This window comes from Leucopleurus acutus, assembly GCF_964270905.1.
Source record: "Leucopleurus acutus genome assembly, chromosome: 4".
NCBI lineage: Eukaryota > Metazoa > Chordata > Mammalia > Artiodactyla > Delphinidae > Leucopleurus > Leucopleurus acutus.
In genome coordinates, this window is record NC_139146.1 from 149,858,323 (window position 1) to 150,146,680 (window position 288,358).

The following is a 288,358-nucleotide window of genomic DNA, read 5'->3' on the forward strand; positions in this document are numbered from 1 at the left end:
TCACCTGTACTCCTAACCCACCAGCTATACATCAAAGTTCCCATGACCCACCCTCCCAGGTTTGGTAATTTGTTAGAATGGCTCCTGGAACCCAGGAAGGTAGTTTAGTTACTGCTATTGATTTATTGTAAGGATACAACTCAGGAATAGGCAAATAGAAGAGATGCACAGAGCAAGCCAGGGGGGATGGAGTGCAGAGCTTTTTCGCCCTCTCTGGATTATGCCACCCTCCCAGCACCTCCATGTGTTCACCGACCCAGAAGCTCCCGGGACCTCATCGTTTAGGGGTGTTCGTGGAAGTTTCATTATGCAGGTATGACTGATTAAGTCACGGTCATTGGTGATGAGCTCAATCTCCAGCCCCTCTCCCCTCCCTGGAGGTTGGAAGTAGGACTCAAAGTTGTAAACCTCTAATCAAGTCTTGGCCTTTCTGGCAACCAGCCCCTATCGTGAAGCTATCTAGAGGCCCAGCAAGAGTCACCTCATTAGAACAGAAGACGTTCCTCTCGCTCAGGAAATTCCAAGGGATTTAGGAGCTCTGTGTCAGGAACTGGGGACAAAGACCCAATATGTGTTTATTTTTGTGTCACAGGTCGACATGGATCGGATGGAAGAGGAGTAAAAGAAAGAACTCAAATTCCAGGTTGGTTATCAATTCAGTTTAATTCATTTCCCACACTAATAAACATTACCTATGTGTAAGCTATTCTGAGCCCTTCAAGAAGCTTACAATCCTAACACAAATGAATGGACTGGAGACTCTTAAAACTGTGAAATGGCAGAAGCAGGAATTGTTCGATAATTTCGGTGTCTCCAAGGCTTAGCAAGCGTCCTGCACAGTAGCTACTCCACAAACATTTGTTCAATATAACTGAACTGAGATAAGGAAGTAACTACAAGATGTGGCGGAAAATATTAAGCGACACAAAAGTGCAGGCCTCTCCCGGTACAGCTGTCTACACTAGTCTTCGAGTTTAAACAGAAGCAGAAGACGGAAAAAGCGGGGACAAATGTGAAAGAAATGAAGAGAGATGAAAGGAAGGACTTTAAAAGCAGACCAGCGACACCAGCGGCCAGCTGAAGCAAGTACGGAGGGGAAAGCCGGGTGGGCCCTTGCCCTCAGGGACTTAGAGATAATCAGGCTGAGCTCTATCTGCACCAGTAATTACGGCTTCTGCCGATCTCAGGTGTTTTTAGTCAGCCCTACTGTGCTGTGCCACACAGGTATGACGTAAACAACAGCAAACACTGAAAGGTATAAAAGGCCAAAATTGCTGAAGAGGAAGGCAGCAGAAACCGTGTCATGAAGTGAGAACAGGAGTATTTAGGTTAATTTTATGTTCTGTTTTCTTTTCTGCTTCCATGACTCACACGTGAACTGACTAACGGCCCTTGGCATTTTCTGATGGTGGCCAACTTCACATGGTGTTTGTTTGATGCAGTTTCCCACAGGACAGTCCTCGATGCAGCAAAGGCTTTGCAAGGTAGACATACAGACGGCCAAAAGGCACAGGAAAAGATGCTCAACATTGTTAATTATTAAAGAAATGCAACTCAAACTACAATGAGGTATCACCTCACACCAGTCAGAATGGCCATATCAAAAAGTCTACAAACAATAAATGCTGGAGAGGGTGGGGAGGAAAGGGAACCCTCCTGCACTGTTGGTGGGAATGTAAATTGATACAGCCACTGTGGAGAACAGTAAGGAGGTTCCTTAAAAAACTAAAAATAGAACTACCATATGACCCAGCAATCCCATTACTGGGCATATACCCTGAGAATACCATAATTCAAAAAGAGTCATGTACCACAATGTTCACTGCAGCAGTATTTACAATAGCCAGGGCATGGAAGTAACCTAAGTGTCCATTGACAGATGAATGGATAAAGAAGATGTGGTATATATACACAATGGAATACTACTCAGCTATAAAAAAAGAATGAAGTAACGCCATTTGTAACAACATGGATGGACCCAGCGATTATCATACTAAGTGAAGTACGTCAGACAGAGAAAGACAAATATCATATGATATCGCTTGTATGTGGAATCTAAAAAAATGATACAAATGAACTTACTTACAAAAGAGAAATCAACTCACAGACTTTGAAAACAAACTTTTGATTACCAAAGGGGAAAGGTCGGGGGAGGGATAAATTAGGAGTTTGGGATTAAAATGTACACATTACTATACATAAAATAGATAACCAACAAGGACCTGCTGTATAGCACAGGGAACTCTACTCAATATCTTGTAATAAGTTATAATGGAAGATGATGTAAAGAAAAGAATATATATATATATACACATATATATATATACACATATATATATATGTATAATTGAATCACTTTGTTGTACATCTGAAACTAACACAACAGTGTAAATCAACTATATTTCAATAAAAATTTTTTTAAAAGAAAAAAAGGCTTTGCAAGGAATGGAAGGATTTATTCATTTATTCATTCACCCATTCATTTAATAAATATACTTTGAGCAGTGGGCTCTGTTTTGATGTGGGGGATATTACAATTTAAATGAATAGCCACTTCTCACAGAGCTCACAGTCTGGGGAGTGACAGACACAAATAAATGAATGAACGAGTAAACATCTGAGGTGCTGATAAATGCTCTGAATGTGGGGATCGGCAAGGGGATAGACGGTGAGGGACAGGTATTTTAGGTAGGTGATCAAGGAAGGCCCCTCTAATACACTGCTGAGTGATCAGACAGCTGACGAGGCGAGAGAGTGGTCCGTTGAGCTGTCTCCTGGGGAGGGCCAGGGTGGCAGAACGGAGCTGCCCTGGGGAGAGGGGAAGATGGGCTCAGATCGGGAGCCAGGAATAAGTATACGACGTCATTTACATTAACACACACACTTTATATTCCTGGCTTCCTTCCTGTTTTATTTTATGCTGTACATGATCAGCCTGAGCTTTTTAACCATGTTATGCTATATTTGTAATTCCTCTCCAACACGCTGTATTTTAAAAAGTTCACTTGAATTTTCCAAGGATGTCTGGCCCTCTAAATTCTGTCACAGATTCAGAGTTTTAAAAAATGTATTCCTTTAGGAAAAGAGATTCAAAGGTATGTAGCTACCATTGGCCTAGCAACTTCACTCATATGCAGAATAATGAAAAAGCGTCCACACAAAAACCTGCACGTGAATGTTTACACAGCAGCATTATTCATAATTCCCCCAAAGTGGAAACCACCTAAATGTCTATCACCTGATGAGGGAATAAACAAAATGTGGTGTCTGTCATCTTAAAAATTTGAATATGCAAACCAGACCTTACAAAACATATGTGTAAGGGATCATCTGTCTGCAACAAACGTCAAAAACTTGCCTTCTCTCAGCAGAGTTGCCTCGGCAGTTGTACTTCTTACAAGGCGGCAGGACATGGAAGCTGCCGGGCCTCTAAAAGCCTAGGAGTTGAGACAGTTTCTTCTCTGTATTTTATTGGTCAAAGCAGTCCCAGGCCAGCCCAGATTCAAGGGTGTGCAGAAATAGACTCCATCTCATGACTGGGCAGTAGCATGTGAGTATAGGAAGGGAAGAATTGGAGATAAACTAGCATGAAGACAGAATAGGTTGGGGAGCAAGAAACCAGATTCAAAATGTCGGAAGCCACTAACAACTAAAGGTCAAACTATATTTAAAATAGTTAAAAGTCAGATATCATACACCATAGTGGATTGACTTGTTGGTCTCAATTCTTTACCCCTCCCTGTACCCACACACTTACTTGATGCAGACTATACTTCCCTGTCGCTTGACTTTGGTCTTAGGTATAAGTGTTATTTATCGATTGTTGCATACCAAACCCTTCCCAAACTTAGTGGCTTAAAATAGCTATGTCACAATTCTACGGTTTGGACGGGGGTTCTGTTGCTGTTCCGACCTGGGCTCATTCGTGAAGTTACATTCAGCTAAATAGGCAGCTTGGGGGCTGAGCTAGGACAGCTGGGATGGCCAGGCCTCTCTCCACGTGGGCTTTCATCCATGAAGAGGCTCAACTGAGTTGGGTTTCCTCATCCTCATGTGGTGACCACAGCATCCCAAGAGGGTGAGGGTGGAAATACAAGGCCGTTTTAGGCTAGGGCTCACTGAGTCACAAAACTTCACTTCTATCACACTCTACTGGTCAAAGCAAGTCACAAGCCCATCTTCAAGAGGTAAAGAATATGTCTGGGAAATAAACTACCTCTTGATGGGAGGAGGCGAAAATAGGTTATGGCCATATTGAGTCTACGAGAGCATGTGACTTGCTTTGGCCAATGGCATGGACACTGCAGTGACTATGCGTCAGTTCAAGTCTAGGCCTAGAAAATCCTTGAGTGTCTCCTTTTCTTGTGCTTCTGCCATCATCATGTGAAGAAGGGCGTGGGGTAGCCCACTTGCCCAAGAATGAGAGACGCTCTGAGCAGAGCTGAATGAGAGATGGTCTGGGCAGAGCTGATCCGACCAGTCTGTAGCCCTGCAGTGAGATGCAGAGCTGCCCAGCTGAGCCAAACTTAGGTCGGCTGAACCCCAGCCAGGCCGCAGAAGCAAGAACAGGATAAATGACTATTGTTCTCAGCCAATGAGTATTTGGGTGATTTGTCGCACAGCAATAACTAATACATAGGGCAATTTTTAAGAGCAAATATTTTGCAAATATTTGTGAATAAAATTTATATCCTGTCTTATATTTGCTTCTAACTGTATAAACTGTATATATATATGTCACTTTCAGAGGCTCCTCTAGTTAAAGGCAATAGAAGAAAAAACTGCTATATTTGGGGAAACATCATTAGAGTTTCCACTACAACAGCACTTTCAGAAGCAAAACCCCCATCACAAATAATTGTATTTATTCATCAAATATTTACTGAGTGACCAGTATGTGTAAAATACTATACCTGAGACTGTGGTATCTACAGTGATGAATGTGTGTGTGTGTTGCGATCAGGTTGGGCAGCTCTTAACAGCAATGGTTGTTATGGTTGCTCCATAGACCAGTTCCCCAAAGATCTGACCTCCTCTCTTACTGCTCTGCCATCTCTACCATGTCTTATTATGACCCAAGATGATTCTTAAGTTCCAGCCGTCATATCCACAGTCCAGGAAAGGAGAATGACAGAAGCGCATGCCTCCTTCCTTTGTATTGTAATTTTCTGGAAGTCTGTGTGTTTCTAATTACATCTTACGGCACGAATTTAACAGCAAGACCACACTAATTATACGGGAGGCTAGGAAATGATCTTTTCTTTTTGCCAGCAGTATGCCCAGACAAAAATCAGGGGTCTGTTACTAAGGAGGAAGGGAAGAATGTATATTGAATCGGGCATCTAGCTGTCTCTGCCACAATACATAATGGATTTTATTTCCTGGGAGTAACTATATTAGTTTCTCAGTATGACTATACTAGTAAATCTATTGATTTTTCAGTCCTGATCTATCCATTCCTATTGTCAGCATTTTCATTAACATTTTTGGTATTTCTTATATATATCCTATCATTATTCATGTTCACTCACGTTCAGTACCTATACACCTAGGATTTATAAATTCCTTAAAGACAGAGAATATCTATCTCTATATCTCCACAGAACTCACTGCGGCTACTAACTGGTGACTGAAGTCAATTATTAAGACAGTCCACCTTCCCCTCATGTTCCTTCTTCTGGAATAAAGAAGTCTGTAATATGAATTCCAGTCCTGTATTATTTATATAACACGTCTTGATCTTTCAAGATCAAGTGGATCTCCACTTCATCTCGTTAGACTTCTGGTTGATGAATAACTCACTTTTGATACAGAGAAAGCAGTGGGTCACCACGTATTCTGGACCCCATGCAGTTAGGTCAAATGGGGAAGTCCTTAACTTATACTATTGAGGCTCTTTCCTTCAATATTCTCCCATTTTTCTGTCAAATGCCCCTAGAATTTGCCCATTAGAAATTAATTTCTTTGTGTTAAGAAGTATCTATTTTCTCATTAAATGCATGGAAGGTTATCTTTATAAGCTATTCACCAGTCATTCACATTTTAGAGTATTTTGGAAAAAAAAGACATTGTCCTGGGTTTGTACAATGGCCAGTATCTCCAAGTGACTGACCCTTGCCGGCTTTTTAATTTCCACGGCGCCACTCATGCCCTCTCTTCTCTGTTTATCCAGTTGGGATTCCATGGTCCATTGTTATAGCTTCTCACCTCCCTGCTTTGTTATATCCATGTAGCTAAAGCTTAACCTGTTCAAATCTAACCCTTCACCTAATCTGCCTCTGCACCCAAGTAGCTGAATGTGGCTGGAGAAAGACATTAACACACACTAAGTGGTCTCACACCAAATCATGAACCTAGCCTCAAGTGGGTCCTTAGATCTGTCCAGCTACCCTGCCAGCTCACCTGGGTCCTCCAACGCCTCCCCCATCCCAGATGACGAATGTGCTCCTTTTCTTGCAAGTCAGTCTTTCATTCCCTTCAAATTATTCTCATCAGCATGCATACATGCTATAATATTTTCCGTCTTAAAAAAATACCCCTTGGGCTTCCCTGGTGGCGCAGGGGTTGAGAGTTCGCCTGCCGATGGAGGGGACACGGGTTCGTGCCCCGGTCTGGGAAGATCCCACATGCCGCGGACCGGCTGGGCCCGTGAGCCATGGCCGCAGAGCCTGCGTGTCCGGAGCCTGCGCTCCGCAACGGGAGAGGCCACAACAGTGAGAGGCCCACATACCACAAAAAAAAAATACCCCTCTGTTACTGCCTCGTTCCTATGTCCCACCTTAAAATCAAACTCCTCAAGTACTTTTAGAGTGTTTGCTCCCTTACTTCTCATTCTCTCTTGAACTCATGACAATCACGTTTATGTGCCCTCACTGCACTGACACTGATCTTGTCTGGGTCTTCAATGACCTTTACATGGTCAAGCCTAATCATCAAACAGCTGCTTACACTCTCCTTGAAATGTTCTTTATTGCCTTTCTCTCACTTTTTATTGGATTTCCTCCTAGCTCATTACTATTCCTTCTTAGTCACCTTTGCCTGGACCTCTTCCTTTTGCCAACTTCTAAATTCTGCAAAATCCCAGCGCTTTGACCTCCAGCCTCCTCTCCTCTCCATCCATCTCACTCCCTAGGTGATCTCATCCTCGTGGTTTTAAATTCTATCTGCACACTGGTGACTCCTGAATGCATGTCTTTCGCCTTGACTTCTCCCTGGAACTGACACAGGAGGGAAGGGGTCAGGGTACGACCTTTAAAAGAATGACATAGCCATAGGGCATGACAAAAACTGGTTAGAACCAACTAGGTCCCAGGTGGCAGAAGATCTGACTTCCAGTGGACTTTGAGTCTCATTATACGCTCACTGTAATACATTAGCATATGCTAAATGACACACCACCAGCACCACGACAGTTCTGAGGCCAACCATAAAAGCTCAAAAAGTGGGTGGTGGCCCAATTCCTGGAAATCTCTAACCCTTCTCCAAAATAGTTGGAATAATCCTCCCAGTCATTAGACTATGCAATTATCCAGCCCGTAAAAACTAACCACTCCATATTTGGGGGCCTCTGAGCCTTCCGAGATGGCTCACTTCTGTCTCTGTAGTGTTTCTCCCAAGGCCGTTCTCACCTTTTGAAATGGACCACGTTCTGTCTATGGAATGTGTATCTCTCTAAATAAATCCACTTCTTACCTATCACTTTGCCTCTCACTGAATTCTTTCGGCGATGAGACATAAAGAACATGAGCTTCCTTAAGTCCTGGGATCAGCTGTGTGACCTCAGTTAAAAGACAGTGGGTTCAAGTCCCAACCTGAATTTTGACTGGGTTCGAGTCCAGGTCCGTGGGTTGAAGTCCTATCTGAGTTGTGTGATTTCAGAACCACAGATGAATGTATCTAAGTCCCATGCAAAAGCTTTATTGTATGTTTACAGGACGTCACAAAGTCAACATCCTCAAGGTGAAACTCTCCATTCTCCTCCAACAACTTTCTACCTGGTCTCCTAGTTGCTACTTTTGCCTCTCCCAGGGTGCATGCCCTGCACAGCAACATGAGTGATCCTTTTCATCACAAAGCAGTTCACAACCCTCACCTACTCTCTCTCCCCAGGTCTTCTCAACAATGAGAATCAAGTCTAAATTCCTTTTCTTTTCTGTCCTTTCCTTTCCCTATCTTATCTTATCTCGGTCTACAACGTCTTACAGACTGGTTTCTCTCTGACCTCATTTCTGCTTAATTTCACTCATTATCTATGTTCCCGTCCTGCAGGCTTCCTCGCCACTCTGCTGCAGCACCTTTGTGCGTGCCCTTTCCTCTGCCTGGAATATTTTTCCTCCAAATATATGCAGGGTCTGTTCCCTCCCTTCCTTCATTATGGTTCCTGCCCCCCAATGCCAGGCTTTTCCCTCACTTCCACACCTCAAATAGCACATACTCCTTTCTCTATCCCATTATTCATCATTTATTTTTCTACAGACCATTCATCGTTACAGATATCAAAGAATATATTTATCTGTTTGGTTTTCTGTTCCTTCCTCTAGAGTGTATGTTCCATGAGGACAGAAATTTTGTGTGTTTAGTTCACTGCTACATCCCCAGCTCCTAGAATAGTTTCTAGTACATAGGAGGATGCATTAAATAAATATTATTTGAGTGAATGAACAGCCATTTATTAAGCAAACAAAAGAGTTTTAATAGAGGAGAGGAGAAAGAAGAAAGAAGTTTTGTAAGCAGGAAACTGTGTCAGAGACCAGTGAGCTCAGGACCAGTTAGGGTGTTCTAGGCAAGGACAGGGAATAATAAAAATTCCTAACATTAACTAGGTTGTCTAAAGTCAAGAATGACTCTGATCACACACAGTATGAAGAGGCTGGATTAGTACTCGCCTGGGATACTAAAAATTTGGCCTATAATTCTAGCCTGTAGTTACCAGCTCTGTGGTGTTGGGCAAATCTCTTCACCTCTCAGAGTTTGCATTTAATTTTCTGAAAAATAAAGGGGAGACGAAGAGGAGGAAAACAGTTCAAAGGTACCTCCCGGCTCTAAAATTCTTTGGTCATATACTGACTTCTGGACAGGCCGAAAACCTTCTGGGGCCCTTCCTCTCCCAGGCTACAGATTTAGTTCAGTGAGTTAAGAAGACAGAGGTGAAAGATGCCTGGTGGCAACCACTACTCCATTAAGATCCTTATCAACAGTAAACAGTATGCTCTGCCTTCTCATGGGCCCCACTGGGAAACCAAAACTCCTTCTGGAATAAAACTTTCTACATCAGTCCCTTAAAAACAGACAGTAGATTCACCTAATTCCAGCTTAGCAAGCCAACACTGCAAAACGGGCGATGTCTGATGTGTTTTCCCGCCCACTGAAGTCCTTGCCAGCGGGCTAGGCTTAGGTGAAGTCACTCCTCAGGTTCGATCTCTATTCTACTCTACTGGTCGTTTTCTCCCACTTCAGTGCTTCCGAGTGATGTGTTTGCCCTTGCTCTTTCTCTAAATGCAGCAGGCCTCCAGGAGATGATACTAGCTAATCCCTACCTGGTAAAACAGGAAATGCTCTTTCTTTTTTTCTTTCCACTTAGCTACAATCTATGTTCTTTAGTTACAATCTATGTTCTTTTCTGGTGCATGAATTAGTCAGAAATTTAGGCTTATGTGTACAGTGTTTTTCACTTGCGGAACACATCGAAACAGAAAGCCAATTTTTGTTCATCGGCAAAGCCAACTTTGGTTAAAGTAATTTAAAGTCTTCAAAACAGAGATGAGTAGGAACATCTTGAACATACAGAGAGACACTGTGGTCAGCGGATGTGCTCGGGAGACTGAGCGTCCTAGGCTAATGCCTGCTTTCCACTCACTACTTCGTGGCCTGGGGCAGATCATTAACTTCTCTGTGCCTCAAATTTTCCTCGTCTGTAAAAGAGGGATAACACTACCTACATCAAAGAGCTGTTGTGTGGACATACATAAGGTTTCTGTAAAAAGTTGATTGCCAACAGATGTTAATGGCAGGCAAAGATATTTATGGAGGCAGCAGGAAGAACCTATAAGGTATCAGTGAGTTCAGCTTTCACTTTTTTTTCTTGAGAGGTGAAGAGCACAGCAGTTAAGAACACAGACTCTGGGGCCAGGCTGCAAAAATTCAAGTCCTGGCAAGTCATCATTTATAAGCTATATGACCTCAGGCAAATTACTTAATCTATCTGTGTGCCTCATCTGTAAAATGGGGAAGATAATAATAACCTTATCTCATTGGGTTGTTAGAGTTAAATGAGTTAATACACATAAAGAATTTAGAACAGTGCCTGGACAGAATAAGCATTTGTATGGGTTAGTGTGATGGTTAAGGTTATGTGTCAATTTGACTAGGCCAAGGTACCCAGATGTTTAGTCAAACATAAATCTAGGTGTCTCTGTGAAGGTATTTGTAGATGGAATTCACATTTAAATCAGTAGGTTGGGTAAAGCAGATTTTACCCCCATAATGTGGATGGGCCTCATCCAGTCAGTGAAAGGCCTTAAGAGAAAGACTGACATCCCCCAAGGAAGAAGGCGATCTGCCTCCAGACTGCCTTGGGACGTAAGTGTGGCGGGCGTCTGCGACTCTGCTGCAGGGCCTCTGTGAGTGCCCTCTCTTTTGCCTAGAATACTTTTCCTCCAAATATATGCAGGGTCTGTTCTCTCTCTTCAGATTTGGACTTGCCGGCTCCCACATCCCATGAGCCAATTCCTTAAATCTCAGTCTCTCTCTCTCAGCCCCCACCCACACACCCACACACACATACACACACACCCTATTGCTTGTTTCTCTGGAGAACCCTAACAGTTAGCAATTATTATTTTTGTTTGCAGCACAAAGTGATACTCTATTCTGCTTCTTCTCTAAGAGTACAAGCAATCAGTAATCACATGGCAAACGTTCACTTTAATCCTTCCGTTTCTGAAGATTTAAGAAAACTAAGAGGAGAAAATTAAGGTTTGCCTAAGCAGAGGCAAGGGAGCAAGGGGGTCAGAACCCTCACGGCAGGTTTAGGAAATGATGAGTTTGGGTGGAATGAGTGTCCGTTTAGGGAAGTAGTGGATCAGAAGGTTGCTGAAGGGCAGGAACAAGCTCATGGAGAAGTGTGAATACTAGCCTTAGAAGCTTAGAATTTTTTTTTAAACACTGTTGGAAATGGGGAGCTACTGAAGCTTCGTGAAACCGTGCTGTAAGATGAAAAATAGTACCAGTGGGTGTAGGATGAATTAGGAGGGAGAAGCCACAGAACGAGAGAACGTGTAGAAAATATTATGTAACCTTGCATTCACCAGTTACATACAGTTCAAAGAGCACTAAGCATCTATTTCTACACTATTTTCATTGGGTCACATTTCAGGCCATATGACAGTCCCTCATGTGGGCAGGCTGACGTCCCTCTCTTGGTCCCCTTCCCTTTCTTCCCTTTGCTGTAACTCTGCCCTCTTCCCGAATCTCAGCGTTCTGCCTCTTCCCTGTGGTCTATGCAAGGGTGGGGTGGCGGCAGGGAACACCATTTCTGTTGTCCTTTGCGACCCGGGGATATCTTTCCTGGTTTCATTCTGGGAAGATGATTGTCGATTCTTATTTTATGGGAAGGTATCTTCAAGAGAACCAGTGTCCCTCTTGCTAACTTCTCATAGCATAATCATTATGTGCTCTTAGTTTATTTGAATTTTCACAACTTTTTCTGCAGTATTCTTGTATATAAAATCTAGAACACCCAAAGCCAAAGTAACATTTAAATGGTAAATGCTAAAGGCTGGTTTTCGAGTCTATATTTAACACTACCAGGATTAAGAAACACAGTCCGGTACTTCCCCAGAGTATGCTAATTAACTGGGGGGAAAATACTGTCTCTTCTGTCATTGGAAGGGAAACTGACCAATAGAAAAGCAGTTCAGCACCTACACCCACTCTGTATACCTAATGAGGTGTGTTTGTACATGCCAATAACTCATGCTTTGGGTTGCCTGACAACCAGTGACAAATGTGCCTTTCATCATCTCTTACAATGTTACTTTGGGATACTGAACTCTAATCTAAATGAGACTTAGGAATGAGTTTAGAAAATTAGGTATTTCCAACAAGTTATAAGCGTACATACTTCTGAAGTTACAGATCTCAAAGACAATGAGAGTTTCTACTAACACTGCATGCATTTTTCTGTTGTTTATCCACTTGTATAAAACTACTTATTCGAACATTCCCTTCATTCTACTGACAAGAAAAGTACTGAATATTCCTTATGAAGATTACAGGGAATTTTGGCTTGTTTCAGCCATATCCTAATAGCAGTACATTAGCAGATATGACTTGGCAATAAACACGCAGTTTACATTCTTGAAGGTACAACTCTGACCGTGTCATTCTGTATCATTTCCCACAGCTGGGAGGGTACAATTTTAATTTTAATTTGTTTATATGTTGCTTTATAGGTGGACCGTACTTTTTTTTTTTTAAAACTAGCTATTTATTGGCTCTTCCAGTTCACTTCAAGTAAAATCTTCAAAGAATAATAACACTGGTTTTTTATATGGGACATTTAATTCTCTGCTTAATTGAATTCTTGTAGTAGTTATGAAAGTCAGCCAAGGCAGGTTACATTTAGTGTTATTTTACATCTGATAAAAGAGGGGCACAGCAAAGCTAGCTACTTGTCTGAGGCCGCCCATTGGTCAAAAGCAATGTTGGCATTCCAGACTCAGGAGAGGTATATTTTCTGTGAGTCCAAGATACTTCTCAAGAGTTAGAAACTTGTTTTTTCTTTCTCATTCTTTCTAGGTAGGCTTGTATAATATTCAGCAACTGAATAATCCCTAACTTAAGAGAAAGACAGAGACAGAAAGGGGAAGAGGAGCCACAACACTCCAAGAATAATACTTAGAGAAAGCCATACTTTTCCAGTTATAGCATTCACCATACCTAGATAAATGCCTACTATCTCCTCTGCCCCCTCCCAATTTTCATGAGAACAGAGACATTTATATTTTTCATTCGTTGCTATAAACCCAGTAGAAACTTCATGAAAAGTTATTGAAAAAATGAATGAAAATCTCTTTTTGAATAAAACTGCCCCAAGAAAACCTCAACCAAATGATTTTAAGTTGGAGCTACTAACTGTAGGAGTCAGGATAGGCTAGGTTAAGTTAGCTCAAGATGTAGCAGCAAACAGTATCAGTGGCTCAAAACCACAAAGGTTTGTTTCCTGCTCAGCTATCTGGCCAGGATGGGTTGGCAGCAGGGCTCTGTTCTCCACAGTTAGTTACTCAGGAACCGGAGGGAAGGAGAAGCAGTGATCTGGAACTTGGTTAGTTGTAATGGCAGAGGGAAATAAGCCCTGAAGGGTCTTGGTCCAACTCAGAAACGCTGTCACCTCCACGCACAATTCACTGACCTACACTAGTCACAGGCTCCCTACCTTCCCACAGCGCCACCCATGAAGGGGCCAGACACTGCCTGGGAGGTGGAGAGCAGGAAATATTTGGCAAATGGAGCTAATGACTATCATATTCCATTTCCTTGATTTTGAGCTTTTGCAATTTAAGTAACAAGATGCAATTTTGTTTATAACTTTTTCTACACTTATAAAATACGATTTTCCTCATAACAGCCCTATATGAGAATGATGCATAATGAAATTAAATACTTGAATAGGGCCAAATAGAAAAGTCAGAGGTGGAAATGGAAAGATAATTCAGATCTCTATAACACTGGTACTGGATGAAGCTCATTTATTCCATATTTGTGGGAAAAAAAGCAACAATTACATTCTAAAATAAAATCAGTGCTACAAGTTTTAATAGGGTTCAAAGACAAGATGTAAAAATTGTTTGTGTCAGGGTTTTGGCAATTATTCTGGTGACACACAGTAGGGACATCTGGGCTAGCAATTCTAGATAGAAAACCACCTGAACTGTGGAAAACTACAAGCTAATATCTCACACTTTAGGCATGAGGCCAGAAGTGGCATCCGGAGTCTTACCTGGAGAACGGCTGATTCTAAGGGAGGAAAAGAAAAAATGTTTCCTTTTACCGTCTTATGTTCTCTGGGCTGGGACCCTGGAAATTAAATTGACAAAAGACAAATAAAGAAGAGAAAAAACAGTTTTAATCCTGTAATTACGAGTGGAAATTTCATAAAGAAATGAGACTCTAGGAGACCAGATGATTGAGGTTTCTGTACTATTTTAGGCTAAACAAAGGAAAAGGGGCTTTGGAGTAGGGGAGGCAAGTTACAGGAATGCAAGGGGAGGAAACGTGTATTAAGGAAGGGTTGTCTTGTTATGTAGAAAGGAGTCTGTCAGTGGGTAACAGTTATCTCTGGGAGTAGCGCTCTTTCTGGTACTTCCAGGAGCCACCATGAAAGATGGAAATTTCCTTTATAAATGTAAATTTCCTTTACTAAAGGGGAAATTTATACTCTATTTTTAGGCAGGGGGAGGTGAAGAGCTTTTTCTGCATCTCCTGGTCCTCAGTTGCCTTTAGCTCAAAATAATCCAAAGAGGGCTTCTCTGGTGGCGCAGTGGTTGAGAGTCCGCCTGCCGATGCAGGGGACACGGGTTTGTGACCCGGTCTGGGAGGATCCCACATGCCGCAGAGCGGCTGGGCCCGTGAGCCATGGCCGCTGAGCCTGCGCGTCCGGAGCCTGTGCTCCACAACAGGAGAGGCCACAACAGTGAGAGGCCCGCGTACCGCAAATAATAATAATAATAATAACAATCCAAAGAGGTGTATTTTGGGGGTCACATATTCTGGTACCCTTCACTGACTATACAAAAATACCATCTCTAATGTTTTAACAAGAAAAAAAATTGGTTATTCATTAGTGAATATTAATAAAATTATCAATTCATTATTCCACAATATTTGGCCCCCAGGAGCATTAGCAACTAATCAGGAAAATGGGTAGTGTTAAATTAATTAAACAAGGAGACCCTTAGACTGAGGTGGTTTTAACGCCTTAGTAGCTTAAGTAAACAAACCAAAACCTAAATCTATAGCGCCCTAAGGTTAAGAAATGAAAACCTAAGGACAACCAACCACAAAGCCAAACAAGGTACCTGTTTAACCTATAGCCAATCAAATCATTTTCTTGCTTGGCTTTCACATCTTCTCTATAAAATCTTGCCTCTAGCTGCACTCCTAACCAATTCCGGTTTGGTGCTGAACAATTCCAATCAGTTTTGGCTCAAAGTCTTAAAATGTGTAATACGCCTCAATTCATCTTGTAACAGTTCCAGTCCAGTGGTTCATTAGCCTAAATCTCAAATGGTTTATGTCCTCACTTTATATTTTATAAGGCCTCCTGTGACCTATCCACTCACAGCCTTGTGACCCATCTTGAGTATAATTTCCCAATAGTGACTACTATCAAATAGTTCAAGTCTTTAAAATATAAAGTGAAATAAAAAGGAGCTCAACTTAATGAAGTATGGAGTGTTGCATCCACTTGGTTCTTTTGGACATTATGCAGTGATCCCGCATGTTGAGTATATGTACATTTGTACTACATTTAGCCATGCTTCAGAGATGCAAAAAGCAAAAATAAATAATTCTAAAGAAGTAAACTGCTGGCTTTATTCCTAATCAACTGTGGTAGAATGTGGAATGGTATGGTTTTCAAATATAACTCCAAGGACTGTATTAGCACCAAACATATGCATATTCTTCAGGTCAGCCTAACTGACCTTGTTTATCATATGCCTGTGAATTACAGTCTATTATAATAAAAGGATGTAGCAAAGTCATGATGTTCTCAAATCCTGGACATGCAGTTTGCAACTGCTTAAAAAGAAGGTCAAAATGCCATACATAATTACAAGTGTTTTAGACTTCCAAACTTAAAATTTCTCACGTCAACAGTTCTTGTTGCCAAAAGTTTTCACATTTGTGAGAGCAAAGCCCTTGATGATCTGGGGTCTGTATGTTTGAGATACTGCAATACATGGTACTATATTACTGATGAACAGATTCAAAAATAACTTAATTGTATTTAAAACTCAGCCACCAGATCTCTCCATCAAAAGAAAAGGCCAAAAGACACGTACTAGAATGTTTATAGTAGCAACATCTGTAATAGCTCCAAACTGAAAACTACCCTAATGTTCATCAGAAGGATGAATTCAAAGGTATATTTACAGAATGAAATAACATGAATAATCTACAACTATATGCAACAGTATGGAAGAATCTCATAAGTATAAAGTTGAATAAAGGGCCAAACACAAAAGAGTGTATACTTTGTGATTCTATATATATCAAGTCCAAAGACAGGCAAAACTAATCTATGTTGTTGAAAGTCATGATAGGCAATGACTGGAAGGCAGTATGATGGAGTCCCTGGGTGTTTATAATGTTCTGTTTCTTGATCTGGGTGGTGGATACACAGGTGTGTTCAGATTGTGAAAATTCACTGAGCTGTATACACTTGGGATATATGCACTTATATAGAGAGAGACACACACACACATAACAGGGTGGGAGAGGGCTTTCTGTAAATAAGATTGCCTTGTCTGATGGTTCAGATATGCATGTGTATGTGTGCGTGTGTGTATATATATATATATATATGGCTTCAATAAAATGATCAAAGAACAGAAAATTCCAGGAAGCCCATGAAAATTGAATCACTCTCTAAACAGAATGCTCAATGAACTGGTTTCAGAACAGTTGTCCGGGGAATGGGATACCTAATATGTCAAAACAAGCTAATAATTTATCTTTAAAATCTCTGCTTTTCTCTACCTCCAGTGATATCACCATAGTTTAAAACAGGTCATCTCCCACCTTGGAGTTCCTCTGATTTAGTCTCCTAACCAGTCTCCCAATAACCTGTTCTACCTATTCACCTACACATTAACCAAAGCAGTTTAAAGTCTAAACCAGATCCTTTTTCTCCTTTGCATAAAATGCCTCAATAGAGTCTCATTATATTTAAAATGTAAAGCAAATTCCAAGTTTTGGCTACATCCTCTGGCCTCTGTCTACCTCATCTCCTTCTGTCATGCTGCTCTCTCCCTCCCTCTAAACTAGACCCACACTGGCCTTTCTGTTCTTCCAAAATGTCAAGCTGTCCCACCTCAGGACATTTGCTCTGCTGTCCCCTCTGCCCAGAACAATCACTTTCCAGGTGCCGTGGCTGACTGATCTTCTCACTCTTTGTTTAAACGTTATTAAGTTCTTATAGAACAACCCTCTCTAGCTAACCTCAACCTCCTATTATCCTCTGTATCCACATCTGTTTATTTCCTTCCTTGACATGATTTGTTATTATGTCATTTGCTTGTTTACCTCTTTCTGTTCTCCCTCTTCCTCCTCTTTAGACTGGAAGCTTTATGAAGGCATCTATCATGTCTATTTGTGTCGAGATTTATCTCCAGTGCCTGGCACACAAAAGGTCCTCCCTAAACACACAGAAATACTTGTGGAATAAATGAATCAACATTCTCAAGGGGAGTCTCCTGGCTGTCCACTGATTGGGACTCCGCGCTTCCACTGCAGGGGGCAGGGGTTCCATCCCTGGTGGGGGAACTAAGAGCTCGCATGCCACGCGGTGCAGCCCAACCTCCCCCCCCCAAAATAAATAAATAAATAAATAAAAAGTGAAAAAAAAACCCACACATTCTCAAGGGATCACGAGATGCCTGTTCAGTCACGAAGAACGGTGCACTGTTGAGTTTTTCAAAGAACAGCAATGAAACCAGATGTCTTTCATTACCTCCGCCCAGGCAAAGTGTTGGCATTCCGTTCTGGCTTTCCTAGTTGTCACTACCGCTCCTCTGCCCCAAGCGACACACTGCCTCTCCTCAACCCCCTGGCGAGGTACCAAATTTCTCGACCTCACCCACCGCAGAGGCGCTCCCTCATTGGCCAGAGAGCCACGGCCTTCGGAAGGGCGGACATCCCCGCGAGCCACCACTGGCCCAAGTTGACGTCGCTCTGCGGTGCACTGCTGAAAGTCAGCCAAGTCCAACGGCCCTTGCGGGGAGGCTCGGTCCCGTCAGAACCTGTGATTGGCTGCGACGAGAGCCCGGGAGGCGTGCGCGCCTCGCCGCTGAGCGCGGATTGGTCGGAGCTGCCATCAGTCAGCGGGAACAGACGTGCCCCTCTCCATCTGGCAGCTGCCCGAGAAAAATTCTCGAGAATTTCCAGCAGTTGAGCCAGTGGGTGTTCTAACTGCTTGCTCCAGAGACTGGAAACATCGGAGAAGGCAGTCTTATTTACAGAAAACCCCTCTCCCGCCCTCCGTTAGCTAATTACAATTTTTCCAGGGACATTGCCATCACGAGGTAAGAGCCTGGAGAGTGTACTTCATTTATTTAACCGTTTATGATACTTACGGATGGGGGCACAGCCCACTGCTCCCGGTCCGCGGAATGGAGGGTAAACGGAGGAGGGTTCCCCAGGGAGGGGAGGGGAGGGGAGGGGAATATCTGTTTAGTTCCCCAGCCCCTTCAGTCCGAGCCCGGCGGCCGGTGCCTGGGTTCTCTGTGCGCAGCTTGCTTTCTTTTCGAGTTCTGGAGCAGCATGTCCGGGCGGGGCCCACCTTGGTGGCTGAGCCACCGGCTGCCGGCATTTCCTGCGGAGCCTTCGCGCTCGGCCTGAACTTGACTGCGAGCTGGAGGCTCCTGCCGAGCGAGGGTGGTGGGCCGGGCTGGAAGGAGGGAGGGGACCATGGAAGGGTCGATGGACGGGAAGCAGGGGCCGCCCGCCCTCGCTTCCCTTTAGCGAGGCCCCGAGTCGCCTAGCCCCAACCCCCGGACGCGAGGATGCTGCGGGGGTCAGCGCCTTGTCGCCGCTGCAGCTGCGGCCGGGCCGAGGGAGACGTGGCGGTGGCCGGAATCTGTCCGCGGAGACTGCGGTTGGGAGGCGGGGTCTGGGCGGCGGAAGGTGCGCGAGGGAACCCAGCCGGCAGCATTGCCGCGCGCTGCGCCGGTGGGAGGCTGCGCTTGCTGCGGTGTATCGCCCTGGGTCGCTCAGCTGTCCCGGCCAGCGAGCCAAGCCCAGGATCCCGAACTGTCCAAGGGTGAGCTTTTCAGGGGCTCGGAAGAGAGAAGGATGCAGAGCCCTAGCTGGGATCGACCTGCGGACGTGGGTCTTGCTTTGCCAAGAGCGCACTATAATCTCAAGGCCTTGTGGCTGCTGACGTCTTCTTTCGCAGCCGCCGTCTGTAGGTTAGAGATTTCCCAGGAGGTGACAAAGGCGAGACTCCGGGTGGCAACAGCCAGGGAATTTGGAGTTTCTAGAGCTCCACCGGCCTTTCTGAGCTTCAGACTGGAAATGTGCAGCAAGGCCTCTCCGGTCCTTGCACACTCCACCAGTGCGGAGGAAAGAAGATTGGGCAGCTAAGGTGACAGATTATGTTGGTCTTGAAAGACAGCAATAGTGTCGTAGTCTAGGGGAAAAAAAGTCTCAGTTATAATTTTTCAGGATTTTTTTCTCGGAACCTTAGTCGGTTTCTGTTGGTCACCAACACAGGCACCTACTTCCCTTGACTGGAATCTTAGAGAAGAGGAAGAGTGGGAGAGGTGCTGGTGATAGAACGTAAAGGAAAATTCTTCTTCTTTTTAAAAAAAATTTACTGAAAATTTAATGTGTAGATCTCAACGTTGTATTAGGTGCTCTAGAGGAAATGAAAAAGGATAAAATACACACTTTATACTCAGTTGTTCTGGAAAATTCTTAAGTGAAGGTTTGGAATATGGTCTGTATCCACATTAACTGAAGTGTTTTACAAGATATTTATGGAATCAGAATGATGAATACTTTTCATTGCTCCCATTTTCATTTCTCTATTCACACATCTAAATACATATGTTCAAATCAAACCTAAGAGGAGTCATTGGAGGTTTCTGTTGTTTTTGTTTTCTCCCTCATGTAGACTAGTAGATTTTCTAGTAGATTTTCTAGTAGATTTTCTTCCTCCTAGCAGGGTACTGGTAAAGAGGATATTGGAGCCCAAATTTCCTGAAATACATTTTGGAGGTTTCCATAATATTTGAATCGATTGGGATGATTTTTTCTTTTTTCTAGAGTGCTTAAAGAATTATTTTAAGAATATTAAAATTACCTGTGTTTCCATTGTGTAAGTTACTGATATAAAGATACCTGAGTGCCACTTTATAATGGGCAAATGTGAATACTTCGTTAAATATTTTTGCTAGAGGTATAAATCTAAGCAAGTTTCAGTAGTACTGATCCCTAGAACTCCTGAGTAATTTTGGCATGTGCTTAACATGACAGCAATAAACTGCACTTTTTACCTGCTTTCAACAGTCAAGAGCAGTTTAACTCAAATCCCAAGTGCACGCTGCTGCCAGAGACCGGGAGCGCCTCCCTTTTCCAAAAGCACATTTGGACAGCTCCAAGGTGTTTAAGTCATTGCGGGATTATAAAATTGGAATAAGATGAAGATGTAAACTAGGCACGGCAATCTTGTAGCTGTGGCTTTCTTCATCACTCCCCCCCTTTTATTTTTAAACAAAGTGTATACTTCAAAAGTTTACTAGAAACCAAATGCCTTTTTTTTTTTTCTCCCTTTCTGATGCTTTTCACCTGAGATTTCCTACGCTCAGGATGTGGCTTTTCACCAGCGCTCTAGGGTGGAATCTCTATGCCTCCTCTCGTGGACTCACAACTTATTTCATTTAACCCTCTTTGCTGAGAATCCCCCCTGCTAGTCAGCGTTGTTCAATCAGGGGTCAACTTTGTTCAACTGTCAGAGTTCTGTGTCAGGACTTTAAAGTATGAGATTAACCGAAAGCATTGAGGAGGAGGAAGATGGAGGCCTGGTCACACAAATGAATGTTAAAATGATGAAAATGGAAAGTATTTTCAGCGTTTATTTATTGTCAGTATGTAGAATATATGAAGGCTCACACTGACATGTTTTAAAAAATTCATGTGATTAAAGTAAATCATGAGCCATACATTGTGTGTTGATTGGGGAGTAAAAACAGTTTTGGTTTTGAATAACATATAACCTTCAAATAGAAGCAAAGGAGTAAACACCTCTTTCTTTGGTAATGGGATGTGGTTTCCCTTTGATAACCGGAGGTGCTATGTCTCCCCCGACCCCAGTATCGTCATAAAAGAAGTGAGTTTCAGACTTTAGTACATGATATCAGCTAAAAGCCCAAGAGGGAACGGCCTGCTAAGTCTTTTGTGACCCATTAATAGTTTGGGAGGCCATCTTCATTCTAGATTCTGAGAAGGCAGGGCTCAGATGTCTTCCATTGCTTAGGTATCCAAGGGCGTTCTTTGGAACCTCATCCTTTCCTTCTACTGCTTTACTTACTGAAAGGAGTAATGGTCCTTCCTACACACAGCTAGACTGATTTCCAAAAACTTATTGAAAATGATTGTTTCAAATCTGTAATGCATTTTCTTGTATATGAATTCAAGCTGGGCTTTTTGTGTGTGTTCATGTGTGCCTTTTGGGGAGATACATTTTTTTCAAATTCATTTTTTTATTGTGAATCAATTCAAACGTGCAGTTGAGAATAATATAACACCTGTATACCCTCCGCCGGCATTATCAAATCGTAACATTGTGCTATTTTTTACAGTTGGTTTTTAATTCATAAAGGAACAGAACGAAACACTGTGGAGACGAATTTCTGCTTAGAACCTTATTTGTATGGCAAACTGCCAGAAACACAGCCCTTCCCGCAGGGGTGTAGGAATTCCCCCTGCCAACGCCCTGGGGAGGCTTTCGGATGAGCTGCAGCTGTTAATGTAAATGCATAGATCAGTGGCTCATAAATCAGGGCTGCTTGTCACACGTGCAGTTGCCCCCAGTTTCTGAGATCACACACACGACCCAATTTACATTAACCAGAATAATAAAGTTTAGTAAGTTGAGAAATCTTAAACTGAACTGAGATCCTAGATTGTATCTTTGCTAAAACTTGGGCACTCTCTGAGTACAGAACTATCATAAATATTCTATTAACCAGTCTTCTTTTTTTTAAATTTCTAACTCTTGTAAGAGACTTTGTTACTGTTAATATTTTTCCTCACCTTTTCTTCAGAGCAATGGAGTTAATGAAGGGAAGACTATTTAGTTACACCTGTTTTCTATATTCTCGCTACTCAAAGTGTGGGCCTGCCCGACCAGCAACTTGTTTGCAGGACCAGGGAGCTGGTTTGAAATACGGCATCTCAGGCCTCACCTGACAGACTGAATCAGAATTTACATTTTAGCAAGATCCCCAAGTGATTGTAGGTTAAAGTTGGAGAAGCACTTGTTCTATGTGAGCTGTGCACATTGTCAAATTTTTATAGAATTTAAACCCTGTGAATGGGGTAGGTAAATCAATTCATTTTTGATCCACTATTCTTAGAAGTAGGCTGTTAAGTGCCACCTCCTTTACAGACTTCATTCTTGGTACTATCTAATGACATATCAGTTATATTTGAAATCATTGATGGAGTCTCTCTCTCTCTCTCTCTCTCTCTCTCTCTCTCTCTCCCCCTTTCTCTTTCTCTGTTTCTTTCTACTCAGTTGCATCGTTTCTCTGGAAGACAGCCCATTGTTGTTCCATTGACGGTTCCCTAATTCCTGAGTCCTCTGGAGTTATGTCCACAGCTGCCTTACTTACTTTGGTTAGAAGTGCTGGAAACCAGGTGAGGAGGAAAGCGCTACTCGGCGCCCGCCTGCTGCAGGACGACAGGTGGGTGACGCCCACGTGCCACAGCTCCACTTCAGAGGCCCGGTGTTCTCGGTTTGACCCTGATGGTAGCGGACGGCCAGCCACCTGGGATAATTTTGGCATCTGGGATAACCGCATCGATGAGCCGATTCTGCTGCCGCCCAGCATTAAGTATGGCAAGCCGATTCCCAAAGTCAGCTTGGCGAACGTGGGCTGCGCCTCGCAGATTGGCAAACGAAAAGAGAACGAAGATCGGTTTGGCTTCGCTCAGCTGACAGACGAAGTCCTGTACTTTGCGGTGTATGATGGCCATGGCGGACCGTCGGCGGCCGATTTCTGTCACACCCACATGGAGAAATGCATCCTGTACGTACAAATGATACAATGGCTTTCACTCTCTGCAGTGTGCCTTCTGCTTCCTGTTTAAACTTCACCTTTTGGCTGAGACATTCACTGCTTTTTTTGGTTTGTTTTTCTATGTATGTATGGCTGCATTGGGTCTTCGTTGCTGCTGTGCGCGGGCTTTACTCTGGCTGCGGTGAGCGGGGCTTACTCTTCGTTGCGGTGCGCGGGCTTCTCACTGCGGTGGCTTCTCTTGTTGCAGAGCACGGGCTCCAGGCGCACGGGCTTCAGTAGTTGTGGCTCGTGGGCTCAGTTGTGGCTCGTGGGCTCTAGAGCGCAGGCTCAGTAGTTGTGGCTCGTGGGCTCTAGAGCACAGGCGCAGTAGTTGTGGCACACGGGCTTAGTTACTTCGCGGCATATGGGATCTTCCCGGACCAGGGCTCGAACCCGTGTGCCCTGCGTTGGCAGGCAGATTCTTAACCACCAGGGAAGTCCCAAGATTCACTGTTAAGGTAGTTATTTGAGTGCTTTCACACTATTGTTTTATGAACAAGCAGTTGCTCAAGCATGCCAGTTATTACAGATGATTATTACCACTTCAGAAATATGTATGTTTTAACAACTCCCTTGGTGAGAGCATTGACCAGAATCTGCAGCCCTTGACTTGTGATCATTTCAAGTGAATTAACATAATAAAGTACATGATCTCATGTACTCTGAGAATCTATGAGTAACATTTACTCCTATCAGTGCAGGGCACACAGTGCTTCAGTAAGTGGTAATTATTCCTTCAAGTGGTATGAATAGCTTGGAATACTTGTTGAAAATAGCTTTAGATGATTGGCATTAGAATAGGGAAAATGCTTTTAATGAGGGTGCTTTGGAGCTCTTTAAAAAGTTTATTTACCGCAATTATTACTAATTATTATTATTTATTCTACTGCTAGAATTAAAAGAGGGGGAGAACATGTGACAGTTATGACCACGTGACTCTTCTTCCCAAGCATAGTTATTCATACCGTTCATCAGTTGATTTATATATATTTTGCCTTATTCCACAAAGGAACTCAGTGGCTTAAATTTAATATAAAGGAACTCTTGACTTCTCAGGGTTGTGATAGTGAGGATTAATTTTTTAAGGATGGAGACTTGGGCTTTTATTTGACTGTTTTTAAAGGCTTATCTCTGTGCCTGATTCTTTCTCAATTTGATTCGTTAATATGTGGATCTGAAGCCTCTGAAAGGCAAGCCACGGAGGTCCATTGTATGGAATGACTCTGCTAGCTGGAGGGACCAAGAGGAAGGCTAGAAACCTGTAGTCAAATGACTGTTTGGGGCTCTTTTTTCCTCTCCACGAAGGGATTTGCTTCCTAAGGAGGAGAACTTGGAAACTGTGTTGACCTTGGCTTTTCTAGAAATAGATAAAGCCTTTGCAAGGCACGCCCACCTGTCTGCTGATGGTAAGTAAAGCAATCTCTTTCTTTACTGTCCTGGGGCATTTCAGGGAAAAAGGAAACACTTTAAGCCCTTTAGGGGTGGGAGTTTTAATGTAAGTTTATTTGTAAGGATGCTTATGTTGAAAATGATTTTTTAAATGAAGAATCACTTTAAATGTTATTTGGAATCCAAACGAAATCCACTTTTAAATGAACTATATTGGAGATTGTTTTAGAAATTGGAGCTCCAAAATGGCTCTGATATTGAATTTCAATTTTAAAAAGATTAAAAAACATTTTTTAATCTGTTTGATTGCTTGTTTTATGGGCAAGAGGCCCGTACTATGAGAGGGTTTATTATTTTGGGGTATTTTTTAAGAGGAATCTGAGGAGCAAGTGCTGAAATTCACTACAGGGTAATCTAATGTAGCCAGAGAGTAAATGTCCACATCAGAAGAAAATTGCTAATTGGTCCTCAATAGAAAAGGACAATGGCTAATAGGCACTACTCTGTAAAATTAGAAGGAAGATCTTTTTTCTTCCATTTCTTAAAAAAGCTTCATCTTGCAGCTTTCCCGTGGTAGCTAGTTGACATTTTTTTTTATTTGTTAAACACAAGGCCATGGCAGCTGAATTTTAGAATTTGTGTACTGTATGACCTTACATTTTGAAAATAAAATGTTTCTGATTTTGACTAAATTTATCAAAACCATTTCAGGAGAATGCAGCTGATGTTTTTTGGTTAGTCGGCCGCCCCGTTTATTGCTCATAAAGTTAACCTTGAAAACTTCTGCAGCAACCATTTAAATGTATGCATATAGACCTCACAACCGATTTGAAAACGAATCATGCAGTAACATTAATCTGTGTTTTGTTCGTCCTTTTGTTTAAAGGAGGTCAAAGTGTACCACAGCAATGTTATTTTTGTAATTTTCAGTTGGAGGGCATAGGGCTGGAAATTCTGGCTATTTCACAGATGAGGAAGTGAAACTCAGAGAGAGGTAGAAGGTCAATTGCAGAGTTAGGCCTGAGATGTTCCTGGCACCCACCGTGGCCTCTCTCATGGGCGTATTTAAAGATGAGTATTAGAGAGGATGATTCTAGGATGGCTCTATTTGCCATTTTAAGAAGTTTTTCCTCCTCTTTTTCGAGAACCTTATCATCATCATACTTCTCCGAAAAGCATTAGAGTCCACTCTCTTTGTTCAGTTCAGGGATTTATTTTCTCGTTTGTAGATTATTCAGGCCCATTTTCTCTTCTCCGTTCCTTAGGACTTTTTTTCCGCCTTCCAGCTGGCCCCTCACCTTGTGAAAATAAGGGTTGAGAGATGGTAGATTTTAGCATAAGATTCTGTACTTGTTCCTCGTGGGGAAAACATACGAAAGTGAAGAGGACATCAAAACACTTTCTTATAGCTGTATTTTTATAACTCTGAATATTGCTGTGCTTTTATCTCATCCATAAGCAGGTCGGCTGTGTATCACACCACGAAGTTTATTGGCTGTAGTGCAGGTGGTGTGCCCCAGCTGTTGCGTAAATAGGTAGAGCTCACTGGGCAAGGTTTTCAGAAAGGAATGTTCAACTTTACCATGGAAATGTGGCCAACAGTCAAAAACCAGTAACCCTTCATGGGTGCAGTTAGCCCTTTTGTAAAGGATCTACTTGACGAAGATGCTTAAAACAGTGATAGATTTGGTATAAAATGTGAGAGTACTCCTTTCATTTATTAAATAATAAATTACAGTTAAAGGGAATTTTGAACTTAGGGAGAGAATTGACTTAACTTGCCTACCTTAAAAGAACCTTTCTAAAGATACCTTTCTCACATCAATTCAGTTGTGCAAAGGCATTAATCATAAAAATGTACTTCATTTCTAATAATGAAGTGAACATTTATTTATTTAACTTAGTTCCTCTGTCACATACTTTGAGTCAATGATCTCAGACCTTTCATAAGATATTCTAGAATTCATTTTTCATTTGATGGCAAGTATAATGGAGCATGACAGAATGATGCTTAGACTACTACTAAAAGAAAAAGAAAGGGTCTGTTACGACATTGTTGTTCTTAAGTCTTATTTTCGATGTATTCTTATAGATCAGTTAGTCTGTGTGGTTTTTTTTAAAGTAAGTATTTTGAGAACAGCTTTAAATTTATTCTTAATCGGTTGCCAAGGCTTCCAAAGGTGGCAAAAATTGCCTTTTGAAATGTGGGGGCTATTTTATCAAATATATTAAAGCCACTAAAGTTAGGATGCTGTACGTCGTTTAACCTTTCAATATGCGGATTTAAAAAAAAAAAAGCGTACCACTTCAGATTTCAAAGTGATTATTTAAATTAAAAAACATTTTTTAGTTTTTAGTAAGAACTGAAGCAGTATCAGTATTATAAGAGCGAATAATATTCTTTTTGGCATAGCTGTGAGTAGGACCCATGCTAGTTAAATAAAATTGTGAAGTAAGTGCAGTTTGCCCTCTCCAATTTCTTTCACCTTTTCTTTCAGCATCAGCTCCATTTTCCCTCCTTGAACCCTTTCTGTGATCAGCTTGAGGGTAGGGGTCATGGCTTATTCAGTTTTGAATCTCTAGGGTTCAGCACCCTGTAGAGAGTCTGGAAGGTACTCAATAATTATTTGGACTAAACTAATCTCCACTGCCTACTCTTTCTTACCAAAGTTATTATAACTTATCCCTTGATTATCCTATAGCTGATTTAACGGAATTATTAATATAATGTATATATTTTAATGAGTTATCACTTCTAGGGGGGATCTGAGTTTTGAGTAAGGAAAGCTGAAAAGAGATTGGTTAAACCATAGGAATGAATCGCTAATGCTGGAATTTCAGGTAGGGAAGAGTGCCCCACGTCATACTATTAGCTTTCTCAAAAGAAAGTGAAAATAATAAAGTGAAAATAAAACACTCTCTTCTTTTTAAGACTTTCATCCAATATCTGCATAAAATACTTCCAATTACCTCATTAGCATTTAAAATATTTACTATTGCAGTTTAAAATGGGGGTAGTTTGAGGAGAATAAAATCAGAATGCCACTTATCAAGAAACAGCCCTTAAGAAATTGCTAGCTATTTTTATTGATTTGTTGTAGATGCATTTTCAATTTACCCTTATTTACAAATAGCTAATTTCATCATCATCTCTGAATATTTTGTATTCATTTTATACCAGTCATGTGTATTTTTACAATTAATGAAACCAGCCAGTAAGTTCAAGTGATGTCCCATTAGTCTATTGTTTAATGAACAACTTGTCACTCAAACCAGATGGTAGAAAACTTAGATGATATCCTATATATCCGATAAACTCTTCGAAGTGTTTCTAGATTGCTTAAGATTTGAAAGCAACAAAGCTCCCCAAGAGACAAATGGATCAAAAAGAGAAGACTTGCTCTGACGTTCAGAGTGGGAGACGTTGGTGGCAGCATTGTGAGTCTCATTGGAAACTTCCATGCTCTTCATGTTCCTTGATCTCTTTATGGAAGAATTACACTAAAAAATAACCAGTGTGAGAAATGCCATGTTTTTGATTTCCCTTCTTATGTTGGAGGCAGCCAAAAGCAAAAAAAATAGGGACAGCATTGAAGAGATATTCTTATTGTGCTGTTACTGCTTCAACTTGTTACTGATTTAGTGTTTATGATCATACGTGTCTAGAATGCCCATTTTTGATAAACACTGAAACTGTATTGGTTTATACATATTATTTTTTACACAGTTGGATAATTACCGGGGGCGGGGGGGTTATACTTTGAAAAGTACAACTTTACTCTTTATGTTGCCATTCAAAATCTTGATCATTTTTCTTTTGATATATTGACCTGCGACACTGGAGGAAAGAGAGAGCTGCAGAAACTCCCATTTTATGAATTACATAAAATTGTAAACATTCATTAGAGCTCAAGAGCCTTGCTAGCCTTTATTTAAACAATTAATTTAATCTTCTATTCAAAAAATGCCTTACAGATACTAAAATCCTTGCATTTAGCACCATTAACAAATAAATCACTCCTTGTATCTGGTATAGGAGGTGCTTTGATTCCTTCTTGATTTATATTTAAATCCCAGTAATTTGGTGGTATACTGTAGTTTACATCCTCTCTGGTATGCTTGTCAGATACGAACTATTCAGTGCTCTACCCATGAATTCCCATGAATTTTCCCTTTTGTAACTGGGACAGTTCTGATATTGATACCAAACAAATTTACGGTGCATTTTTTTCAACTCAATAAACGTACTGATTTACTCTTCAAGACTGACTGACTGACTGTGTGTGTGTGCATGAGTATATAGATGTGTGTCTGTGTTACCACAATATGTGTCTTGGTACACATACATTTGAATATAGGTTTTCCTGCCTTGGGAAGCCACAAAACCAAGAAGTGTTGCTCTGTGATGAAAAACAGACTCAACTACAAAATACCATCAACTTGGGCAAACTGAGTTTTGGAATCATTGATTTGGCATCTCCTGGAATATTATATAATTTGCTAGTGAAATTTTCACCAAAATAAAACCCTTCCCCTTATTTTGCAGCTCTTTCTCTACCCTCCCCTGTGTTGCAGGTTTGTAATGTTTGAGCACAATTCCTGGGTGAATTTCCTATTTGCCTCTGTGCGTGTTATTTGTGGCAGAGAACTGTGCCTGGTCAGCAGCTCTAGACCTGGAGCCCGTGGACACTATATGCTGGGCTTCAGTGGAAAGAGAGATCTGCTTAATTTTGTCCCAGGTGAAGGAGTCCAGCGGTTCCTAGCCTGGACTACTGGAAGGTTCCCACATCCTCTTTGTCCCATTAGTTGAGATGACTTGCAGTAGAAAATGTCCAGTGAGTGTTAAGAACTTATTGAAAGATGTCTTAGTTTTATAGTTTTGTTGTTAGGGAAAAAAGTGAGAATTTTTACTTCCATGTTAAATGTTAAATGAAAATAAATGCTGATTTAATATTTATATTCTTAGATGCTTAGCAAACCAGAATCAACAGTTTTGAAAACTTTCCCATAAATCCTGGGATTTTGGAACTGTGAAGTTGGGTTGATTAAAAACTCAAGCTCTTTTAAATTCCCAAATGGCAGAGCCATGAATTATAATCCTAAGCAGCTAAACTTGAAGTTTTCATTTATGAGGTTTTAACTCTTGATGTAGCCAATTAAAAACCACTTTTAAGAAAAAGCTGCTCCTGGGACTTCCCTGGTGGTTAAGACTCCGAGCTTGCACTACAGGGGGCACCAGTTCGATCCCTGGTCAGGGAACTCAGATCCCGTGTGCTGCTGTGTAGCGCGGCCAAAAAAAAAAAAAAAAAGAGAGAGAAAAGCTGCTCCTGGCAGTTTAAACAAAGGAGAATACTAACCTCCCTGGACAGGTAGCATCTGAGTAAACGCCTGTGTTTTCTCGCCTGGCTCTTCTCATCATTTGAAAAGATTACAGAGGTTCAACTGTAAAGCTTCCCTTGTATAATGTTTTAGGACACTCACAAGTTGACATTTGTAATATGAACATCACTGATACACTAAAACATTTGTGTTGTACAACTATGATATGTTATATATTTTAGTTTTGCCAAGATGACACTACTTTGGCACAGCAGTTCCAAAATCAAAAGAGATAAATGGGAAGATAGTGCAACCATATACGCTCTCTCTCCATAAAGTAAATCCGGCACGGATATAGAAGATTAAGCAGGGTTTATTCATGTTTTTTTCCATTTTCCTCTTCTGATTAAAGCAGGCATTTTAATATACTGATTGGAAAATACTTGCATATATATCTTTCCAAAATGCATTACTGCTGTTTTGAAAATTGTCTTAAAAAAAAAAAAGGGAGAGACTGAGCTTCAGTCAGTCAATAGCACTTCATTTTTCCTAAATCTGCCTTTGAAGTCAAAATCATCTTTAGATGATCACCTGAATATTTTACTTAGATGCTTTAAAGAATTAACCATGTTACTGAAGATAATACCTGCTTTAAATGCTATCTTTTTTGATTTTTTCAATTTGCTTTCCTTTTTAGCCCATAATTTCACAGTACTCTCAACTTTGACAAGGCTCAATGCACCCTCAAAACTTTTAACAAGTAGTAAAGAACTCAGGGCAGACACTGTTAGAATACACACCAAAGAAAGATGCAAAAATGCCCTCTGGATTGGATGGAGGAAATAGCGGTGACCTCCAGCCAAGCAACGTATAATTTTGTTATTGGTTGGAGGAAATTAATATTCTTGGAGTGCTCTGGGCCCAGGGCTTGACCACAGGATTAGCACTTGGCAGCACTGTCCGGCATCTGGGGACAGACTGATTGTTCGGTGGAACTACAAGCGTGAACTATACCAAGTTTATGGGAAACTAGAATGAATTTCATTCCCTGCTCTCCAGATTTACTCCTAATATAATGATGGCTGTACCTTTGTTTCATGTCTGGGGAGGACAAAGATGAGAAAAGAATGTGAACCTTTAACCGTTTTAGGATTTTTTTTGGTGAACATTTGTAAAATTAAAACAGGTGTAGAAGGAAAGAATATAAAATATAGTGCTTGAAGAGCCAATGAGGCACTTGGCATATCTTGCTTAGCCTATTAACTGATGATAATTTCACAGGACAGGGGTAAGAAATGGAAGAAAAAAGCTGAGTGCATAGATTTTAGAAAAGTTGGCTTGCCTGAATGGGCTCTGTAGACCTAAATCATCCTGCCATATTAGCCAATCTAATTAAAATGTAATACTCTTAATCCCAACACCTGATGCACACACAAAGGTGTAATAATGATCCATTCAAGTGAACCCTACTGTGTATAAATAGAAGCCATTTGGAGACAGTGATGCATTTTTTACCAAATTAGGTTAGCAACTTCTTCTGTTTGCATGGAGCCTTGTTACTGAATTAAATACCTCTTTCTCTGCATGCTCTTACTTACATAGTTCATTTGCATTTTATTTGCATAGCTCTAGTTAAATTAGAATGATACATTTCAGCATTAGTTTAACATGCCTATGTTTTATCTTGTAATAAAAATTCCACATCCAATCATTTGACCGTCACTGACTTGTTCTCTTTTTCATCGTGTCTGCAGCGACCCTTCTGACCTCTGGGACTACTGCAACGGTAGCCCTTTTGAGAGATGGTATTGAACTGGTTGTAGCCAGTGTTGGCGATAGCCGAGCTATTTTGTGCAGAAAAGGAAAACCCATGAAGCTGACAATTGACCATACTCCAGAAAGAAAAGATGAAAAAGAAAGGTACCACCTCCACTCATCAATCTTTCTATAAGGATAGTATTTATATAGTTCAAGACAGAAACAAAACCTTGCATTTTAAACTGATTTTATGCTTAAGTTTAACGGAGCCTTGGTTTTCTGGGTATCACAACGTAGTCTTTTAACATTTTTTTGACCAGGATTAAGAAATGTGGCGGTTTTATAGCTTGGAATAGTTTGGGACAGCCTCACGTGAACGGCAGACTCGCGATGACCAGGAGTCTTGGAGATCTGGATCTTAAAACCAGTGGTGTGATAGCAGAACCGGAAACAAAGAGGATTAAGGTAAGAAAGGACTTGCAAACCCTTGATACACAGGCAAGGAAGGAATGCAGGATTGTCTCCAGCCGCAGGCTTTCTTGGAAGCCTTAATTGAAGCCAGAGTGACTTTTATTCTTAGTTTTTGAAAAAATATTCATTTTATTTATTTATTTATTGGTTTGGGGCTGCATCGGGTCTTACTTGTGGCGCATGGGATCTTTTTGTTGTGGCACGCAGGCTCTTCCTCGCGGTGCGTGGGCTCCTCTCTCGTTGTGTCACTCGGGCTCCAGAGAGCATGGTCTCAGTAGTTGCGGCACACGGGCTTAGTTGCCCTGCGGCATGCGGGATCTCAGTTCCCTGCCCAGGGATTGAACCCGCGTCCCCTGCACTGGAAGGCGGATTTTAACCACTGCACCACCAGGGAAGTCCCCAGAATGGCTTTTAAACAGAAGTTATTAATGGAAGGATAGATAAACTTTTCAGATAAAATAGGATAGTGCTTTCCTGGCCTCATGTATGAGGAAGTGTTGGCTTTGTGTCACCCTGCTGTGGAATTTGCCTGGATGCATCACTGTACTGCCCTTGCTCACCTGCACCTCATCATTCAGCATCCCTCTCCCTTGGAAGCTGAGCCCGACTTCCTTTTTCCACCAAGCTAAATAATTGTCCCACCTCTCTTTTTGTGACATCTTCTGCTTGCTACTAATCATTGCCCCCATTACGCTACACTTCCCCCAGCATACACCCAGAGGTGAGCCGACACTTCACCTGTGCAACCCCCAGCCTGCTCTAGTACCTGGCACATTAGAGTGTAGGCTCCCAGTAACGGCAGCAAATGACTGTTAATTTATTGAACGATTTTATGTCTTATAGATATCCCACTTATATTCATTTCGTCTAACAAATACTTACATAGCAGTTTACTATGTGCCAGGCTCTGTTCAAAATAGCTACTCCTACCCCATTTTACAGAGAAAACAATGCTGGAGCACATACACTTCAACCTACCTATGTTTGCCCAGTTGAAAAACAGAGGTGGGTTTCACACCCAGGGAGCCTGGCTCCAGAGACAGTGCTCTCAGCCATTACATCAAGCTGCCCGGTAGCATTTAGCTACCTGGCTTCTTCCTCCACGGTGTTACTAAGTAAATGTTAGGTTTGTCCTCAGTGATTGATGCTACATGTTGCCACTTTTGCCCTAAATGCAGGCCTTCCATTTTCACTCTGTTTGCCTACAAGCTCTGACACACGGCTGATCACTTGGAAAACAGATAAAATTGTTGCATTATGAAGATTATCCTCAGGCTGTCTGGCTTATAACCCTGTGCGTTTGCTTCTGACCGCAGCTACATCATGCTGATGACAGCTTCCTGGTCCTCACTACAGATGGCATTAACTTCATGGTAAACAGCCAAGAGATCTGTGACTTCGTCAATCAGTGCCACGATCCCAGTGAAGCCGCCCATGCAGTTACTGAACAGGTGACACAGCAGAGCTTCCGCTGGAGAAGTCCCAGGGCGGGGAGGAGAGCACAAAGCCAGGTGCAGGTTTCGCTGCAGCCGGGAGGGGCCACCGCTGACTGCAGATTTCTTTGAAATCTTGTGTTTTAGCTTTAGTATTACATGGAATTTTACACTTGACTCCATAAGATTTCCAATTAAAAATGTTTTTCCAATTCTTCCAAGTAGTTAAGTAAAATCAATATGCCAAGGAAATGAGCTATGTTTCTTTTTTGGCTTTGTACACATCTTGAAATGACAGCAACAGCATTGGTAAATTATAACATTAGCAAATACTCATGTCACCGTGTGTCAGGCACTTTTCTGTTCATATGTATTTAACTCATGTAATCATCATGATAACCCTCTGAGGCTGGAGGCAGGATTATCCCTTCTTCACAGAGGAAGAGAGCAGAGGCACAGAGGCCGAGACATTAAGTAACTTATTCAAGATGGCAAGATTGTCACATTGCAGAACTGGTCTTCAAACCCAGACAGCCGAGCTCCTGAATCCAGCCACTGGACCCTTTTAAACTAGACTGCTCCACATGAATATCCAGTGTAGAAACACTACAGCATAGTCAATTTCTGGTTTTGAAAGATGGGTGTGTAAAAACAAACAAATACGAAAAGCTATATGGGTGAGTCGTATGTTGGTGTGCCAGTCAGAGCTAAAATTTGGAAGCTGGATAATATCCAGTAAAAAAAAATGTAAAATTTCTATGTGTTAATACTCTGTTTGGATAGATAGCTCTCTTTTTTTTTTTTTTTTTACTTTATTTATTTTATTTATTTATTTTTGGCTGCATTGGGTCTTCATTGCTGCATGCAGGCTTTCTCCAGTTGCGGCGAGCAGGGTCTACTCTTTGCTGCAGTGCGCGGGCTTCTTCTCATCGCGGTGGCTTCTCGTTGTTGCAGAGCATGGGTTCTAGGCATGCGGGCGTCAGTAGTTGTGGCTCACGGGCTCTATAGAGCAGGCTCAGTAGTTGTGGCTCGTGGGCTCACTATTTGTGGCTCACGGGCTCTAGAGCACAGGCTCAGTAGTTGTGGTGCACGGGCTTAGTTGCTCCATGGCATGTGGGATCTTCCCGGACCAGGGCTCGAACCCATGTTCCCTGCATTGGCAGGTGGATTCCCAACCACTGCGCCACCAGGGAAGCCCCTATATCATATATTTTTTATCAATCTCTTTCTTCAGAGTTTTGACCTCAGGCTCTGAGGTATTTTCTTTTTTTTTTTTAATAAATAAACTTATTTATTTTTGGCTGCGTTGGGTCTTCGTTGCTGTGCGTGGGCTTTCTCTAGTTGCGGCGAGCAGGGACTACTTTCCGTTGTGGTGCGCAGACTTCTCTTGTTGAGGAGCATGGGCTCTAGGCACGCGGGCTTCAGTAGTGTGGCTCGTGGGCTCTAGAGCGCAGGCTCAGTAGTTGTGGCTCGCGGGCTTAAGCGCAGGCTCAATAGTTGTGGCACACGGGCTTAGTTGCTCTACGGCATGTGGGATCTTCCCGGACCAGGGATCGAACCCAGGAAGTCCCAGGCTCTGAGGTCTTTTGAAGTACATTTGCTGTAATCCCAAGCACTTATTAATGCTGACTATATAATTTGCTATTTGCATTAGTTCCTAAAATTGATTTATAATTCCACCGTAGGTAGTTTAGTTTATGCCAGTTTTCTATTTTGTATAGACTGTAATAAACTTTCTTACAGTTTTATATCTTTATACACATCCACTTCCTTAGGTTATTATTTCTTTAAGCTAAATTCCTAGGAGCAGAATTGCTAGGTAAGAGCTAACACTGAATCCTTAACCCTACATTATTCCCTATGCTAAATGCTTTACGTGTGTTTTCTTCTTCAGGAGCTACGTATCTTGTACCTTAGTCCACTGGTGTATTTATTGCCAAAACCGCTACAGTGGCATATAGTTAATATAGTTGTTTGGGACATCAGTTATCCTATATGCAATTGATACAAACCACTGTGAAATAACTGCGTTAGTAACTGTTTTAAGCCAGTTTGGCCTTCCAGAGAAAGGCCATTTCTTTTTGTACAGACTCTGATTTCCATTGTTCATCTCTTCCTTCCTGCCGTAACTTGCAGGCAATACAGTATGGTACTGAAGACAACACTACTGCAGTAGTAGTGCCTTTTGGTGCTTGGGGAAAATACAAGACCTCTGAAATCAACTTCTCGTTCAGCAGAAGCTTTGCCTCCAGTGGACGATGGGCCTGATCACTTGCTGGGACTTGGAGTTTCTGTGCAGTTTTTCACTGATTGTGTCAAGAAACTGATAAGATTTTAAAAAGCTGACTGTACCCAGGTGACCCTAGGACTCACTAGATCAGTACACACATCACTATAAACCTAGTAACCATCTACATAGTAGTTTTTCACAAATACCTGTCATATTTATGTTCAACTAACTGTACATACTCAGTATAAATAGGTGTAATTCAGCTATTGTGAATGAGTCTCTGAGTGAGCAAATGAAAAATGGTTTTGATGCACTTGCTGAGTGTTAAATTTCTATATGAATTTCTTTTGACCATTTCTGATCTTTATTCATTTGAGCAGGTTCTTGCCTTCAAGTTCTTCAAAACTAGTCAGTATTTTGACAGCTACTCAATGGTTATCTGCAAGTGTTTCTTTTTAATAACTGTACCAAGCATTAAGGATGAAAACTGAGTTCTCTGTCACTGTATTTTGTACTCTGGATCACCTACTGGTGAACGTAACAATGCAAAAGAAATTAATTCAGCTGACATGACACTGCCAAGCTGTATACATATGTACAACAGTGCACTTACGTATTTCCACTGTGTCACCAGGTCTCTCCTGCCACCAGTCAATTCATTCCTGTTTTTCTGTAGGTAAGAATGCTGTATAGCTATGACTATTCCTTCATATCAGAAAAGAATGTCCAGGCTAAGAGTTCTTTGGTCAAAGCTATACAGAGTGATATACTGACAGTATCAAGTATTTTGTATAACGTTTCCATTTGTTATTCGAATTCTATGTTTTGTGTTTTATATACGGAATGTTTATATTATCGCTTTTTGTATAGAGTCAGCAAGTCGGATAATTTGTCAGTAAAAATAATCCCACATTGACTGATAACTGCTACAGACATAGCTTGAGGTTTATGTCTCCTTTTTCTAAGACTCCTAAGAAAGACTAAATCGAAAAAAAAAAGCCTTATCTATTCCAGCTTGCTATGTAATTTAGGAGTATAAAACTATATTTCCTTATATCTGTGTGTAAGTTTGCTGTTAAAATGTGAATCTCTAAATGTGTGTATGGAATTACATCTGCAGTTTATTTCTGCAGACAGTGTAAATTTGTTGTATGTGTAGGTGTATGTACATATGTATATTTTAGACTAATGGAAAATGAAAGGGAACAATCCTGCATAGCTCCTTCACCAGTCAGCTTTCAATTATTGATATGTTTATCTCTAAGAACACTTGACAAACTGAGGGAAGTTTCAGAGTGGAGAACCAATGGTTACTGGGAGATAAGGAAATAGATTAAAAATGGCTGTAGGAGATATTCTGTGGTGGGTAACTTCTGTGGAAAAACCTAGGAACAGAACAGCATTTGAAGCTACATTGCTGTATTGTAATTTGCATATAAAATAATAGGATGTGAGAAAAATACCGAAGTGTTAAGAATGACGTGGAGTTCTGTGGAAACAAAAGAAAAACCAAAACGATAAAGTTGATGTACCTTCAACTCTTAGTTTTCAGGTTGACTTTTCTTTAAGTTCTACTCAAGGCTTATTAGAAGGAAGAGGGCACAACATCGATATTCACATCTCACCTTTTTGGGGATGGAAGGAAAGAAATCTTGAGTTTTCCTGCCTGTATTCATCAGGAATTATCCTTTGGGAAAAAGTGGTATGGAAATATTTCAAGGTGTTGTTTTTTTTTCAAGGAAGTTTGGTAAAAGAAAGAAAAACATTACAAGAAAGGATATGGTCTCCTATTCATTGCCTGGGAAGTGAGGAACCAAAGGTAGGCCAAGAAACCTGGAGAAGTTTCTCCCTCTTCCTGAGTAGGGTCTTGGGACATAAACTTGGAAGCTACATTTAGGAGTATCGAGAGTTTCCAAACTAACAAGCAAACAGAAACTCTAAAGCACAAGATGACCTGCTCAAAATGTAGGTTTTATTTTTGTTTTGAATTCTTCACATTGCTATTCCTCTCTTTTCCTTTAAAAAACCAGCGTGGGAGTGATGTCGTTGACTTCAGAGGTTTAAGAGCCACTGATGCGTTGGGTGGATTGCCGTCTGTGACAAAGAAGAATTTGTAGGACGTGTAGGCCTTGGTCTGGAGTGGATTTTGCTCTGCTCAACCTGAAAGTTTTTAAAACCTGAAACTAGTCAGCTTTGACTAAAGCATGAAAACACACTAGTGTCTGTTTTTCAAGCCACAACGTTGAAGTATAACTTATAGATTATTATAATCCATAAAAGATAAGCATACATGTATTAGGCTTTTAAGTCTATTACTGGGAATTATGCAAATAGTAATGGAACAGAAGGACTGTTCTAAATAGATTTTTGGCTGTAACTGTGAATTTGCCATGTGGCTATTACCATGTGGGTACAGGTATGGTGTAAATTATATTAATGTAATTAAACTTAAATCAATTGTATTTATGTTTCCCTTTCATTTATATGTAGTATATAAGTCATCTTTCTAAAATAAGTTGCCTAACTTTATTTGCCATCATTGATTTGGCAAAATATTCTTAAAATCATTGTGATTTTTCACAAGTATAAATTCTTAGGTACCTTATATATTCAAGTGTAAATGCAGTCCTGCTTTCCATCAACCATTTATTTGTCACAGACCCTTGTGTTAAGTGCATCAAAGTTGTATGCACTTTTTCTGAAAAAAATAAATAAATAAAGTTTTGGCAGGATCAGTTTTGAATTTCAGTACTCTATGATGGGAAATTACTTACTTGGAAGAATTCTTAGCATGTCATTTAAATAAAATTATTTTTTCTAAGTGGAACTGAATTTTTTTTTAAACAAATCTTGGCAGAGAGTGAGTAGGTCTCTGCTAACTCTTCAGTATCAGACAGGACATTTAGTTTTCTTTCTAAGAACGGACAAGGATTTAATTTCACAGTAATATTATAATAAGAAAATGCTTCAAGGTGCAGTGGGGGAAGGGATGGTTAAAGTTTAGCATTGAACCCTTAAACACAAACATATATTTGTATTTTCCTTTAGCACTTCAGTTCACATACCTGCGTCTGTGCAAAGTGACATAAAATTCTGGTTGGGTTACGTTTTACTGCATTTATTATATTCACTTATCTGGATGACTTCAGCAGAAATAAAAAGTCATGTCTTTAGAAGCCAAACTGTGATGACCTGCCTGTTGCTTTTGGCATCTGGAATGAGACTGCTTGACTCTCTGGCAGCTCCCCTTGGTTGTTCGATGGTTGAAAAGGTCCACTGATGGTCATACTGTGCATCCGAGGCTGTGAAGTCGTGGCGTTGTTCCACCTCCTCTTCCACTGGATTCCTGTACAGAATTGAGCAGTTTGCTGTCTCCCAAATTAGTTTCTGCTAAAGTGCTCTTGTGTACATTTGTGTTATAATTTACCAAAGTACTAATTGGGTGTATAGCACTTCTGTAGTGGGCTGATGTAATTGCTGCTTTGACCATTGTTTTAAAAGTATGTATTAGAGTAACTGTAAGCATACTAAAATCATATCTCAGTGTTCAAAGCAACATTTAAATAAAGTATGTGCATTAAACACTTTAAAATCAAATTGTGTTTATTTGGCATCCAGACTTTCCAATATTTATTATGTGACCCTGTGAACACTGATGTAAAGGAGTCAATGAATGTTTGGAAATTTTTTAGCAGCCAAATCCTGGCTGTTGGCAAAATTAATGTGAAGAATCTTTGAAAACATTATATACACACTTATCTATTCAAATCTTTTCGATTGGATTGAAAACAAGATTTATCTCTCATTTCCCTCTTCCAAAATATTTGTTGGTACATAAGAAGAAAATGGTTGTGATTTCTACAATATGTTGCCTGTGGTATATTTTACTGCAGCATTTCCATGTATTAAAAATTAGAAACAAGTGTTCAGTGGGAACTCAGCAATATGCATTTAATGTAAGCAATTTTTAATGTCCTGCCATTGATTGAACAAAATGTCATAGTTGCAATCTTTCGGCACAAGTATCTCTTCTAGAGTATCCCCTGAAGGTAACTTGGTAAACTCCATCCATGGTGGCAGAGATCTATTTCATTTTGTTCAGACTCCTGACCTAGCACTTTTTATAAGTTCAGCAATGAGGATAAAATGTTTGCTAAATCAGTGAGTCAATGCATTCATTGAATTACATTTTTATTAATTTTATGTTAGTGGGGAAATGGGCATTAGATATTTTAAATAATAAACCAAACATAGTATTTAATCGTGAAGGAATAGTATTTAACCTCTTTTGGTGTTTCCTTAAGACAATGATCAGTTATGCCTTGTAAAGTGTAAGTTAGTATAAATATGGTTCAGAATCTTGTTCTGAACAAAACCTAAAGAGCAGTGCTGCATGGATGACTATAATCTTGTTTCTTTAAAAGGTGGAGAAAGGGATATGAATATTAAGGGTCTTTTATGTGCTATGCTCTGTTGCATATATTATCTCATTTAATCTTAACAACCATACAGGGAAGTCTTTCTAATTATCATTTTTATAGATGAAGAAATAAAGCCTTTAAGTAGCTAATAATAGCAAGGTCCAATCCAGACTCCTTTGACTTCAAAGTCTGTTTCTTCTCTTACCATACCTCCTTTATACACTAGCAAAAGCAAAACCAATTCACTACTATCAAACAGCTATTAACATCCATCTGCAGAAGGCTCTCTGGTGGACATGAAAAAGAGTGACATGGACGCGATCCAGAAACTAACTCAGTGGATGAATGAACATAATAGAGGCAGTAACTGAGCATTTGTCACCTAAAACTAGAGTAGAGAACTAAATTATGTTCCAGCAAACAGTATAACTGGGGAGCAAGTGAAGAATGAACAGAATAATGCTTTAAACAGTACAGGGTTTAGATGGTCACTTATGGAAGTCCAATAAGTCAGTTTACCAACGGTAAGCATTTTTTGAGAACCTACTACATATGTCTAAATGACACTAGGGTGGGTCTAGCAGGGCTTGGGGCTAGTGGTTGATAATATCCCTAGAACTCTGTCCGAAGACCGACAAGTGAGGAAAGTGAGTTATACCAGAAGGATATCAGTGTTCACCTGGACAGGTGAAGCCAGGATGTTTGGAGCCAAGAGAGATCTAACCAGTGAAGTCACTGAGCCTTTGTTCACATGTCAAGGGTAGGTTCTTTCAAGGGCCAGGAGACTTAACGTCACGTCTTAAGAGGCAGGCGGCCAAAGGCAGGACCGGTAACATATTTCGTGCCAAATGACAATGCCAGGTCCTTATTCAAGACAGCAACTGCAGAGCACTAAACCAAGTAGGGGGCCCCTCCAACAGCTGGATCCTGTGCAGGTCGTGCACCCATAACCAGAAGGAAAATACTCTGTAAGAGCAAATGCAGCAAAAGAAGGGAGCACATTCATTGCACACCCACGGCCTTTCGCCAGTGCGCGGGCACTTACCGGACAAGATGCACTGTGGTGCTTGGCCCCAGGCGGCGACTACGGCTGCTGCCCGGGATCCCTGGTTTCTGCCCACCGAACCAGGCAAAGCCCGAGCAGCTTGGCGCCCTGACTCCACAGGCAGAGATGAGAAACAGCGGTGGGCGGCGCTCTCCTCGCTCTCGGGAGCGGGAGGGGGGACTGCGCCGAGTCCCTGCATCCCCCGCCCGGCATCCTCGCCCCGCGCCCCTGCATCCCCGCGCCCCGGCTCCACTGGTCTGGCGGCTGCGCCTCGGGAGGGCCTGGCGGAGACCCGGACCTGCGGCGCCTGAAAGCGGGTCCGAACAGCTAGCTGCCCTTCCCGTCCCCCTTTGTCGCTCACTTCCTCCTCCCGTTCCTTCCTTCGTCCCTTGCTTTTCCCCCTGCGGCGGCTGCGCCGGCCGGACAGCGAATCTGCCTCAAATACCGAAGCTGAGCGAACCGCCCGCCGAGCCGCCCGCCGGCCCCGCCTCCTCCCGGCTCTTCCTCAGTGCGCGCCCGGCGGGTCTGGCGGGACTGGCCGCGGCCCCCGAACTGAACTCACCGGCGATGGGAGGCCGGCCGTTCGGGAAGAGGACGTGACTGTCGGCGGCGAGGAGGCGCTCTTCTGCCCGGGGAAGCGCCTGCAGCGGAGAGCGGGTGAGAGCTGCCCCCGGGCGGTGTCCCCGCAGCCAGGGGGCTACTGTAGTTCCTCAGTCCTGGTGGTCGGTTCTGGGCAGCACAACACAGCGTTTGCTAGGTACTAACTCCGCTTTGCAGGGAAAACTGAAGAGATCGAGGGATTGGTCTGAGGTTCCGTTGGCCTTTCTGTCCAGCCCAAACCCTCATTCCCAGGCACTGCCCTATTCGTAGCTCTTGCTTAAATGTTCGGCCTGGTGGCCATGTGTGTCCCAACTGACACTTCTTGCTGTTTGGACGACAGGATCCTGAATGGAGCCAATCCTTAGCTCTAGTCAACAACCAGTGAGATTCCTTCAAAAGTCTATACTAAGGGATGGACCGGCTCTCTAGCTGTATAATGGGAGGAGCTAGGTTTGAGAGAACTTGTCAACTGGCAGGGCCATTTCTAGATAATGCGCACACTTTTGACTTTGCAGAGAGGAGCTACTTCCCCAGAAGGGGACGGACGAGTGGAGGGAAGAGCTACCTCCATCCCAGCCGAGTCTCAATTCCAACCCATGGCCAGTTTGAGAGGATATCTGTACAGGCCCAAACTCCTACAGATAACAAAATACAAAAAGCAGGTACCAGAGGGTGCTGGCTAGGAATTCAAACCCAGCCCTGTTTCATCCCAAAGTTAATTATTTTCCACTACCAAAGTCAGGTAAGGTTAATAAGTACTTACGTATTAATAATTATGTGGAAAAAAATTCCAGAAGGGACCTGAGAACGCTGCAGCTGTTCATTGGAAACCAGGAGGGATAGAATAATTGGAAAATGTGTCAGGGGAAGAAGGCGAGGACATAGTAAAAGCACATCAAGACTAAGACCAAGGGCTTCCCTGGTGGCGCAGTGGTTGAGAGTCCGCCTGCCGATGCAGGGAACACGGGTTCGTGCCCCGGTCCGGGAAGATCCCACGTGCCGCGGAGCGGCTGGGCCCGTGAGCCATGGCCGCCGAGCCTGCGCGTCTGGAACCTGTGCTCCGCAACGGGAGAGGCCACAACGGTGAGAGGCCCGCATACCGCCAAAAAAAAAAAAAAAAAAGACCAAGGCAAAAGGTAACCAAACTCTTAGACCACATTCCTGACTGCATTTGAGGCTGCTGCTTCCCCATCTCTCATTTATTGCATCCTGCCTTCAACTCTACCACACCAATGAAACATCTGTCTCAGAGGTCCACAGTGACCTCTTACTGGATAAACATAGTGATTCATTTTAGTTTTTATTTTATTTGACATCTCTTCCACATTCAACATGCCTGGCTACTTCCATCTCATTGAATCAGTCTCCTCTCAAGGCTTTTCTGTCACCACTTTTCTGTCTAAATATCTAGCAGCTGCTGTGATTGTCTCCTGCCCTTTGATTGTTGGTGTTCCTCAGGTTTACCTTATTAAACCCATTAAACCTGTGTGGAGGGGAAACAACTAATTCAGGTTGCAACTGAAACAATAACCACCTGCCCCCTTCACTGGTGCTTTTCCTACCAACAACCATCATAGCTGGGCAGCAGAAGTGCTTTATGAATAATTGCCGTTTCTTCACATGGACTATTGAAAAACATATACTCTGGGGTCACAATTTAATCAAATCAGGAATTTTTACTGCTTCATCAAGGACAAAAAATCCACCCTCTTCTCACGCACGGTGTACTCTCCTTGTGTGAGCCAATGCATTCTCATGATGTCACCCATCACGTGCATACTGATAACTTCCGACTGTTTTCCCAGCCCAGATTTCTCTCCTGAGTTCCACGCTCAGATGTCCAGATATGGGCTGGAAATGTCTGCTCAGAGGTCCTATAGGCGGCTCAGTTCAACATATGTAAAATGGAATTCCCACCCAAACCAGTCCTTCTAGTCTGCCCATCTTGATGAATGGCAGTGCCTCTCACTCAGACCTTCACATCTGTAATTTTCATCCTTCACATCTGTAATTTTCTCCTCTGCTCCATCCTCACTGCCATTTCCTTAGATCCAGCTGATGCTGTGGCTTCCCAACTGATTGCCCTGCCTTCAGGGTCACCCCTTGTCCATTCTCCACTTGGTCATCACACACTCGTGTTTGTGTTTTTTCAATCTCACCTCCCAGATAAAGTAAAAGTCGTTAGCATTGCATAAAAGACCCTACCTATGGGGCTTCCATGGTGGTGCAGTGGTTGAGAGTCCGCCTGCCGATGCAGGTGACACGGGTTCGTGCCCTGGTCCGGGAAGATCCCACATGCCGCGGAGCAGCTGGGCCTGTGAGCCGTGGCCGCTGAGCCTGCGCGTCCGGAGCCTGTGCTCCGCAACGGGAGAGGCCACAACAGTGAGAGGCCAGCGTAACACACACACACACACACACACACACACACACACACACACACACACACACACACACACACACACACACACACACACACAAAAAGACCCTTCCTTCCCGGTCTGTTCCCTGCCCAGGCTGCACAGGCTCTGGACGGGCAGGCCCAGCGGCCACGGCTCATGTGCCCAGCCGCTCCACATGTGGGATCCTCCCGGACTGGGGCACGAACCCGCGTCCCCTATTCCAGCAGGTGGACGCTCAACCACTGCGCCGCCAGGGAAGCCCTCTCTGTGGGTTTTTGTTTTGTCCGTCCCCTTCTGTGCCTTCTTTCCCCTCTCACTACCTTTCTACTTTTTTTTTTTTTTTTTGCGGTACGCGGGCCTCTCACTGCTGTGGCCTCTCCCGTCGCGGAGCACAGGCTCCGGACGCGCAGGCTCAGCGGCTATGGCTCACGGGCCCAGCCGCTCCGCACCACGTGGGATCTTCCCGGACCGGGGCACGAACCCGTGTCACCTGCATCGGCAGGCGGACTCTCAACCACTGCGCCACCAGGGAAGACCCTCTACTACTTTTTTTTTTAACTCTCTCTCTCCCTGCCTGACTGAATTTCTTCTTAATATTCTCATACTTCTCCCTCACTCACCTAAAAAATGACTGATGGCTATGAACTTTAATAAACTTACAGAATAAGAAACTTAATAATGACTATTAAAGCCCTATTTTCTTTTTCCCAAACTGGTTTCTGATCTCTGCCATGTTTTGGCATACTTTTTTTTATATTTAAAAATCAGTGAAAACATTCATGTTAATTTAGTTCTGATTTTCATCACCTAATATAACTTTATACCGAAGGGGATCAGGATATGCCCCCCTACCCCCAATATGCCCCTTTGGCATGAGGATTAATTTGAGCTGAAGGCAATTAAGAATCAACGGATTGCAGAAAGAAGCCTTCTCAGCATTTCCCTTATCTAAGAGCAGAAACTTCTGAGAAATGAGGCTGTCATAAGTTCCCTCTTCAGGATGAGCTTACTCCTAGGAGAGAGATCAAAAGTAAATAGGCCGTAAATCTCCTCTCTGGGAGTTTCGTGGCCATGAAGGAGATGGAAAAGCCCACTTGCATATTCATAAATATTATCACAGGCTTTCTTATCTCCAGTTTATTCTCCTAAAAATCCTTTTCTTTCCTATGGAAACCTACTTGTTTTTTCCATAGATTTTTCTCCATCTCCCTCTTTCCCCTAAGTTAGGTAGATAAGCCTCTGTCTTTAACCAGTTAGCTAGCTACTAGCTGCTTCCATGTGAATAAGGCTTTTTTCTCCTGTTGTCTTTTGTCAGTTTAATTCAGAGGTCCCCAAGAGCTCAACCTAGGGGTACAGCAAAAGATTTTTCCTCCTCAAATACTTCATATGCCATGATCAATATAGACCATATACTTGTTAATTTTTATGATTATGGTATCATATACCACAGTTTGTCACATTCTCCTCTCGTGGGGCACATTGATGTTTCTGATTTTTTAGTCTTTTTAATTATCTCCTTCCTTTAGGACACTTCCCTTGTGTTCTCTGCTACATAAGATATATACAAACATACAAATGCATAATTATGGACATATATAAAATTTGCTGCATTTGTTGTGTAGATCTCCAGTCTTGTGAAAAAAAGTAAAACTGAGACAGGCTGGGACTGAGGACACTTAGCTGCAGTGCTGCATTCTCGCACCTGGACACACTTCTCATCCAGCAACAAAATACAAAGAAACTCTACAGGACTAAAAATAACTGTGTGCATGCGCAGTTGGGGCAGATTCTGGACCCAAAAGATACAAAGAGACCAAAAAAAACCCAACTGCCACTTCTGAAGAGCTGGGACCAAAAACAGGGTGTTGGGGGCAACAGCACGGTAGTGAGCGTGCCCTGTGCGCTCAGCACCACCAGAGGGGTGGGCAAAACACCTAAGCTACCCCTCTGGCCGGACCCCTGGTCACAGCACTACCCTCACCCCGTTTCAGGAGCCAGCTCGCTCCCGGTCAGGGAACAAGCAAGCAAGGGAACCTGTTCCTTGTTCTCACTCCCCCGTGCTGCTACAGGGGCCCCCATAAAGCCTTGCGTCTGGCCTCTAGTCAATTTCTATTGATTGCGGAAGGCCAAGAACCCTGGTCGGTATCAAAGCCAGGCCTCCTGAGAGTTTCTCTTCTCTATAGAGCTGATCAGGGTCCAGTCCTGAACTATTGTACCTAGATTGCTTCAACACTAAACATTTATCAGCAGTTGCACAAACTTAGGCAATAAAGGTGTGAGGCAATAAAGAGGTGAGGTTGGTCTGCCCAGTAAAAAATGGTTGCTTTGGTTGGAGCTTCCCTCTCCTAGAGCTTCTTGTGTAGCCAGTTCAGTACATAACAAGTTCGAAGAGTTCACAAGGAGAGTGTGTCACGATGACTGCTTTTCTGTTGTAGCTTTTGGCTTTTAAAATGCAGAAGCACCGTGGAAGCAGGTTTGGTGTTTCAAAGTTCTGCCAGAACTATTTTAAGTAATGTTCATAGCCTCAGTTTATGTTGTCATTTGTTCACAATGATGACTGTAAACCTCGGTTAAATGATTACTGTGTGAACAGTACCATACTATAGGACTACAAAAGCCTAAGATACGGCCCTTAACTCTGAGTAGTTGATAATTGGCAAAGTGAGAAACCCAAACTGTGAGTGCTGAGGGACTTGTACATAACCATTGAGAGTCTTGATAATAAAAGCATGCGACATAGGATTTTTGACTCTTTGTCAACAATTCCTAAGTCTTGAGTTTGCTTCTGAATCTTAAAGAAAATTTGGAGCAACTTTTCCATACCCTGGAACACAGGAATAGATGATCATAAATTTACATGAATGCATTCTAGTGAATTCTGAAGACTCCATCATAAGCCAACATAGGCTGGGAAACAAAACAAAAAGTTTGGGATAATATCAAAGGCCCTTCCATCATTGTCAAATGCTTAGCTAAGGACTGCTCTCTGTGACTGCCTCTCAGAGCACTGAGGAACGGTTAAAGCCGGGGGAAAAACAGGACTGGGTATCACCATACTTGCCTGGGTATCACCTTCCCAACCTCCCCTCCCTCATAATTTGGATTGGCTTCCTCCCCACGCCATACTACGGATTCTGATAAAAGTCTTCTCTAGCTAAAGGACTTTACTGTTCTTTGAATTAGAGGACGAAGCTGGCTGTTTGAAACTTTTCTCACTTTCCCTATTCCAAAGGCTTCAATATCTGCTCAGACAAGATCAGGAATTCAAGTCCATCTACACCCTTAGGGACATACCTATTTTTGAAAGATAAAGGAGGCCTCCAAGAATTAGACATGATTTTTGCTACAACTCTTCACTTTTGCACAGTGCTTCCTTTATAAGAAATAAGGGATCTTCACTGGTTCTTTGCCTTTGTAAAGAAAGAGCTGGGGATTTCACAGAAATCCCTAGGAGTGGTTGATTTATTCCTAGCTGTCTGAAAAATAGGTGTTCCAGGGTAAGATAATATGCACTGGTAGATAGTGTGCCTAAGTCAGTAGAAGGGCTTCCATTTAAAAAGCTTCCTTCCCATAAGTTTTATCTTATTTAAGAGGTTTAAACCAGAGGTTTTCAAAACTTGTTCCACAGAACCTGGGGGGTCCTTAAACATTTTATTCTGACTTTTTGTTTGTGAGATTGTGGATATCTTTGATTTTAAAAATACATGAATATATTCTTGTGAAGATTTGTGAATTGATTAATATATTTTATCAAGTACCTACTGGTATACCAGGCACAATTCTGGGGACTAAGGCTATATCAATGAACAAAGCAAATAAAAATTCATGCCCACATAGAGCGTAATTCTAGTGGAAGGAGAAAAACAAACATAATAAGTAAGGAAATTACATAATATGTTAGAAGGTGATAAGTGCTATTAACAAAAATAACATATGGTAGATCAAGAATGCTAGTACGAGGAACTGCAATTTTTTTTTTTTGAATTCTCGTAGTTGACTTTATTTTTTAAACATCTTTATTGGAGTATAATTGCTTTACAATGGTGTGTCAGTTTCTGCTTTATAACAAAGTGAATCAGTTATACATATACATATATCCCCATGTCTCTTTCCTCTTGCATCTCCCTCCCTCCCACCCTCCCTGTCCCACCCCTCTAGGTGGTCACAAAGCACTGAGCTGATCTCCCTGTGCTATGCGTCTGCTTCCCACTAGCTGCCTATTTTACATTCGGTAGTGTATATATGTCCATGCCACTCTCTCACTTCGTTCCAGCTTCCCCTTCCCCTTCCCTGTGTCCTCAAGTCCATTCTCTAGTAGGTCTGCGTCTTTATTCCCATCCTGCCCCTAGGTTCTTCAGAACCTTTTTTTTTTTTTTAGATTCCATATATATGCGTTAGCATACGGTATTTGTTTTTCTCTTTCTGACTTACTTCACTCTGTATGACAGACTCTAGGTCCATCCACCTCACTACAAATAACTCAATTTCGTTTCTTTTTATGGCTGAGTAGTATTCCATTGTATATATGTACCACATCTTCTTTATCCATTCGTCTGTCGATGGGCATTTAGGTTGCTTCTGTGACCTGGCTATTGTAAATAGTGCTGCAATGAACATTGGGGTGCATGTGTCTTTTTGAATTATGGTGTTCTCAGGGTATATGCCCAGTAGTGGGATTGCTGGGTCATATGGTAGTTCTATTTTTAGTTTTTTAAGGAACATCCATACTGTTCTCCACAGTGGCTGTATCAACTTACATTCCTACCAACAGTGCAAGAGGGGAACTGCAATTTTATGTTGGGAGGTCAGTAAGGCCTCATGAGAAGTTACCATTTGAAGAAAAACTTGGAGGAAGTGAAAGAATGAGCCAAATAGATAAACAGGGGAAGAACTTTCTAGGGAAAAGGAGCAACTAGGGCAGTGGCCATGAGGTGGGTCTGTGTATGTATATTTGAGGTATAACAGGGAGATATGCCTCACATTGCAATCGGTAAAGGGGAACATGAGATGAGAGGGATAGGGGTGGAAGATACAGATTACATGTAAAGGTCTTTGGCTTTTAATCTAAGAAAAATAGGAAAATAGATGCATACGTGGTGGGAAGTCTTTAAACAACAGAGATGTATATGTTCAAAAAAGTATCCCCGCCTCCTAACCCCATACTTTCCAGACATTGCTGCCATTTTGAGTCATATCTTTCCAAAGGTTTTTCTATGTGATTACATACATAGATGGGTACATATAGAAATACATAGTTTTGTTTTGTGAGGGCATGTGTGTGTGTCTGTCTACATGGGTGCATTTTAACATAAGTGAACTTATATGCCCTGTGTTTATTAGCAACTTGCTTTTTGTAATTAATATGTCTTGGAGATCTTTCTTTGTCAAGACAGTACATAAATTTCTATCTCATTCTTTTTTGTATAATATTCTGTTGTATGCATGCGCTCTGTTTTGTTTAACCATATACCTTTATAGGTAAATATTTAGGTTCAAATTTCTCCCCTTTCCTCCCTTCCTGCCTTCCTCCTTTCCTCCCCATATTGAATTACTATTGTCTTAATATTAAATTTAATAACATAAATTACATGTTACATGAAACATGGGAGGAATTTGAAAATTAAAGTTTGTGTTACCTTCTTTCAGAAAAGCAATATGTGTTTCCTAAATTGGAAGCACTTAGATTTACCTCAATGGAAAAAAGGGCTCAGTTACTTCTTAAGCAAGGACTTATCTAATGTTTATTGTTTGGAATAAATGGGAATCATGAGAATTTGAGCCCAGGTACTCTGAGCTTTGCTAAGAGTTTACTCAGTCAGCTTACCTAAGTCGACCATGGGTCTATATCAGTTAGGAAGCAAGTGAGAGGCCCACGTACCGCAAAAAAAATAATAATAATAAAAAAAATAAAAGAACCCTGGAGGAATTATTTCTTCATGATCAGAGTTTCTATCTGGGGTGATGAAAAAGTTTTGGAAATGGGTAGTGGTGATGGTTACATAACATTGTAAATGTAATTAATGCCACTGAATCAGACACTTAAAAATGGCTAAAATTTTATGTTATATGTATTTTACCACATTAAAAATGATAAAAAGAAATAGATGGGACTTCCCTGGTGGCACAGTGGTTAAGAATCCGCCTGCCAATGCAGGGGACACGGGTTCGAACCCTGGTCCGGGAAGATCCCACATGCCAGGGAGCAACTAAGCCCGTGCATCACAGCTACAGAAGCCCACACGCCCTAGAGCCCGTTCTCCGCAACAAGAGAAGCCACCGCAATGAGAAGCCTGTGCACTGCAATGAAGAGTGGCCCCCGCTCTCCGCAACTAGAGAAAGCCCGCGCGCAGCAACGATGACCCAATGCAGCCAAAAGAATTTTTGAATATAAATAAATAAATTTTAAAAAGAAAAGAAAAAAAGAAATAGATGGAATTTCTTAACAGCTTGCATTTCATTTCAATAAATATTTATTGACTGCCTGAGCTGTGCTTAGGTATGCACGGTAGAGAGGAAAATCAGGATAGTGACTTGACTATAAAGAGAACTTCCAGCAAGGCGAGTTCAGTAATCGGCGTTTCACGTATCTCATGATATTGTTATGCCAGCTCTCTAAGGAAAGCACTATTGTTACCACCATTTTATGTTGAGAAGCCTTGGATCAAAAAACTGGTCACGGGTGGTAAAGGGTGGAGCCAGAAGCTCTTAGTATGTGTCAGATTTTGTCACTTGACATCCTTCATGTTTTCGGAATCTGAAATGCCTATTTAATACAACCTTAACTTCCTGTTATACTTCTGGTTTAGAAAAGAACATTAGAAGGATAGCGGGTTCCAAATATAGTTCTTCTCTTCAAATCTCTAGTGGGCCTTTGCACTGAAACCTAATGCCGGCTGTGCTTTGGTTTCTTTCACTTCCTTTCCAAATCTGTGTTATCTTCCTGCTTGTATTCTTTTGCTAGAAGACAGAGCTTGTGAAAGGAGGCCCCTGTTACGTCACATCTAGCAAAAGACAGGAAGTTTACACAGAGCAAAACTATTTGCTAGAATCGGTTTTTATCCTTGCTGAAGTTGCCATGAGTGTCGGAGATACTGTCGTCAGGATTCTCTTGCACAAAGGAAAAGATATAAAAATATCTCTCTGACACGTGAATTTCTTCCTTTTTTATCCCCTTGCCAGGAACGTCGGAAAAGGATCCCAGGCTGGTTAGAGGCATTAGGTTGTCTGTTTGAATCCCAGTGATCGAGAAGGAAATGTGGTTAATAACCAGCTAACAGTGGAGAAAAAAGGAACTCAAGGAGATAGGAGAACTGGACATTATCGCACGGCTAGCTTATTTGGAAAGCCTCAGTCTTTCTGGTAGTTGGAAGACCTAGCCGGGGGCTGGTAAGTTTCCTCTCTGGTGCTTCCTCTTGCACCTTGAGAGCTGGAAGGAAGGGAAGCTCCTGGACTTTAATAGACGTGGACCTTGGTTGAAGTCTCTGTGGGAAAGCCAACAAGAGTCCAAATCTTCTCAGTATCACCACTGCCTCTCTACCAAGGTGCTTTCCTTCCAGCATCACAGATCGTAACGGAGGTGAGTTGTTTGGTTTTGTTTTTTTCAAATGTTCACACTGAGTGGAGAATCTTGATTCTTTTTTGGTATGTGCTTTTAACAAGTGTGTCAATTAAACCAGTACTTCTCATACTTGAATGTGTGTATGGATCACCTGGAGATGTTGTTAAAAAGCAGCAGAATTCAGTGGGCCTGAGACTCTGCATATCTGACACGTTCCCAGGTGACCTCAGTGCTGCGGGCCCGTGAACCACGGGTAACAACGGCTAACACCCTCTCGGTCTATTGCTTTTGGGGGAAAGGGGTTGGGAGATGCTGGCAGAGTACCTGCTTTGATGGACAGTCTCAGAGTTTGGGGGGTTGTGTTAAATAGTTCCTAGATGTGGTAAGCCACGTCCCCCCAAGTGAGAGAGGATGTTGGTCTGCTCCTTAGACCGCATGGGCCACTTTGAGCAGAGCCAGAAACATTTTTGCAATTTGGGGGAATAAGTATCCACATCGTGCCTTAACTGGGGTAGCGAGTGGTCGTTTGAACGTTTCAGCTTCAGTTGAAAATTGCACATCTAGAAAAATAACTGGTGTCTTCCTCCTACCATTTGGAGGTGAAGAGTGTACAGCGTGCGAATCTGTGATGCAGTTTAAAGTCAGTTGGAGTATGGAATATGATTGATGTGTTTTCTCTTCTTGTGAGGGTGTTCCTCTTTAAATCGAGCAGCCCCCTGTCCTAAATGATACATATTTATCAGAAAGTTGCTTTTAATCCGAAAGCCACAAGCCAAGAGGGCAAAAAACAAATAACAGGGAGGGTACCTATTCTGTGCCTCTTGAGGGGAGAAGCAAACAATGGGAGAAGAAAAGGGAAAGAAAGGCAAGTTGTGGCCAGGGAAGTCAGATGTGCAAAGTGAACACAAGAAACCCCGGCGTGATAATAGAATTCTTTCCCTCACATGCATGGGAGTTTTTCTAGAGCAGTAGCTCGTGTCTTCCTCAGCTAGAAAAATGTGCTTGAGACAGAATAGGTAAATTTAAAATTGCATTTTGTTTTGTTTTGTTTTGTTTTTGCGGTACGCAGGCCTCTCACTGTTGTGGCCTCTCCTGTTGCGGAGCACAGGCTCCAGATGCGCAGGCTCAGTGGCCATGGCTCACGGGCCCAGCCGCTCCGCGGCCTGTGGGATCTTCCCGGACCGGGGCACGAACCCGTGTCCCCTGCATCAGCAGGTGGACTCTCAACCACTGCGCCACCAGGGAAGCCCTAAAGTTGCATTGTTTTAATGAACATGCTGGAACTATTTGTCTTTGAGTCAAGGACAGTCAATGGAATCAAAGGTCAGTGGCGTGAACAGGCCTGGTGAGGCTCAGTATGAATCCATTAAACCATCCCAGACCGAGGGCAGTTGCTTCTGTTTGAAATAAACGTCAAATAACATTCCTTTCCATTATGCAGCATAACGGGGGTGTTACTTAAAAATTTAACAACTTACTTGGCACAAACGCTGACTAATCAGAACAGAAGCTGCTGTAAAGAGCCCACACCAAAGCAGGCCACACTGATAGGCAGTAAGAAGCGCACAGGGCTGTGTACCAGCCTCAGCTAAGCCTGCATGAACTTCTACGGGGGGAGAAATTGTAAAGCTACAGATGAGTTGAGAGACATATGATCATAGTCCTACCAGCATCTGTCAGCGCTTTGGCCCCATTCTCTCAGGTGAGGCCACTTCCCTGACTTTCCAAGCCTGGAGCAGCCCCTCATTCCGGCTGTGTTATCTCCTGCAACCTTCACTAAAGAAAGGAGGGATCTCTTCAGTCACTGCAAGTGACCCAAAATCCTATCCATTTCCTGAGTACAAGGGAAAATGCGTATATTCTTTTGTAAACAGATACGGCAGAAAAGGAAACTTGATCAGCACGCTATCCTTACACACAAAGCATTGTCACGTATCTCACCCTGCTTGATTTTTCACAGCCATCATGGGGTACACGTCAAGGGAATTATTATTTTTACCTGTCAGTGAAGAAACTGAGGCTCCAGTTAAGCAATTTCTGAAAAGTCACACAGCTGGTTAGTAGGTGTGTTGGACTAAAACTTGGTCGTTTGCTGTAAGTTCAGGTTTATCCTGTACTTTTCTTCATCCTGTCAAGCATCCTCTCAAAACCTATGACAACCGTTATTGTTCTCTGCTAGGATTTGTTTGCTTTTAATGTCAAAATTTGAAACGTTTGTGCATTAAAAAGAGTCCTGTTTCTAGGATTGTCAGAATTATCCACGTTTGTCATAACCTTTGCATCCATTAGCGCCTCTACTCCCTAGGAATAAGCATTTTAGAGCAGGGCTTCGCAGACTTTACTGTGATTGAAAATCACCTGGGGAGCTTGCTAAAACTCAGATTCCTGGGCCCTAACTTCAGAGATCTGATTCAGTAGGTCAGGGCCCAGGCCTGAGAATTCGCATGTCTAACAGCTCCCGGGTAATTTGAATGCTGCCATCCAGAGACCATGCTTTTAGACTACAGGCATAGCTTCGGTCAGTATTTTTAAAGAACATATTTATGGTTTAGTGAGGAGGCTTTGTGTGCTTAACAACAGAGATGATAGAGTCAGAACTCCTGGGTTTGAAGATTGATGCCATCACACTTCTAAGCTGTGCGATCCTGGGGGACTTAGCCATTCTGTGCCTCAGTTTCCTAATCTGTAAAATGGAGACAATGATACCACCTACCTCATATGGTGGTTGTGAGGATTAAATGACTTAACAGTGCCAGGCACAGACTATCTCTATGTGTGTTTGCGCTTATGTCTGAGTCGCGCTCAGTTCATAATTATACTTTCTGGTAGAAACACCAACAGCAAGAAGATACTGCGTGAGCAGGTATCAAATGCTGTTCTTTGATGTAGATGCTACCCCAGGACTTAATCATGAGTTACACATGTCCTTACGCGTGTATAAGTGGATGTCCTGAGCTGTCAGCTGGCGCTTCCCACCGAGGGGGTAGAGAGCAGATGATGATGAGAAGTCGGCAAGGGCCCGATCACGCAAGGCTTTACATGTCGTCTTAAAAGCTTGAACTGAACTCTGACGGCAATGGAAGACATCAATGTAGTTTGAAGCTGGGGAGCGCAATCAGAATTGCATTTTAGAAGTGTCTCCTGCTGCAGTATGGAGGCCAGTTTGGGAAAAGGTTAGACTGCAGGCAGAGAGCTGTTTAAATAGACTGTTGCAACCTCATGGAGAGAATTAATAAAGGCTCAGACGAAGGCAGTAGAGTAAAGCTCAGAGCAGGAATGCCATGGTTCAGGTGATGGAATGGAGCGAACGCCATGACTCAGAAAGGAAATGTGATACTGTGTTAAAACTCCTTCCCTTATGCCTCTTCTCTCCATCGAGGCTCCAGGAGGCTGAGGACTGAGCCTAACTTCTGTGTAGTCCCAGCCCCTAACTCCTAGTAGGTCTTTGATGGATGTTCGGTAGGTGAATGGATGAGGGGGAATAAATCAAATCCTCCTTGTGGTCAACAAGCGTCTATGTGATCTGTCCCCTGTATATCTCTCCAACCTCATCTCCCTTCTCTCTCCTCTTTGTTCTTATCACGCTGGCCTTCCTTAAGGCCTTTGAAAATGCCCAACTGTGACCGCCAGTCCAGAGGGTATCAAACTACTGCCCTTGGGGCAAATTTGTCTTGCCACTTATTTTTTTTATTGAATGAAGTATTCTTTAAATTCTATAGTGCTTCACAGTTTTTGAAAGTTTCACACAGATGATTTCATATATCCCATAATAACACCCCTTTTTCTAATCTCCTCCTCCTATATTGCCCCCCCTTCCCTCTCCCCACGGGTAACCACTAGTTCTCTGTACCTGTTAGTCTACTTCTTTTTTGTTATATTCACTAGTTTGTTGTATTGTTTAGATTCTACATATAAATGATATAATACAGTATTTGTCTTTCTCTGTCTGACTTATTTCACTTAGCAAAATGCCCTCCAAGTCCATCCATGTTGGTGCAAATGGCAAAATTTCATTCTTTTTAATGACTGAATAGTATTCCATTGTACATATATACACCACATCTTCTTTTTCCATCCATCTGTTGAGGGACACTTAGGTTGCTTCTATACGTTGGCAATTGTACATAATGCTGCTATGAACCCTGGGGTGCATGTATCGTTTTGAATTAGGGTTTCTGGGTTTTTTTGCATATATACCCATCAGTGGAATTGCTGGGTCATATGATAGTTCTATTTTTAGTTTTTTGAGAACTCTTCATACTGTTCTGCACAGTGACTGCACCAATTTACATTCCCACCAACAGTGAAGGAGGGTTCCCTTTTCTCTTAGAACTGCCATTTAATCTTCTATTTTCTGTTTGCTCTATATCTCCATTGTTTCTTTTTTCTTGTGTTTCTGTCTGCGATTTTAGTTGGGTGGTTTTCTATGATATTCTTCTGAGTTTTCTCTTTTTCTGTGTTTCGTGTCTCTGCTCTATGTTTATGTTTTGTGGTTACCCTGAGGTTTGTATAAAAAAAAGTCTCATAGATAAAGTAGTGCTTTTTCTGCTGCAAGCATTTTGTTTTCATTTACCTTTATGTTTTTGTTATTTCAAATTATAGCTTTTTATGTTGTGTTTGGCACCATACTGAGATAGCTAGTTATTTTTCTGCTTTCTTTTTTTCTCCCTTTTACCCTTTTACATAATTAAGTGCTTTAAAACCTTTTCTGATAAAGAGTTACAATTTTCTAGTTCTGTTTATCACCTTGCTTAAAATTTTGTGTATTTCTGCCATTTTGTTTCTGGTAGAAAAGCTCCTTCCAACATTTCTTGTAAGGCAGTCTACTGATGATGAACTCCATCAAATTTGTCTGGGAAATTATTTCTTCTTCATATACAAAAGGTAAGTGCTGGGTGGAGCGTTCTTGACTGACAGCTTTTGTCTTTCAGTATCTGAGAATGTTGCACTCCTTCCTGGCCTGTAGGTTTTCTGCTGAGAGATCTGCTGATAGCATAATAGGGGTTCCTTTGTAGGTTACCATCCTTTTTCCTCTGGTTGTCCTTAAAATTCCTTTTTTTTTTAATCATTGACTTTTGACAGTTTTAATATAATGTGTCTTGAAGAAGGTCTTTTGCATTGAGGTACTCAGGTATTTTCTTAGCTTCATAGATTTGTATGTCCAGTTCCTTTACCGTGTTTGGGAAGTCCTTACCTATTATGTCTTTAAATAATTTCTCTGCTCCCTTCTCTCTCTTTTCTCCTTCTGGGGTACCCATTATCCTAATGTTGCCTTTCCCAAAAGAGTTGGATATCTCTCAAAGAATTTCCTAACATTTCTATCTTATTTCTCTCTTCTTCTGCTTGTATGAGTTCCAGATTTCTATCTTAAAGCTCACTAATTCCCTCTTCCATATGATCTGCTTAATCTCCAGTACTTTCTAATACATTCTTCATCGCGTTTATTGTGCTCTTCAGCCCCAGAATTTTTTGGTTCTCTTTTAGAGGTTCAGTTTCTTTGGTAAAATATTCATTCTGTTCATTAATTTTATTCCTGAGCTCATTAAACTGCCTTTCTGAGTTTTCTTGTACCTTGTTGAGTCTCTTCAAGACAGCTAGTTCAAATTCTCTATCAGTTAGATCGCAATATTCATGACTTTAAGTTCGGTTTCTGGAAAATTGTCCTTTTCTTTTCATGGTACAGTGTTACTGTGGCTCTTCATGTTGCTTGGTGAAGTATTCCTCTTCTGGTGCATTTGAAGTTAAATGACAGGTTAGCTGTTAGAGTCCTTTCTTTTGTTTTCCAGTAGATGGTGGTATCATACAAGTTTATGGTTTCTTTCACCTGAGCTGCCTCTGGTCATATTTGAGATTCAGCACTTGCCATTCTCAGCTGTCTCTGTAAGAGGTGTGGCTCCATGCCTCTGTTGTCACTTCTTGTTCCTCTGGGGTGGTTATTGCCTTGTTTCTGCCAGAACTGCTCTTGTCACTGGGATGGTGGGCTCTTTCCTTGCATCCAGGATCCCTTGAGACACAGGCTGCCCAGTGGGGGGAGGGAGACATTGGGAGGGGAGCTGGGGTCAAGCAGGTATCCCTACCATGTCTGGTGTTGTAAGGTTTGCAGGCTCTACCACTGCAAATGATGGGTGCAAGGGCTGGGGTCATGAGTACCTCAACCAGTGGAGGAACGGTGTCCCAGGCCCCATTGCCGCTGCTGCCCAGTTACCTGTGGCCATGGGCGCTAGTGCAGTTGGGAGGCCAGAGTCATGTGTGCCACTTCCCCTTCTGCTACTAGGTTCTCTGAAGCTATGGGCTCTGAGTGTGAGTTGCTAGAGTCCATTCAGAGTCCCAGCATTAAGAGTCATTATCATGAATTTAAAATCAGACAATCATAATTTTTATGTGTTTTTCTCCATCCATATTCAGGGGCAGGGGTGCAGGCACAGAGTGGGGGAGGTTTGAATTTAACTAGAGATTCTGGTTTTGCCAAGCAAGTGGCAACACAAAAGAGGAACAAGGGAGTTGAGGGTGTTTGCAAGGGTATTATCATAATGAATGATCATGGAATTTCAGCTGGTATGGAGATTAAAGATACCAGTAGGGATGAGGCAGAGTGAAATATTTGTGAAGTTAATGATTATAGGTCCTTGTGGGGGGTGTGTTAGAGTTGGGTTACTAGAAGGAGCTAGGTGGAAAGGTGGTCAGAGGGCAAGACACATAAAATGAGGTTGCGAATGACTGTGTCCATGGCACGCCCTGGAGGTGTATAGCTGAAGCAGGGTGGAGAACAAGAACACTGGAGGAGAGAAGTTCAAGGTAGGCAGAGGCCAGCATGCTAGAAAAATCACTTATGAGTATGTTGCATTCACCAAGAGGTACGACAGGAAGTGTTAGAGAGACTGACAGGGCGCCAGTTACTGATTAATGGGGGAAGAGGTCCTGGAGTCCAGAGAAAGCAGCAGCCGTGGAGAGCAGTCAGTGATGAAGTCTGGTGACATGAAATTCAAAGCTGAGATGTGGAGGGAAGTTAGTAGATGACCCACTTTGGGATGTCCGCATTTTGCAGTGGTTTCTTCTTTCAGAAGAAAGCTCTTTGGTTTCTGTAATGACTTTTTAAAAATAATTAATTAATTAATCAATGAATTAATTTCCGGCTCTGTTGGGTCTTCGTTGCTGCGCATGGGCTTTCTCTAGCTGCGGTGAGAGGGGGCTACTCTTCATTGCAGTGCACGGGCTTCTCACTGCGGTGGCTTCTCTTGTTGCGGAGCACGGGCTCTAGGCACACAGGCTCAGTAGTTGTGGCGCACGGGCTTAGTTGCTCCGCGGCATGTGGGATCTTCCAGGGCCAGGGGTTGAACCTGGGTCCCGTGCATTGGCAGGCAGATTCTCAATGACTGCGCCACCAGGGGAGCCCCTGTAATGACTTTTTATGCTTTAATCACAAGAGGGCACCAGAGTCCAGTGAAGGATTATTTTTGTTCTTATCTAAAGCTAGGGCAACCGCATTTACTTTGAGTGAGGGGGGCACGATGAATAATCACTTGGGGCTACATGTGTAAACTGGGACTTTCCTATGCAAACTGGGACATAAGCCCTGCACAGTATGAACATGGCCAATTTAATTATGAACTAGCTCTACACTAAAGGTTCTCATTCCCAAAGATCACTACACTACTTATGACACACAGGCAGATTAGAAAAAGTGATCAAACTTGCTCTTATCTTGAAGAGAAGATCAAGAAAGACTTTCCTCTGCATCCCACCTCCCTAATTATATTTATTTCCTGTCCCATTTTTCCCCTCAGTGCGATCTTAGTTTGACTGTATCTTCAAGTAAGAGAATTGCTCTATCCCACATTATCTTGGTCATTTGAAAGTAGTCTAAAGTGTTCTCTAACTTCCCATACTTCTTGGGACTTCCCTGGTGGCACAGTGGTTAAGAATCCACCTGCCAATGCAGGGGACACAGGTTTGATCCCTGGTTTAGGAAGATCCCACATGCTGCGGAGCAGCTAAGCCCGTGTGCCACAACTACTGAGCCTGCGCTCTAGAGCCTGCATGCCACAACTACTGAAGCCCGCACACCTAGAGCCCGTGCTCCGCAACAAGAGAAGCCACCGCAATGAGAAGCCCATGCACCACAACAAAGAGTAGCCCCCAGCTTGATGCAACTAGAGAAAGCCCCCATACAGCAACGAAGACCCAGCACAACCAAAAATAAATTAAAAACAAATAAAAAGAAAACCAAAAGGAGAGCAGCTGTTAAAAACAAAAAACAAACAAAAATTCTCATGGTTCTTTTCTGAATATCTTTTATCTTCTATATTACATGGTAATTATTTCCATACTTGTTTTATTTCTTCTTTTAAACATGACTTACATGCTGAGGACAGTAAAGAACAGATGTTGAAAATGGCTCTTTTTTTTTCCTTCCAGTTTTATTGAGATATAATTGACATCCACCACTGTACAAGTTTGAGGTTTACAGCATTTGATTTACATGTATTATGAAGTGATTATCACAGTAAGTTTAGTCAACATCCATCATCTCATATAGATACAAAATTAAAAGTCATCTTATGAACATAAATTCAAGTATGGTTGAAAGGGGATTGTTGTGAATAACAAAAGATGCTCCCATGACTCCTATCACTCAGTAAATTACAAGAGTTTTAGAAGTTGTGTCAGGAACCGAGGACAAAGACCAAATATATATTTCTTACTGGATGTCACACGTCCCTCTTGAAAACGTACCATCAGCTTCCACTGGTGGGCACCTAGAGAATTTGAGGATGGGGGCTGGTTGCCTGAGAAACCAACGATGTGGTTAAAGAATTTCAACCTCATCCCCCAACCTCCGGGGAGGAGAGGAGGCTGAAAGTTGGGTTCATCAGTCACCACTGACCAGTGATTTAATCAACCATGACTACATCATGGAACCTCCATAAAAACCCCTAACTGAAGGGGTTCAGAGAGCTTTAGAGCTGGTGAACACATCAAGGTGCTGAGAAGGGGGTGTATCCAGAGAGGGCATGGAACTGCGCGCTGCCTCTCCCATCCTGGCCCTAGGCACCTCTTCTATTTGGCTGTTCCCGAGTTGTATCTTTCATACTAAAGCAGTACCAATAAGTAAACTGTTTTCCCAAGTTCTGTGTGCTGTTCTAGCAAATTATCGAACTTGAGGAGGGGCCTGTGGGAACACCTGACGTCTTTTCACTTCACACCGGCAAATGCCTTGGGGAATTACACCTGGGTCTTTGGGTCTAGCCAAAGGGCACACTAACGAAGCTTAAATACATATGACTCTTACGGCAACATAATAGTTGGCCTTCCTCTACAGATTTTTTTTTAAGTGTTTCATTTCTCTTTTTTAAAAATATGTATTTATTTTGTTTATTTATTTTGTTTATTGTTTTTGGCTGCGTTGGGTCTTAGTTGCGGCATGTGGGATCTTTTGTTGCAGAACATGGGCTCTTCTTTGTAGCGCACAGGTTTCTGTCTAGTTGTGGCGCGCGGGCTTCTCTCCAGTTGTGGTGTGCGGGTTTTTCTCTCTCTAGTTGAGGCGTGTGAGCTCAGTAGTTGTGGCATGCGTGGGCTTAGTTGCCCCACAGCATGTGGGATCTTAGTTCCCCGACCAGGGATCGAACCTGCGTCCCCTGCATTGGAAGGTAGATTCTTTATCACCGGGCCACCAGGGAAGTCCCTCAGCTACAGATTAAAGCATGACCTACTGCATTATTTCTGCTTCCCATCTCTACCTTTTCTTGACCAGTACAGAGATTTCTTTCTCTTCATTCATTCCAGTGAAGAGGAAATTTAAGTTCTCCCATGTAGGCCACAAATAGTCACCCTTTAGTGTTGAAGTCCTTTTATGGATGTTAAGATGAGCAGCCCTTACAAGGCAAAGCCAGGTATTTTCTTAGGAATAAATTTTGGTCCAGTTTAGCACATTAAAAGTGGGGGGAAAACAAATTGATCAAATCTAATCTTGTCTAATCTCAAACATTGTTTCTCAGAGTGTGGTCCACAGTCTACCTGCGTCAGAGTCAGAATCACCTGGTAATGTTCTTTTAAAGTCTAGATTCCTGGCTTCTTATCTACTGAATCAAAATCTGGTTTGTGTGTGTATGTATTTTGTAAGAGTCTTTATTTATGAAAAGCACCAAAGTGATTCTGATGTATTCTAAGCCAGCTGTCAGGGTTTTATAACTAGTTGAATCAGCTTAACTTTCGTTAGTGTGCCTATAGCTATATTCAAGACCTGCTAGGGACTTCCCTGGTGGCACAGTGGTTAAGAATCCACCTGCCAATACAGGGGACACGGGCTTGAGCCCTGGTCTGTGAAGATCCCACATGCTGTGGAGTAACTAAGCCCATGTGCCACAACTACTGAGCCTGCGCTCTAGAGCCTGTGAGCCACAACTACTGAGCCCATGTGCCACAACTACTGAAACCCACGTGCCTAGGGCCCGTGCTCCGCAACAAGAGAAGCCACCGCAATGAGAACCCCGCGCACCGCAATGAAGGGTAGCCCCCACTCACCGCAACTAGAGAAAGCCGCGCGCAGCAACGAAGACCCAACACCGCCATAAATAAATAAATAAATTTATTAAAAAAATAAAACGAATTCCTCCTGATAACCAGTAGATAGCAAGACTATCTATTGATGCCACTCAAAGCAATAAAATTATCTTTTTTTTTTAAAAAAAAAGACCTAATAGACAACTTGAATAGACCTATATCTTAAAGTACTTGAATCAATAATTAATAACCTTCCAAAACAGAAAGCACCAGATCGAGATGGGTTCACTGGGAAATTCCACCAAATATTTAAGGGAAAATTCTACCAATACTCTACCATCTCTTTCAGAAGATAGAAGCCAAGGGGATACTTCCTAACTCACTCTATGAGCATTATCCCTACACCAAAACCAGATAATGACATTGCAAGAAAAGAAAACAAAGTACAGACCAATATCTCTTGTGACATAGATGCAAAAATCCTCCATAAAATATTAGCAGGTTGAATCCAACGGTGTATGAAAAGAATTATATACTATGTGGGATTACACACCCAAAATTTTACACAAGATGGCATATATTTCAGGTAGGCAAGGCTGGCTCAATATTTGAACTAAATTATTGTAATCAGTCACATCAACAAGCTAAACAAGAAAAATCACATGATCATATCAAAAGATGATACAAAGCATTTGATAAAATGGAATACTCATTCACGGTAAAAACTCTCATCAATCCAGGAAGAGAGGAGAACTCCCTCAGCTTGATAAAGAACATCTACAAAAAGCCTACAGTCAACATCATACTTAATGGTGAGAAGCTAGACGCTTCTCAGGAACAAGGAACAAGGCAGGAACAAGGCAATGATGCTATCTCTCAACACTCCTTTTCAGTTATCGCACTGGGAGTCCTAGCAATGCAATAAGACAAGACGTTATGGCAATTGGGAAGGAAGAAATAAAACTGTTTTGGGCTGCAGATGACATGCTTGTCTATGTAGAAAATCCAAACAAATCATCAACAACAACAACAGTAACAGCAACAAAATGGGAAAAGAATTTGAAAATGAATAGATAACATGTGTATATATAACTGAATCACTTTGCTGTACACCTGACGCTAACACAACATTGGTAATCAACTATACTCCAATATAAAATAAAAATTTTTAAAAAAGCAATAAAAACAACAAAAACTCCTGGAACTAATAAATGATATAGCAAGGTTGCAGGATGCAAGGTTAATAAGCAAAAAGTCAACCACTTTTCTATATACTAGCAATGAACAAGTGTAATTTGAAATTAAAAACACAATACCATTTACATTAGATCCTCAAAAGTGAAATACTTAGGTATAAATCTAATAAAATATGAACAAGATCTGTGTGATGAAAGCTACAAAACTCTGATGAAAGAAATCTAAGAATAACTAAATACAGAGATATTCCATATTCATGGGTAGGAAGATTCAATATTGTCAAGATGTCAGTTCTTCCCAACTTGATCTATAGATTAATGCAATCCCAATAAAAAAGTCAGCAAGTTATTTTATAGATATTGACAAACTGATCCTAAAATTTATATGGAGAGGCAGAAAAACCTGGTATAGCCATAGCCAACGTAATACTGAAGGAGAAGAACGAAGTTGGAGGGCTGAGACTACCTGACTTCAAGACTTACTATAAAGCTACAGTAAGTAAGACAGTACGATATTGGTGCAAGAATAGGCAAATAGATGATGGAGCAGAATAAAGCCCAGAAAAAGACACACGTGAATATAGTCCACTGATTTTTGACAAAGGAGCAAAGGCAATGCAAATGGCATAAAAATAGTCTTCAACAAATGGTGCTAGAACAAATGGACAGCCACAGGGAGGACAAAAAAAAGAATCGAAGCACAAACCTTACCCCCTTCACAAAAATTAAAGTGCATCATAGACCTAAATGGAAAATGCAAAGCTATAAAACTCCAAGAAAATAACATAGCAGAAAATCTAGGTGATCTTGGACACGATGATGACTTTTTAGATACAACACCAAAGACAGGACCCATGAAAGAAATTATTGATAGGCTAGGCTTCGTTAAAATTAAAAGCTTCTGGGGCTTCCCTGGTGGCGCAGTGGTGGGGAGTCCGCCTGCCGATGCAGGGGACACGGGTTAGCGCCCCGGTCCGGGAAGATTCCACGTGCCGCGGAGCAGCTGGGCCCGTGAGCCATGGCCGCTGAGCCTGCGCGTCCAGAGCCTGTGCTCCGCAACGGGAGAGGCCACAACAGTGAGAGGCCCGCGTAACGCCAAAAAAAAAATTAGAAGCTTCTGGTCTGTGAAAGACAATGTCAAGAGAATAAGGAGACAAGCCACAGACTGGGAGAAAATATCTACCAAACACATATCTGATAAAGGACTGTTATCCAAAATATACAAAGAACTCTCAAAACTCAACACTAAGAAAACAAACAACCCCATTAGAAAATGCCAAACACTTGAACACAGTGTTCACACGGTGTTCAACACAGTGTTCAAGTACCTCACCAAAGAAGATATATAGATGGCAAATAAGCATATGAAAAGATGCTCCACAACATGTCATTATGGAATTGCAAATTAAAACAGGAATAAGATACCACTACACACCTATCAAAAAGGCAAAACTCTAAAACACTGACAGGGATTTCCCTGGTGGTGCAGTGGTTAGGAATCCGCCTGCCAATGCAGGGGACACGGGTTCGAGCCCTAGTCTGCGAAGATCCCACATGCCGTGGAGCAACTAAGCCCATGCGCCACAACTACTGAGCCTGCGCTGTAGAGTCCATGAGCCATAACTACTGAAGCCTGCGCGCCTAGAGCCCGTGCTCCGCAACAAGAGAAGCCACTGCAGTGAGAAGCCCGCACACCGCAACGAAGAGTAGACCCCACTCGCCGTGACTAGAGAAAGCCCGTGTGCAGCCGTGAAGACCCAACGCAGCCAAAAAATTTTAAAATAAATAAATAAATTTATTTTTAAAAATTCTTTAAAAAAAACAAACACTGACAACATCAAATGCTGTCCAAGAACTTTCATTCATTGCTGGTGGGAATTCAAATTGGTACAGCTACTTTGGAAGGCAGTTTCCCAGTTTCTTACAAAACTAAACATACACTTACCACCGGATATGGCAATCACGTTCCTCAGGATTTACCCAAATGAGTCGAAAACATAGGTCCTCACCAAAACCTGAACACAGATGTTCATAGCAGCTCTAGTCATAACTGCCAGAACTTGGAAGCAACCGAGATGTCCTTCAGTAGGTGGATGGATAAATAAACTGTGGTACATCCAGACAGTGGAATATTATTCAGTGTCAAAAAGAAATGAGCCGTGAAGAGACATGGAGGAAACAAATGCACGTTACTAAGTGAAAGAAGCCACTCTGGAAAGGCCACATGCTGTATGCTTCCAACTACGTGACCTTCAGGGAAAGGCAGAAGTATGCAGACAGTAAAAAGTCAGTGGTTGCCGGGGGCAGCAGGACAGCAAGGAATGTGGAGCACAGAGGATTTTTAGGGCAGTGCCACTCTTCTGTGTGACAACACAGTGGTGGATATCTTTGTCGAAGTCCATGTGCACCACCAAGAGTAAACCCTCATGTAAACTATGGGCTTGGGTTATAATGATACGTCCGTGTCTGCTCATCACTTGTAAGAAATGTTCCGCTCTGGAGTATTATGTTGATTTGGGAGAGGCTGTGCTTATAGAGGGCAAGGGGTATATGGGAACTCTGTACTCTCTTCTGTCTTGCTGTGAACCTAAAACTGCTCCAAAAATTAAAGTCTATTTAAAAGGAAAAAGAAAACATATAAGTATTTAATGAAGAGGCATGTATGTGTAAACACCACCACCGAAACCAGCGTCACACGGAAATTATTCACTTAATGCCAGGCTTTTTGGATCCCAGTTCTACTGCATCCTAATCTGTCACCTTGGCCACCTTCCTGCTTCCTCATCTGTCACAAAGGAGACCCCTATCTCCTAGGTTGCTGAGAGGACAAAACCAATTAAACCATGTTAAGTGTTTAGAAAAGTGTCTGGTAGTTAGTAAGTATACAATAAATGTTAGCTATTATTATTAATGTTAAGCAACACAACATTTTATAAATGTCATGTCTGTTGGGAAAAAAAGGTACACATTTTCTTAATATAAGTATATGCCCTAAAATATGGTAGAAAATAGCATAATATGACAACATATGATCCATAGACCAGATAGTCTCTTTTGATATTCTTAATTAAAAGCAGCTATTTGGTGACCCTCTTATAATGTTAAGCAGAGCGATCATTAAAATATGCAAAAACATCGTACGTAAGTATGAGATTCAGGTTGAGGAGGTGCACAATTATGAAAATTGAGGGAGATAAAGATTATTGGATGACATGAGTCAAAGTGAGATTTTGCAAATAAAATGTCCAATATCATGTTAGTCCAGAGATTCTTGAAGTGGGTTGTTAGGCAGGACGTATCTGCCCCAGGAACTGTTCTTTTTTTTTTTTTTTAATTGAGTAATGTATTTCATACAACCAATGTTAAACTACATTAAGACTCTATTCTTTGGATTTTTTAGTTTCTTCTGATATTTATGTTCTAGGAATTCAGAAGATACAGAAAAGGCAATGAGAGGCAGCAAGAAAGCCACAATGGACAGGGCAGAGTGATTAGAGGGTCTAGTCCCGTGGTTCTTGTGTCTTGATGTGTCAGAGCCACCTGGAAGCTACTAAGAAACACAAGGGCCCAGGTTCACTGAAACAGGAATGGGTCTGGGTCTTTGTATTTTTACCAGATTTCCCAGGCGATTGTGGTAGGGACCAAGGTTTGATCTAGACGGTCTATCTAACTGATCTCTTCCTTACTGCTCAAGGCCCAGGAAGGCGCAGCATGGACATCGGCTGAGAGCCAGCTAGAAATGCAGACTCTTGTGCCCCATCTCAGATCTACAGAGTCAGAATCTGCCTTTCTAGCCAGATCCTCGGGTGGTTCCAAATGCACATTAGGGGTGGAGCAGCCTTGGATTTCAACCTGTCTGCAGGTTAGAATCCTCTGGGAGAGATTCCGATTTAATTGTGTGGGGTTGGCCTGGACTCTGGAGTTTTTAAAAGCTCCCCAGGCTATTTAAATTTCAGCCATGTTTGAAAAGAGATCATAGTAGCCCAAATCACAGCATGAATATAGGTGCAGTGCTATCATGTTAGCTCAAAGGGTCTTTTTTTTAAAAAAATAAATTTATTTATTTATGGTTGCATTGGGTCTTCGTTGCTGTGCGCGGGCTTCCTCTAGTTGCAGCAAGCAGGGGCTACTCTTCATTGCGGTGTGCGGGCTTCTCATCGCGGTGGCTTCTCGTTGCGGAGCACGGGCTCTAGGCGCACAGGCTTCAGTAGTTGTGGCTTGAGGGCTCAGTAGTTGTGACTCCCGGGCTCTAGAGCACAGGCTCAGTAGTTGTGGTGCACGGGCTTAGTTGCTCTGCAGCATGTGAGATCTTCCCGGACCAGCGCTTGAACCCGTGTCCCGTGCGTTGGCAGGTAGATTCTCAACCACTGCACCACCAGGGAAGTCCCGCTCAAAGGGTCTTTAACAACTGCAGTATTCTGTGGGCTGCCCCCAACATGGTACTCATGGGACAATATCCATTAATGCCCCTCAACAATTTAGAGAGATTATATTTGTAGAACTATTTGTTTGAATAGTTTAGTAACATAAAACTCTCCTTAGTTTCTCTTTTCTCTTTCACTCCCACCCAGATTCCTTACCCTAGGAGAGTAGGTTTCCATTCAAATATATCTTTTTTTCTTTAAGATTTTTTTTTGGATACGGACCATTTTTTAAAAGTCTTTGTTGAATTTGTTACAATAATGTTTCTGTTTTATGTTTTGGGGGGTTTTTTGGCCGTGAGGCATGTGGGATTTTAGCTCCCTGACCAGGGGACGGACCCACACCCCCTGCATTGGAAGGTGAAGTCTTAACCACTGGACAGCCAGGAAGTCCCCTGTTCAACTATATATTTAATAAAACTGTTTGGCGTTCAGCAAAGTATCAGTAAAATTAGACTCTGTTCATAACCATTGAAAACACTGAGGATGATACAGAAGACTGTACTGCAGCTTATTCAGGGACTGGAGAGGTGAGGACAGAAAGGCGGATGGATCTGAGGAGGAGGTACAAAGATGAAAGAACTGAGGGAAAGCAGAGAGAGTGAATACTTGCTTGTTCTTTTTGGTTTTGTAAAGTCTTAATGACAACTGGATTCTAGCCACTGGATTCAATGACCCAAAGCTGCAGCCAGCTGGCAACCATGGCTTGTTTACAAAGAAAGTCATAGTTAACAAATTGTGGGATGATTTCTTCCACGTGGTTTAATTAGAGTGTTCCAATATTGAGTCTCCAAGATGACATGACAGCTACACCCGAGGAACTAGGTTTTCTTTAAACCTCATAAAGAAAAAGCGCAGCTGAATGTTATTGATGGTATCAAAGGAAAATTTTGATCCCAGTGGCACAAGGCTAATCTTTATAGATGACCCAGAAACACTGACTTTCTGCTTTTGCACCAGAAAGTCTTAAAGCAGCAGCCAGACCAAAGGTGTCTCTGTTCCTGAAAAGAGAAGATAATCCTCTAAATATAATTACGTACTTCCTTTTAATCACTTTGCAGAGCTTCTATTTTTCTCTAGTTTTCTTCTCTTCAAGTAGGAAAGGATTTTGTTGGCTTCGGAAGGAGCCAACATACTCTACCTAGAAAGAACTCAGGCAAGTCAGCCCCCGACTGCAAGAATAACAGGTATGGGATATGGGTTATATTTGCTTAGTGTACCATTTGGGTGCAAAGGATGACTTTACTATAGACGTCCAGTAATCAACAGCGTGGGCGTAAAGTTGCTCACCCCCAGTGGCCACATGTGTCTCTGTGTATGTAATAGTTTTGTACCTCTTCAGCGGATTTCAGGTTCTGGATCAGCTGGCCTCATCTGGCACAGTAAGAAAACTCCATTTTCTTTTATTTGTTTTGTTGCCTACGATAAAGGGGGTCGTTGACAGTGTTTTGAAGGAATAGAGGACTTCGGTTGCTTTTGGTGAAAAGAGATTGGTGATTCTCTCCATCATAGAATGATTAATTGCATGGTTTTGGAGGATTCGGATACTGATAGGAGTATTTGATTTCATAATTTTAAGAATAGTTGGTTCTGCATGGAACTAGACTTGAGGTCTTCAGCTGCTGCAGTATTTGTCAGTGAAATACAAAATATGTTTGTGATTCCACAGACCAGGAAGGCCAGGCTGGCCCGAACAGTGCTACTCAGCTTCCTAAGAGTGGTGCCAATTCTTCGCTTTGGCTTTGCCTTCCTAAAGCTGCTTCCCCCTCGGCCAGGAGCTGTTCACCCTTTCCCGAAGCACGTCTACCAGCTGGGGCGCATTAGGAAATGGCCAAACAATTCCTTTAGTTCTGTTTCCTTCAACTTCCACTGGCAGAGAACTTGACAGCCTGTCGTCTTTCCTGAAGCACAATCACCGAAGCTGTTGGCGTCTCGGGCTCTTCTCTACAAAATGGTTGCAAAGTCTTCCAAAGACCCGGCAGACCGCAGCATGCCAGCTCACCACTGTGCACATTACCCCTCAAGATATGGGTTGCTTGACTTTCTCTCCGTTTATTTGGTAAAGCCAGGATTCTAGTCTTAAAAATACATAAGCATTAAACCCCTTGGGCATGTGTTTCAGTTACATTTTCAGTTGCAAAAATTCTTTTCTGTCTTGGAAAAGTAGGGGTCTAAACTTTTTTCACACTGCCTTCTGATATACACACTGATTCCAACTCACTTGGTGTAAAATATATATATATGAAAATATATAAACAACCCACAGATGCATACTTCATTCTGAAAATTTACTCTCTTCCTTCACTTTCACCAACATACTTTTATCTCCCCTTTCAGTGTGGTAACCTGTCCCATCACTTCTTCCTTTACAGTGCTTCAGAAATGTATGTCTTTCTAAAACCTGTGAACTTAGTTTAGCTTACCTTTTATTCCTTTATATCTGGACTTTTTTCTGACTACTGTATTCTCTGCCAACAGTGCTCACTTCTTTAGTCTAACTTAAACCATCCTACACCTTGTCCCTAGTATAATCTTTATTCTAGAGCCACCAAACTCTTTCATCTATCCTTACTGTTGAAAACCCATTCATTCTTCTCCCTATGGAAAGAATCAGGTCCAAACCAAACTCCTGAGCCTGGGAAAAACAACCGTCACAGCCTGGAGCTAAGAGGCCTTTCCTCACTCTTCTTTTGTAAACAGCTGGGCTGCAGTGTGAGAGGATCCACGAGCATCTTAAAATCACATCTGTTATTTTCTCACTTCCATCCCTTTGGCACACACAGGCTTCTGTCTGCTTCTCAGACCTTTCCCCATTCTTACATCTTCAAACCTAATATGTTTTTCAAGGCCAAGGTCCTTAAAGACCAGCCTCCTCCATAAAGGCTTTTTGACCCCTGTAGCCTACAGCAGTCTCCTACTTTGAGCTCTTAACACTTATTCTCACTTATTGGCAACTTGTCACTTACTGCCTCTTGTATGTCTTCAAAACGACTGTCTCCTACTATCATTTAACTTTGGGATGTTTATAACTTATCCCCTCAACTAAATCATGAACGCCTTCATTCATTTATTAATGTTAACTGGGTTTACCAAGTGCCAGGTACTGTGCTATAGCTGTGGGGAGAAAGTTTGTTTTCTCCTTACAGTGCAGTTCTCAAAGCAGAATTTTTTTTTAATGTGTAACAAGTAGGTTTCAGGCATGATGCTCTAGCAGAGACTTCTGCTACACTCCTCAGTGTCCGGTGGAGAAATCTGTCAAAGGTACTGAAGTATATTAAAAGGATAATTTTTATTGACTCTTCCTGGGCCTTCAACACTATGGACTTCCCAGTTATTGCATGAGTTCAGTTAGACTCCCTACCTACTGGTGCTTTGATAAAAATTGTATTTTAACATCACCATTAGAAGCAGATTCTGTAAGATGGTGTGATATGGTTAACTATTAAGTGGTATAAACAGGGATGGATCCTAGGCTCCTTTTTTTTTTTTTTGCGGTACGCGGGCCTCTCACTGCTGTGGCCTCTCCCGTCGCAGAGCACAGGCTCCAGACGCGCAGGCCCAGTGACTATGGCTTACGGGCCCAGCCGCTCCAAGGCATGTGGGAGCTTCCGGGACCGGGGCACGAACCCGTGTCCCCTGCATCGGCAGGCGGACTCCCAACCACTGCGCCACCAGGGAAGCCCCTAGGCTCCTTTTTAACTGAAATCTTAGTGATAAGGAACTGTGATCAGTTCGAAAAAATACCCTTCTTCCACTGAGACTAGAGACAAGCAGGCTGCTATGGGCTGATGAGATATACTAAATTTGAGCTTTTTTGATCCTCTCAAGGGATGTTTTGGGGGGCTGAAAAGCCTATTCAGAAGTCTACTTGAATTTTAGAAATTAATATCTGGAGATCAAAGTTATAAATTCAAGGCTCTAGTTTTCCTCAAGTCTGTAAATTCAGTTTACTGATGCGATTGCTCTGTTTAGAAGTCTAACACATTTTATTATTCACTTCTAAGAGCCCTTTCAGTAATGTTTGGTCTAATTTATAAACTCATTTAATTTAACACTTCCAAACACTTCGTATGTGGAAGAAGGAAATTCAGTTTCCCTAGTGTGTTGGGGGACCCCTAGACCACCCCGACCTTCAGATTCACTGGAAGGATTTACAGACCTCAGCGTGTAGGTCTGCTCATAGCTAAGTTTTATTATAGCAACGTAGTAAGAATACACAGGCAGATTGTAAGGGAAAGACAAAGGCAGAGTCTGGAGGACTCCATCTGTAAGCTTCCCTGTGCTCTTTCCCTCTCACAAGGGGTCACACAGAACATGCTCTTTCCCCAGCAGTGGAAACTCAACAACATGTGTGCAGTATATTGTTTTAAATTTAATGTTTATTTTATATTGGAGTATAGTTGATTTACAATGTTGTGTTAGTTTCAGGTGTACAGCAGAGTGATTCAGTTACTCATATACATATATCCATTCTTTTTCAAATTCTTTTCCCATATAGGTTATTACAGAGTATTGAGTAGAGTTCCCTGTGCTATCCAGTAGGTCCTTGTTGACGTGTGCAGTATGTTGGCCTGGGGAAGCCACTCGAGAGTTAGAGCCCAGGGTTTTTATTGGGTGCTGAGTATGTAGGCGTGCTCTGCCTAGCATGCACCAAAATTCCAGACTCCCCAGATGCGAGCAGGCATTCAGCCTAAACCATATTGTTTGCAGAAGCAGTCTAGGCAAAGTGAACCATCCTTATCAGTTAACTACTGCCTAGGAACGCTCCATGACTCAACTTCCAGGTGCCAACCAAGGGCCAATCTCCAGAGCAGACGTTTCCAAGGATAGCAGTCTCAGACCTGCTGTGTGAACTCTTTTCTGCACACTTAGGTACTCCTATTTTCTAATTGAACAAAATAAGCTTTCCCAATTGCTCAAATAATGCATATGAAGAAAATAATTGAAATGATAATTCTGGTAAACCCTAGTTCTTTTAATTTTATTTATTTGTTTTTATTTTTTGAATATTTATTTATTTATTTTGGCCGTGCCGAGTATTGTGGCACATGGGATCTTCATTGCGTTGTGCGGGATCTTTAGTTGTGGCATGCGGGGTCTTTAGTTGCAGCATGCGGACTTCTTAGTTGCGGCATGCATGTGGGATCTAGTTCCCCAACCAGGGATTGAACCCAGGCCCCCTGCGTTGGGAGCACAGAGTCTTATCCACTGGACCACCAGGGAAGTCCCCAACGCTAGTTCTTTCAAATGTCCTGTTATTTGCTACAAATTTAGTAGGACTTCAACTTTAAATCAAAAGCCTAAATCACTTATTTAATTACACATTTGAAATTAGACTAATGGGCCAAATTCTATTAAATAATGTAAATTTATAAAATAGCAAATAGATAAAAATTCTTTAATATCAAAGTATTAACATGTATTTGATTATCTTAAACATTTCTAGGATTAATTCCAGTTCTTCCTAGAATGAAAGATGCTTTAACACTAAGGAAACTATGTCACCCCTAACACTGCTGGCAGATATCTTAGCTGGTATGGTAGCGTGACCTGGAACTGGAGATTTCTGCAGAGGTTGAGTTCTTGCCCTGACCTTGAATTGTGGTTGATTAGGTAACTTAAAGGTGAGTTATTGTGATATCCCTGCATTTAGGTTACATATTAGCTAATTCTTCTGACTGCTGACTGAGGTCTGCAATTTACGCTAGTTTAAACATTGACAGGAAGATGCTTTTTTTTTTTTAACTGTGGCAGAGGGACCTTAATCTAATTGTTTATTTTGGTCTAAATTTAAAGCTTTTTGGACTTAATGAAATTCTTCATTCTTTCATATTCTTGCTATCTTTTAGGACCCTACATTTTTAGAATATTTATTATTCTAAATATTATTAGATTATGAATATTATTATATTATTAGAATACTGGGTATGCATTTATGGTTTTACCTGTGTGATCACAACTTTCAAAGTAATTTATCCCCTTACGTGGTTCTTTTTAAAAGTAGATTCTTTAAAAGAGCAGTTTTAGGTTTATAGCAAAATTGAGTGGAAGGTACAGAGATTTTCCGTATGTCCTCTGCTCACTACCCCGAACACACTCTCCTCCATTAGTGATATTCCCCATCAGAGTGGTGCATTTGTTCCAGTCAGTGAACCTACATTGACACATCATCACCCCAAGTCCATAGTTTACATGAGGGTTTACTCTTGGTGGTGCACATGGACTTCGACAAAGATATCCACCACTGTGTTGTCACACAGAAGAGTGGCACCGCCCTAAAAATCCTCTGTGCTCCACATTCCTTGCTGTCCTGCTGCCCCCGGCAACCACTGACTTTTTACTGTCTGCATACTTCTGCCTTTCCCTGAAGGTCACGTAGTTGGAAGCATACAGCATGTGGCCTTTCCAGAGTGGCTTCTTTCACTTAGTAACGTGCATTTGTTTCCTCCATGTCTCTTCACGGCTCATTTCTTTTTGACACTGAATAATATTCCACTGTCTGGATGTACCACAGTTTATTTATCCATCCACCTACTGAAGGACATCTCGGTTGCTTCCAAGTTCTGGCAGTTATGACTAGAGCTGCTATGAACATCTGTGTTCAGGTTTTGGTGAGGACCTATGTTTTCGACTCATTTGGGTAAATCCTGAGGAACGTGATTGCCACATCCCGTGGTAAGTGTATGTTTAGTTTTGTAAGAAACTGGGAAACTGTCTTCCAAAGTAGCTGTACCAATTTGAATTCCCACCAGCAATGAATGAAAGTTCTTGGACAGCATTTGATGTTGTCAGTGTTTTAGAGTTTGGAATTTTTTTTTTTTGGTTGTGCCACGCAGCGTGCAGGATCTTATTTCCCTGACCAGGGATCGAACCTGGACCCCCTGCATTGGAAGCACAGAGTCTTAACCCCTGGATGGCCAGAGAAGTCCTGAATTTTACTTTTTCCTTTTCTCTGCTTTGTATTTAATTTCCTCTTCTTTTTCTCATTTCCTAAGGTTGAAACTCAGATGACCCATTTTAGATCTTTCTTCCTTGCTAAAATTAGTACATTCAATGCTATAAATTCTCCTCTAAGCTCTGCTTTTCCTGCATTCCACAAGTTTTGATAAGTTGTATTTTCCTTTTCATTTAGTTCAGAATCTTTTTAATTTCTCTTGAGATTTCTTCTTTACCTATATGTTATTTAAAGCGTATTGTTTAATACAAACAGAAGAAAAACAGACTCATCGATACAGAGAAGAAACAGGTGGTTGCCAGAGGAAAGGGTGCTGGATGGTGAGAAATTGGCGAAGGGGATTAAGAGGTACAAACTTCCAGTCATAAAATGAATAAACCATGGGGATGTAATATACAGCGTAAAGAATATGGTCAATAATATTGTAATAACTTCGAATGGGGACAGCTGGTTACTAGACTTATTGTGGTGACCATTTCATAATGTATGCAAATGTCAAATCACCATGTAGTACACCTGAAACTAGCAAAATATTGCATGCCAACTATATTTTAATTAAACTAAATAAAATAAGACTGCGTTGTTTAATTTCAGATTTTGTAGCTGTCTTTCTGTTATTGACTTCTAGTTTAAATTCATTGTGGTCTGAGTGCAGGCATTGTATGATTTCTGTTCTTTTAAAATTATTAAAGTGTGTTTTATGGCCCAGAATGTGGTCTGTCTTGGTAAGTGTTCCATGTAAGCTTGAGAAGAATGTGTGATCTGCTACTTCTGGAGGAAGCAGTCTCTAGACGTCGATTATATCCAGTTGATTGATGGTGCTCTTGCATTCAACTATGATCTTTCTTAATTTTTGACTGCTGGAAATGTCCATTCTGACAGGGATATTAAAGTCTTCAACTACAATTGTGGTTTTATCTGTTTCTCCTTGCAGTTCTATCAGCTTTGCTTCGTGTGTTTTGATTCTCTGTTGTTAGGTACATATGCATTAAAGATTGTTATGACTTCTTGGAGAATTGACCCCATTATCATTATGGAGTGTCACATTTTATCCCTGGTAATTTTCCTTGCTTTGAAGTCAGCTCTGTCTGAAATTAATATAGGTACTCCTACTTTCCTTGATTAGTGTTAGCATGGTATATCTTTCTTTATCCATTTATTTTTATTTATTTATTATTTTTTTTTGCGGTACGCGGGCCTCTCACTGTTGTAGCCTCTTCCGTTGCGGAGCACAGGCTCCAGACGCACAGGCTCAGCGGCCATGGCTCACGGGCGCAGCCGCTCCACGGCATGTGGGATCCTCCCGGACCGGGACACGAACCCGTGTCCCCTGCATTGGCAGGCGGGCTCTCAACCACTGCGCCACCAGGGAAGCCCCCCATTTATTTTAAAATATATATGCATGTATATATTTAAAGTGGGTTTTTTTTAAGGCAACATGTAGTTGAATCTTATCGTTTGATACATTTTGACTATTTCTCTCTTAATTGTTGTGTTTAGACCATTGATGTTTGAAGCAATTATTAATATATTTTGATTAGTATATACCACGTTTATTATTGTTTTCTATTCATTACCCTTGTTCTTTGTTACTGTTTTCGTCTTCCACTCTTTTTCTTCAACTTGTGGTCTTAGTTGAGTGTTTTATATGATTCCATTTTCTCTCCTTTCTTAGCATATCAATTACAGTCTTTTTAAAACTTTTTTAAGTGGTTGTCCTCAAATTTGCCATATACATTGCAATACACAACTAATCCTAGCTCACTTTCGGTAACACTGTACCACTTCTTGGGTTGTGTAAGTACCTTATAATAACAAAATATTCCTGATTCCTCCCTCCCATCCCTTGTATCATTGTTGATATTCTGTTATCTGTTAGACTATTAAGAATAAGAAAGATAAAAGGTTTTTTTGTTTTTATTCACATCTTTATTGGAGTATAATTGCTTTACAATGGTGTGTTAGTTTCTGCTGTATAACAAAGTGAAGCCACTATACATATACATATATCCCCGTATCTCCTCCCTCTTGTGTCTCCCTCCCACCCTCCCTATCCTACCCTTCTAGGTGGGCACAAAGCACCGAGCTGATCTCCCTGTGCTATGTGCTGCTTCCCACTAGCTATAGGGTTTACATTTGGTAGTGTATATATGTCCATGCCACTCTCTCACTTCGTCCCAGCTTCCCCTCCCCCTCCGTGCCCTGAAGTCTGTTCTCTACGTCTGCATCTTTACTCCTGCCCTGCCACTAGGTTCATCAGTACCTCTTTTTAAAATTCCATATATATGCGTTAGCATACTGTATTTTTCTCTCTTTTTTTTTCTTTGATAAAAGGTTTTTATTTACCTTCACTTATTCTTTCTCTAATGTTCTTTCTTTATGTAGGTCCAAGTTTCTGACCTATATCAATTTCCTTCTCTCTAAAGAACTTCTTTTTAACATTTCCTGCAAGGCAGATGTACTGGCCACAACTTCCCTCAGTGTTTGTCTAAGAAAGTCTTCATTTATTCTTTGTTTTTGAAGGATAATTTTGCAGGGTACAGAACTTCAGGTTGGTTTTCTTTCTCTCTCAACATTTTAAATATTCTCCTGTACATTCTTCTGGTTTACATGGTTTCTGAGGAGCAGTAGGAGGTAATTCTTTGCTTCTCTATAGGTAAGAGGCTCTTTTCCTATGGCTTCGTTCAAGATGTTTTTCTTTGTCTTTGATTTTCTGCAGTTTGGATATGACATGCCTAGGTGTAGTTTATTTGGCATTCAGCCTGCCTGGTGTTCTCTGAGCTTCCCGTGGTTTTGTGCTGTTGTGGACTAAATGTTTGTGTCCCCCCCCACATTCATATGTTGAAATCCTAACCCACTTGTGATGGTATTAAGAGGTGGTGGTGGGGCATCTTTGAGAAGTAATTAGGTCATGAGGGTGGAGCCTTCGTAAGTGGGATTAGTGCTCTCCTAACAAGAGCTATGAGAGCTTACTCTCGCTCTCTTTACTGTCTGCCATGGGAGGATACAGCAAACCAGGACACAGTTTTTCATTGGAACCGAATCTCCTGGCACCTTGATCTTGTACTTCTCAGCCTCCAGAACTGTGAAAAATAAATGTTTATTGTTTAATTAAGTCATCCAGTCTATAGTAACTTGCTATAGCAGCCCAAGCTGACTAAGACATGTGGTCCTACCCTGGCACTGGTTCCCACAGAGGTTCCTGTTTGTGGGTTTCTGCTCTAAGTGCAATTTTAGGGAAGCAGTTTGTCCCGTGGACTCACTTCTCTGACAGAGCTAAGAAAAGTTATTGAACTTTCCATCTCTTCAGCTGTTTTATTTGTTGTTAGGAAAGAGTGATGCCTTCCAAGGTCCTTACATATCTGACTGAAAATTGGGAGTCTGCTTGAATGGTTTTAAATGCCAATTTCTGTCCTCAACAGTGATGGCCGACACACTTTTTTGTATGTTTCTATGTCTGAATTAGTTGTCAAATGATTAATTGCTCAAGCAGCAAAAATTAGTACTTGGTAGTGTGGGGAAGGGGAAATTTCCCCCTTAACCCCTCTTGAGTTCTTTTGGCTGGTCTAATAATTGAATTAACACAAGACAAATTAACAGGAAAATAATTTAATTTGTATACACAAAGGTCTCATAGAAATAGGACTCCCCCTCCCCCAAACAACCAAGCAGACTGTTTATATATTATTTTTAGACAAAGAAACAATTATTTGCAAAGATTTAACAAAACAAAAGGGGCTTGTTCTTGGGGTAGCCGACTAATGAAGAAGTAACAGTTAGTTTATACAGCTTTCTCAGCCTTGGATTCCCTAACTCTGTTGATAAGGATGCTCTCTATCCTCCTGGTATAGGGAGAGTACCTTCACACACTCGATTTATTTCCCACTTGCACAGGGAAAGAGAGGAGTCAGAGTGTTAGTTTTCTTTTCTTTTTTTTTAATATTGTTTTTTTCACCAGCTGTTTCTCAAGTAACATTCAAGATAATTAGAATTCCACTGAGGCATATTTTGGGGTGTCCTGTGGCTGGGCCCCAATAGTTCCCTCCTCTGAAACTTCCCTGGAAGTTTTACATATTAAAAATTGAGCTGTTCCATTTCAAAGTCTCTTAGTCTTGACAATAGGTCACTTCCGTTAAACTCATTCAGGAGGTGGCAGTGCAGTTGGGTTCCCAAAGTTAGGCCTATGGTGCAAGCAGGTATTTAATAAGAGGCATTTCTATGGAGACAAAAGAAAAACAGTGGTTAATAATTGGATCAAATTATAGATAAGTTTTTGAGTTCTCAGGGTAGCCAGGTGAGAAGATTTCTGGATTTCAGGGTTGAAGCAGCTTTTGTAGTTTGAATGTCTTTGATGATGTCATCCGACGTTCAGGTAAACTTTCTGAGTGGCCCATATAGCAACAGGCATGAGGAAGATTGTCTAAACGTGAGTTATTGTGATTTTTCCAAAATTTATTTTAAAACATCTAGCTTCAGTTTCTAGGACTTTAGGAAAAAGGACAGTTTTAGTTTTCAATGATTCCAAGTTAAAAGGGAGGGAGAAAATTAAAAGTGCTAGCCTGGGGACTTCCCTGGTGGCACAGTGGTTAAGAATCCGCCTGCCAATGAAGGGGACACGGGTTCGAGCCCTGGTCCGGGATGATCCCACATGCCACGGAGCAACTAAGCCCGTGCAGCACAACTACTGAGCCAGCGCTCTAGAGCCCACGAGCCACAACTACTGAAGCCTGCATGCCTAGAGCCCGTGCTCCGCAACAAGAGAAGCCACTGCAATGAGAAGCCCGCGCACTGCAACGAAGAGCAGCCCCTGCTCGCCCACGGACAGCAACAAAGACACAGCACAGCCAAAAAAATAAATAAATAAATGTTAGTTTGGAGAGTTGTAGCCAAATATTGGAGGAAACTAGAAAAATTCAGGGTTCAGTCCAGTTTTCAGAAAATAACAAAACCTCAAGGGAAATTAATAGCACCAGAATCTAAGATCCACAAGTGTGTATTTTAGTGCCTGCTGAAGCTTATTTTTTCTTTAAAATCACCCTCATTTTTACCAAAGATAGCCACACTAAGGCTAATTTGTTTGCAAAATAAGTCTAGATTCAACAAACTTGGCCTGCTTATTTACAGAAGTGCAGCAAGAATAGTGGTTGACCATATAGGGTCTTTTAAATCTGCTTCGCTGGAATTTTTCATAAGGAATCTCCAGACTGAACTTTTTTTTTTTAATCTTTTGGCTGCACTGCCCGGCATGTGGGATCTTAGTTCCCCAACTAGGGACTGAACCTGTGCCCCCTGCATTGGGAGCACAGAGTCTTAACCACTGGACTGCCAGGGAAGGCCCCTCCAGATTGAACTTTTAACAGCCTCTTGAGGCTAAGAAGCCAAGTCAAACGTTCGTCATCAGAATTTGCCTGCAGTACCCATAGATTTGGGTGAATTCCTCTCTTCTTGAGGTCCCTAAAATATCCTGAGGTTCCTGGGCCTGCCAGAAAGTGTGACCTTCCTTACTCACCTGGTAAGGCACAGGGAACCCTGTAAGCAAGGTACCAGGCTGTTTCTCCAAAGGGCTTTGTTGCCTCCATAGAGTCAATCTTATTTTGTTAAAGTTGTCTGGTCATAGCTGAGTCTGTATATGTCTCTCTCAAATATGCTCTTCCAGTCAAAACTTTAGTAATATAATCATTTTCCAACTGTGTCCTGTTATAAGGAGAACAAATTTTTTTTTTTTGTGGTACGCGGGCCTCTCACTGCTGTGGCCTCTCCCGTTGCGGAGCACAGGCTCCGGACGCGCAGGCTCAGCGGCCATGGCTCACGGGACCAGCCGCTCCACGGCATGTGGGATCTTCCCGGACCAGGGCACGAACCCGTGTCCCCTGCATCGGCAGGCGGACTCTCAACCACTGCGCCACCAGGGAAGCCCAAGAAGAACAGATTCTTATTGAACATATGCAAATAACTATATTGCCAAGAAAAGAATGTTCACTGAGAATTTCTGAATTCTGGAGGGATCAGGTAGGGAGGAAAAAGATAAATGTTTCAATTCTGCTTACAAAGGTATAATTTACCAAATTGCTCTAAGTCATAATTAGCTTGAAAGGAAAGAGAAAAAATTTTCTTAAATTTGAAGAAACAAAATGTTAAAAAAATCTGCAATGTTTCAAGTTCTTAAAAATCATAAAAAATTATGATCATTTTCCTCATTTCATTTAGTCCTTTGTGATTCTTGTTCGGCTTAATCTTTTGTTAGAAGTTTTATGAAGTCATCAGTTTCTCCATTCTGTAAATTTTTTATCCAGTTCAATGATATAATTTGAAAGTCACCAGAAACTTGTATTCTAGAGTACTGAGCTTCCTGTCCATGAATTTCTCTGAAGGTGAAACACACTTGCAGGAAGTTTTTGTAAAAGCATCTGAATGAAACACTAATTGTCTGTAAATGATAAAAGACTTTAAAATGTCCTTTATTTAAGATCTGATTCATTATAATAGAATTGACAAGGAAATTTGGTTATCTCTGTGACACACAACATTTTAAGACAATAACTAGAATCATGACTGATAACATTAATTAGGACATGTCCAAATTTTAGGAATTTCTTAAAATTTTAGAGCATTTATATTAATAACATTTACCCAAACAATATAACCTAAGAAGTTTAACATCATTTATTTGACAATGCTTCCTATGTAATTTAACCTACCCAATTAACCTAATTAGTTTAAATCTCTCTTTTATAAGAAGAGAAAACAAATCTTTTCACGTGTTCCAGGAGCTCAGAAAACTCCACAGTGATTTCTAGGTCAATAAGACTTCATTTAGAGTTATGATATTTGGGAAGATTGTCAAAAATATCAAAAAGCTTTTAAAACACTTGGTCAAATAGGGTCATAGGTCACTGTGAAACCATACTTAGTTATCCATTTAATCAGCGACAAAGACTTCTCAGGCAAACACGTAAAGTTAAATAGTTGTAAAAGGCCTTAGCTCTTTTAATACTGAAAAGACTCGGTTCTTTTTTTTAATTAAGTAATCAGAGACCTGATAAAGACAAAATATAGAATCTATATTTTTCTAGATAGATTACATTAAAGGTAAAGAAAACCTTTGTTTGCAGTTTCTCATTGAAAGTAGACCAATGACCTAAAAAAAGACTCTGTCCTACTTTAAAAAAATATTTATTTATTTATTTATGTATTTATTTATTTATTTGGTTGTGCCAGGTCTTAGTTGCAGCACATGGGATCTTTAGTTGTGCATGTGGGATCTTTTAGTTGCAGCATGTGGCATCTAGTTCCCTGACCAGGAATTGAACCTGGGCCCCCTACATTGGGAGCACGGAGTCTTAGCCACTGGACCACTAGGGGAAAAAGGCCTCTTTCCCTCTGTTTTTTCTCTTTTATTTCAGTTGGTAGAACTGAATTAATCCAGGCTCAGTCTCAGGTGATTGAGGGCTATGTTTACATTTCAAAGATAAGATTTTAAGGGACAGAGAATGAAAATATAAGTTTTCTCCTAGGAGTTTTGGAGTATATTTGTCTATTGTCATAAGTCTTAGAGTAATTATTATTAACTTTTTTCCTTAAATACAGGACAATTTTGCTCCAATATCCTGATCTTTTTATAGTATCCACAAGCATTTTGAGAGAAATAGGCAAGGTTTGGGGATTGGTAAAGATAGACGGGCCTTAACTTGTTTCTAAAGTTGCATTTCTGGTTTTCGTAGAGATTTACAAGACAAAGATAGTTGTTTCTGTTAGCCCTTGGCTATTAGCTTCCAGCTATCTATTTCTCGGTTATTTGTAGGAGGGCCTGGGGAATTGCTAAGAAGATGGGGTGATTTTTTTTCTTATTATTGAAGTATAGTTGATTTATCATTTTATATTAGTTTCAGGTATACAGCATACGGATTCAGCATTTTTATAGGTTATACTCCATTAAAAGTTATTATAATGCTATAATTCCCTTTGCTGTACAATATATCCTTGTTCCTTATCTATTTTATGCATAGTAGTTTGTATCTCTTAATCCCATACCCCTAATTTGCTTCTCCTCCCTCCCTCTCCCCTTTGGTAACCACAGCTTTGTCTTCTATATCTATGAGTCTGTTTCTGTTTTGCATATACATTCATTTGTATTATATTTTAGATTCCCCATATAAGTGATATCATACGGTATTTGATTTATTTCACTGAAGATGATATTCTCTAGGTCCATCCACTTTGCTGCAAATGGCAGAATTCCATTCTTTTTTATGGCTGAATAATATTCCATTACACACACACACACACACACACACACACACACACACCACTTCTTTTTTATCTGTCTGTTGATAGGCATTTGGGTTGCTTCCATACTTTGTCTATTGTAAATAGTGCTGCTGTGAACATTGGGGTACATGTATCTTTTCAAACTGTATTTTCACCTTTTTTCCAGATATATACCCAGGAGTGGGATTGCTTGATCATGTGGTCGTTCTACTTTTAGTTTTTTGAGGAACCTCCATACTGTTCTCCATAGTGGCTGTATCAATTTACATTCCCACCAACAATGCAAGAGGGTTCCCTTTCTCCACATGAACAGCGTTTGTTATTTATACACTTTTTTTTTTTTTTTTTCGGTACGCGGGCCTCTCACTGCTGTGGCCTCTCCCGCTGCGGAGCACAGGCTCCGGACGTGCAGGCTCAGCGGCCATGGCTCACGGGCCCAGCCGCTCCGCGGCATGTGGGATCTTCCCAGACCGGGGCACGAACCCGTGTCCGCTGCATCGGCAGGCGGACTCTCAACCACTGCGCCACCAGGGAAGCCCTTATTTATACACTTTTTGATGATGGGCATTCTTACAGGTGTGAGGTGATATCTCGTTGTTTTGATTTGCATTTCTTTACTAATCAGTGATGTTTAGCATCTCTTCATGTGCTTGTTAGACATCTGTATGTCTTCTTTGAAAAAAACGTCTGTTCAGGTCTTCTGCCCAGTGATTTTTTTTAAAGAAGGGGAATTCATGCTGGATCTTTGTTTTAGGTCTGACTTCTGTTCTTTCATCTTTTTTTTTTTTTAATATTTATTTATTTATTTGGTTGCACTGGGTCTTAGTCGTGGCAGTCTGACTCCTTAGCTGTGGCATGCGAACTCTTAGTTGTGGCATGCATATGGGATCTCGTTCCTTGAACAGGGATCAAACCTGGGTCCCCTGCGTTGGGAGCACAGAATCTTAACCACTGTGCCACCAGGGAAGTCCCTGTTCTTTCATCTTAATAAGAGATTCCCTAAGGCTAGCTGTTACACTTGTGTGTGTGTGTGTGTGTGTGTGTGTGTGTGTGTGTGTTGTCCTTTCACTTTGATCTTCCCATAAATACCAATATGACAGTTGTTTATGATGAGAGCGCTAATATTTTTCCTTTTAAATATAGCCAATTTAAAGGATTCATTGCTTGGCCACTGGTGAGTAGAATCTTATGTTTCAAACAGTGACTGAAACCAATAAGCCTTTTTTAATGGCTTAACCAGAGATGCAAGAGGCATCTCATAAGAAAGTATGTAGCCCTCACAAGATCCACAAAGTTCATTCCCAGAGTTAATCTGAGAAAGTGAAAGCCTTTTCATCGCTACAGTTGGTAAGAATGGTGTAGTGAAAATAGTGTCCCTGGTTTCCCACAAGAACATGGGGTGCCTCCAGTTATAGGCCTACTGATCTGTGACACTGGGCAGGTGCTACTGGATCGGGACTTCTCTAGCATTAACAAGTGAAGGTTGAGCCAACAAAGGCCCGTTGTGGACTAGGATCCCTTGTGATAAATTCCCCTGAGAGCTGGCATGGCTGGACAAGGAAAGTGCTGTTTATGACTTTGTGTCTCGGAATCCCAGTCTATTCCGCTGGCCACCAGACGCACCCCAGTAAGTACTACTTTCAGATGGTGGAGACCAGAGAGAACATTCTCACTGGTCATAAAGCCAAGCTCTCAAGACATAGAACAAGATGGAAGAAAGCCTCGTCCAGTTTTTACATAGGGGACCTACAGCAAAGTTTGTCTGAATAGATACTGGTCTGGTGAGAACTGTTAACTCACCTGTCTGTGAGGCCATCTCAAACGGCTGGCTATATAAAGGGCCTCTGCCTGCTATTCTGCCTATGGCTTTTCCTCCTTATGAGAAATTGCACAACAGAGACAAAGAAAAACAGTGGCCATCTCTGGGAGGAAACGATTAATAAGGATCAAAGTACTCCTTCACCAAATACCAGCACTGCTATTTCCCAAGGAAGCCGTTCCACGAATATCTCCTCTTAATCTAGGTTTAGAAAGGGAGAAAAAGGACTCTCACCACTTCTTCCTTCCATTGGACCCCGCAGGCAGAGATCTGGGAGACTGATGTGGTGAGAACCCTTACCTTCTGCTGACCTTTGTCAGAGGTCCCTGGATTTCTCTGCTGCAGCCTTGGGGTGGGGGTAGAGGATCCAGCAGAATGCAGCCAGTGTCCTGCCAACTACGCCAGCTGTTGGGAAGGGGAGATTTCCCCCTTACCCCTCTTGAGTTCTTTTGTCTGATCTAATAATTTAATTGACACAAGACAGATTAACAGGAGAAAAAAACAATTTAATTCATAGGCATGAATGTCTCTAGGAATGGGACCCGTGAAGTAACCAAAGCAGGCTGTTTATATATCATACTCAGACCAAGAAACAACTCTTTGCAAAGGTTTGACAAAACGAAGGGGCTTGTGCTTGGGGTAGCGGACTAATGAAGAAGTAACAAAGTTTACACAGCTTTCTCAGACTTGAATTCCCTAACTCTGTTGATAAGGATGCTTTCTGTCCTCCTGGTATAGGGAGGATACCTTCACGTAGGAGATTTATTTCCCACTTTTAGGGAGAAAGAGGAGGATCTGAGTGGGTTGTTTTTTTTTTTTTAAATATCATTTTTTTCCCACCAGCTATTTTTCATGTAACTTTAATTTAAAATAATCATTATGCCATTGAGGCATATTTTGAGGTAGCCTGCCCTGGGCCCCAACAGTAAGCAGTACTGAGGTAAGATCAACTTAGTTAGGAGGCTGGCCTCACTTATGTGGGCCCAGAAACTGGATCTTTTCACTGTATACTTGTGCTGTTGGAGCTCATAGTTGCCAATTCACGACAATTAAACTCAAGAAATTGAGGTATGAATCAGAAGGATAATTAATTGATTTTCTTACGGGACATTCCTTCCAATGACTGAAGTACTCAAGTCACCTACTTCTGTGTATCAGAGTAAAGATAAGTGTATATACTTGAGAGCTTTTCCATCCAAGTAATGGAAAATGCTTGTGTGAGCTGTCTCAACCCATAACGGAGAAAAACATCTTTAGGGACTGGAAGTTTCATATTGCCCTGATCCAGTGTTAAAAGTGTAGTTAAGGATTCTCAAACTCTAATAATTGTGGCTAGTAACAATAAAGACATGATGTACGGGATGGTTCTTATGTGCCAGGAACTCGGCTAATCACTTAATCCTCACAGAATCTTCAGAGATAAAGATGATGACACTTTGGTAGATTAGGAATGTTAAATCCCGTTCATCCTGCAGTGCCAGCTCTGCTTTACCAAAAGTGGCCCACTAGGCACTCGAATTCCACAAATCAAGCTCACCCACACCATTAGTAAAACCCAGAGGCAGGATTCAGAGGTAGTACTCTCTGAGCTCACCAGATAATATCTCGGACTGTTTTTAGTTTCTATGTAGACCACATCCTTGTGTTAACACATTAGTTTTTCTGATAGGCTACTCTAAAACTAGTTACAAAGGATTCAGTTTTAGCTTTGGCCAGTTAATAAAGGTGATTGTGAAAAGTTTTCCACGAAATTTTATAACCTAGTATGAAAATTAATAAAGTGAAACCTCACTAAAATGAAGTAGGGAGACCAGAAGGGGGAGCTCTCACCCAGTACAACTCCACATCAATTACAGGAAGAATTGTCAAGTACAGAGCCCAAAAGAAGAGTCAACAGAAAACAATCATCATTTACAGCCCCCAACAGGAAAAGGTGTACAGTGCACCTCCAGGAAAAGGTGTACAGTACACCTCTAGGAAAAGTTGTGTATTGCACCTCCTAGAAGAAATCCACTACTGGCAACTCAGCCAATGAGAAACCGTCATTACCCCGAACTGTCACTTTTCTCCCGTGGACTTTCATTCAAAACAACCTTTCCCAACTTCCCCTCTTTTCTTTATAAAATAATGTTCCTCTCCTTTGTTCACTGGACTTGCCTATGGTTTTCGCCATGGCATGTTTGTCCCAAATTGTAATTTTCTGCTATCCCCAGATAAACCCATTTTTGTCAGTGAAGTAACTGACTTTGATCTTTAAGATCAATACTAGGATATTTTAAACATATAAAATAGTAGAGACTATTGGACTTCCCTGGTGGCGCAGTGGTTGAGAATCCGCCTGCCAACGCAGGGGACACGGGTTCGAGCCCTGGTCCGGGAAGATCCCACATGCCGTGAAGCAACTAAGCCCGTGCGCCAGAACGACTGAGCCTGCGCTCTAGAGCCCGCGAGCCACAACTACTGAAGCCCGTGTGCCTAGAGCCCGTGCTCCACAAGAGAAGCCACTGCAATGAGAAGCATGCGCACCGCAACAAAGAGTAGCCCCCGCTCGCTGAAACTAGAGAAAGCCCACGCGCAGCAACAAAGACCAAAAAAATATATATATATATATATATCTCAATCAAGTCACTTTTCGTCTCAAAACCCTCCACTGGTTTTCTACATTTAAACAAAAGCTCAAAGAACCAATGAGCCACTAGGCCCTATACCATCCGCCTCCCCATTAGCCATCACTCCATCTCCCTCCCTTTACCAGTACCCTAGCCCGTTTATATTGTGCCTTGAAGATGCCAAGCACTTCCAATCTGAGAGTCTGGGGCCTGCTGCCCCCGCTATAGCACCGCTCTGATCTCAGTATTTTCATTAGAATTAAGTTTAGTCGTAAGGCTGTGGTATAAAACAATATAGATGTCTACCTCTCCTGTTCAAGAAATCCAGAGGTAGGCATTCCAGAGAGAGTGTAACAATCCCCTGGTTTCAAGAACTCTCATTCCTTCTATCTTGTTGCTTTGCCATATGTAGCTTCTGTTCTCAGTCATCTCATGGTCCAAGATAGCTACAGGAACTCCGGTATGTTTGGACTCCAGCCCACAGGAAAGGGGAAGCAGGAAAGAGGACTCTATGTTTCTAAGAAATGTTGGATAAAGGAGGACATGGAACACCTGATTTTTTTTTTTTTTTTTTTTTTTGCGGTACACGGGTCTCTCACTGTTGTGGCCTCTCCCGTTGCGGAGCACAGGCTCCAGACGCACAGGCTCAGCGGCCGTGGCTCATGGGCCCAGCCATTCCGCGGCATGTGGGATCCTCCCGGACCGGGGCACGAACCCGCGTCCCCTGCATCGGCAGGCGGACTCTCAACCACTGCGCCACCAGGAAAGCCCTGGGACACCTGATTTTTTAAAATGTTTTTTGAAGTTAAACCTTTGCTGTCTAAGTAGAATCCCATCGCCCTTCATGGGAGCCTCAGAGGACAATAATAAAGTATTCTTTTGAACTGAACTTATTTCTTTTAACTTTTTTTTTAATAGATTTTATTTATTTGTTTGTTTATGGCTGCTTTGAGTCTCCATTGCTGCACACGGGCTTTCTCTAGTTGCGGCAAGCAGGGGCTACTCTTTGTTGTGGTGCACAGGCTTCTCATTGCGGTGGCTTCTCTTGTTGTGGAGCTCTAGGTGTGTGGGCTTCAGTAGTTGTGGCTCCCAGGCTCTAGAGCACAGGCTCAGTAGTTGTGGCGCACGGGCTTAGTTGCTCTGCGGCATATGGATCTTCCCGCACCAGGGCTCGAACCCATGTCCCCTGCATTGGCAGGTGGATTCTTAACCACTGCGCCACCAGGGAAGCTCTGAACTTATTTCTAATCACTCCACTCGTAAAAATGTAGTTAAGCTTGATCTTTTTGTACCACCTGTGGCCGAGGAGAATTTAGATCTTTTTTTTGTTTTAGCAACAGAAATGTTTTTTAAACTTAAAAATAAATGCACAACTCCAATATATTAAAAATATATTTATTATTATTTATATGTTAACATTTATACATTTACTTATTAGGAAGTAAGTCAATAAAAGCAGTATGTATGTATTTATTTATTTATTTATGCTGTGTTGGGTCTTTGTTTCTGTGCGAAGGCTTTCTCTAGTTGCGGCGAGCGGGAGCCACTCTTCATCGCGGTGCGTGGGCCTCTCACTGTTGTGGCCTCTCTTGCCGCGGAGCACAGGCTCCAGACGCGCAGGCTCAGTAGCTGTGGCTCACGGGCTCAGTTGCTCTGCGGCATGTGGGATCCTCCCGGACCAGGGCTCGAACCCGTGTCCCCTGCATCGGCAGGCGGATTCTCAACCACTGCGCCACCAGGGAAGCCCTAAAAGCAGTATTTTTGATGAGCACAAAAATGTTGTGGAAAGTATTTATTATAGTTGCAGAAAGCCTCCAGAATAAATTTATTTCTGCATTTGGTTGTAAAGTATCAAGAAAAATCTGATTCACAGACTGTTAGTCGGAAATGGCTTTTGTATTGTTTTGTTCATCTGACAATTGTATGATTTTCTCTGATTATAAACAGAGATGACAAGAGAAGATATATTCTGAGATACATATAAAAATGACACAAGTTAACACATAAGCTCCCAGTGCAGTAGATAGTACACGAGAAGATACAGTAAGTATGTTTATATACAATTTCTTAAATGTCTTAAATGAATAGATAAATACATATATACACATACATATTTAGGATGAACATATTGTTGTTTATTGGCTTTAAACTGCTTTAAAACTGCTTTATTGAAATTTAGATACTATACGTTTTAAATGTACAATTCAATGAATTATAGTAAATTAATAGAGTTGTGTAACCATTACTGATCTAATTTTAGAACCTTTCTATCACCTCAAAAACTTATGCTTACTGGTGCCAGTTGCACCCCAAAATATATAAACAGCTCATGCAGCTCAATATCAAAAAAACAAACAGCCCAATCCAAAAATGGGCAGAAGACCTAAATAGACATTTCTCCAGAGAAGACATACAGATGGCCAAGAGGCACATGAAAAGCTACTCAACATCACTAACTATTACAGAAATGAAAATCAAAACTACAATGAGGTATCACCTCACACTGGTTAGAATGGGCATCATCAGAAAATCTACAAACAATAAATGCTGGAGGGGGTGTGGAGAAAAGGGAACCCTCCTGCACTGCTGGTGGGAATGTAAACTGATACAGCCACTATGGAGAACAGTATATGGACGTTCCTTAAAAAACTAAAAATAGAACTACCATATGACCCAGCAATCCCACTACTGGGCATATACCCTGAGAAAACCATAATTCAAAAAGACACATGCACCCCAATGTTCATTGCAGCGCTATTTACAATAGCCAGGTCATGGAAGCAACCTAAATGCCCATTGACAGACGAATGGATAAAGAAGATGTGGTACATATATACAATGGAATATTACGCAGCCATGAAAAGGAATGAATTTGGGTCATTTGCAGAGATGTAGATGGACCTAGAGACTGTCATACAGAGTGAAGTAAGTCAGAAAGAGTAAAACAAATATCGTATATTAACGCGTATATGTGGAATCTAGAAAAATGGTACAGATGAACCAGTTTGCAAGGCAGAAGTAGAGACACAGATGTAGAGAACAAACGTATGGACGCCAAGCGGGGAAAGTGGTGGGGTGGTGGTGGTGTGATGAATTGGGAGATTGGGATTGACATGTATACACTGATGTGTATAAAATAGATAACTAATAAAAAAAAAATACAGGTGAGACATACCTGGTGGACTAAGCAGGTATGGAACAGGCCCTGGAAGGTAGCAGACCTCATTGATAAAGTGGTGACAAGGGACAGTCAGTTACATCATAATGTACTAAGGTCTATTCCTACACTAAGCTGGAAAGAAGTGATACAAAGGATGGGTTTGGGCAAGAGCCCAATGAGACTGTAGAGGTTTCTTCCTTGACTAGCAGAGGAGGTCGCCCTGCCAGCTGTGTGGGCGAGCCAGGAGTGGAACCCACGCGGTTCTCTATGGCTGACCCTACTGCTGCAGCAGGAGGAGGGCCAAGAGAACCAAGGTTCCCTTGCGGAGATCCGTGCAGTTTGGATTGATGCGTACCTAATGCATTCAGCACCACCTCCTAGGCCTTTCTCCTTTTAAGAAGAAGCAGGCCTAAGACAGGGGTTGAGGCTCCTCTGTTTCTATCTGGGACTGGAAGATTTATGCACTGGTTAAAGTGTGTTGGGAACTTGATGGCATTCAAAGTTGTCAAACCTGGGACTTCCCTGGTGGTCCAGTGGTTAAGACTCTGTGCTTCCACTGCAGGGGGCACAGGTTCGATCCCTGGTGGGGGAACTAAGATCCTGCATGTGGCATGGTGTGGTTATAATAAAATAAAAATAAAGTTGTCAAACCTGTCAGCCCCTTGTGACAGTGGGGCACCAGTCAATGCAGTGCCTAGAATCCCCCATCAGCATAGTCAAAAAGTTACTTTGGATGTGGAAACAAATCTCTAATTGGACTACGGGCCGATTCCAGTATATGGGTGGGCTCTTTTGAGCCAGTCACACAAGATGCTGTATCTGATATCTGCTGAATGCACTATAGGAGGAGTTGTGTTGAAAAAAATTTTTTTCTTGCCTGTCTGTAACATTCCTCTTTCCCACCCCAAACACTAAGTTACTTTCTGACTCTATAGCTTTGCTTTCTCTGGGCATCTCATTAAGTTGAATCCTGTAATCTTTTTGTCTGGCTTCTTTCACTTAGCACGTTCTTGAAGTTTGCCCATCTTATAGCATGAATTATTAATTTTTATTGCTGAACAATATTCTACTGTATGGAGATACCAAATTTTGTTTATCTATACTCACCAGTTGGTGCACATTCAGGTTTTTTCCACTTTTTGGTTATTAGGAATAATGCTACATTTGCTTACAGGCCTTTGTGTGAATATATGTTGTTATTTCTCTTGGATAGATTGCTAGGAGTGAATTTCCTGAGTCACATGGTAAATTCATGTTTAACTTTTAAAGAAACTGCCACATTGTTTTCCAAAGTAATTGTATCACTTTACATTCCCACCAGCAATGTGTGAGGGTTTCAGTTTCTTCAGATTCTCTCACCAGGAGTTGTTATTGTGTCTTTTTGCATATAGCCATTCTAGTGGTGTGAAGTGGTATCTCACTGTGATTTTAATTTGTATTTCCCTAATGACCATCACGCATATTTTCATGTGCTTATTGGCCATTCATAGATCTTTGATGAAATGTCTATTTAAATTTTTTGCCCATTTTAAAACTGGGTTATTTATCTTCTTGGTATTGAGTTGTAAGTGTTTTTTATATATTCTGAATACAAGTTGTCCCTCTATCCTATACATTTTTTTAAAGGCATGTGCAATATTTACATTTTTAATTTCATTTACAGAATGGAACCCAAATGCATAAATGTTATTTATGTTGGGGGGAATCCATGTTATGAATAGAAGTTGTATATGAGATATATGATTTGCAAATATTTTCTCTCAGTCTGTGACTTGTCCATTCGTTTTCTTAATGGTGAAAATAGTTTAAAAACAATATTTGCATAAAAACAATATTTGCATAAAATAGTTTAAAAACAATATTTGCATATTTGTGGAGTCCTGAAGCCTCTCCATGGTACCCCAGGATTATCAGACCATAATGTGAAACCTACCGCTAGGAAGCATTTCACGGCATTTAAACTCAGCGAGCTGTGTACCTCATCTTCAGCAGAATCATGGACTGATGGAGTTGGAAGCCGCCTTGCAATTAACCAAATGCCCTTCTAATTTTGTAAATAAACTCCTGAATGTTTGAATGACTTAATGGCAACGCCTGTGTGCAAGGTTTTATGGAACCCTGGAGGTACAGCTTGGGTTTGAGGACAAACAAACACATCAGGGGTCAAGAGTCCAGCTAAGGCCAGAGTACAAAGTGAAAAAAAATCAGCATTTCCTGATAAGACTAGGGATTTATTCGCTGGCTCATGATAAAGAAGTTTAAGCATCAAAGAAGGGTAAGGAAGAACTCTAAGCTCTGTAGAAACCAGGCTTTAAAAATAGAAATCCACCCCAACAACTGTTGTAAATACTAAGAAAAAAACAAAATGCATGCGGTTAAGGGAACTGTATTGTGTCCAGTATTTGAGGGTTAACTTTGCACATTTATCTCAGACTACCGATTGCCTCCTTTGCATTTATGATTTATGTACATTTCTTTCTGTATACCCCTTTAAACGTATTCATTCATTTAACAATGAATTTATTGAGTACCTATTATAAAGCTACAAACTGGCCTTAAAAATTAATTCTCACTCTTATAAGGAAAATACATAAGTAAGCAGCTATAAAATTATGGACTAAGTATATATTTTATAAGTAGGTGTATTTTTGAGTATAAGAATGCCATGAAACAAAAAGTTATTTCTTTGAAAAGATCAACAAATCTTTAGCTACATTGACTAAGGAAAGAGAGAAATTACTAATAATATAAAAGAATACTACACGGGCTTCCCTGGTGGCACAGTGGTTGAGAGTCCGCCTGCCGATGCAGGGTACATGGGTTTGTGCCCTGGTCCAGGAGGATCCCACATGCTGCGGAGTGGCTAGGCCCGTGAGCCGTGGCCGCTGGGCCTGCGCGTCTGGAGCCTGTGCTCCGCAACGGGAGAGGCCGCAACAGTGAGAAGCCCGCGTACCGCAAAAAAAAAAAAAAAAAAAAAAAAAAAAAAAAAAAACAAGGCCCAAAACTATATGCTGCCTCTGTGAGACTCATCTCAGCTCTCAACACAAACATAGGCCCCAAGTGAAGAAATGGAAGATGACCCTCCAAGAAAATGGCAGCCAAAAGAAAGCAAGTGTGGCAATTCTCAAATCAGTCAAAATAGACTTCAAGACAAAAAAGGCAATAAGAAACAAGTATAGACATTAAATAATGATAAAAGGGACAGCCCATCAAGAAAACATTTATTAATATATATGCATCTAACATAGGAGCACCAAAATATATAAAAGCAATTATTGAGACCTAAAGCGAGAACTTGACAGCAACATAATAATAGTAGGGGGCTTTAACACCCCACTTACATCAATAGATCTATCATCTAGACAGAAGGTCAACAAGGAATCATCAGCCTTAAAGGAAACATTGGACCAGATAAACTTAATAGATATATAAAGAATATTTCATCCGAAAGCAAGAGAATACACACTCTTCACAAGTGCACGTGGAACATTCCTAAGGATAGACCCTATGTGGGGACACAAAACAAGTCTCAGTAAATTCAAGAAGATTAAAATCATGTCAGGCTTCTTTTCTGATCTTAATGGAATGAAACTAGAAATCAGCTACAAGAAGAAAGCTGGAAAAATCACAGATGTGTGGAGTCTAAAAAGCATTGCCACTGAACAACTGTTGGGTCAACAAAGAAATCAAAGTAGAAATTTTAAAAACCTGAAGAAAAATGAAAATGAAAATATAACATATCAAAAGTTATGAGATTCAGCAAAATTGATACTAAGAGAGAAGTTTATAGCATACAAGCCTACCTCAAGAAACAAGAAAAATCTCAAACAATTTAACCTGACACCTAAAGGAGCTAGAAAAAGAACAAATGAAGCCCAAAGTCAGTAGAAAGAAGGAAATAATAAAAATCAGAGTAGAAATAAATGAAATAGAGACTAAAATGACAGTAGAAAAGATCAGTGAAACTGACAGCTGGTTCTTTGAAGAGATATAACAAAATGGAGAAACCTTTAGCTAGACTCAGTAAGAAAGAAGAGAGAAGGCTCAAATAAAATCAGAAATGAGGGGCTTCCCTGGTGGCGCAGTGGTTGGGAGTCCGCCTGCCGATGCAGGGGACACGGGTTCCTGTCCTGATCCGGGAGGATCCCGCATGCTGCGGAGCGGCTGGGCCCGTGAGCCATGGCCGCTGAGCCTGCGCGTCCGGAGCCTGTGCTCCGCAACGGGAGTGGCCACAACAGTGAGAGGCCTGCATACCGCAAAGAAAAAAAAGAAAAATCAGAAATGAAAAAGGAGAAGTTCCAATGAAGACCACCGAAATACAAAGGATTATAAGTGACTACCATGAACAGCTATCCATGAACAAATTGGACAACCTAGAAGAAATGGATAAATTCTTAGAATTATACAACCTTCCAAGACTGAATCATGAAGAAGTAAAAAATCTGAATAGACCAATCACTAGTAAGTAGATTGAAACAGTAAGCAAAAACGTCCCCCCAAATAAGAGTACAGGATCAGACAGCTTCATTGGTAAATTCTACCAAATATTCAAAGAATATTTGATACCTATCCTTCTCAAACTCTTCCAAAAATTTGAAGAGGAGGGAACACTACCTAACACATTTTATGAGGCCAACATCACCCTGATGCCAAAACTAGACAAGGACAACACAACAAAAGAAAATTACAGACCAGTATTTCTGATGAACATAGATGCAAAAATCCTCAACCAAATTATTAGCAAACCAAATTTAATTTGTGTAGCCTCTATGGAAAACAATATGGAGGTTCCTCAAAAAATTAAGAATAGACCTGTCATGTGATCCAGCTATTCCACTTCTGGGAATTTATGCAAAGAATATGAAAACACTAATTCTAAAAGATATATGCACCCCCATCCCTGTGTTCATTGCAGCATTATTTACAATAGTGAAGATATGGAAACAACCTAAGTGCCCATTGATAAATGAATGGATAGAGAAGATGTGGTGTATATATATAGAGGAATACTACTCAGCCATAAAAAAGATGAAATCTTGCCATTTGTGACAATATGGATGAATGTTGAGGGTATTACGCTAAATGAAATAAGTGAGACAAACACCGTATGATTTCACTCACCTGTGGAATCTAAAAAGTAAAACAAATGAACAATTATAACAAAACAGAAACAAACTAACAGATACAGAGAACAAACTAGTGGTTACCAGAGGGGAGAGGAGTGGTGAGAGGGGCAAACAGGTAAAGGTGACCAAGAGGTACAAACTACTGGGTATAAAATAAATAAATTACAAGGATGTAATGTACAGCACAGGGAATAGTGTCAATATTTTATAATAACATTGTATGGAGTATAATCTATAAAAATATTAAATTACCATGTTGTACACTTAATATAATATTGTAAGTCAACTATACTTTGATAAAAGATTTTTAAAAAAATATAGAAACTATATTATTATTGTCTTAATGTCTAAAAGGATCAAATAAAATAATTTGTAATATAGTTAAAAAAACAAAACATTGCAGTACTGGCATAAGAAGAGACATATAGACCAATAGAATAGACTAGAGAGCCCAAGAATAAACACTTGTATGGTCGTTTGATTTTCAACAAAGGTACCAAGATCACTCAATGGGTAAAGGACAGTCTTTTTCAAGAAATGGTGTTTGGGTCCTGATTTCAAAGTATACTACAAAGCTACAGTAATCGAAACAGTATGGTACTGGCACAAAAACAGACACATAGATCAGTGGAACAGAATAGAGAGCCCAAAAATAAATCCATAAATAAATATGGTGAATTAGTCTATGACAAAGGAGGCAAGAATACACAATGGGGAAAAGACAGCCTCTTCAATAAATGGTGTTGGGAAAACTGGACAGCTACATGCAAAAGAATTAAACTAGACTACTTTCTCACACTATGTAGAAAAATAAACTCAAAATGGATTAAAGACTTCAATATAAGACCTGAAACTATACAACTCCTGGAAGAAAACAGGGGGTAGGCTTTTTGACATCAGTCTTAGCAATAGTTTTTTGGATCTGTCTCCTCAAACAAGGGAAACAAAAGCAAAAATAAACAAATAGGACCACATCAAGCAAAAAAGCTTTTGCACAGCAAAAGAAACTCTCAACAAAATGAAAAGGTAGCCTACTGAACAGGAGAAGATACTTGCAAACAATGTATCTGGTAAGGGGTTAATATCCAAAATATACAAAGAGGGACTTCCCTGGTTAGGACTCTGTGCTTCCACTGCAAGGGGTGAGGGTTCGATCCCTGGTCAGGGAACTGGGATCTGCATGCCACACTGCACAGCCAAACAAAAACAAAAGCAAAAGCTTAGGCAGTTCAACAACAAAAAAAAACAAACAACCTGATTAAAAAAATGGGCAGACATTTGCAGCAACATGGATGAACCTGGAGATTATCATATTAAGTGAAGTAAGCCAGACAGAGAAAGAGAAAGACAAGTATCATATGGTATTGCTTATATGCAGAATCCAAAAAAAAAAAAAAGATACAAATGAACGGAATGGAATCCACCTGCCATTGCAGGGGACACAGGTTTGATCCCTGGTCCGGGAAGATCCCACATGCCGTGGAGTAACTAGGCCTGTGCACCACAACTACTGAGGCCCGTGCACCCTAGCACTGGCACACCACAACTACTGAAGCCCATGTGCTCTAGGGCCCACATGCCGCAGCTACTGAGCCCACGTGCTACAACTACTGAAGCCCGCGCGCCTAGAGCCTGTGCTCCTCAACAAGAGAAGCCACCGCAGTGAGAAGCCCACGCACCGCAACAAGAAGAGTAGCCTGTGCTCGCCGCAACTAGAGAAAGCCTGCACACAGCAACGAAGACCCAGTGCAGCCAAAAAAAGTATCAGTTGGTTTCCTGCTTTGAAAGATGAGAATGATTCATGTTTCTTTCCACCTCCTTTCACCTCCCCCTTAGCTTTTAAGATTTGTAAGTTTTTATGTTTATAATAGTTATATTATGTGTATAAACATAATTTCCATGGTGAGAAGTATTATTTTCTATATAAATGTATTTTAATGCATATTACCAATCTTTTTACTTATTTTTTTCCAGAGTTCTTTATTTTTATTTTGTCTTGTTGTTAGTTGGTTTTTTTTTCCATCTAGAGTTCATGGATGCTGTCTGCTCTGACTTCTTTAATGGTCAAGGATATTTGTCATCACTTGGCATGGTGGATAAGGCACATGGAGAAATACTATGACTCCAAGGAAATTAGGCATAAGATAAGTACATTTCATTATTAGGGAAAGTGTGACATTTAAAATTAAATTTACTTTAAACGTTGTAGCCTACTCTTTGATTTAATTATTATATTTATAATCTGCCTATAAAAAGGAAGTAAATAGCTTAAATTAAAAGAGTTGGTGAGGGACTTCCCTGGTGGTCCAGTGGTTAAGAATCTGCCTTCCAATGCAGAGACATGGGTTTGATCCCTGGTCGGGGAACTAAGATCCCACATGCCGTGGGACAGCTAAGCCTGCGCGCCACAACTACTGAGCCCTCACACCACAACTAGAGAGGAGCCGGCGCTCTGCAACAAAGATCCCACGTGCCGCAACTAAGACTCAATGCAGCCAATAAATAAATATTAAAAAAAAAGTGTTGGTGAAAGATGATATATGAGATAAATATGAAAATTACTAAGATAGAGTCCATATCTTTGGACATATGAAAATATGTATGAAATACATATGAAAATATTTATGAATAAAATTATTTGGCCTCTGAAATTTGTTTCAAAATAATCTGTGGGAGAGGGAGAAAAGAGAAGTATCAATGAAACAAAGAGAGGCTACTAGCTGAGATCAGCACATAGGCGTTCATCATACTGTTCTTTCTACTTGTGAAATGCTTGGAAATTTCCATAGTAGGAAGAAAAAGTGAAGAAGATGACAGATACATTTGAGAACTTCTAACTTCAGTGATATTGCAGTTAGAGACCCTGAAACTACCCAGCTACATGGTATCTAAAAATGCTTGGAAAATTTTAAAACCACTCTTTAATGACTAGATGAGTCCACTAAGATCAGAATGGAGTAAACTAAATTTTAGAGCCTTGGATACCCTGAGGCCTACAGTCGTTTTTATTGAGACTCTGAACTGCATTGCACAGAGGGGACAGGGACAAAGCCTGAATTCACATAAAATAGAAGCGTAATGCCTGGGCCCGGGAGAGGTGCACCCTCAGAAAGGGCGAACTAAAATGGAAACCCACCCTGCAAAGGTGAACCACAAGAACACATTTCTATCTTGGGCTGGGCTATGAATGAAAGTTAAAAAAAAAAAAAAAAAAAAAAAATCACGTCCTTTGAGAACTTGTAGCCACTGGCCAGACCTCAGGTAGTTTGGGACCCAGTCCACCTTCTTTGTATGATCCCAAAACACAAGCCTATAATTTAAGGAATATCAGGGTAGGTAATATCCCCAGGTGTCTAAGAGAAGCAAAAACAGACTTTCCCAGATGAGCATACCCTCAACCAGGCCTCAAGGAATTTCCTAGAGACAGGTAACAAAAAACTCACAATAAAATATTATAAAACAGAAATCCAGCAAGCCACAGATAACAGAACTAGAACCACAGAGAGGTCAGCTTTTATAATTAATTATCAGAATTAAAATTTAAAAATAAGTCTGCTTGAAATGTTTTCAGATTTAAAAAGGGCATTGAAAACATGAGCGAGAGAATAGGAGACTAATAATTAGGCCAATTTGAAGAAGAACAAAATATTACTTTTAGAAATTAAAAAAAAAAACTTACTAAAATTAAGAATTCAAATGGATAGAAAGTTAAACGAAAGATTAATAGAAATGTATACGCGATAGTGAGAGGCCCCACACACCGCGATGAAGAGTGGCCCCCGCTCGCCGCAACTAGAGAAAGCCCTCGCACAGAAACGAAGACCCAACGCAGCCAAAAATAAAATACATAAATAAATATTTAACTGTATAGAGTATTAGTGACCAGGAAGATATATCTGAGGAAATTATCCAAAGTATAGCCACAGGGAGGTAAGATGTGGACATCGTAAGGGGGATGAAGAGCCACAGAGGAGCAGGAAGAAGGCCCAACAGACTGCATCTGTGTCTTCCTGTTTCCTACAAATGAAGCAGCCCACTGGCTACATCCCTAGCCGGAACTTAAAAGCACTTTTTTTTTTTTTTTTTTTTTTTTGTGGTACGCGGGCCTCTCACTGCTGTGGCCTCTCCCGTTGCGGAGCACAGGCTCCGGACGCGCAGGCTCAGCGGCCATGGCTCACGGCCCCAGCCGCTCCGCGGCATGTGGGATCTTCCCGGACCGGGGCACGAACCCGTGTCCCCTGCATCGGCAGGCGGACTCTCAACCACTGCGCCTCCAGGGGAGCCCGAATCTCACATTTTTGTTGAGAAACAATCTGATTGGGGAAGCGGTGTCGCTGAGCAGAGGGCCGTGGAGGCGTCCCAGGTTACGAGCAGTGTTAGAGACCTTCCCAGAGGCAACAGGGGAGACCAGGTACTTCACAGTCAGAGGTCTACTCCAGGGGCTCTCGGTGTCCACTGCCCCCCTTTAGGGAGGCGCGGGGAGGCACGATGGGCTTCGGGAGCTTCACCCCGCAGGTGCTTTGTCTCTGTCTTAACATTCCCATCCACATCACACAGCCCCAGGCAGAGTTGGGCGGTGCTGTGTCCCACGAACCTCCACCCTTTTATAAGCGGGTAGACCCATCACTGCTCTAGGCTTCAAGCAGAGAGCCTGGCTCCAGTCCCCTGCTTTGTGTCATTGGAGTTCCCTTTATTCAGCCAAACTCCTTACCACCATTACCTGCTTCTAGACTCAAGGCCTTCAACCCACAAGCTTGGTAATTAACATTCTGGGTTCCTTTCACGGAGATACTCATCTTGGTTTTGCAACGACTGGACTTTTTTGTTTTGCTTCTTTTACTTTGATCCATTGTGACTGAGGGGGATTTTGAAGGGTGAATGAATTTATTCTACACTCTCTCTTCAAAGAAATTTTTGAGCCGTTTTTACAGGAAATAATAGTGTCCTTATTTCTTATATCTGCAATAATGAGCATACGTCATTTACTGTCTGACCTAGGGCAAGTTGCATAATCTCACTATGCTTCAGTTTCATCATCTGCAAGATAGAGATTTTAATAGAACCCACTAAGGACATTGTTGTGAAGATGAGATGAGGTTTAAAAAAAAAAAAGGCACAAAACCCAAAGGCACTTAGAACACTGTCTGGCAAGCAGCAAGTACTCAGCAAACATTAGCTGTTATTATCGGTACTGGGTAAAAAGCGAGGTTACCTTATGTTTTCCAAATATACATTATTTTATTTTTATTTTTATTCAACCCAGTGACATAGGTATTATCACCCTTAATTTGAGGTAAGAAAGTGAGGCACCCAAGGGTCAAATAGCAAAAATTGTAGTGGTGAGATGAACCTTGGGTACCTCTAGATTGGCTGTTGGCTTTGTTACACAGAGAATGATTATGTTTCTTGGTCTAATATGGGTGATGACATAGAGAAGACTAAGATGTCGTTCTGGGTGAGGCTGTAAGGTTTTGGCTCTGTTGATATTAACTATTATAATAGATGGCATGACAGCCAGCAGTGAAAAAAGTCTAAGGCGTTATATAATGAATCGTGTGTCATTTAATGCTCATTACACTTTAACTTCAGTTGCTTCCAGGCCCCCACGAATGAACTCTTATCTCTACAGGCAATAAAATGTTTACAGCAGTCAGTAATGTATCAAATGAAAAAGGTCAGTCTCAATGAAACCCTCTTCCATTTTTACAACATTCAGGTAAGGGTAGATAAACCCCTGCATTACGTAAGATAAACTCACTTTTATTTTTCAGTCAATAAATATCAAGTATTTGTCTGTTCAAGGCCCTGAGAAAGGCAACACTGAGGAAATACACTTAGGTGGAAGACATGCTTTCTATCTTAGTAATTCCCATCAACGATCCACAAGGTATTCAGCTTCTTAGGTTTGAGATCTTAAAGTCAGCTCCGGCTTCTTTTGTCTCTCACTTTCAATATTTTATCCATTACCAGGAACTGTAAATTCTTACTTTATGATGTTTCTTTTGTGTCTCTTTCCTCACAAATTTTTTCCACCTTTGCTCTATTTCAGTCTTTATTTTTTTCATTTCCAGACTGATCACTGCCTTCCCACATTCCCCCAACCATTCTATACATGAACAGATTAATCTTCCTAAAACACCACTTTGACAATGGCATCCCTCTACACTAAACTTTCAGTGTTTTCTCACTCTCAAGGTAAGTCTACATTCCTTGGTTTGGCATTCAAGCCTTCCATAATTTGGCCCCAGAAGATACTCTCCCATTTCTATTAGTACATTACCGAGAATGGAGCCTTTGAACTGCTCTTTGATGGAGAGTTTCCATGAACAAATGTTGTATGCATGTTCCGCAATGATGAAACCTACTTAATCAACTTGTTTTAATCTAGCATCTCCCCATCTTTTTTTTCACAGAACGCATATCCATAAAGTCCTATGTTTAAGTAAACGTTTAAATTGCAGTATAACATAATACAGAAAAAGTAAAGAAAATCTAAGTAAACAATGTGATGTATATTTACAAAGTGAACATACCTGTATATCTGCCACCCAGACCCCCATATATATTTTTTTGTTTGTTTGTTTATTATCAGTATCCCAGGAGTCTCCCTTATGATCCACCCTAGTCATTGCCCTTTTCAAAGGTAACTACTCATCTTACTTTTATCACTGTACATGAATTTTGTCTATTTTGGTTTCTTTTTTTGGCTTGTTTGCTTATTTTTATTGAAATATAATTGACATATAACATACACAAATATGTATGTGTGTATATATATATATTTGATCTGAGTAACAGATATACAAGTGTGTTTACTTTGTAAATACACGTCAAGCTGTTTACTTAGATTTTCTGTACTTTTTCTATATGTGTGTTATACTTCCATTAAAAAGTTTACTTCAACTAAAGACTTTATAGATATGTGAAATTTACTTCGGTGGACTCTCAACATCTAAACTTTCAGTCTGTTTTGCAGGGACAAATGTTACAACCTCTGTCCCACTTTGAAACTCTGCAGGTTAATTATCTGTACCTACCTAATTATATACATTTTTTCCTCTGCTATGCCCTTTTTTTTAGGGCTTGACTACCTCTGTGAACTTTACAACCAAATGAGTTATTTGGTCTCTTGTCTGCTATATAAAGAAAATTATATGAATCAAGGTGGTCCGGCTGCACATCTGGCCTCAACACCTCCACCATCCCCTGCTGCCCGCCCCCCGCCCCACCTTATGTTGTCTCTCTCTGTATTAATGCCACCTTCTCTTCTCTTTTCTCTTCTCTTCTCTTCTCTTCTCCGTACCTATAAAAACATTGACAACCGGTTTTGGTATTTCTCCTCTTTCCAAGATGTCACTACTTTGGCAGAGTCTGTGTTTATTTAGATGACCAACCCATCACCCTAGCTTCTGTGCTATTTGATCTTCTCAACTTAATCTTCAGTGTAGGCAGAATTCTAAAGATCCCCTTCTGCCCCAGGGTCCAAGATTCCACTGGTATGTAACCAAACATTAATCTGGGTACTGCTCTGAGTAAATGTGAAGTTGTGATTGAAGTCCAAATGAGTTCACCCCAAAATATCTAGATTATAGTGAGATTATCTAGATGGGCCTGATGTAATCACACAAGCCCTTCAAAAGGAGGAAGGCGAAATCCAAGAGATTAGAAGTTTGAGAGTCTGCTTTGAAGATGGAGGGGAGTCACATGAGAAGGAATGTGGGCAGCCTGAAGCAGCTGGTTTACTGACAGCAAGGAAACGAGGACCTCAGTCCTAAAACTGCAAGGAATTGGATTCTGCCAACAACCTGTCCTTGGAAGTAGAGTCTTCAGATAAGAGTCTTCAGATAAGAGCCGGGCTGGCTCATGCTTCGATTTGGCCCCATGATACCCTAAGCGGAGCCACGCCTAGCCCGCCTAGATTCCTGACCTCCAGAATTTTGAAATAATTAATGAGTATTGTTTTAAGATGGTAAACTGATGGCAGGTTCTCAGCACTAGAAGATAAATACACCTTCCTTCCATTTCCAGAATTTTACTGTCACGTTGAAACCATGGGACCTTGTCAAATCCTGGAGTGCCAGTATTATATGCCAGCTTCCTATTCAGTGACTTCACCGTCCAGTTTCAGCTCTTCAGCCTGCAAGTGACCCCGCTATAGGCTCCCTTTCTACCTGTCTCTTCCTGGATTCACTTTCCTAGGATGAATCACTTCACCCGCTCAAACTCATGCTCCATTTTTCTATTGCCTTACCCACCCAGCAAAACCACATCCTCGAATTAATTCAACCTTCTAACCCGCTCTATCTTTACTTCTTTGTGATTGGGAAAGCCATGCCCATTTGTGGCTTTGAGAGCACCACTTTTATAGAGTCCAATCTTGGTGTTGCTCTGTAGTCTCTCTCTGGGTCCCTTGGAAGAAAAACTTTTCCTCTGCCAATAGGTCTAGTGGGGCTGGGGGAGGAATGAAAGTTAATTGACCACAAACCGATTAAAGGAGAAAAGATCAGGTTCTGGGGCTTACAGACCAGCTTAATAGGGGAAAGGAGGGTGGAGAGAAAGGGATTCTATGGGAAAACAAAGGACTTTTAGGAAAGACAAGTAGGCTTTTAGGGAAAGAAAGAAGTATGACAGTTTGTGATGTTGGTTTACGCAATTTCTTATCCAGGTATGCGTGGTTGGTCTTCTACCAGGCACTGAAGCTCCTCTGAGGGGATTTATAGCAGCTTTACTCTCTGAAGGCTCTGCTTTTAGTCAGATAAGGGTAGCTTCAAAAAACAAAAAAAAGCTGCTTTCTGCAACAGCTGTATCTCATATGGCTTCAGTTTAAATAGTCCTCATAGGAGCTCTGTGGGTCCCCACATGTGCATCTTCTTTGTTTCCTTAGGGCCGTGTGGTAAGGAGAATAATGAACTGCCAAAGATGTCCATGTCCTAATACCCAGAATGTGATTGTGCTGAGTTACCGAATCAGATGACTTTAAAATAAGGAGATTACCCTGGTTTATCTGGTGGGTCTAATGTCGTTATAAGGGTCCTTAAAGGTAGAAGAGGGAGGTAGAAGATGAGAGTCAGAGAAAGAAATGTGATGGCAGAAGCAGGGTCTGAGAGATGCTGTGTTGTTGGCTGGAGGACGGGGCCATAGCCCAGGAACTCAGGAAGCCTCTGAAACCTGGAAGAGTTTCCAGAAAGGAACCCAGAACTGCTAACAGCTTTGGTTTTAGCCCAGTGAAGCCCACGTTGGACTTCTGATCTACAGAAATGCCAGGTAATACGTTTTCGTTGCTTTAAAGCCACCAGTTTTGTGGTACTTTGTTACTGCCGCCACAGGAAATGAATACAGGCCTACTCCAGTATTCATCATTATTTCAGATCCCTGATCTTCTCATTCGCGCCCATACTCTCAGCAGATCCCCCAACTTCAGAAAGAAGGTGGAGCTGTAGGCCATACATTTCTTTCAATTTTCTCTCTTTTCCCTTAAAACAATGATTACATGAGGACACCCCCTGACTCCCTTCCCCTTTGCCACAATTAAAAAAAGATATAGGGCTTCCCTGGTGGCTCAGTGGCCTGCCGATGCAGGGGACACGGGTTCGTGCCCCGGTCCGGGAAGATCCCACATGCCGCGGAGCGGCTGGGCCCGTGAGCCATGGCCGCTGAGCCTGCGCATCTGGAGTCTGTGCTCCGCAACGGGAGAGGCCACAACAGTGAGAGGCCCGCGTACCGCAAAAAAAAAAAAAAAAAAGATATATATATTTTTGGCTTTTCTAACACTAATTCGTCTGAATTCTAATTCCATTCTGCTTTCTAAGGTACCTGATTATAGCAGTTAACCACCTTTTCTTCTTTATGGCTTGTCCTCTTGGCATGGACACATATTCTGGCCTGTAATTTAAACCAAACAAGAAATATTTTCTCTGAACCCCAAGATAGTCTTTAGGTATACTCCTTTCTCTCACCTTCCTTTTATAGTGAGACCTTTGGGAAGAGTTGTCTATACCCTGTTCCTGTTTTATCCCTTACTCGTCAGTGCTCAAGCAACTACAGACTGAAGAGTCTCTCACGGAGTGAGTCAAAGGCCCCTGGTAGCTATAAGCAGAGCCACGGGGGGTCACGGTGCATACGGCCTCTTGCACCGTTTTTTATTTGCTTCAACTTAAGTAGTAATGAAAATAAATACACTGGGATCCAGTACAAACATTATATACGTAACCCAAATGCCCCCAGGCCCATAATAAGCCCTGCCTGAAACCTGAACTTGCTAAGGGGGAATTGACCCTGAGTTCACCACTTAGAGTAAGCACTGAGGAATGGACTGGTTCCTTACCAGCTCCTTGCACTTGGTGGCCAGGCAGGCAGATAGACTGAGAGCTCAGAGCGGCTCAAAGAGCTTTGGAGGATATTAAGAATCCTATGAGAAGGGTGAAGAGAGCTTCTCATAGGTCCATATAAGAGCTTTGGTAGTAGAGTGCCTGATTGATGGAGTTCTAGGCCCAGGAAATTTGTTCCTTTAATGAGAAGACTTTTTGATTTTGCTTTGGTTGCCATTCTACATAATATATAAATCATATCCTTTATCAACGTTAAACAAATTTGTAACCGTCTGTTGCTGACATTCCGTCAAGCACTGATACCCCTGTTAGAACCATACAAGCAAACACCCCTCACTGGTGTGATGATTGCAAAGTACTATGCTTCCCCGCTCCCCGACAAGTCTCCCAGTTATTTTTGGAGTTTTCAAAAGGGAGACTCAAATGACTTCATGAATGAGACTATCGGCTCCCTTTACCTGAAGGCATCTTTGTTGAATCATCTAGTTATGTCCATGCGCACTACCTACAAGAACACATGGTGACACCTCAGGCCTTCCAGCGCCCATTTAAGATCTCCAATGTGTGCGTCAAGGGTGTGGACTCCAGACGGCCCCAAAGCTTTCCAGTTGGGACTGTAAAGAAATCCTAACTTTGATAATTCTGTGGCTTGACTGCAAGGCACATAAAACGTGACAGTGACTTCAACCAGCTTGGAGGTGGTCCAGCAGGTCAGTGATATCATCAGAGATACAGGCTCTTTCTGTTTACTTATTATGCCATCTAAGAAATTAATAGAAAGAAATGGGGGGCTTCCCTGGTGGCGCAGTGGTTGAGAATCTGCCTGTCAATGCAGGGGACACGGGTTTGAGCCCTGGTCTGGGAAGATCCCACATTGCCACGGAGCAACTGGGCCCATGAGCCACAACTACTGAGCCTGCGTGTCTGGAGCCTGTGCTCCGCAACAAGAGAGGCCTGCGCACAGCAATGAAGAGTGGCCCCCGCTCGCTGCAACTAGAGAAAGCCCTCGCACAGAAACAAAGACCCAACACAGCCAAAAAATAAATAAATAAATTTTTAAAAAAGAAAAAAGAAAGAAAGAAATGGGGGAAAACTTTACATTGAAAATTTACAAATAAACCACAAACGATCATTAAACATTAAAAAAGCTTATTCTAAGTCAACATAGTATAAATTAAAACACTGATATGCCATTTGTTACCTATCAAATTAAAAAAAATTATTATTCTGTCTAGTATTTGTGAGAATTTAGGGCAACAAGCAATCTTTAAATTGTTAGGAGACTGAATTTGGCACAAACTTTTTGTGGGAAATTTAGCTGTATGTCTTAAAATTTTTCAAATGAGCATACTTTTGCCTCAGCAATTCCCTGTCTGGAATTTACCTGAGTGTGCCATGACACAGCTGCAGAGATGTTTTGTGAATAATAGGAAGATTGGTTAAATTAATTATGGTACATAACAAGAGGACTGAATACCACGTGCCTGCAGGGAACCATGTTTGCAATATAGCAGTTTTACAAAATAACAGCTACTGCTATCGAGTGCTATCTAATGACTTTGCACACATTGTCCCATTTAATCTTTGTAACTACCCTGAGAGATCCTTTCTCCTGATTACCAATAACCACTTCAAGACTAAGTAACTAGTTCAAGTCTCCAGGGTTTGGGAGAGCCAGGATTCAGACACAGGCTATCTGACTCCAGAGATGATGACGTTCATCCCTGTACTTTGTATATAAACCCAATTTTGTTTTTTCAAAAAAAAAATGTATGCAGAGAAAAAGACTAAAAGCAGATGGTATGTGGCTGATGGGTTACAGGGGATTTTCATTTTCTTACTTGATACGTAATAAGAGAGAAAAAATTTAGTTAAATGGAAAAGAAAAAGTGCCAGATTAGGAACACGTTCAGGGACTTCCCGGATGGTCCAGTGTTTAAGACTCTGCAGTCCCACTGCAGGGATTAGGGGGTTGCATGCCGCGCCGTGCGGCAGGGAGGAAAAAAAAAACAAGAACCAGGCTCTATGAATACTGGGCACTCTATTCAGAGAGGTTGTGAGGTGGAGAGCAGGGAGAACAGAGGGCAATGGTCTGAGAAACTGAGTCACCCATTTAGCCTAACTTTTGACCTTGTGTAAAATGGCCTCCTTTGGACCAGGTGACTCATATGTAAAATTAGGACCATCGTCTTCAGGTTCCCCCCTCCCTAATACTGTTACCTAAAATACCCAAACACAAAATGAGAAGACAGGGCATTTGAAAATAGTTAGCCCGAAGTAAGATGCTAATTTATAAGTTAAAATGACTCTTTATAATGCCATACATTTATGAAATGCTGGCTTTAATCTGAATTTCTCAAACAATTTGATGGCAGTGATCAGCTTAAGAACGTATTGGGATGAGGTTAGGAACTCTCTTCCTGAATCTGCACACTTTCCAGCTTTTCTACACCATCAGTGTATTGAACAGAAGTACTGATATTTATTACAGGAGTCTGAGGGACACATTTAAACTGTTCATAGCACTATTTTCATTCAGCAAGTTTTGTCTCCTCCACCCCTAGATTCAGTTCCTGATTTTATTGGCCCTGGGGCGCGCGCACCTGATTTCTCAGAAGCTCATTCATTAGAGACCGCCTACTTGCTCTGGGGGTGGACAACGTGAGACAGAAAAATAAAATCCGAAAAACAAAACTCGGTGTCCGCTTCCCCTGGTGCTTAGGAGCGTGGGACACCGGCAGTGGCCAAATCCATCCAGGTCAGACCAGGTATTGATCGGCCCGGGGAGCGTCCTGGGGCTTCCAGGGCCAATCGCCCCAGTCCGTTTCGTGCGAGCCCCGGAGGACAGGAGCTGTGGCTTTGTCCCTGCGGGCTCCGGGATAGTCATCTCCGTCAGCCGGTCCCCGCAGGCAGGTGACGGTGTGGTCCAGCGCCAGGCTGGATGCGCTCACACAGCCCTCGCCCGCGTTCCGCCCGAGCGCCGGGCCCTTATCAGCGGCTAGGTAGGCGGCGCCACGCCTCCCGCCGGCCTTCGGGCACCGACCCCGAGGGAGCCGGGGTGCGAGAGAGGGGCCCCGCCCTGCGCTCTTTCCGCTCGTCGCCCGCTTCCCCTTGACAGTGACAGTCATCCGGGCCAGCGCCTTCCCAGGCCGGCCCGCGGCGCCGGTGAGTGCGGGGCTCGCGGGGAGCGCGCGGGCGCGGCGCCTGGGCTGCCCGCCGGGGCGTGGGCGTCGGTCGGAGAACGTCGCCCCCGCGGCGGGCGCGGCCTGGGTCCTGGGTCCTGGGTCCTGTGCCGCTACGCGCCGGGTCCCGAGCGCGCGCGCCAGGCGCAGGAGGGAGCCAGACTGGGCGGACGCTGGAAGGGGGCCGCCTGGAAAGGGGCGCGTAGTGCGGGCGCTTGCTCTCCTTGTTGAGCGGGAGCTGCTTCGGTCGGGTATGTTTGGAAGGTCCAGCTGACTCAGCTTAGCGTTTATGTAAATGATTGTTAGTGCTCTGCCTCTGAGCATCACAGCACCGGAGACGGAAGCCCTTGGTTAAATTAAACTGAACCACTGTTTAACTGAGCGAGTAAACTGAAAGCCGTTTGGGATGTGTGTGCCGTGAAAGGTCCGTGGCTGTTGCGTGTATACATTTGGTAGAGAATAGAAAACTGTACAACTGAGATGACTAGGTTTTAATTAGTCCCTCCCAGCCAGTTTCATTAGAAAGTAAGTATGAAACAGACTGAAAATATAGACTCTTTTTTTTTTTTTTTTTTTTTACCAGAAAACAGTGTCTTGGTGCACCCGATTCCGTGTCTGGTAGTGTGTGTTAGCCGGTTGGTAAAACTCTTGCCTTTCCCCGAATGTATGAAGCTAGAGTTGATACTGGGTGGATTAAAACTTATTGAGTATGGGAATAGGAGAGAAATGTGTTAATATTGGTGCTTTTAAAGGGATTAGCCAATATATTCTATGTCTTTTTCTCCCCAGGACATAAAATGTGTCCACAACTTTGGATGGTTTGCCAAAGAGTTATATTGAGCTGCCTTTTGTAATTTTTCTGTGGGTAGTTGACTTTTAATGATTAAGTTCAAAAAATTAACCAGCTTATTTCAATACTTCTTAAAAATAATACTGGAGAAGTTAGAACAATACAGAGAAACATATGACCAAAAAGTTAGATTGTAAATCTAGCCAACAGGTAAAAAAATACCTGTAATGTTGCCTCATTTTATTTTCTTGCCCAATAGTAGAAATATAAAAGCTCATTACACTTTCAGAAAAAAAAAAAAAGATTCATAGTAACAAATGTATACTGGTCATCTTTGTTCCAGACCCTGGGCATTCAGCAAGAGCTCCCATAGGAGACATTGTGTTGCATCAAAATGGTATGAAAATACACTGAACAGCCAAAATCAATTTCTGCATTATTTTTATTAAGCATTCAAGAACATTTGAGGCAAGCATAAGTGTTACAGATGGAAAGTAAAATGCACCAAGAGTCACCATGGGGGAGCACATTAGAATGGATGTGGACAGCAAATTAAAGTGACGCCTTGGAAGCTAAAATAAGAAGGGACCGATCAGTCACACAATTCAGTGAGGATAAAGACAGGAAATGTATGAGATCCTTAGAGAAGATTTTCCTGGCATCTGCTTCTGAGGCAAATGTCTTGTGTCACAGAAGGATGCAGAGGAGACTGAAGGATGGCGGTGGGAGAGTCGGGGTGCCCATCCCATAGTACATGCCAATAATGCCTTTTCTAGGACTGCTTGCTGTAGTTGTCATTTTCCTTGCCGTAAGTATTATGAGAAACGCTTGTAGGTTCCTAAGCCCCTATGGTCACAAATGCTGCAGTTTGATAGTTTGGGCTTATTTGGGGGTAAATCTAGATTTTATAGAGGGATAGATGGACCTCATGTCTTCAGATACTCTGTATTTCTCTCTCTAGCTTTTTAAAAAATTTAATTAATTAATTTTTGGCTGCGTTGGGTCTCCGTCGCTGCGTGTCGGCTTTCTCTAGCTGCGGTGCACAGGCTTCTCATTGCGGTGGCTTCTCTTGTTGCAGAGCACGGGCTCTAGGCACGTGGGCTTCAGTACTTGTGGCTCGCGGGCTAAGCTGCTCCACAGCATGTGGGATCTTCCTGGACCAGGGATCTTCCCGGACCAGGGATCCCCTGCTTTGGCAGGCAGATTCTTAACCGCTGCTCCATGAGGGAAGCCCCCTCTCCAGCGTTTCTGACAGCAGTTTGGCAGCAGTCGATATCAAGTGGGAAGTTTTATTCTCTGTTGCTTATTGGGGTTATAAGTTAGGGTTGAGATTTTTTAGTGAAAATTAAAGAACTTGAATGGCCATCCTCTCTATAGGATATAGGATATTATAGGTCTACAGGAAGCTAAAGTTTATCCTTTAAAAAATCAGTTCCCACTTCACTCCAGGATGTGAACCAAGAAACTGTCTAGCTGAATTGGGCCTCATAGTTTTGTGTTATTTTCCCAACAGCAGTTTTATGAGTTCTAATTTATGAGAACATATCATTGAGTTCACGCCTATGTAAAGTGTACAGTCTGTGCAGTCATCACATTTTCATCATCCTCTCCCCTAAAAACCCATTAACACTCACTCCCCTTTCTCACCGCAGCCCCCTTGCCCCCTCTTGTTTTTTGGAAGCCGGTATTCTCCTTCACTAGGAGACTGTTAGAAAGTGGACATCTAATTTTTGAGCCACACAGTTAGCTTGTTTATAGAAATAAATAAAACGTCCAGAGAATCGTAGCATTGAAAGTAGTGTTCTGTCGTTTAAACTGGGGTTGGTGGGTGTGGGTAAAGCAGAAGTGCTGCCCTTATCCCAGTTTCAAGGAAGAAGTTTTGTTTTCGGCAAGAAGGGTGGAATGAAATCTTGGCAAGGTCAGAAACCCCGTTGAAAACGCTGCTCACTAGCTCAGTCCCTTTGGGCTTGCAACTGAAAAGACCTGTTACTCTTTTTTTTTTTTAATTTTTTTTAGAGAGTTTTTTTTCTTTTCTTTAATTTTATTTATTGATGGCTGCGTTGGGTCCTCAGTTCTGCGCGCGGGTTTTCTCTAGCTGCGGCAAGCGGGGCTACGGTGCGCGGGCTTCTTATCGCGGTGACTCCTCCTGTTGCGGAGCACGGGCTCTAGGCACGTGGGATCAGTAGTTGTGGCTCGAGGGGTCTAGGGCGGAGGCTCAGTAGTTGTGGTGCATGGGCGACCAGGGCTCAAAACCCGTGTCCTCTGCATCGGCAGGCGGATTCTTAACCACTGTGCCACCAGGGGAGTCCAGACCTGTTACTCTTTAGAACAAGGTTTGGCTGGAAATTCGTGCTTAGGCCCAGGTAGCATTAGGTAGTACTCTTGTCATTTCACAGGCATTGAGTTTTTACCCAGAGGCATAAAAATGGAAGTCTCTAGGAAGCAGCAGGCCCTATGATCTCTCTCTGAAGACACTTGAGCTGAGTGTCTCACAAGGAAAGAGTAATAAAGACTGCCTGAGAGGTACCCACACCTCGGATGCCTTTGCACAGGAGGTCTGCCGCTTCTTTTCCCGTCCTGCACAGCCCTACCCTGGCCTCACCCTGAGCCCACCCTGGGGGAAGGGAAAGAGGGATAGAAAAGTTAGAGGGACAACAGGATCCTTAGAAAGGGAGAAGAAAGTATTTCATTTTCCTCCTTTTCCTCCATCATCCCATATTAGTTTGGAATGCCTTAAGACAATATTATCAGGTCCTCAGAATAAATAAAAGCGGCCGTTAACTGCGGTGAGTGCTTGCGGTCTGCAGGTGGTTTTTACATTCATTCTCATTTTTTTGCTCACACCAAACCTTTCAGGGAGATATTGGAGTTTCATATTTATAGAGATGGAGGCTGAGGATTCACAGGGTCATTTATAGCTGGGACAAAAAGACTGCGTTGAACTTTATTAAAGTTCACCAATCCTTCCTTTCTTTTTTCTTTTAAACTTAGCCTGGTCATCTGTTTCTGTTTCCTTCCATGTTCACAGAGCAGCTCATTTTAAAGGCATGCAGGGACGTGAAAAGAGCCTGTGATCTGGTGGGAGTAGGGAGGCCCAGACCTAACTTAGGTCTAATCAACTGTGCCATTTCTTCATTTTCTACTTTTGATGAAGTCTTGTCATTTCTCTGGGCCACAGTTTCTTCATGGGACCAGAGAATATATGAGTTTGAATGGGAGAGGTCTGATTTTCTTTGAGTCCACAAGTGGAATATGGGTTAGTTGAAAATGCCAGATTAGTTCTACAGACTGTCAGGTGTACTGAGAACACTTAGTATTCTTATCTGACCCATCAGTGAAGGGTTCTGCAAACCAGCCATGTACCTTGTTTTAAAAATCTTTCTGATTCACCTTTCTCCTGTTTCATAACACAGGGAGACTGTTACATGTCTTTCCAGGGTATCTCATATGATAGTTACCTCAAATAGAACACGTGTACTTCAGAAACTATAAAGCCGTGGGCTAACTGTAGTTAAAAACCTAATTTAAGTCGTACCTTAAATCTGATAGTACCGTTATTATCATGCCAAACCGTTCACTGCTTCCATCGGAATCTAAGCTATGAGTACAATATGTTTGACATGTGCAATGTTGATTTACGCCCAGTTATTACCAGCAGCCTAGGGCCAGGTGACTCATTCCAGTTGCTACAGCGTAGATCCATCCTTGCTACTTTTAGCTCTTTCCTGGAGTTACAAACCCCTCAATGTGTTCTGATTTCATCCTTAGATATATACCTTCCCTCTCCCCCAGTGAGATGTGTTCTATCTTGCTTCCTAAGTGGAAGCAAGCAAAAATTCAAGTGGTTTGAATTTTTCAACAAAAATCAAATTGCTGTTCTCCTCTCCCTCCATATGTTATGAGAAACAAGGGAAAGAGATCTTTGATGTGTTAGTCTTTATAAAACAATGCTTTTCAGAATAGATACAGCCGTGGCTGGGTTGGTTTTAAAGAGCAAAGATAGCAATTTAAGTCTAATATTACACTTGCGTTATAAACATTGAAAAATATTGGGGTTATTTCATTATTTATTTTGGAATTATTTTTAGACTTGTTGCAAAGAAAATGGTACAGCGAGTTCCTATAGCATCTTACGTAAACTGCAGTACCATTGTCGGAACTAATGGATTAACATTGGTAAATGCTATTGACTAAACTATAGACTTACTTGGATTTCATCGGCTTTTCACTCTCCTTTTTCTGTTCAGGATCCAGCCTAGGAGTTAACATTGCGTTTGATTGTTGTGTATCATTAGTTTCCTCCAAACTATGACAACTCATCAGCCTTCTGTTCTGTGGTTTTTCCTGACCTTGACACTTCTGAAGCGTACTGTTCAGTTATTTTTTAGAATGTCCCTCAGTTAGTACTCAGTATTTTCTCATGACTAGATTAAAGCTATCCATTTTGGGCAGAAATATTAGAAGTAATCCCAGTGCATCATAGCAGAGGTACATGATGTCTTATGACTTTTGTAGACCTTGGTTAAGTGCTGTTTGTCAGGTCTCCAATGGAAAGTTATCATTTTTCCTTTTGTATTTAGTAGATATCTTGGGAGAGAAACTTGGACCATGCAAATATCTTGTTTCTCCTTAAATCTTTTTTTTTTTTAATTTATTTTATTTATTTTTGGCTGCACTGGGTCTTCATTGCTGTGAGCAGGCTTTCTCTAGTTGCGGTGCATGGGCTTCACATTGCAGTTGCGTGTAGAGCACGGGCTCTAGGCATACGAGCTTCAGTAGTTTTGGCACACGGGCTCAGTAGTTGTGGCTTATGGGCTCTAGAGCGCAGGCTCAGTAGTTGTGGCACACAGGCTTAGTTGCTCCGCAGCATGTGGGGTCTTCCTGGACCAGGGCTCGAACCCATGTCCCCTGAGTTGGCAGGCGGATTCTTAACCACTGAGCCACCAGGGAAGCCCCTCTCCTTAAATCTTTGCTCACTAGTTTTAGCATCCATTGGTGGAACTTGATGTACATGGTACTGTGTTGTTCTAATGGTGATTTAAAAATTGTTTTTCTCATTCCTTCAATGTTTATTAAAGAGAATTCTTCTGTAAGGAAGAGCTTTTCCTTCACCATTTATTTATTCAACTATTTGTATCAGTACAGACTCATGGATATTTATTTTATTATATAGGTTATAATCCGATACTGTCATTATTTAATTTGCTGCTCAAATTGTTCCATCTTTAGCCACCGGGAGCTCTTTTTTCAGGTTGGCCCCTGTGCCCTTTTGACATACCACCTCCCTATCCCCGTTTTTTAAAAAGCATTTCCTTACTTTCTGGTATCATGAAATGCTCCAGGCTCATTTTTGTATTTTCCATGCCCCAACCCTGGCATCAACCATTTCTCCAAGGCACTCTGCTTCCTTGTTTTGGAGGCTGTGATAAGAAACCAAGATGTGGGTACTAGGTGTGTTGCCGGGAGTTGCTTTGATATTTTTAAGTTTCATAGATTTGTAACCTAGCAAATGCATCTCTACAAGGCAAGTAATGCCTTAAATTTCAAACACTCTAGAGGCCCTGATTGTATTTGCCAATTTGGGTTCAGTCTCTTGTGGGAAAGAAATGAAATTGGCAGAGTTTAGAGCATTAAAATTTCCCACTTTTTCCCAAATGATGACCCATAAGTGCTTATAAAACAATGAACACATTAATTTTTATTTTTTCAGGCTCTGATAAGGAAGTAGGATTTTTTTTAGCTTATTAACTTATTTAAACTATGTCCCGACCAATGGCTCAATATATGTGAAGGGCAGATATGTACAGATCGTATCTTTTTTTTTTTTAAATTTTATTGAAGTTTAGTTGATTTACAGTGTTGTGTTAATTTCTTATGTACAGCAGAATGACTCAGTTGTGTGTGTGTATATGTATATATATATTCTTTTTTCCATTATGGTGTGTCACAGAATATTGAATATAGTTCCCTGTGCTATACAATAAGACCTTGTTGTTTATCCATCTTATGTATAATAGTTTGCCTCTGCTAATCCCAAAGTCCCATTCCTTCCCTCCCCTATGCCCCCTCCCCCTTGGCAGCCACAGGTCTGTTCTCTATATCTGTGAGTCTGTTTCTGTTTCATAGATATGTTGATTTGTATTGTATTTTAGGTTCCACATATAAGTGGTATCACATGGTATTTATCTTTCCCTTTCTGACTTACTTCGCTTAGTATGAAAATCTCTAGGTCCATCCATGTTGCTGCAGATGGCATTATTTCATGCTTTTTGATGGCTAATATTCCACTGGATACATATACCTTCTTTATCCATTCATCTGTTGATGGACATTTAAGTTGTTTCCATGTCTTGGCTGTTGTAAATAGTGCTGCTATGAACATAGGGGTACATGTGTCTTTCTGAATTATAGTCTTGTCTGGGTATATACCCAGGAGTGGGATTGCTGGGTCATATGGCAACCCTATTTTTAATTTTTTGAGGAACCTCCATACTGTTTTCCATAGTGGCTGCACCGAAAAAATTTCTTTTTAACTTTCAGTAATCATATTAGTGATGGTAGTATTAATATTTTATTACTCTGTAATTATTATGTATGTAATGTGCAATAAAACAAAGAAATAATTATGAGATATTCAGATTCTATCATCTCCCGAGTATTGAGAATCATTATTCTTTGTGTGGAAGAAAGAAGACACAGATGTAATATAAAAGTGGTTATGTGCAAACCCCATAGTCTTGAATTCAGATCAGAAGTACCAGTCAGTGTATATTCATGTTATGGACAATCTGTTCATATCACTTTTTTTTGGCAGAAGTTAAATTCCTTTATTTATTTTTAACACAAATTAACCATATGCTCTAGAAGCCAGGTTGGGTGACAGAGTGAAATAAGATATCTCTTTTTTTTTTTTTTTTTTAAGGGCAAAGATTTTATTTATTTATTTATTTGTCTTTAAGGGTTTCATGCCCTTTTTTTTTTTAAACATCTTTATTGGAGTATAATTGCTTTACAATGGTGTGTTGAGATCATATCTTTCAGATGTGCAAAATGTCTTCAAATGAATTGTGAGGTCCTGGCCCCCACTTCCTGCCTCCCCCAATCTTGGGGCAAGCCGTTGAGCCTACTTTCTCATTCTGAAAAGAAGGGTTTTAGGCAAGATCTTCATTTCTCTTGTCTTTTTGTGTGCTCAGAGGGCCCCTTAATATCCAGAGGATTTGGACACTCTCCCTATATTTTAGTTATAATTTTAGTGTCTGTTGATTGAGTTCACAGTGATAAAAAGAGTCAGTTAAATTTCAGATCCATATTTATGTTAATCATGCTAGCTTACTTTTGATATTGAAATTTATTTACTCAATTAAACTTTATTTTAATCTTAGCCAGTCCTGACCATGTACAGAACTCTTTTCTCAGCGTTCCATTTCCACATACCTTCTGTAACTTTCTTTTTACTTTCAGATTTTGTCAATATATGTGACAGATTTTTTTTACTTTACTTTTTTTTTTTTACTTTCAGATTTTGTCCTACGCTTTTCCTTTCTTTCTCTCTCTCCAGGACAAAATTACTTTCTTTTCCCTCAACAAAATGTGTTTCCACTTTATATACCTTTTTTCCTTTCATACAAAGATGTTTTCCTTACCAATTTTAGTTGTCTCAATTACATATATTAACCAGAATTCTAATCTTTTAAAAACCTTAATTTCTAGTGAAAACTAAGAAGTAAGCAATTATAAACTGTCTTCCACATTATTATTCTGTAGATTGGCAAAATCTCAAATACTGTTTATGATTTCTAAGAAAATAGGTGCTTTTTTTAATAGAAAATTTTTCAGTGTGACATCAAACATTTTTATTAATAAACCTAAGTATCTTTTTAGTTTCTCTGTAAAAGGCAGCCTATGTTGAGTAATGTTTCAGTATCTTATTTTATTTGGGAAGGATCTGGACATTTAATAAATTTCCATCATTTAACTTAGCAAAACTCTGAAGTTTTAAGTCACCAAAAATCTGGAGAAACTATTTTTTAAGTAGACATACCATAAAACATAATTATTCTTAAAGAATTTACCTAAAAGCTCTTACCCCATTTATATCTATTGAATTACAGTTGTGTTTAGATTACCCATGAAAACTTCGTGAGACATTAGACCAAGTCAGCCATCATTTCAAGAGATTTTTCTTGATGAATTTAACAGAGATAATATGACCTATTTAACTTTTAGTAAACCTAGGTGTAATAAAAGTAAGACATGTCTGTATTAATTAAACCAACAAATTTAAACTTTAAAACTGGATATTAACTTAATATTTCCCAGATCACATGAACTTGAAATTTGGGTTAGTTTTTTATTATATTTAAAGATACTCAATTTCTAAGTGTTTACTTTTAAGTCAGTTAAATACAGGTCTTTTATAAAGTTAATTTTGATAATATTATCTGGAGGTATGGACATATCATATGTATAATGTACACATGGACATATAAACAGATATAAATAGAGATCTTACAGCTTCATTTCAAAACTTAGTCATGAATCAGTTATTACATTATAAACTTACTAGTCTATAAGTAATATTTGGAATAAGTTAAATTTATTTGCTCAGATGACTAAAGCTTTTCACTATTGTCGAAAAGATTTTTAAGATTTGTATCTGTCCTTGATAAATCCTGAAGGAGGCTGTGAATTAGATTTGGTGAGGGAGCCTTTCCAGAAGTTTGAGTTTAACAAGGCCTCCCTCGTTTTCCCTTTTTTTTTTTTTTTTTTTGGTGGAGGGAAGGGGGCTCAGTTTCTACCTGATTGAGCTAATTAGGCTCAGTCTCAGGTCCTTGTGGGCTGTACTTACATTTCTGATTTGTAGAGATTTGCAAGACAAAGACAGTTGCGTTTAATTCCCTAGAGAACTGGTCTGCCACCTAAATGGTATTGAAAGATTGATTTGCCCAACTACATTTTCTTTCATTTGCTTTTTTATATCAGTAAGATTTCCAACTACACTGAAAATCAAGAGTTCTATGTTCTAGAACTTTAGGGTTCAATCTATCATGGCTTCCAAGCTTTGCACAGGGCATTCAACAAAGGCCCTCAGATTCTAAGTGTACAAGTTAAACCCAGAGCAATTTACCCTAGGGGCAAAAAAAAAAAAAAGTCTCCATTATTGTTTTTATTAGTCCCTGAATATTAGCTCCCAGTTCTATTTCATATTGTGTGGGCTCAGATAACCTTATTGATTTTCCTTAGTACTTTTAAGCAATATTTCCTGAGGGGCAGATTTATGCGCCCTATCTTATACCAGGCAAGGGAAGCATTCCCCAGTGAGACCTAATGTTTATCCCATAATATAATTGGTAGAAGAGATGTAACCATCTTATATAAAGCCCATTCATATATACCAACTTTTATAAAGGTTCATCTCAATTCTATCAACTCTTATATCTTTAATTTTAGCCTCCATTAAGACCCCATCAACTAGGCTTGGTCTTACTAGGAGTCCCAGTGTCTACTTAAAAAAAATGCACAACATGAGTGTTGCGAGTTAAGTTTTATTTGGGGCAAAATGAGGACTGCAGCCCCGTAGACGGCATGTCATAGAGCTCTGAGAAACTGCTCCAAAGAGGCGGGGGTGGGGGGGAGGTCAGTATATACGTGATTTTGGTGAAGAGGGAGTACATGCAGTCAAGCACATACTTTTTGCAGAAGGTTTCTGCTGGTCTCGTGAAGGTTACTCGCCACTAGGAGCAGATGTCACCACGAAGGATTTTGGTGCTTTTCTAGATATGAGGAGATACAAGAATTGTGCTCATAAAATCGGCTTCTGAAAATATGTAACTCTCTGAAGACCTGTGCTGCCAGCTGTTCCCAGAGCACAGAGGGTTTTATTTCTGCTCTCCGCCCTGAACTCCTTTCAGGGGGTGTTGAAAATCAGCAGCTCCAGCAGTACATGACTTAATCCTTGTAGAGGTAGTTGGCAAGTACCAATTTGTTGTTGACCCTAGAAACCTTTCTTTGTATCCCCCGACCCTTTTATCTATGTTTGTGTAAAAGGCTTTGGGGTCCCCAGTTGAGGGGTTGAGCCAACTTGATTAATTGGCCTGTTGCCCCAAACAATTGCTGGTCAGGTATCTCAGTGTAATTTTCTAGCAGACTTTTTTTTTTTTTTTGATGTGGACCATTTTATTTTTAAGTCTTTATTGAGTTTGTTACAATATTGCTTCTGTTTTGTGTTTTGGTTTTTTGGCCTTGAGGTATGTGGGATCCTAGCTCCTTGACCAGGGATTGAACCTGGGATGGAACCCGCAACGCCTGCATTAGAAGGCCAAGTCTTAACCACTGGAACACCAAGGAAGTCCCCAGCAGCCTTTTAAATACATGTATGTTGTAAACTGGGGTAGAGTAGACTTGTTTGGGGCTCTTTCGTATCGGGGACCAATGGAGGTCCCTTTGGCCATCCAACCTTAGTGTTGTATCAAAACATTTATTTTAATCCCATTAATGTCTGTTTTATGTATCCCATTTCTTAACCATCTAAAGATTTTTATCCTTTTAGGGTAAGTCCCTTTAAAATTTCCACCTTGTTGGGAAGACATCTCTAGACTTTCCCCTCAGTTTCTTATTCCCTTGTTAATCAACCTGATTAACAATTAATCTAATGCTTTTATTAGCATCTGTAAGACCCATTGAGGGGAAACTGACCACAGATGCAGCTTCCCAAACTGTTTTCTTGTTGTTGCCGTTTATTTGTTTTAAACTAAGGGAGCTGTTAAGGTTAGCCGTTGTATTTTTTTGTATTTACTTTCTGATTTGGTCTTTTCATCGGTACCAATAAAACAGTTGTTTATAGTGAGAGCCCTCTAAAAATTTACTAATTTAGAAGTCTCTCCAATTTAAAAGATCCATTGTCTGGCCATTGTCAGAGCTCTCAAAACACGGTGGGCAGGGGGGGGGCGGGGGGAGGAAAAAAGGCATAAGATCAGGTAGAACATTACATCTCAAAGACCCAGGGAGAGAAATGCAAGCTCCTCCTAGAAGGGCTTTTGTTCCTTTAAGGTCGGAATTCTGAAAAGGTGTTTTACCAAGCTGGCTTTTTGTAGCTGCACACACAGCTAGAATGTTTTTAGTTAATTAATTTTGGAATGTTAAAAGAATTAATTGGGGTTCTTTTAACATTCATTTTGGAATGTTAGAATAATCCCAATTTGGCCATTTTTAGGGTGAGATTTCCTTTAATTCCCAACTAAGGAGGTATTTGTAGGAATAAATTCTGTATGTGTATGTTGCAGCAAAAATAGAAAAGAAGTTTTTCCTCTCCTGAGAACAAGGAAAGTAAAGGGGACAGTGAACAGGCTAGAGAAGAAACATAACCTGGCCTGAAAGGGTTAATCACTCCTTGTTTTATTTTAACTGTTACTAATCTGTAGTGTCTGTAGCTAGATTGGTACTTCACAAAGCTAACGTCTCACTCTCTGACCCTATGTCGATTACATCCTGCCCCTGTCACCCCTGACTCTGTGTGAGTTACATCCTGCGCCTGTCACTGCCTAACTTTATGTAAATTCCCTCTGCTCCCTGGCGCAAACCACCCCCTGTAGCTTTTGCATTTCAGAAAGAAGGTCTCCCAGGCCAATAAACCAGAGACAGACGGACCCAATTACCGGGCCGCCTGACGCCAAGATGACTGTTTTGAAATAATGCAAGGAGAAAAAGAATGCAAGACCTTCACTACTTTGATCCTTATCATATACCACAGACTGCGAGTCCCGCATATAAAATCTTCTCCGATTCCCCAGTGGTGGTGGAGGGGAGGAGGGGCACAGTTTTTGGAGACACTAGCCCACTGTGTCCCCTCTTGACTTAGCAAAGAAATAAAACCACGTTTTTCTCTTTTCTCCTAAATTCTGTCTCCGTATTTCTATTCGACGCTGGCGTACAGAAGCCGAGATTTCAGCAACAAATACATAATAAAATCTTCCCAGTGTCTCTCAACCGTGGTAACCCGCTCACGTCTTTAAACTGAGCAGAATCTTCCCAGTGTCATTCATCTGGGGTAACCCAGGTACCTCTTCTTGAAAGTAAGTTCAAGGAAAGTCTACTCTTCCAACGAGGAGTTTATCCACCACCAAATAAAGCTTAGGATCATCAGCCAGTAGTAGGAAATCCAAGACCCAGAAGAGACTTACCTACATTCGTCTGGAGGCGGCCAGGCACAAGAGGCCTTTGCTGGTACCCAGGCTCCAGAGCCTCCTAGAGTTCAGGCGAAGGAGAGAAGTCTGCTCTGGGTCCCTTTGTTGTTCACTAAAACGGTCAGCTAAAGAAAAACGCACAACCTAGAAGTTGCAAGTTAAGCTTTATTTGAGGACCTTACTGAAGACTGAAGCTCAGGACACAGCCTCTTGGAGAGCTCTGAGGAACTGCTCCAAAGAGATAAGGGACGAGCCAGGATATTTAGGAGTTTTTGCTGAACAACAACAACAAAAACAAGAACAAAAAACAAACCATGTAGTCAGACATCAAAGACAACTGATAGTCACAAGAGACAGACATCACAGGTTAATGATTTTAGTGCTTTTCGATGTATGGGAAGATACCAGCATCTGGGCTCATTGTAATAATTCCTTAGATATGCATATGAACGATCTAGGGCCAGTGCCCAGAACACACAGTGCTTCCTCTTTTTCTCTAACTTCCCCTCGGTGTGCACCATGGGGGTTTGGTGGAGGGGCGTCGGGAGGTATGGGGATGGTGGCTGCAGGGCGGGTGGCCAGAGCCTGGTTTGCTGCAATGACGGGCAGCACTTCTTGTTTCCTGGGACGGCAGGCAGCATTCCCTGTCCACGTCTGTCAGTTCCCTTTTAAGCGTAAGTGAGTGTGAGTGTAAACGTAAATGTAAAATGAGTATAAACGTAAAACGTAAACATAAGTGGGTTTCCGTGGGCCTGAGGCTGGACCATTGTACTTGCCCCTGCTTTTCCCTGCCTGGGCAGAGTCGGGGGAGGTGGGGTTCTTTTGGAATGGGCTGGACAGCAGAGACTCACTATAAAACCTCCACTGGCCGTGACCTTGCTGTGGCAGTAGGTGCCTTTTGCCTGCTGGAGTCCTTCCTCCCAGCCCCACCTTCTTGTGGGCAAAGGGCTGCAGACCGGGGATACTCCTGGCATCCTAAGGTATATATCTGAATACACTCTTCCTTAGAAACCAGGTACGTACAGTTTCTGAGTGCTTGTCTCGTGTCTGGTAGTGTCTCTAGGGCAAAACATGCCCAGCTGTCATAGGCTGGGAGGAGGGGTGCAGGACTGTGTTCCCATCTGGGCTCTTGGATGGCTGCAGTAGCCTCTAGGTGGTCTCCCTGCTCTGTTCCCCCGTCCCCCATTCCCAAGTCAGAGGGATCTTTTTAAACAGAGTTCGATTCTGTCATTGCGCCACCCAGAACTTTTTGGTGACTTCCAGTCTCATTTGGAGCTGTTAGACCTACGCGGTCTCCTAGGAGTTTCGACTCGCCCAGGAAACAACAAGAGTCGGAAGCCGATGCAAAACGCAAGAGGTTTATTGAAGGCCGGTGCACCGGGGTTCCTTGGTCCTCACGCAGGAGGTTGAAGAAGGAACCCCTTTTGGGCGCGAATATGTCAGTTTTATAGGTTCCCATTTCCCCGTATGTAAATTATAGATTTGGTTGTGTTTTCCTGCTGATTGGTGCCGGCTTAGGCTTGGACCAGAGAGGGAACTTGTCCCCAGCTTCCTGATTGGTCTTTGACAGATACCTTTTTTACATTTTGTTTATCTCCCTCCTTCTCGGAAGGGGGCCGGACATCCTGGAAATTCACCCATTGTCTAAGAAGCCCCTATTGTCTGGAGAGTTCTTAATCATTAGCTGGAACAATGTCCCTCGAGTCCCACAGAGCCAAGTCCAAAGTTCTTGCAGTGGCCTGAGGCGCGGGTGCTGCGAGAGTTGACCTGAACCTCTGATTTCCTGTCCTACGCTCTCCCTCCCTCTGCCTCAGCCCCGCTGGCCTTGCAGTTCCTTAGACTGACACTTGGACTTGGTGTCACGCCTCCAGAGAGCCACCCTCAGGTTTCTGCTCAAAGGCCTCATTGGAAAGGCCTCCCCTGACCACTTGTTCTCTTCTGCTTTAATTTTTTCTCTTTTGCACTGTTGACCCTGACATTTTTCATACATAACCTCATTGATGGCAGGGATGTTTGTATGTTTTTGTTTTGTTCACTCCTGTATCCCCAGTGCCTGTCACGTAGTAGAAGTCTAATGAGTGTTAGTGAATGAATTTTAATCCAACAGGTGAGAAACAGGCTTAGAGAGGCTAAACAATGCCTCCAAGGTTACTGGCTAGTACGTTTAAGGGCTGGAGAAACTCGAGTCCCATACGTTTGATGATGGGTGTTAGGTAGCATTTTACAAACAGCCTTTGGAGGGAACATCACAATTTCATCCGGGAAACTGCTGATCCAAAGATTAAGAAACTTTGGGATGTAACATATATGTAAGTTGCACTTAGTCTAACTCTTCATTTTTACTCGCAATTTGACTAAATATTTTCTAGAAGTTTCAGTTTTCTGTCGCAGATTAAGACAAATTTGGGCAGAATCCTTGCAAATTTTGTCAGAATGCAAAAGGAAAAATGAATAGCACGGGTTAGGGACGCACCCCCATACAGTGAGAAATCCATGTATAACTTTTGACTCCTCCAAAACTTAACACATATTTTGCATGTTACACTTATCTCTACATATATTTTATGCATTCATGACATACCTAACTTCCTTCATTTTTTTCAATATTTCTAGGCTACATAGTTTGCAAGTCTTTTCAAATTGTTGCAAATCTTAAAAAAAAAAATTTCTAATATAGTTATGGAAAAGAAATCCACATATAAGTGACCTGCACAGTTCAAACCTGTGTTGTTTAAGGTGTTGCCAAATGCAAGTTCAGGTGCCCAACGTACAGTGAGGTCAAACAAACTGAAACATCGGAGTTTGGAGCAGAGGAAGGTTTATTGCAAGGGCCAAGCAAGGAGAATGGGCATTTTGTGTTCAAAAGACCGGAACTCCCTGATGGTTTTCGGAGAAGTGTTTTTATAGGCAAAATTTGGGGTGAGGGCTGCAGGGTGTGTGACTTTCTTCTGATTGGTTGGTGGTGAGGTAACAGGGCGGTGCTCCAGGAATCTAGTGCTCAGCCTGAAGTTACCGTTGTCCAGCCAGGTGGGGGATCTCAGTTCCTGTAGAAGAGCTCAAAGATATTGTAATATATATCCCTTGAGGAGGAACCAGGACCCTGCCCCCAGGGTTGCACTATTGTTTCTTTTTTTTAATAAATTTATTTATTCATTTATTTATTTTTGGCTGTGTTGGGTCTTCGTTGCTGCACGTGGGCTTTCTCTAGTTGCGGGGAGCAGGGGCTACTCTTCATTGAGGTGCGCAGGCTTCTCACTGCGGTGGCTTCTCTTGTTGCAGAGCACGGGCTCTAGGCACACGGGCTCTAGAGCGCAGGCTCAGTAGTTGTGATGCATGGGCTTAGTTGCACTACCGCATGTGGGATCTTCCCAGACCAGGGCCCAAACCCGTGTCCCCTGCACTGGCAGGCGGATTCTCAACCACTGCGCCACCAGGGAAGTCCCTGCACTATTATTTCTTTACTGCCTTTCCATTGTTTCTGGTTCCTTCACTCTTCTAATTAGTAACTGTTTGAATCTGCCTTTTGGAACTCAGGGAAGGTCTAGGAGACTGAAGCCTTTTCCTACAAATAAGAAACCAGGGGCACAGAAAGGCTTTTGTTCCCAGGAGGACCCCACAGGGTGCTGCTGGGTTTCAAAGGGTCAGCTGTATTTACTTTATGTGCACTTGTATCTATTTAAAGGAAGGATTAAGATTAAATTGAAAAAGGGACAGAAAACAGATCTGTGGTTGTCAGGGACTTGGGGGGAGGGAGAGGGAATTCGTTTGGGATGATGGAAATGGTCTGTGTCTTAATTTTGGTGGTAACATGACTGTATACATATATATATATATATATATATATATTTATAAATAATTATTTGGCTGTGCCAGGTCTTAGTTGCAGCACACAGCATCTTTGTTGCGGCACGTGGAAATCTCTAGTTGCGGCATGCGAACTCTTAGTTGCATCATGTGGGATCTAGTTCCCTGACCAGGGATGAAACCTGGGGCCCCCTACATTGGGAGCGTGGAGTCTTAGCCGCTGGACCACCAGGGAAGTCCCATGACTGTATACATCTTCAAAGTCCAAAAACTGTACTTAAGGAGGATAAGTTTTACTGTTTACAACACTGTTTACTGTTGACGTGTTTTTAATAAACATGACAAAAAACAAAGATTAGGCTGAACCATGAGTATAGTTGGCATTATATTGGAAGGAATGTTCCCCCATTTTTTGTTACCTGTACCTTTTTTCCATAAGTCACTAGTTCCCTGTAGATCCCTCACTGGCCTTACGGAGTGTCTCCTCTGTGCTGGAAGGATGGGGATGTGTAGGACGAGTGAGAGGAGGGCTGAAGGGACCTGCGGAGCTTCCAGAGTCAAGTCTTCACTCCCTGCAGGGCGTATGTCACCCTTTGATGGTCTTTGCTTACTTTTGCAGCCTCTTTTTCTTAACTGCCCCGTCCCCAGAGCTGCACTCTAGTATAACGGACAGCATGCATTTCCCAGCACAATCTCTTTCAATTTAATGGTGTTACTTTCCTTTACCAGGACAACTTTCTTCTCTTTTCTCTTCTTGCCGTACAACTGGTTAGTCTCCTCTAGGAGGCCATGTGCTGCTTCATGAAGGATGGAACTGGTCTTAATCTCTCAAGTGAATTTGAGGCTGTAGGCAAAGGAATGGGGAAGGACATTGCTGGCCGGAAGAATGTCCTGCCTTGAAACGGGATAATTATTTTTTCTGTGAACTCCAGCTGTGTTAATATATTGAGTTCTTAGGTGGTGTTGGTTAAGATTTGTCCTTACCCTTCATAGATTCCAGGCAGAATCTTCTGTGGTGTGTATTTTTGTTCTTTCTAATTTGTACATGTAGTTTACTAATGCTACCAGAAGCTAACTTCTCTAAACAGGATGCTTAGTGACTTCCTGTTGTTAGAATATCTTTATGAAACCACTTTGCTTAATACAGGGATGTGGCATCTTGCGATTTAGTCTTTCATTCAGTGGGAATAATCGAGAACAGGGTATGAAGAGCTGCAGAGGATACAAAGATAATGGATGTTAGGTCCCTGCTGTTACAACAACCTGTGTGGGCAAATTTTTAGCTTGCAAATGCAAATGTGGCTCTCTGAAGTGGCAGGTTTCCAGTAAAGTCTAAAGGAGATACTTTGAAATATCATTCTTTTACTTGTAATTTGGGAGATGGCTGAAGGCCAGAAGGGCGCGAGAGGAAGGTTCCTACACTATGAGGGGGGCTAGAAGAACATTTTAGTGCTAGTTTGTTTGGTGAGCTGTGATCCACGTACTGGTCATACACTGTTAGAGAGATCTTTGTGACTCTTAGAGGAAAGCCCTGGAGGGTGGCTGGCAGGGTTATATTTTATTTAAATTAATTATTTTTCTTTCATTAGCCTACCTTTGGTGTTTGAAATTCTGAATAAAGCAGTATGAAATTCACCATGAGAATGTTATGAAATTTCTGTTATTGTTAGGGAACTGTGGATCGAAACCACCAGCCTTGGCCAAGCACAAGCAGGATAACTGCTTGCCAGAGTTGTCTCACAGCAGGAGGTCCTGATAAAGAATGAGGTGTTGCCTCCTAAAGCTAACTGGGAGAATCCGGGAGGGGCCAAAAGGAGGAGGGAGGAGATGATACGTCCTGCCAACCTCCCAGAAGCCTCCTCGCTGGAATCCATCTTGGCTGAGAGACGCGCACGCCCCCAGGGAGGACCCTGAGTCAGAGTGATGGGCCAGAGACAACCCAGAAACTACCCCCGTTCCCATGAAGCCTGAGACCGTGAGCCACGTGGCAGAGCAGTTCTCCTGGGGTCCCTTACCCTGCCGCTCTCCACCTGGCACCCCTAATAAAGTCTTGTCAGCATGTGTGTCTCTTTGGACAATTCATTGCCGAGTGTTAGAGCAGAGCCCACTCTCGGGCCCCGGAAGGGGTCCCCCTTTCTGCAGAAACATGGTCAAAAATGTTTTGGTAAAATGTGAATTCTGTCTGGGGATCAGATTTAATTCCTTAGGGATTCACCTCATTTGTTTTCGCTTGAGGCAAGTGATGTAATTCAATTTAGCAGCTGTTCAGAAGACAGCTCTAAAATAAGAAGCATTGCCTTTTTTCAGCCCTTGTATACTTAATCATTTTATAGACTTGTTATTCTCAACCTGAAATATAGCGCACTATCCTGCTTTTGAAATTAAAACAGTACAGTTTTGTGCTATTTTAAAACTCAGGAATGAATTTATTTGATAACAGCATATAGCAAGTATAGGCATCTTTTTCTTGTCTTCTTTTTTTTGATGCAGGATGGATATGAGAGTGGGCGGGGTGACCTCAGTGTTCAAGTGTATGTATCTTTTATGGGGTTATAAAATTGGTGATTTATCAAGTAACCCAAGAATGAGGAAATACATTTTTAAGAAGTAAACAGTCTAGACCTGTGTTGTCCGGTATGGTAACTGTTAGCCACTTGTGGCTATTTAAATTTAAGTGAATAAATTAAATAACATAAAACATTCACCAGCTACATTTCAAGTGCTGAGTAGCAGTAGCCACGTGTGTCCAGGGGACAGCACTATTTTATTTTCCCTGTGCGTATTACTATAGAATGTGGAAAGAAGCATAGGTGCTTTTCCATCTGACCTCCAATTATCTTGAACACAAGAGAATCACTTCCTTGGGCCTTATTTATAGCATTTTTACACATCAAGAACCAGATTACCATCTATAAAATCAGTGATTTGTTGTGTAATTTGTGAGAATAAATGGAGAGGGTAATTTTTTTTTTTTTTGGCTGCACTGCACGGCATGCGGGATCTTAGTTCCCCAACCAGGGATCACACCCGAGCCCCCTGCAGTGGAAGCACAGAGTCCTAACCAAGGACTGCCAGGGCATTCCAGGGAGTTGGTAATTTTTAACTTTGTCAAATTATGTACCTCTTGGCTGGTGCTTCCTAATCGCCACTATTGTAAACATATCCTTAGGACTCAGTCCTTGGAGTCCTTGGCGTTCCTCTCTTAGGTGCAGAGGAGGGGAGGAAAAACTTTTCCTCTACTCTTTTAGGTTCTGTTGTTGGGGACCTGCAAATTAAACCAACAAAAGACAGATTAACGAGAGAGAAAGGCAGGTTAGATTCAATCATGTGGAAAGGGAGTTCACAGAAAAATGTAACTCAAAGGAGTGGTTAGAATTTGAGCTTAAATGCCATCTTCATAGAAGGAGAGGGGGAGAAGGGCACTTATGGGAACACAAATGACTTTCAGGAAAGGTAACTGGGCCTTTAGGAGAATCGATGGGAAATAGATAATTTTTTGACAGGTCTGTTTAGGTGTGGTACAGATTTCTCTTTGTCTCAGGTGGTAAGAGTCGATTTTCCCTGGTTGCTTCTGGAGAGAGGACTTATGACAATTTGCGTGAGGGCGTGTTCTGCTTCTAGGCAGATAAGGGATTTCAGGAACTCAAATGCCTTCAGCTCAAAATAACTTTTATGCCACAGTGGTGTTTCAACAGCCACTCCCCTTCTGATTCAGTTTCAGGGTCTTCATACCACTTGGTGTGTATCTCTAGGTCCTCTCCTGTCAGCATCCAACCGTCCGCTGTATCTCTGCTTGAATGTCTCAAAAGCATATGTCCTAAACCGAGCTTCCTGATCTTGCCCTGAAATCAAAGTGAAGAAAATGTTTCCAGGAGAGAATATTCAGCTTTCAGTGTTGCTTGGTTTGACTAAGAATTGATCATTAATACATTCAAAATCACGTAATTAGCCATACTTTCAAAGGGTGAATTTTATGGTCGGTGAATTACATTTTAATCAGAAAAGTCATTGGATATGTCACTTTGGCAGTCACCTAATATTGTCAGCAGTGGTTTTGGTGTGAGGGTGAGGTGGGATGGAAGCCTGATTGGAGTGGTTTTAAGAGGGACTTAGGAGGGAGAGGGTAACGGATGGACAGGAGCTGTGGGCGTTTGTTTGTTTTTTTTTTTAAAGAAAAAGAAAGTGACACCAAGGGGCTGTTAGAATTTGGGGCTTATATACCGTCTTCATAGAAGGGGAGGGGGAGAAGGGAGAAGAATTACAGAATTTTATAATCAGGAGAGAAGGAAAAATTGATGCAGGGGAGAAAAAGTGAGGGGTGGTGGAAGATAACTGGGTAGGTGTCCTTGAGTAAGCAACAGGGAATGAAAAGCAGAGCGTAAGTAGAAGGTTAACTTAGGTAGGAACTGTGGGAGTCCTAGGGGAGCTGTCCTCTGATAAGTAGAGGGAGTGGGCTGGAAAGATAGATGGATAAAAGATGGGAGAGTTAAGTGGGTGAGAAGACACCGTCTTGATTCACAATGCCAAGGTGGGCAGCGTGTATGGCTGAGATAGTAGGGAGGCACCGTCCTTCCAGGAGAGAAGGCCAAGGGGCTGGTAAGCCAAGGACAACGGATCTTCTTATGGATTTTGACACTGCACCTGCCAAAATCCTAAACCTTACAGTTGTGTATGACAGTGTAAATCCTTTGATGCCTCTTGAAAAGCAGTTCACAGTTAATCAAATGTGGGTCTGTAGCATGTTTTAAAAATCATAGAGCAATACATTATTGACTGCTGAAGACCCCCAAGAAGGCTTTGTGGTCTGTCATCCACGAGAGTCTTGTTTATGCTTCTCAGTTTTTAACCAAAGATCTGTCTCTCTCTCTCGGATGTCTCACAGGCATCTAAACCTTACTGCGTGGGAACAGAGCTCTGGAACTTTTGAGGTCCCCTCTGTCATTACCCAGGCCCATTCCTTTGTCCAAGCGTGTCTCAGCTGGTTTTCTGCAGGAGCCTCCTGACTGGGCCTTGCTTCCACACTTGGCACACAGCAGCCAGAGTGGTGGGGTCTTTTTTGTTTGTCTGTTTTATAGATTTAATTAATTAATTTTTGGCTGCCTTGCGTCTTCGTCGCTGCGCGCAGGCTTTCTCTAGTTGCGGCGAGCGGGGGCTGCTCTTCGTTGCGGTGCACGGGCTTCAGTAGTTGTGGCACGCGGGCTCAGTAGTTGTGGCTCGCGGGCTCTAGAGCACAGGCTCAGTAGCTGTGGCGCACGGGCTTAGTTGCTCCGCAGCATGTGGGATCTTCCCGGAGCGGGGCTCGAACTGTGTCCCCTGCGTTGGCAGGTGGATTCTTAACCACTGCGCCACCAGGGAAGCCCTGAGACATTGTATTTTTTAAATTTTGTAATCATTACTGTAACTTTTTTGTTTCATCATAGAGTAATATATTGTTCCATATTGGTGTTAGAAATAAGTTTGTTTTTTGGTATAATGTGCTTCAGCTGGATGGTGTACCTTAGTTATGCCTGCTAATCTCTTGAGTTGTGACACATGAAAAACTAAGACCCTGTTGTCTTCCTGAGGAAGATGATTAGAATCCTAGTGAGGAATCCAGCACCTCCTAGCAGTGTGAATCACACACTTAAGCCCAGCACAGTGAAGGCAAACTCGGTATGCACACACTTCTAAAATTGTGATTGTGTTTTTTTTTTTTTAATTAATTAATTTGTTTTTGCTGTGTTGCGTCTTCGTTTCCGTGCGAGGGCTCTCTCTAGTTGTGGCAAGCGGGGGCCACTCTTCATCGTGGTGCGCGGGCCTCTCACTATGGCGGCCTCTCTTGTTGCGGAGCACAGGCTCCAGACGCGCAGGCTCAGTAGTTGTGGCTCACGGGCCTAGTTGCTCCGCGGCATATGGGATCCTCCCAGACCAGGGCTCGAACCCATGTCCCCTGCATTAGCAGGCAGATTCTCAACCACTGCGCCACCAGGGAAGCCCTGTGATTGTATTTATAAGCTTTAGCCCTCTGTCTTGGATGGATGGATAGATGGACGGGCATGGATAATCTTTCTTGGGTACTTTAGTTCCAGTTGGTGCCTTTTATTAGCAGAAAATCTCACAAAAATTTTGTATGAATGTCTATCGTGAGCCAGTGACCTATTTACATTCAAGTGGTACGTTATTTGATTCTCTTAATGAGCCTCGGGAGAGGGTTAGAAGGTGTCTTCGGTGGCTGAACATCAAATGGGGATGGAGGCCGGAGAAGCAATTACTCGTATCAGACTGGCATAGTTTGGCTTTTGAAGGCATGGGGGCTGGCTGAAGAAGTCCATAGAGTCAAGATGTAAGGTCTCTAGATTACTTGGACCTTGAGCCTTCTTTCACTGCTTTAAGAGAATAGGATTTTAGCTGATGATTACCATTCATTGTGTTCACAGATTAAAACCAAGCTCTTCTAATTTCCTGGGACCAGTCTCTAAGTGGTTTCCTACTTTTGCAGTTTCCAAGATTGAATAGTGTTTTAAGTGTGACAACAATAGAGCAGTTTGGGGGTACAGGAACCATTACAGATTATTTTGGTGTGGGGGCAGTTCTACTATGATATTCTCAGGCATGGTTTTCTTGTATGTATCCTGCTTTGGTGTTCCTAGAGCTTTTTCAGTCTGTGGCTTGATACCTCTTTTACGTAGTAAAAAAGCCTACTTTTTCAGTCTGGAGGTTCTTTTGTTTTTGTTTTCTTTTCCACGGTGATACGTGGAATTTTCATACACTCTTCAATCTGTATGGTTTCTACATACTAGCCTACCAGTTCACTAATTCTTTCCTAATCTGTGTCTAAACTGCTAATAAACTCATCTATTGATTTTTTTAAAAAAATACAGATTCTGGTTCTTTGGTGGTAGTCTATCTTTTCATTTATTTTCTTAGATGTATCCCTCAGTTATTTTAACGCAGATGTCTGATGACTCCAATCTGCAATATCTATGGGTCTATTTCTATTTTCTTCTTTTGGAATATTAGGTCTTATTTGCTGGCATGCTTGGTAATTTTTGATTGAAAATCTGGATGATAATAAGTTTCAGAGTGATTTAAGTTTCTTATAGCAAAGTATGAGTGGATCACTTTGGTTGAGTTGAAGCTGGTCTATTTCTGGGTTGCCCATATTTCCAGGTCATAGGCCTAGTGGGATCTCAAAAACTTCAGGTTTTCAACTGGTAGGCTCACAGCTCCAAACCTGGTCTCCCTAACACTGAGAGGCTACTTAAATATTTGTGCAGCTTTCTGGCCTCTAGCAGCTTCCGTCTGCCTGGTTTTCCTGAGTTTCGCCCCACGTACGTGCACTTCGCCTCGAGGGGAAAAGGGCACAGAGTGCTGGCTGTGCCTTCAGCCTCCCTCCTTTCCAGGAACTTGGCAGCTCCAGTCCTGGCTGCTTTGCTTGCTCTCATTAAAGAGCGCTCTTCAAAGAGCTGCATCTTATATTGTGTCTGCTTCTACAGCTGTTCTTAGGAGAGTGATTGGTTTGAACCAGCTACTCTACCATCGCCAGAGAGAAGGTTCTTCATGGATTGTTTTGATTTTTAAAAATTAAAACTAGTTTTATGGAAGTTTCACATTTCAAACCTGTTTCACAAGCTGTTAAGTTCACTTTAAGGTCTTACTCTAAATCCTTTAAAGGGGCCTTTTTAAATTGGTTTAATGAAATATTTTCAACTTCATTTATACATTTAATCCTCACTTTTTGTTTTAAATTCTTTAACGGCTTAACTACTGGTTTGATTTTCTCCATTATTTTTGTACATAATTTGAAACCTTCCTAGAATTTAAGTGTGTTTGCTCATTAAGGAAATGATTTTGTCATTCCAAAGAAGTTTGGAGTTTATCTTCCTAGTTGATTGAAGGAGCATATAAAGTCTGGACCTTTTTTTTTTATGCAATTAATTTTATTGTAAATGTACAGGTAAACGTTCTATTAGAATTTTGGTAGATATTTTCATAAATGAAGAACCTTTGTCACATGGAGAATCTTAGCCATGTGCGTAATCATTCTTTCATTACATATTACAAATCTCTTTTATTAAATATACGGATTAAAGTACGAGTACTAAATCTGACCTTTCCTGTACATTCTTCCCATTCAACAGCACACTTCACTATAACAGATTACACCCAAGAGCTCTCAAACAGTTCAGACATTCCCAACTTTACAGTCCAGTACTGAACCTAATAAACTGAACTTAACTTGCAAAAGTGAGAGGTGGTCTGCGGCCCATGCCCGGCGTCTTACCAAGTCGGCCACCCTGCACAAGGAGTGCGAGAGCTCATCAAAGATGAGCACGGTCTGGGGCCCCGGCGGCGCGGAGCACACGTGGCCCACCAGCTGCTCTGTTTTCCTCAAGGCCTTCTCCTGGGCGGCACGGAATCCTTCTGGGGCGCTGAGCTTAGGAACTCCAAACAGGCCCTGAAACCTAAAGAACAGTTCCCACTGATAACTAAAATCATGACCTGGGGGTATTGAATACAAATACTTGCTTCATAACCAAAATCTTGGTTTTCGTTGATGTTTCATATCATCATGACACCTGTCATCACAGGTATCACTTTCACATTCCCCGCGACATTCCACATATATGACACTAAAAATATTTTAGAATGTAATTTTTTTCAATATTTAATATTTTAGAAAAAACAAAAATAGAATGATACGGGTTCAAAGTGCAGCTCAGTCACTACCATGAAACCTAACTCACAGAGTAGCAAGGATTAAATGATCACGTTTAAAAAAAACATTTTAACAGTGCCTGGCACACAGAAAGCATTTAACAGATGTCAGCTGTAACCGCCATCACCTGTGTGACCCTGGTCGAGTTCTCTCCCCTCCTTGGCCTAATTTCTTCATCAGGCCTGAAGGATTGACGATATGTGCTGTGTCTCACAGCACGGACACAGGAACGAGGTTAGTAAGTTCTCAGGACCCTGCCCGGCACTGAGTGAGGTCCAGGGCACAGCATCAAGTGCTCCACAGAGTATAAAGTAGGGACGGTGAGTTGATTTCGGAGCACATCTATATTTTAGGAAGATTCAGTAAACAGGCTAAACCAAGTCATAGACTGAAACTGGCAGCAAATTTTATACCTTCCAAAAGCATTTCAACACCTTGATAAAGATAAAAATCACTAATCTAATGGGAAGGAAGGACCATCTTCTTGTACCGGTTCGACTGCACTTGTTTTGATGCCCAGGAAGGCAGACAGAAACCCCCAACACAGCACATCCACGGCATGCCAGAAGTGTACCATGTACTTTACATAGGTCCTCTCATGTAAATCACACAATCCTAGAGCACAAACAACTGTCAATCTCCTTTTCACGGATAAGGTAACACTTTCAGAGGTTAAACGAACGTGTCTGTGGTCACTAGCGACCAGTGGGAAAGCTGCAACTTGAACTCGCTGCAAGCATCCCTAAAGCCCACACGTTCTCCACGCTCGTGGACTGCAGCTGGCATTGGAAAGTCTTGCCTCTGCAGAAGGCCAGCTCCGGGGACTGGGAACCCCGCTCTTCACTGTTTTAACCAGCTGCCCAACGCAGCGCCTAACACAGGTGGGAACTCACGAAGGAGGCAGATTACCAGGGCCAGACCCACTGTGTAGACAGCTTTGCATCAACAGGTGCTTCACGTGGCGATTGCGGGAAATACCAAGAGGTGAAGCGTTCTGGCCTGACAGGGCCCACTGTTAACGGCGCTCGCCCAACAGGTCCAGGCAGCGGCGCCCACTGGGCATCAGCTGGTGCTGACCCACCGGACCCGGAGCCCGGCCCTGAGGCCGCCTGAAGTCTGGAGCTTGCTTTATTTATTTATTTATTTTTTAACATCTTTATTGGAGTATAATTGCTTTACAGTGGTGTATTAGCTTCTGCTTTATAACAGAGTGAATCAGCTATACATATACCTGTATCCCTATATCCCCTCTCTCTTGCGTCTTCCTCCCACCCTCCCTATCCCACCCCTCTAGGTGGTCACAAAGCACCGAGCTGACCTCCCTGTGCTATGCGGCTGCTTCCCACTAGCTATCTATTTTACATTTGGTAGCGTATATATGTCCATGCCACTCTCTCGCTTTGTCCCAGCTTACCCTTCCCCACTCCCCATATCCTTAAGTCCATTCTCTAGTAGGTCTGCATCTTTATTCCCATCTTGCCCAAGTCTGGAGCTTTACATTCAAATAAATCTCTCTTATCCCTGACTGCCTGGCCATCCCCCTTTTTGTAATAACTGTGTCATAGACTCAAACAAAAACGGGGTGATGGTGATCATGTGGTCTGTCCCACATGATCTTGAGTCGTATCGTAATACACTTTTCAAGTCAGATCTAACTCCCATTCATCTTTTTTCTGCTTCGTGAGTTTTGAGAAATGTTCATACTCTCCCTATTTACTTATTAGATGTTTAATTGACACCTAATTGGAGTGTATGTATTCAGAGTTGTGTCTGCCTCCCTAATATAGGTTTCAAGGTTGTTCTTATTGCTGTGATGTGGCCTATTTATTGGAAATGGAGCTATTTATTGCATTGAGGTTTACAATGGACTTGTTTAAAATTTTTAAAAATATATTTCATCGAATCCAATATATGCAAAATATTTTTACTTAAACATGTAATCAATATAAAAATGACCAATGAGGAATTTCACATTAAAATTTTTTTGGTGTCTATTTAAAATTTAAATTGAGATATAATTGATACATAATATTATATTAGTTTCAGGCATACAACATAATGACTTAAAATTTGTATATGCTGTGAAATGATCACCACAGTAAGTTTACTGAATGTCCATCACACACCAAAGTCACAAATTTTTTCTTCTTATGATGAGAACTTTTAAGATCTCTCTTAGCAACTTTCAGATATACAGTACAGTATTATTAGCTAGAGTCACCATGCTGCAGATTATATCCTCAGGACTTAACTTATTTTATAACTGGAAGTTTGTACCAAAACCGAATTGTTTTAAGTGTACTCTTAACTACTGTTTACCGTCTCATTTACTGTCAACTTACTGTTGCTTTTCCCTCTACAGAGAGGCAGAAACACTCCAGATGTCTTCCAGGAGTTACCAAGTTTCTGTCCCAATGTCCAAAAGAAACACCAATTGCATCCCGGAGACAGCCTCCAATGACCTGAAGACGTTTACTGGAGGAGCTGTGTTAAGTTTTCATAACATCTGCTATCGAGTAACAGTGAAGAGTGGCTTTCTACTTCGTCGGAAAACAGTTGAGAAAGAAATACTAAAGAATGTCAAGTATGTGCATGAACTTTTATTTAAATAGGTTCATTGACATGCAGTGAAGTGAACCTGGCAGGTTTTGCTTATTGCAGATAAAGGTGTACAAGTCTATACAGATATACGGACACATGCTTTCATTTCATTTGGCTAAACTAGCAGTGAAACAGTTGGATCACATGTTAGGTGTATGTAAATGTAAGACAACTATAGCTTAGCTTAAGTTATGCTGTTGAAGTCCAAAGTGATAAGAGAATTTAGGATCCAAATTAATACACTTATTTATATTTTAGAATCCAAGTCAACATAAAACTATGATTTTTATTCTCCTCATCCAGTAACTAATTCATCACGTGGTGGTGGAGTGGGCTGTAGAGTGAGGGGAGAAATGGGCATTCAGATAGAATCTGCTGGGTCCCAGGTATCTCTCTTTCATATATTATAGCCTTTAGGGTTTTAATGTTTTTCTGATTTCCAGAGAATTGAGCTGGATTCTACCTCTCTGTGGAGTAGGGAGTGAATCTAGGTTTGCTTAGGTAGCGTGGCCTATGTGTTTTGTTAATTTTTTTGTTTAATTGGGGAAATAATTGTTCCTAGACAAAGGAAGCAACTTTTTCAGCTTTCCAAGCCTGGAGGAGTGGTTTTATAAGAGCCCTTTGGCCAGGTATGGCTACAAACCTATATGGAATCAGCCATTTCTCATATCATCTGGATGCATTATATGGGACTGTGGTCTTTTCTGTTACTGGCAGCCAGCTGCTTCCAGAGGGCTGGGAGATGACAAATAGGGGAGAAAATTTTTGGATGTGGGTGGGGAAGAAACAATGGGGATCTGAGACTGGGTTGCTGGAAGCCAGGTGCTGTGCAGAACTAGATAGTATTTTCTCCATGCAGTAACAGACTGTCATGCCTGCTTCCTTGATGCTTTCTTGCGTAAAGAAACCCTGAGTATGAGAATAAGGAGAGGAATGGTAGATGAAAAGCTTTTATCTTTTGCCACATGCCTAGACTGGAGTCAACTGACCTTTCTGAAAAGCTGACAGGTTTTTTGTGGAGCATACTAATCAAGAAAAATGCTGGTCACTTCAGATTTTGTGCTGATAAGTGGAAGGTAACAGGCGATTTGAGTATGTGCAGGTTGAATAAATTTAAAATATGTGCTGCTCGAGGGTTCGTTTACCTTGCTTATGTTTTAAAGCTAGTAATTAGTAACTTGATACAGTAACAGTGTCGTCTGCTGAAGGCTTCTTAATGTTTTTATGGTTCAGTGGTGTGTGTTTCAGCAACAGATGAGTTCACCCTTACATGCGTTCCTAGGTTCATAAAAACTCAGTCAAATCTTGTAATCCTTTCAAATTTTACAGTTAAAAGGATACCAGGGGTCGTTTTTCTTGCTTACTCACATTTCTTATTTAGGCAGTAATGTTTCTTGTCTTTTCCCCCATCTGCGGGCTTCAACTAAGTAGAGTTTCTGGGATGGGGAAAAGGGTGTGGTGGGGAAAAGACAAAAAAATTTGTGTCTTTTTTTTTTAAATTAATTAATTTTTGGCCGTGTTGGGTCTTCATTGCTGCGCGGGGGCTACTCTTTGTTATGGTGTGCGGGCTGCTCACCGCGGTGGCTTCTCTTGTTGTGGAGCATGGGCTCTAGGCACACGGGCTTCAGTAGTTGTGGCTCACGGGCTCTAGAGAACAGGCTCAGTAGTTGTGACGCACGGGCTCTAGAGTGCAGGCTCAATAGTTATGGCTCACGGGCTTAGTTGCTCCGCAGCATGTGGGATCTTCCCAGACCAGGACTCGAACCCGTGTCCCCTGCATTGGCAGGCGGATTCTTAACCACTGCGCCACCAGGGAAGCCCTGTCTTCTTTTTTTTTTTTTTTTTTTTTTGGTTTTTTTGTGGTACGCGGGCCTCTCACTGCTGTGGCCCCTCCCGCCGCGGAGCACAGGCTCCGGATGTTCAGGCTCAGCGGCCATGGCTCACGGGCCCAGCCACTCCGCGGCACGTGGGATCTTCCCAGACTGGGGCACGAACCCGCGTCTCCTGCATCGGCAGGCGGACTCTCAACCACTGCGCCACCAGGGAAGCCCTGATTCATGTTTGATAACACCATCAGCATTCAAAATAATAACTGTGGGGTTTCCCTGGTGGTCCAGTGGTCAAGACTCTGTGCTTCCACCGCAGGGGTGTGGGGTTCGGTCCCTGGTCGGGGAATTAAGATCCTGCATGATGAGCAGTGTGGCCAAAAACAAACAAACAAACAAATGCTCATAAATTGTTAATTATTTTTAAAAAATAGTAACTGTATTCCAGAAAAGCTGATGAGAATCTTGATTTTTGTTTTTCCTTTGGACATTTTATAATCTCATTTGTAGAATGAATGTAGCATCTCATTTCCCTCTATGGGGGAAGAAGCTAGAACAAAATCTGACTCTGAGAATTCATAAAGGCGAGGTTTTGCTCCCTTATAAAAACTTCCTGTTATGCTTCGTTTGTCTCCATACCCAGCAGTTGAACTTTTTCTCACCAAAGCTGAAGATTTATAGAAAAAACGATCCATGCCAGTAGATGTGTGGATATCTTGACCTCTTCAGGGAAACTCATTATACTATTTGGGGATTTTTTTAATTAATAATTTATCGTGAGATAATTTCAGATGTGAGCCTCGCAGGAACCTAACCCATTCACCTGTCAACATTTCACTGCATTTGTTCATCACTCTGTTGCTTTGTATACCCATTGTCGTCAACGTTTTTCTGAACCAGGTGAGAGCCAGCTGTCCGTACGGTGCTCCAGTATTCCTGACTCCTCCAGTGCATATTGTCTAGAAATAGGGACCCTCTCTTACATAGCCACTCAGTCACTGTCTGGGAGCAGCTCAGGGGAAGCGTAGCTTCGTGATGAGTGTGGTGGTGGGTCCTGTGAGCCCTTGGTCGGCCATGCTCTGCACAGAGCTGGCTGATCGTCACATGGTGTCTCTGCAGTCTCATCCAAGCTGGTTTATTTCTGTCCCACCCCCTAATCTCGGTCACCTGGTCGTGTTGGTGTCTGCCAGGCTTCTTTGCCATAATGTCACCATTTTCCCCTTTGTAAGTGATAAACATTGAGAGGAGAGATACTATGACATTATTCCAAAATCCCATTTCTCATTAAGCTTCAACTGACCAGCTCAAGCTGCCATTGATGAGCCCTGCCTGAATCCGCAGGAACAATCTGATCTGGTAGTTAGTTGTTCACTATTTACCAGAAGGTGATTTTCTGTTTTCATCCATCTCTTCTATATGTATTAGTTTGCGTGCTAATAAAAGGAAAAGCTTTATTCATCATCTCTGTGTTCATTTATTTATATCAGTATAGACCCATGGATTTGTATTTTATTCAATAGCCTTCAACAGTAGTGGATTACTGTCATTATTTATCTTTTTTTCTTAAACTTATTTTATTTTATTTATTTATTTTTGGCTGCGTTGGGTCTTCATTACCGCACACAGGCTTTCTCTAGTTGTGGCGAGCGGGGGCTACTCTTCGTTGCGGTGCATGGGATTCTCATTGCGGTGGCTTCCCTTGTTGTGGAGCACGGGCTCTAGGCACGCGGGCTTCAGTAGTTGTGGCTCGCGGGCTCTAGAGCGCAGGCTCAGGAGTTGTGGCGCACGGGCTTAGTTGCTCCGCGGCATGTGGGATCTTCCCGGACCAGGGCTCGAACCCGTGTCCCGTGCATTGCCAGGAGGATTCTTAACCACTGCGCCACCAGGGAAGTCCTGTCATTATTCATCTTGATCTTTCTCTTGTTCCTGACTTGGTCAGTGGGAGACTTTCAAGGTAGGTTCTGTATTTTGTTTTGTGTTTTAACTCATTCTTTTGACACATACTCTCATTCTTTGAATATTTTGTCGGCACAGCAAGAATTTTTGGGCTCACTGTGTACTCACCCTGCGTCAGACCTGGAATCAGCTGATGTTCCTTTATGTGGAGGATGGTATTTACAAACCAAGATCTGGGTGTTGGGAATGTTTGTTGCTATTAGGATCTTATAGCTTCTAGGCTTTCTCGGTGGACAGACCTAGGTAGCGACTGACTATATGTATGTTTCAATATACGCACATGTGTGCTGATACACGTATCTAAAACTTTCTGTGTCTGTGTATGTAGATGAAAACCCATGACTTCTCATTAATACGTCCTCCAATTTATATCTAACACTCCAAGGTTCTTTCCACATTTCCGTGTTTGTAAAACATCTTCTCAAAAAGTAAAGAACCTGGTTCTCGTTGTCTTTAATGTACTCATTGGTTTCCTCAGTCAGTCTTCTTATTCCTCAGTATACGCAGTCTCCTGCCCTTCCACCTGTTTCCTCTCCTCCTCCTACCTCCCTTTGCAGCCTGTGTTCTTGGGTGCTGGCATTGCTGCACCTCTACCCACTTTCATCACCTTCGCACTAAGAAGGGAAGCGGAAGTCTAATAGAAATGATGGACGTATTTGAACGTAAAATAACGAGTAGGGAATGTCACTAAGTTTTCTTTCTAGTCAGACTGTACCTATTTTCCATACACTTTTCCTACTTCTTAACATTTGTTTTTACTGAAAACATTTCTTTTGGTTTTCCTATAAGTAATTGTCATTTATGGAAATGTTGAGACTCACTTATTCAACAATTGTCCAGTGCCTGTGGGGTGCTTGACTTTGTGCAAGATGCTAGTGACACAGATATGTCCTCTGTCCTGAGAAACCTTCTAGTCTAATGGGGGATTCAGACAACTAGAGTACCTCACTGTGTCATTCTACTGTGATAGAAGGGTTAAGAGACAGAGTGGACATCCCTAACCCTAAATCAGAGATTCAGGGGTGTGGGGAGAGAGAAGGTGAAGGTTGTGTGCACGAGTGTGTGTGTGTGTGTAGGGGACAGTAGGGTAGGGTAGGGAGAGGCCATGCTCCAAGCATTGGGAATGGCATTGACTGCTCCTTTATAAACCGAGACCAAAGGATTAACCATTATCCACTAAAAAAGTAACACATGTGATGTGACTCCTTTAGCTAGGTTTCACTTCGTGTGTCCAGTATTCAGGGGTCTTCCCTTGTAGACCACTGTGCTACATACTTTTGGGTGGAGGCTTAACACAAGATGACATAACTCTTGTTGGCAGGGTTTTACAGTCTAGCGAGGGGGACTTTGCTGCTTGTAAATGCTATAAAGCAGTATATAAGGGTGGGAAATCGGTTTTGAGGGATGATAGTAGGACGGGGGGTAGGGTGGGGAGACAAGGGAATTGTAGACCATCGACTGCTTTTTCTGTGAAGGGCCTGGCCTGATGGTAGACATCTTCAGCTTTATGGGCCATCCGTCTGTGTTACAACTACTCATCCCTGTCGTTGTAGCATGAAAGCAGCCATAGATAATAACGCAAATGAAGGAGTATAGCTCTGTTCCAGTAACACTTTGTTTATGAAAACAGAAGACAGGTGACCAGCTGTAGTTTGCTGATCCCTGGTGTTGAATGTAAATTCCACAAGGGCTAGGACTTCGTTTTATTCTCAGCTCAGTCTCATGTCCTAGAAGAGTAATCTTGTTGTACATAGTAGACATGAGATAACTGTGTTTAATGAATGAAGGGAGAATTAGCCGCTGCTCCAAACTGGAACTGTTGCAGCTGTAATTCTACACTGCTGTCGTTTTCTGTCATGCTAGGGCTTAGTGCCAAAGTAAACCCAACTGAGGGACCTGTAAAATTCTTTGTCTTAGAACGTTTACATTCAGTTTGGGATTAGTTATTTCGGATTGCTTGGTCTCGATTTGAGGAGATATTTCTAAAACCTGGAAAGGTTTTCTGACAGCAGAGTTTTAGGGAATAACAAGCTTGTATCTCGTGATTTTAGAAGCTGTTACTAGATAGCTACTGATAAAGAAAATGCATCAAGAGCTATTGATAGATGCATCTTGAAAGTTCACCCAGCCATTAGCATGTCTTTTTTACATCTGTGGGGAAAGTCACTGAAAGAATAAGAGATTTTTCTGTTTTACACCTTGTTCCTGGTTTACCTAATTCATTTATTTTTGTTCAGTGTTTCAGCTAATGAGCAACGCGAAAGGTACATGTCACCCTAGCACCAGCCATTTCACAGTTGTGATGATGCAAACACAATAGTCAGTAAGTGCTGAGGTCCTCCTGGATGGAAGCACCGGGGGTACTTTGTAAAGTTCATCACTTACAACAATTGTGTAATCATAGAATTGGCGTCTGTGAAAATCATGATCTGGGAATGGAATAGCCTTTGGCTTTGGACCATCCACTTGGAATAGATACCATTTTCTCTGTGGAATAAATTTTGATTTACCTACCAGTTCCAAAGAGAGATTGGATTTAGTCACCAGGGTTTTGAAAGGGCTTTTCAGGCCTCTATTTCATCACGCCTACATAACTGCGGAGGCCTTGCCCTTAATTTTCCTTTCTCCAGTCCATCCTCCTTAGTCATTCTACTGGCTACCGTTAGGATAAGTATTTGCTTTCTTCTTGAGACTCAACACAGTCAAAACTGCCTTAATTTTTTCTACCTTCTGCTTTCTTATTTTATTTTACTTTATTTTTGCGGTATGCAGGCCTCTCACTGCTGTGGCCTCTCCCGTTGCGGAGCACAGGCTCCGGACACGCAGGCTCAGCGGCCATGGCTCACGGGCCCAGCCGCTCCGCGGCATGTGGGATCTTCCCGGACCAGGGCACGAACCCGTGTCCCCTGCATCAGCAGGCGGACTCTCAACCACTGCGCCACCAGGGAAGCCCAGCCCTTCTGCTTTCTATCTGAATTTTCATCACCCTCAAACATCTGCTTAGTCTGTTTGGAAGCGTGCTGTGTGTACACCATGTCTATATATCCTTAAAGGTTGTCTCCTTTAGAAAGTGGCATCTACCACTTCTAAACGGAGAATTTTCCAGTCCACTTATCTCATACTTTACAAGGAAGAAGACGATATATCTTGAGAGTATATGTTTTACTTTTCTAATTTGATTAAGAATTTTGTGAGGGGTAAGACTTGGTGATATTTTCTTTTTAACCCCCTGAGGTGCTTTATTCCAGCCATTGAATTTCTATTTCAGATAGACTGTTTCTTTGTCTGACTAGATTTGTACAGTGAGAACACTTCTACTGGTGATTCTAGAAGTCCATTGACTTACTAACTGTGTAGACCGAGGTAGCAAGTCAGGTGACATGAAGATACTAGTCATCTGGTGTCACTCAGAACTTGTTAATGAACTTTACACCGTGAAAGAGGAGTAAGTGTAGCAGAGCTGCTTCACCAGAGTCAGTTACATCAGGGAACCAGTGTGGAGAATAAGGGAAGGGAATTTAGAGGGACCCAGGTCATTTTTCTTATAAGTCCTGACTTGTGGTTAACATTCTTCGTGTGCTAGATTTTTGTTAATCGACGTTTCGGTTTCTTTTTCCTTTAATGGTTGATTTGTGGGTTTTTTTTCCCCTGTCTATAATTTTATCAGCCTTCATTGAGTGTATTAAATGCAAACCCTAAATTAATAGAACTGGTTGTAAAGTGGTCCAATAACTTGATATATTTCTGTATTTACAGTGGGATCATGAAACCTGGCCTCAATGCCATTCTGGGACCCACAGGTGGAGGCAAATCTTCGTGAGTATAACAGTATAAGTAAGCTTTTTCTTTGTAGTTTTAGTGTGTGGTTTTTAATAAATTGGATTATGGTTGCCATAAATATTATGTCAGTTTCAGGTGTACTACATAGTGTTTTTTTTTTTACATCTTTATTGGAGTATAATTGCTTTACAATGGTGTGTTAGTTTCTGCTTTATAACAAAGTGAATCAGTTAGACATATACATATATCCCCATATCTCTTCCCTCTTGCGTCTCCCTCCCACCCACCCTCCCTATCCCACCCCTCTAGGTGGTCACAAAGCACCGAGCTGATCTCCCTGTGCTATGCGGCTGCTTCCCACTAGCTATCTACTTTACGTTTGGTAGTGTATATACGTCCATGCCACTCTCTCACTTCATCCCAGCTTATCCTTCCCCCTCCCCATATCCTCAAGTCCATTCTCTAGTAGGTCTGTGTCTTTATTCCTGTCTTACCCCTAGGTTCTTCATGACATTTTTTTTTTAAATTCCATATATATGTGTTAGCATACAGTATTTGTCTTTCTCTTTCTGACTTACTTCACTCTGTATGACAGACTCTAGGTCCATCCACCTCACTACAAATAACTCAATTTCGTTTCTTTTTATGGCTGAGTAATATTCCATTGTATATATGTGCCACATCTTCTTTATCCATTCATCCGATGATGGACACTTAGGTTGTTTCCATCTCCTGGCTATTGTAAATAGAGCTGCAATGAACATTTTGGTACATGACTCTTTTTGAATTATGGTTTTCTCAGGGTATATGCCCAGTAGTGGGATTGCTGGGTCATATGGTAGTTCTATTTGTAGTTTTTTAAGGAACCTCCATACTGTTCTCCACAGTGGCTATACCAGTTCACATTCCCACCAGCAGTGCAAGAGTGTTCTCTTTTCTCCACACCCTCTCCAGCATTTATTGTTTCTAGATTTTTTGATGATGGCCATTCTGACTGGTGTGAGATGATATCTCATTGTAGTTTTGATTTGCATTTCTCTGATGATTAGTGATGTTGAGCATTCTTTCATGTGTTTGTTGGCAATCTGTATATCTTCTCTGGAGAAATGTCTATTTAGGTCTGCCCATTTTTGGATTGGGTTGTTTGGTTTTTTGTTATTGAGCTGCATGAGCTGCTTGTAAATTTTGGAGATTAATCCTTTTTGACGTTTGACGTTTGCATTCCTTATGAATGATCACCATGATAAGTCTAGACATCTGTCCCCATATAAAGTTATTACAATATTATTGGCCCTGTTCCTTATGCTGTATGTTACATCTCCATGGCTTATTTATTTTATAACTGGAGGTTTGTACCTCTTAAATCTCTTTCACCTATTCTTTTTTTTTTTAATTTTATTTATTTATTTATTTAATTTTGGCTACGTTGGGTCTTCGTTGCTGTGCTCGGGCTTTCTCTAGTTGCGTCGAGCAGGGGCTACTCTTCATGGCGGTGTGCGGGCTTCTCATTGCGGTAGCTTCTTTTGTTGCAGAGCGCGGGCTCTAGGCGCGTGGGCTTCAGTAGTTGTGGCTCGCGGGCTCAGTAGTTGTGGCTCGTGGGCTCTAGAGCGCAGGCTCAGTAGCTGTGGCGCACGGGCTTAGTTGCTCCATGGCATGTGGGATCTTCCCGGACCAGGGCTCAAACCCTTGTCCCCTGCATTGGCAGGCGGATTCTTAACCACTGTGCCACCAGGGAAGCCCCCCACCTCCAGTTTTAGTGTGCTTTTAAAGATCACTCTTATGTGAGCAGGTATTTCTTGAACATTTTCTGCATGTCTTGTCTGGTTCTAGTTGCTGTGGTTAATGTGCAGTTGTGCTAGTTTGGGGTTCTGTCCTAAGGGCCAGGAAGGTCTTACTAGGTCAGCTTTACTAAGAGGACATGATAAGGTGATTGGCATATAGCTGTCAGCTATGAGTTGAGCTATGGAGAGGAAAAGGAAGGGGATACAATTGAAAGTCGGGACACGGAGCCAAAGGCATCAGTGAAGGCTTGTGTCTTAGACAAAGGAGCACATTACCTGCCTTGGAACGCCAGAGGTCAGACAACCTGGAGGGCACTTTGGGTAGTCTGTGCTGGATCAGCCAGCAGTGCTTTACTTTCATGCTTTTGGGCTTTATTGCAGCATATAGTAAAAAAGAAGGAAGGTGAGATTCAAAATATAGCTATATGTTTAGTTGAACCATATAACTTCTTGGTCAGTTAATTTTTGAACGTGAGCAGAATTTGGATTCAGATTAGCTGAGAGGTAAAGCCTGAGTTGGAGGGAATAAATAACAATAACATATGTCTTTTTATAGGTTGTTAGATGTCTTAGCTGCAAGGAAGGATCCACATGGGTTATCTGGAGATGTTTTGATCAACGGAGCACCTCGACCTGCCAATTTTAAATGTAACTCAGGTTATGTGGTACAAGTAAGTATTTGTGGATTTGCATTTTAGATTTCTTCTGTTTCTGTGTTGGCAAGTGCCTTGGCTAATGGTTGAGTGTGCTTCCAATTGACTACGGGACATACTCGTAGAAACAACTTCTCTTCACACCAGCTTTTCATGATCTCCCATAAAATTCAGGACAGTATTAAATGAAGAGTCAGGGAGAATCTGGAATATGATCCTTGTGAGGGCAATGATATCAATTCTTGTTATCATATCATTTCTAAAAAACATTACTGTTCTACTTTTTTCCTTTACCTTCACCTCTCTCCTTCACCTAGCTTAGAACAGTATTTTGGCAAATCCTTGTATCAGTGTATTAGCAGTGTAGAAATGTTTGCTAGTAATAATCACAATTACCTGTGTTCTCTTTGGGTGTACAGCTAGGGAATGAAAATGATTTCATCAGGCTTTGCAGCTGTTATATGGAGTTAGTCGTAATTTGTATAATTGCAAGTATAATTCATTATAATTTGTATAATTCATTATTAGCTAGAACTTTCCTTGGGTATGTTATTTTTGTGGGTAAGTTACATATACCGAAGAGTGAGGGTATTAGAAAAGACCTGCTATGTCTTGTTAAAACGCCATTTTGCTTTAAGGATGATGTCGTGATGGGAACTCTGACAGTGAGAGAAAATCTGCAGTTCTCAGCAGCTCTTCGGCTTCCAACAACTATGACAAATCATGAAAAAAATGAACGGATTAACATGGTCATTCAAGAGTTAGGTCTGGATAAAGTGGCGGATTCCAAGGTAATGTGGAAAACGTGTCATAGCCCGCAAATCGGACTCACCTGTGTGGATAGTAGAACTTGTTCAGAAGTTTTCTATAATATGTATAGTAAAGAGTGGCTGCTTTCTGTAACCATGAGAAAAGTGACTACTTACTTAATATGAAGATGGAAGTTAACCAGGTTAAAAAACCTAAAAATGATTGAATCCTGGAAATGAAGTGTGGCCGTGTGGTCCAGTATGTGGAAGTGTTCTTTGCAAAGAACACATGGCCCTTTCTGTGTGATTACAGCCCTTGGTCTTCTCCCACCCTGATTGTTCGTCACGTCTCATTCCATGTCTTCACGCTAACTTTCCTTCTTCCTATTTTCTTTTCCCCTTTTAGCTGTCCTTCTTCTGTTCCTCCAGGGGACTTTGTTCCATTGCCTTTGAGAGGTATATTTCTGGAATTGGTACATGATGAAAATCCAAGGGTTCCTGCTCTGTATGTTTCGCTTTGCTGCAGTTTGGCTTCCAAAGTTATATCCAGTCAAATTAGGGTTTATTTCTAATTTGTATGGCATCCAAGTTGTTTTTCTAGAGCCTTTCTTTTGGCACTTTTGGCTTCCCTTCCTCCCTCCCTCCCTCACTGTCCCTCCCCCTTTCTTCTGCCAGTATTTACTTACAGACTGTTATGTGCTGGGCTCTTTTAGATTTTTGAGATAAAAGTCGTGGGCAAGAGAGAAAAGTAACTCCCTTTGTGGGTTATACAGGATCGGGAAGAAGAAATGAAATGAACGAGTGAACTTTACAGTCGGTGACTAGGTATGAAAGCTTTGCTGGGAAAACACCTGAAGCTTTCCGTGAAGATGAGCTTTTTAGATTGTGATGGCCCTAGTCTAGTCCCCCCGTGATAGCCTTTACGTAGACGTAACAAAGAATGGGGGTAACCTGCTGGCTGCTGTTTCATACGATATTTTCTGACATTATTTAATGTAAAGTACATTTTGCTGTAGTTTGTTTGGAGTTTGTTTGGAAGTTTGTTTGTAGTTTGTTTGTAGTTTGTTTGGAAAACCAGTTTGCCACCAGTTTCCACTAAATTCTTCCTGTAAGCGACTGGGTTTTCCTTTGTGTTAGCTCTGCTTATTGCTTGATTTTCTTCCCAATAAGGTATTTACCATTCTTTACCCTTAGGTAAAAGTTCTCTACCAACAGGCAGTTATCGCCCTAAGTTCCTTGCGTGGATTTCCAGAGAAAAATAAGCTGAAGGGAGTTGTTGACTTAGAAAGTATTTATCTAATTCATTGAAGTACTTCATTTGAATTTTTTTACTTTTTATGAAATTTTAAGCATAACAAATGTAGAGAGTATAGTCTGATTACTCAGTTGTTACGCAGTCCAAGCTCGAACAGCTTGCTGCGTGACAGGTCAGTAAATTGAGAGATGAGTTGTTGGGACAAGGAATAGCGACTTTATTTGGAAAGCCAGCAGACCAAGAGGATGGTGGACTCTTGTCCCAAAGAACCATCTTACCTAAGTTAGAATTCAGGCTTCTTTTATACTAAAAGGGGAGGGAGTTGGTTGGTTGGTTGCTGTTGCAGACTTCTTCCCATTGGAATCCTTTGTTCTTGCAGCTGTCCTTGTGGATCTGGTCACAATGTTCCCATAAACGTCCAACAAGACAAATGTTATTCTCTGCCCTGTAACTTTTTATCTCTATGTAAACGGAAAAGTGGTACACCTTGAAAGGTCAGAGCCTTGACAATGGGCTATCCTGTATATTTCAGGCTTTAGGCAACATTCTTTCATAAAAGGTGCAGAGCCAGCATGACTAAGCACGGGCAGCAGAGCACAAAGGTTAGAGCTAAAGGAATAGATTCAATATGGAGTCAGGTTTGTTTTTCTCTGTTACACAGTGATGATATGATTGTAGTATACTTAATATAATGGCACAATTACTAATAACATTTACCTAGATTTCCCAGTTGTTAATCTTTTCCCATAATGACTTCAGCTTCTTTTCTCTGAAGTATTTTAAAGAAAGTTGTAAATTTCATGACATTTCACTCTTGAATACTGATTATGCGTCTTAAAAAAAAAGATATTTACCTACATTACCACAATACCGTTATCAACTAACAGAATTGACGGTGTGTTAATCTCAGCTCTGTGGAGCCGTATTCACTCACATTTCCCCATGTCGCCTCCAGAATGTCTGGCACAGCTCAGTTGTTAGAGGGTCCAGTCAAGGGCATGAACAGCACTTACTTACTATCTCTTTGAAGACTCTTAATATAAGGATTATTTCCTATCTCCTTTCTCCCCCAAAACCTTTCTGGTCCCCTACCACACAGTGACACTGACTAGTTGAAAGGCCCAGCCAGTTACCCTGTAGAATAGTCTACCTTCTGAATTTGTCTGAAAGAATGAGCCAGGAATTCTGCAGCAAGTTAGGGTACGGGAGGGCTCAATTTGGTAAACCTCATGGTGATTTAAGAGATGCTAATGTGGTGTGATAGAAAGTGAACTTTCCTAGCTGCCCAGCTGCACTGAGGACTTTGGGTGGGGCGGGGGCAGGGAAGGGGGCGTCAGGAGGCTGTAAGAAAGACTAACAAATTATAGATGCTTTCAGCAGCTTTTCTACTCCTATCTTCAGCTCCCGTTTTGGTCTGTGGCTTCACTCCGTCAGGGCCATATCTTTTAGTGTTCTGGCTTAACTGTCTTAAAATGAAATATATGGCTTGTTGAGAAACATATAGAACTGTTAAAAGCATGGGTTTCGTATCAGGCTTAGCCACTTACCAGCTCTGACCTGAGCCTCAGTTTACTCTTCAAATTAAAGAGAAACCTACCTCTTTGCCCACATAGTCATTTATTTGCTGTTCAGAATAAATGAGGATAATGAGGTAAAGTGCCTCCTATAGGGTTGGCACATACATGTCGGGAGCTCAACAAACGATACTGGCTGTGGTTTTTATTGTTAATAACAATAATATCTGTGTTTTAGGTGGGAACTCAGTTTATCCGTGGTGTGTCTGGAGGAGAAAGAAAAAGGACTAGTATTGCAATGGAGCTTATTACTGATCCCTCCATCTTGTTCCTGGATGAGCCCACAACTGGCTTAGATTCCAGCACAGCAAATGCTGTCCTTTTGCTTCTGAAGAGGTAAATGCTAGGGGAACATTATTCTTTCATTCATCCAATATATGGTGACCTACTGTGTACCAGGTATTATTCTTGGTGCAAGGGACTCAGCAGTAAGCACCACAGACAAAAATTTCTTCCTTCTTTGTTGGAGGGAAACAGTCAATGAACAAATGTAAGTGTTGTATGAAAAATGAAGCAGGCTAAGAGAGTAGCAAAAGATGGCTGTGGTGGGATAGAGGTGCTGTATCACATATAGGATGGTCAGGGAAGACCTCAACGAGGTGACGCTTGAGTTGGGAGCAAGGGAGTGAGACCTGGATATATGGGAGAAGAGAGTTCTAGTGGAAGGGAACAGCTGTGGCCCTGCGGCAGAGTGTGCCTGCTGATGTGTTTGGAACCCAGTGACCTCAGGAGGGGTGGGGACTCTTACTGATGACTTTGCTCAAGCTGCCATAACCTAGTACCGCAGACTGGGTGCTTAGCTTAAAACAGAAGTTTAGTTTTTCAAATTTTTGGAGGCTGTACGTCTAAGATCAGGGAGTCGGCAGGATTGTTTCTCCTGAGGCCTCTCTCCTTGGCTTGTAGATAGCTGTCTTCTCTCTGTGTCCTTACTGTATCTTCCCGTGGTGTGTCTGTGTCCCAGTCTCCTCTTCCTTTAAGGACACTGGTCCTTATTGGATTGTGGCACCCACATGACCTTATTTAACCAAAATTACCTCTTTAAAGACCCTATCTCCAAGTACAGTTATATTCTGAAGTGCTGGGGGTTAGGACTTCAACATGAATTTTGGGGACACACAGTTCAGTCCATAACAGTTAGAACGGGACATGAGATGGAATTGAGTGGGTGGCAGATTATATAGACTGTAGGCCTCTATAAGAGCTATGGCTTTTAATGTCTCTAGGGGACATGGGAAGCTTTCAGAGAGTTTTAGAATGGAGGACTGGCAACTGTCTGGAGAAAAGGCTGTATAATTGGGCAAGGGTGAGTGGCAGCAGTCCGGTCAGGAGGCTGTTTGTATTAGCTCGTTTGAGGACACCCTCAGCTACTTCTGTTCCACTTTGTATTGAAATGATTGGTCTGTTGGCCTGTCATCTTTGAGGCAGAACAAACTTTCTTGGCTAGCATATAGTAAGTGCTTAGAAAATGCTTGAATTGATGTGATTCTTCTCATAAAGTGTTTTCAATAATACCAGATTTTGAATAGTGATTTTGGCCTTTGTCTCTTCTACCCATAAGTAGTAACTCCTGTATAAAGATAGGAGTTACTGTCTTTTGGCCACGGTATTAGACCAGGGATCAAATCCCAGCCCTGCTCCTTCTAACAGTGACACTTGAAGCCATTGCTTAATTCTCTAAGCCTAATCTGATATAGAACAGTAATAATTATTATTGGTACTGCCTCATAACAATATTGTGTAAATTTAGATAAGGTCATCTATAAAGTATTTAGCAAAGATCTAGTCAGTACTCAGTAATGTTAATTGTATTATTAGGGCAGAAGAATGAAAACCAGTTCCTAAAGAGCCAGAAGTCTTAAATGATCAATGAGGATGGGGCATATGACCATTGTTTTAATATTTAGTTCATAATAAGTTTTTAAACTTGAGTGTACTTACAAATTACCTGGGTGCTAGTTAAAAATAGGGTTCCATAGACCCAATAGGTCTGAGTAGACTGTCCAGGGATCTGTATTTTTTTTTTTTTTTTTGCGGTACGCGGGCCTCTCACTGTTGTGGCCTCTCCCATTGCGGAGCACAGGCTCCGGACGCGCACGCTCAGTGGCCATGGCTCACGGGCGCAGCCGCTCCGTGGCATGTGGGATCTTCCCGGACCGGGGCACGAACCTGTGTCCTCTGCATCGGCAGGCGGACTCTCAACCATTGCACCACCAGGGAAACGCAGGGATCTGTATTTTTAATTAATATTCTGATTGGTTCTAGACTACCCACGGAACACACTTTAGAAACTGTAGTGTTTCATGAAAGCACCGAATTTACGTTCTCTACCTATCAGACAGATAATATAAGATGAGAATTTAGTAAGAGAAAATAAAGTTGGAAGAGGAACAAATGATCTAAAGGCAGGAATAATAAAATATGTTGCCAAGAACTGCAAGTTTCAGATGTTTAATGACTCGTTATCTCCTCACTTTTAATTCAGGATGTCTAAACAAGGACGGACAATCATCTTCTCCATTCATCAGCCTCGTTATTCCATCTTCAAGTTGTTTGATAGCCTTACCTTGTTGGCCTCAGGAAGATTAATGTTCCACGGGCCTGCTCAGGAGGCCTTGGGTTACTTTGCATCCACTGGTATGGTTGACTTCTTTATGAAGTAAGATCCTTCATTAATAGTATCCTAAAGGAGAACAAAGGGGTCACCTGGAGTGCTGTTTCATCTTTGAGTAGATACACCATGGTTTCCACTACTCCGAAACATCTTCAGTTAGTTTAGTGCTAGTCCTTCACTCTGCAGTGCCAGCTTGTTGTTTAGGTATCTTTTTCTGTCCTGTTTGAGTGTGTGTGTGAGTGTGAGTGTGTGTGTATTTCTTCTGGGTCTGTATCTGTTCTCCTTCTCAGTTCTGGTGACCTTTCCCTAACAGTTCAATAAATAGATTGGTCTCATAGCCGGTTATCTGTCAGTTGAATATTCTTGGAAAGACCTAATGTCCCTACAGCATTTGTCTTCTTGACCATGATAGAGATTAGGCTTTATCATGTTTTTCCCTTACATGGGATGTTGATCTACCTTGATTGGGGGTTCGTGGAGATGCTACTTAATTTTCTAGTAACATTAGGTTGCGGATTTAGCGTGTGTGTGAATTATCTGTCGATATAATGGCTAGTCGTGAGTCTGACTCCAATGGGCCAACATTCTGATGGCTCTGGACTGCCCGGTTCTGTTTAAATGGAAATATGTCATTTTTGTGACTTACGCAATCTGCTTCATCTTAGAGATCCTTGGATATGATTATAGATGATGCTTCATGAACTCAAATATAGTTTTAAGTATTTGCTAACCACATTTTAAAATGTTTTGGTTTAATCGCTATCATTTAAAACTAAGAAGCCTTGCATGGGTCTAGGGAGTTTAGGGGGGCTGAATCTAAGGATCAGACTACAGGCCAAGCTGAGTTCAGATAATCGTGTTGCTTCTGAGTCTGAGCTCACGCTGCTTGCTGCGCGACAGGCCGGTATAGCAGGAGATGAGTTGTTGGGACAAGGAATAGAGACTTTATTCGGAAAGCCAGCAGACCGAGAAGGTGGTGGACTACTGTCCCAAAGAACTATCTTCCCCATGTTAGAATTCAGGCTTCTTTTATACTAAAAGGGAAGGGGGTGTGGCTGATTGTTGAAAACTTCTTAGTGTCGGAATCCTCTGTTCTTGCAGCTGTCCACGTAGGTCTGGTCGTGGTGTTCCTGTAAACCTCCAACAAGACAAACGTTATTCTCTGTTCTGCAACTTTTTATCTCTAGATGAATGGAAAAGTGTTCCACCTTTAAAGATCAGACCCTTGAGAATGGGCTATCCTGAATATTTCAGGCTATAGGCAACATTCTTAACTTGTAGCAGAAGCAATAGAATACAAAGGTTAAAGTAAAAGAAACAGATCCAATATGGAGTCAGATTTGTTCTTCCCTATTACAGTGCCACAAGAAGTCAAGGTAAGCATTCAGCTATGCTGTGCCAGCCACATTCTCTTGAGAATGATGTTCTGGTGATTTGTTCTCTATATTGGAATTACAGGAGCATAGCAGAGGCCCATTTGGACCTGAGTTTAATAGGGGCAAAAGCAATCATTGCTAAAGTGGGTACTGGCATTCTAGCAGTCCTCAGGTGAACTTGGAGAGCAGAACATACCCCAGGCCTCTCCCAAACACAGTCCTGCTATGCCTTAGCTGGCTTTAAGGAACATTAGTTCTTCTATAGCTTTTTTTTTTTTTTCTTGGACTTATATCTAGATTTCTGAAGAAGTTCTGGTAAGCACCAGAGCATATTGATAGCTGTTTCAGGTCTCCTGAATTGTAATGCGTAAGGACCAAGCACTAACAGAAGACTTGCTAAGAGTCCAAGGTTGGTGTGGAGTGTGCTGTTTTGTGAAGAGTCAGAAAACTGTTGAAATACCGTGCGATTAAAAGGAAGTGGTAAATTAGTGAGGGGAGAAGAGAGAAGAAAAGAGGGAGAAATCGTTAGATCCTGTCTCTCCCAGCAACGCCTCCCTCACCCACCGAGTCTTTATTTCCCAAGACTGTCACGTTTGTGTACCTGAGTTACCTTCTCTTGCAGGTTACCACTGTGAGCCGTATAATAACCCTGCAGACTTCTTCCTGGACGTCATTAATGGAGACTCCTGTGCTGTGGTGTTAAACAGAGAAGACACAGACGGTGAAGGTAAGCAGACGTGTTGAGAGTCACAGATTATTGCCTAAAGCTTAGCCACGTGGTAGCTCACTAAAACATGGCTGTGTGAATTTACATCAGTGCTGTCCTCTGATACTGGTTGTCCCAGTTTGTTTGGCTGCTGTAACAAAAATACCATAGACTAGACTGGGTGGTTTAAACAATAAACATGTATTTCTCACAGTTCCGGAGGCTGGAAGTCCAAGATCAAGGTGCCAGCAGATTCGGTGTCTGTTGAGGACCTGATTCCTGGTTCATAGATGAACGACCATATTATTGCCTCCTCATGTGGTGGGAGTGTGGAGGGAGCCCTCTGGGGCCTCTTTCATAAGGGTACTAATCCCACTCCTGAGGGGTCCACCCTCATGACCTAATCATCCCTCAAAGGCCTTGCCTTCAGATACCATCACATTGGGGATTGGGTTTCAGCATTTGAAGTTTGGGGGCACACAGACATTCAATCTCATAGCATCAGTCAACACAGATTTTGTTGTCTGTGAGAGTGCTGTTTTTGATTTAATCTGTAAATGGGCATTTATAGGATGGTGTCAGTTCTAAGGGCAGTTCCCATTTTTTAAAAAGCGCCCATTGTTTACATAGTGGCCCCTTGGTATCCATGGGGGATTGGTTTCAGAACTCCCCCCTCCCCCCCTCCGCAGATAACAGAATCCAAGTGTGCTCAGGTCCCTTACAGTAGGCCCTCCCTATCCCCTGGGTTCAACGTCTGTGGGTACCGAGGGCCAACTGTATAGTGTTTTGAAATAAGAAACTTGACAGTTTATGCATTTGCACATTGTAAAAAGCGAAGACCAGGTTTTTTATTAGGAATTATAACTCCATATGGTGAGAAGTCTACTTTAAAAGATTTAGGGTCCAAATGTTATAATTAGGAAAAGATCAGTGAGTTCGCTGTATCCGTAAGTTGACGGAAGTAGGCCAATCTACTCTGTTTTTCTCCTTTGTAAAGCAGTGACAGCTCTCATAACTTTTTATACTCAAGCTTTAGAATTAAGGTACTAGGGAAGACTCTAAGAAAGGGGTTACAGAAAAATGGACTAAATCAGCTGTTATTTTGTTAAGAATGTTTCCCTTCTTTATCCACTTTTATTCCAAAGCCAAGGAGACTGAAGAGCCTTCCAAGACAGATACTCCACTCATAGGAAAATTAACTGAGTTTTATGCCAACTCCTCCTTCTTCAAGGAAACAAAAGCTGAGTTAGAGCAACTCTCAGGGGGTCAGAAAAAGAAGAAGATTTCAGTCTACAAGGAGATCACCTATGCCACCTCCTCCTGTCATCAGCTTAGATGGATTTCCAGGCGTTCATTCAAAAACTTACTGGGTAATCCCCAGGCTTCTATAGCTCAGGTAACGTGGCAGAGTCTTCTAATTATGCTGTAAAATACTCATTTGGGGGCATTAGGTTCTGATACAATCTATTTTAGGATATGCTTACCTTCTACCCACACTTTTGTGTATTTATTTATCCCCATTCCATTTGGGGTATAGAAACAAGTAAAACCCAATTAAGTTTTTACTTACAGAAGATTTATTTTTTTTAATCTTTTTTTTTTTTGCGGTACGCGGGCCTCTCACTGTTGTGGCCTCTCCCATTGCGGAGCACAGGCTCCGGACGCATAGGCTCAGTGGCCATGGCTCACGGGCCCAGCCGCTCCATAGCATGTGGGATCCTCCCGGACCAGGGCACGAACCCACGTCCCCTGCATCGGCAGGCAGACTCTCAACCACTGCGCCACCAGGGAAGCCCAGAAGATTTCTTTTTTAATGGGTTGTTTTCTTTGGACTGTCTAATTCAGAATTTTGGACAATTTAGACGAGCTGTAATGGATCATCTTTGTAGAAAAAAAATTTTTTTTCATAAATTGTGAAGTAAAGGAAACGTTTGACCACATCTGGGGTTTTCTGGTGGCCGCACACGTTCATTTCCTGATGCATTCAACAAGTTCTTACTGATCACGTGCTGCATCTTGGAGCTTGTACACAGCAGTGAACAAAGTGGGTGAAAATAAAATCCCTGCTCTCGTGGAGTTTGTTTCCTTATGAGGAGAGACAGAGGATCAATTCATATAGCAATAAGATATATAGCATGTCAGGTGGTAAAAAGGGCTAGGAAGAGAGTTTAAGCAGAGAAGTGGAGAAAGGAAGAGAAAGAGAGAAGAAAGGGAAGGGCGGGGAGAGGAGGAGCAAGGGAAGGGGTTGGTTTGCATCTTACGTCAGGTGGAAAGTGGCCAGGGAAGCTTTCAGCTCAGTGTCATGTCCCTGAGGGCTGTAGGGCTGACCACTGTCTGCGCAAGGAGCCCGTGTGCAAATGCTGTTCCTTATGAGCGACCTTCCTCGTGGAGGGCTTCTGATCTTAGGAGAGCGCTGGACACCTAAAACAGCACGAGGTTAACGCAGAGGTAGCAAGCCGGCTTGAATTCTGTTCAGTAAGGCTCCACTGTCAGACTGACTTTCTCTTAAGCTGAAATCATGTTCTTTTTCTCTTTCGGCTGACTCCGTTGATAGTTGTTGAGAATTACTCCTTCATGATTCTTCCGTTATTCTTAAGCCCTCTGTCATCCAAAATCCTCATGTTCCCAGTTCATTGGTGCATCCTTTCTAAGGAAGTCAGTTTAGCCAGTTATTTTGGGGTTGGCCGATTTTATTATCACTGAACTTCTGCCAAGTGCTAAAAGATGGCATGTTGTCGTCTGCAGTGAAACATCACTGACTTCTTACCACACGTGCACCATCATTTTCGTACCGCAGTACTGTCGCCTCCTAAGTATTAATGCCGAGAGCCTATATCCCTCTTTGAGACATACTGCTAATTGCTCCAAACAGTTTTGTACTTGTTATTTGGCGTTTCTGTCAGAACATGAACACTTCTGTGTACTTTCAATCAAGGGTATGTTTTTATCCTTTTAGAGTAGATTTGATGTCATTTGGGAACAAATTCTGTTAAGTAAGGTCAACCTGGTTATCCATTGTTCAACTGTGAGATGATATACGGAAGGTGATTCTTAGTTTGATTTATGCATTAGATTTTTTTTTATTTGGAAAATAAATTTCTCTTGCCTCTAAAAGTGGTTTCTAAATGCCTTGTCCAAGTCACATACTGTCGGCCCTCAGTATCCCGGGTTCCACGCACGCTGAGGTTGGAGGAACCCATGGGTGCGGAGGACTGACTGTACGACTCCATTTTATGTAAGGGGTTGGATCGTCTGTGGATTTTGATATCCACGAGGATCCTGGAGCCAGTCCCCTGCCACTACCAAGGGATGACTCTATATGGCAGTTCTGGGCAGGGGTGATTGGAATGTGGGGCTCTCTGTAATAGTACACCAAGTTTCTGCACCTTCTGGCGCTAAGCTTTCTTCAGATGCAAACCCCATGCCTAGTGCCTCCAAGTTGCACGTTCAGCCTCCTTACCTCCTCAGTGACCTCAGTTCCACAAAAGAAATCCCAACAATGTTCAGAGCAGTGGCAACCTTGCAGAACAGGGATAGAACCTCGCATCTCCCTGAGCATCTGCGTGGGGTGGGGGGGACTCTTCTTCAGATGTGTCAATGCTGGAATGTTAGCTTAAGACAGGAGTAGGCAAACCTTTTTTCTAAAGGGTCACAGGGTAAATACTTTTGGCTCTGCAGCTCACATGGTCTTTATCTCAAGTAGTCAAGTCTGCCGTTTTAGCAAGAAAGCAGCCATAAATACATTTAAAAAAATGAACATGGCTGTGTTCCAATCAAACTTTATTCACGGACACTGAAATATGAATTGTATGTGGCAAGAAATATTCTTTTTATTCTTTCAACCATGAATACAATGGTAGAAAGCATGCTTGCTTGTGGGCTGAACGAGGCCTGGGGGCCATCGCTCACTGACCTCCGGTTTAGGGTTTTTTATAATCTTGCGAGTGTGTCTTTTATTTCTCTAAGTGTTTGAATGTGGAGCTATTAAGATGTTCTATGGCTTCCTGTTGATAAATCTGGCATGGGTCGTCTTACAGCCATACTCGGGTTTGAACGAGTCATTTACACGAGTTAGACTTTGCTTCTGGTAATGCATTTAACCAAAGGTTGTCTTTGGAAGATATTGGAATGAACGGATTATCTGTGTGAGAAGATTTAATGTTCATTTAATGTGCCAAAGGTTTCCTGATCAAATCAACTTGGAAAATACTATCGTATCTCTTGGAGATTCATTGTTTCTATTAGCACATTTTCACCGACAGCCATAAACATCCCTTAGAGTCCACCTTGAGAAATGTTGACAAACACATCTGAACAAAGATAGAATAATACGTTTAGGAAATTTCTTTTCAAAAGAGGCCAGCTGCACAGAACTCATAGGATCGAATTTCTTTGCTCCATTAAGCCATGTTTAGTTTTCCTGTTTATCTTCTTTTCCTTAATGTAAGAAGGAAAAACATAGACACACCTTGTAAAACCATGACAGAATTATGAGATTAATCATTTTGTCAATATGTTTGAAGAGTTTCCTTGAAAATACTTTTAGAATTTTGAAACCTTTAGGAAACATCCAAAGGATAAAACTGACAGTCTGTTAACATAAGTTACTAAGGTTGAATATAGAAGAAACAAAGCATGTGGAGTGTCCAGTTTTAAAAATCTGACTATTCTTATAGTTATACAAGGTGAAAGTATAGACTTTGTGTACATGTGCATGCACACATGCTGATGGGGTTATTCTTATTTATTTTGGAAGCTTGATCTGTTGACGTGAAGTATAGTGTATATATATATTTTTATAAATTTATTTATTTTTATTTATTTATTTTTGGCTGTGTTGGGTCTTCGCTGCTGCGTGCGGGCTTTCTCTAGTTGCGGCGAGCGGGGGCTACTCTTTGTTGCAGTGCGCGGGCTTCTCATTGCGGTGGCTTCTCTTGTTGCGGAGCATGGGCTCTAGGCACCCGGGCTTCAGTAGTTGTGGCTCGCAGGCTCTAGAGCGCAGGCTCAGTAGTCGTGGTGCACGGGCTTAGTTGCTCTGCGGCATGTGGGATCTTTCCGGACCAGCGCTTGAACCTGTGTCCCTTACATTGGCAGGCAGATCCTTAACCACTGTGCCACCAGGGAAGCCCAAACTATAGTATATTTTGAAGGTAATTAAAATATGCCAGGGTAATAGATTTTTTTGTTTCAAATTTCTGACTGTCTTTTTTAGCAAGGCAATTTTTAAGGACATCTCAAATCATATTCTTTCCAGACTGGTCTTCATGAGCTAGTCTTCACAGGTCATGATCCTGTTTTGCAATTTTGTTTGCTTCATGCCAAAAGTGTCTTGACAAGTTACTTCAAGTCTTGATACTACTGCACTGTTGTAGTACTGAGGTGCTTTTTTGTTTTGTTTTGTTTTTAAACTTTGAAGGTTCCAAGGGACATCGTGGAATATTTTGTTTTCTTTAGGTTATCATTTACTATATTTTTAAATTCATTTAATTACATTTAATTCAAAAGTACAATAAGTAGAATTTCCTTAAATAAATTATAATGTAACCCTTAACCCTTCGCTTATAGAAGTGTCCTTAAGAGACAGTTTGTCAGTCTTAAAAACCAAAGTGATGTTTATCCAGTCTTCTTAGGAGTCATCAGACAAGAGCGAGTGGCTGAAGGTAGGTAAGAGTGGCAAAGCACTGGCAGCTTAGTCCTCCTGTTGGCTGCAGGCCCTCCGGGCTGAGGTTGCTGGAGAAGCAGTGACAGGGGGGTGGGTAATGGATGCACTCGGGTGCCCTCAGAGAAAGCTGGCCGAATGCTTTGGTGACAGTGACAGTGCACTTTTCCAGTGCAGGCGGGGACTCTCCCGACCCCTACTTCCTTATTTTGCCAAATTACATTGTTAGAATTTTTTTCATGTGTGCTTTAAAATTTTTGTTCATTTTTATTTATTTTTTCATGTTAAGAGTAAAGGTATCCTGTTTTTATTGGAGCCTCTTGAAATATCGCACTATGCATGTTCACTAGCACAAAGGTTGAGAGTTCAGGCCACAACTCTTAGCCACTCGGACTTCATTTTACCCCCAAGACTATTTTGCTAGGTGCTTGCCTGGTTCCGCTGCACTCTATGGCATTCCCAGGCCCAGTAGCCTGAACTGGACCATGAACTGGCAGGGCCTGGTAAAGCACTGGGAGAAATCTTAGCTTTTCTACTGTGTCGCCTGTCAGTCTCCCTGGCACACAGATAAATTATTTTTATTTCAATTTAAAAAGTAGTCTAATAACATACACTGTTTTATATTTTCCCAAGGACTGTTATGGCCAAGCCATTTAAAATACCTATATCAATGGAGAGTTTCATTATGTAGCCAGATATATTTTAATAATAATGTGTTAAGTTTTTACCTTTAATTGAAATTCTTTTTTTTCTTTTTGAAAAGATAATTGTAACGATCGTTCTGGGACTGGTTATAGGTGCCATTTTCTACGATCTAAAGAATGATCCTGCGGGAATCCAGAACAGGTGAGTAAGTCTGGACCTTGGCTTTGAGAATGTGCTGGTAACTTTTCTTTCAAGCTTATGAAAATCCATTACGAATTTGAATGTGAGATAAGCAAAGGGTAAATTGAGGAGTAGGATAAGTCAGAGAATTGAAAGCTGAATGGAAGAATCAATTATTTAGTGCTAAAATATACAGAACATAAAATTTACCCTCTTAACCAATTTTCAGTGTCCAGTTCAGTGGCATTAATTACATTCACGTTATTGTTCAGCCCTCCCCACCTTCCAACTCCAGAACTTTTTCATCTTCCCAAACTGTATCTCTGTACCCACTGAGCAGCAGTTCCCCGTTCTCCCTTTCCCCAGCCCCTGGAAATCACCATTATACTTTCTGTCTCTGATTTTAACTAGTCTAAGTACCTCATGTAAGTGGAATCATGGAGTATTTGTCTTTTTGGTGACTGGCTTTATTGCCCTTAGCATAATATCTTCAAGGTCCATTTATGGTGTAGCATGTGTCAGAACTTCTTTCTTTTTAAAGACTGAATAATACTCCATTGTATGGATATACCACATTTTGTGTATCGATTTATCTGTCCATGGACACTGGTTTGTTTCCACTTTTTGGCTGTTGTGTATGATGCTGCTATGAACATGGATGTCCAAATAAATATCTGTTTGAGTCTCTGCTTTAAATTCTTTTGGGCATATACGCAGAAGTGGAATTACTGGATCATTTGGTAATTCCATTAATTTTTTGAAGAACTGCTATCCTGTCTTCTACAGTAGCTACCTGTGTTGCGTTTCTACCAGTAGTGCACAGGGTTTCAGTTTCTCCCCAACCTTACCAACACTTATTTTTTCTTTTGTTTTCTTTTTTTTTTTTAATAGCTACCCTCATTAGTGGACAGTGGTATCTCATTGTGGTTTTGATTTGCATTTCCCTAATGATTATTGTATTGTTGAGCACCTTTTCATGTGCACATTGGCCATTTCTGTTTCTTCTTTGGAAGCATGTCTATTGAAGTTCTTTAACCATCTTTTTTTTTTTTTTTTTTTTTTTTTTGCGGTACACGGGCCTCTCACTGTTGTGGCCCCCCCACCCCGCCGTTGCGGAGCACAGGCTCCGGACGCGCAGGCCCAGCGGCCATGGCTCACGGGTCCAGCCGCTCCGCGGCATGTGGGATCCTCCCAGACCGGGGCACGAACCCGTGTCCCCTGCATCGGCACGCGGACTCTCAATCACTGCGCCACCAGGGAAGCCCTAACCATCTTTGAATTGGATTTTTTGAAGATTGTTGAGCTGTTAAATTCCTTATATGTTCTGGATATGAACCCCTTATCAGATATAAATTTGCAAGTATTTTCTGCCATTCTGTGTGTTGTCTTTTCATTCTGTTGGTGTGTCCTTTTTTAAAAAAATATATTTATTTATTAATTTAATTATTTATTTTGGCTGCGCTGGATCATAGTTACGGTACGCGGGATCATTTAGTTGCGGCATGCGGACTTCTTAGTTGTGGTGTGCAGCCTCCTGAGTTGCGGCATGCATGCGGGATCTAGTTCTCCCACCAGGGATTGAACCTGGGCCCTCTGCATTGGGAGCGCAGAGTCTGACCCACTGGACCACCAGGGAAGTCCCTGTTGGTGTGTCCTTTGATGCACAAAAGTTTTAAAATTTGACATAGTTCAGTTTATCTGATTTTTTCTTTTGTTGCCTGTGAGTTAATTTCCTTTTAAGGTTTTGATTTGTTTGACATGGGGTGGTGGTGGGGACTCAGGTTTTTCTGTTGTAGGGTTAGTACTTACGTTAGTTTACCTTACCTGGTTTTGGTCATAACGTGCCCTTAAAGCTGTGTTTCCTGATGAGACTTTGTAATGGAACACAACATGCGGTGAATAGAGGTGCTGAGCAGAGTGGAAGACCGCAGAGTTCTTCTTGGCTTTATTTATTGAGAGCCGCCCTGGGCCTGGCACTGTCCTCCGGGCTTTACATCCAGGGTCTCAGGTTACCCTCCCAGCCAAAGAAGTGGATGGTTTTATCCCCATTTCACTATTGAGCAAAGTTGTAGTAGCTTACATTGAATCTGTTTTGATATCTGGAAAAGGATGATTGTTTATGAAGGGAAGAGCGAGCACAAAAGTCAATTCTTCACTTGGGTAAAGTAAGATATCTCCTGTGGGGCATCAGATAGTGAGATAATTACTGGAGCTTCTTTCCAGAGTTATGTTGTTTTTCTTTTTATCTTCCCCGAGGGCTGTGTTCTTCTCTGGTTTATTTGAAACTTGCTAGTAATTGATGGTTTGTACCCTTTGTAGATGCCATATTTTCGTGAAGCACAGAGCGTATAACACAGGAATCTAGAGCCTGTGGGTCTTTTGTGTTGTGCAGTGGGAAGCATTTGGAAACAGATACTGGGGAGCCTGTCCGCAACTGGAATTTAAGACAGGAACTGGAAATCTAGTCATTAAAACTCTTGGTAGAAGAATCCAGAGAAATTTAGAAGAGTGTTAACTGTTTCTTCAAGTGTTTTCTGGAAAAATAGAGCTTTGGAGCTATTTTAATTTGTATTTTTGACTTAAGCTTACTGCCACTTTTTATCATTTGAAATTGCCCTGGAGGCCAGTGTGGTTTGGTTCTCTTTTTGTGGGAATGAATTATTCCAGGGAGATGCTCTCTTTGTTCTTTCTCTAACCTGTATAATGATGTGTGGAATATGAGCTTCTTTGACCTAACAACTACCTTACAGAGTTGTGGAGATAGCTAAACAAATAAATGTATATTAAGGGAAGAGATATTTTAAGAATATTTGCATCAATAAGCAGATATTACAGACATGAATTACCACCTTGAAAAGAACTAGAATACATTAAATTCTTTAACAATAAAATCTGTTTAGTATAAAATAAATTATCTTATGATTTGGGAGGAATTTCACTATGTACTAGTTCAAAAGCTTTATGAACGTTATTGTACTGTTAGATGTAACACTTAACAAATTGAGCTGAATTGTTGCCATGTCCTGTGTTTCTGAAATTAGCTTTTATGTTGATATTAGGCTTATTTGTGTGCAGAAAGTAGCATAGTTGCTTGCATTATAGGCCTGGCTTTTTTCCATTTATTTATTGTATAAACATTTACTTATTTACTTATTTATTTATTTATTTGGCTGCGTCGGGTCTTAGTTGTGGCATGCGGGATCTTTAGTTGCGGTGCACGGACTCTTCATTGTGGTGCATGGGCTTCCCTCGAGTTGTGGTGTGCAGGCTCCAGAGCACACGGGCTCAGTAGTTACAGTGCACGAGCTTCTCTTTAGTTGTGGTGCGTGGGCTCCAGGGCACGCGGGCCCAGTAGTTGCAGCACACAGACTTAGTTGCCCTGAGACATGTGGGATCTTAGTTCCTCGACCAGGGATTGAACCCGCGTCCCCAGCATTGGAAGGTGGATTCTTTTTTTTTCTTTTCTTTTAATAAATAAATAAATTTTTGGCTGCATTAGATCTTCGTTGCTGCACACGGGCTTTCTCTAGTTGCGGCGAGTGGGGGCTACTCTTCCTTGCGGTGCGTGGGCTTCTCATTGCGGTGGCTTCTCTTGTTGCCGAGCACGGGCTCTAGGCGCGCAGGCTTCAGTAGTTGTGGCACGTGGGCTTAGGGCGCAGGCTCAGTAGTTGTGGCGCACGGGATTAGCTGCTCTGCGCCATGTGGGATCTTGCCACACTAGGGCTTGAACCCGTGTCCCCTGCACCGGCAGGCGGATTCTTAACCACTGCGCCACCAGGGAAGTCCCTAAACATTTACTTTTAAAACAGCCTGTTCCTTAAGTTCTTTATTTTGGGAGGAGGGAGTGTTAAAACCAATTACTGAGTGTCTGTGGACTCTTTTTTTTAGAGGGTTATACACTTGGGTTTACATTTTTAAAAATTCTCTTATTTGTGTGTCATTTAAATGATGTGCTGCCTCATCTCTTTTCGTTTCAACTCACATCCTCAATGTCAATTAAATCATTAGGTTAGGAAGGAAAGCCCAACAGTGTTTCAGGACTGTGGGCATGCTTTCATGAAATTCATATTTCTGTCGAAGTGTAGATTAACTGAGTACTTTCCTCTTTAAACTTCAGTTATTTTACTGAGAGAGGAGCATTAATAGTCTTCCTTTTCTCATAGGTGCACAGATTAGTTTTTCCTTTATGAGCATTATTTTGGGGTGTTTTTTTTTGAGCCCGTTGGAAAGAAACCCCATTGGCAGTGGGTGGTCAAGGAGACTATCAAGGCTGTGCTGGTGGTGGTGAGGCGGCTGTATACAATAAGATGTCCCTCCACGGTCTTTCATTTTGCCTCGTCGTAGTTTCTTCTTTACTCCACTTTTGAAGAAGTGGCTAATAGAGGCTTTTAACCTTTGCAAGCTGTATTTGGCTCCCTGTTTCTCTGTTCACACATTAGGAGCTGCAGTTGGCATTTTGTTAGTTAAAATCCAGGGTGATAGTATTTTTATGGCCTATGTAATTGTCAGCTTGGCTGCCATAGACGGGGCCAAGGACCCACAGACTGGGTGGCTTGAACCACAGAAATTCATTTCTCGCAGTTCTGGGAATCAGGTTGCCAGCATGGTCGGGTTCTGAAGAGGGCCCTCTTCTGATCTGCTGCCTTCTGGCGTGTCCTTGCATGGCAGAGAGCAAGCTCTGATGTCTCTCCCTTTTCTTCTAAGGGCACTAATCCATTGCGAGGGCCCTACCCTCATGACCTCGTCTAAACCGGACCACCTCCCAAAGTCACCGTCTCTAAATGCCGTCACACTGAGGGTTAGGGCTTCCGCACAGGAATTTGGGGAGCACGCAATTCAGTCCGTAGCAAACTGGGTCATGAATTTCAAACTGTGCTATATGGAGTCCCAGGGGTATCACTGTGGAGACACAGGGGTGAGGGAGTGGCCTGATGGGGCTCATGCTTCCCTCTCAGTTTCAACCAGAAGAGTCATTTGTTTAATGTGTTAAGATATCATTCGAGGGAAGAGTTTTGCAGGTAGGAAAAGGACCTAAGAATGTTTAATTGACTGCAGTGCTTTCGTTCCTTCTCTCTCATCACAGAGCCGGGGTACTCTTCTTCCTGACCACCAACCAGTGTTTCAGCAGTGTGTCGGCCGTGGAGCTCCTGGTGGTCGAGAAGAAGCTCTTTATGTGAGTAGGTGTCTGTTTCAGGAAGGGGGCTACTGGTCAAACTGGTCGTATCCAGAATCAGGCCATGGCTTGGTTCTTGGGGATTACCAGTGTTCACTCAGAGGCTGGGAGGAGAATCACGAGCACATGGGGCCTGATACCAAGGGAAAAAGGAGTTTCGAGTTCAGGGCCTAGCCCGCAAATCCACTGCTGCAGAGAAAGCAGGGAATAAAGCGGCTGGAAAGGAAGAAGTCATGATGACTGTCACAAGGAAAGCTTGAGGGGCTTGGTAGAGAGAAGGTAGTGAGCTGAACAGTAAACTCAAGTTGAGGAGTAAAGTTGACCAAGAATGTAGACCAAGCCCTCAGTGGAAGGGAGAACAGAAGGGCCAGAGGACAGCCTTAAGATAAAGGTGGGCTGTTTTGTTTCTTGTTTTTTTCCAAGTTGGAAGAGATTTGCGTGTTTACATGTTGCATAAAGGAATCATTAGAGAGGAGAAGAATGAAGATCTTGGTGGAATAGTTTGGATTTACAGGAGGAAGCTGTCAGGAAGAGGAGGGATCTAGAACTTCAGAGGGAAGAAAAGAGGATTTGAGAGCTGACAGGGGTGTGTGGTGGGCAGGCATGATCATGGAAAGAAGTACCGTTTTCTTCTTTTTATCATGATAGTGGAAGAAGTAAAAACAGATTAGTGACCCAAAGCTGCATTTGAGGCTCAGAGAATAGCAACACCACCTTCTTCATAATTAGAAGCAGGGAAAAAGAAAAGCCTCTGTGACCGCTGAGATCAGCTTCAGACATGCTGGCCTTCAAGGAGAGCCACTGTCGGAAGAGAGGGAGGCGATGCAGGACCCGTCCCCCTGGAGTGTGTGTTAGGAGGGCGAACCGGCCGGCATTTGGAGGGAGTTACGCAATGAGAAGAGGGGTCACTGCACAGAGCCTTGGGGGGTGATGTCCCAGGGGAGGTGCACACGTGAGATGCGCCTGGCGCTGACGGGGATGAAGGGTGGTGGGTTAGCCTCGAGGACGTGGAAGCTGTAGTTCTTAGATCCAGGGTGGCAGCAGAAATAGGTATAGCCAAGTGGTCTAATCTTCTGGCCTTTGCCTTCTTCAACTAACGTAGGATGTATGATGTGAATCTTTGTTTTTAGACATGAATATATCAGTGGATATTACAGAGTGTCATCTTACTTCTTTGGAAAACTGTTATCTGATTTACTCCCCATGAGGATGTTACCAAGTATTATATTTACTAGTATAACATACTTCCTGTTAGGTAAGCCGTGAAACGAAAGGTATGTGTTTTTAGTCTTGGATGTGAGGGGACTTTTTGCAGGCGTGCTTTGGTTCTCAAAACTGTAAATCAAGTCCTAAGATAAGGAAGCATCTGTTCGTTACGTATGCTCTGGAATAACTCTTCTCTGAGGAGATTTTTGCAAGACTTTTTCCAAAGTAATTTTAAAACTATTTATAAAACTATATTTTATAAACAGAGATGCTCTGTGTCATATACAAACATGGAAATAATTCCTAAAACTATTTGACACTATGTTGGAGGAGCTGGAGCTAGGATATTTATTACTTATCTATTTATATTTTTATGTGTGTGTGTGTGTGTGTGTATGAAGATAATGAAAGATAGTGACTTCTGGTAATAAAAATATTTGTTCGATAGATGTAGACAGATTGATTTTTTTACGCCTTGTGTTTAGACTACACGCCAGGCTCATTGTATCAGAATTTCCATATATTTCTCACATACACACGCACCAGAAATATTTCTTTTCTGACAAAGCACTATTTATTGAGTGTAAAATTCCATTTTACAAATAAGAGGTGTGCCGTAAAGAATTAGGCATAGATCCTACATCCTCAGACTCCTAACTGGTGTTCTTATGGCTGTTCCAAAATCTTCAGATTTTTGTATGACCCACAGTATTAGCCTATGTTCGTTGACAGAGCAGTTTTATGAAACTTAATTTAACCCCGTCCTCAATCCCAGAGTTACAGGGTGATTTGTCTTGGGAGACTTGGATTATGGACACGTCCCCCAGATTTTAAAACCACTGGGAAGGCGTGTAATCCTGACCTTCCCAGTATCTTCACTAATACATTTACAACAAACAGTGAGTAATGTGGTGATGTCTAGGTAAAATGAATGTGGTCTTGGCAAGTTTCCTTCTTAGAAGAGAAGGCAGTAGAATGCTGGCCAGTTGTGTTGCCTGCAGCTCTCCACCTCAGGCACTCAGATTATTGTTAATAATTACAAATAAAGAAGCATGAGTGTTACGTGGAAAAGTGCTTATGCAGTGAGCCTGTAAAAGAAAACTGCAGGACTTCCACGGTGGCGCAGTGGTTAAGAATCCACCTGCCGATGCAGGAGACACAGGTTCGATCCCTGGTCTGGGAAGATCCCACATGCCATGGAGCAACTAAGCCCGTGCACCACAAGTACTGAGCCCGTGCACCACAACTACTGAAGCCTGCACACCTAAAGCCCGTGCTCCGCAACAAGAGAAGCCACCGCAATGAGAGGCCCGTGCACTGCAACCAAGAGTAGCCCCCGCTCGCCGCAACTAGAGGAAGCCCGCGTGCAGCAACGAAGATGCAACACAGCCAAAAATAAAATAAATAAATTTTCTTTAAAAAAGAAAACTGCATATAGCATATAGATTCCTACAGTTATATCAGGGGAAACAATGCAAGTGGTGAGCCAGGGTGGTTTGATAGAGGATGGACTTTTTTCCATCTGAGACTAGTTTCTCAAAATATTATAGTGTTATTTGCACAATAACAATCCACCGTGGCGCAGACAGTTGGATTAACCCCCTCTTTGCTCCCTAAGGATTGAAACCCCAGGTGGAGGCCTTCTTCGTCATGATGTTTACCCTGATGATGGTGGCTTATTCAGCCAGTTCAATGGCACTGGCCATAGCCGCAGGTCAGAGCGTGGTATCCATAGCAACGCTTCTCATGACCATCTCTTTTGTGTTTATGATGGTGAGTATGAACTGTGCTTCCCTGAGACGTAATTATTTCCCTTTGTTCTCCCCCCGGATTCACCTATCCTGTAAAACCTGCTTGAGGATTCTGTAAATCCTTTTGCTTTAAGGAGGCCGTATATTGAAGTATAGCTTATATCATTAGAGAACGTACCAGCTTTTTCTTCACCTTACCCAGCCTTCTTTGCTACTGTTCTAAGATAGTTGTTATGACCTTAGTTAACATGTTGTTACCGATGAGCTTTAAAAAGATGCCTCTTGGTGACATATCGTGAAAGCTTGATCGACTGGAACTTTAAAAACCAGAAACAGTTTGATTTTTCAAATTTAAAAAAATTGTAGAAATGACAGGCTCATTGTTTGACTTCCCTGCTGGCGTGAGAGAACTGCTGGCTCGTTTAACTGGCCGCTGAGATGGTTTGGTTGGAGGAACTACTCTCCAAGCAAGGGAGGAACTTAGTTCCATGAAAACAGCAGCATGTGGCATGGGCCTATCTTGTGTCCCTCCAGTATTTTGAAAAGGAGTGTTTTAAAAATACTGAACAATTCCAGTACTAGGTCCCCTCGTTTCTGGGTTCCTGACATTCTTTTATGTCAATATATTTCTGTTTACCTTTTTTAAACAGCTATTTAATCCTAACCTCACGTGGCCCTACGTTTTTTTAAATTAATTAATTAATTTTTGGCTGCATTGGGTCTTTGTCGCTGTGCACAGGCTTTCTCTAGTTGCGGCGAGTGGGGGCTACTCTTCATTGCAGTGCGCAGGCTTCTCATTGCGGTGGCTTCTCTTGTTGCGGAGCACGGGCTCCAGGTGCGGCAGGCTTCAGTAGTTGTGGCACGTGGGCTCAGTAGTTGTGGCTCGCGGGCTGTAGAGCGCAGGCTCAGTAGTTGTGGCACACGGGCTTAGTTGCTCTGCTGCATGTGGGATCTTCCCGGACCAGGGCTCGAACCTGTGTCTCCTGCATTGGCAGGCGGATTCTTAACCGCTGTGCCACCAGGGAAGTTCCCACAGCCCTACATTTTGCACGCACAGAGGTGATTCAGTAGGTGAAGGGAACCAGTTATCACATTTCCCCACTAACATCAAGTAAACAGGAATGTGTAGCCTATTTACTTAATCCACATGCCCTTTCTGCTAGAGTAGCAGTACCTGTCTTTAAAAGGTAGGTAATTAGCACCAACTCTTGTCAAAGTTTAATTCTTCCATTTCTGAGTTTGAAAAAGTACCAATCTAAACAGTATTGAGAAAGTGATCAATTTTATGTGTATTTTCTATAATGTCATTTAATAAATAAGATGTTCTTCAAATATAAAAATGTTTCATTTGATATATTAGATGCTTTGATTTGTTTTTATTTAAGGGTTTGTGTATAGAACTTTATAAACCAGTCATAAGACCATATTTTACTCAGAGATGCTGTCTTATGTATTGAGCACTTGGTTAAGTCAAGTTTAAAACTACGTAGTCACACCAGGAACACTGTCATTGTTATGCCCGTCCCAGCATGCCTTGTGCCAGTTAGGAGATGTTTTACGTGAACCTCTTCTCATGTAGCCATCTCTTGCTGGAGCAGACCCTCCTGGAATTTCCATTGTAATACTGCTTTTTGGTAGCTTTAAATGAAGGTATTGACCATATTTTATGCTGTGCTTTACCATATGATGCTGTGTACCAGTTCCAGTCTTTGGGTTCTTTTAAGCATGCATTTTGAACCCAAAATGATTCCTGAAGCCATACAGAGATAGAATGCAAACCCTTGTCAATATTACTGTGTTAATGGAAATAGGGGCATGAGGTGCTCAGGATATGTTCGGGTGTGTTTATTGGTGGGAACATATAGTTGGTTGTATCATTAGAGCAGTCAGTACTTACTGACCTTCCACTGTGTGCAGTTACAGAGAAAGTAGAAGCCTCAACCATTAAGAATCTTCCAGTTAAATAAAATGTATATTGTTATTCCTTTAGAACCCTAAACAGCCTCAGCTCTAGAGAGATACACATATACAAAGAGGATAAGGTAAGTCTTCAGAGTAGTGGAAGGGATTTCAAGGCAGAAGTGTTCACAAGGCCGTCGGGGACTTAAGGAGGGTATTTGCTAGACTTCTTCATGAAATCACTCCACCAGTTCTGATTCTTGGTACTTGTTTTTTGTAGATATTTTCAGGGCTGTTGGTAAACCTCAGAACCGTTGTGCCTTGGCTCTCATGGCTTCAGTACTTCAGCATTCCTCGATATGGCTTTGCGGTATGTTCTCCTTGTCTGTCGCTGTGACTGGTTCATTGTTCCCATTGCTGGGAACAACCAGAGTAAAGCCTAAGCATCTCATGTCCCCAGCCACGGGCTGTGCAAGTTTTAGGACAATGAAGGAGAGCTTCCTGTTAAGCCTTGGGTCACCTTGATAATCACCTGGGGTTTCTCCAGTCGCCCTGTTGTTTGAGGGAGGTGAAGGATGGGGAGATAACTCAGAGTAAAGGACAAAGATTACTAATTGATATAAAAAAATACAGTGTTTCAGTTCATTAAAGAAATTAATGAGAGGATGGGAGCCTAGAATACATTTTTTTTTTTTTTGTGGTACGCGAGCCTCTCACTGTTGTGGCCTCTCCCGTTGCGGAGCACAGGCTCCGGACACGCAGGCTCAGCGGCCATGGCTCACGGGCCCAGCCGCTCCGCGGCATGCGGGACCCTCCCGGACCAGGGCACGAACCCGTGTGCCCTGTATCGGCAGGCGGACTCTCAACCACTGCGCCACCAGGGAAGCCGCCACTGTATCATTTTAATTATAGTGTTTATGGGGTTATAAAATTGGGGAGAGAAGAAGGAAAGAACTGTGGGATAATATAGCCAGAGATCTCTCCTCTTGGCTTTTGTATTAGAGCCAGAATCCCAACCCTTGGCCTCTTGATTGCCAGGAAAAATAATTTTACTTACTTTGGTGTGACAAAGACTGTGAACGTGAAGCTTGGTTTGTTTTTAGAAATAGCAACAGAGATTAAACTCAGAGGATGTGATTGTGATAATTCTTTGGAAACTTTCTGAAATTTAAAACTATTTTCCTTGCCCTGTTCCCACTTGTGTTACAGGCTTTGCAGCATAATGAATTTTTGGGACAAAACTTCTGCCCAGGACTCAACGTAACAACAAACAGTACCTGTAGCTATGCAATGTGAGTTTGCGTTCAGTGTCTTAATGGGTTTGCTTACTGTTGTGGTGTGATGCAGAAACACCACTGGGCTTAGAGCTGGGGAGTCCTTTCAGGGACACTGACTTCTCTGAGCCTGGATGTTCTCAACTATAAAGTGGGTTGTACGCTAATGCACGTGAAAGTGCTCTACAACTCCTAGGTATTCTGTTACGGTCAAAATCGTATTTCAGTTGGAGAAATGTTTCTTATGTGTTACTTGTTTGTTTGGGGCACTTTTAAAAGATCCTTCTGCAGTTTGGATTGTGGGTTTGAGTTTTTATTTTTTAGAACATTTGAGTTTGAAATGAGCTGCTTTGATATTTGTAGCACGGCCTTAACAGTATCAGAACTGTACGGATTATACGAAGTGTACGCCATGAACTTACAATTCCTGTGAGCTCAACCCATGGCAGTAAGAGCTGAAAGGGCAGCAGGGGATGGGGAGGGTGAACATTTTCCTGCACAGTCCTGACTCATGCCTTTTCCTCCTGCAGTTAGGAGACAACATGAAATCAAAGTCTGCACAGGTTTTTTTTGTTTCTTTTTTTAACTGACTTGGAATACTCCCTACTAAAGGATGTCTCCTCTAAAGAAAGAACCACATATTTCAGTAAACAGAGAAGGAAATCCCATTTTTTGTATAATAAACAAAAATGCAGAATTTAATCAAATTAGACGTGTTGTTTTAAAATTGAGCAACACTTTCCTTTTCAGTGATGGCTGTTAATGGTGTGCTGTTGATACATTGATTAATGAGAGGAAAGAGAATGCTGGTAGCCTAACTCTCATGAATATTCAAGTAGAACAGAAGTAATTCTTAATAATAGGACAGATTGCTATTTAGAAGTATTGCCAGAAAACCTCTGTGAAGAGAAGCTTTCTTCATCCTGCCCACTCCCTTTCTTTTGGTCTGGGTATAACTTTTTTTTTTGTTAACTGCCAAATTCCAAGAGTTGCACAAAAATGGTACCAGGCGATAGTTACGCTTGTGCCGGGTATTTTCAGTACCAGGTCCTTTTCGAATCTGTGTCAGGGCTACTCCATCCTGCTCTGCTCCAGCCCCACTAAGGCTTTTTCCCTGGTTTTAGAACTCGCAGCCTGTGTTTCTTTCGTACGGCTGATCTGTGGGTAATAAGCTCTATAAAGAGCTTTGATCATCTTTGTAAGGGCCGTAGATACCATCTGCTGAAGCTGAGACTTTCCCCATCAGGTGTTTAGTGAAAAATTCCTTGATGAATGTTTCTGCCCTTTGAGGAGAGCAGCATCGTAGACTTGGAAATAAGTGAACTCGGGGGAGGCTGGCAACTTGGTTCAAAGTACGAGTCTGTAAATTTCGCCAAGTTCCTTAAACTTTAGTCTCCTCACCTTTTAAATTTGGGTTGTTTTAGGGATTACCTAAACTATTATAGGCTTCACAGTATCTAGCAGAATCTAGCAGTAAGCACTCAACGACTGTTTTCTGTATATTTTTACGATGCATATGGCTGACCTGTGGGCCCCCGTCACATCCCAATAAAACAGAATTATAAAGCTAAAACACACAGACACCCACCCACCCACCCACCAAAAAACCCTCCCAAACTGTTTTCTGTTATAAACGAAGGGATGGGTATTTAAGACGTGGTAACCTGTAGGCTTTTTAAAGGAACAGTGAATATATTGAGTGAAGTTTGACAGATGCTAAGAATGAAGTCATATTCTTTTTCTGTTGAATTTCAGATGTACTGGCGAAGAATTTCTGGAAAGCCAGGGCATCGATCTCTCACCTTGGGGCCTGTGGAGGAATCACGTGGCCTTGGCATGCATGATCGTGATCTTCCTTACAATTGCCTACCTGAAACTGTTATTCCTTAAAAAATTCTCCTAAGTTCCTCTTTAACTTACATGATTTACCCCACATTAAAAAGGGAGCACCTTGATTTCAGTATTCACTGACTTTTTGGTTGTCTTCTTTTCACTTGCCATCATACGGTTTTTCAGCAAGGATTATTTTCAACAGAAACATTTATAGAAATTACAGTGAACCTGAATTATACTTGAAAGAACCCAAGTCATAAACTAGTGACATTATGTACCACATATTAGTTCATCTAGTCAGACAGTAACCACGGGGAAGAAACCTCGTTTAATTTACTGACCTTAAAAAAATCGAGTTCTAGAAACTTGTGACAAGTTACTAATATTTCTGGTATTGGTTTTTTCCTCCCCTTTAAAATGAATAGCTTCAATATTATATGAATCTATGATCTTCCATTATTTAATAAATAATAAATACATTGATGCTGCAGTAGAAGTATGAAATCCAAACCTTGTTGGCAAAACCCAGTGTCATTTGTGGGGTAAAAAAGCCATTATGATAGAAAAAACTTTTTTTTTTTTTTTTTAAAGAAGATGTTGGGGGTAGGAGTTTATTAATTAATTTATTTATTTTTGCTGTGTTGCGTCTTCGTTTCTGTGCGAGGGCTTTCTCTAGTTGTGGCAAGCGGGGGCCACTCTTCACCGCGGTGCGCGGGCCTCTCACTATCGTGGCCTCTCTTGTTGCGGAGCACAGGCTCCAGATGCGCAGGCTCAGTAGTTGCGGTTCACGGACCTAGTTGCTCCGCGGCATGTGGGATCCTCCCAGACCAGGGCTCGAACCCGTGTCCCCTGTATTGGCAGGCAGATTCTCAAACACTGCGCCACCAGGGAAGCCCGATAGAAAACGCTTTGATGAGCCTTCTAATGTTGTTAAAACTTACTGAAGTTTCCCTCTAGTGGAATTAGAATATCTCAGGGGTCTCAGCTGGGTTTTGGACTACAGGTGTAGAGGGCCAGGAGTCTGGTGACTTACCCTCCTGGGGGGCAGTTCAGTGGTTTGTGATCTCGGTGTGCATGATAATCTCTTGAGGAATTTTGCTCCAATACAGACGTCTGGGCTCCACGAGCCGCACTGCATTATGGTCTCCAGGGCTACCTGCATAAAGAACTGTCCACGGCAGGATTGGTGATTTCTATGATCCTTCTCAGCTCTGAAAAGTTTAGACTTACGATAGAATAACTGGGCTTATACAGGTTTTTCCCTTCCTTACATATACATCTCATTTACTTACACATCTTCTTTTCATTCTGACCTTTCCCAGTAATAGGGGAAGTGTTTTTAAACTTTTTTACTGAAGGGTAACATAGGGAAAAGTACAATCCAGTGAGGAGGAACACACCTGTGCAACCAACAATTTGAAGAAATAGGAGAAGAAATAGGACATTACCAGTGCACAGAAGCCCCCCCCCCCCCGCCCCCGCCGAGCTCCCCTTCCAATACTGCTTCCTCTCTTCTGAGTTATTTTTGAAATGACACTTGTATACTCCCCTCTGTTGCTATTATCAGAACGTCACTGCAGCTCACTTTTGTGTTCCTGTGTGTATAGATACATCCTTAATTAAGCCTCCCACTCCCGTTAATAAACTATTCATTTTGGAATAATTTTAGATTTATTAGAAGAGTTGCAAAACTTATGCAGAAAGTTCCTGTATACCCTTTGCCCAGCTTCCTTTAATGTTAACATTTTATGTACCATGATGCATGTCAAAACTGAGAAATTGGGACTTCCCTGGCAGTCCAGTGGTTAAGACTCTGCCCTTCCAATGCAGGGGTGTGGGTTCGATCCCTGGTTGAGGAACTAAGATCTCACATGCCATGGGACGCGGCCTAAAAAAAACAAAAGTAGAAACTAAGAAGTAGGGACTTCCCTGGTGGCGCAGTGGTTAAGAATCCGCCTGCCAGTGCAGGGGACACAGGTTCGAGCCCTGGTCCAGGAAGATCTCACATGCTACGCAGCAACTAACCTCGTGCGCCAGAACTACTGAGCTGGCGCTCTAGAGCCCACGTGCCACAACTACTGAGCCCGTGAGCCACAACTACTGAGCTCATGAGCCACAACTACTGAAGCCCACGTGCCTAGAGCCCATGCGCCACAAGAAGAGAAGCCACCGCAATGAGAAGCCCGCGCACCGCAACGAAGAGTAGCCCCCACTCACCGCAACTAGAGAAAGCCCGTGTGCAGCAACGAAGACCCAACGCAGCCAAGAAATAAATATTTTAAAAAATAGTTTTTTTAGAAAAAAGACCATCTGGCATACTTATGTAAGGAAGGAAGAAAGGAAGGAAAGACTTATTTTTTTTCCCCCTGTTGACTTAGAATCTCTGAGGAGTGGAACTGGAAATCCAGGTGATTCTTTGGGAAATACTGAGGGTTGTAATAAGGAGTTAAGACCATTTAACGTACATTTATTATGATTCAATCTTGATCCAATCACAACTGTGCAACAGTTGTGTTCAAAGCCATCTATTTTGTATCCACCTAAATATCAGAATCACATTTAGAACTTAAGTGAGCGCGTTAACATCACCGGATCTCCAAACCTTTTTTAACCTGCAGAATCATTCTTATATCCGGCAACCCCACAGAACAGCCTTTCAGTCATGACGGTTGAAAGCGGTGTTGCTCGGATCCAGGTGAGGATGTGGCCTCTTGGTTTGGCCCCGTTTCTTTGCCAAGCAGGAAAGCTGAGGCATTGTCTCAGTGATTGAAAGGCTTGACTGTGTACTGTTTGGAAAATCTCAAGCTGTCTCATCTTCATTTTGCAGATGAGGAAACTTGGGTTTCAGAGACTGTGACTAGCCAAATACTCTGTGACAGGTTATTTCCTTGCTGAGATCTGGAACGTACTGCAGTAGTACCAGTGCCCAATCTGTGGGAGTCACTTTTGTAAACATGTGCAGAAGCCAGGATGGGGACAGTGGCTTCAATATAAGCTAGAAAGTTGTACCTAAAAGAAGTTCAGGATCTGTGACGTGAATACAGGGTCTGTTTATCTCTACAGTTAGGTAAAAGTTCCCCCACTTCCCACTTTGTCATTCTCCATTTCCCAGGTCTGTGGACTTGATTAACTTACTCTGTATCTTTCTTATCCACAAAATAGGGATCCTCATAGGATCTGCCTCCACAGAGGTGTGAAGATTAAATAAGGTAATGCATGTGGTGCATGTAAAGTGGCTAGAAGCACCTGCCTCATAGGATGTGCTCCATACATCTTAGCAATTACTGTTACATCCCACAGGACATCACAGTGGTTACTGGCATCATGCCAGTTCATGCATGACCCCCTTGGCAGGGACTGGAGTAGTGCCGTCCTCCAGGATCGTCCTGTGCATCAAACCAGGGCTTGTGGGCCAAATCCAGCCCACTGCCTATTTTTTGTAAAGAAAACTTTACTGGAACGTAGCTATGCTCATGCCTATTTGTATGATCTGTGGCTGCTTTTGCACCATGATGGCAAAGTAGTTGCAACAGAGACCATTACGGCCCGTAAAGCCTAAAATATTCACTATCGGGCCTTTTATGGAAAGTTTGCAGACCCTCGCATTAAACCAAGAGCGCCTGTTCCCAACAGTTAGCACACACAGGTCCATGTGCCAAATGACAGTGGCCTCTCTCAGTATCATTCCCATTAAACCCATTTGCAGAATTTATGCTTCCTGTCTCTGTAGCTTGAGGCACTGCTGTACTGGAGTTCCTGAATCCTCAAGAGTGCAGGTACATTTTCACCTGGGAATACAGCAGGGGCTCCACTAAACCTGAAACTAGCAGTATGTCTGCCACTTAGTCACTTTGAGATCCTCACACTGGTGGAACAGCAGGCAAAGGAAGCAGGTACTGCATTGTCATCTCTGTCAGGAGGGGCTAGACTTCACAGCTACATAATGGGGCAGGGAATTCACAGAGGGAACTTGGTGTTTCCATGCTAGGTGGTCATAGTTAACAGGCAGTCTGGTAAAGGACTAGGGAACCAAGGGCTCTGTGCGCCCTTAGCGATGAAGGTGTGAATCATTGTAACAGGCAAGCAACCTAGTACAACTGAAGTTCTGGCCAAGAATGAGGAACCTCTAAAAAGGACGGTAGAGAGAAGTAATTCTGGGCTTGTGACCAGCGGCAGCAGTGAGGACTAGCTAGCTCCACCGCCCCTCCTGTATTGTGTTTTCTAGAGATTCTTGCTGACCTCCCTCAAAAAGTCCAGAGTGCACTTAATGTGGGCATGCATGCATCGGCATGCTGGTGCTGTGTCTTATCTCCTCTGCACCTGTTGGGTGGCGGCTGTGGTGGACGGCTCCACGTGAGCTCAGATCATGTTGACATCAATTACCCCTCCTCCAGCCTGCACCACAAATCTCTTCACTTTTCTGCGCTAGGGCCTTCTCCAAAGCTGAAGGAAACTGCTCAGCCCGCGTGCAAGTGTAGCCTGAAACTGCAGGGGTGTTCACACCCCAGGAGCACCGCTCAACCAGCAGGGATCCGAGCCAGTGGACCAATGCCCCAGGCTTATGTTCTTCAGATAAGGAATTACAGGAGGCATTCCGCAGCCTTCTCAGAGGTGGAGTTGGGCTTCTGTGCCTACAGTCAACTGCAATGACACACCTGTGTATGAATTTCCTCCTTTCCTGGCTCACTCTCGTTTCCTACTCCAGTTTCCTAGTATCACCTGAACTCAAGTCCTTGCCTTGGTTTTCTTTTAGAGGATCACAAGCTAAAACATACTCCTATTAAGACCAGAAACAAGACAAGCATGTCTACTATTATTGCTAGCCTCTAACATGGTACTGTCCGTATTTACAAATGAGCTGGTCTTCTACATAGAAAACCCAAAGAATCAATGCAGAATCTATTAGAGGTAGTATAGGAGTTCAACAAGTATGCTATATGTAAGATTTATAAAAAAAGTAGTAATTTTCCTTTATGTCAGCAATAACGAACTAGAAAATATAATGGAAGACAGGATACTGTTCATAGTAGCAATAAAACCATATTAAAGAATGCATAAAGTCTTTAAGAAATTTAAAGAAACAGGGCATTAAGGAAGTTCTGAATAGATGAAGACTTATGTTTCTGATATTGTAAAGACATCAGTTCTCCCCAAACTAATGAATAAATTCAATGCAATTCCAACTAAATTTCAGCAGGACTTTCTGCTCTTTTTCCTCCTCCCCTACCCTCATGCCCCGGGACCCATCAAACTTGTTCTGACATTTATATGGAAAAATAACAGTACACAAAAATAGCCTAGTCGATAAAAAGAGGGCCAAAGAGGAGAACACATATGAAGACCTTAGCACGTACGAAGGAGGACATACTACAAAGTCATAATAAAACCTATTGTGCAGGAACATTCCGAGATGGGTGTAAGAGGCTAAAGGATTCAAAAATAGACACATATATACATGAACCTGAAATATATCAGTGATGCCATGAACTAGTAAAGAAAATGACCTATTTAATAGAGAGTACTGATCTAACTGGCTCAATTCTATGGAGAAAAATACCTATGGACCTTATGCAAAGTTACTCTTAAGATGTATTCAAAGTGAAAGTAAAACTGTAAGTTTAATAAATAGAAGTCTGTGACCTTACAAAGGTCTCTTTAAAACCCCCAAAACAATACAGGAAAAAAAAAGTACTGATGGATATTACTATTAATACATGAACACCAAGGAAACATTGACAAAATTACCAGTCTGATGAGAGATATTAACAGTCCAAAACTGATAAGGGATTACTATTTAAATCACACAAGGAACTTATGCAAATCAACAAAATAGACTATGACCCAGTGGAAAAATAGACAATGAACAGAAACACACCTGTTTCCCATTAGATCAAAGTGTACTATTTTAAAGATTTGAATGGGCAGTTTACAAAAAGGAAACCCAAATGTTGAACAACTATATAAGGCAACGTTGAACCTTATTAGGAATCAGAGAAATGCAAAATAAAATGACACCTTATTTCAAAACCATTCAATTACAAAGATTAGGAAGCTGGATGGTACCAATGCTGGTGAGGGTCTGGGTAGAACTGGTACTTTCATGCATGTAGTGAAATTGTAGACTGCTGCCGTTATTCTGGAGGGCAACCTGCCAGTTCTGGGTGAAATTAAATGTTTATATACCTGGGACTCAGCATTCCACCTCTTGTAACGTACCCACGGAGGAACTCATGAAAAGTCAACAGGGGAATCCTGTATGAAGGTTTTGAAACAGCAGAAATATTAGAGCCAACCATTCACTATAGGAATGCGTAAGTACAATGCAGTGGCTGTACGTTAGGAAACACTAATATAATCATCAGAATAACTTACTAGAGGTACCTACTGCAGAAGAAGTAATGTGTCAATCGTAGTTTCTGAACATAGAAAGATGCCTTTTTCAAAGTCTAAGCCTTTACTATTAGTCTCATGATACAAGACAAATTACCCAACTGCTTTTACTTAAGAAACAGACAACTCTTAACATCTGCTATTAAGTCTTTATTAGGAAGTAAAGTGCTCAGTATTACACATTAATGAAATTCTTGATTGTTGAGAGACTTGCATATGTAACAACTTCTTAATGATACCAATATAGAGGGGAAGATGATAGGGGAGGGAGAAGGAGGTAATTCTCCGTGACTAAAGAAGAAAAAACAGTATGTAACTTATGAGTAAAGAGAAAGAACTCTGCAAAATTTTACAGGTGAAATGAAAAACAGTATGATACTAAGTATCATACAGACTTTCTAGTGACCATAATTGATATATGGCACCTGGTCAGTACACATGGATGCCACATCATGGCTGCACTTCAAATTGAAGTTTGTTTACATGTAACAACATGGTACACATACATAAATACGTACACGCAATATCCCTGGAATGCAAACTTTAGTACCTAGTAATAAAGGACTTTGTGTAGCATATTCGAAAGAAAGCAAAGATGGAGATGAGCCGTGGGAAATAACTGTTAAAGAAACCCAATCTGTATCACTTCTGTAGAAGCCAGCTAAAAAAGGTTGGTTTGCTCATGTTCTCTTTGAAGATTTGACTGGCATATTCTACCAGTTAAATAAACAACGATGTGAGTTTAAACTACAGTATTAGAAACAGGCCTCGCTGCTGTTCTCCAGGTGAGAGTTATTCACCAGCACTGCATCCGCTCTTGGTCTCAAAGGTCAGCTTACTCAGTTTTGAAAAATAAGATTTTCAGTTTTTGTTGAGAAATAGGTTTCTTCCCCATAAATTTGGGGAGGCCCTCTCCTATTAAAAAAAAAAACAAACAAAATAAACAAAAAAACTGCTGCAAACTCAAAAACTTTAGTTTATACCTTCTGATAATGGTTGAACTTCCAGTAACCAAAACTCTTTTCATTAAATTAAGCTCCACTTGGGTTATAAATTCTAGTTTTGAAATGCAGGATCAAGAGAATTTGAGTTCTGTGTTCTTAAAATGGTATAAAACTCAAACCTTAGTTTTATAATATTTTATATGAATTTCAAAAGTCCTTAATATTTTGTGTAAAATGAACATATTTACTCAGTTAAAACGTTCAGTACATCCTAAAAGATTTAGTAAGTTGACCTTCCTAGATTAGTTACAACATTAAATTCAGTTGCAAATAAGTTGAGCCACATGGGAAAAGACTATACGGATGAATCTTTACATTAAACTAATTATTAGAAAAAAATCAAATTTAGTGATTTGGCTCCTTCCAATTCTACTGTGCTATGGTCAGAGATGACACTGTAACCCACAATTGGTCTTTAGTGGTTTCATGCAGCTCATTTCAAATGAGAGTGAAAACAGTGTAAAAATTAAGAGAAATGGTTAGTCCCCCAGGCATTAGATATGATAAAATAACAAAAAAGCATAGTGTTCAACAACATTTATCGTAACCATTCATACAAATTCTAGCATAATGACTACATACCCATTCTATGGTTTGGGGTTCTTCTCTAGCTCTTTTAGAAAAGTGTACCCCAGGAAGGTAGTTGAAATAAAAGGCTCCTTTCTTAAAAGAAAGCTATGTATTAAGCCCATGAGCGAAGCCTCAGTGGAAGGGAATGCCCCTATTTTCCCTTCACACACTCGGCAAAATGACAATACTGATTTTTGTGATTGGAAATAAAAAACTCAGAAGCCTTTTCACAGTTCTTTTTTTAGCTTTAAAAGGCTACTTCATTGTCAACTGAGGAGACTCAGTTATGGTACCAAGTGGGCATACCACTCAATATACTTTACAAAGATTTTCTTTTCTGTACTCAATATTTACACCTGGATTTCTTATATGAGAAAAAGAAAAAACATCTTCTTTGATCCATGGGCAAAGTTTATCTAAAATAAATTAAAGTGCAGAAGAATTAACGATTGGTCACAAAGACCAGCATCATATATGGTGGTCAGGGCATATAAATAGTGTACCTGTCACGGCAACTCAGGACAGTCACCTTCTCACCTATGAAGAACACATATAGTAGCACATGTCCTACACGTGGATATTGGAACTCCCGTTTCCACCTCCACCTTCCATTCCTTCTGCAGATTGGGAGGAAGAAGGGCGGGAGCTCCTGGGGCGAGGCTGACCATTTAGTCCCACCGGTGTGCCTACACCATGACTTATTTGGGAAGCTGCATCATCGGATTCCCAGCGTTCCAACTCTTCCCGCACCAATCGTTCCATCTGTTCCCTGTGGATTTCACTGTCACGACCCAGCCTTTCATCCTAATCAAGGAAAGAGAAACCAAGATGTTGAGGCAGAGTGATGCATCCTCTCGTACTTAGAAATTGCCTTAGGAAATCTGGGGACCCAATCATCTGTACTTAGGTAAGGCTGGAGCGATAACACCAGCCTTAATAGCGATTCCGAGAATCAATGGAGTAATTTATAGTAATAAATTTATAGTAATTTATAGTAATTCTACAGTCGAGTTAAGGCAGTTAGCATCAGTGTGAGGAGTATTAAGAAAGCAACACCTCTGGGTTATCGTTTTATCTGCATTGATCTGCAGGTATGGGGAAAAAACATCCTCTCAGATTAAGGGTTACAAACTATGACCCTGATACTTTATAGCATCAGGGTGTTTCTGTTTCAGACGACCACTGACCTCAGCCACTCCATCCAGCAGCCTTCCCAGCACCTCCCTTCTCTTCAGTTTGGCCCGCTCCATGATCTCCAGCTTCACTATCACAGCATCAATCTTGGACACAATGCTGCCGATGGAGTGTTCCATTCGGTCCACCCGTCTCACTAGGCTGCAGGAAACGTGGTTGAGAGGGGCAAAGCCACTGGCTTTTCGGCCCAGTTGGTTTGTCAAATGGAAATGCTAAGATTTTTTTTTTTCTTAAACAAGATTATGATCTAAACCACTCTCTAAATAGTCTCAAACTTTAGAGAGAAACTCTTAAACACTGCTGGTGGGAACGCTAAACGGCACAACCTTTTCGCAAGTCAACACTGTATCAGAAGTACGCCTATCAGAAAAAGGTACGCCTGTTCTTTCTTTCAGATATTCCATTTTTTGAAAAGTTTTAAAGGACATAAGTATGTGCGTAATTTCTGGCTACAGGGATAGTCCCTAGGGTTCTGCTTATTAATAGTGGGTCACTGAAAAATGGTTACTTTAAAAATTAATAGAAGATTGCTTAAATATATTATTCTTCATCTACACAAGAGAATTCTAAGAAGACACCAGAAATTATACTGTGACAGTATTTAATGAAATAGAATGTTGTTCACATTCTAATGATGAAATAGAAGGATGTCAGCTATAATGTAAATAAAGAAGTTAGAAAATAGTATGCTCACTTATGGTCCTATTATTTTGAATAAACAAAATGTTATATAAATACTTTAAAAACATTTAATAGGAGACAAAACTTCTGGAATGGTGGCATGAGAGCCCTGGAGGCCCTCTCCCCATCGAAACAACCATAAGTTCTGAGAATTTTTCTTTTTTTTTTAATTTCTGGAAATTTTCTTAAGGGCATACAACAAACGAAGAAGCGTTTATTTAAGAAAATCCACTAAAGCAGCTGCACAGCACAGGGGATCTGCGCAGTGCTCTGTGACCACCTAGAGGGGTGGGACAGGGAGGGTGGAAGACAGACGCAAGAGGGAGGGTATATGGGGATATATGTATACGTACAGCTGATTCCCTTTGTTATACAGCAGAAACTAACACACTACTGTAAAGCAATTATACTCCAATAAAGATGTTAAAAAAAAAAAAGAAAATCCACTAAATTTCAGTAAGAATAAGAGTGATACTGGAGCCGCCATCCGCCCTCTCTCTTGCTCCCTAGGTCAGTGTGACAGGGCTCCACTGGGGGTGGGCGCGGCCAAGAACACCCAGCCCTATCCCGTCAGCTCCTAGAGGGGGGAGGGAGGGGCAGGCTGCCAGCATTTCTCATCCCTATGCCTCCACCTCCAAATCCACAATGCAGAGGCTCTAATCCAGGCAAGAGTGGATGACAGGCAGAAGGCTCTTTTCTTCCACTCAGCTTCCAACGGTAGGGTGGATTTTCCATGCTGGGAGAGGTGAGCTGAGAACGCCAAAGGCTCCCATCCCAGCCCAGCGCCTTATTCATGAAGCAGGGGTGTCACTGTGAGAGAGATGGGCCAGCCGCTAGTTCTGGAGCAGTGGCACAGAAGTTTTGCCTAGGGGGAGAATCAGGCCATAGGACAGAGCTCCAAAGCTTCCCCAAGTGAACTTGCTTTAATTTGGAACAAACTGTGGGTAAAGTCAAGCCTAAGAATGCTCTCGAAAACAGTGGAGACTGTAGTGATAAGCAGTTAAGAGGAGGCCGGTCACTTCATGAGATCATCAAGTTAAACTGTTTACCGGCAAGTTTACCAGAAAGAACCAGGGAAAGAGACAGCTAAGAAGACAGCTAAAGACTGGCTTCAAAACCTACCCCTGCAAAGGGACCTGCATTTCACTGCATCACACTGTGAAGAAATTTGTATCCCAAGACATTATTGAAAACAATAGGCCGATCAGCCAACAATTAGCAGAACCGAAGGGGCAGACGTAATATCAACAGAGGCAGAAGGCTTAACAGAGAGAAGAGGAAAAGGGAAAAGACAATGCAAGCCCTGCTAAAACCTCTGTCTTCCCAGGATGACGGTGTGCATGGTCAGGGTGTGACCTCTAAGAAGTGACATCAGCAGCTTCACAACGTGGGGGAAACGGACTTCACTAAAAAACAAACGCACAAACGACAACAAAAACAAGCTCTGGGGGAAGGGGAATTTATACATATATACAATGTTATTTAACGTCTCCAGGTTTCAAAAAAAAAAAAAAAATTACGAGACACAAAGAAAAAGGAAAATGTGACCCATACACAGGAAAGAAAAGCAGGCAATAGAAATTACCTTTGAGAAGGCCCAGATACAGATAGACTCAGTGGACGAAGAAGCCCAAGTAGCTGTTCTAAATATATTCAAAGAACTAAATGAAATCATGCATAAAGGAAGATAAAGGACAGTATGATGGTGTTGCCTCATCAGATACAGAATATCAATAAAGGGAGAGAGACTGTGAAAAAGGACCAAAGAGAAATTCTGGAGTTGAAAAGAATAAGAAATGAAATGAAAAATTCACTAGAGGGTCTCAAGACTACCTATGAGGCAGCAGAAGAAAAACCAGCAAACTTGAAGATAGATGGGCAGAAACTATGCAATCTAAAGAAAGAACAGAGAGAAAAAAGGATGAAGAAAAATGAACAGAGCCTAAGAGAAACATGGGATATCATTAAGACCCCAACTACACATAATGGGAGTCCCAGAAGAAAAGGAGAGAGAGAAAGGAGCAGAAAAACATATGAAGACATAGTGGTTGAAAACTTCCTATATCTGATGAACATATTATGCATCCAAGAGGTTTAATAAACTCCAAGTAGGATAAATGCAAAGAGATCTACACTCAGATGTATAGTAAGAATACTGAAAGACAAAGGCGAAGAAGAAAATCTTGAAAGCAGCAAGAGAAAAATGACTCGTCACATACAAGGGAACCTCAGTAAGACTAACATCTGTCTTCTCGTTAGAGACAGTGGGGGCCAGAAGGTAATGAAGGTGAAATAAAAACATCCCAGATAAAGAAAAACTGAGAGAATTCATGCTAGCAGGCCTGCCTTAGAAAAGATATTAAAGGAAGCTCTTCAGGCTAAAAGCAAGTGATTCCAGATAGTCATTAGAATCCACATAAAAAAACAAAGAGCACTGGCAATGGTAATTATTTAACTATAAAGGATAGTATCAATGCATATTTCTTCTTTTTTCTCTTAACTGATTTAAGAAGCAATTGTAGAAGACGATATGTACATACTTATATTATTGGGTCTATAACATATAAAAATGTAATAGTATATTTGATAATAACAGGACAAATGAGGTAGGTAAGAGCAAAGTTGCATTGGAATACAGAAATGATATCAGATAGTAACTTGAATCCACAGGAACGAATGAAGAGAACCAGGAATGGTAAGTAAGAAGGTTAATACAACAAACTCTATATACTTATCTCTTGTTTCTTGTCTCAGCTCCTTTAAGAGACATAAAATTATATGAAGTGATAATTATAAGAATGCAATGTTGGGTTTGTGATACACATAAGTAAATGTGTATAATAATGGCACAAAAAGGGAGAGGAGTTGATAGTTATATAGAAATGATATTTCTATATCTCATTGGATTAATTAACTTAGTATAAATATGAAGTAGATTCTGATAAGTTGATTTGTATATGTTAAGTCCTAGAGCAGCCACTAAGAAAATAACAAAAAAATATTGTGAAAAAAGTCATTAAAGGAATTAAAATGTTACACCAGAAAATATTCACTTTATGTAAAAGAAAGCAGCAAAGAAGGAAAAGAGGAACAAAAAAGACCTATAGAAAACAAAAAATAAAATGGCAAAACTAAATCCAATTATAGCAATAATAACATTAAATATAAATGGAGTAAACATTCTAATTAAAAGGCAGAGATTTTCAGACTGGATAAAAAGACCAGATCCAACTATATGCTGTGTAAAGGAGACACACTTTAGATTCCAAGATACAAACAGGTTGAAAGTAAAAGGATGGAAAAAGATATATCATGCAAAAAGCAACCATAAGAAAGTTGGAGTTGCTATAGTAATGTCAGATAAAAAAGACTTTAAAACAAAAAAATTTACTAGAGATAAAGTAGGACATTTTATAATGAAAACAGGGTCAATCAATTAGGAAGACACACCAATTATAAACACGTATGCATATAACAACAGAATTCAAAATATACAAAGTAAAACCTCACAGAAGTGAAGTCGACAATTTAATAATAACAGTTGGGGAATTTAATACCCCACTTTCAAAAAGTGGATAAAACTAGGCAGAACAAGGAAATAAAAGAACTGAATAACACTAAAAACCAAGTAGACCTAAAAAAACATCTATAGAATATTCCACTCAACAACAACAGAACATACCTCAAACGCACATGGAACATTCTCCAGGATATACCATACGCTAGGCCATAAAAACATTAAAAAATAAACACATGTAAATGGAGACACAAACACCAAAATGTTAACTGACATTTTTGGTTGCTGGGAATATGAGAGATTTTAATATTTTCTTTTGTTTTTCTTTATTTGCTAATTTTCCTATAATGAACATATTACTTTTATAAAAAGAAAAAACACCAGTAAAAGTTATAAAAAAGAACTGATGATTAGTAATGGAAAAGACAAATTGAGAGAGGTGGCAGGAACTACCTAGTGTCATTTTGATTCCTGTCAACTCAAATTCTGCCAATTCCTTTATACTTACACTTGAAACTCTTCGTAAGAAACCCCACTGGAGATGCTTCCCCTCCTTCTGGAGCTATGCCCACTGTCTTCATCATCATCCTCCTCAGAGTCATCCAGGCTTCGAGGGAAACTTCGGCTGCTCATGGGGCGTGGTAAAGAGCTGTGATCCAAGTCCAGGTCCTCCTGGAGAACACGGTATCACTGAGTGATGCGCAGGAACCCCCAGACTCCACAGAAGCTTCACTGAGGGCATGGGCAAATGGGAAATGGGTGTGTGCCATTTACCCAGGATTTCTGTGAGGTTAACACCAGACTGTGATTCTCATACTTTTCAATTTTAGATTGGCAAATTTTCAAAACAGATTTTAATGACCAGCAAGAAGTTGCTAACTTTTTGTTTGGACAAGAAAGAACAGTAAAAACAGAGCAAAGCAGAGAAAAAAGTAAATGAAGAAATATATTATCATCTTTTCATAAAAGTTAACATAGGTAATAGCTACAAAGTAAGGAAGGATACAGTCTTAGAATAAGAATTGTATTAAATACAGCCATGTGAAAATATTACTCATTGTCTTCTTGTTCATGTTTCACTATGACTGAAGTTTTTCACCTATTGGCACTGTTCAGTGGAGCAGCATTTGGAAACCACTGTTCTGTACTGTCTCCTCATAGGAAACTAACTTTTTTGTGTGACATTAGTTTGTATTCTCTGTACCTCAATTACCATGATTTTTTGTTTGTTTGTTTAACCATTTATTTATTTATTTATTTAATAAATGTATTTAGTTTTATTTATTTTTGGTTGCATTGGGTCTTTGTTGCTGGGCGCGGGGCTATCTCTAGCTGCAGCGAGCGGGGGCTACTCTCCAGTGTGGTGCACGGGCTTCTCATTGTGGTGGCTTCTCTTGTTGCGGAGCACAGGCTCTAGGTGCGAAGGCTTCAGTAGTTGTGGCACGCGGGCTCAGTAGTTTTGGTTCATAGGCTCTAGAGCGCAGGCTCGGTAGTTGTGGTGCACGGGCTTAGTTACTCTGCGGCATGTGGGGTCTTCCTGGACCAGGGCTCGAACCCGAGTCCCCTGCACTGGCAGGCGGATTCTTAACCACTGCGCCACCAGGGAAGCCCTTAACCATCTATTTTTAAAGTTAAAGCTTTAAATTATGTTTTCTGATTATAAAAGCTCATGTAAGTTTATTTTTAACAGTTTCATAGTAAGTACTCAAATGGAAGGCAGCTGTTGGTTTCATTTTATTATAAATGATAATTTAAAGAACAACTAATTAATTGTATCTCTCCTGAGAATCTTTTTTCCCATTCTCATGGGCGTTGTGAAGTATATAACTACTCAGGTTTCCCCTCAAGTAGCTTTACTAGAAAGCTTAGAGCTAAATTTGTTGCTCAATCTTATTAAGCATGTGTATTTTTGTGGAACGCATTTTTTTTTTAGTTTCATTCACATTCAGTTTTATATCTCAGTTTTGTTTTGCTTCATTCTTCTTTTTACATTTATGCTAACATTGCATTTTAATATACATATTTTTAAACTTTTTATTTTATATTGGAGTAAAGCCAATTTCAGTTTCAGGTGCACAGCAAAGCAACTCAGCCATACATATACATGTATCCATTCTCCCCCAAACTCCCATCCTTTTTGGAGTAAGCAGGGTACTACTACATCAATTGAGAGAGAGAGAGAGAGAGAGAGAGAGAAGGAAAAAGAGAAGACACACACACACACGCTCTCAGTAATCCACTACTCAGTAAGGTGTCTGAAACATGGTAGGTAATGAATCAATCATGTGCTCCTAAACTAGACCCACCCTCTCTTTTTCCAGGTCGTCTCTCATCTGCTGGTGCTCACGTTCTGTCAGTTCTTGGTCTCCATCCTGGTCGTACTTTGTGAATATTGCCTCAATCTCTGCATCAGTATGGCCCTTCCTGAAATTAGTGAGAGGTTACAGATGAACTCATTCATGTACATGGTCCAGCCCAAACACAGAGACATCCACATGCAGGAGGAAAGGAGAAACTGCTGAGTCAGGGCCAGTCCTCCTCTTACAATACATTCCAGACACCCACCTCTGAAAAAGAAGTGTCTTCATGAGCACTTGGGTCAGCCTATCACCAAGGATTTACCTTTACATAAGGACTTTCCCAGGACCACAGAAATTGTGATTCTTACCCTTTGAGATCTTGTCGAAGTTCATCAAAGTTTAACTTGCCTCCCCCTTGCCGCAGACTCTCTGAAATGTCATCCACGGTATTTTTCTTCAGTTTTAGTTTGACCAAGGCTTTATGGTAGCCCTGTTGGAAAGAAAAGACTTGATTTAGTTTACCCTCCTTTTGCATTTGCTCTGCCTTCCAATTGCAGTGGTAACTACTGTAAACCAGTGACAAGAACAGTGCCTGATGTAAGTGGGCCACAAAACAAGTATGTGTTGGATGAATGGTGGATGCATCCCGAGTTGTCTGTGAAGCTCTTGTGGGAGAGTTATATGGGAAGAGTCAGGGTCTTTCCATAAATCAAGAACTAGGGGCCTTTTGGTTTGTATTCACGTTTAGGTTACAGGAATGAAAATCACTGTGTTCCACAGCTGTCTGTCTCAGAATATGTAGGCATGTGCAACAGTTCTTCAGAAAACTAAGAAACCTGAGTCATGGATTAATTATTTTCTATATTATTTCATAGTTGGTAATTTCCTTACATATGTCACGTGTGTAAAAAAATTTCGGTGACATGGAGATAAGGATCTTTCACTAATACATTGCAGGCAGACCTTGCTATGCATGGCAGCACGGGGCTGTGCAAACCCCCAGGCAACTGTGTGAAGTGATGCAAATGATCAATAGGAAAAATTATGACTGTTCTGTGACCTTTAAAACTTCTGTCAAAATGTTAAAACGTTAAAAACTCCCTTGGTGTTGGTTATAAATTTTAGGGAAATTTAAAAAATAGTAAAATAAATATTTTAGTACGTTGACATTTTAAACAGTAGAAACATCGAAAATTAAAGTTTTACTTCTTTGTTAAAAAACTTATCCAGAGCAGTCTGAACAGTGCTGGCACTCTTCTTGTTGTTGTGTAACTTACAATATAGAGCGAGCATCTTTTCTACGTCTTGATGAGTTATCATAATCCTTTCTTAACCTGTATCAGCTTCCAACATTTTATCCCTTGCACTTTCAAAGCTGTGAAATATCTCCAAGAGCTCCTTTAATGTGAAATTTGTTGCCAGTGTGATTTCCTCTGAGACACCTTTATCCTACTCATCACAGTCACTTTCCTCATTTATGTTGATAAATTTGCCTTCACTGAGTTCTTCTGGCTGCCGTCTAGCTCTCGAACGGTGGCAGCGTCAACGCTCCCCTGGCCAGCTACATATTTCTTCTGTAAATCCATTACGTTTGTTTTTAATTTCACTTCCAGTGTTATCATTCCTTGTTTCTTTCCTATAGTTTCTTCTTTGCTGGCCTATTCTCTATTTTAATTATGCATATTTGTAAAATGTCACACGGTGTATCACTGGGAGATGAGGGCACAACACAACTACAAGTTTTGTACGTAAACTGAAGAGCAGATGCTCAGTGACCATCCTTGACTTTGAAAGAAGTGACATTATTAGTCACTGATTATGATGCACATCTGTTATTTATGTAACGACCTGAAGAGCTAGTAGTGAAGTTTGTCCTTCGTGCTATTACTCACAGTCAGTATACTGTAATAACTGAAATGTGAACTATGTTGAGAGGCTCGTATTACTTAACTGAAATCACTGATACTGTGCACATCAGAACCAAAGTACAAAGTGAGGACTGCTTGTATTACCCCAGGGATTTGCTAGAATGTAATCGACTATTATGCAAAATTCAGGGTAACACAAATGTTAGGTCCTGTCCAAGGGACTTTGTTTTACAAAGCGGAAGTTCTCTGTTTCAACATGATTCACAGACAACATTGTCCTGTGGTTTGAACCAAACGGAAAAATATTATGGTTAAGGAGCCACTGTGCGTTAGCTGAACGATGACAGGGAACAGCTGTGTGCTTCAGATGTAGTTATTTGTTGTTGTTTAAGTTTTATATTTTAAATCAAGCATAGAAGTCACATGAAGAAGAACAAAGCTGCCCGGCTTTCCTGCCCTGCCCTTCCATTAACAATTAAACACTTCCTGAGAAGGTGCGTAAGTGAAAGTTCTCAGGCCCTTAGGTCGTGGCCTTGCTCCAAGGACTTTTTCCTTTGACTATTTTAACACTTCCCTGGAAGGTCAGGGTAAAGAGTGAACAACAAAATATTTGCCTCTAAAACGTCTTTCCCTTTTTTTTTTTTTAAATCATAATTAAGATAGACGAAGGGAAAATGTCTTTATATAATCTTCCCTTCCCGTTTATTCTGAACTCTGGATCTGAAAGTGAGAGCCGACTAGAGGAGATATCAAAATAAATAAAGGGGATGAACCCAGGAGCTCAGCTCTTAAGAGGCAAAAGAGATTATTGAGAATTTAATTCTAGGGCACTAAAGGATTCCCAGAATTTAAGTTCAAGCTAGCATTATATCCATCTCTATCTCCGACGTAGAGAACATTTAAATTATTCCTGGAACACAGCAATCTACACTTTAAGTGGTGTCAATGGATCAATGTTGATTTGGCAATCTGGCTGAAACAATGTTCATTTTATATAGAAAATAAAACGATTCTGAGAATTAGGGCTTGTCATACCTTTCTGACAAGATCCGAGAGTTCCATTTCAGCTTTCTGCTGGGCCAAGTCAGATTTAACTTCAGAGTAGGTATCATTGATGATGGCCAAAAACATATTCTGTTTGTAAATCAAAGGAAGGTAGAGATTAAAGAAGAAACCTAAATATATTTTGTTAACATCAATCTAAAATTTGACATGTCTTTTTCTTTTTTTAACAATTTGAGTATTTTATGAAGTCATCAAGTAATAGTTTTGCTACCAAATTCTTTGGGAAAATTAGTTTTTCCATTGTCATGGCAAGGGAAAATGCAATATATATTCTTACTTACAAAACCATACATTGATATATTTTGCAAAAAGAGACAATAATGAAATAGAACAAAATATTAATGTATTTACCTATGAATGGTGGGATTATTTTATTATTTTTGCTTATCTGTTCTCTACATTTTTTCATCTGACATAAATTATTAGAGGTGTAGAACTCTAAAGAGCTCCTCAAATTTCAACAGTCAACACAGACAAGTGGAATTCTATGCTCATTCCAAATATTGTTATAATAGTTGAGATTCCAGAACATATTTTAAGGAGATAAAAAGACCTCTGCAAACAAAAACATGGCAGGCCTAGTAGAAAGAGAGTCAAGAAAAGCTTAATGCTAAAGACAGAGACTTTGGAGTCAAGCAAACTTGGGTTTCTGTCTTGGCGCTGCAAGACTATATTGTGTAACTCTTCTACTCCTAATTTGAAATTTTGTTTGTTTTTACATTTATAAAATGGGAGAAATAGTAGTACCTCCCCTACAGATTTGTTGTAAGGATTAATGAGTTCATCTACGTAAAGTGCTTAGGACAGGGCCTAACGGATGGCAAGTGCTACATAATTTATAGCTACTATTATTATTCAGTGGTGGTTAGTTCATTTTCCTGACTTGTCCCTTCCCCACTATAATGGGTTGTATTTCTAACACCTATTTCCAACGGGTTTCTCAAAGCACCACACCCACTGATCAGGCCCTTCTTTAACATGCCCTTCCATTGTTTTTTCTTTTTAGCGTGTAACTATGGTTTGTGACTGTACAGTTGTGTACTACGTCTGTTCTCCCCACAGGTCTGTGGAATCTTCATGAGGGGAGGGTTGGTATCTATTTTCCTTACCACTTGCATCCCCAGTACCCAGCACATTGCCTGGAATATAGTGGCTCAGCAAATATTTATTGAATGACTGATGAATGAACAAATGAGAGCTCTATTATTTTGATGAGCTACTAAATCTCTATGAATTAAGGAGGAATACCGTTTAAGATTCTGTAGCAGAAATGAGAACAGGATATAAAATACACGTAAGTTCCTGGCTTAATGCCTGATTCTAAGGGTGGACAGTTGCAGTCAGTGGACCATGTCCCACCTTCGCCCATCCAACACAGGCATCTAATGTTCCATTTCTGTTTCCAAATGATGGTTAGCTAACGCCTGCAAGTGTCTTAGTTGAAATGGATTAAAGTGTGTGTCCTCTGAAGAGATTTCAGAACATGGAAAGTGACTGAGAATGGCTCTCGAAGGTGTGGGGAGAGGAAGTTCACCTCGTCTCCATCCCGTCTCACAAGCTTCACTTAATTGTGGGATGGACTTTGCAACAGGAGGTCTTTCCCTGATGATGCCAGGGCTTTTGCTTCCTGAGTCAGCTGAGCCTCCGCATGCCACTGTGGCTTTTTAAGTGGCGGCAATACGTTAACACCCAGCAGTCATCTCAGAACAGTGGCCAGCCCTGCACTTGGCTTGCCATTAAAAAAAAAAAAAAAAATCTGTATTGACAGTAGCTTCCTCTCTCTCTGGAGGGTACAGGGAGAACAGTTCCTTTTTGTTCAGTGGTACAAATAAATATTTCAGTATAAACACAAAAACTAAGAGCTTTTCATGTTCTAGTGATTGATCTGATAAAATAACTGAATAACGTAGGTGCACTGCCTACTAGAGGACAACATTCAAACAAGCCCACACTGGAGCATTTCCAATTGCCACCATCACGTCCCTCACTTGGCAGACTGACGTACAAAGAACACTTAGGTGGCCTGAGATTTTTATTCTCTTAGTAGACATTCAGGGATTCAGCTGCTCCAGAATTCAAAGTACTACCAATGTTAGAGAGTAACAAAGGCTTACTCTTCCCTCTTGTTTTTTCTTTAATATATAACAGGAAAGAGAAACTTTTTTTTTTTTTTTTTTTTTGCGATAAGCGGGCCTCTCACTGTTGTGGCCTCTCCCGTTGCGGAGCACAGGCTCCGGACGCGCAGGCTCAGTGGCCATGGCTCATGGGCCCAGCCGCTCCGCGGCATGTGGGACCTTCCCGGACCGAGGCACGAACCCGCGTCCCCTGCATCGGCAGGCGGACTCTCAACCACTGCGCCACCAGGGAAGCCCTGAAACTAATAATGATACATGCATACAGCAAGATATAAATGGATTTGCATGCTATTCCTGACTCTTTCAGCACCTTTAAAGTACATCTAATTCTCAATCAGTGAATACATATACATAAGCACTAAATACCTGGACCAGCTCTGGAGCTCTTACAACTGAATTAATGAACTTGATACAAAGGATCTTTAGAAAATCCATTAAAAATGGAAACAATGTTTTTTTTCTTCAAATGGTTAAGATTTTATTTTCTTAAGGAAAATCTTAAGTGTTAGTGTTTAAATGAAAAATACCCATGCCTAGGTTAAGCTCACTTAATTTAATACTTTCTTAGTGGAGTGGACAAATAAATGTATAAATGTTAACATGAAGAAAAAAAATGCCTTTTAAAAAATCTTAATTAATTTAAGGCCAAAATGTTAAAAATGTGCATCTGTACCAAATCAAAAGCATAAAAGAATTATTTTTGAAAATAATACTTAAAGCCATTTCCATTCATTGTGAGATTTAGTTTTAAATTAAAATTTGAATACTTTTTGTAGGCAGTCTCTAGATATATTAAATATGAGTAAGTTAAAACAACCTATCTTGATCTTGAGACGCAATAATTCACTCAAATGTTACTCCTGACACCCTGCATCTGGCTGGCTTTGTCAATTTCTATTTTTAAAAAAGAAAAGAAGAAGGAGAGAAATGAAAAGTCACTCAAGCAAGTGACCACGAAAGTGCTGACACTCGTGTTAAAAAAAAGCATGTAAGCGTATTCTACTTCTTAAAGGGCAAAGCACTATTTTAGGAAACTATACATTTGCACTTGATCTACTTCTTTTTTTTGCACTGAGTACATATATAAATGAAAGATCATGGAAAAAATACTTGGTGAAGACTTAAAACTGTGAATGAATGAGAAGTAAAATAAAATATGTTTCCTAATATCTACGTTTTTTACTACTTCCTGAGTCTTTAAAAAATTGATAGGGAATAAAGTGCGAGAGAAAAGAAGAGATGATGATTTATGATGGTGATATATGAAGTCTAAAGCACCTCGGTATAAACAACAGTGTACATACCAAAAGGATGAAGAACATAAAGAACACAAACGTAGTGAAATAGATTGGTCCCAAAACTCGATTAGCTTCCTCCATCTCTGCGAAGTTGACGTCACCCAAAATGATACGGAATTGAGTGAAGCTACAAAAACAAAACAAAGCACAACACCACAGTACGAAAACAAAGCATGTCCGGCATTCTTCTGGCGTAACATTTCTTAAAAGATGATTTCATACTTTTGGACCTTTTGTTTTTTAATCAGCGTGGAAAGCTGCCAAATAACAGAAACGTGTCAACCCCTTTGGAAAACTCTTGTTACTCATATGAGCAGCTAGAGCCTTCTAGAATCAAAAGAATATGCTTTCGTGCTGTGTTATTTCCGTTTGGTAAAAAGAAAATATATTATTAGATGGCTTATAAAGCAATAGGCTCGAAGAAAGTAAAACGTAATCTGGGTAAAATATAATGACCCTAAACCTTCACAATGGTCACCCTGAGTCTAAGTTTAAAATCTCGTAAGAAAGAAAGATTTTTGAAGGATAGTCAAAATTGTACACGTATGAAGATGCACTATTTCAATGCACTTCGAGTGGGGTTGAGAATTGCTGCACGTTGCCAGATGCTGGGTCTTTATCAGTACAGTTGTTTCCATTCCTGACTTTCATGAGACAGCAACATGAATTAGGGGTCCTCGTGCACAAAGCCCCATTAACTCCTATTATCACGATCATCTTATTTCCTAACTAACTCCTTTCTAAGTGACATGGAGGTCTGAAATGGTTTTTCATAGCCTATTTGAGAACTTTGGAAAAAGACGGAAAATTCCTGTATTGGTTTGAGCTTCTCCTAGAATATTAGAAATACCCTTTTCTTCTTAGAAAATAGGCTGAAGTTTGAAGTTTATGGCAACATTATTTAATAGGAATAAAAGTATAGGCAAAGGTCTCTTAAATGCTACCATCTGCATTTGGTGCTAAGAAGACCTCAGTCTTTGGAACAGAGTTGGCTTACTATAGCTGTTCTTCTATATCTTACTACTTTAGGGCTCTGTCTTGAACATTAATGTTTCAGAAGGTATTGTCATCTTTGCATTGATGGGTCAATGTTTCTGGGAAAGAGAATCAATTCTCTTTTTTGTTGTTGTTTTTTTATTTTGTTTTGTTTTTTGCAGTACATGGGCCTCTCACTGTTGTGGCCTCTCCCGTTGCGGAGCACAGGCTCCGGACGCGCAGGCTCAGCGGCCATGGCTCACGGGCCCAGCCGCTCCGCGGCATGTGGGATCTTCCCGGACCGGGGCACGAACCCGTGTCCTCTGCATCGGCAGGTGGACTCTCAACCACTGCGCCACCAGGGAAGCCCTAATTCTCATTTTAAACAACTGCTTTTAAGTACTTGGTAGTTAAATAGCCACCGTGAAGATTTCTTTAACCTTGAGAAGGCAGCACTGTCTATGATTAAATTTTTCTTCTTAATTTCATACATACTTACATACACTCTTGGAAAGTACTGAAGTCATCAACCTGAGTGCCAAAGACAAGGTATGCCAACTGAGCGTATGCTAAGAAAATAATGAAGAACATAATTGCAAAGCCAAAGAGGTCTTTGGCACACCGAGACATGGTTGTGGAGAGCTGACTCATGGTCCTGTTAAAGTTGATGAATTTGAAGAGCTGTAAAAGAGAGGGGAGATGAGATACGAGGATGAATGAGTAAACAAACTGCGGTGTATACATGTGATGGGTCACTATTCAGCCCTATGAAGGAAGGAAATTTTGATTCATGCTACAACACGAATGAAACTTGAAAGCACTGTGCTAAGTGAAGTAAGCCAGACACGAAAAGACAAATATTGCATGACTCCACTTACGTGAGGTACCTAGAGTAGGGAAATTCACAGAGACAGAAGGAGAACAGAAGTTACCAGGAGCTGCAGGGAGGGGGAAATGGAGAGTTAGTGTTGAATGGATAAAGAAGTTGCAGCTGGGATGATGAAAAAGTCCTGGACACGCACAGTGGTGATGCTTGCACAACGCGGTGAAGGTACTTAATGCCATTGAGTTGCACACTTAAAAGCAGTTAAAATGGAAAATTTTGTTATGTATATTTTACAACAGAAAGAGAGGACAAAAATGACTTGCTTTTTTTCAAATCCAGCCACTTATATTTTCTCATTTATAGTGAAAACAAGTTTAATTATAATTAAAATGACCATGGATATTTTTCTCCTAGAAAGATTAAAACAAAGAAGGAAAAACCCCACAAATGAAAACTAGCTAGATAAATGACAAGGACCTACTGTGTAGCACAGGGAACTATACTCAACATCTCGTAATAACCTATAATGGAAAAGAATCTGAAAAAGAATATAGGTACGTACATAGGTATGTAACTGAATCACTTTGCTGTACACCTGAAACTAACACAACGTTGCAAATTAACTGTACTTCAATAAAAACAAGAAGAGTTAACATAAAAAAACACTAGTTAAGGGACTTCCCTGGCCGTCCAGGGGTTAAGACTTCACCTTCCAATAGAGGGGGTGTGGGTTCGATCCCTGGTCGGGGAGCTAAGATCCCACATGCCTGGCGGCCAAAAAAAACCAAAACATAAAACAGAAGCAATATTGTAACAAATTCAACAAAGACTTTAAAATTGGTCCACGTCAAAAAAAAAAAAAAAACTTTAAAAAGAAGACACTAGTTAAAAAAACCTCCAGAAAATACCTATTGTATATTTAACAGTCACTTATTGTGCATCAGCTTTGTGCCAGGCACTGGCCAGGGCTTGGAGTGAGGATTTGAACCGGGCTCTATCTGACTGCACAGCCACACGGCGCATTTCTGTAGACAGGCACAGAGGGTACTGCCCAGGTTCGGCAGCTCGAGCCCAGAGGGCAGGACACACCGCACGGCTCTAGCTAGGAGTCTCGGCGGAAGGAAGTGGGCAGATCCGTTAGAAGCTGAGCTCCAATCTCTGCCTTAAAGAACCTAATGGTTCACAAGGTCTGGGGGCAAGATATTTACAGGCGAAGCACTAAATGAGACGAACACCCTGAGGCACACACTGAAAGGAAACCTCTAGAATTGTACTTAAAGACCTCTTATAAGGCGCATCTGGCACAACAAAATGTTTCTGACGGTTGTTGTAATCACATTACTTGACACGATTCCTCGTAGTATTTCTATGAGATCTTGATTGTTGTTCTGTTTTGTGATAAAGGTACGGCACATTAGTGATGGTTTCTCTTGAACGAACATGTAACTGAATAAATAGCACGAGAGATACAGGACGAGGTCTAAGCCCTCTGATAAATCTCAGGCCTTCCAGATGTGAATAACAATTCGGGAAAACAAGTAACTGTTTGGAAAGTACCTTCTAGAACGGTGTTCTTCAACAGAATTTTCTCTGATGATGGAAATGCTCTGTATTTCCGCTATCTAATACAGTAGCCACTAGGCACATATAGACACCGAACACTGAAAATGCGGCCAGAGTGACTGAGGAACTGAATGTTTAATTGCACGTCATTTTAACTAATTTAAATTAAAATCTAAACAGTTACTTGTGGCTGACAGCTCCTATCTGGATGGCGCAATCGTAGAACTTAAGTGGTGACAAGCTGGCAGCTGGCCTCAAAACAATGACATTTCCTCAACCTCCAGAATCGAGGCTCATCGTGTATGAAGTGACCTGAGCTTTCACGCACGAGGAAAGGCACGTGATGCCTTGGGAGAAGGAGGAAATGAGTCGTGAAGGTACTACTCGGAGGACCTGTCTGTCCCAATCTCAGTTCTAGGTAAAGCCTCTCTGGCCTCCACCTGGAAAGGAGGCAATCCTTCTGGAGAACATTTCCAGGGCAGGATCTCTCCCTTTCCTTTCCCCACCCTTCCCCTCCTTTCTCTTAGTTCCTTTTCCTTCACCTGGTTCACCCCACTTACGGTGAAACCTGAACCTGTCTCTGGGTTAGCACAGCCAGGGGGCCCCAGGCCCAGGTGACACTCAAAGGTCTCTTAATGCATTTGTTAAATGAAACCTCCAAAGCCAGGTCTTCCAAGAGTGCAGGTAGCAGGCAGACAGTGAGATGGATGGTCACGTGAGTCCTGCGGGCTGACTTTACTTGTAAACGTGGGGCTGGCTGCCTAAACTTGGCCACAGAAACCAATTCAAGTCCTTCAGCATTTTGTGTGACTCACGTTAATAAAAAGACGAAAACGATATTAAAGATCTGAACCTGAAATTTATAAATTACCTTAATCCAGACAAAAAATACTATGACAGCAGCTATGTTGTTGAACTGTATTTGCCAGTATGCCAGATTCTCAAAGTTGGGGAAAGCATTTTGATCTTCTAGAAACTGGAGCAGCACCTCCACATTCGATGTTCTGTGTATGTTGATTCCTGCAGCTACCACTGACAGCTGGAAGACAAAAGATTTAGCTATTAGTGCAGTGCTCTAGAAATACATAACGCACCTTAAAATGACTAGTTTATCTTCCTTCACAAATGTATTAATTCGAGGGCTCACCATTCTACTCGCCCAACGGCATGCATAAATTAAGCCACTCACGCGGAGGGAAAGTGTTGAGCACTGCCGTAAAAAAGTAAAAGAATGTATTGCTCGCACTTCCTTGGTTAGGAATAGAAACCCAGTGAGCGCACGTGTGCACGCATGTGCCTGCACACGCGCATGCACACGCCCGAGAGATGTCACTTTATTACAAAAGGAAACTCAAACAGGAACGCCTTCTGTTTTGTCCTGCCACCTTCACGTAAATCACTTTCCAGCCTTGTGCTTTCCCAGGCCTCGTCTCGCTCTGTTTTTATCTGCGGGGCTTCTTTTTTTCCATCTTCCAGCCATCTATTCTTTCCTTTATTCAACAAACACATGGTGGATATCTGTGTACACAGCACCGTGCGAAGGCTCAGGAGGAACAAATACAGGTGAAAAGTACAAACCTCGTCCTCGAGAAGCTTATTCAAGAGCAGATAAACACCCAGAGACAAAGAGTACAAAAACCTTCTAAGAAGCTGGCATCACACCACACAGGGGAAGGGTGAAACAAGACATGCTCAAAGGAGCGCCGTGACAGGGAAGAATGAGCTTGGTCTTAGATGGCGGGAACGAAGGGCACAGAGGGCTCGACAAGGCTCGCAGTGGGTACATGTGAGCCAAGGGTTCCCCACTTGCTTGCTTCTGTCCTTTAACTCATGACCGTACAACTCTTCACATCTGCTTTGGTTCTGGCCTATACAAATCCGAGGGGAACGCTGGGCCCGCCTCGCACCCATCACCACTGGATGAACGTGTATGTGTGTGAAGAGCTAGGGGTCAGCCATAACCACCGGGCCCCCACGTGGACCCCGAGTCCACGGCGTGCGGGCTACGGCAGGTGCCGTGACCTCTGCGGTCCATCTCTCTCTTCTCACGGATGATGGCCGAGGACCACTGCATCAGCCCTTCTTGAGATGCCTGTCTGGTGATTATCAGAGTCAGGGTCTGCCTGTCTGCCAGCCTCGGCGGCAAAAGCCAACCTCACCACCGTCCTTGTCTTCCCCGTGAAGGGTTCCCAGACTTAGTCTAGTATTTTTGCACTGGTGGTAGGAATACTTCCCTTGAGCTCTCTGGAATACCCTGATAAGTGTTCTTCTGCATGGGCGTCACTGAGAAGAAAGGGCTGACTGACTGAGTCTACAAATAACCCTTTACCCACTCCCACTAGGTACCCTTTGATTTTGCTCTGCCCAGGGAAAGTGTTTATAAAAATATGGAATATGGGGTCATTTATACAATGCCATAGAAATACACTAAATTTCCTGAGCCTCTTCCTTCAAAACAGAGAGTGAGAGAGAAGCAGAGAAGAGAGAGGTTCGGTGGGCATTGGGTCGTTACGCGGCTCTGAGTTTTCTTGGAGATTCTCATCTCTTATCTACAAAAGAACTTTCTTTCTTTGGCATAAGCTTCACGGAAAGCGCGCCCTATTTCTAAAGGGTCAGAGAAGGTTTCAGAGGAGAAGTAGGATTCCAGTAGCCGTTCCTTGTTCTCATAAAAGCACACTGCCTGAACTGTTGTCTTGTCAGCACTGAGAGTTAAAAAAATTAGAGCACAGGGAAGCAAGTTTTCAAAGAAACACTTGCAAAATTCTGCAGCTGCTTAGCCAAGAAACTAGCCTCACTTTCCATGATGTCATCAGCTATTTTCCCAGTGGTCTCCAAGGTGGGTACGAGGCAATTCACTGGGGTGTGAGATGAAAACATTAAAACTTCTAGGCAGGTGATGAGAAAGTGTTAGAATTCTACTTGTATTTATTTTTATCCAAATATTTCAAATTCTATGCTGTGTATGTTTTTACAAATGTAATTACACCACTACACACACACACACACACTTTATAAATAAAAATACACTCGGGTGTGGCACTTCATTGATATGTGTACATAATCAAAAAGCTGAATGCCGCGGACTAGTCCTTTGCTCACACTGAAGGTATTTGGTTAAAAAAAAAAGAAAACATTAATTAGCATAATACCACACCCATTTTTTTACCACTATTCTCAATGACAGAAACATAAACGTATCCATGTAAACTAAAAAAGCAAAGTTTGCAACCTTAGGGCTCCAAATAATAATAATAATAAAAAAATAATAATAATCATTTTCCAGAACGATTTTCAGTGTATATGAACTGCACTCTGCCATCGTGCAGTACAGAAGTATTTTGAAAAATTATTTCCCATATCATCGCCTTTCCTGCCTCCTTAAGTACGGAAATTCTTTTGTAATTCTGTTCATTATTAATCTGTTGAGAATTTGGGAATCAAGAGTTTAGCTGCAGGAATTGTGATGTTACACAGCCATCGTGAAAGAAGGGGTGCACTTCTAAGTGCATCAGGATCAGATGGGTTCCATGCTGTATCCTACAGGAACGTGTATTTTATGTAAAAGTTATTTCTGAAGTACACATGTGTGTGGCGTGAGGGCAGTGGCAGAGTGGCTAAGAGGGTTATCGTGAGGACTAAATGAACGTGCCGTAGAGGAAAAGCACGAGGAACTGTGCCTAGCACAGACAGCTTCTAAGTGTTAGCAATTACCGTTATTATTGCTCCTATTAATACCGTTACTGCCACGCAATACACACATACAGCTTGTTTATGTCTTAAGTCTCCTTTTACTTACATACGAATAACATTTTTTCTATATTTAATAGCATATTAAAATACATTAAGTAACATACTTTCTATATATTCCCAACTAACTCTAGTGATGATTTGATAATGACTTGACGTAAATGCTTCCCAAAGCCAAATGAACTTCTGGTTGGGGAGGAACAACACTGGTTAAGAAGCAGGATAATAGAAGGGAGAATGCTAACAGGATAACGCATCACTGACTAAGATTTCAGAGGGGCAGCTCTGTCGCTGCACAGTGGAAAGGGTGGACTTTTAAGCACGTAACCATTAAGCATGTTGTTATATGCTCTAATGTGTAACAGACTAGCAGAAGATTATGTGTTACTGCTGAAGGGAGAAAAGCTTGCAAAACTACATCTTACACTAAGGCCTCTGGAAGGAAGCGATTAAGACGATGCTGAAGAGAAACCGTCTTGAACAAGTGTTGGAATCTGTAACAGAGTCATGGACAGGCAAGGGCTCCACAAGGGGTCCCAGTCTTAACTCAACCATAACTCTGCCTTATGGTTTCCTGCACCTCCTACAGAAAACGCTGATGGCCATCAGTTACATTTTGTACACTGTGGACTATCTGCAGGACATCTGAAACTGCAGGGAGGTTTTCTCTGCCACCTCCAAAGTTTCCTGGATGTTTCCTTATGCCGTAACTTTACACATGTGCAGAAACATATAAACTGATTTTTGCTGTAGTTGAAGAAAAATATCATTAGCCAAAGCAGAATAAACAAGATTGCTTTCTCCCCACATCTCCTGTGGCATGCCAAAGCCAAATACGAACTACTAACCCATTCTTGTTATTAGTGTGGCCAAGTGAGAGCTTATTGTAAGTGCCTCTCCACTTCCATACGCAGAAGGGCCACTCATGCGACATGAGAAAGTTAGTAACAGTGACGCTGATGTTACAGAGGAGAACCTTTAGATTCTCCTTCGGGAGGGTCAAGACGCACAGCACTGAGGGGAGCGAAGACTCTAACGCATTTTTATAACAGGGTAGGGGATTTGGTGTGGTGCTCAAACCTACCACAATGATCACAACATCCAGACAATTCCAGAAACTCCGGAAATAGTGCAGCTTGTGAATGCGAATTTCCAGTATCTCTTCCACCACGTAGTAAAGGATAAAGAAACAAAAGATAATCTCACAGGCCGCCAGGAAGAAATCGAAAGTCGTGACGTATCGGATCAGCTTTACAGGCTGAAACCGCCAAGATGGAATCACACCGCCTGTTGCCGGGAATTCGACCAGTAACCTGCGTTGCAATAAGAACAGTTAACACGACGAACAACGTCAACAGTAACAACAACACAGGGATGCAGCCGGGAAAAAACATCGCCTATTCTGTCCCTGCTCTAAGTAAAACTGAGACCACAAGTCACTCCAAACCAGTGGCAAAATGTTTTTTATCACAGCCGGGAACTCCATCCTTGTAGAATTTTGTGTTACAAAAAGAACAAGCCTTCCCAAGGCCTCCCAGGCCAAAGAGGTTATTCGTCCTCAGTCTCCCATTTACGCTTCTGGTATTGAGACCACTCAAAATGCTATACGCTTATTTTTAAATGTAGAAGTTAATCAACGAACAAGACTTTATAGGACTTTGATTAAATGCAAGTCCTTCAACTGGGTAATAAAGAATGTAAGAAATATATGTCATCAATCAAGACATGTATGGCCTGGTTGAGAAGCAGGATGTCTCCTTCATATACATATAAAGACAGGGAATGAGTTTCTCGTTCATGCATTTGGTGACACCTAACCAGAATCAAATAATTTGCCTACGGGGACCATTTTGCTATCGGAGCTGCTCAGAGCCCTATAGTGGACTGGTGCCCAGTAAATGCCTGACTGTCTGCAACACTGACATACGCTCTTACGTTCACAGTGATGGTACTGATCTTTAGTGCTTTCTAATAACTGAAGTGAAGATGCTTCTTGCCAAATTCCCCTTTGTAGGTGTCACACTGAGAAGGTTAAATGATTCACTTAATGGTACAATTTCCCTTCACACTAGAAACAGACTCTCTAGACCCTTAACTTGAAGGCTTTTAAAAGATCTCCAGTCAGCGATCAGGTGTAACCATCTCTCCCGTTACAGGATGGACAGGACAGGTGGCCACTCCTAGAACCTAAGTATCTAGGGCTCGAGCATGAGGAATAATCAAGTACAGGCAAGGACTATAGCAAATCAGAATTGGTCAAAGATGTGTGAAACCTCTTCCTTCCCTGGCACTGTCAACCTCCTGTTTTCTTTCTATTCAATACGCTGGAGCGTAGGGGTGAGAACCAGAAACTCAGGAGGGCAATACTGAGACAAAGAGCCTTGTGGCAGCCTCAGTGTGAACTCACAAGGGCAGCAAGTGGCCTCTGTGCGCTGAGTCATCTCTCTCTGCCTGTTCTGGTCCTGCATCGTCAACCCCTCCAGAAACTGAGACAACAATGTAGAGAAATGAAGCAACCGCCTTGACAATATTCACTCTTAAAGTATGAGGGGGAAGTGGGAGACATACTCGTTTATACCTTCTATAAATAGGTATTTCCTTAAACGTCAGTCAGAGTTGCCTGCCTGCGTGTATCCTCTTTCTGTGCTCACTGGAATCATTAGCAGAAGTTCAACAATAATTGCAATAGATTTTCATTCATTTCTAGTCATAACTATTACTTGATTTAATGTGATATTGTTTTCTGCAAAAGTTATTAGATATAAAGACTGGGAAAATCCAACTGGCTATGTAAAGCACAGCTGAGTTTAGCCTCAAAAGTAATCCCAGAATAAGGCTATTATGAGAATGCAGCCTTCTTATTTGTTGGGTAGATATATGTGCAAGTAATTCACGTCAGCAACGTCTGCATGTTGCTGCCACATTCACCAGGAGGATTAAAGCGGGTGAAGCCTGGATTCCCCTTGCCTTGTTCGACGTGTTTTATAGCACATATTACCTTCTAACATGCTATCTAATTAATTTGTTTCCTTTGCTTATTGTTTATCATCTAACATCTCCTCGTGGTTGAATGTGAGCTCTACAAGGGCAGAGATCTTTCTGATGCATCCCAAGAGCCTTGAACAGTGCCTGGAACATATTAAGTGCCCAATAAATGTTTGCTGAATGAATGAACGAACAAGAGGTCCCAGACAAGCCAGTGGGATCTCTGTCAGTTTCCTCCCTGTCACCAGAATGGTCACGATGACAAACCTCACAGAATCTGCAGCAGGAACTTTATGTGCCTTTGGTAATTCTTGAGTGTAAGCAGGTACCGGGGCACCCTACTGAGCACAGGCGTAGCCCCTGACTAGTGCTCATGTTCTAATCGCGTGCGCATCATCGGAGAATGGGAAACTCAGGGAAATGAGTCAAGATACGATGCCTGGGGGCCTTGGTAGCAGAGCATGGAGCAATGATCACCCTCGTGATGGGAAAGGACTGACGTCAGCAAAACACAGTGCTTTATCTGGGACGGTTCCAGCCTTGGGATGAACTTGGACCAGACTTAAGGTTCTTCCTAACTCATAACATCCCCGGATCCTAACTCCCTTCCTCCAGAAACCCCTATCCCAGGAAGCTTTTTGGTTTTCACCCCTCCTTGCTGTCAGCTCTGATCCTTGAAACTCTCATCTAGCCAACTGCAGGCAATGATTTTCTGGTCTAACTCCAGACTAGGACGTATATACAAACACACGGAAGTGGGAGGCATGAGTGCCCTTTATACACACCTGATCACACAGAACAGATTAATGTTGGCATTGTACACTGAAAAGTCAATAAAAGTTGCCCGGGTTCCCCGGTCCAGCCAGCCGTTTTTCTTGAGGTTAGCAATCTGAGCGGCTGTTTCCTCTCTTGTTCTTGACAGATCCAGGTAATACCCAGCTCCGCTGTAAGTTGCGATCATTCCCCAGTGGCTGCTCCCATTCAAGTCTTTTTCACTTGTGTAGATCCAACTAATTCAAAGACAAAACGAGCAGGTGAAAATCAGTGGAACACCCGGGGCAATTACGAAGCCAGAGTACGTAACAAATAACAGTGAGTCTCATCGAGCTGGGTGATGTGCTTGCCACGGTGCTTTGTGTTTTCTGACATCCTCCTCATAGAGCTATTATGCCCATTTTAGGAATAAGGGCCCTGAGGCTTAGTGAGGTCCAGTCAGCCTCAAATCTTTTGAAGGTAGAGTCAGGAACCCACCCCAGGACAGTCTGCCTTCAGAGGCCTGTGCTGTTAGCCCTCAGCTTATATGGTTGCCTTTCCGGGTGACTTACTTAGGGACTAGCTGACCCTAGGCCCCCCAAAAATTGCAGCCAAGAGAGGTACGAGTTCATCAAGTGCCACGGTCAGCAGCTCAACTAAATAAGATTCCACACGGCATTTGGGAGCTTAATCCACAAACGTTTACAGGCTCTCAGGAACCAGATGCGTCTCTGGTATTAATGAGGATGGAAAGATGAACTAAGATCTTTTCTCTCCCCAATTTATATTAAGTGGGGAGAGGAAAGTTGTAATTAAACACCGAAAATACAAGGTAGGTGATAAGAAGAACCAAAAAAGAATCATAGAAAAATTGCTCGGGCCAAGCAGAGGGAAGCTAGCCTTCTTTGGAGGTTCAGCGATGACGGGAAAGGTGAACCAGAGAAGGCTTTGGAAGAAGCCACGTTGAACCTAGGCTGTGAAAGGTAAGCAGGGTTCAGACTTAGGCAGGTGGATGGGGAGGGTGTTTTTAAGCCTGAGCCAGGCGGGGCCGGAGAAGTACAAGGCATCCGCCAGTAGTTCGGTTTGGCGCCCATACGATGAAGGAGAGAAGGCTGAAAGATGGACTCTGGTCAGATGGTGAGGGGGCAGGCGTGAAGGGGTCACCGAAGGGAAGGTCTCTGAGAGGCACAGAACGGGGTTACCTGGAGTGGTGAGGAAAGAGAGAGGACGCATGTGTGGAAGAGAGTTAACACAGCGGGTCCGAGACCGCCTCTCCTTAAAGCATTCAGGTTGGACTCGGCTGGCATCTGGAATTTCAGTGATAAACGGCTCCCTACACTGATGTAAAACATCCTCTGACCAGAAGGAGAGGCTCACAGTGCCTAGGCTTCTGTACAAACAAGGTGGCTCATGCCCACACCTGCTCCCCTTCTGGGAGTCTGAGATTTGGGGATGTGCTGGCCAGAGCCTGCCTATGTAACCAGCACCCAGAAACACATGGGAGGCACCAAGTCTCTGCTGAGCTTCTCGGACAGACAATGCTTCCTACACGTTGTCACAACTCGTTACTGGAGGAAGACGCGTGTCTTGTGTGGCTCCACTGGGAGAGGACCTTTACAACCCGGCACCTGGTTCCCTCCAGACTTTGCCCCATGAGCCTGTCCCTTCCGCTGCTTTTGCGTATTTCCTTTCACTGTAGTAAAGCTCGGCCATGAATATATGCTGAATCCTGGGAGCCCTTCCAGAGAATTGCTGAACTCCGTGAGGCTGGTCCCAGGGACCCCGACACAGCTGAGTCAGCTGTCCTTGCAAGAACCGATGAGGCCTGAACTAGAGCAGTGAGCTGGGAAGGACAAGGGAGGGCCGAGACAGGGCCACGGAGGTGACTGTCAACAGAGCCTGGCACTGATCTGGAAGCTGGGGCAAGGGAGAGGGGGCTTCTGAAGAAAGACTCCAGTCTCTTTTTGGGTAATGCGAAGATGGTGGTGCCGTGAACAGGAGGAAGGACACATTCGACAAGAAAGTGATGAGTTCCGGGACTTCCCTGGGGGTCCCGTGGCTAAGACTCCACGCTCCAAATGCAGGGGGCCTGGGTTCGATCCCTGGTCACGGAACTAGATCCCACATGCCTCAAGTAAGAGTTCGCATGCCGCAACTAATGATCCTGCATGTGGCAACGAAGATCCCGCGTGCTGCAACTAAGACCTGTCGCAGCAAAAAAAAAAAAAGACTCCACGCTCCCAATGCAGGGGGCACGGGTTCGATCCCTGGTTGGGGAAACTAAGATCCCGTGTGCCGCATGGCATGGCCAAAAACAAACAAACAAACAAACAAATAAATAAATGATAAAAAGTGACGAGCTCAGTTTGGGGCATATTGAATTATCGGAGCTGGTGGGACATACAGGTAGCATACACACTCATCTTCTATCAGACTCTGGCAGGACCTGGGATGGTTTAAATACACACAAGAAGGATCCCTTCAGTAGCCTACCCTGTAGTGAAAATCACTTATAAGCGTCTTGGATGTTCTAGGCACTGTTCAAAGCTCTGGAAATACAGCAGTGAACAAAACAGAGTCCCTGCCCTCAAGAAGCTTGAATTCTGACGGGGAACTGAGGGCAGCAGGCAGCCACTCTAGCAACGTAATTAATATGGAAGAAGCAACGTGGCATCATAAAAGAAACATGGGTTTTGGAGTCAAGCTGGTCCCATTTACTAGCGGTGATGTGTTTTCATCTATAAAATGGAGCTGATACCTATTTCAGAGTTGTTCTGTGAAAAGTAGATGAGAGAATGCATGAATTCACTTCTTAGATAGCGTCTAGCGTGGAATAGAGGCTGCATGAATCTCTCTTACCAATGGCATGAGATGAGATAAAATATTAGACAAGGTACCATAGTTCAAGTGCAAACTTATGCTTTGCAGGAACTGGAAAAAGGGGCATTAGTGAGCAAAATCACTATCACAACCTGGAAAAGACGTCTTTTGAGATTCAGTCTTTTTACTCTAAATCTTCGGATGTTTAGTAAGTTTGTTCCTTATGGGTCCAGGTACTAAAGAGGGTGTGTACTGGACGACAGACGAAGAATCTGGTTATGGAAAAGGTGTTCGTCCTCACTGCGTATTAACTAATCTGGATTCTGGTGTCTCAGTTCTCAAGAAAGGGATCTAGATGAACTGAAAGAATTAGTTTAGTGAAACTTAGAAGACAATTCTATCCACAGTGACTCACCCAGGGCCCGTGCCCCAAGATGTCCACCTTGGGACAACCCGAGAACTCTTCTCACTTTTTGTAATAATTCTAGAAATAAGGACTGTCCTCCCTTAATACACAGGATGTTTTAAGTATGTTGACAAAGAGCACCCAAAATCCCTGCAAATACACACAATGCAGACACGTACTCAAAATCAAAAACACACATTTGAGAAGGACAGGCTTTAAACCAGACAGAAGAACTGCCTCATGAGCTTATGATTCACTTTAAGTAATTGTAGTGTGAACACAAATTTATTTCTAAGAGCTAATACAAAAGAATTTCTGTACCAAAAACCTTCCTAGTAACAACCTAGTGAACCATATTACTGGATTTATAAAAATAGGATCCAGGCACCTTAAAAGAAACCCCTGAAGGTGAAGGTAGCTTCTTTCCTGTGGGGATATGGTCAGCCATTTAGCCTTCTGAAAAATAAGTATGCAGAAGCTGAAAGGGGGTAAAAAGTACAGAAAACTTGAGAAGCCAAAGTTTGGCCACGGCCTTAAATACAAGCATTGAAGGCATCTTCTCCTTGGTGAAGGGGTTAGAGAACGAATGAATGGATGTCCGTGACAGCCCAGGGCCCCGAGCCACAGACACTTACGCGGTTCCATTTCTCGGACCGAATGGAGCCCTGTCTTCACTGCTGACAGAGTAGACATCATAGCACTCTTTAATCTCATCTCTCAAGTCCAGGGGGATGGAACAGGATCCATTTCTGACTCTGAGTTGCCGTATACGTGGTACCCCTAAGAGTAGGTTCTCGTAGTAGATGAAGCTTCGGTCGTCGCCTTCCGTTCTGTTGCTGGGTTGCATCTTCCAGTAGAGCCCATCCAACAAAGCGCCTTCTGCAAACTGAAAGCAAAGGCACCATTTTTGAAAAACTCTCAGCTCAGAGGCTGCCTTACTCCTCCCTGGGATGTTTGTGTGACCAACAGTTTGGCAACTCTGTGAACAGGTAGGTGGGTTTTGTTGTCAGAGAGGCTGGACCCTGCTCCAGTCCTGCTCCGTCATCTCCTTGCTGGCTGTGAGGCCTCGAGCATCTGTAATGCCTATCTTTTGTATGGTGGCTACACCTGGCACAGAATGGGCACTTCATACGTGGCGACTCTTGATTTCTACTCCAGGACTAAAGGCTGGGGAGAGGGTGCAGTTTGCAACGAATCCGTAACCATGATCAATTCCACCTTCCCTTATTACAGCAGCATCCCACATAATCATGGTTCACCATCACTGGAGAGGAAAAGATGCTAGTTTTGAAAACCAGTCTGCTATCTGATGGACCTTGTAATTGTCTGGATTATTTTGTCATAGGGTGAATGAACTCTCTAACTTCTCATCCCCCCCTCCTTCCCTCCATTTTTACAGTGTGGCATTCATTATCACAGAACTGTATACATGTGAGAAGTTTCTCATTAGTTGGCCTGTAGGAAAGACAGGCCCAGCCATTTCTCAGTGTCTCATCCTTATCAGACAATCAATAGAGATGGAGTGATTTGCCCCCTTGAGGTGGAAAAGATTCATATTATACAAGTGTGGTTTTGGATGTCAAGTATTTTTAGGCATTATTTAGTATATTTAGGTTCTTGTGACCCAGTTCCTCTATCTTTAAAATCAACAGCTCTGACCCCAGGGTTTACTAAGAATTTTAGCAAGTATTTCCCCAGAAGGAAGTAATCATTTCCTTTCCAATTTCCCTCCCCATTCTCTTAGATTCTGAACACATCTCCCAGATCAGTTTCGTATTTTTCCTGTGGTATCCCTCATTGCTTATCCTCTAACACTAATGTTGGAATCTGTGACAAGTTGGGGAGGGCTGGGTTGAATTTTACATTAGAGATCTTTGAAAGAATGTGCCTGCCTTGTATCAGGCACGGTTCTGGGGTACATTCCAACACCAGCAAAGAGACAAAAACAAAAAACGAAGCAAGACAACACAATGAAGTTCCGCCCTCGTGGGCCTGAACTGAATTTACGAAGCTACATGAACAATTTTCAAGAGCAAGAGGTCATTTGCAAATACCTTCCAGAAGTCTTCCACTGAAGAAAGAGTTTTAAAGTTAGTTTTCTCCGTTTTGGACACCGGGGTGTCCAGGAAGAGCTGGGACATGATCCGGGTATAGTAGTACACACTGGAGCTCATCATCCCATAGGTCACTGGAAGACAGAAAGGGCCAAATGAACTCTGCCAGGGATCCTGCACACGCACTCACACGATCCCGGCGGACGGGCAGACAGCCATCCCGCCTCCCTTCCCTGCATCGTTGTTCCAGGATCCCTCCCCAGCTCTCTGGCTTACACAAGAAATGAATTAACACTGGCTTCCATGAAACAAAACTGGCTTACCACTGAGCACCGGATTAAGATCAGGTGCCCCCTCCTTGCCACTTGGGACCTCCAAGACGCCCTTCGACGTCGCCTCCCACCACCTCCCGGAGCACCCTCCCTGCCCGAGAACCCTACGCCCCAGCAGATGCCACGCCGAGCCCCACGTTCTCCAGCGGTGCGCCTGCCGCCCCCTCTGCCTACGACGGCGTGGGCAGCCCACTCTCGTCTTGTTCCCACATCAACTCCCCATTCTCGTGTGCCCTGCTCTGCACCCTGAGGCTGACCGCTGCAGACCGACTGGACTCCCCTGTCTTCTGGTTTCCGGTGCATTCAGCCCACAGGAGACCTGGCGGCCCGAGGAGAGAGAGAGCTGGGTTTGTTCTCCCTGCTCCCACGCCCTCACTGCCTGGGTGCAGTTTGCTGGGGACCCTCTAACGGTGGCCACCGCTGCTGGGGGCATCTCTTCTCCCCCAGCCACACCAGGTTCACACCACGCCATTCCCTGCCCTTGTCCCTCCAGGCCCGGAGGTGGGAACCTTGCCCAAGAGCCTCGTGTCCCCTCGTTGGCTCCTATAACCCTGCCGCCACACCTCTGTAAACGGTCCTTTCGATGAACTCCCACAATTGCCGCTGTGAGTCTCCCATCTCTTTCCTTCTGGGATGCTGACTAACAGACGCATCTGCCTCCCAGCCACCTACCAGCTGTTGCGTGGCACACTCTAAACTCAAGCCACACCCCTGATGTGAAGACCTGCCGATCTCACCAGCCCATTCTGAATGGTCCTGGAGAAAGGTGGGGCGATCACGTACAGGCTCAGCACGTCACAGGAGATCAGGCTTTGAGTCTGGGTCATGCCTCTTACTTGCTGTATGAGCTGTACAAGTTGCTCAGACTCTCTAAGCTTTAGTTGCCTCTTCTGTAAGGAGTAAGTAGCTATCTCATGGGAGTTTTTGGTGCTTAAAAAAATATATAACTAAATGGGACTTCCCTGGTGGTTCAGTGGTTAAGAATCCGCCTTCCAACGCAGGGGAGGCAGGTTCGAACCCTGGTCGGGGAACTAAGATCCCACATGCCGCGGGGCAACGAAGCCCGCACGCTGCAACTACTGAGCCCGCGTGCTCCGGAACCTGTGTGCCACAACTAGAGAGCCCGTGTGCCACAAATCAGAGCCCACACACTGCAACAAAGACCCAGCACAGCCAAAATTAAAAATAAATAAATCAATAAAGGGAAAGAAGAGGCAGAACAGCATCTCTTAAAAAAAAAAAAAAACTAAAAATTATCCAATACAGTGGCTGACACTTAAATGTCCAATAATGGTGGTTCTTCCTCCTTAACCAGATTGCTACAACATTATCTATTAAAAATTTCAGCACTTTAACGAGTGCTGTCTTATGCCGAACTCTAATGATTGCAGGTATCATACGCTTTGATACCTACAATTAGATGACAAAACACTTCAAGAGGAAGGAAATACTTCCTTTTATGCTTCTTTTGACCACAGAGGTTTTACAGGCCTTTCGACCACAGTTCTCAACACCCAGCAAGCAATGACTACTTAGCTGATTCTGTAATAATCTTCAGGCAGCATACAATGCATTTTACAACCTCATAATAAGTGATTTGGGGATTACATCTTTCCTTCACCTAGTCCCCTTCCCTACCCAAACATCATAGAGAATTAAGATTAAAAGAGAGAAGTGGATAATAGTGATCCAAACACAAGCGTGTCTGCGAGGCATCTCGAGCAGTCAGTCAGTGAAGCAATAAACACACACGACCACGTGGCTCGTGTGCCGCATCTAGAGGGGAAGGGACCTCTTCCAGTCCTCACAGTTAGGTTCCATCACCTGTCATCCTATGACCCACTAATTAGGACAACAACACTCCTCTTCCAGTGTTACATAACCTGTCACCTCTTAAGACTGCATCGGACTGGAGTTCAGGGTTTGGACTTTTAATCCATTGATGGGACAGGGTGTTGGACATGAAGATGCGCAAGATGTGATCTCTGGGGCTTCCCTGGTGGCGCAGTGGTTGAGAGTCCGCCTGCCGATGCAGGGGACGCGGGTTCGTGTCCCGGTCCGGGAAGATCCCACATGCCGCGGAGCGGCTGGGCCCCTGAGCCATGGCCGCTGAGCCTGCGCATCCGGAGCCTGTGCTCCGCAGCGGGAGAGGCCGCAACAGTGAGAGGCCCGTGGACCGCAAAAAAAAAAAAAAAAAAAAAAAAAAGATGTGATCTCTGTCCTCAAGAAGAGGTGCTCACGGTGTCCCCAGGGGGAACACTGCCTACCAGCTCCCACAGAGGGGTGGACAAGGTACGATGTGTTCTGCAAAGGCCTTCTTCAGATCCAAAGCTGATATCATGCTAAAGAGGGGTCGTGAAGGCTCCCCAAAGCCGACTAAATGATTATTACATTGATTTTTGGAATTAATTTGAAATTAGAATTTTCTTTGGATTGGCTGGTTAATGTAGATCACTCTTAAATTTTTTTACCTGTGGGGTGTTTTTGGTTGTTGAAAAAGAATTATGACAAATTATTTAAATTTTTTGATTTATAAATATGCAATATGTATGTATTTTAGCCACTGATTTTAAAATGCATCTCCTTTATTGTCCTGTACTTTTAATACTGATTGCTTTTGAAATTCTCAGGACCTGTATGCAATTTGAGAACTTCACTGAAAGGGAAGGGGTACATCCTCTTGGCTATGCAGTGCCACCTGCTGGACATCCAGAGAAACAATGCCACCTAGTGGTTGAAGGGGATGACGATTCTAACACCTTCAGTCAGCTAACGTTAACTCCGTCCCTCCCTTGGGCCAGGCAGTGGGCTGGTCCAAGCGATATCTTCAAGTGACAGCTCCACACACTCCAGGGGTCAGCTGCATCATGAGTCCAGCTAGGCTGGAGCTAAAGGACCCCCCGGGATTTGAAATCAGAACGATTTGGGTTTGAGTTTAAGATTTCCTTCACCCTTAAGTCAGCCTCCGTGTTCATAATTGTGGGTCTCGGTATCTTGGGATCTTGGACAAGTATTTAATTTTTCTGAGCCTGAGTTTCACTATCTAGAAAATGGGAATAATAACATCTAAGGCTTTTGTGTAGTTCACTGGGAGAAATGTTATGTGAACACAGATTTTGCATACTGTTAAATGCAATAGAAATGTAAGACTGTTACATCGTTTCTCCTTTCAGTCCCTGATGGGCAAAGCCCACTTGGAAGGTAACATACACTCTTTAAATGAACTGAATTGTAAAGAAGAAAGTTACATCATGAAATAACCATAAACGAGGATCAGAAAGGAGAGGAAAATATTTTAAAAATATAAGGTAAAGGACACATATATCCTATGTGCATATATTTTTTTTCTGCTATTTAGTCCTCGTCTTAACTCTCAGATTCGATTTTCTATGAAATAAGCCAGAAAAGAAAACATTATCACAGCATCACCAACTAATCAGCATGTAAACTAACTAAAGCTGTCTTAAAAGATGGTCTCAGGCTTCCCTGCTGGCGCAGTGGTTAAGAGTCCGCCTGCCGATGCAGGGGACACGGGTTCGTGCCCCGGTCCGGGAAGATCCCACATGCCGCGGAGCGGCTGCGCCCGTGAGCCATGGCCGCTGAGCCTGCGCGTCCGGAGGCTGTGCTCCGCGACGGGAGAGGCCACAACGGTGAGAGGCCCACGTACCACAAAAAAAACAAAAAAAACCAAAAACAAACCAAAAAACATGGTCTCATTTAAAAATAGGCTACAGACACCATTTTCTTCTTAATATGGCTGAAAAAATATAGGCTTAAATACTAAAAACTATATAAAGGGGACTGCGCTGTATAAACTCCAGATCAGTGGAATAAAAAGCAAAGAAAAAATTTCCAATGTAACAAAAAGAAGAAGAGAAATGAAAAATACCAAGAAAGTGTAAAAGAGAGGAAAAAATAAGATGGCAGAAATCTGACAAAAGCATGAAATGTAAAGAGCTTAAACTTACTAGATCATAGTCTTAAATATTGGTTAAAAAATTTAAAAATGTTATCTTTAGAATTTTTATGAGACCCATTCAAAATGAAGTTAAAAATAAAGGAATGAGAAGATATATATTAGATATACAAAAGGTGTTAAGTGGTATTGCAATCATCTGACAAAGGAGATTATAAGGTGAGTACTGAGTTAAAGAAAAAGATGATCTTTTATTGATAAATGATACTTTACACAATGATATAACTAGAATGAACTTTTATGTATTGAATAACAATATCAAGATATATAAAGCAACGTCTTCTAGTAATAGAAGGAGAATTACCAAAACCACAATAACACTTAGAAACAAATTTACATCTCTCAATCTTTGACAGAGAAAGAAGATAAAAATGATCTTGGGACATTAGGGGTTTTATAATAGAACATACGACTTAATGTATTACATAGATATCAAACTTTATATTGTATCAGAAGGGATCACTCACATTCTTTTTCAAGGTTTGGGGAGAGGCATTCATGGGGGTGATGTTAATAGTAAACCAGATAGAGAACGTGAGCAAAGCATGTTTGGATGGACAGGGTGAGTCCAGGTTGAGAAATGTTAAGGATGCCCCTGAGATGCACCGGTGCAGAGGTCCAGTAAAAGCTGGCACAAGATTCATGGTCCATGAGAGGTCGGGAGGAACTTGGGAGCGCCAGCGTACAGGACCAGCTGAAGCTGCAGGGAAGATCCCTTGAAGAGAAAGGCAAAGACCCAGTCACAGAAAATCGTCTGTCTAAACACATCTCAGAAAGAAAAAAATGAAGAAAGTGAAGAGAGTAAGGAGGGATACAGGAAGAGAGGGAGTCACAGAAGCCAAAGAGGGAAGTTTGTGGAATGCCAAATGTCTCATCTGGGACCAAATGAGAGAGAAAGGCTAAAAGGAGCCCATAAAAATTTGGCAATTAAGACGTCCCTGGTGACCTGGGTGAGGGCCTTGCAGGAGGCAGAGTGCGGCTGCAGAATAAACCAGAGAGGTGAATTAAAATTATTAACACGCCCAAATATTTTAATGCAGTTTCGGTTAAAATTCAAAGGTAAGTGACAAGTTGTGATGGAAATCTTTGAGGGATAGAGGTTGTCAACACAAGTGCTTTTGTGAATGCCTGCCTGTATTACGTAGTGTAATTTTTTTTTTAAACAAGAGAGAAAAGCATGTAATATTTACATAGAAGTTACCACGAAGAAATAAAGAGAAAGCTATGCACGTGGAGTAAAGGCCATGTTTAAAGTAATATTTATATATGAATATACATTTCTTGTTATTGTAGTTTTTGTTTTTGTTTTTGTTTTTTTTTGCGGTACACGGGCCTCTCACCGCTGTGGCCCCTCCCGTTGCGGAGCACAGGCTCCGGACGCGCAGGCCCAGCGGCCATGGCTCACGGGCCCAGCCACTCCACGGCACGTGGGATCCTCCCGGACCGGGGCACGAACCTGCGTCCCCTGCATCAGCAGGTGGACTCCCAACCACTGCGCCACCAGGGAAGCCCGTTATTATAGTTTTTGTCCAGTACTGAAAAGGTCAGAGAGCTTTCCAGCCATAGTTGGTCTTTAGCAGTTACTTCCCATGGACTGTAGCCTGTGAACTTAAGACTGCACGTGAATTCGAAAAGAGTCATGTACCAAAATGTTCACTGCAGCTCTGTTTACAGTAGCCAGGAGATGGAAGCAACCTAAGTGTCCATCATCGGATGAATGGATAAAGAAGATGTGGCACATATATACAATGGAATATTACTCAGCCATAAAAAGAAACGAAATTGAGTTATTTGTAGTGAGGTGGATGGACCTAGAGTCTGTCATACAGAATGAAGTCAGAAAGAGAAAGACAAATACGGTATGCTAACACATACATATGGAAGCTACAAAACAAAACAAACAAACAAAAATGGTCATGAAGAACCTAGGGGCAAGACGGGAATAAAGACGCAGCTTAGGTGTACTGATATTTATGAGAATATCAGAACCAGTTTATGTTTGTGGTTTTGGGAAAAATTATTTGTGCTGGGGAGAATGTTGTGGAGGTGAGGGGAATTGAGTTGGGGGTTATTTTCTCATTTTTTTGGTACATTTGGAAGAGTGACAATAAATGCATCCCCTTAAAAAAAAAGGGGGGGACTCTGATAAACTGGAGGGAGTCTCTATCAGATGGGTTGTTCAAAGGCATGTCTCCAATCACATGATCAACAGCTAAGGGAACTGGAAAGGTTTAACCTAGAGAAGACTTGGAGGAGACTGAACGTCTGTCTCCAAACTTCTGACACGCTAAGCTGGAGGAGAGACATGGGAAAGGTCCCTGGTATTAGGCTGGCTTAGAGAGTAAAACTAAGACGGGAAGTTAGATGAGGACAGACTTTGGTTTTGCATAAGGAAGAACTTTCTAACACAGCCATAGAAAAATAAAATGAACTATTTCAAAGGAGTCAGTCCCTTAACCTGGAACTCTTGCCCAACTGGAGGCAGGATGACTGACCTTTTGGGAAGGATGCTGCAGGGGGGAGTTTTAGCATTCAGTGGAGGTTTGATCCACGACTGCCAACATTCCTTCTTACCCAGAGATTCTACAATATTTTGAAAAAAAAACTTTGCCTATGTAAAAACTGTAGCTGATATAAGAAGCAAAAATGTGATTAGTGTGAAAAAGAACAAAAAGCATAAAAATTCTAAAATAAACAAGAAAACGCTAGTTAGTTATATGACAAGCTTGTTTCCTAAAACTCCAGCTACTCAGTTTATTTATCTGGCCTAGTTCCCGAAGCTGGTCAGTGCATCTGAAAATTCACTTCTCTGGGCCACATCTGGAAGGCTTTGATTTAGTAGATCCAGGCAAACTACAATTATAAAAGAAATTCTCTTGGTGATTCTGATGTTTAGGCAATTTTGGGGAACAATGAAATTTTAGACTTATAGGAGCACCTATATTTTGCATAAAATCTGTGTATAATGTATGTGTCATGCTCGAAAAAAATTAGAAATAATAATGATTCTAATCTACCTGTTAAAATTTAAGGCCACTGAAGTTTAATATTTAAGCACCATTTCTACGCTGGAAGCAAACTTCACTTCAGCATTTACTCTAAGTTCTAACAGCTCAGAACATAAAAGTTAAAAAATATCACATCTCTTGCTTAATAACTTTTAATGTACTGAATAGATCATTTCTAGGTTTTCAGCATTTCTTAGATAACATGCTTTTAAAGTAATGAGAGAGATTCCTTCCTAAACAAACAACAGAAAAGTTCAGAAAATTAGGAAGAAAAAAGCAAGAAAACGAATGTTGTTCACACATATATACTTTTTAGCTTAAATAACATCTTTTTTTCTCTTTTTCTTAAGTTCCCACTTGGATAGTCAAATTCTCAGAAAATGTGAGAAGTCATGCCCTGTTTGAGTCTCATTAAGAGCTTACTGGTATTATTAAAAACCAGTGTGGGGATATTAAATAAATCAATATTCAATTTCTTAAAATTACAAATATCAAAAGCTTAAATGTTTCCTTAATCTTTTATGTTCAACTTACACATCTTCTTATAAATCTAGTAAACAAAAAACATTTTTAAAGGAAGCTTTTAGCGCTTAGTCAATTAAATTCAAGGTGGTCAATTTTAATGTAATAAGAATGGCATTATTAAAGTATTGATTAAATCAGGACTCTCTCCATTTACAAAGAAGGGAACTCTTTCCACGGTTGATGTTGGTTTTTAAGCATTTCTAAGTGTACACTGTAAGAACAAACTCCTTTCCCTGAGGAATATGCTAAGAAGTCCTGGTGGTCATAAATCTGCTTCCTGTCTGTTCTCATAAAGGGCTTTAGAGAGGACACGACAGAACTCCATCAACCAATATCCTTTGATTCAGAGGATAAGTCCTTTGCCCGTGACCTTCTGGACTTGGAGGCAAACGGTTTCTAAGAGTTGTTTCTGGCTAAGGCATCCCTCCCCTCCCAGACAATGCAGGAATGTATTGAAAGAAGAAAGGAGAAAGAAAACAGAAAGAGATGAGTCTGCAGTAAGTTTCCTACGGAGTAAAAATCTACAATTATTGAAGATTTGGAAGAAATGATTAGTTAGAGTGAAGGCATCCACACAACACATCCGAATCCAAAAAAAGGAGACTTTTAAATATAAATAGACATAAAAGCAATATTAGGTGACATTATTTGTATTTTCTGAAAGTTAAACTTGGAAAATAATTCCTGTGTACACTTTACATTACTTGAAGTAATAACAGTAATGCTGTAATTATTAAGAATCTAATACAAAAATCCTTTTACTTGGTTACTTGGTGTCTGGCAGGTCGCCCTGTGCATCTCATAGGGAAAATGGTCACAACTGACAACAAACCGGCCAATCAAATAATGCCGAATTTTGATCAGTGTTTGCCAGAGGAGAGAGGAGAGCTTTACCAAACTGTAAATTGGAATTGATAACAGAGGAGAGAACTTCTGAATTAACCGTCATTGGTGCATCTACAATTCCTCTTAATCATGAGTTTGACAGGTCAAATATTTCCAAAACTTTTCCTCTAGTGGAAGAAAATGTTCTACTTACGGATGCACAAGACTATGAGAAAAAGGAGATATGTGGCCAGTTCCCGTAAAACACTTTTCAGGTGTTTCTCTCGGTCAGTGCTGCTTTCCTCCATGAGCCTTGTTCCCCAGAGACCTTTAAAACAGTAATAAAAGAAGTCATTTTATTTTTAAAAAATCTCATGAATGGCAAAAGGAAAAACACATAAAAAACAGTATACCTTTAAGGGAGATGCTCCTGGATTTTTTTTTAGCATGCTCTAAAGGCAACCGAGAAATGGTTTTAGCAGGAATACCTTTAATTTAGGAATACATCAGCCGCTACTATCCCCCCAGATGTGCAAAACACAAGGCAATGATCTGATCATTGTCTAAACTCCCAACCTCATTAGAAAATATCTTAGTAAAAATTTAGAAGGAGAAGAGGAAGTTTAGGTTTAATAATTATGCATACACATCAGTCCTTCCTATATGCGGGAGGAATTACCGTGTTACTAAATTAATTATCCTCGTTAGTACCTGATGTAACATTGCAAACAATACTTTTTAGGTCACCCCTGATGAAAAGAGGTCCTGGTCGGAGCACCATTTCATTATGGAAACATCTAGCAAGCTTCTAACACACCGGTGTAAAATCTCTGCTCTGTACCCATTTTTGCCTTTTAAGAAATTCAGTGCTGACTGATTACACTAAACACGCTTAGCTGAACAGTTTTTTAAAAATGCCAATTAACGTATGATTTTTAAATGAAAAGCAACGAACTCATCTGCCTTCCCTCTCTCTTTGGAGAAAGGGTAAAAGCAGCACCCGTGCTCCATATTTTAGCAGATGGAAAAAGCGTTGGGCCGGCTGAGCGAAGATGACATAAGCCATGGTGAGCTGCCTGGAGAGAGATCCCACAGTTGTGGACGCAGCCAGCAGACAGACATGGTGGCCGTCCAAACCCCAGCTAGTGAGCAGTGTGGTCAAGTCACACTGCTGGTTACTTGGAAGAGCCTTAGTGTTTTCCAAAAAAGACAAACCTCTCAATTCTTTCTGTTAGATTAGGTCAGCTGTTAATGGCAAATTGCCTCACACTTCTATCCCACAGACTTTAACCCCTTATATCACAGAAACTCACCGAGCCACTGATGCCACAATCCAGCCACACAGAGAACAAGGGGAAAATGGTATATGGTCTTGCACTTGGAAGAAATGACTTCATTGCTAGCGTTTATGTACTTTTTAAGTCTTATAATCATACATTAGTTCTACTCCTAAATTGGGGTATTTCGTTTCCTTTTCTTCTTTTCTCCCAAATTTCCTTTAGGAAAAATCAGCAACTGCTCTCAAAGACACTGGGTTACGCGTCCTAGGTTTCGCCACGCCGGAAGGGGAGCATGACTTATGACCAGGTTTGCTTCTGCCAACACCTGGTGGTTGTGTCAGGGGATTACTCACTCAGAAGAAATGCACCAAGCAGAACGTCTGCTCGCTGAAACTCCATCATAGTAAAGAATTATTACGAACTTAGATGACATGGAAAATTACAGCTCAGAATAACACAGAGGCAGCCAAATATTAGGCTCAGTAGCCCTGGATAAAACCACACCATTTCTCTGGGCGTATTTCTTTTGGAGGCCAGGCCTAAAATATACGCATAAGTGGAAATTGCTAGTCCCTTGACCATCCGCAGAGACTGCTGCCTTGTCTCACTTGGTCAGTGATTTCACTCTTTCCCATGGTTTATAAACAATTACGCAATAAGGAAAAGTCATGGTTCTTACTATTTGCAAATGGTTTTGCTTGACCTATAAACAGAAAACACCAAACTCCTATCGAATTTTCTTCAGGCTAAATTTGCAATGGTCTACGGCAATTTAATTCTAGCCCTTGAATGACACATTCCAAATGAAAAGAAACAAGCCCTTTTATTTATATTTTATGTGAGTATATTTCTATGCATTTACTTTTTTCTAAATTTCTCTAGCTACCTCCTCAAATACTTATTGCTTTACAAATGTCATCCAGTTTCCCCACTGGGTGTGTATGTAGTAGGGTCAGTCTTAGGATACGGGGATCCCTTCACATCCTGATGGGTGAGAAATGCTGCATCCACAAATGGAAAAAACAGCTGTCCTGCAGCCAACTACTTCCCATGTTTAGTTATCATCAGGGATGATAGAATAAGAATGGTGAAGGGCAGTGTTCACGTCCAAAATGGGAGCGTTCTTCAAAAACAACTGTTGTCTTTTCCTGCCATCATCCCAGCTGCGGAGGGAGTGCCTCCAGGCACTCACATGTCTCCATCTGTTAGGAGAACACGATTATGAGGGGACACGGGACAATATGCCATTTCCTTCCTGTGTAAGAAGGTGATTAGTCAATGCCAGAGCCCAAAGTCGGAGCACATCACCTCAACAATAAGTGTTACTTATTAATATGCATATTAACTAACATGCAATTTATTTGCAATTAATATGCAAATTAATATGCATAAACTCTGAGAGGGGTAATCCAAAACACCGAAAAGGTCTCCAACATAAATAACTGACTTTAGAAAAAATGCCATTCTGCAACTCTTTTATCCAAATGCTTCCAAACCCTTTTTATTTTGCAATATATAAAAAAAAATCACAAAGAGAGAACAATATAATGAACTCCCATGTACCCCTCACCCAGCTTCAACAGTTATCAACTCAACAGCAACCTGGATTCATGGAAACCCTCACCCACTCGTCAATTATTTTGAAGCTAATTCCAGCGGCTGTATCATTTCACCTGTTAATATCTCAGTTCCATGGTAAAAACAATTCAGTGTGGCTCTTTTGCCTCACGTTAACCCTGTCCCATCTGAAATACATTAACCCACTGTGACTCACTGATCGTGCCAAGGTGCAGTGTGGAGGTCTGGAATCCAAGCTGTGTTCAAATGAAGGGTCAGCCACTTAGGAGCTGTGAGACCTTGCCTAACGCCATGAGCCTCTACTTCCTCATGTGGAAATGAGGTAAGAGTACCTCTCTGTGGGGTTGTTCTGGGAATTAGAAATATCATGTGTACAGCAATAGAGTGGCGGCAAGAGGCCCTTTTATGGCTTCAGAAACAGGTCCAAATCTGAAATGTCCTACTTCTGACGCCTAGTTGGTCCAGATTTGAGAATGGCGTGGAGACCCAAATCCATATGGACTTTGAAGTCATTGTGAATTGCCTGACCAAATTCTCATTGCACTCACATGATAAAAGAATCCTGTTTTGGGGCTTAGACACATGTGGGCCTTGCTTAGGAAGATATATACAATCCTTCTTCACAGTGATTTGAATTGCAGGGACACCTTCAGAAAGGGAAGTGACTTTTTACTATTGGTCCGTTTTCTACAGAATAGTCAGTTGCTACCTTATGATACTGACGCTTGAATCTCAAATTTCTTAGGCAGCCCCCTCCTGAGATGCAGACAGGTGTGTGCCACAGCTAATGGCGTGATCTACCTGCATATTCCACAGACAGCTCACACTCACATGCCCCAAACTGAGATTTCTCTTCTGTTCCTTTCTCTAGAAACCTATTTGCCCTGTGTGGGTTAATGGTACCAACCCAGAAACATGGGTTTCATCCTGGAACAGGCCCTTTTCATAACCCTCACATGGAGGTGGTCCACAATTCTGATGGTTTCTCTCTTTCACCTAGCGCTCTTCCATCCCAGCTCACAATCCTCAGTGCAACTGACACTTTATCACTGTATCACCTTTGTCACTTTATCCTGACCTATTCTCCCAGCATTTGGCACTATGCATCTCACCCCATTCTCTACATTCTTGCTAGAATCATCTTCAGATTGGCATGATATCATATCAACCCCCTGCTTGAAGCCCTCACTGACTCTGCCTACAGGAAAAAGTACCAATGAGCTACAAGCTTGCTTGGTCTTACTTCTCTATTTTTCCCTCCTCCAGCTCCCCCCCTGAATCCTTCAAAACATAACTCAAGATTCACTTCTTCTAACCTCCCCAGGTAGAGCAGGTCCTTTATTCTTTGGGTCCCTCCCACAACTGGGACCTGGCGTTGCAATGATTTACCTACACTTCTCACCCCCCTACTAAACTCTAAACTCCTTGGGAGTTGGGATCTTGTATTATTCATCTCTGTATCCCTAGTACCTACCACAAGGGAGATGCTCAATAAATGTTTGTTGACTGCACAAACTGTGTTACTAGCATAGCCTTATCACACCCTGCAGAGTAGCAACCCTCCCTCAAAAAAAAATCCCCACGCGATGAAAATACAACATCTCACTTGTTCACAATTATAGTGCAAATAAAAAGGGAAAAGGAAGCAATTATGGAGTGAGGGTTCAATTAAAAATAAAGGGAAAGTCACAATAGCCAAAAGGTAGAAACAACCCCAGTGTTCATCAACTGATGAATGGATAAACAAAATGTGGTATGTACATACAAGGGAATACTATTCAGTCATCAAAAATGAATGAAGTTCAGATACATGCTACAACTTGGATAAACCTCGAAAACGTTATACTAAGTGAAATAAGCCAGATATGAAAGGACAAATACTGTGTGATTCCACTAATATGAGGTACCCAGTAAAGAAAAATTCATAGAGTCAGAAAGAGGAAGAGAGGCTGGGGGTGCGGGGAAGAGGAGGGGAAGTTATTGTTTAATGGGCAGACCTTCTATTTGGGATGATAAAAAAGATCTGGATATGGATGCTGATGATACAATATAGTGAGTGGGAGAGGAGGTATCTATTTGTTATAGCAGCTTAGCCCACCCTGACCAATACAGCTAGTTCTTTATGATTTCTCCAGGAAAACAAACAAAAAACCAACCAAGCATATATGTCTGAAATAACAAACAGAAAGTGACTTCAGTACCCGGATATATCCATAAAACACATTCAACTTTGGAAATTCAGACAATATGATAACTCATGTAGAGTCTCAACTTTTATCTCTGCATTAAGAAGCGTTTGCTAAGAGAAAAGTAAACGAGATCATTGGGTTGGGGAAATCTTTTAGTCTGGAGCAGTCTTTCCATCTTTCAGCCTTCCTTTGCTTCTTTCGGGGCAGGCCTCCGTCAGTCCTTCACTGGCGGCCTCCTACCTGGTCCTCCCGCTTCCCTGTCTCCTTCTGCAAAGCTCTCCTGCCCAGAACACTGCTTGACTCGTATTCCCTTTCAATGTGCTCTGCCCCTGCTCAAAACTTTCCAACTGCTTCCTAATATTTAGGGGTAAATTCTTAATTCCTTAGCTAGATACAATTTCCTCCCATCATCAGGCCTCAAACATTTCTTCATTGCTATCTTACTCCTGCTAAGAGGATAGATGTATTTAGTGTCCAAGGAGAGAAATGACCATTTGCTGTCCAGCTCAGATTCATGTCATTTAACAACAACACAGGGTATGCTGAAGCTAGAAGGGACCTTGAAGATTAGGTTCAACTCTTCCATTTTATACATGAGGAACAGAGGCCAGGAAGTCTGAGTGAGTTATGGAAAGTCACAAAAGGTTGGAGACCTCCAGGGAAGCTCCTGACCACTCCAATTTGAGTAATTGCTCCTACCTTTAGAAATTCCAAGTCACTCTCTCTTCTGACCCTGAGCACTACTTATACAATGTATATAAGATTTTTTGTCATCGGTATCCCAAGAGGGGGCAAAAAAAATCACAACTCATTCATGGTTATTCATTTCACTTTTCTGGGTTTCTGTCCATAGGAAAATGGTGATGTGCTATATATATATATTTTTTTGGTAGCAACTAGTATAGTCACTAATTATTTAACAAATGTTACTTAATAAGTGACAAGAGTATCAATTATATTTCTTCATAAAAGAAATAAAATAAAATTTATTCTAAATTTTTCTGTAAAAAAGATTTTCATGATTCTATTCTACTAATTAGACCACTGATAAGGTTTGACTAGAAGTTTTACTGTTACCTTATTCATTGTAAATTTTCTGAAACTTTTCTTTAAAAGAGATAAACTTATACATACACTCATATATTTCATTTCATTATATTCCATTATTGAGTTTATCCAAAGAACATTAAGTGTTATCAAATACATAAGCTGAATTAACAGGATCATGACTTTCCATTATTTATTAACTTATAAGAAACTCCTCTCACTTCAGTGAATACTTTAAAAAGCACAATTAAAACAATTAAACAACCTGAAAAGAGTATGAGAGTTTCTTACTAATCTACTCACACAGGTTATCCAGAAAGGATCTTTTGGTCCCCACCATGCTCTGAATCAAATTAACTAGCATAATCACTGTGTAAGAGTACCAAAATGTACACTTTTAGAATCTATGATTTAATTTCTATTTATGAAGCACTCACAACATGGCAGAGACTCGCTACACGTTTTATGTTTCACCTCATTTAATCCTCCCAAGTCAAGAACTAAGTATTATGATTACCTCTTTAAAAAAAAAAAAATTCAAAAACTGGGGATCAGAGAGGTTAGGCAATTTGCTCGAGGTCATGTAGCCAATGTGTGGTAGAACTGGGGTTCGGGTGTAGGCCTGACTTGGTGTCAATCACGTTGCCGTAAAAACACCTGGATAGCTTTTTGTGCAAGATTTTCAAAACTGACAGGAAGAGAAGGGAAAGGAAATTTTCAAAAGAACTGAGAATGGAAAACTCTTAAAAGTAGAGGTTAAAATCACTTGGATGGCAAGAGCCAATGCAAGTCTTTTCCAAAGATGCCTCTGACAAAACTTTGCAAAAACAGGATCCCATTTGCTCTTGGAAAATTTGTGTCCTCTTAATAAGCACTGGCAATTTTGAAAATTCCTTTCCTGCCTTTTGGAGAGCTGGGTGCACCGAACTCTGACACATTTCCACACAGCTGGTATCTGATGACCTCACTGTCTCATTGGAACTTCAAAGAACATTAACTTAGTTATTTAAAAACATACTTTCAACTTTTTTAAGCAACATTAGCATTTACTTTGCAACTGTTTTAGAAAAATACCTAGACTTAGAAATGGCCGAATAACTGTTTTGCTAGACAGTTTATTCTATTCGTGGCGTTCTTAACAGCTCCCTCTCCCCCAAACAACCAGACACCGCCAAAACTACATCAATGACTATCCAGCGACACCCTTCCACAACTAGGACCCTGTACTGCGTACCCATTCCGGAAAGGGGTAAGGGGCAATAGGGCATCCAGGACAGTGAAAGGCCATGGGTACTAGCACATAAGTTTCGTTTTCATTTAGTGAAATTCGCAAATATGCAGTTGCAACCACCATTAGTTGCCTTAGAATACTTTTTTCCCTACAAGGAAAAAAAAACCCAAACTCCAGATGTACCCCTTCGCTCTAATACGGCTTTCACTTATTTCCAAAGGTGAACATAAGCTGACACATCTTTTAGAAGAAGGAGGTATCCAATGAATTTGCACCAACAAGGGCGCAGTGGAATTCCGTGCTGGGTACCGGAAATAGAACGGAATTAGCAGAGGTGCGGAAGACGCTTCTTAGGGAGGCGGGGACGCAATGGGAACGCGAGCGGGAGCCCTGGAGAGCTGCCCTCCGCGGGCGATGGCTCTGACGGCGCCCGCACTTCTGGTTTGTGCATCAGCCGCCAAGGGTCGCGCTCTTACCTCGCAGCCCGCGCACCAGCCTCTCGGCCCAGGCCACTCGCGGCAGCTGCCCGTCCAGGGGGAGGTGGCGATGCAGCGGGTCCCCGCCGCCGCCGCCGCCGCCGCCGGCCGGGCTGGGGCTCGGCGGGCCCTGGTCCTCTCGCTGGCGCCGCCTCCCGTTCGGAGGGCCCGCGCCGTGGTAGCCCCCCAGCCCCCTGCCCCTGGCGCACACAGAGCTCACAGCTGAGGAGGCGACCGACCTCCGGCTGCCCGGGCGCCACTCTACGTCCATCTCCACCACCATTCCCCCTTCTTCTCCCTCCACCTCCTCTTCCTCCTCCTCCTCCTCGGCCTCGAAGCCCGGGTTGTCGCGGCTCCACGCCTGCCGCGAGCACGACGAGAGCGGAGGAGATGGGGAAGCCGAGGCTCCGGCCGGGGGGTCCCGCGCGGCCGCCTGCCGGATGCGCTCCATCTCGATCTCCAGGCCCCTCTGCTCGCGGAGGCCGCCCGGGCCGGCGAAGCCGGCGCCCGCGGCCCGCCCGCCCGCCATCAGCCGGCCCGGGCCCGCCGCTCGGGGCGCCGGCGTCCGCTTCGCGTCCCCGGGCTGCTGCGGCTGCACGCGGCTCGAGTTCACCATCGTGGTCACTGGCGCCCAGCGCGCCGTCGCCCCATGCCGCGCTCGGCGCTGTCCGCCGCAGGAGCCATGTTCCTTTCTTCCCGGGGCCCGCCGCCTCCTGCTCTCCGCCCCCGAGCTCCCCAGAGTCCCGCGTCCCTCGCCCGCCCCCTCGGCCCGCCTCCCCCCGCCTCGCCTCGCCTCGCCTCGCCTCGCCTCGCCCAGCGGCCGCGGCGCGCTGCAGGGGGAGGCGCGAGGCAGCCGCCCCCGCGGCCGGCGCGCTGGGCGAGCGGCGCCTGGGCCCGTGTCCCAAGTGCAGCCGGGGCCCGGGCGTCCCCATTGCGTTCGGGTGGGAGGGCTTCCGGAGTTGGCACTGCCTGCGTCACCCAGAGTGGTGCTTGGGTCCCTGCTAGCCGCCAGCCACTCCTGCCTCGGTTGACCGCGGTGCAGGGAGAGAGGGAAACCCCTTTGTGCGACGGCGTGAACAAGCGAGATCCAGCCCGAGCCGGTCTGTAGCAGGGTCAAAGGTCGTTCCTCCGTTTGAAAACTACCAGCAAACTCCTAACGGAGTCCTATCGCTGACTTCCTTGGCCTTGGGCGCGCTCACCCCCCGCCCCAATCCAGCAGCTTTTTGGAGGGTTTCCTGACTCTGGTTGGCTCCTGTGTCCACGCGTTGCGGGGACCCCGAGGATTCGGCCGCGGGGCTCTTGGATCGCTGATGCTCCGCAGAGCTCGACCGCCCCCTTCCCACCACCTCCCCGTCTGTGAGTCACGGAATCCCGCCTCAGGCCCCAGGTCCAGAGCTTTATTCCCGCTCTCCGGAGCACATCCAGCTGGACGCGCTGCAGTTGTCTCAAACTTCACCCATCCCAAGGGAAGTTTGTTATCTTTTCCCTTCTTTTAAGCCTGCTTCACCTCCTGTATCCCCAGTTGAGAGCTGAGGCATCGTCACCCCCCAAAGTACACTTCATGATAACCTCATCTGTCTGCTCTTCGCCTCCAACACCTCATTTCCCCCAAATTGTGTTACTTTTGCCCCGCAAAGGTCTCTCTGATTAGGACCTCTGTTATTCATTCCCCTTGTCAATGATTTAGTCCAGGGCCCTTACGGCTTGTTTTATGCTGCGTTGGAACAATGGATCTGTCAACTCCACCATCATTTTTCACTTCTGGGTACCCGCTGTTTCCAAATTGGGTTCGGAACCAAACCTGCTCATGTCGCATTGATGCTTAGACACCCGTGGAGGCTTCTGACAGCTTAAAAGGTAAAAATTTAATTTCTGTAGTTTGGCTTGGTAAATTTTCATAATCTGCTGCTATATTTTTTTTTTGCTAGGGCTGTCGTAACAAAGTACCACAGACTGGGTGTCTCAAACGACAGACGTTTATTTTCTCACAGTTCTAGAGGCTGGAAGTCTAAGGTCAAGGTGTTGGCAGGGTTGGTTTCTTCTGAGGTCTCCGTCCTTGACTTGTAGGTGGCCGTCTTCGCCCTGTGTCTTCACATGGTCGTCCCTCTGTATGTGCCTATGCCTCAATTTCCTCTTCTGAGGACACCAGCCAGATTGGATTAGGGCCCACTCTAATGATCGCATTTTAACTTAATTACCTTTTAAAAGACCCGGTCTCCAAATACAGTCACATTCTGAGGTACTCTGGTTGGAGGGGTTAGGGTTAGACTTCAACACGGGAATTTCTGAGGGGGACACAATTCAGCCCATTACAGCTCCCAACCTGCTTTTCCAGCATGGTTTCCCACCCGTGCAGCACCCTTTGCTGCTTCCCTGTGCCCTCATAGCGTGCTGCTCGTATTTAGGTAATCATGGCCACCCATCACCTAATCCTGTAGTTTATCTATTCAGGTATCTGTGTCCTTCACTTAACTATGAGCTTCTCAAGGGCAGGGCTGATGCAGTCCATTCAGTCTCCTTCAGAAGACATTTCCTGCACACTGAATTAGGAGCTGGCATGCAGAGCACAGTATGACACAGCCCCTGCTCTCAAGAGGAGACAGACAAATAAACCGGCAATAACTGTCCTGGGTGAGGGCTGTGATGCCTGTCGTCTGAGGAGCCTCTACAGGTGCCGGTGCCCCTAACAGAGCACTGCCAGATTGCATCTTCAAAGGATTCCCAACAGACACCTGGCCAGAGGAGAGCCAGGCCTGAGAAGAAAGAGCAGAATCTCAGCCAAAGTGTTCTGCTGGAGAATAGGTCTAGTTCAGTATTCTTAAAACATGATTCTCGACATCAGTGTGGCACTTGTTAAAAATACACATTCCATGTCCCCACTCCAACCTTATGGATTCAGAAACTGCAGGATTTCAGGCCTGAAATTCTGAATCTTCTCTGAGGATTCTGGAGCATCCTAAGTTTGAGAAGCACCAACATGGTCCACGTGCATGGGGTTTCAGGAAACATTTCCCTCGTGTTCCTAGCGCTTCATTGTCACCAGTGGTGCCCTCTTCTGCGATCCCAGGCCTAGAAGAAACTTCAGTGGTCTTTGAGTCAGACTAACTCTTTGTCTTGTGCCTGCACTGTGCTACTTCTGAACCCTGGTTCAGTTCCTGCGCTGCCACTTCCTAGCTGTGTGACCTTGGGCAAGTGGCTTTACCTCGTTGTGCCGGAAAATGGAAATAATAATAGTGTTCGCCTCACGGGGTTGTTGTGAAGATTAGGTGAATTAATACATGTAAGGCATGGGGAACACTTCCTGGCACACGGTAAATGCTCAAGTGTTAGCGTTATGAGCTCTTATAGCTTACTTAGGATAAGTATTTTCATCTATTAGAATTGCATATTTGGAAGTCTTTGTCCTAACCAGACTATGAGCTTCTTGAGGATGGACACTCCATGACCAAGACAGAGGATCCCATAACAAATATTTATTGAGCACCTAGCAGGAGCCAGGCACAACGCCAGGACAGAGTGCAAGCAATGACATTAGTGAAAAGCCCCGCCATTAAAGAGCTTGCATTCCCCGCGGATTGGTTGGGGAAATGAATGAATCTAGTCAGGTACAGTCATTTTAAGGCACACAGCTAGACCTCTGGCTATGACAGGGGTTCCTAATTCTTCACGTAGAGGTCTTTTTAACTTTCGCATACCACCACTTCTCCTGCAGGCTCCAAGGGCCCTTGGAATAGCTTATGCCCACTTGAAGCCATTATGTTCCCTGCTCAAAATGCTGGTTTTAGTTTTGTGATATTTGTCTCCCAAGGATATTTTGATTTTCCAGAGTTCAAGGTTTAGAAGACAATAGACTTCTGCTTGTTCATTTCTGGTTTGTTCTTCCTGTTTTCTGCTAGCAGGCCTAGAGTCCAGAGACATAAGGAGACTGAATGGAGAAACAATAATACCAAGGAATGATAAACAAATTAATTCAAGTGCTATCCATGTATTCAGTGCAAACTCTGTGCATTTACTATACATAGTAAATAATATTATTATTTTAGTCAGAATATGCAAAACAAAATACTCTTTGGACACATCCTTCAGGGAGTTATAATCTCAAGGGAGAGATACACACACTGAGTAAATAACAATAGACGGGAGAATAGGATTTAGTGTCAAGTCAGTAGTGAAGGTTTTCAGCATGGGAGGGGTTGAGAGGAGAGACTGCCCATCCTCAGGCTGGCGTGGGAAGCGCAGGTAGGCAGGCCCGATCGTGGAAGGCCTCAGATGCATCGTTAGGAGTACAGACTTTATTCTGTAATTGATGATAATAACATGCCCCCTTTCTGTAGTGTCAATTATTATTTAAATCAAAATCTGAAATATTCTTTCTAAGACTATACCCCGTCCCTCAAAGAATACAGATTGATTGAAAACGCGTCCGCACATACATAGTTCAGATTTAGATGTGTGCTTACCTGAAACTCAAATCACAAATCGTTGAAAGAAATACGCTTTTTTAAAATGCACAGCAATATTTGTGTAGTATGACTTAGATAGTATTTGATCCACAGCGTCTTTAAATCCTACATTGTAGGAGTTTCTCTACTAATTTCAGTCTTAGACTTCATAAACCCTTCCCCAGCTGTCCAATATATTTCCTGCTCAAATATTTATTTATTCATTCTTTCTGGCTGACCAATATTCTCTTTCCTGCTTTTACCTTGACTCTTTTTGCCCCTTCAGAGCTCCTAGCTTTTGCTCAAGGAGGCCCTGAGGTTGTAAATTTCTCTCCCTTCCCACAGAATTCCTTCCTTTAGTGCCCATCGTAAAACTCTATTTCTCATAAGAAGTTATCCCTTATTAAATAAGTGAGATACACAAACATATTTTTCTTCATCTGGTTGCTACATCCTATTGCCATATTACAAATTTCAGTAATCTATAGGGCCTGAAATACTGTGTGGGATAGATAATGTAGCTTGGATACTGTTTGGTTTTGTTTCATCTGTGTGGTCGATTCTTCTGGGGACACACTTATAAAACCTCACCTATTAGTGTTAGTGCCACTGAGGACCTTCAGAGAAGTCATTTAAAAGGCGACTAGGCTAATTTAATACTTAGCATTCTCTACACCTCTGACTTCTGTACTTTAGAATTGCCTGTTTGTTTCCTGTTTTGCTTTTATTTTCCAATTTGAACTGATGAAGCAGATGCAAGCTGAAGTACCCATTGGTCCCACAGATTCCACCTTCAAAAGGGAATCCAAAAGGAGCCTCTGGTATGTGCGGTGTTGCTTAGCAACCCACCCAAACAAACACGTTTCTCTCTCAATTTTTTTCTCAGCCCTTATTTATTCAAGAACATTGTAAAATAAGTTTTTAATCACTTGACATCTGAAATCAGAAGAAAATTTGGTGTTTGGGGCTTTGTAAGAACTGCCAACCATGCTAAAATGTTTACTTTATTTCTCACTTTACTGCTCTAATAATGCAAGGCTGGGATTTGTGGTATTCCTCTAAATGTCTGGAGTTTGGTTTGGATATATCCCTGCCTCTGCGGGGGTAACCTTGGAGCCATCGTTGGTTGGCACTGTGATTTTTGATGATCTAATCTCTCTCTGTTTTCTTCTCTGAATAATATGGTTAAATACCAACCTTACAAATTCCTGCAGAATTTTCGTTGAAGACGTAATGAGGGAATATTAATAAATTCATCAAACACGTATAGAATATCCACTAGACGCCAGGTACCATGTGGAATTCTGGCGAGGCAAAGATAAGACATGACTCCTACCTTCAAGGGGATCAAGTCTTACATGTCAACAATGCCACTTACACCGTAAATTAATATAATATTGTAAATTAACAATACCTCAGTAAAAAACAAAAACAAAAAAGGGTGCCTGGAAACATTTTTACATCACTCCCAAGCTCTCTTCTACATTGAAAAGACTTATGAATCTTTCTAGACTCAGGCATCATTTCCTTTTGGAAACTTCCTTAGCCACAAACCTGGCCCCCCTGCTTGAATTTTTTTTTCTTGTTTTTTTTTTAACTTTTTATTTTATATTGGAGTATAGTTGATTAACAATGTTGTGTTCGTTTCAGGTATACAGCAAAGTGATTCAGTTATACATATACATGTATCCGTTCTTTTTCAAATTCCTTTCCCATGTAGGTTGTTACGTAATTTTGAGCAGAGTTCCCTGTCCCATACAATAGGTCTTTGTTAGTTATCCATTTTACACATCTCCCTGCTTGAATTTACTTGCCATCTACCTTGCAAACCTTTATCACAACATTTACCACCTTATATTGAAAATGTCTGTTAACATAGTCTTCCTGAGTAGGACTGTAGAGTCCTGGAGAGCGGAGACCCTGCCTCATTTAGTTTGTAGTTCAGCAGCCCAGCAACCATTTCCCTTTCTTATTATAACGGTAATCAATTTTTCTCGGGAAACAATCCTCTCCGTTCTGAGTCCCTGAGTGCCTCAGGTGTGGCTGACACCACTGCTAAGCTCCCAAGTGGTGGGTGTGGATCTCAGGCTTGGCCAACCAGCGTATCATGTCCCCTTGACACCTGGGAATGGTATTTAAGAACAGGCATGGGAGCTGGTTCTATCCAATGGAAATCAGAACAGATTGGTTTTTTTTTTTGAATTCTTGGAAAAGAAAAGCTTTTCTTCCCACCAGATTTGGAGTTGTAAGGATGTAAGTCTAGACAAGCTGGCAGCCAAAATGTTTATGCTAGAGGAATAATGGAACAATATATATACATGAAAATATGTATAATGTGAAGACTGGAAGAATACCAAAATGGAATTAGTGATAATGTTTGAGTGGCCATGCTATTCAAGAACATTGTAAAATACATTTTTATAATTTGCCATATTCTAGTTTTGTCAGATGCAGATATATGTCTTTAGCCACATTCAAAAGAATTTTGAAGAATATAGGGCCAAGAATAGAGCTCTTTGGAATATTGTGTGAGGCTTTTCTCTTTACCAACTCAAACTTATTCATTATTACCATTTGGGTGTAGTTATTCAAAAATTTTGAATACAACTCTACTTTCACTAGCCCAGATTTCCAAAAGGATGTCAGAATTTTTTCCAAAGCCTTTCGATGCCAGCATGGGTGATGCTTACAGCTTTCCCAGATCTACCAGACTTTACAGAATGTCTGCTTTATAACCACCTAGCATAATCTTAGATATGATTAGGGTGCAAAAGAAGTCGTCTTTGCCTTCAAGGCCTGTATGATTAGCTTGCAAATACAAGCTATACACAGATAAAGCAATTACCCAGTGAGTGCTGTATGGTTGCTGGGAAGGTTTTTATTGTTGTTGTTTTTGTTTTTATTGTTTTGGAGTCTAGCTCCTAAGTGAGTCCTAGGAGATGGAGAATATGACCAGGTTCTGATGACATCATTTGAGCCCCTGAAACCAGCACTAATTGAAGTTAGATCTAACCCTGGACTTCGATAGCCAAGAATTTCTTTTTTGATTAATTTAAGTTTGGGTTTCTGTCTCTTGCAACTGGGGTAGTACTAACTAATAGATTTGAATAGAAGTGGATCATACAGACTGGTAAGAGTTGTGTCAATGATATGCATAAGATGCTATATGAACACACAATTGGGCCCTCTCGTCTGAGCTAAGTGGGCTCAATAGGGCGTATAGGGTGGCTAGTAGGCTAACCCACTCTGCAAGCGTTAAGAGATTAGAGATTTGGGGGATGCCGAACCATACTTTTCTTTCTTAGTGTCTTTGACATCTTTACTATAAATACTATTCCAAAGGACCTTTAAAAGATGTCTTTTCATTCTTATAGTATTTTTTAATAGCATAAGTTCATAATTTTGATAATGTCCAATTTGTGAATTTTTTTCTTTGGATTGTACATTTGGTATCATATTTAAGAAATCTTTGCTTCACATAAGGTCATGAACATTTCCTCCCATATTTTCTTCTAGAAGTTTTATAATTTCAGGTTTTACATTTCAGCACATAATCCATTTAAAGATAACTTTTGTTTATGGTGTGAGGTATGAATAGAGGGTTGTTGTTTGTTTTTTTTTGCATATGGATATCCAATTGTTGCAGCACTATTAGTTGAAAAGACTATCCTTTCTCTACCGAATCACCTTTGCACCATTATTGAGAATCAATTGACCGTATATGAGTGTTTATTTCTAGATGATCTGTTCTGTTCTTTTGATTTATGTGCTTAACCTTTTAGTAATACCTTCCTGCTTTGGTTACAGTAGCTTCCCTCACTCTTCCTCACAGGCTATATAAGAGCGTTTAAATTTGTAAATTTTAATGGTTTAATTGTGTTGAATGACTCTTTCTGGTTCCAGTCCCTACTTTGGTATGACCCATAAAGGGCTGTTGCTCGTCAGTTGATCATAGAGCATTAGTGAGCTATGTTGGGTTTCTGTCTGAATGATATTTTGAAATTACTTACAAATGTAAATTTTCATGTCAATCATCAATTCTTTAAATGAATCAGCAATTATTTTATTAATTCATCAATGTTTGTTCAGTAGCCTTTGACTCTTCTTCTGAAAGATAAGGACATTAGCAAATGTATACTCTCCACAAACAAACACTTTTTAAAATTAACAATAACTTTTATGTAGCCAAAGTCTATAAACTTTCATTTTTAACCTAAAATAATAAAGATAATATTTACTTTATACATTTAAGTGTATTCAGTACTCATTACCAATACTTTTTTTTTTTTTTTTTTTTGCGGTACGCAGGCCTCTCACTGTTGCGGCCTCTCCCGTTGCGGAGCACAGGCTCCGGACGCGCAGGCTCAGCGGCCATGGCTCACGGGCCCAGCCGCTCCGCGGCACGTGGGATCTTCCCGGACCGGGGCACGAACCCGTGTCCCCTGCCTCGGCAGGCGGACTCTCAACCACTGTGCCACCAGGGAAGCTTCTACCAGTACTTTAAAAATATGAGTTCCCTTTCCTTGAGTTCCTTCTCTCTATTTGGTTTTTTGGGATAGATTTTTTATCAAGCAGTTCTTTTTTTGTTGTTTTTTTAAGGCGGACGCATTAAAGCTTCATTGTTCCCAGAATACGTACAAAATTGAGAATGCCTTTCCGTTGCCATAAACATAAAACAAATGGGCTGGGCACAATATTTTTGGCTCAATCTTTTTTTCCTGTTTGCAGGATTCTGGAAACATTTCTCCACCTTCCTCTGTCATTAAATGTTGCTGTGGAGAAGTAAGAGGTCTGATTAAACCCACATTTTTTTTTCTCTCAGCCCTAGCAGGTGACTTGATTTTTCTTTCCAAAAGTTACCTGTTTAGTGACTTTTTTAAAGAGTACACATTTGGGTCGATCATTCTGCATAATTGTTTTTCTGGGAAATACTGTACAGGTTTAATCAGTAAATTAAAATTTTCATTTATTTTAGGAAAGCTTTCTTTTATAATTTTGAAATATTCTGTTTCATTTGTTTTGTTCCCTTAATCCAAGGGTACCAATAATGCATATGTTGGAGCTACTGTTTAATGTCTGTATTATCCTCTTTCTAATGGTTTCTGTCATTTTCTGGTTTTGTTTTTAATAGGATTTTCACAAATCATGTCCCCCATGTTATTGTACTTTTCATATTTTCGTAGTTTTAAATGTGGCTTTCATTTCCCTAATTATTTATTTTAGATCCTTAATTCCTTTCACGAATTATGCCAGTTCCCTTTTCATTTCTGCATGGTCATATATTTTATTTGATCTTTTTCATTCTTTTTTTTTAAAGTTAAAATTATTTTTAAAGGATTTCTGTTCCTGGCCCTGACGGAGCAACAGAAACATATTTACCCACTTACCTTAAACAAATAAGAAACTAGTCCACATTTATGATGAATGGTTTCAAACATTGGACAATGGACAGTGATGAATAGTAATCCTTGAAAGAAGATAAACAAACAACGTGAGTCCTATGGTTTCTCCAGTAATTCCCTAGAGAGTGATTCCAGGCTGCTGTGCAGTCTCCCTTAGTTGAGAAGACAGAGTAAGTTGAGAATTTGGGGAAGCCAAGGTGGATGGAATTCACAGAGTACCAGAGAGGAGAGAGCCACACAGAGAGAGAGCTCCAGAGATCTCCAGGGTGTTGCCCTTGAGTCTTCAAAGCATTTGAAGAATCTGCCTGAGGCAAGAGGAAGAATTACCAGAAAGGAGCAGGTGGAAAAATTCTTGATGCTCTCATAGAGGGGGAATATTTTAAATTCTTCAAACATCCAAAGCAGAGAAACCTTGCAATACATGGGGTGTTGAGTAGAAACCTCAGAGGGGTAATGCCTCAGTAGTGAGGCTGAATTAGCCTAGAATAAAAGCTTGTTTGCTCTGTATAACTTTTGGTCAAAATAGTCTGTTGAGTATGTCATCTATTTCCTAAGTGAATCTAAGTGATATGTTAAAATTTTTCACTTTATTATATCCTTTCCCCCTTATTTAAAGACTTTGCTTTAGATCAGTTTTAGTTTCACAACAAAGTTGAGAAGAAAATACAAAGATTTGCCAGATAACCCTTGCCTCCACATATGCATAGCTTCCCCTATTACCAGCATCCTGGTCAGAGTGGTACATTTATTACAATTGATGAGCCTATATTGACACAATATTACCACTTAAAATCTATAGTTTATGTTAGTGTTCATTTTTGGCGTTGTACATTCTACGGTTTTGGACAAATATATAATGACATATCCATTATTATAGTGTATATGGAATAGTTTCTCTGCGGTAAAAATTCTCTGAGCTGCGCTTATTCATCCCTCCCTCACCCCCTAGCTCCCAGCAACCACTGATCTTTTTACTGTCTGCATAGTTTTACTTTTCCCAGAATGTCCTCTAGTGGAGTCATACAGTATGTAGCCTTTTCAGATTGACTTCTTTCACTTAGTAGTAGGCTTTAGCGTTTTCTCCATGTCTTTTCATGGACTGAGAGCTCATTCCTTTTCAGTGTGGCATAAAATTCTGTTGTCTGGATATACAACAGTTTATTTAGCCATTCACCTACTGATACCTTGGTTGCTTCCAAGTTTTGGCAATAATGAATAAAGTTGCTATAAGCATCCATGTGCAGGTTTTTGTGTGGTTATGTTTTCAGCTCTTTTGGGTAAATTGCTGTATCCTGTGGTAAGAGTATGTTTAGTTTTGTGAGAAACTACCAAACTGTCTTCCAAAGTGGCTGTATCATTTTGCATCCCCACCAGCAGTGATCCTTGCCAGGATTTGATGTCGTCCGTGTACTGCATTTTGGCCATTCTAATAGGTGTGTAGTGTTATCTCACTGTTTTAATTTACATTTCCCGGACGACATATGATGTGGAGGTTTTTTATATGCTTATTTGGTAAAGTGTCTGTTAAGGTCTTTGGTCCATTTTTTAACCGTGTTGTTTATCTTCCTATTGTTGAGTTTTAAGAATTCTTTTTATGTTTTGGATAACAAGTCTTTTATCAAATGTGTCTTTTAAAATATTTTCTCCCAGTCTGTAGCTTGTCTTCTCATTCTTTTGACATTGTCATTTGCAGAGCAGAACTTTTACATTTTAATGAAGTCCAGCTTACAAATTCTTTCTTTCACGGATCACACCTTTGGTATCTTATCTAAGAAGTCATCATCATACCCAAGGTCATCTAGGTTTTCCTATTATTATGTTTTCATCAATTATTTATTGTGATTGTAATAGTTTTTGCTATGTAACATTTTGTCTCCCTGTTATTTGGCGTGTAATGGTTGATAATAGTTAAATCTTTTTTTTTTTTTTTTTTTTTTGCTGTACGCGGGCCTCTCACTGTTGTGGCCTCCCCCGTTGTGGAGCACAGGCTCCGGACGCGCAGGCTCAACGGCCATGGCTCACGGGCCCAGCCGCTCCGCGGCATGTGGGATCTTCCCGGACCGGGGCACGAACCCGTGTCCCCTGCATCGGCAGGCGGACTCTCAACCACTGCGCCACCAGGGAAGCCCTTATAATAGTTAAATCTTTATTGGACCTTTAACAGTATAGAGTAGACTCATAGCTACATTGCACGCTATTTGCTTTTTAATTCTACTTCTTTGACAGTACTATTGCAATTCTTTTTAAAAATTTTAATCTGTTTATAAGGGAAACACATAAAACAAAGGAAACAAAAACGTTGTAGGATTTATTATTGTTATTATTTTTATCATTATCAGAATCTGTCTTTGAACAGAGGGGCTTCATCTATTTACATTTATTTTTTCCAGCATTATTGCGATATGATTTACAAATAAAAATTGTACATAATTGGGTGGTATGATGCGATTTTTTTAAAAAGTTGTACAATATGGTGATTTAATATACATATTTATTGTGAAATTATTATCATAATCAAGTTAATTAACACATCCATTACTTCACATAATTACCTTGTGTAACTATGTAGGTGTGTGTATCATGGTGAGAACACTTAAGACCTACTCTCTTAGCAAATTTCAAGTAAATGCAGTATTATTAACTATAATCACCATGCTGTACTTTAGATTTCCAGAACTTATTCACCTTATTACTGAAAGTTTGTACCCTTGAACCAACATCTTCTCATTCCCACCACACCCCAGCCAGCCCTGGAAATGACTGGTTCTATGAGTTTGAAGTTTTTAGAGTCCACGTATAGTTGAGATCATACAGTATTTGTCTTTCTGTGTCTGACTTATTTCACTTAGCATAATGTCCTCTGGGTTCATCCATATCATTGCAAACAGCGTGATTGCCTTGTTTTTTAATGACTGAATAATATTCCATTGTGTGTGTGTGCGTATATATATATATATATATATACGCACACACACACCACGTTTTCTTTATCCATTCATCTGTTGATGGACTTATGTAGTTTCCGTATCTTGGCTATCGTGAATAATGATGCAATGAACATGGGAATGCAGATATCTGTTTGTGATATACTGATCTCATTTCGTTTCGATATATATCCAGAAGTGGATTGTTGGCTCATACAGCAGTTCTATTTTTAATTTTTTAGGAACCTCCATACTGTTTTTCATAAAGGCTGTGCCAGTTTACATTTCCACCAACACTGTATAATGCACTGTATGATGCATTTTGAGTTAATTTTTGTGTATGGTATAAGATAAGGGTCTAATTTCATTCTTTTGCATGTGGACATCCAGTTTTCCCAGCATTGTTTTCTGAAGAGATTATCCTTTCCCTATTGAGTATTCTTGGTGCCCTTGTCAAAGATCTGTTGACCATATATTTATTTCTCAGCTCCCAGTTCTGTTCCATTGGTCTATGTGTCTTTTTATGCCAGTACCATAAAATAGTTTGAAATCAGGAAGTGATGCCTACAGCTTTGCTTTTCTTTCTCAAGATTGCTTTGAGAGGTTTTGCTAGATGTATCTGTAAATACTTTATTGTACATCTCTTAAGAATACAGCCTGATCCACTTTCATAAACATAATGCAATGATCACACCTAAGAAAACTATTAATAATTCCATAATATGATCTAACGTACTGTGTATATTCAAATTGCCATAATTGTTCCTCAAATGTGTTGTGTAGTTTTATTTCTTTTTTAATCCAGGAGTCAATCAAAGTTCCTGCTTTGCCCTTGGTTATACCTGTTTAAGCTTTTAATCTAGTATCCTCCCTCACCTACTCCCTCCTTTTTCTCTCATCACATTGACTTTTTTTGTAGTACTGAAAGATTTATAAAAGGAAAACACGCTCAGGATGCTCAGTTAATTTGAAGGTCAGACAAACAATGAATCATCTTTTAGTATCATATGCCCCTTGCTTACACTAGAAGATGATTTGTTGTCTTTCTGAAATTCAAATTTAAGTGAGTGTCCTGTATTTTATATGGCAGCCCTACTTTTCAGAAAGTTGAAGTCTGTTGCATTACAGAGTAGCTCAATTTCTAGATTTGTTTGTTTTCTTCTGATTTGAATCAGTTAAACATTTTTTACAAAAGCATTTCATAGGCGATGGTGCGTCTTCTTATTGTGTCACATTAGAAGGTACATATCTAATAGTCCCATTAGTGAGGCTGTTTGATTACTGGATGAAGAGGGCGACTACTAAATCTCTTTAGTTAAAAGCATCTTCTTCCTTTGGAATTAGTAATTAGTTGAGTGGTGTTCTGAGACCAGGTGAATATCCTGTTCCCCATAACCTTCTGTGCAATGATTTTAACATTCATTAGGGATCATTTCCTGAATCAATACTACACTGTGGGTTGCAAAATGATTTTGCAATTTTATTATTTCTCCTACATTTATTGTAAGTTGGCATTCATCTGCAAAGAAAATCTTTCTTTTATGCTCTCTCTTATACTATCACTATATACTAATGGAATTAAGAAATCCAGTTTGTTATTATCTGTTACTGCCATTATTCTTTTTACTCTCAAATTACTCCAGTTTTGGCCAATGGAAGTTCCCTTCAAGTCTGCTCTTTGGTCCCCCGTATATGATTCCATTTTGTCTTTGAATGCTTTCTTGCTTTCTATTATTAAAGAGACTTCCCAGGCTTAATTTTTAACTCATTTTGCCCAAGACCATGAATAAGCCTTTTCCTCAAAGAGGCTGCGACAGCTATCAGTTTACTGCTGCTCTTCTCAGGGTCCACTGCCTCTGTGCCACTTTGTGATACTGGAGTTGGATCCTGTAAGCGTGTTTCCTTTGCCAGCTGGCACAATGGCAAGCTTTGTCAGCAGAGGGCACTGGAAGGACGCTGCGGGGAACAGGCTGCCTGGGCTGGTGGGCGTCCTCATCCTCTCTTTTTGCTCCTAAAGGACAGGCAGGGGCTGTGACGTGCTTGCAGAGCATCCAGTACAGCTCACTCTCCAGCTGGTTTCGCCGGCATCCCGGCGGGCAGTTCCCTGCTCAGTCCTGTACCATCAAGTTTCCTGCTTGCCAGCCTCAGTTTACTGGCACTCCGGTGGGAAGTGCCCTGTTTGGCGACTTCAGCCCACCAGCTATGGACCAGGTCTGGCCCAGGATGACACCGCAAACTGCTCTGTCATCCCCTGGGCTGCAGCTATCTCAGTTTGGGGGAGACTGCCTCTCTCTCTCCAAATCATTCCTTATTTGAGTACTCTCAATCCTATGGTATCGTTAAGGTTTTTCTTTTTTTTAATCTCCTGTGCTTAACCCCCTGTTTCTAGTTAATTCTTTATGTTAAATTTTCCCTGTTTAAATTACTGGTGTGTTTCTTATCTTCTCACTGAACCTTGACTGATACAGTACAGAGGATGGTCTTTAATGGTACCACCATTCAAAAATGCAGTTTCAGGATTATCTTGGTCGTACCTTTGGATTTGAGTACGCTGCTGAGCCACTTGCCGGTGGGAAATGGGGTGCTTATGTCTGATGACACACCACAACACAATGAATACAGCTATCGCCCACGGCTGATTGTGATGAAGTGTCAACAAAAGCAAGTACATTGGAAGCCCAGTGAACTTGACTAATGATGACAACAGGATGGTGGTATCTTAGTCTGTTTGGGCTACTGCAGACTGGGTGCCTTATAAACACCATTTCGTTGTAACAGTTCTGGAGGCTGGAAAGTCCAAGATCAAAGTATCAGTAGATTTGGTGTCTAACGAGGACTTGCTTTTTGGTTCGCTCTATTTGCTGGTACCACAGTGTTTTTATCAGAGAGGCTTTAGAGTCTGATTGAATATTTGTTAGGGCTAATCCTCCCTTATTGCTTTTATTTTGCAGGATTTTCCTTCATATTGTTGTATGTTTATTTTCCCATATGAACTGTAGAATTAGCTTGCATCGCTCCAGGGGGAAAAATTTACTTTTATTTAGAATCACATTGCATTTATATATTATTGAGGGAGAATTGACATCTTTATGATGTTGAATTTTCCTATATGAGAACAAACAATGTTTTTCTATTTGTTTAAGACCTCTTTTTTGTCCTATAGGAGTGTTTCACAGTTTTCCAAAACAGTTTTGGCACATTTCCTGTTAAGTATTTTATCTTTTATTTTGTTTGTTTCTATATTAAATGACATTATACCTTTCGAATGGTCACTGTTAGTACTTTTTCTGTATATGTTCTTAGCTAAATTTTATACCGTGCCATATTTCAGAACTGGTTAGTTTTATTTTTAGCACTGATTCTCTGTTTTCTAGGTGTTGTGTTATATAATCTACATAAAGATATAAATGAATTATTTCTCAATTCTTATGCATCTAAATGTTTATTATTATTAGCTTATATCTCCAAACCTATGTTATATAGTGGTGGAGAGAGAGGACATACTTGCTTCGTCCTTGATCTTAACGGGAATGCCTGTAATGTTTCTTCATTAGGTATGGTGCAGCTTTGGGGCTGAGATATAAAATATTTCATCATGTCAAGGAAGTGTCCCTTAATTTTTATTTTATTTTTATGAAACTATGAATGAGTGTTGAAATTTGTCAAGGGCTGTGTTACACTTTATTATTTGTTCACGATTCTTTTTTCCCTTCCTCGTTCATGATTCACTGTGTGAGGACTGTGCTTAACCTGCACATTGATATTGGGTTTGATCATATGACTTGCTCTGTCTTTAATTTTTTTTTTTTTTTTTTTTTTGTGGTGCGCGGGCCTCTCACTGTTGTGGCCTCTCCCATTGCGGAGCACAGGCTCCGGACGCGCAGGCTCAGCGGCCATGGCCCACGGGCCCAGACGCTCCGCGGCATGTGGGATCTTCCTGGACCGGGGCACGAACCCGTGTCCCCTGCATTGGCAGGCGGACTCTCAACCACTGTGCCACCAGGGAAGCCCTGTCTTTAATTTTTTTAACTGAAGTATAGTTGATTTACAATGTTTCAGGTGTATGGCAAGATGATTCAGTTATATATATATTCTTTATATATATATATGTTCTTTTTCAGATTCTTTTCCATTATAGGTTATTACAAGATATTGAATACAGTTCCCTGTACTATAGAGTAAGTCCTTGTTGTTTATCTGTTATATAGTGTGTATCTGCTAATCCCAAATTCCTAATTTAGCCCTCCCCTCCTTTCCCCTTTGGTAACCATAAGTTTGTTTTCTACGTGTATGACTTGCTTTGAACAAAGGGGTTTGATCAAAAGTGACAGTGTGTCAGTTCTAAGCCCAAAGCATCATAAGTTTCTGCTCACCTGTCTTCTGTTCCTGCCTCTACCATCAGAAAGACAGACATGCCCTGGATAGTTGATCCTAGATAGAGAGACGTATGGAGCAGACCTGAATCCATCCTGTAGCCTGAAGAACAACCCCTGCAAACCCACAGACTGTTGAAGGAGAAAAAGAAAAATATTTGATGTCCTAAGCTACTTAGATATTGAGGGTGTTTGTTACTCATTATTTTCACAGGAATAGCTGACTGATACAAATTCTTTGTTATCATCTATAAGTCTAATCATATGACATCTTTCTCCCTAGATCTAACTATATGGTGAATTATAGGAATGAATTTACCAATATTGAAGCATCATTGTTTGGGTATAAATCCCCCTTGATTATGATGCCTTCTTTAAACTTGATTTTAGATTCTGTTTATTTAGAATTTTTCCACTGCTACTTATGAGTGAGACTGATTTATACGTGTGTGTGTGTGTGTGTGTGTGTGTGTGTGTGTGTACATTTGCAATCATTACCAGGTTTGAGTGTCAAAGTAATACTTGTTTCATAAAGATCACTTGAGAGTTTTCTTTTTCTGCTACAATTTAAATGGTATTAGGGTTATCTGGTCTTTGAAGTTTTGATAAAATTCCACTGTAAAGTCATTTGGGTCTAGTTTTTATAGTTAGTTCTTTGATAACTTTTTGTCTTTCCACTATAGAAGTTTGTCTATTCTATGAGTAGCAAAGTTAATTTTGGTAAATTGTATTTTCCTAGGAAATAATCTAATTCATCTAGGTTTTCCGTTTAACTTGGACTGAGTTGTGCAAAATATTATAAGTTGCTTCTGATTTGTAAAACTTCCTCATGTCCTTGGTTATCTCCTTGTTTTTATTTCTTCTTTGTGCTTTCTACCCTTCTTCCTTTATTGGGTTAGCTAGTGGTTGTCTGTGGTGCTGATTTTTTTTTTTTAACAAAGAACCAGCATTTTGATTTATTAATTTCTACTATTTTTTCTGTTCCCTATCACTTTAACTTTATTATATCCTTCCCTGTGCTTTCTTTTGCTTTACTTTGTTGTTCTTTTCTAATTTTTAAGATGGCAACTCAGTATCCTTATTTTCATCCTTTTATTGTTGCTGCAAGAATTTAAGGGTATGGATTTTCTGTGATCACTGGTTTAACTGTACTCTAGTGAGTTATGTTTTCATTAGAACTATTTTTTAGAAATTCTGCAATTAAAAATTTTCCCCCAAGAGTTGTTTAATAGAGAAGTTTTAGATTTCCAATGAGATTTCTAGCTTTAAGAAGAGCAGAGGAGCAAGGTATAGAAATAAGGCCCTTGCTCCACTTCAGGTTTCCAGAACTTTTAGTTTTGAATGAAGTTGAAAATTTTGATTATTAGCTTTTAGGTTTTTTCCAGTACAAAGGGACTGTTTGTTTATTATCTACAAGTGATCAGAATAGCTATGGGACTTACCAAGTTGTAATCCAAGGGCAAGGAAGCATAAATTCACTGCGAAAATGAATGGAGAATGGTAAAAACCAATAAAATTGATTTGTGATTGCATCTAAACTTTCATTAGCTTTGACATCAGCTTTGTGAAAATTAGAAAAAGTTTGCTCTCACTCAGTGGAAGTGGCCTACAGAGCCCTGCATAGTTGGAGGAGTTCTGGCTGCATATCAACCTCCACTTGACTCCTGTTTCCTTGACTGGGAACTTTAGCTCAGCCAGGGGCTGTATGTTTGATCCAGAAGGTCTTAGGTTGCTGTCTACTAAGTCCAGCACATTAATTAAAATGATGACATGTATTAATTGCTAGGCAACTGTAGGGAATCAAATAAGAAATGCAATTGACACCACCAAACTCTCATTACATTCGAGATATAAGATTTATTCACACCAACAAAAATAATCACAACAAAATATAAACTAATTTAAAAAACAAAAGATCATAGTGACATGAAATTTTATGTTCTCAAGTGTATAAAAGGGTTTTTTTGCTTCTACATAAACTTCTTTGCATAAAAGGGTAGCAAACATTAAAATGCAATGATGGTTTGCATTTCTTATATGGAAAGAACATAGGCTAAACCCTGAAGCTTTTAGTGTGCAAGGGTGTTACCATCAAGTCACACACTAAACTAATGATCAAAACCATGATCTGTTTCCAGATCCACACACACATATATTTACCAACTAAGCAGAGAAATAAGCATTTCATATTCTGTCCCACTCTGCTATAATGTATTTTTTCTTTTTACTAAAAGCAAAGTAGGAAGCTGTATTTTTCTCCTTTTAATTGACCTCAGAAGAGGCACTATCCAATTCATGAGAAACACGAAGTTTCAGGTGTTTGTCTTCTTCACTCTTAAGGTCTGAGACTAGCTTGTCTTCGCGGCTATGGAATTCTTGGCTGTGGAATTCATGGCTGACTTTGGAATTATCCTGACTCTCAATCACATCGGAATGCTCATAGCTGTCATCCTCGGCCTTCAGCTTGAATTCTTTGGAATGCTCACGGCTGTGGGTTTCCATACTGCGGTCATCCGGCTGACTCGTCTCCTGACTGTCCTTCCCACGGCTGTCCCAGTCAGAAGCCCTGTGGAGGCGCTGGGCAACCAGGATGGCCTTGGGTGCATCACCCACCTCCTCGCTCTCCACGTGTGACGTGACGTCCTCCTCTGTGGCATCTGGATACTGAATCACAGAACAAACGGGAGAAGAATTCAATAAACAGCCAGAGATGGGAACACTGTAATTTTCTTCTGCTTTTTAACTTTCAGGCCAAGGTATTCTCTAACAATGTCTAAATTTGGCTGAAGCAAAAAAATAATACTAGCATGTTACTTTTTTTCAAACTAAGTCCTTTCATTACGTCATCTCCTTTAGTTTAATAGGTACATCAATTTTGTATGAGAGGAAACCCATGAGGAAGGTCTCATTATCTGTTTTACATAAAGGGAAAATGAAGGGAAAGTTAAAAGTAAAGGGACTAGTACACGGCAGGGCTATGTGCTAAATCCAGATCCTTTTTTAATTTAAAAAAGCGAATAGAGGGCTTCCCCAGAGGCACAGTGGTGAAGAGTCCGCCTGCCAGTGCAGGGGACACGGGTTCGAGCCCTGGGCAGGGAAGATCCCACATGCCGTGGAGCAACTAAGCCCGTGCGCCACAACTACTGAGCCTGCACCCTAGAGCCCGTGAGCCACAACTACTGAGCCCCTGCACCACAACTACTGAAGCCCACGTGCCTAGAGCCCGTGCTCTGCAACAAGAGAAGCCACTGCAATGAGAAGCCTGCGCACTGCAACGAAGAGTAGCCCCTGCTCGCCGCAACTAGAGAAAGCGTATGCACAGCAACAAAGACCTGACACAGCCAAAAATAAATCAATTTAAAAAATAAATAAATAAAAAAGCAAATAGAATAAGTGCTTTATAACCAGGGTTTGGAAAAATAGCATTGTGATTGAGAGACAAAATTTGGGAGAAATTATGTGGACTTTAATACAAAAACCAATAAGTGGGAAAAGGTTTTGTATTCAATGATCATAAAGTAATAATCTTTGCTGAATGAATGAACAAATAAGCATGCAGACCCTTGTTCCCTAGAATTGGGCTCTACTCATAACCATCTCATGTGTCTTGTTCCAGGATTTACCTGGACTTCAGATCTGCGGAACATCTTTTTCGACCTCAGTCCGTAAGCCACACTATCACCTCGGCCTTCGTATGTGTCTCCGGTCGGGACAGGTGGAGTGAGGACGGAGGTTGCTGGAACGTCAGTGGGAAAATCAGTGACCACTTCATCAGATTCATCAGAATGGTGAGACTCGTCGGAATGGTCAGTGTCACTGGAGTCATTTGCATCAGTGTCCTGGCTGTCTCCATCCTCTTCGTCATCCACAGTGTCTGTGTGCTCAGGGCTTTCATTGGACTTACTCGGGAGGGTCTAAAAATCAAGATGATCGGAAAAATTGGTGTCAAGGTTTTTATTTTCCTTTAGCCTTTACGGCGCCTTAGTCTTTTACTATCTTTATTTAGTTTCAGAATCTTTTAAGTCTTTATTGAATTTGTTACAATATTGCTTCTGTTTTATGTTTTGGTGTTTTGGCCATGAGGCATGTGGGACCCCAGCTCCCTGACCAGGGATTGAACCTGTACCCCCTGCCTTGGAAGGCAAAGTCTTAACCTCCAGACTGCCAGGAAAGTCTCAGTTTCAGAATCTTTGTATTCACAACAAAGCACTCAATGGCTTTTAAGAGCTAAAGTGAGCATCTTCCAATTTCCCTTTTAACACAAGGATAAATGGAATCCTATTCTGAGTCATTTTTCTTGCTTTTTCATAAACATTATTTTCAAGCCAAATGTATGAGTTATAAATTTATATCGATAACATGTTTTTCCTTGATCATTTTAGACACTATTTAATTTACCAAATTCAATGATGCGGTAAATACAGGTACATAATTGTGAGATTGTTTTTTTCTATGACAATTCTCAGGAGATCAGAGCATCCAGGTATTAATGCTCACCCCTAAACCTAAAACTCCTCCCTATTAGCCTGGATAATCAAAAGGCGACTGTGTTATCCATGTGTGTAAACTGCAGCTCAATTAACCAGTTAATGTCTATTACACTTCTGATTGCAAATATATTGGGTCATTTATCTAACTTTCCTTATTAGAAATTCTTAGCATCTTCAAATAGAATCTTAAGGAAAACAAATTTAAGTTATCCCTTTGCTTAGCAAATATATTACTAATTCCAATAAAAAGAATAGTTATTAAATAAACCATTATGTTAGCAACAGAAACGTTCGTGGAGTCAAAGTCTTGGCTTTGGTAGGCATTAATTAGATGCTTACCAGATATTAGATGACAGCAACAAAATATCTTAAATAAATTGCAAGAGGCTTAGTATTTCAAACAACAGACATTAGTAAACATTTCCTGCCACACTAAACTTATTTGAAACCTGGTATTTCTGACATTTAGTAAACACTTGTGTTTTTTGTGGGCAAGTTTTAGACAGGGAAATTTTTTTTCTTTCTTTTTTTTTTTTTATGGTTGGCTGAGCTCATGTTAGGAAGGGAGGGTGGGTCTCAAGATGGCGGGTCTCCAGGTTTTGAGGAGAAAGTTCCTAGTTCCTATTGTTCCCTTGGATGGTGATGGCAGAGTCACTCAGAGAAATGAGACAGATATGAATCGGGCTACCAGGAGCCCATCCCATAATATTTCTCCCATACCCGCACCTCCGCTCCACTAAGTAAAGGCTCTACTTCCACCATCCCTGACCTAGAGCCCACCATACTGTTGGCCCAGTATCATCAGGTCTGCAGAAAGTTCAAGACTTTGGGTAGGGGTGTGATGCGCCCCTGGAATTTCAGGCCAGTGGATAGACGGGGCATTTACTGGAGAATTTTAATGGAATTTTGCCAGAATTGAACCCAGGCAATGTCACCAGGAGAAAGAGTTGCTTCCTTAGTTCCTCCAAGACATGGTGGACCTTGGATTCAAAGTGGAACCTCACCTCTTGCTTGTTATCAGTTTCCTCAGAGGACACAGTATTCTGAAGAAAGAAGGGTACAAATCAGTGTACATCATACTCTCTTAACTTTTTTATTCAAAAAGTTAGCCTTTTCCATACAAAGCAGGTCTTAGCTTTTAGCCTCATTGGTGGATGACTTAAGCGGGAAGACAACATGACAGATCAGCTGGTGTCCCAAGTTCACCTTTACCAACAGGCAGGAAGGATCCACTTAACAAGCCCAAGTGGCCTGCTCGGTGGCTGTTTTTTGTGGTGGTTGTTCTTTAACTGTGAGAATTTTAATATTTAGAATTAATTAAAATTAAAAATACCTGTGGTTCTAGGAAAGTCTGCTTCTGAGATGGGTCAGACTTTAGCCACGTGGCTACAGCATCTGGGTATTTGTTGTAAAGCTACAAAAAAGAGTTGCGTATTTGTCATTATTAAGAAAAAGAAACAGGGATCTCTAAGTGATAAGCGGAAAAAAACAACTCTACTTCCCCAATCTTGACGGATAAGCATAATATGCATTATTCAGTCACCTGGAGCCTGAGCTCTATCTTTCATAATTTATTCTTTCTGGTACAGTCATTTAACAAACCCTTACGTAGCACTTACTGTGAGGCAGGCACACTTTCAAAGTAATTTACAAATACTCATTCATTTAATCCTGGGAGAGGTATCAGTATGATTACTCCCATTTTACAGATCAGGAGAAACCCAGCCACGATGAAGTTAAGTGATAGTAAGTGGCAGAGCCGGGGCTCAAATCCAGTGGCTCTCCACATTGATGATACACTGTGCTTTTCTGTTCTACGTTTGTTAGCAGAAATTCCTCTCAGATGAAATACAGCTAAAGCAGAGGGGCCCTTAATTTGTGTTGATCTTCCTTGTTTCCTGTCTCTGTGGAACAAGGAGAAACTCTCTAAGGCTGTGCTGTCCAGTATGCCATTCTCTAGCCATGAAGCACATGGCTATTCAAATTTAAGTTAATTAAAAAAAAAATTAGTTCCTCGGTTGCACTAGAGCGTTCAATAGTCACACGTGTCTAGTGGCTACCTTAGTGGGCAGTGCAGAAATATATCAACACCATTGCATGAAAGTTCTATTGCTTTAAGGTGCCAAAGACGTGAATGGAATGGCCTTTACTTAGCCAAGTCATTTATCTGGAAAATGGTAATAATATGCTAATGCAGAGGAGTGGAAATTGCTCTGAATAAGTGTCATCTGGTGGGCTGTACGGCCCAGGGCGATCACTTCACGTCTCTGTCATGGAGAAAAGTTACCCTGGGGGTTCCAAGAATTCCTTCACAGCCACAAAGGAGGAGAAGCGCAGGAAGGAAACCAGTCAGTAGCACTTTGGGTTTCCCCATGGTTGGCTCTAACCAGAGGAGCTTCGTATTGGGCTTCTGTGACAGTTTTTGCTGAAAGAATGGGTTCCTTGACTAAAAAATGTGAAAACGACTAGTCTAGATGAGTTCAAAGTTTCCCTCTTTTTTTCCTTTAAAATATATATATTTATATAAATATTATACAGATAAATGTTATGATTGATTACATTTAATATACATATTTATTCTGATGATACCTGTAATACAGGCTTTATCTGTATTTATAAGATAAATTTATAATTTTTAAAAAGTAATATGAAGAACAAATAGATAAGAAAAACAAACTAAAATCTACCCAGTAGTCATATGACTCATAGATAACCGGTGTTCATCTTCAGGGGTGTCTCTTTATAGACTTTCCATATTTCCTACTAGCTCTAGTTTTCTAGGATTCTAGAAGGTTGAGCTCTTCACTTATCTCCTAAATAACACTTAACCACTTATACAGCCGTGGCTTCATGTGCCGTATTTTATTCTATTAAAAAGGCACTAATTCTTGCCTCAAAAAGTGTGATCACTATTTTCTCTGGAAATGTTAATTTTCTGGCTTATTGCTGTGATTCAATACTTGTGTTCTTAAATCACTTGGAAAACAGACACACTTACTTCTACCCACTTGTACACCCAAACACAAGCAGCAATACTTCTCCTAACATCTTCATTAAGCAATCTAATTGCAGTGACCCCAGGCAGCTCTATACTGGCCTTTATTCTGTTTATCTGGAATTGAACTCTGTGTGCCTTTTTGTCCAAGCTCCTTGGGACAATGCCCGTTTGTTGTTTGGCTGGCATGCTTTCACCCTGTGGAGGGGCAGGTACATCTACGGTGCTGGTTGAATAATTATGATAAAGAATTTGATTTGGTCTTATGTTTGTCTAGAAAAATGTGATCTAACGTCATCGGATAAGCACAATAGATACAAACGGCATAAACAGACTTTCTCTTTATAATGGGCTTCTTAGCAAATATCTTAGGAGATATTGTGAATATTATGGTTATGCCAACTCTCCAATATGTGAGGTGAATTTTAAACTTAGCTTGCCACTAAGTAAAGCAAAAGATGGAATTTTTTACTTCTACAACAGTATGTTGACTCATGGAAACAAAAAGTCACACAACTTCATAGAACTCATTTTACATAAATGATAGGCCTAGAGCATCATTTTATTATATGAAAAAATCTAGTTTGGTTTTAAGAGACTAAAAGCAGTTCTGTGCTTGGTACTGGCCTAGAACCATAGCAGGCACTCAATAAATACTTATAAGTTATTTTGTTTGACTACGAAAATAAGTAAAATTGCCATACATTTGTAGCACATCTTCCAGCAGTTGCAAAAATAATTTAACTATATGATAAACCTAAAAGATGCTCACCTGCTTTTCCTCAGAGCTGCCAGAATCAGTCTGTTTAACCTTTGAAACAGAGAAGGTGAAGAAAGATTACAGTGTGAACGTGTTCGTAGCACCTTGAGACACACAATTCATTTATTTTGAGGAATTTTCTTTAAGATTCAGCTGTACTCACTGGAAGGGCGGAGGCGATGCCCAAGAGGCAGAAGCAAATCACTGCAATTCTCATCGTAATCAATGTTCCTGCAAAGTATTTTGTAAGAAATACTTGATCTTTTCCTAGGTTAAAACAGTGATGCTTTTTTAGGTTACCACATTACAAAATCGTCACAAATAAATATATATTTTCTGTAGAAATACTCTCTACTTCTTAGAGGAAAATTTTCTTCTTAATATTATGATCTTTTGAGTTAGTATTTGTAATGCCACCTCCTTTATTCTCCATCTCTTCCTATTAGGCAAGGAGAGAGGAATTTTACAAGTCTATATTTATTCAACTTTAAAATTTAGAGTTTCAGAGATTATGCCGTTGCTACCTCATGTCACCAGCCATCTAAACCTAAAAACAGATCAACAGTAATTGAGTTCAAGTAATAAGCTGGAATGGGAATATTTATTTTTCAGAGAAGAAAAACACAAAGAGAAAATAAAGCTGTGAAAGAAACTTGCTTTCTCCATTTTCCAGCATGCATTTCAAATGCGATTTTCAACTTAAATTATTTAAAAGGTGTTACTTAGGTGAAATGAAGCTATCTCTAAAGTTAATAATTTAAGTAAGGTATTCTAGAAATTTGAAACAAGAAAGAAAAACACTGAAAACAGTCAACAGCTTTCCTATTTGTAAGTCTAAATAGTGTCATACAGGTATTTTGGATAAATGTTAATAGCTAAATACAGAGGTAAAAATATTCAGAAAGGTTTTTTTCCTTGAAAACAGGATAAGTCAGATCATTAAATAATTAGCAGTATCATTTGTTTACATTAGCACCAAAAATCATTTTCCTTTTAAATTGTCTCCACAATCATCTATCCATTTAAAATGACGTAGATATAATCATTCCAAAGGGGCATAGACATTTCCTTTTTTTTTCTGATGGCAAGAAGCAGTTTCAGTTCTTTTGAGGATGGCGTGGAAATATTTTTAAGTTTTCTATTCGACTGTCTTTCAAAATAGCCGGCCGCCTTTCCTGCAGGAGATCTGCCCTGGATCTGGCATGCTTATTCCAAAGACTAGGACCGTTCAAGTCTGATTAACACCTTTTACTGTTAAACCCTTTTCCTTACGGCTTGACCTTCCCCATGAAATGAAACAGTGCATACACAGGCCAGCAAGCAAGTAGCAAACTGCAGCCTTACCTTGGTCTGCGGCGGCTAAGAAGAGCCCGGTCCCAGGCGGTGCTGATGCTGTGCTCAGGGCTGCACTCTGGGCTCTTCCTCTCCCTGCTGTTGACAACCAGGACGTCTCAGAATTTAAAGGCTGCTCCAGACGTTCTCCACCAACACAGGGGGTGGAGAGATGTGTCATGAGGTTTTTTGCCACTGCCCAACCCACTTGCTCCTACACTTCCCCCTCTGGTTTTGTGGTTACAAAACAAACACATGCACACACACATACACACACACACACAAACTACTCTGCAGTTAAAACATTACTTATGCACAATATCATTAACTAGCTTTTTCGTTTATAGGATTGGCTCTCAGCGTCCTGGAAGGGCATCGAGGGGGTCCCATAAAAAGGAAGGGAGGGAAATGACTAGTTCTTACAAAGACTCTATAATTTCTGAATTAGAATAAAAATAGAATCTAAATCAGTCTTAAATAAAATTAAATAGAATGGATTTTTGTTTCTTTTGGTTTAAATAACAGATGAAGGTAATATATGCAACCAAATTTGCCTCACAATTATACTTATTTAAGAGCTATCAGGCTATTGTTCAGATACAAAGAATTCAGAAACCCTTCCTCCATTTTTACTTAAGCTCTGTTTTGTGATTTCAAGTGTGTAGCAGCCTGTCATTTAAACAAATGGCATTAGTAACATTAAAATCCACGTTCACGCTCATTAAATTGGATTTACATTGACCTTTCAAGGACGTGGCTTTTTGTCGCCGTGTTTGAATTGTTTGGAAGTGATGGATCTGCTAATTGCTGTATAAAATAGAAGAAGGGTAATTTATTCTCAGTGCGGCAGAAGTAAAGCAGTTTCTGACTGAGAGCAGGGTTACTGCTGGCAAGTGCTGCTTCAGGAGCCAGAGTGTGGCTCTGAGTTCCACTCTGCCACTGATCAGCTGTGAGACCTTGGGCAAATCACTTACCCTATCTATACCTGTTTTCATCTGTCAAATGCACAGTTCGTGGGCGTTTTGAGAGGTTTAAGTGAATTAGTATGTGTAAAAATAAAAATACTTGGCACATATATGCAAATACCCTGCCTATTTTAACCACTGTATGTGTGTTAACTATTATTAAGATTTTTAGGAGGAGCAGGTAGTCATGATTTGTAATACCTTTAAATGGAATAGGTTATTGGAATGAGATCAGATGTAAGATTTTTTTTTTTTTTTTTTTTTTGCGGTACGCAGGCCTCTCACTGTTGTGGCCTCTCCCGTTGCAGAGCACAGGCTCCGGACGCACAGGCTCAGCGGCCATGGCTCATGGGCCCAGCCGCTCCGCGGCATGTGGGATCTTCCCGGACCGGGGCACGAACCCGTGTCCCCTGCATCGGCAGGCGGACTCTCCACCACTGCGCCACCAGGGAAGCCCCAGATGTAAGATTTTTAAACTGTGTACATCGACAGGATAATCTGCACACGTCTGAAGGGCTGGATTAGATATCTGAATTGTCTTTTTCTAATTTTTCTCCCAGGATATATAAAGTTGGTTACTTAATAAGAAAATTAAAAAGGAAATTCTATATTAAAAAAAAATTTACAGGGTATTCAAAAGGTGTTTGAATGAAAAAAAATTACAGTTGAAGGTTGAATACTGGAACAGAAATTAGGGGTTGCAGAGCTCTGAGTCCACTTTAAATATTTAATATTGTTTTGAGATTACTTAACCTCTTCATCTACATTTCTCAGTTGTGAAATGGAGATTGCACTATTAATTTATCTCACACCTCCATTGTAAGAATCATGTGTAAAGTGAGATTAAAGTTAAATGTTCCTATTTATTATTGGTTGTATTAAGGTGTCAACTCCTATTTACCAAGTATTGCTTTTTTAAAAAAATAAGTTTATTTATTTATTTTTGGCTATGTTGGGTCTTTGTTGCTGCGTGTGGGCTTTCTCTAGTTGCGGCAATGGGGGCTACTCTTTCTTGTGGTGCGCGGGCTTCTCATTGCAGTGGCTTCTCTTGTTGTGGAGCACGGGCTTTAGGCATGCAGGGCTCAGGAGTTGCAGCACGCAGACTCAGTAGTTGTGGCGCACGGGCTTAGCTGCTCCGTGGCATGTGGGATCTTCCTGGACCAGGGCTCGAACCGGTGTCCCCTGCATTGGCAGGTGGATTCTTAACCACTGTGCCACCAGGGAAGCCCCCAAGTATTACTTTTAATATAAATACGGTTGAATAATTTTTTGTAGTGTTAACGTAACGAATCCATAGGTTTGTAGACACTTGGTGGGAGGAAATGTATCTCTTTTAAATTGTATGTGTTTCAAATGAATTGATATTGTTGATTTGTGGGTTCTAAGCACACATTTTAATAATTCAGATGGCAGCTATCTCTATAAAATACAAAGCACACAGGTTATAACGTTGCAAAAACAGATTTCTTATTTCTGCTCTTAAAAACTGTTTTTTTCCCTTTAAACACATAACCCACTTAAGCTGTCAGATTGTCAGTGTAGCGGAGGGAAGTTCACATATTCTAAAAAAACCCCAAGATTTCCACAGGATTCACTACGGTTTACTCGGCGCCTGCGGGAGTGATTTAATAGGAACTTAGGAAGTTATAGGAATAGATTCTGCTGGAGCGCAGCCATGTTGAAATGAACCACGTGACCTATAGGGCTCTTCCGGTCATAGCGCCAACGTGCCACATGGTGGCAGCGTTTCTGAGAAGGAGTTCAGACCACAGCCTGGTTCCGTCAGTGATTCCGGCAGGATGGAACGTTCACGCGTTTAATGACTGAGCCATAAAACAACTGTGAGGTCCTCCATTTCTTGGAACGTCAGGTGAGGAAATATTTCCCAACAATGACCCGCTACACATTAACAGGGAACACAGAGGCCAAGGGAAGCAAAGCATTCTTTTCTGCTTCGTTGTCTTCAGCAAACCCAGGTGAACGCCATGGGCTCCTTCCCCGTTTCCCGCGCTGGCTCAAGAGGTTGCCGATTCCGAGGCTTACGCAGAGTAAAGGCCTGTGAATTCATGGTCAAAGAACGTGTCTGGGATGCTTCAGAGATGAGAGGATAAAATGGTTTGTGAGAGAGGCGGTTCTGTAAAGTATGAGATGGATAGTGCGTCATTCTGAGTTTTGAAGAGGCTCGTGCTTCTTGCTTTTCGTCGTTAAACGTGCTGCTGGCATTTTTTTCTGAGTAAGATTTTCCAGCTGTCAGAATTAATGTGTTAAATGATTTGAATCAGAGAGACTTGATCTGTAGCATTTCCACATTATTTCCATTCTCGATTAGGTTAATCCTGGGTTGTTAAAATCAAAAGGTCACCATGATCAAATTCCTTCTAAATCTTGTATGTGGAAAGGAAAAAGTTTAGTTGTTAAACTGGAATGAAGAGTGGGTTGTGATCATAAAATATAGGCACTATAAGAGGATATGTGGAAACACAAAGAACATATTTTTTTCTCGAATTACATGAAAATTCTCATATAATAGGAAAATTTGTGTCCAACTGTTTTGGTGGACTTTATTATACTGACTTCTAGTTTATTTGGATATTTCTATTTTATTAAGTATAATAAACTATTTCGACTCTTGAAGCTCTATAAATAATTATTTTTTCCCTCGAGTCAAGGTTCAGATAAAAAGCTGATCTTGGTACCATCGCCAATCTGTCATAGAGAAGTTGGGAATGATATCTAATAAGAAGCGTACCACTCATCATTTCATCATATATAGACTAGGGAAGCAGGGAATTATTTATTAGCGGGAGGGAAACAAGGGTTGAAGGTAAGAAGGTGTTTTTTTTTTAAGTTCAGACATGAAGGTAGAACATTTCAGAAACGCAAAACAGACACGCCGTAAAACTTTTTATCCCATTGCTCAATAAATTAGTCAACAAAATTTAAAAAATGGTCTTAAAAATGGTCTTATTATCAGAAACATTAACATCACTTAAAACAAAAGAAAAACGTTTCATTTTAGACCCATAGAATTGTTATAGACTAAATAAATCTTCAATAGATTGTTAATGATTAACCACTCAACTCTGCATCCATAGCAACTGATTCTGAGCATAGAGTTCTTGCTTATCAATATAATGCATGGGCACGATGCTTGAGTCCATATATCATATATTGATAGCTATTATTTGCCAGTACTCAAGAATCTAGCAGTATTTCTTTGTTAAATTATCATCACTAACTTTGAGGCCATCCTAACATTCTTTAAATGATAGATTCTTTAAAGTGGACTTAAATTATTAATTTTTTTCTTAAAATGGCACCCTTCTTACCCTCCTGGAACCCATTTATTCATGAAGATCAACTAAGAAATTTAGAACTTGTGCAGCCAATGGAGTGAAGGGGGCGTGGTTTAACAGTAAATTCAGTGGGATGTGGACAGAGAAGGCATAGGGTGGAGACCCTGTGTCTACACTGGTGTTGAAGGGATGAGTGTTTTGGGATTGGCATCAAACAAGAAGTGTTTCTTCCCATCCGACAGCAGTCAAAGCAGCATGGGACTCCTGTGTTTTGCTATATTTTAAATCATGGATAAAAAAATTAATGTACTTTTGATAATAATATTAATAAAAATAAAACCTTTTTTTTTTTAAAAAGGAGGGAAATCACTCCCAACGTATGACTCTAATAAGTCAATCTTTGATGTTCTGAGAATTTTATATTCTTACCTCCCCACAATGGGTTTTCTAGAAGCATTTTCTCAATATGGGTCCCATGAATTTCTTTCAGATTCTGTTACACCAAGAATAGGAGATCAAGGACAAAGTAACTGAAAAGGTTGGCTTGTTTCTTTCCTGCAAAATGCCGCCTGTGGTTTTAGCAGTCAGTTTCGTTGCCAAACAGATCAGGAACACCAGGCTTCTCCATAATCTGGAGGTGTTTTTAGACTTCTCTTTCCCACACTCACTTGTCTTCATTTCCAAGCATCTGTGGATGAGATTGGTTTAAACAACCTATTAATTTCACTTTGTTCGTGATGAAATTATTCAAGAATCAGAGTTGGTGACCAATTTCTCTCCTCTTTTTACCCATTTCATGCTTAACAAATTTCTACTGCTTGTTTTTTTCCATAAGAAATACTTCCTTGTAATTTGCCTTTTCTATTGTAACGAAGAGCAAGCCCAGAACTTCTGCCTTTGCTCATTAAAAGGAGAGCTATTCAAAATAATAACAAGAATGGGAATTATGTATGTTTTCATGGAACACCTATAATGTACTAGATTTGAAAGTATATATTATGTCTAATATGCTTAACAATCTATGAATTCAGTATTTTGATCTTAATTTTTCAGTTAATTATAATAGAAGCCATCTACTTGCAGTCACTTCTATATACATGATTATATTCAATCTTTGCAAGCACAGGAAACTCTGCTCAGTATTATGTAACAATCTAAAGGGGAAAAGAATTTCAAGAACAATAGATATATGTATACATATAACTGAATCACTTTGCTGTACACCTGAAAGTAACACAACATTGTTAAATGTACTCCAATATAAAATAAAAATAAAAACAAAACCAAACAAACAAACAGAAGAGACTGAATAATCTTGTCTCTAGTAGGTTCAAATCTAATAAAAATGTAAAGCTTTATTTTTCCACATATGCTACCCAGCTAGTGTCGTGGTATGGTCATGACACAATGTGAGAGAATGTTAATACATCTCTCCTAGTCTCACCCTGTTATGAATCAGCAATTCAAAATACATGATTGCTGATTGTGGGTTAATATAGTTAGCTTCATATTTAATACCTATAATGACCTTAAATAATAGTTGTCTTGATTAGCTAAATTTTGAGTGAATCGCTCATCATATTTTAACAGGTCCAAAAATCTAGACAAAGGCGTATTTCATGGTTAGCCTTATGTCTTACTATATTTGGTACTTATAGTATCTACCATAATAATTGTGGTAGGTACTGCTGGCTGTGCACAGAAGATTCATATTCTTCAGAGTAGTTGCTGGGAAGCAGCTGCCCAGATGAAACTACATTTCCCAGCCTTTCTTGCACCTGGGTGTGGCCATGTGACTAGCTCTTGCCAATGGAATGTGGAATAAAGTGATATGTTTCACATCTAGGCTGAAGTGCCTAAATACTAAGTGTGTCTCCTCCATAGTCTTCTTCTTCACCATTTGGCTGAATGGAGAGGACTCTGAAGCATTTTTGGAGGGCAGAAATTCAAGGAGCAGATAGCTTGAACTATGTGTTGACTGGGAACCCTGGTATTGGATAGTGTATGAACCAGAAACATGCTTCTGTTGCCTTATATCACTGTTATCTGTTACAATAGCAGGTGTTACCTTAATGTAAACTTGTGCACATAATAATGTTCAATCCATAGTTTTTGAATGTTAGTATCTGTGTGCCAGATCACTAGACACATGAGACTGGCTTTAAATTGTGGTGTCATAACACACACACACACACACACACATATGATTTCTATCTTATAATTCCTATCTATATAAATTTCTATTCATTTTTGATTCCCCATTTCTAAAGCACTGAATTAGTCCTTGTGAAATTCTCATGTATTAAAATCGGAGTTGATTATTTTATACAATAAGTACATCACTCAATTCTAAAAGGTGACGGTGTGTAGTACCAGTAGATATCTTAAGTGATTAGGTTACCAGGTTTCTCTTGATCGTCCGTTTTTGTTTTTCCCACTTTTACCAGAAGAGAATTAGTCTTGATACAGGTTTTAGTGGATAGAGTCCAGTGTTGGAAACCAGGGAAACTGAGTTCTTTCTTGATTATACTGCCAGCTCCATTAAATGTTGTTACGTTAGTTTGCCTGTGAGGAGAGAGAGGCTACAGTTACCTCTCAATAAATAATAAATTGATCTTGCAGCTTCTGATTGTTCACACGGCATCATTTGCTTTTACTTCGTAATTAGACCCCCTGTCTTTTGGGTACCTTTTGTTTTCTGGCCTTATGTTCACCAAGGGGCAGACAGGCAAGTAGAGATGCAGTTCAGAGCAATTTACCTAGTTATATTTGAGAACTTGAAGTCGTGTTCTCTGAAAGTTTTGGATGACTTCTGTTCTCTGCTAGGAATGTGTTTACAGATTAATTTTAGTCTTAGTTGCCTTTTACCAGATCAACTATTGTGTAAGTGGTGAATTCTAGGAAACTTGAAGAGTTTTAAAACATTTCACCATGGTTCCCGCCATGGAGGTGACCATAATTAGAGGAGACGGGAGGTTAAGTTAGAAACTGTGTATGTTTGGGAGTTGGAATTTTGACACTTGCTTGTATAGCTCACTGATATTCCCCAAACCGTAGTGGTCTTTTGGTCTGTGGATCGTAGCTTGGCCAGGGGTGAGCCAGAGTTCTTAGTGAGGCAGTGAAAGAAGTCGTGTATGGCATCTCAGCAGAGCTGGAACACCCACTCGTCTCGGTTGGGAGGAAGCGGAGGCTGGGAGCAGGAAGGTGGCCTTTTCCCGCTTTTAGACAGTGCCAGAGCGTCTCAGGCTGGGGTTTCACTTTACTTTGTTTATGTGGAGTTGGTTCAGACACAAGTGAAATTGTGGTGTCTTAACCTCTAGAAAGATTTCAAACATACATCTTGCTTCATCAAGCTTGTTCACTTAAGAATCCAGTTTATATTTTAGAGATGATGGCATTCTGAATTTAGAAAGATGAAAGTGACACACTTTCATTTAAATCTCATAATCTTTGAAAGTTTGGGGATGTAAATTAATAAAAACATTTAACTTCTTTTTAAGAAGAAGGATAAGAATCATATACACAGGAAGTCTATTTTCCTTATATATATATATATATATATATTTTTTTTTTTTTTTTCCGGTACGCGGGCCTTTCACTGCTGTGCCCTCTCCCGTTGCGGAGCGCAGGCTCCAGACGCACAGGCTCAGCGGCCATGGCTCACGGGCCCAGCCGCTCCGCGGCACATGGGATCTTCCCGGACCGGGGCACGAACCCGTGTCTCCTGCATTGGCAGGCGGACTCTCAACCACTGCACCACCAGGGAAGCCCCTAAAATATATTTTACCTTCATAGTAGTTTCATAAAATTGACCAACTCATTTAATTCTTGTGGTCCTGTCTTCTATCCTGAGTGTCAACCATGTGAGCTGGAGAACTAGGACCGGGAAATAAAATCAGTTCAATTTTATTCTGCTGTACCAGCTATGTGTGAACACACGGCTATCTGTGTGTAGCTCTTTCTCTCACACGAAGGACTGGAGTTTTTTTTTTTTTAAACGAAAATCCATGAAACATAAAAATACACAATACATATTTGAACGATCTGGGAAAAGAATGCTACGAAATTAATAAAACTTATAAGTGTTTGAGTAACTTTAGCACAAAAATAGAAAATGTCTAGTTATATGGACTAGACATGGACTTATAAATATTAAATTTAGTTGCCTTGAAGCAACATAATTTTAGTATCAAATGCTTAAAAACACTAATTTCAGTCAATAGAGTTTAAAAATACGGATTGTAGGTACTTGTTTGGCTAATAAAAAAGTATCTTTGAAAAAAAAAAAAAAAGAGGATATTTTGGGCTTCCCTGGTGGCGCAGTGGTTGGGAGTCCGCCTGCCGATGCAGGGGACACGGGTTCGTGCCCCAGTCCGGGCAGATCCCACATGCCGCGAAGCGGCTGGGCCTGCGAGCCATGGCCGCTGAGCCTGTGCGTCCGGAGCCTGTGCTCCGCGATGGGAGAGGCCACAGCGGTGAGAGGCCCGCGTACCGCAAAAAAAAAAAAAAAAAAAAAAAAAAAAAGTATCTTTGAAGGAAAAAACATGTAGTAGGAATCCCAAAAGATAAATAGGAGACCTCTATTAAAGGTAGCATTTCCCAATCTAGTACTATCGTTCTAGTCCTAGAATCTCCCAAACAGCTGGAAGAGGAATGGTAAGAAGACAGGGCATTGAGAAAAAGAGGGGCAGTTCTTAACTTGTGGTTCTCTTTTAGTTCTAAGATGACTCAGGTTCTAGATGGGCAGAAAATCAGTAAAAATGGCAGCAGTTTTGGTTCAAATAAAAAAAGATATCTTCTGTGGTAAATATATATATACCACATATATACATTGTGTGTGTGTGTGTGTGTGTGTGTGTGTGTGTATATATATATATATATATATAAAATGCGATATTACTCAGCCATAAGAAAGCGTGAAATAATGCCATTTGCAGCAACATGGATGGACCTAGAGAGTATCATACTAAGTGAGGTATTTGTCAAAGACAAATATCATGTGATGTCACTTATATGTGGAATCTAAAAAAATGATACAAATGAACTTACTTACAAAACAGAAACAGACTCACAGACATAGGAAACAAAGTTATGGTCACCAAAGGGGAAGAGAGGGGAGGGATAAATTAGGAATTTGGGATTAACAGATACACATGACTATATAAAAATAGATAAACAACAAGGACCTACTGTATAGCACAGGGAGCTATATTCAATATCTTGTAATAACCTGTAAAAGAAAAGAATCTGAAAAAGAATATATAAATATAACTGACCCACTTTGCTGTACACCAGAAACTACATAGCATTGTAAATTAACTATACTTGGATAAAAAGATAAAAATAAACAAATAAAGATATCTTCAATGATAGTCAAATCAGTGTATTCAGAAAGCAGCATGGGAATTGGCATGCACTAGGAGATTTTTTTTCTTGGTATCTAAGTTTTTTAGTCAGGTGCCAAATTGAAAGACTTCAGCTGTACTCCTCCTTTGAGTTACCCTTCTAGATCAGGGGTCAACAAGCTCTTGGGTCAAATCCACTACTTACTTTTGTAAATAAAATCCTATTGGAACATGGCCACGCCCATTTATTTATGTAGTGTCTGTGGCTGCTTTAGTGCTACGACAGTAGAGTTGAGTATCTGGGAAAGAGACCATCTGGTTTGCAAAGCTTAAAATATTTACCATCTGGCCCTTTACAGAAAAGGGCTCACTCCTGTTCCAGATGAAAGCTCTTTCCTTTTTTAACCTATTCTTTAACTCAAGCATGTAAGTCAGTCTCTCACCCTAGTTCCAACACTGTCATTTCTGGCTACATCAAGCCATTTTGTGGTCTGATGAACGGTATTCCACGTGTGGTGTCAGATACAGGGACCTGGCTTTGAACCATGCAGTACAATGCTTTCTAGTTTGTTTTCACTCATCCTGATAACGCCTTGCTTTACAGTCAGCATAGGACACTGAATCAATGGTATTAAGGTTGTGTTTAATGATCTTTGGAACTCTGCTTATGAGCAATAGCTCATTAGACACAATCTTGTGAAAGTACTTGGAATTTCTGCCATGTGCTCATCTGATACCTGTCACTTTTCCTGCCCTTTCCATATAGTCCCTTGTGAGATAATTATGTAATGATACCTGTTGTTCTCATCTTCTGCTAACTCAAAATCTTAGTATCTTTTGTAAATCTTGGAATTTTAGTATGAATAATGATCGTACTACCTTTATTAATGTCTTTTAAACATTTAAAGTGCTTTCAGATTGCTGATAGGAATTGATGCTTGTAATGGTGTTTGCCTCTGGGAAGGGGATCTGATTGGCTAGAGACAAGGATGGGAAGGAGACTTAAATTTTCACAGAAATAAATTTTATAGCTTTTAAATTTTGTATCATGTGTGCCTTAGTTACCGATTACTGTGTAGCACTATTACCACAAATTTAGAAACTTAAAATAACACACATTTATTATCTCAGAGTTTCTGTAGGTCAGGTAACCAGGCATGGCTTTGCTGGGTCCCTTGTGTGAAGATTCTTCACAGAGCTGTAACTGATGTGTTGGCCAAGGCTGGAGTCTCATCTGAAGACTGGATTGTGGAAGGATCTACTTCCAGGCTTACATGATTGTTGGTAGGATTCAGCTCCTTGAGGACTGTTGGACAGAGAGCCTCAGTTCCTAGTTGTTTATTGGCTGGAGGCCTTTTTTCCTCTCCAACATGACAGCTTGCTTCATCAAAACATGCCAACTGAGAAGGCAGTGGGAGGAGTCTGCTAGTAAAATGCAAGTCAAAATTTTACGTCCTACTCTTCTGTGGGACATCCAATTACCTTTGCCTTCTCCTGTTTGTTAATACAAGTTGTTAGACCATCCCACACTCAAGGGTAGGGAATTACTCGAGGGCCCGAGTACCAGAAATTGGGGATCATAGAGAGGCTGTTTTAGAGTCTGCTTGTCACCACTGTGTGTATTATCTATATTTAGTAAAATTAAATAAATAATTTTAGACATTCAAGACGTAAATGAAAGTCTCAGTATAATGTGTGAAATATGATTTCATTTTTCTAAATAAAAAATGACATGTCCATAAATACATGTATGTCTATAAATGCATAGAAAATGGTGGGCATGATACAGATCAATGATTAGTGTCTTTGTTCAAGGTGCTATAACAGAATACCATAGACTGGGTGGCATATAAACAACAAACATTTATTTCTCATAGTTCTGGAGGCTGGGAAGTCCAAGACCAGGCAGCTGCACATTAGATGTCTGGTGAGAGCCCACTTCCTTGTTCATAGATGGCCATCTTTGTGCTGTGTCTTTGCATAGCAGAAGGGACGAGGGAGCTTTCTCGGGTCTCCAGTACCATTCGCAAGTGATCCACCCTTATGACCTAAGCACCTCCCAAAGACCCTATCTCCTAATACCTACATACTGGGGATTAAGTTTCAACATACGAATTTTGAGAGGGCAAAAATATTCATACTATAGTAGTGATTACTTCTATGGAAGGGAGTGAGAGAGGAATGGGCATAAAGGAGCTTTCATAGTTTAATCTAGGTCTTTGTTTTCTTCCAAGAAAAAGGAGCTAGGATCATTTTATAAAGTTATAGAGGATAAATGGCTTTCCAATGGCGTATGTTCACTTAATCATAGGATCAGGACTCAAAACATAGTTTTCCTGAATGTCACAGTTTTTTTTTTCCTATTTATTTATTGGATGGTTTATTTATTTCTAAAGTAAATTGTTTAAAATAAACACTAAACTAAATAAGTTCAGAAAACGTATTAAAATTATTTATAAGAATGATAGATATTAGTTTGTCTGTTGATTCCTGGCTAATCTTATTGGGTGGCCATCTCTACTCAGTACGTCTGGTAATTAAGCCATTTTTAAACCCATGATAAAACAGAAATCTGTATTTAATCCTGTGATGGGGTTACCTGATTTAGCAAAGGAAAATATAGGAAGTCCAGTTAAATTTGAATTTAGTGTTTTGGGGTCATTTTTAACATACCTTAAGGTTTTTTAAATTATAAGCTATAATGAATGCTTAAGGCTAGAATATTTTTCTGAAAATTGAGAAATTAAAAAAAGTTTTAACGAGTCCAAACCTTGCATTATTTTCTTTGAGTCTTCCTCATCGTTTCTACTCTTCTGAAAGAGTCGCTGAAATCTCTCCGCGGAAGTATAAAGAAGTAATGTAATTTTGGAGAATGTGATTTACTGGCCTAAGTTAGCCAGATTTGACTTCATGACTATATTCCAGGAAAACAGAAAAGCAAAGCTCAATAAGGAACTAGCCTGCAGCTAAATTTCAATAAACGTCCCGGAGACGGAGCTTTGTGTCAAGATCCTTTGTACATTGATTTAGTAGATTTTTTTTTTTTTTTTTTTGCTGTTTTAAACACATTATTCCTTGAAGTTTATCTCGATGATATAACATAATTGGATGGCCGACCAATTACTGCATGAGTTCTAACGTTCCACTCTTTTAGATTGAATAACAGCTCTCTGGTGGGGAAAAGAGGAGGAGCGAACGGGAGTGTGCCATCCTTGTCCTGATTGCTGTCAGCTCCAGTCCTCTCATCCGCTGGGCTCAGCTCTGGATCAGAGGGAGTGGCCCCGTAGGCTGCGCTCCCAGGCCTCCACTCCACCCGCCTTCGGCTCATTTCAGTCAATAGATGGTGCTGACAGGAGATGGGCAGGCAGGAAGAAGGGCGCAGCCTGGGATTTCTCCTTCTCTCTCTCTGCGTCAGGCAGCATCTCTGACAGTGCGTGTGCCCTCCTTCTGGCCTCAGCCTTCCCCTGGTGGCCCCAGGCCCTGGGCTCTCGTACCATTCCCACTCTCTTCTCTGGTTTTGGGAGGGCAGTGGCCCCGATGGTGTTGTCTCATGGAGCCTATATGGCATCTCAGATCTTCCATCTTCCATGGTATCAATTCCCTGTGTTGAAATCTTCCTGTTATGTGTACTGGTTTCTGGTTTTCTGGATAGACCTTGCTCGATACAGGGAACATGGAAAGTTTTAGGAGAATATCAGAAAATCAAAGATCCGTGTTTCTTTCTCCTTGACATCGTCTTCAGGGTGTTTCAAATAAACAAAGGAGCAACTGTTCCTTTAGCACTAACGCTTTCTCTGTTTCAAAGATCAGAGGCTGCTCAGGGTCTTCCAGAGCAGACGATTCCTAAGAATGTTTGGCTAGTAGAGCATGAACCTGCCCTTTGCCTCAAACCAAGTTTTCTGTTATTTTCTCCAGGAACACAGACAATTTCCTTTTTTTTTTTTTTTTTTTTTTTTTTAGTGGAGGGGAGAGGCCATCATTTCTAGGTCAATAATTCTTAAAATGAATCTGTATAGGAAAAGAGAATAAAGAAAGGCAGAATGAAATAGGGAAAAAAAGGAGTTTAGAGATAAGGGGAAGATGGGAAGGAAAGAAGATGACATGGAATCAGATAATGTAACTGTCCTCTTGGACATAAAGGCAATAGCTTTGATTAAAGGGGGATTAAAAATCTATTTTCTCAGAAATGTTACTCATAAGGCTGTAGTTCGTTAACACATTTCAGATATTTGCATGAAATCGTAAGCTATAGGCATATAGGAAACGATGTTTGCGATAGCCATTGTAAATACCAATAATCACCACCTCTCAGTGAACTCTTTGTTTGCCAGCAAAGGGAAGGAAAAATCTGTCATAGTGAAAGCAGTGAGCTTGACAGATAGGCAGCAGTGGCACAAACCTGATGGAGGTGAGGGGCCAGCATATCGCCTTGGTTTGTGTAGGTGTAAAACTCCCTACTCCAGAAAATTTACCTTTCATCTTGTGAGCTAAGGGCTTTATTAGCTGACCTGCTAGGCAAGTCAAACCTAGAACTAGAATTTATGGAAGTCACAGATGGGCTCACTGCTTTCTGGAATCAAATATAAGCACCTTTCTTAAATGTCCCAAGGCGTTATTGCTGTACAGTGTACCGTTATCCTTAAGAACAAGGGTTTTGCCGTTAGCCTGCTTTGATCACTTCCTAGCTGAGGCATCTTGAACAAGCTAGTTAACCTCTCCGGGCTTCCTTTGTAAAATAGGGACAGAAACAGCACCTCCTTCAGAACGCTGTAGTGAGGATTAAACATGTGCATACACATACAACTTAGACCAGCACCTGGAATTCAGTTAACACTCAATAAAAGTTAGATACTATTATCGCTCAGAAATGATACCTGTGACTTTAGAGCTCTGTTAAATTCAAAGTATGGAAGATACTCTTTAGATACATGCATAAAGTTATATACCATATTAAATGTAGGAAATCAGCTGGTTTATAATTTCTATCTTACAAGCCAAAGGAGACGAAAAAATACTATATTGACAGTTGGGAGATTTGACGAATAGGCAGCAATAGAAAAACATTTAAAACATTGAAAAATGAAATTTCTTTCTGCACATACATATTGAAGAGAAAAGTGACTGTATGTTATAGTAGCAGAGAAAGCAGAATAACTGGGATTGGGGAATTTGTAGCAAAATAAAGCCACCACATTCAGCTGGACAGTATATTGGGAAATAGTAGGTCTGAAACTGTGATTAACATTCAGCTGAGGTTCCCTCTGTTTCTTGAGAATTTTAGCTCACTGAAGTCAAATGACATTTTTTTACAGATGGAAGATTATGAACTGTTTAGGGAAACAGCACATGTCTTAATTGGGCAACATCACCTTTTCTATGAGAAGTGTCAATGAAACTTGAAAAAAGTGTTTCGAAAGAAAACGATTGATAGAAACTTTCTCTCTCTTTCCCTCCTTCTCCTCTTTCCTTTCTCCCTCTGTCTTCCTTCCTTGAGATGGGTGTAGGTCCCAATCTTCATATTAACAAATATCAACCCAGCAATGAAGGCTGCCAGCTGTATTTTGAGTGGACATGGATTTCATCACTGTCATGGTTGAGACACCAATTTTGTAGCAGGTTCTGACCAAGTCCTGCTAGAGTGACTTTAATGGTGGATCGGGTCCATGTAGGATTTCCCATATGAGAACTCTGGAAATGAAAGACTTAATTGAAAATAGCTAAATGTCACTGTTTGTAAACGCATTCAAGTTTAGGAAAGGGTAAATAACATGCACATGCTTTCGGGAAATTTATGATCATAATTTCCCCTCTAGAACAAGGTTAATACTTGCTGGCTCAAATAAGCTGGTGTTCCCAACTCATCTGACTGAAACAAGTTTACAAGCCAGTGTGGGATGGCCCAATGAATCTTCTAGGAAAAGATGGGAAGTATTGGGTTAGCCAAAAATTTCATTCATTTTTTCCCGTAAGATGGCTCTAGTAGCACTTAGTTGTCTTTAACTTCATTCAAAACAATTTTGTTAGATTGTATGTGACAGCTGTCATATCAGTGTGCATTAAAAAAAAAGACATCAAGATTGGTGAATCTTTGTGTAGCCATTTTAATATTGAAGATGGAAGAAAAAAGCAACATTTTCGGCATATTATGCTTTATTATTTCAAGAAGGTAAAAACACAACTGAAATGCAAGAAAAGATTTGTGCAGTGTATGGAGAAGGTGTTCTGACTGATCGAACATGTCAAAAGTGTTTTATGAAGTTTCGTGCTGGAGATTTCTTGCTGGACGATGCTCCATGTTCAGGTAGACCAGTTGAAGTTGATAGCCATCAAATCGAGACATTAATTGAGAACAATCAACGTTATACCATGTGGCAGACAGCCAACATACTCAAAATATCCAAATCAAGTGCTGAAAATCATTTGCACCAGCTTGGTTATGTTACTTGCTTTGATGTTTGGGTTCCACATAAGTTAAGCGAAAAAAACCCCTTGACCATATTTTTGCATGCGACTCTACTTAAACGTAACGAAAAATTCCATTTTAAAACAAATTGTGACAGGCGATAAAAAGTGGATACTGTACAATAATGTGGAACGGAAGATATCGTGGGGCAAGCGAAATGACACACCAACCACACCAAAGGCCGGTCTTCATCCAAAGAAGGTGATGTTGTGTAGATGGTGGGATTGGAAGGGGAGGACTCTATTATGAGCTTCCGGAAAACCAAAAAATTAACTCCAACAAGTACTGCTCCCAATTAGACCAACTGAAAGTACCACTCGACGAAAAGCGTCTGGAATTAGTCAATAGAAAATGCATAATCTTCCATCAGGATACTGCAAGACGCATGTTTCTTTGATGACCAGGCAAAAACTGTTACAGCTTGGCTGGGAAGTTCTGATTCATCCACCGTATTCACCAGGCATTGCACCTTTGGATTTCCATCGATTTTGGTCTTTACAAAATTCTCTTAATGGAAAAAATTTCAATTCCCTGCAAGACTGTAAAAGGCACCTGGAACAGTTCTTTGCTCAAACAGATAAAAAGTTCTGGGAAGATGGAATTATGAAGTTGCCTGAAAAATGGCAGAAGATAATGGAACAAGAGGGTGAATACATTGTTCAATAAAGTTCTTGGTGAAAATGAAAAATGTGTCTTTTATTTTTACTTAAAAACCGAAGGCATCTTTTGGCCCGCCCAATATATCTGTGATTTTGAGCTCATAAACGTTGAGTAGTACTTCTTCACAGTGAACCCATTGATCTACCTACCTGTGGCACTTTAGGTAGCAGGCAGGCCATTTTTTCCCACTTTCTGTTTTATTTTACTAACAACAGCCTCACTTACCTCAACCATCAATGTTTTTTAAAAATCTTTTATCTATTTATTTTAAAACTCTATAGTGCTTTACAATTTTTAAAGTTTCACGTACATGATTTCCTCTAATCCCATAATAACTCCCTTTTTTGAATCCCTTACCCATTTATTGTTGCCCCCCGCTTCTCTCTCCCCACTGGTAACCACTAGTTTGTTCTCTGTGAGTCTGCTTCTTTTCTGTTTCACTCACTAGTTGGGTGTATTGTTTAGATTCCACATATAAGTGATATCATACAGTCTGTCTTTCTCTGCCTGACACATTTCACTCAGCATAATACCCTTGAAGTACATCCATGTTGAGGCAAGTGTTTTGACCCCAATCCCTCCTCCCTGGAATTTGGAAACACCTATGGCTTTTGACTAGTTTAATACTCTCACCTTCTCAAGTGTGCAGTGGTAGCACAGAAGATTTATTAAAGATGACGGCAGAACAACATTTGTAGTCTAGAAATGAGAGCACCTGTTTGTAAGTAAGAGCAGTCAGGGTGAACAGTCGTTATGTGCCTGGGCTAGAGGGGAGATGGGTCGGGGGGGCTCCAAAGCCCAGCTCACTGTCTTTCTCCTGGTTTTATTCACATAGCCTGTGGAATTGCTACCACACCACTGCTCCTGGACCCCCTCCTACGATGAGACTCTGTGCCATTTTGCAAACACTCAGAAGGATGAAGCCTCAGAGCAGCAAAGGTAAATGTGATTATTCACAACTTCTTTTCAATCACTAGTTTGTGAATAGAGGAAAGAAAAATGAACATAGTGAAGGCAGTGAGGTTTGACAAATAGGCAGCAATATCACAATAGAGGAGAGGAAGCTGGACTCGAATGGGACAGCTATTCCCTTTGTCCTGGATGTTCACACTGGTTGCATGAGACACCTAGACACGAAGGAATGCCATCTCTCCCGCTATGTGCAAGGAACGGCATGTCTCCTGCACAATTTTTCTAGGTCATCCTCAAAGTAGTAGTATTTCTCTCCTCTAAATTACCATAGAGCCTTTTTTTTTTTGAGAGTTTTATTTTATTTTATTTTTTTACTTATAAACAGTAAGTTTATAAGTAAACTGGTTAGAAGCTGGTTAGTCCAAGATCAGGGCACCAGCAGATTTGGTGTCTGGTGAAGGCCACTTCCTGGATCATAGATGGCAACTTTTCACTATGTCCTCACGTACCATAGAGCTTTAAATTTGCTCTTTTTTATGGTAATTAACATCTCTTCTCCCTCTCAGTTGGATGAGAGTGGGAGAAAAGGGAAAAAATAATACAAAAAATGAATCCAAGTAAAAAGATGTGGTAATATCAAATAAGTTATTTTGATGGTGTGGTCAAGAAAGGCCTCTTTGAGGAGATGATGTATAAGCTGGGATCTAAAGAATGAGCAGGAATTGGCTATAAAAGCAGAGAAAAGAATGGTCCAGAGAGACAGAACACCATGCACAAAGGCTCCAAGAAAAGGAAAGACCTGGGGTGTGTATGAGGCCAGTATGAGGCTGTAGGCCAGTCTGACTGGAACTCAGTGAACGTTCATAGAAGAAGAGAGCCTTAGGGAAGGCAAATCCATATCAGGAATAAGTGTCTATTCTAGCAAGGACGAAACTGCCCCTTCCATGATGGAAATGCTCCAGTGTAATCAACCAGACGCCGGGTAGCTGGCTGGTCACCCGGGGGGAATGGCACCATGAGGGAGCTCAGTGCTGGTGTCTGCTGAGTGGCTGTGGCCACTCAGGTGGGCCTTGTTGAGGGGCTGTCTGTGTTGCTGAGCCCATGCATAACCTCCACCCTTGCCACCGTGGCCACTTCGCTCATGAGCCCACTGGGTGACTCCAGTGATGGCTGGGGAAAGAGGCTGACTGGTGTCCACAGAACAAGTTATCCTATATCCTATTGATGATTATAATCCTCTTCTGCTGGCGTCACCCTTTGGTGAGCATTCACGTAGGACACAAACACCTTCATGATCTTTGGCTATTCTGGTAAATCTATCCACATACCTCTATTTTTTGCCTTTGTATTTGAAAATCATGGAAAACCAAAACTAGAGAGAAAAGCCGTAAGTGAGTAATGTACTACCCAAAGTGGTCACGAAATATCTCTTGATTAATTCTGTTAAAGTTTACAGTCATGAAGTGAGAGAAATATTTTATTTTGTATCTTAATTTTATGGGGCAATTAATTTAATTATTTTTCTAGAACAAAAGAAATGTGATACCTAAACATATACTAGTAACTGTCAGGAATTCATTCATTCCGTTAACAAAACTGCAGTGGACCGTGCAAAGCTGGGCTTTCCAAGAGTTTGAATTCTAATGTCAAGGCTAACTACTACAAACTTAACAAATAAATGTACAACATAACGTCGTGTAATGATAAATATATTAAAATAGTGGATTGTGTTCATAGTGTCATTATCATAATCCTTATCTTCAAATTCGGCTGTCGTTTTAGAAAATCATGGGTAGCACACTCTTTTGTAAAGGAATTTGCTCCCTGTTATAAGGTATAATAATTTGGAAAGTAACTTGGAGCTAAGCAAGAAGGTATCAAGCAGTTATTTTGGTTTCTAATTTATGCAATTTTTTTTTCAAATATGTGAAGTTTGTGAAGAAAGTTCTTGTCTCTTTAACTTCTTGTTTAAGTAGTAAAACAGAAGTCTAGGAAATTCTACGACCAAGTGATAATGACAGGTTATTTGTTGGCGAACTTGTTTTTTTCCTGCCCGTAAGCGTAGCCTTAGGAAGATGAAACCTTCACCACAACATGTGTACATTTTGCTGACTTGACAAAAATTGTGCAATCCAAATCCCAATCTTACAAATTAGGAATTACCCTGGAAAACCTAACTGAAACTGACCAAGACTATAATTATAACAAGAGCAGTACTTGAGCCCCCCAAAGTCGGTTGTTTAGGATAGTAATTACTAAAGGCAAAACTCAATAATAAAAATTTTCTTCTTCTGAAACTGGTCACTAGGGACTTCCCTGGCAGTCCAGTGGTTAAGACTCCACGTTTCCAATGCAGGGGGCACGGGTTCAATCCCTGGTCCCACATGCAGCCTGGCACGGCCAAAAAAAAAACCAAAAAAAAAAAAAACTAGTCATTAGGTAGAAAATTCTATTCCTGCTATGTAGAAATCCTTCTTTAGCTGGCTGGAGAAAGAAAGTGTAAAATTAGTAGTCTGTTCCACAGTACTGTTTTGCGTGTTAGACGAGACAGTGATCTAATTGTGTGTGCTTTAGAGGTACTGAAACATTTAGAATGTGCAAGAATCTTTTCAGTCCCTTTGCATTCTTTTCACTATCTTTCACATCAGTGTACTAGGATATTTATTATCGATTATGTGGCAATCTGTCAAGACAAAGATGAGTGTTGAGACGCTAGTCTAATCAGGGCTACTTGCTATTAAATTTAGGAGCAGAGATGCAACACACATCACCTAAGCGCCTGTTTTCTGCCAATGCTATAGTGGCACAATGTTGACTATTTACTTCATTGGAACCTTTCAGAAGGAATCTGAGCTCAGTCTCAGTGGGTCTATGTAACTGTCTTGGGTTAATATGAGATTCTGTGTAAAGTAATATGCCAAATGGTAACTACCTATTAGACATTTTCCTTTCTTCATACCTACTTAAGATTCACTTTCTGGGCACTCCACAGTGCCTCTGGGCCCTTAAGGATGGAAACCTACCTTCTCACAGGGCATTCATTCAGTACTGTCTGGTTATGCCAGCAACTCCAGGAGCAGCTGTTTGGATGTCATCAAATCTCCATTGTCTCCTCTTGTTCCGATATCTGGATCTGCTCAGTTTTTAGTTTTTACCTCTCTTGATTCTCGAAACTGCAATCCTTTTTCTAAATCACTTTTCTCCATTCTGAACTCTGCCCCCATTCCTTCATTGACCAAAATATCCATAACACAAGGCATATTTGCATTTAGCAGACCACACTGAAGCTTTGAAGTTATACAGTGGAATTACATTATTACTGACTGCAAGCCAGAAGTTAAAATTTAACGAGTCATCATTTTTCTACCATGGCCTCCATTGGTCATCCATCCACCATTCCTTACTGGCTGTCTCTCCTTTGGCTTGCTGCCTTCACTTCTGGTTATAGCCACACCCTCCCTCTCCTGTCCTTTCCCTATATTCTCTCATATTAGTTTGCTCAGGCTGCCATAACGAAATACCACAGACTAGGGAGCTTAACCTACAGGAATTTATTATCTCTCATTTCTGGAGTCTGGAAGTCCAAGATCAAGGTGCTTCCAGGTTTGATGTCTCCTGAGGCCTCTCTCCTTGGCTTGCAAATGGCCATCTTGTCCCTGTGTCCTAGCATGGCCTTTCCTCTGTACATGCATCCCTGGTGTCTCTTCTGTGTCTTAATCTCCTCTTCTTATACGGACACCAGTCAGAACAGATTAATGTCTACCCTAACAGCTTCATTTTAACTTAACTGTCTCTTTAAAGATCTATCTTCAAATGCAGTCACATTCTGAGGGTTTAAGCCTTCAACATATAAATTTGGAGGGAGGGGGACACAATTAAGTCCATACTGTTTTCCAAGTCCTTTCTTTTCTGTTCCATTGGCAGTTTCCAATCCCCAAATTTCAGTTCCTTTTCTAAAGCAGAGCAACTTTGTTTTCCATTCAAAACCTGTCTGTATGTTTGAAGCAAAATGATATCTACATTCAGACTTCACTTTTTCTAGCTCAGGTGAAAGTTTTAATAGTATAGTTTCTCATCCAGTGCAAATAGGTTCCATGGCAGGACTCCATGAGTTTTTGTACATATGAGGGACAAACATGATTTATTCTCCTTGTCCCAAAGTTCCCTCGGGACCACTGGATGGGACAGAGTTGGCTGAGACGCTTGGTTTTTCCTTCTTCCAGCTCATATATTTTCTCTTGAATTTATTCATTTATGTTATAAAAAGAAGTTGTAAAAATTAACTCAGAGAGAAAAGGAAATACCTTCTCAGCTGCTAATACATAGGTCTCAGGAATTTTTTTAAACAAAAGGTTATCCATTGCATAACTGTTACCCACCATCAATAAGCCAAAGTAATACCCAAGTCACCATACCTCCCCATCCCCAGTCTCTCCTGACAGCTCCTGCTTCAATTCCACTCTTTTAGAGACTTCCTTTTCTTTTTTCTTTCTAAAAATACTTATTTATTTATTTGGCTGCATCGGGTCTTAGTTGTGGCACGTGGGATCTTTGTTACCACATGCAGGATCTTTAGTTTTGGCGTGTGGGATCTAGTTCCCTGACCAGGGACCGAACCCGGGCCCCCTGCATTGGGAGCGTAGAGTCTTAGCCACTGGGCCATCAGGGAAGTGCCAAGACTTCCTTGTTAATTCAAGGGCACTCTCAGCACTCATCTCTCAAGAAATCTTTATTGGCCAATTGATCTATATTGTCTTTAATCTTTACAACATTCCTGTGAGGTTGATATTATTAAACATATTATGCAGATGAGAGGTAATAGGTCAAAGTCTCAGTCTTATGCTATTTAGCAACAGAATCTGAATTTAATCTGTGTCTGCCAGGTCCTACTGTCTCTGCTGTTTACACTGCACAAGAATAGCAGATTCACAAGAGTCTGGAATTCTCAACACTCTTAGTCTTGTCTTCAATATTTGGATACTGTAAGGTCTATCCAAGTTTATGTTCCTCTTGCCCCTTTTTAAAAATTAAAAAGAATATTTGGGGGAATTATCTCCAAAGCATAATCTGCTAAGATTATTCTTATTAATTTTGCATTGTACTTTCCCATGCTGGTTGACATTCATTTACATATTGGCAGTCGTGGCTGTCCCCTCCTGGTTTTGGCAGGGAGAGAAGAGAGTCATGCCAGTCAGGGCCCTACACAGCAGGAGGAGGGGCACAGCAGTTGGTGGGAAGCCCTGAAGGGAAAGTGTTCTGGGTCAGTACCAAAGGATGACAGTAAATAATGAGACACCATTCCAGGAAGCCACAAGCTAGTGAAAGTTTTGGGAAAGAAATGCAACATTCATGAGCCAAGAGGTAGTTCAAAAGGTGAATCAAGATGAAAAGCCCAGTAGGAGAGGCGAGAGAATAAAACATAATGGTTAGGGTCCAAAGGAAATAAACATAGACAGGTTGAAGGGGGGTTTAAGAACAAAGCCTTTGATTGTGCTGATATTGTCCTTTATGCATTTCTAAGCGTGCATCGTTAGGGCCCAGTTAAAATGTCACCAGAACTGGAATTTTTGGAACTACCTTTCTATAAGAAATGATTGTGTTATAGGTCTCTAAGGTAAATGCTTGGTGAGTGTTATTTGGTTCTTCTGAATTCCTTTTTTCCCCCTAAGTCATCATGGTGGGAAAGAGAGACACAAACACAATCAGTAGTGAATTTTTATTGAATGCTTCAATTCTCCTAACAACCGTATGAGAGAAGTATATGATTATTCCCATTGTACATATGGGAAGAATTGAGGCACAGAAATACTAAGTAACTTTCCCATGGTTGCACAACAGTAAGTGGCATGGCAAGGATTTGAATGGACTGCTATGCAGCTTAAGAGAGAAAATAATGACACAGTGTAAACAAGTGAGGATTCAATGAATTCTGCTTCGATGAGGATTAGGGAGACTTGTGCTAATGAGATGACGTGTCTCCTGTGGGTCATCCCACGACTTGGTACCCATGTGAGTATTACCTCTGATTGTGCTGTTACATAAATATTACCCTAGGTACTGCTCTCATTACCCAGACACTGAAGGTAATACATGAACAAGGATATGTCCTGATTTTTCTTTTACAAAATAACCCCAAGTCTTAAAGGCATTCCCACTCCACAGGGCTGGGATGCGCCATTCAAGGGAGGGTTTGTTTCAGAAATTCTAGGCATCAAGCGCTACAGTGATTCATTGCTTACACTGACGTCCTTAAAGAACTGGTAGAGATGGATAATGTGTTAAAATCCGCGTGATGACTTTTGTACTACCTCAGGCAGTTTGGATAAGAGGAGAGGGTACTTTCTGAACAAAATGTTTTCCTGAGAGTAGTTCTTCTTGTACGTATTATCCTAAAGGTAAGAGTAGACTGGACTAGACATATTAGTTCACTTCTCTTTTCACTGGCATGGTTCTTTAACAGAACTCCCCATGAGAAAAGTTTGACAGAAAAAGGAAGTTGATTAATTTCTTTCTCAAAACATTTATCAGTGGGTATGTTTTTATACATGTTTGCTGACAACTTCTTTAAACATTTGCTAATACAAGTGGCAGAATTCTTCTGAACATTTCCAGCACACCACTGGGGAATGCAGCTGTGTGGATGAGGACATATAGCACTCATCCCCTTCTAAATGTAACTGATAAGCTGTGTGGAAAGCCTTGGACGGAGGTTGAGCGGGGTGGTGACATGCTCAGACTCGCATTTTAAATTCTCCTTTAGTGTAACAGTTATTAATTTTTGAAGATTTAAAAATATTCAGCAGCAAATAGCATATAGGCTTCAAACTCTTCATATAATAGAAATATAATAAATAATCACCCCCTTCTGAGGAGAAAAACTAGCTTAAAAACGGTACCAGCGGGCTTCCCTGGTGGCGCAGTGGTTGAGAGTCCGCCTGCCGATGCAGGGGACAGGGGTTCGTGCCCCGGTCCGGGAAGATCCCACATGCCACGGAGCGGCTGGGCCCGTGAGCCATGGCCGCTGAGCCTGCGCGTCCAGAGCCTGTGCTCCGCAACGGGAGAGGCCACAACAGTGAGAGCCCCGCGTACCGCAAAAAAACCCACAACGCAACAGTAGCAGTACTTGAGTAATTATACTTTGCTCTATGGGTGATATGGGTCATAGAGTGTGACTGTATTTGAAGAGGTGACTAAGTTAAAATGATGGCATTTGAGTAGACCCTTAATCCAATATGACTGGAATCGTTTTTGGTTTTTTTTTTTTGCGGTACGCGGGCCTCTCACCGCCGTGGCCTCTCCCGTTGCGGAGCACAGGCTCTGGACGCGCAGGCTCAGCGGCCATGGCTCACGGGCCCAGCCGCTCCGCGGCACATGGGATCCTCCCGGACCGGGGCACGAACCCGTGTCTTCTGCATCGGCAGACGGACTCTCAACCACTGCGCCACCAGGGAAGCCCTGGAGTCTTTATAAGAAGAGGTGATTAAGCCATGGACGCAGATAGAGGGAAGACCATGTGAGGACACAGAGAGAAGGTGGCCATCTCCAAGCTAAGAAGAGAGGCCTCAGAGGCAATCAACCCTGCTGAAACCTTGACCTTGGACTTCTATTCTCCAGAACTGTGAAACAATACGTTTCTGTTGTTTAAACCCGGGGTCCCCAAGCCTGGACCGGAACAGGGCCGCGCAGCAGGAGGTGAGCTGCGGGCGAGCGAGTGAAGCTTCATCTGCCGCTCCCCCATCGCTCGCATCACCGCCTGAGCCATCCTCCCCCCCGCCCCCCGCCCCCGTGGAAATACTGGCTTCCATGAAACCTGTCCCTGGTGCCGGAAAGGTTGGGGACCGCTGGTTTAAGCCACCCGGTCTGTGGGTGCCCAACTAATACATATCTCACCAACAATAACCATAAGGAAGAAACCATTATTATCTCCATTTTACAGATGAAGAAACAGAGGCACAGGGACATTAAATATTAGCACAAGGCCAACAGGCAGATGGGAAGCTTGGATTTGAATCTAGATAGTTGTCTCCGGAGTCTGAGCTCTTCACCATTCCTTTACTCCCTCTCTGATGGGACATTCTCCGTCTTTGGGCAGGGCTTGTTTTCTAACAGCTGTTATTCCTGGAGCTTGACTCGGGGGTTGAACTGCCTTTTTGATTAGGACACTCCTTCGTGTCTATGACTCTAGCTCTTTTCTTTATGGCTGGTTAATTTCTGCAGAGAGGAGTCCTTTACTCGCCTATATGGTAGATATATTTCTGGGTCCCAGCCTTTGAAATCAGGGCCAGGGAAGGGGAGAAGGCAATGAAGTCCTACAATTTTCTATGCAGACTTCACTTAATCTCATTTCCAGCCCCAAGTCTCTCCATACTCATTCTAGCCAGCGTTTCCAAACCTGAAGCCTTTCTGATTGAACGCCTCCAGGGAATATACCTTTGGTCAACGCAGTGCAGTGTGGATGGAGGGGAAAGGAGGGCTGCTTGCCCTGATCAACAAAGTGGAGGAAGTTACCTGGTCCTTCCAATACAGACTTTCAGCGGGTCTTCTGGTGTCAGCCTCACACCTTAGTCCCACCATCAATAACTAATGCTTCAGCTCCTGGGCCCCTCTCATCTTCGTCAGGAGTGTCACACTTCCTCCTGGGGATGGCACTCCTGCATCCGCCGTTCCGGTCACCACCATGCCTTCTACTGCCCTTCTTCCAGTGCATCGGCATCTTTGGTCCACCGTTGTTTCCTGTTCTGTTTTCTCTCTCTGAATTTACAAGCTTTGGTTTTTTTACGGCCATGGTAGTGAGTTTGAGAAGAGAAAGAGGATGTCTTTGATCTATTTTACTAGATTTTCTGACACTACCTGTTCCATGACGTTGTTCGAGTACTGGGTTTGGTTTCACTTGCGCTCCCTTCAGCTTTTGATTTGATGAAATCAGTTGTATTAGATGGGAGGCACATACAGGTGGGCATCTTTTTATTTAGTTCAGACGTGCTTTGCCAGTGTGGAACTAGGATGGATCACATGTGTCTGTTGTTAGAACCACACAGACGTGATTCTGAAGAAAGTAACAGCTCTTTCTCAAAAGAATGCTGTTCTGGCTCAAGTAAGTGGCCTATACAGACCAGCTTTCCCCAACCCATAACATTATTTGACTTCCTTTTAGTAAAGTCTTTTCCAATGCTTCCCATTGTGCTGTTTTTAGTGGTACTTTTTCTTTTTTCTTTTTTTTTTGTTTTTAGTGGTACTTTTTCATTTGCAACATTTAAGGGCGTATAAAGTTTCTCAAATTTTGGCTGAAGGAAAGAAAGAAAACTTTAAAACGCTGACTATGGATCCTGGGAGAAATCCCCTTCTTAGACTTGCTTATTGCAGCTCTAACGCGGTGGTGTCCCAGGAAACGTGGACTATTGACTCCTTGCAAAAGCTGTAAATGTACATCTTAACGAGCAAACTCCTCTCAGAGGTATCCAGGACTGGACCTTCAGCTTTTCTGGAAAACATCCTAGAGAACAACATTTCCAGGTGTTTTGAACACTCATGATCTATAGAAGACACCAGAGTATAATATTCTAATAGTTAAATTAAAAAATCTTGACGCTCATAGACTCAGAAAGTGGTGAGCTCCTGCTGTACCATGTGTGAGGTCATGTTGATGAAAAAACATTTACCTGTTACTTTGATGAATGATGTATCCAGATCCTATTATATCATTATTAGGCCACAAGTAGAAAAGTGAGAACAAATGGGATTAAATTATAAAAGTGTGTTTACAGAAGCTTTTAGGGGACATTTTGAGTCTTCTCTTTTCCCTTTAAACCTCTGAGCATCCCAGCAGTGATAATGCAATGACATTGATGCTGATTTTTCTTTTTTCCTTCTTTGCGGAAGGCCATGGTTCTTGAGATGTTTATGGCCACGATTTAAATGTTCTTGGAGTCCCATGAGTATCTTGCAGTAGAATTTAAAAAATACTTCATATAGAATTATTTTGGGGGTGATTCTGCAGTTTTTTGTATGCTTAAGGATTCATTTTTCCAGAACAAGAAAAATTCTCTAGGGATTTGCATAATTTCAAACCCTAAGAAGAGAGTGTGAACAGGCAGGTGGATTTCAAGTGTAACGTCTGTTGAGTTAAATAAGGTGCCATTTGTTTTGCTAACTAGAGAGGAACTGTTGACTTTGTCAAAAAGATGTAATGCTTGGGTGTTTTTATAATTCAATAAAACACAGTTTCCAACTTCGGGCTGAAAACAATTCTCTTACTAGTTTTTTAGCCATTATGCAACTGGGAAGAGGCAAGTGGAGAATGCTTTCTTTGTGCTGGAGCTAGAATAATGTAGAAAGCTGCAGACCTTGGGCAAATTACTCCTCAAAGTGTGTGGAGAAGTCTGCCTTTAATTAAGACCTGATGGAGTGAGCTGCAGTATTTTTATAGCAAGGGTGATTTAAGAAATATTCCTTGTGAAAATATTCTATGAAATATTTTAGTTTTAGTTCTTGTTAAAATAAGATTTTATTGACTTTCTAGCCAAGGGATGTGAGGGGCAGGGCAACAACCTCTCCTCTGAATACAGTCTTCCAATAGTAGTGCCTCTTAAACAATGTCTAAAAAGTGGTATGTTGACATGACTGTAAAGACTATTATGAAAAGACTTCAGAGGAAGCAGCATGAAAGCAAGAGTGACAGACTTACAGAGAGGGAAACAGAGGGTGGTCCCTTTGTTATCAGCTCACTTCTGCATTATCCAAGGGTTTGCACACATCGTGGGAATACGGCTAGGCGTCTGCTTTCCGAGTATTTTTATATCAAGGCATCAACGTGCTTTATAAATACAGACTCCAGAAAATACCTTTAAGACTCTTCTTACTGAATAAGTACAATCTGTCTCAGCTGCAGGTTGACGGAATAATGGGACATCCAAATCCAATCATTTTTCATGGACCTTTTTTTTTCATGTCTCTTGGGATTACACAAGACCTGGCCTCTGGTTTGGGTCCATCATAGTCACCACGGAGGTGCTACTGGTCTGAACTCTTATCATCATTCTCAGATGGAAAACTCCTGGCTCCCCTGTGCTGAACTTGGCCATCAGCACCTTCACTGCATGACGTGAAGGTGAGAGTGACTTAATTCCAGATCCATGCTGCCACTCCATTCAGAGGTCTGGCAGTTTCCTAGGGTGCTGCCCTGGATAGAATATAGAATTCTGCTTCTTATGGAAACCGCCACTTAACCATCCTTTTAAACTCGAGGAATCCAACTGTCTCCTGGAGTGAGATCAGACCTCCCTCTGACTTCAAAGCCCAAGGTCCCCACCAACCACTAATTGGGCAATTTACTTTCTTCCTACTCTATGCTTGAACTCCACAATGTATTAACACCTCCTGGGGCAAGAGATCTCAGCATTCATAAAAGAGAGGCCAGGTATTATTTCTGTTTGAAATAATTCTTTCCTTCTTTTGCTAGTGAGTCCATTTAGCAGTGGGGGCAATTCATTAAGTTTTTTTTTTTTTTTTTTTTTTTTTGCGGTACGCGGACCTCTCACTGCTGTGGCCTCTCCCGTTGTGGAGCACAGGCTCCGGACGCGCAGGCTCAGCGGCCATGGCTCATGGGCCCAGCCGCTCCGCGGCATGTGGGATCCTCCCGGACCAGGGCACGAACCCGTGTCCCCTGCATCGGCAGGTGGACTCGCAACCACTGCGCCACCAGGGAAGCCCTTGTTTTATATTTTACCATTTATCTATGGCTGTAGATTATCACAGATGTAATAAGATGGTAATGCAATTGCAGTTGCAGTTCTGAACGAGGTATCTTCACTGGAGCAGGAAATAAACATAGCCCCCTGCCTGGTGTATAGCTATTGACCTAGTACATGCTTTTTTGGCATTTTAATCAGCTAAATTCATAAGGTGTAGTTTGCTTTCTAGTAGCAGGGATAGCAGAATACTGACGTGCCTAAGGGCTATCTAATCTATGTCAACCCACCTCATTCCTCTTATAATGTGGTTCGGGGGGAACTTGATCATCTTGATACTTTATAGCACATTATGCTAGTGCATTAGGTTGATGAAATTATGCTCATTGGACCTCGGGAACAGGAAGTACCAAGCACCTACATGCCTTCACAAGACAGACATGTGTCAGAGGGAGAGTGAAAAGCCCTGCTGATTTCAAGGACCTGTCACATAGGCAGAGTTTCTAGATATCCAGTCATTTTGGATGTATTGGGATATCCCTTCTCAATTGAGATATAAGTCTCTGTGCTTTGCTTGGCCCACTGCAAAGAACAGGCACATTTTGTGAACCTCTCTGGAACTGGGAGGCTGCATATGCCACATAAGGAGATGCTAGGTAGTCTTCACATTTGTTGGAAAACCTGTAATGCTGCCAGTTATGAGCTTGGAGTAAGAAAAGCAAGGAAGGTTCCTCAGCAAGTCTGTGCCGCTCACACCTGTGACCTGTTAGACCTGACGGTGTTAAGCATTTGTTTTGGACAGAGATGTATAGAGTTTCTTTCAAGCTCACAGTGCAGACCCTTAGAGTTTGGAAAACTTGACCTCTTCTGACAACTATGCTCCGCTTGAAAAACATCTTGCTACTGGGCATGGTAAAGACTGAACACCTGATCTTTGAATATAAGTGAACACATGACCCCAAATGCTCATTATGAACTGAGTGTTATCTAAACTGTTACACCATAAATGTAGACATGTGCAGACCATTCCGATAAAAAATGAAAATGGTCTGTGTGAGACAGGGCCAAAGGAAGTCAGAAGGCACCAGTAAATGGCGTGAACGAATGGCTTAGACTCCCGTCGTTGCTGCTCTTAACTCTTTCCTGCCATTCCCTCAGACTATACCTACCATCTGATGGGGGAATTCTTTACGACCAGCCAAAGGGAGAAGAAAAAGGATGAGCTTGGTTTCTGAACGGATAGTCTGTGGGCATCAAACAGAAATGGATAGTTGCCACATATAGCCTCGCTTAGGGGTGGCACTGAAAGATAGCGATGAAAGAAAATACTCTCAGTGGGCAGAACTTGGAGCAGTCCTCTGGTTGTCACTTAGTACGGAAGGTGAGATAGGCTGCAGAATGGATTTACATAAACTGGATAGCCCAGCAGTTAAGGCTTTGGGAAGAAAAATATAGGAAAACTAGTGATAAGGTCTCAGGGAGAGGTATGTGGATGGGCCTTTCAGCATAGCAAAGGTGGGAGAATATCTGTGTTCCATGTAAATGTCCGTTCAAGGGTATCCTAGTGGTGAATGAGTGCTTTTGATAATTAAGTAGATAAGATGATCTCTCCTAGGGATGTCAGTCAGCCTCTTTCCCTGACCTTTCATATGATTGGTCAATGGAAGTATATGAAGTAGGTATGGTGGCAGGAATGGAGGCTGTGTGTGGGCTCACCAACAGGGGTACCCTCACATCAAGACCGATTCGTTCGACACCAACGCTGTGTCCAGTCTGCCTGTAGCAAAGGCCATTGCTGGGCTCTCAATATGATACCATTCATGGTGTTCATGTCATTCTCCTGGAATTGTGGGATGGCATCTGAAGGCTCACTTTTGGCACCATCAGGAGTAAAATCCTGTAAGGACAGGATGCTGTGTACAAGATTCCATGTACACCTTCAACCAAGGCCAATATAAGGTACCATCCTCCATGTATCCATGTATCCAGGAGCTGGAAGTGAGAATGGACTTTCCAATTATTATACCAAATATATAATTTGGGGAATTTTGTCTTCCCATCCATGCAAGCTTGGTCTCAATGGGTTTATAGTACTGGAGGGAGAAATGCGTCCATTAAGGAATTCAATAATAGTTCCATTGGATTAGAAATGAGCCTGCCCACTGGTCATTTTAGGCTACTGAAGCAATAGACGGAGAAGAGGTTATTGTACTGTTTGGGGTGATGATTCTGTTGATCAAGGGGAAACTGAGTTACTGCTCTACAGTGCAGGGTGAGGAGAACAATTTCTGGAACCCAAGTGGGACTCTTAGCTACTTAGGAGTCTATTACCCTGTGGCCCTTGGCAATAGAAAACTGTGGCAACACCATAACGACAGGACCGCCAAAGGACCCAGCTCCCATAGGACTAAAGTTTTGACTCAAGTGATCAGGTTAAGAACGTATTCAAGCAACGTGCTTTAAGAAAATAAGGAACACA

At 41.5% G+C, this 288,358-nt stretch overlaps 4 protein-coding genes across 11 annotated transcripts; 2 read left to right on the plus strand and 2 right to left on the minus strand.

Annotated features, from left to right (window-relative positions):
- The first annotated feature begins 18,181 nt into the window (after positions 1-18,181).
- On the plus strand, positions 18,182-39,234 carry PPM1K (protein phosphatase, Mg2+/Mn2+ dependent 1K). Its single transcript, XM_082838523.1, has 7 exons — positions 18,182-18,305; positions 22,523-23,036; positions 24,372-24,472; positions 31,529-31,694; positions 31,853-31,997; positions 33,320-33,454; positions 35,573-39,234. Exons 2-7 carry the CDS (start codon positions 22,597-22,599, stop codon positions 35,702-35,704), a joined length of 1,119 nt encoding a protein of 372 aa, XP_082694649.1. The 5' UTR covers positions 18,182-18,305; positions 22,523-22,596; the 3' UTR covers positions 35,705-39,234.
- Positions 39,235-51,210: 11,976 nt separating this feature from the next.
- Positions 51,211-175,400, plus strand: ABCG2 (ATP binding cassette subfamily G member 2 (JR blood group)). Of its 7 annotated transcripts, none has more exons than XM_082838689.1 (16): positions 51,211-51,707; positions 137,090-137,311; positions 144,867-144,926; positions 147,228-147,342; positions 147,963-148,115; positions 151,081-151,238; positions 153,385-153,536; positions 155,512-155,616; positions 156,741-156,991; positions 162,018-162,100; positions 167,163-167,252; positions 168,383-168,507; positions 170,077-170,231; positions 172,389-172,478; positions 173,318-173,400; positions 175,138-175,400. In XM_082838689.1, exons 2-16 carry the CDS (start codon positions 137,109-137,111, stop codon positions 175,283-175,285), a joined length of 1,971 nt encoding a protein of 656 aa, XP_082694815.1. In that variant the 5' UTR covers positions 51,211-51,707; positions 137,090-137,108; the 3' UTR covers positions 175,286-175,400. The 7 variants fall into 7 exon arrangements, with proteins under 7 accessions (XP_082694815.1, XP_082694814.1, XP_082694811.1 ...); XM_082838688.1 differs by lacking the exon at positions 51,211-51,707 and adding an exon at positions 108,737-108,839; XM_082838685.1 differs by lacking the exon at positions 51,211-51,707 and adding an exon at positions 108,861-109,236 and having other exon boundaries at positions 175,138-175,399.
- Positions 175,401-181,234: 5,834 nt separating this feature from the next.
- Positions 181,235-230,529, minus strand: PKD2 (polycystin 2, transient receptor potential cation channel). Its single transcript, XM_082838094.1, has 15 exons — positions 229,834-230,529; positions 222,247-222,360; positions 213,367-213,500; positions 211,948-212,198; positions 208,119-208,343; positions 205,433-205,661; positions 201,473-201,640; positions 198,712-198,893; positions 197,244-197,364; positions 193,775-193,873; positions 191,240-191,361; positions 190,878-190,995; positions 189,080-189,243; positions 184,367-184,514; positions 181,235-183,983 (listed from the first exon to the last, which is right to left on the minus strand). The coding sequence occupies exons 1-15, from the start codon at positions 230,447-230,449 to the stop codon at positions 183,747-183,749; spliced, it is 2,928 nt and encodes a 975-aa protein (XP_082694220.1). The 5' UTR covers positions 230,450-230,529; the 3' UTR covers positions 181,235-183,746.
- An 18,311-nt stretch (positions 230,530-248,840) lies between these two features.
- Positions 248,841-256,641, minus strand: SPP1 (secreted phosphoprotein 1). 2 transcript variants are annotated; one of them, XM_082838699.1, is made up of 7 exons: positions 256,564-256,641; positions 255,383-255,450; positions 255,232-255,270; positions 252,798-252,878; positions 252,469-252,507; positions 250,598-250,888; positions 248,841-249,638 (listed from the first exon to the last, which is right to left on the minus strand). In XM_082838699.1, the coding sequence occupies exons 2-7, from the start codon at positions 255,434-255,436 to the stop codon at positions 249,237-249,239; spliced, it is 906 nt and encodes a 301-aa protein (XP_082694825.1). In that variant the 5' UTR covers positions 255,437-255,450; positions 256,564-256,641; the 3' UTR covers positions 248,841-249,236. The 2 variants fall into 2 exon arrangements, with proteins under 2 accessions (XP_082694825.1, XP_082694826.1); XM_082838700.1 differs by lacking the exon at positions 252,469-252,507.
- Positions 256,642-288,358: the final 31,717 nt, after the last annotated feature.

What these genes read in the sequence shown, in the direction of transcription:
- PPM1K (XM_082838523.1), top strand. Translation starts at nt 22,597, where the DNA reads ATGTCCACAGCTGCCTTACTTACTTTGGTTAGAAGTGCTGGAAACCAG. An exon ending in AGAAAAGATGAAAAAGAAAG is followed by an intron (nt 31,695 to 31,852) that starts GTACCACCTCCA and finishes TTTTTTGACCAG; the next exon opens with GATTAAGAAATGTGGCGGTT. An exon ending in CGGAAACAAAGAGGATTAAG is followed by an intron (nt 31,998 to 33,319) that starts GTAAGAAAGGAC and finishes TTCTGACCGCAG; the next exon opens with CTACATCATGCTGATGACAG.
- ABCG2 (XM_082838689.1), top strand. Translation starts at nt 137,109, where the DNA reads ATGTCTTCCAGGAGTTACCAAGTTTCTGTCCCAATGTCCAAAAGAAAC. An exon ending in ATAAAGTGGCGGATTCCAAG is followed by an intron (nt 148,116 to 151,080) that starts GTAATGTGGAAA and finishes TCTGTGTTTTAG; the next exon opens with GTGGGAACTCAGTTTATCCG. An exon ending in TCTCTTTTGTGTTTATGATG is followed by an intron (nt 170,232 to 172,388) that starts GTGAGTATGAAC and finishes TGTTTTTTGTAG; the next exon opens with ATATTTTCAGGGCTGTTGGT.
- PKD2 (XM_082838094.1), bottom strand. Translation starts at nt 230,449, where the DNA reads ATGGTGAACTCGAGCCGCGTGCAGCCGCAGCAGCCCGGGGACGCGAAG. An exon ending in GGTCCGAGAAATGGAACCGC is followed by an intron (nt 208,344 to 211,947) that starts GTAAGTGTCTGT and finishes TCTTTGAATTAG; the next exon opens with TTGGATCTACACAAGTGAAA. An exon ending in TTATGTTCTTCATCCTTTTG is followed by an intron (nt 193,874 to 197,243) that starts GTATGTACACTG and finishes ATTTACAAACAG; the next exon opens with AATATGTTTTTGGCCATCAT.
- SPP1 (XM_082838699.1), bottom strand. Translation starts at nt 255,436, where the DNA reads ATGAGAATTGCAGTGATTTGCTTCTGCCTCTTGGGCATCGCCTCCGCC. An exon ending in GCATCGCCTCCGCCCTTCCA is followed by an intron (nt 255,271 to 255,382) that starts GTGAGTACAGCT and finishes TCTGTTTCAAAG; the next exon opens with GTTAAACAGACTGATTCTGG. An exon ending in GCAGCTCTGAGGAAAAGCAG is followed by an intron (nt 252,879 to 255,231) that starts GTGAGCATCTTT and finishes TCTTTTTTGTAG; the next exon opens with CTTTACAACAAATACCCAGA.